We start from the raw sequence: 288358 nt of genomic DNA on the forward strand, positions 1-288358 counted from the left end.
TTACTGACCATGGTATTACTGTGCTCAATTAGCCTGCCAACTCTCCTGACCTGAACCCCATAGAGAATCTGTGGGATATTGGGAAGAGAAAGTTGAGAGACGCGAGACCCAACACTCTGGATGAGCTTAAGGCCGCTATCGAAGCATCCTGGGCCTCCATAACACCTCAGCAGTGCCACAGGCTGATTGCCTCCACGCCACGCCGCATTGAAGCAGTCATTTCTGCAAAAGGATTCCCGACCAAGTATTGAGTGCAGAACTGAACATAATTATTTGAAGGTTGACTTTTTTTTGTATTAAAAACACTTTTCTTTTATTGGTCGGATGAAATATGCTAATTTTTTGAGATAGGAAATTTGGGTTTTCATGAGCTGTATGCCAAAATCATCAATATTAAAACAATAAAAGGCTTGAACTACTTCAGTTGGTGTGTAATGAATCAAATATATGAAAGTCTAATGTTTATCAGTACATTACAGAAAATAATGAACTTTATCACAATATGCTAATTTTTCGAGAAGGACCTGTATATTATACAGTGTATTACAGGCTATATATCTACACACCTAAAGAATTATTAGGAACACCATACTAATATGGTGTTGGACCCCCTTTTGCCTTCAGAACTGCCTTAATTCTACGTGGCATTGATTCAACAAGGTGCTGATAGCATTCTTTAGAAATGTTGGCCCATATTGATAGGATAGCATCTTGCAGTTGATGGAGATTTGAGGGATGCACATCCAGGGCACGAAGCTCCCGTTCCACCACATCCCAAAGATGCTGTATTGGGTTGAGATCTGGTGACTGTGGGGGCCATTTTAGTACAGTGAACTCATTGTCATGTTCAAGAAACCAATTTGAAATGATTCGAGCTTTGTGACATGGTGCATTATCCTGCTGGAAGTAGCCATCAGATGATGGGTACATGGTGGTCATGAAGGGATGGACATGGTCAGAAACAATGCTCAGGTAGCCCGTGGCATTTAAACGATGGCCAATTGGCACTAAGGGGCCTAAAGTGTGCCCAGAAAACATCCCCCACACCATTACACCACCACCAGCAGCCTGCACAGTGGTAACAAGGCATGATGGATACATGTTCTCATTCTGTTTACGCCAAATTCGGACTCTACAATTTGAATGTCTCAACAGAAATCCAGACTCATCAGACCAGGCAACATTTTTCCAGTGTTCAACCGTCCAATTTTGGTGAGCTCGTGCAAATTGTAGCCTCTTTTTCCTATTTGTAGTGGAGATGAGTGGTACATGGTGGGGTCTTCTGCTGTTGTAGCCCACCTTTCTTTCCCATTCTGACATTCAGTTTGGAGTTCAGGAGATTGTCTTGACCAGGACCACAACCCTACATGCATTGAAGCAACTGCCATGTGATTGGTTGACTAGATCAGTGTTTCCCAACCAGTGTGCCTCCAGCTGTTGCAAAACTACAACTCCCAGCATGCCCAGACAGCATTTGGCTGTGCGGGCATGCTGGGAGTTGTAGTTTTGTAACAGCTGAAGGCACACTGGTTGAGAAACACTGGACTAGATAATCACATTAATGAGAAATAGAACAGGTGTTCCTAATAATTCTTTAGGTGAGTGTATATTATACAGTGTGTTACAGGCTATATATATAGTGTATTAGAGGCTATATATCTATAATATACAGTGTATTGCAGGCTCCATATCTATAATATACAGTATATTGCAGGCTCCATGTAATATACGGTGTATTGCAGGCTACATGTAACATACAGTATAATTATATGTATTTAAATTTGGCAACAATTTTTTTTTAGTTCAGTAGCCAGTGGCTCCGAGGATGATGACTAGAGATGAGCGAAGCGACTTCTGATCTTACATCCAAAGTCGATTTGCTAAAAAATTCATTATAATGCTGTACGGAGATCCTTCTCCATACAGCATTAGAATTGCACTGCCTCCGATGAGGCGAAGTCCGTTATTCACGTATAACTTCGGTAATTGATTATTACAGTGAATAACCTTGGGACCAAACTCAGCATCAGTTCCAAGGTACCACTCGGAACCAAAGCAAAGTTCGGTTCCAAGTTTTGAAGTGTTTTTTCACTGTAATAATCAATTACCAAAGTTATTCAATGACGTCTCGCGCGACTTTGTGAATAACTTACTTTGGCTCATCAGAGCCCATACATTCTAATGCTTTACGGAGATGAATCTCCGTACAGTATTATTCTGAAGATTAAGCATCTGAAGCTCGCTTTGCTCAACTCTAATGATGACAGATACTGGAGTTCTGCTGGAGGAAAGCAGGACATGGGACTCTCAGCTGCATTATAACTGGCGAATTCTAGATGAGTGGCAATGTATGAGGGAGGACACTGTGCGGGAAGGGGAGTGGAACATGGTGCACCAAGAAAAGCACTGTGGGGATACTGTGTGCAGATATTGGCATCACATCCGACCTAAACACTGGAGAACCTTTAAGAATCACAACTCTTTATTCTGTGAAATACAAATTTTCAGATAGAAGAACAGAATAGAAGTTGTAAAAAAAAAAAAAAAAAGATTCTTGATACTAAACAGTCATTTTGTAGAGGTCAAAACCAAAGGCACCAGCCACATCTAAAACGGCACATCTTACCATTACAAAAAGCTGCAGAACTGATGTTCAGATATATTTATATTGCGGTCCACAAACTATGACAGGTTTAAACATCAAAACGATAAATGACCAAAAGACATGGGCTGTACATCTTGGGAAAAAAATGATATCCTTCATGTATCTATAGCGGATATAAAGGGTTATTAACCAGTGTCTGGAAAAAGGTCTGAATTTGGGATCATTTCTTATACATCGGCAATCACAATCATATATCAAATCGTCTGCTCCTAAGAAGTTTACACTTACCTGCTAGCATTGGAATTGTATTGTGATGCTGGACGTGAAAGAAATGGACCCGACTGTAAGTTACAATGGTACTAAAAGGGTTTCCAATACCTTTTTATGAACATATTCTCCAAAATTCAAAGGAAGGAAAACATTTACCCGACATATGGCATAAAGTACTCAGTATACTGTATATACCACTATTGGCTTTCATTCAGAAATATATTGCTTGAAAGAAAATTGGTTTTGGAAAAAAAAACGGGTGCACGAGTAACTAGCTCTTATTGCTTAGAAGATGCAACACTAGTTCCTCATCCTCTGTAAGCGAAAGTCCTGTGTTTAGTGGCTCGAATGGCTCCTCTGAGCTTGGAGTAGTCTTCCTCTTTTTGGCAGACACTGGTTTTTCTTCTGGGCCCTTGGATTTACCGGTGAAAGTTCTCTTCCGTGGTGAAATCTCCTCGTGGTCACTTTGGAAAAAGAAGGAGAAGTATATTTTATGTTTCCATTAAACAAGTGGATCAAAAGATGTGACCATTTTCATTTTGAGTTCACCCTGGCCAAAGGACTTTTTGAAAAAAAGCTTTCAACTGAATAAGTACATATTCACATGGGATTTAGACATCATATTTTCTGATCCCACTCGTGGTCCTGACTTATATGACATGAACCTACATATAATGAACAACTACCACCGGCACAATACCGTGTATGTATCCTACTTACAATGGAAAGGGTGTTGACTTGACCTGCACCCAAGCTAGGGTCAATATCATTCTTAAACGGTGCCAAGCACAAACCCGTACATTGTATATCCATATGAACTATATTAACTCCAAGCCTCAAGAATATCGCACAGTTCCTAGGAACAGGTCACACTTTTAGTCAACATCAAAGCTGTCCACATAAAAAGTCTTGATGTAAACCCATGAGGGGAATTTATGAAGTCAGTTTTGCGCGAGTCTACGTGGGCGTACTTCATGCTGCATTTATCAAATGTTGCAGGTTGTTTGATATATTTGTCTCATCTTTAAACTTATTTTGTATCTTTTAAAAAAATTCTCAGTGATAAATTTGAAGTGAAACCCATTAACATAGCTAACCATACTCACTCATATTTCCAAACTGGAGTGAGTGGTGTAAAAATAACAAAAAGTGACAAAATGTATGTGTTAGTGAGCCCAAAAGGTCGCAAAAGTTCCACTTTTTGAAGCCAGAATTCTGCAGGGAGGGTGTGATAAATCAGGGCCCTGGGGTCTAAAAAATGTCCGTGTACTATGTACTGCTCACCGAATACTGACTTCAAGGTCTGATACTGAGCAGGTGAAAAAAAAAAAAAAAAAGTGGTCTCTACTCCAGCAGAACCCTTGTGATTGGGCATCGGGGCCAAATTTATTTTTAATAGAACACCAATACACAAAGATTAATTTGTTTTCTATAACACTGGGATGGGTTAGTGTTTCTCAATGTTTCTAAGCAAAGTACCCTCCACTCAAATTACACCAAAGTACCACAAGGGCTGTGATCATACACAGTACAACCCATAAAAAAAAAAACAAAAAAAAACGTATGCGCATCCCCTGGGGTAGCCATACCACAGGGCGAGAACCTAAGTGTTGGCAAAGTTAGATTTGGAATAGGGAATGAAATGACTGATGACAATAAAGGGGATACATTTTGTCGAATGCTTCCAACCACTGAACCCTTTGGATGCTTTTATATATTTTTACATATGACATTCATATAGAGCTAAAAAGATTCAGAAGAATTGAGAAAACTTTGGGATAATTATGTATCTTAGTATATATGAACTTTCGGCCTTCAGAGTTGGCGACGCATAAAATATAAATGGTGCGTCTACGAGCACGCACCGCCAGGGCTTATTATATCACACGGTTCACCGGGTACAATATAAACATCATCAATTTAAAAACACCGGCAAAGTCTTCCAATTATGAACGCCGGAATAACAACCAACTATACAATTAAGTCCATTCATATCCCTGACAACTCGAAAAAAAAAAAAAAAAGAAATATGCAGTAACGGCAGAAAAAGAAATCTAGATTTAGGAGTCTACCGTTTTTGTCTCCTGCTAAACCGATTTGTAACTTATAAACAGCTTGCTACACTTTGCAAATGTCAATTAGCCGGAGATGTCCTCTAATGATCCATTTTCGATTAAGTGGCTACATTCAGAGTCATATATAAAGTCAAGGAATCGCAAGAGGCTCAATTCCCAGAATGCACATCATGAAGCAATCTGTGCTAATATGTAGGCAGACAATTACTTTGAGTGATCTGTTCAGCTTTGTCCACCTGTACAGCTCCAGGTTTCAGATCTTCCTGTAATGAGCTCAGCGTAACATATACGTATCACAGTAATGAACGGCAATGACAGCTGAGACGCTCTGCTGGATTACTGACATGGTGGTTATGTAGTCATTGTACCATCTCAGTGCGAAGGACAAGCCATGTACCAGGTCTGGGCTGAGAATATGGAAAAGAAGGGAGGGAGGAAAGGAGGGAAGGAAGGAAAAAGGGAAGGACAGAGGGAGGGAGGAAGAGAAGGTGGGAGGGAAAGAGGAAGAGAAGGTGGGAGGTAAGGTGGGAGGGAAGGAAGTTGTGTGTCAGCCTTACGGGATGTTCACATCATGTTATTAAAGCAAATTTAACAAACACGTAAACTATACGAACAAAAACGTATACAATACAAATGTGTGCAATTTTATGGTTATTTTTTTTAATCTTTTTTAACATATATGTTTAACGAAGTGCCTCCATTTCAATATGTTAGATTTATTTTAAAATTTTTTTTAAGAATCCGGTTTTTGGTGAAACCTTGTTTTAAATAGAGATTTGAAGGCATGATCTGAGAAAACACCGATATGTTTAAAGGATGGAAACATAATGTGTTACATTTCCATCCATCTTTCAAAGTTTATGTCTCTATTTTCTTTTTTTTTGCAGTACAGAATAGCGTGGTATACTACTCAACAAATAAAAACAGTGACAGTATGCACTTTTGAAATATATTTTCTCAATTATAGTCTATGCGTACATCGAGCAATATGTTTCAATACGTTTTTACTGCATTCAAACATCATCGTGCGTCAAATCCGACAAAACCACAAAACCAGATGCAACCCACGTCTGGCACAGCTTCTGGAAGAATGTGGCCACGTTTTTCTAATTCTGAACATTGAAGGCTTCTAGTAATAATGTCTGGTTTGTTTTTACCAAAGTAGTAGAAATCTTGTCCAGGGACAGTATCGGGCATTGCAGATAAGCATACTACATCATCGACAGAAGGTTCACATGACAAATCCGAAGACTGGGTAGGTGGTCCGCATTCTCATTCTGTCCAATGTATGGAAGTGACTAACAATATAGGAGCCATTCTGTGGGACTTATAGGGTTGTAACGTATTAACCTTTGTGCCCACAGAGTAAATTTATCTCAAATCTGCTATGTAAGAGCCGCATATTACGTGGACAGGTCCGTTCTCCTATTAGCCAAAAACGCCAATACGAGTGGTCAAATATTACAAAGGACACTTTATGGTAGAGCTATGCTGCCCTTACCCAGGGTCAACCTAATTAATATTTGACCGATCAATTTTATATGGGGTTTTTCTGAGATTTCTAGAATGCTTTCTAATGGCCTACAATACAAAAACATTAAAACTTTGCACTATACTCACCTTACAGAATCTCGGTCAGCGACCAGCATGATGTCATGTCACTGGTCACACATGACCAGCATGATGTCATTGACTGTGGTCACACACTTCTGTCCGCCGCAGGGACACTTTGTGCATTTTGAAACTACCGTGGCAGGAGAACATTGGCCACTGCGCTGCGTGACATGTTGTTTAAAGAGGACCTTTCACCGCTCCTGACAGGCCTGTTTAATAGCTTCATGCATCCCCCATATAATGACAATTCTGGAGCATCTATTCTTATGGCTCTATGTTGTGCCATTCCTTTATTATTTGCACTATAAGTTATGGATGAATTGCTATTAGCCTTCAGTAAGGGTACAGAGGGGAGGTAACCAGTTGGGGGGTGTACCTGCACAGTCTGACTCTATCCAATCAGTGCTGCCATTCTCAGACTGTGCAGGTACACCCCCCAACTGGTTACCTCCCCTCTGTACCATTACTGAAGGCTACTAGCAATTCATCCATAAACTAGTGCAAATAATAAAGAAACGGCACAACATAGAGCCTTAAGAATAGATGCTCCAGAATTGTTAGTACGTGGGGAATGAATGGAGCTATTAAAACAGACATATCAGGACTGGTGAAAGGTCCTCTTTAAAGCAGACAACACATCATTATGCAGAATTGTTACCAAGGAAAGCTGGAGGAGATAGTGATATGGTGGAGAATCAAAACGGTACGCGATTGTTTTGGTATTTTAGGCCATACACTTAAAAAAAATAATAATAATTGTCAAACGCCTTAAAGAACCTACATACAAGAATGTGGTCTCATTTAATTAGGGTTCAAAATGAAAGACCAAATCCGGAGACATTATAGCTATACTATAACCCATCAGTGTAGAACATCAACATGACTTCAGGACTGTGGCCACAATGAGGGGCATTTATCAATGACTTTACACCACCAATGTGGCGTGACAAAAATTGCAAATTATGGTGCACGACATTTATGACATTTTGAGCTTCTCGACACTTTCTAAACTTTTGCCATAAAGAGTGGGGCTTAGCGGGAGGGGCAGAGCCTGCCACAGCCCACCAGATTTACTACAATTTGCTCCAGAAGCTGGTGTAAGTTATAGCTCGTCTACACGGCTCCTAGTTGGCATAGACTTGTTTCTGGCGCACGGAGGGCAAGAGATGTGTCTAATTTATTAAGAGGCATCTGCCTCTTAATAAATTAGGCGCACCTCACTCCAGCGCACAGTGGATCAAGACTGGCGTATGGGAAAACGCCAGTCTTGATAAATGTCCACCAATGACTTTCTTCCCTTTGTAACTGAGAAGTGAGCAGATGAGCAACATAAACGGGAAATCTATTATGTTGATCATTTTTAATTTTGCAAACTGTTTCCAGAACTCATCATTTTATATCTAAATTGTATTATATTAGAAGAAAGTTCTATTTTTACAAGCTCCAGCCTTCAACTTCGGCATGCTGGGTTTTAATTAAGAAGTGTTAAAATCTTGTTTTATTTTGTTGCTCCAGATGTCTCCTCACCCCAAGCTGTTATTTTACTTTAATAAATTGCAACCATTGAAACACAGAGGTGTTAACTAGACTGGGTAACGATGCCACTAAGGGTGGGTAGGACCTAAAATGATCAGAAAGCAATGCCATAAAAAAAAAGTCTGCTATAAAGTCATGTGAGAAATGTTCAAAAACGGTCATAATGGTCTAAACCTGTCAAACTAGAACTATATGGTGAAGATGCTAATGGATACAGCTTGTATTAATTGCAAAGGCAATGTATCATCTAAAAAGGATATCCATTTTTTTTTATCATAAGCACTATTTTTCAACATTTAGGGTGTTTTTCTGTAAAAGACTGGCCATATAAAAATAAATTCCTGATGTATTCCAGTTTTAACAAAGGGCTCGTTCACACGACTGTGTGAAGTCCTGTGCTCTGGACAGGAAATTGGTGTCCGCACTGCATGGGCACCGATCGTGGCCCAGCCGCATAGGGATCAGTGGACCCATTCACTTGAATGGGTCTGCAATCCCTCCGTTCCACAAAAAGATAGAGCATGTTCTATCTTTTTGAGGTGCAGAGGCACGGAACTGGATCCCCAGAAAGCAGTCTGTAGTGCTTCTGTAGTGTTCCGTTCCGCATCTCCGGATTAGCGGGCCCATTGAAGTGAATGGGTCCACATCAGTTATGCGGAATGCACACGGAACGGTGGCCGTGTATTGCGAATCCGTAAATGCGGTCCACAATATGGCAACGGGCAGCACACGTTTGTGTGAACGAGTCCAAAGGCTGAGATTTACAGTTTTCTGCAGTTCGCTTTCCAGATTTGTTACGTAGGCTAGGACAGTGAAAGCAGAGTCATTTCATCAGAAGGTATGGGATACAATGACAGCTCTATTTAACTGTTCGAGACTTAGGAAGGCAGGGAAGTAACGCACACAGATAAGGCTCTGTAGTACTTTCTTGCCAATGCGCAATCTCTGAGGACAGGACGCCAAGTCCTCCTGAAAACCTCCCATTATATTGCAGGTGCTATAAAGCACACTTTAAAAAGGGGTTCTCCTGGAATTAAAAATACATAAATATTACTTTATTATAAATATATTGCCAAATACCTTTAATTAGTTATAATGGCTCGTTTTGTCTGGGGAGCAATCATTAGGAGAAACAAAATGGCCGCTGTCCTATTAGTGCACACAAAATCTGTCCTAATCACACACGAGGACAAGTTACTTCACAACACGGAGGAAAAGAGCCGCCTCATCCTCCTCTCAGCTCTGCTTGCCAGGGACTATGATCCTGAATACAGTTTAATATGATATTTAGCTGAATCTTTGTGGGAATGGAGTTCATGAGGAGACATGAAGTACAGAGAGGACGGACAGGACAGACTGTGGTAATGGAGACTGGATACAAGTGCTGCTGCTCATTAGCCACATCTGCTCATGAACTCAATTCCAACAGAGATTCAGCTAAAGATCTTATCATTTGTATTCAGGATCATAATCCCTGACAAGCAGAGCAGAGAGGAGGACGAGGCAGCTCTTTAGCTTAGTGTTGTCCTCCTGTGTGATTAGGACAGGTTTTGTGTGCACTAATAGGACAGCGGCCATTTTATTTCCCCTAATGATTGCTACCCAGACAAAACAAGCCATTATAACCAATGTAAGGTATTTGGGAATATATTTATAATGAAGTAACATTCTAGTATTTTCATTTTCCTAATTCTCAGAGAACCACTTTAAAGGGTCATTCTGGTGCAAATAAAGTCTTACTGTGGCAATAAAAAAATAAACCAGCTTACACTACCTCCCCGATCCCTACCGCTACTGTTCTGATGGCACCTGGGTCCTTGCTGTGCCCCACTTCCTGATCCTGTCTAGACACAGCAGGAAAGGCTGGGAATGGCGCTTGGACAGTCAGTGGCTGAAGCGGGTCTTTTTGTTTTTGTCCTGTGGCACAGCATCAACTTCACCCATGTGGCTGTGCATGACACTGAAGCTCAGCCCTACTCATGCCCTTTTGATGACGATCGGGAATCAGACCCATCAAACGGTGATCTGTTCCCTAGAAAATCCCTTTAAGGAATTTCTATTGAGGAATGTATGTGTTATCAGATCTGGAATATACTCTTGTAATTGTTGTGGGTTCTCAAAGCTTTAATATGACACAGTTGCTGATGTTGCATTGCATTATTTCTAGTGGAAAGGTCGCCTAATACAAACAGGAGAGCAATAATATATATAAAAATCATCTCTTTAATACTTCCGCTGTAATACACAGTTTTTTCCTAACACTGTACAGAAGCTCTCTCTGTTCCAGTCTTTCTTTATTATCATCACTCGCCTCCGGTTCCTTTTCTAAACCAATTGTGTTTTGGGTTGTTTTGTTTTTTTTGCTTTTTGTTTTTATTTGTTTTGTCCTGAGCTGCAGACTTTTCCACTGTTATAAACTTTGAAGCTCCCAGGCTATAAAGAAAGTCAGGCATGAAATCTTTCATCCCAAATATACTGTAGTGCAGCCTCATGTACAGCAGATCAGGCTCAAATGCAGCGACAAAAATTTTACAGGTCTTCGTTACAGCATTAAAGGGGTTGTCCAGCCACCGAAAAAAAATAAAAAATAAATAAATACTCAGCATACAGCAACATAAAATAATAAAAATAATAATACTTTATTGACGCCTGTTGTGCTCTGGTTCTAGTGCTTCCTGATCCCGCTGGTCTGGGTATACTGGCCACAGGCAATAAAGTCCTCGCACAGACATGTAATAATCAGCTACAGAGGTGTACCACTGAGGTCACTGCTGCGATTGGCTGCAGTGGCTACATGTTCATGTCAATGAATCCCAGGACACAGACACCAGGGATTGGGTAAGGTGAGTAATGCTTCTCTCATTTTAATTTTACCAGTCTAAGGCCTCTTTCACACGGGTGTCATGTTTTTGGCCCGGATAAGTTGCGGGTGCGTCGCGGGAAAATGCGTGATTTTTTCTGCGCGAGTGCAAAACATTGTAATGCGTTTTGCATGCGCGTGAGAAAAATCGGCATGTTTGGTACCCAAACCCAAACTTCTTCACAGAAGTTCGGGTTTGGGTTAGGTGTTGTGTAGACTGTATTATTTTCCCTTATAACATGGTTATAAGGGAAAATAATAGCATTCTAAATACAGAATGCATAGTACAATAGCGCTGGAGGGGTTAAAAAAATAATAATAATAATTTAACTCACCTTAATCCACTTGTTCGCGCAGCCGGCATCTCTTCTGTCTTCTTCTTTGAGGAATAGGATCTTTTGATGACGTCACTGCGATCATCACATGGTCCATCACATGATCTTTTACCATGGTAATGTATCATGTGACGGACCATGTGATGAGCGTAGGGACGTCACCACAGGTCCTTTTCCTGTGCACAGCAAAGAAGAAGAAAGAAGAGACGCCGGGCTGCGCGAAAAAGTGGATTAGAGGGGAGTTAAATTATTATTTTTTTAACCCCTCCAGCCCTAATCACCGCTCATCTGCACAGCCCCATAGAAATGAATGGGTCCGGATTCAGTGCGGGTGCAATGCATTCACCTCACGCATTGCACCCGCAAGGAAATCTCGCCCGTGTGAAAGGGGCCTAAGAGGTGCTTCAAAAAACTTACTGTGGCTGGACAACACCTTTAAGGGGCTAATATGCATCTAAAGAAAGGTCAAAAAATGTATGTGGTTATTAGAAAGTTACAACTGTTGTTTATGGTTACTTCCTAGTTTCACATCTGCATCTGTCTTCTCCGGCAGGCTGCTCTGGAAACTGCCGCCTGCCCGCCGGAACCCATTAATTATAATGGGGTCCAGCAGAGATCTGGCCACTAACGAGTAAATAAGCTGGGAATCAGTCGGACAAAAACTGCTGCACACAAGGGTTTTTGTCCGGCCGATTCCCGGCATTCTATGTCGGAACAGCCTGCGGAGAGGATACACACAGGTGTGATACTAGCCCAAGGCTGCATTCACATCTGCTCTGTGAACCTATTCACTATAATGGGATCTGGCCGCATTCTGGCATATATGCCAGCCTTCAGCCCGACAAAAAATGCTGTATTTAGTATTTTTTTGTCCGGCCGAAAGCTGGCATATATGCCGGATAGGGCTCATGCACACGAACGCATTTTCTTTCAGTGTCTGTTCTGGTTTTTTTTTGCAGCCCGTATGCAGAACCATTCCTTTTTAACATGTCTGCAATTGCAAAAAAACTGAAGTTACTCAGTCAGTGTGCATTCCGTTTCCGTATGTCCGTTACAGACAAGGATAGTACTGTTCTATTAGGGGCCAGCTGTTCCGCAAAATACGGAATGCACATGGACGTCATCTGTGTTTTTTGTGGATCCTGTTTTTTGCGGACCGCAAAATACACGCAGTCGTGTGGAAGAGCCATATAGTGAGCGGCTCAGAGTGCCAGAGTCGACAATGCAGATGTGAACCCGGCCTTAGGGTACCCATACACTTCAGGTTGTGATCAGGGTTTTTTCACAGTTTCGAACCAACAACCAGAAGTGTTTTTTATTGGAAAGATTCTGCTTCTCTTTTTTTAAATCAGAAAACCAGAAGAAAACCTGAACATGTACGGGCAACTTTAGAAAAAACATGTCTGCTTTCTTCCAGAAACAGTCCCCACACGTGCATGCATTGTGCGCGCTACTCTGCTACATAGGGAGGGGTTTATCCACAAGGTAATGTTGTTATAATAATAGGTAGAGGATTAGAATGGGCAGCTCTATTGTTCTGTAGACAGACCAAGATAACGATTGCCAACAACTATTAAAAAATGCCAAGTATAGAATCTGAAAAACAGATGGTCACATTGGACGGAAAAAAGTGGAACTGCAATGTAAACTGTAGGTCAAAGGGTGTGATTCATAAGACCACGTGTGAGGATTCGAGCACATGGTCAACACTACACGTGAACATTTAGGAGACATCATACATAGGGATAACGCGCCGGTGCCTTGACTCAGCAGTGCACAGCACAGCAGTGCACAGCACAATGGTGAACTGGTCTGTATCAAAGTGGCAGGTACTGTATATAGGTAGTGACATCATCATGGAGAAGGGGCAGGGAGAGGACAGAAGGGAACTGATTTTCTGAAGACTATTACCCACAGGGGTGAAAGAGCAGTTGAACTTTCACCTCTATATATTATGTTTATAATATATATATATATATATATATATATATATATATATTTTATTTTTTTTTCATATAAATTCGGGCTTCACTGTGGATTTTCCAGTAGTTCTCCTTTGAGTTTTATCTTACCCCTCACAGAAGGGCCAGTCATTATCAGGGTAAGTGGCTGCATCTTCTATATATCAGGCTATTTGAAATGAATAATAAGCCAGCTTGTACAAAAACATCTGCCAGACAGATTTTGGAGTCTAAAAGAAAGTCAACTCCAAAATATTGCATTTGGATAATCAAAGATACTGTGCCACAATCTTATTTTCAGATAATACATTTTAATTTACAAGGCCAAGGCAAGGACCCTAATGAAGATTAATTACTGCAGTGTCTTTCATAAGGCTCAGTGCAGCTTCTTCCTAAGTTACTGTCAAAACACTAATGAAAATATATTGTGCGCTGAAAGTCTCTGACTATTGTCTGGTCACAAAAAAAAACGCCCAAAAATTTCATAACTGAATGAAAAAATCTGGGCAAAAAATTTAATAAAAAATCTTCAACAGGTAATAAAATTTCATGAAGAGTAACTATCAAATGACCTACAGCCAGACTGTACTGGTACTCATCATGACAGATCCAAACCCCTATGGCTGCTGATGTCTTACATTGATGAGATTCAACGATGAGGGCAAGAAAACACCATCAAAAAGTTGAACAAAAAGCATAACAAATTGCATTTCACCTTGTAGCAAGCAAAGAGACCTCCATAGTCAGGGTACATCCAAGTATGGAAGTTCAAAAATTTCGGTTTCTTTCTTAGGTTGTGAAAGAAGGGCTCTCCGAAAAATTGACGATGGGAAACCTACTGATTTCACTGCAGCCAACACAGTGAATCAAATGTAAGTCAGTATGTTCTTCCCCAGCTCCTCACGAAATGTTAGCTCTATTATTAAATTACCAATAGGTTCATTGGATTCTTATCACCCTACACATATGTATGACTGAAACTGGGAAATTTAAATCTTATCAACTTGGAGCTGGACCATAGTGATAGTCCCAAGGGTGATAACTGCAATGTGGGGTCATTAATGTTGTCCTGGATTAGAAGAACATGGTTGCTTTCTTCCAGAAATGACACCTCGCCCATCTATGTGGCGAATCTGGTACTGCAGCCCAGTTCCATTAAAGTCAATGCAGCTGAACTTGTGGACAGTGGTGTGGTATTTGGAAAAAAGCAGCCATGTTTTTCTAATCCAGTGCAACCCAACAAGAGGGAGCTCCTAGTGGGATGGGAAGCTAGTAGAACTTAATGGTCTGTAATAAAAATAAATAAATGAATGAATAAAAAACATGCCAAAAAAAAGATTTGCAGCCAATACTGTATTTTTTATTTTTTTTTGCATCCCAGTACAATATGGCAGATTTACCCATAAAGTAAGACAATGTAAACTTAGTCAAACTGCACCAGATTTATAATAGTGCCCAATGGATGATAATTCTGGCATACCTGTAGACCATCTACCCCTGTGATGGCTAACCTCCTGGCACTCCAGCTGTGAAAAACCTACGACTCCCAAGATGCACACTTGGTTGGCTGTTCTCGGAACCCCATAGAAATGAATGGAACATGCTGGGAGTTGTAGTTTCCCCACAGTTGGAGTGCCGGAGGTTAGCCATCACTGGTCTACGTAATTTCAACGCATGATGGTGCATTGAAGTCATGCCCCTTTCACATGAAGTCACACCCCTTGACATACGAGGCAGGTTACGTAAAATGTCTAAATATTTCATAAATGCAGCGCAAAGTACATCAAAAGACTGGAACATTTTCAAAAGTAAAAATGCTGCACTATGTATTGGCTGGAAATATATATATATATTTACTCCCAACAATTACAACCAGTGACATCGCTGCGGTAGACGGGGTCCCCGTCCATTTCAGATTTCCACATTGGTTAATAACTCCTATCCAAGAAACACGTTTTATAACAATGAGGTTTGGTGTCAACAATGCAGCCGCTGCCATTAATCACAATCTTAACTGTCCCACATGACTCCCAATGATTATGAAAAATAATAAAAACCCATGTGGAGTACTTTTTTTTTAATTAACCATAGATGGCTGGGTTGTGAATTCAATTGAGAGAAAAAGCAGCAAGAATACCTCCCTCTCTGTCCACACAGTGCTAATAGGCCATGTAGACCCCAGACAGACCACAATGTCTCAGTCTAATAAGCCAACCCATCTGGGCCTGTTTACAGGGAACAATATCTAAAGGGCATCTGTGACCTGCTCCATGTGCACTGGGCAGCTGAAGGCATCTGTGTTGGTCCCATGTTCATATGTGGCCACATTGGTGAGAAAAATGATGTTTTTATATATGCAAATGAGTCTCTAGGAGCAACGGGGGCGTTACCATTACACCTAGAGGCTCTGCTCTCTCTGCAACTGCCACGTTCCCTGCACTTTGTTTGACAGGGCCAGACGGTGTAATCATCATAATACCTGGTCCAGTCAAAGTGCAGAGGGGTCGACAGTTGCAGAGAGAGCAGAGCCTCTAGGTGTAACTGGTAACGCCCACGTTGCTCCTAGAGGCTCATTTGCATATATTAAAACACCATCTTTCTCAGCAATGCTGGACACATAGGAACATGGGACCAACACAGATGCCTTCAGCTGTCAAGTGCACATGTAACAGATCAGCCAGTGTCATAGCTACAAAACTGCTGACAGATGCCTTTAAAGAGTCTTGGTTCTCGCAAAGTTAAGGTTGATAAATTGAACTCTGATCATTTTCTAGATTTCTCTGTGGTTCTTCGGTCGCTGCATCATTTTACACAAGTGGGAGTACGATAAACTTGTGAATAATATTTTAAAGGGAACGTGTCATCCCAAAATGAGCAACTGCTTAAAGAAAGTTTTTATTATAAACATACTTTTAAGTTTTTATTTTTTTACATTGTAGGTCTATGTACATTTAATAAGGAATCTAGTATAAAGTATGTGTGTGTGTGTGTGTGTATTTTATATATACACACACACACTTTAAAAATATCACAGGTAGGATTACAATGAAAGATTTGACTTTTGTACAGATAACACGGGATTAAGGGGGTTGTCCCAGGAATTGTTAAAAATCTAAATCAGGCATGACATAGTACAGAACCAGCCCTGTACCTCACATGGGTCCAGAGATCTCCACATTCATTGCTCTGCTAGATTTTCTTCAGGCTGGCAGCTCAGGAGGCGTGTCCTTTTTCAGAGGTTGTGCCCTTCCTGCTGCAGCTCTCTCCCTATCACAGTTCAATTACAATTACAGTAGTATTCGGATGCAATATCTAAAGGGACCGAGAATGTGTTTTGAATAACTTTACAATGGAGATATTGTTTTTATGATTTTTATCATTTTTACAAGAACGTATATATATTAATTTAGTAAAGTGTATGCAAATTGACTGTGAGCTGGCTATTCTCCATTTTCTGTATTATATATTACATCATCAATAGGTAGTAGGTGGGTCGTGCTCTAGTCCATAGACTGGTGAGCATCTCGGACATATTGTGTAATAATCCATAAATTGCCTTCGTATTTGAACCAATTTAATTAAATCTTCTGGGTGCAACTTTACCGAAGTTTCCGTCTTTGACGACGCAGGAATGTGGAGGGGCCTCAAAGGGAACCTGTCATGTGGATATTTGATTATAATCTAACTAATTATACACAATCATTAACTACTAAAAAGTGCCTTAGATGTATTCACTTACTGGTGTGACAAATGTTTACCTCATAATATACACACATGCCGCATGCTAATGAGCTGATTTGAGTCCAGCATGATGTCATCGAGTCCAGCGTATATTTAATTCAAAGCTATAGCCACTCCCCTGCCCACCTGCTGCTGATTCCTATGGAAACAAACTGTCATTCAGCAGCAGGTGGGCGGGGAGAGTCAGGAGCTCATGAATATTCATGACTCATCATTATCAGCTGGAGCTTTTCAATACAAGATGTTGGCAGATTGACTGGGTCAATTAGAGAAAGTGACCCAGCATTTTGCTAAGAGAATCAGTCACTTATTTATGTTGCCCTTAGTTAGGAAACCATAAAACTGGTGACAGGTTCCCTTTAAGTAGTTGGGAATTAGAATATTTATGAATAATAAGCGCATAGAGAGATACACACATTCAGCATATTTGTGAAGGATTTATTACAGGTTATAAAATAATCATGTTATTACGATGGTGACTGGAAATAAATCATTTATATATTATAAAAAAAGAAAGCTTTAATAAAGTGAAGCCAGGACAGCATGACAGTCTATGCAGGGCGGGCGCACAGCACAATGTGCAAACCTTTCCTACACAACTACTATTGTTTGCTGCAACTTAAGGTGTATTATGTACAGTTACCAGATCTCTGACCTGTAACAAGATGTGGACCTATGGCATAACAAGGAAACACCAAAAAGCGTGTCCCCATATATGGATTGAATAAAGGTAGTGAAATCACTCGAAATACATGATTAAATTAATTTTTTTTAACCCATAGTAATACCACTGACTGGCAAGACACAAATTATATGTAACATTCATTAAAACATGCGAGGATGGTGGATCTACATGCAGGGAAACAACTTGTATAAAGTGCATCAATGACTAACAGTAACTATGGCCTCAGAAAATTACCACCGGTTATTTATAATAATAGATCACCAAAAATTAGACTAAAAAACAAACTAGTAATGTCTATAAAATAAGTACATGAAGTAAGTACGGCGTGGTCATTAATGGGAATGATGTGAAAAGTATATCAGGCAATAAACACACTGACCAATAGTAAGTGCCCACAGCAAAGAGAGAGACCACCAATCTCATAGTAATTACTGTGTGTTAATAACATTTATTATTTATTTATGTATTTTTAATGATTTCACTTCCCTTTATGCAATCCATATATCCTTTTGGATGACATAACAAGGACAGATGTGTGTCACCTGGAAGTAGAAGATAAAACTTCCCATTTAAAGTTCTTCTGTCAGCATGATCCACCCTATTAAACCAGACATACCGCTTGGTAGGGTTGATCATGCTGATAAAAACCATACCTTTATTATGAATATCAGAGGCCCCGGTGCCACGAAAAACTAATTTTTATTTATAAGCTAATGGCCTAACTGGAGTAGCAAGGGGTTGGCCAAAGCCCTTAGAGCACCAGTTTGCTACAGCCTTTCACCTTTAGTCCCTATCACTTTCCCTGGATTAAGAGCGCTACACATCGGTATAGCCAAGTCTTCTTGTGCCCGTTCTCCCAGTCTTAGCGCTTGTTCTGTGTTCTCCTGCTGCTTTCCAAGAGCCGACACCTTTCAATCTGTGCCGTGCATAAAGTCCTGGTCTTGGCGCTTGCTCAGTGCAGAAGGAGATACACCGATCAAGCGCTGAGAGCAAGAAATACAGCGCAAGCACAGAGAACAGGTCTCAGTGCTTGCTCTGTGTTCTCCTGCTGCTTTCCAAGTCCTGTCCTCTGTGCCTGCACTGTATCTCCAAGTCTCAGGGCTTGATCAGTGTATCTCCTGCTGTCCTGAGCAAGTGCCAAGACCAGTAGATATAGTATGGCACAGACAACAGGTCTAACTTGAAAACTTTAAGTTCTCGCCACTTTTTAAAAGTAACGAGAAAAGGATTGGGGCTTAGTGGGAAGACATCAGATTTACTGTAATTTACCTAGAAACTGGCATAAGTTTCTGCCGCACGGAGGGCCCGAGATGCACCTAATTTATTAAGAGGAATCTGCATCTTAATAAATTAGGCGCATTAACTCCATCGCAGAGAGGTTGAGACTGGTGTATGGACAATCTCCCCCTGATAAAATACAGCACATTGACTGGGTGGGCAGCTATCTACCATATTGATCAAACCCTCATCAAACACACTGAATACTCAGCTCTGCGTCTATGAGCCTGGAATACTCATTAACACTGGCACAGTAGACTCTATGCTGCTGGTGTGTATTGTCTGTCCTTTTCCACCAGAACAAAGTTAATGAAAAAAAAAAGGTTTACTATATTTTATGGTTACCCATTCATCAGGGGGTACAAATGACCTCCGGTAGCATCCTACAGTGACCATGGTTTTTCGACAGTACCTGGGTCGACAGATAATCACCCAAGAGGGTATTTTTTTTGCTTAAAACAGTTGACCATTCTGGGTATTTATGACATTCATAGGATATGCCATAAAGATCCGATAGGAGCGGGTCCTACTTTTGGCACCTGCTCCTGTCTCAAGAAGGGGGCCTCACGGTGTTCTCACTCGGTTACTATTGGAAGTTCCATAGCAGTGAATGGAGAAAGCCATGCATGGGCAGCATCATCTCCATTCACGGCAGGGCTCCATTCACGAGGGAGAGGAATAAGTTACAGAGGTGGGACCCACACCATAAATTTCCAGATGGGACAGCCCCTTAAAAGAAGGGCTTGTCCTATTGGTCCTTCTATAACCTGGCAACAGAATCTACGTACAATTCACCCCCTTGGCAGTCAGCTTGAATCTTTTGGTTATATACTGTACTGCATAAAACTGATTTCCAGCAGTGTCACTAAACTACAACCCCCAGCATGCCTACAAAGCTGAAAGTTATAGTTTTGCAACAGCTGGAGAACAGGTTTGAGACCACAGATTGAGCACATAGTCTTGTGGTGCTTCAGAAACTGGACAACACAGAGGATCCCGCTGTGATAAAGAAGTGATCGTTACTAACCAGATTCTGCACCGTTTCTCCACTGTTCGCAGCTAAGATCGGCAGTGGTGATGTCACGTCGGCACGTTGTGACCACTACAGCCAATCACTGGCCTCAGCGGTGTACCAAACAGGCCAGTGTTTGGCTGCAGCAGTCACATATTATTGACATCACTGCTGCAGCCAGGTAAACAGATCCTAGCGGGGAGAACTGGAACAACAGCTCAGGATATGCCAAGTAAGTAATCACTTCTTTATTGCAGGTGCATCGCCTATGTTGTCCGGTTTCCTTCTGACACCGGAGAACAAGAGGAGTGGTACGGTTTTTGGAAGAAAGCAGAAATGTATTTTCTACTGCTGTACATCCCCTTTGAAGGGGTTGTCCAATTTTTTGTTGACTCTATAAGGCTTTGCTTTTTGTTGCATTTTTAACACCACCTTTTTGGGGTGCCCATAATGCTTTGGAAAGCTTTGGGGGGCTTATAATGTTTTGTAAGTGTTTTAGAAATCTATTTTTTTTTGGGGGGGGGGGGTGTATTTATGGTGTTCACTGTGTGAAATAAATGAGGTTATCTTTATTCTGTGGGTGGGTACAATTACACAATACAAAATTTATATATATTTAAAAAAAATCTAATTTTGCGCAATAAAAAACTAATAAACATTTTCAAACTGACCTGTAGCAGGGCTTTTTTTGTGGGAGCAGTTAATGTGCATTCGGTACCAACTTTGAATACAAACATCTTTTAAACCCATTTTATTTGTTTCTTGTACAGCATTTACCGTGTGGGTTACATTTGTTATAAGTTTTAGTAATTACGGACATAGTGAGGCGATTCCAATTAAGTGGAATTTTTCTTTCATATTTTAATTACAGCAACTTTGCTTTACTTTTTATTATAGTCCCACTTGCTAACTTCTGTGAGGTTGATCATTATGCCTGGAGGTGTCTTCAATTCCAGCCGTTAGGAGTAAGGTGATGGCTGTATAAAAAGCTCACACCCGCCAGCGGTGGTGAACCATCACACGACGTACTCTTACGTCCATTCGCGTGAACTACATCACTCCCATGACATAATAGTACACCATGTGGCAGGAACGGGTTAAAATAGCTACCAACAAAAACCCAATTTCTCGAGAAGACACAGGGAGCTGCTGCAGGTCAGCTTCATGTCCTTCCTTTAGATTGCTCGGCTGTTAAAGCTTCAGGCCAAGAACAATAAATTTGATTTTAAGAGGGGGGAAAAGAGCCGGAGATAAACTGCTCCCCAGCCCCATTGCTCGGCACTAATATTCTCTCCGCGAGAGCTTATAAATGACCTTTAGTTTTATAGAACTTGGAAGATACTCTGCAAAAAGCATTAATAACGGCTCTTGGGCTGCTGGAATCTCACTGGCGATAATCACAAGTGAAGGGGAGAGATATACTGCAAGAAAATAGGATTGTACCGGAAATAAAGATTGGCTCTACAATTCACGTTGGGTTTAGGATGATGGCCCTACAGCCAGAGAGGTTGTCCCGAATAATTAGTGAAGAGGAGCGGATGCCGTGCACGGCAATAGAAGGTCTTTGTTTTAAAGGAAAACCTATTTCTTTAAAGTGATTTTCTGATAACAAAGCTTATTCTCTTAAATGTACAATCTAAACAGCTTTATAGGTCACATTTACTAATCCTGTATACAATTAAGACAGCATATACTGCTGGATGATAAATCTGGAGGATCTTTAGACTGTCTATAGCAGGGATGGCCAACCTGCGGCTCTCCAGCTGTTGTAAAACTACAACTCCCACCATGCCCTGCTGTAGGCAGTCTGGGCATGCTGGGAGTTATCGTTTTGCAACAGCTGGAGAGCCTCAGGTTGGCCATCCCTGGTCTATAGCTTTACACCACCTGCTGGCTTAGTGTACCTAAAAAAAATTGCAACAAATTTTTGGTGCATGCAGGCAAAGTCCATTTGCTGACAAGCGGGGGTCCTCTGGATAGGTCATCAATATATATGGCAGGATAACCCCTTTAATAAATGTGGTGCAAAACAGGTACACAAGTTCTTTTGCACAAATCACACACAATTTTGGCAAATTTCAAATAATAGACCCCCCCCTCCCCCCTTTCCACAAATGGTATGATAGACGATAGACCCAATAATAACAGGGTCAGTACCAGAGGACTAGTGGATAGCAAATTAAAAAAGTGTAAACGTAAGTTCCCATCTAGAATTACAAAGCCTGTTCTGCTTAGTAGTTTTATGTACTTATAAGGTGAGCACTATTCATTTCAATATGGGCTAGAACAGGAGTAGACTGGAATACTACAGTCCTTTACTTCCTCCCTGCTGCCGGAATAAATATTAACAAGAGATGAGTAAATTGATTTTTACAAATCAATTTATCTCATCAACAAGAGGGTGTTGCTGAAGAAGCTCCCCCTCCACTTGATTGACAGGGCCAGATATCTCGCCCGGCCTGACAATCTTGCGCCTGTGCGAGATGTTTGGCCCTGTCAAGCGTCAGGGAGGAGCTTCTTTAGCAGCGGGGCTAGCCCATCACAGGTAAATAATGCTTGTTGATGAGATGAATCGATTTGCATGAAGCGATTCGCTCATCTCTAATATTAACTGATGCAAGCGGGAAGTGTCAATGTACTATAATATTGGTGTGGTCGTAGTGGCGGACTGAAAAAAAAAAAAAAAGATTGGCAAGGGTGAGCCAAGATTCAAACAGATGGCTGGCAAGACTGCCGAGAGATGGAACCCACCGATCTGATTATTCCGGAAAACGACTTAAAACAAGTTCAAGTTTACGTTTAATCTTACATAGCAACATAGGTTGAAAAAAGACACTAAAGCAGACATGACACCATTAAGAGCAACACACATATCTGTGATACATTCATCTCTGTACCATGCTACCAGTCATGTAATTTCTATGGAAAACCCAATAGCTTTATAATGAGAAAATGTAAATTCATTTGATTCCAGCCAGATAGAACGATAGCATAACATGCAGAAATTACAAGTCAATTTCACAGTGTGGCCCTCGAGGATAAAAGCAGTGATGTATTATGCTATTACTTGCTGTAATATTGGATGATATAACCGCTTCTTATACACATGCAGGTACAGTTTGGTGTGAATAGGTAAACAAGAGACATTGGAGAGGAAAAATTAAAGGGGTTTTCCAACAATGGACAATTATCACCCATCCATTGGCGATAAAGTAGACCTCATGGGGTCAGGGACTAGACTTCCTTTCAGTGAACTCCCCCAGCCTGAAATTTACATTGAAATTGTAAAAAGTCATAAGGGTGTATTAGACGGGCAGTTGTATAAACGCTAGTTAGCGATCATTTTGCAGTGTAATACTGCGCCGCCGATTGTACGATGAAGGAGCAAACGCTCGTCCATCGGGCAATGCAGATCTTTCAGCATGCTGTCTAATTACAATCTGCAGCCGGCAAACCACTGTACATCATGGGGACGAGCGATGGCATAATGATCGCTCCTCCCAATGCTGCGGAGGAGATCGCTGCATGTAATACCAGCAGTCTCCACAGCAAATACCAGGCGATTACCGGGAAGGTCTAATACACCCTATACAGTCAAGTTTATTTAATCAGATTTAAAGGACAGGGGCATCTTTGAAGGCCATTTTTTTCCGATTTAGATATATTTTGGGCTAAAACATTGTAATCCGTTTTTATTACACATTTTGCTTCATTGGCTTCTGCAGCTTTTCTTTTTCACAGTACATAGCAGCTGCAGAATGCCATACATGTTCAAATTAAAGCGTCAGTCATAAATCATTCAGGAGAGAGGGTCTGGAGACTGAGCAATCAGACAGTACGGCATTCTGAATCTGCTATGTACTGTTAAACAATGAAGCTGGAGAAGCCAAATTAAACAAAAAAACAAACAAAAAAAAAACATTTGTTTGCACACAATACATCTAAATCAAGAACCCCTAATCTTCATCAGCACTCCCTAATCTTCATCAGCACCCCCTAATCTTCATCAGCACCCCCTAATCTTCATCAGCACCCCCTAATCTTCATCGAACTTCTGAGCAGACCTCAGATCAGATACCCACATAATATCAGACCCTCATATCAGATCAACCCCCATCAGACAAAATAAATAAACTTACCTCTCCTGCTCCACCGACACTCTGCAGATCAGGCGTTCTCTCCTGCACTCCCAGGTCTTCTCCGGGCCCACACTATACTGTGACCTGACTTCACACATGAGGTCACAGTATAGTGCGCACTACGTCCTGATGCTCCATGCAGTCAGGACAGGGCATCACAGCGCCCAGAGGAAGACCAGGAAGAGAGATCGCTCACTAGTATTCGGTTTATAAGACGTTGTGACTCCCCCCACCCTTTCGGGGGAAAAAGTGTGTCTTAGGCCATTAAAACAAGGGGGTGTCATGCTTCTGGAATGCACTGGATAACACTGACATAATGCTGTCAGTGTTATCCAGTACATTCCTGACCTCTAAGGGTTACATAGGAACATAAATCAATATAATCCTTTGTGACCCTGACACAGCAAAAAAAAGTTGAAACTGCTCTCACCTGCTCTTCATCTACTATGAACACGGAACAACCGCACTTGGATGCGGGTAAGTAGAGATCCAGTGAAAAGAAAAGCAACGGTACTTTATTTCAGCGATTAAAAATCAAACATCCAGTCTATGTGACCCCGACTGTGCTGGGAGTTCAGGCCGGGTGCTGTGCTGCGAGTCCGCAGCGTGACACCCGCTCGTCTGAAAGGGGCCTTATAAAGCAAAAAATATGGTAATGATTTTTTCACTTTCACAAATTTTAAGAATATGTCGAGATATAGAATTGCTGGTAATTACGGTACTTGTTACAGGACTCCCGGGTGTATACTTCTGATTCCCTCTCCTAGTATCTCCCTCTTATGCACCTGATGTGTCCTGTGTCAGTGGTCACACATGATCAGTAGAGCCATTCCACCTCCTGGAGAGTAATGCCCACTATTGTGCAGGCCAGCCAATAAAGGTTGGTAATACAAGGAGATGAACAAAAAAAGGGGGGCTAAGAAAAAAGTTTTTTTTGTTCATTGATACTGCTATGCTACTCATCGTTGAGCTGCTACATGCAAATTAAAAGGGTTATCCCATGATTAATGTAAAAAAATGAAAATCACACACATTGTAAATTACAATGTCTTTCTAGCAAAGCTAGAACCAGCCCTGTACCTCACATGGATCCAGAGATCTCCCCATTCATTGCTTCCAACTGCTGTGTTACATTATTGTCCTTCTGCTGGTAACTGCCACAGTATGGCTGGTGCCAACTGAAAGATGAAACTGAGCAGGCGTGCCACCTCAGCAAGGTGGACAGAGTTATAAGAAAAAGGGCTGGGGGTGCAGGCAATGGCAGTCAGGGGGGTGACACTAGTGAGGCTCGTCCCCGTCACCACCTGCAATTGGCTCCGCATAACACCGTCTCCCCGCCGCTCACAAAACCCGATGTTTTCATCCACACACAGGGATAGGCAGCAGTGGCGGTGAGGGGACCAGGAGCGCGGCGCGGGAAGCCTGCCATATGGGTCAGCATTTGTTTGTTTTCGGATAACCCCTTTAATACTGCAGCAGTCATTCTCTTGCCCTGACAAACGATAGTTCCTTGTATCTTTATCCATTAAACTTCTCTGTGAAGATCAGTGTCCGTTTTCTGTAAAAAATAGTGACGTCATTAACCCCCCCACCATCACATCTACCATTACAGGACACAGCAGAGTATGGATGACAGATTGCCTGTACATCTCGTTAAATTAACATGTGTGATCATTTCTAGATTGTCCATTTAGGTCCTGGGATGTTAGCTGCTTCAATTCAGGAGACTAATAGGAAAATATATTTCATGAATTATTAGACAGAGATGGAATTTCTGGTTCATTTCATCAGGTCTAACCTCCCTGTATTACAGTTTTATTAATATCTACCCTTCTAAAAGGCAAATAGTAGTCACTGCCACGTGTACTGGGAAGACTGCCACGCAGGGAACATCAATATCACATTATAGCGTGAAGCACTAAGGCTCTGTTCACATTTCACTTACAATGGCACCTGTCAGGTTTATTTCTGCCACTGCAGACCGAGGCTACAATGGCAACGTGAAGACAGCCCAAGGTATATAGATTTATACACAAACGGACACAAAATATCACACTCAGAAATGTCACATTGCTGCAAAACTCAACGTGCAGTAAAGTAAATGATTATAGGTATGGTCCAATTAGACTCTAGGCACAAGACGGCAAACAATTGCTTCTCTGCTGCCCTATAAAAAGGCTCTCAGAGGCTACTTTTGGGGAGTTTAGACCTTGTATGCTTTACAGAATCCACAGCCTTTCATAGATGGCTTTATAACTTTTGGAGAACAGCGTTTGTAGACTCTCTACCTATTGCCATAGGAACTTGGTTGGTTGGTTGGTGGCAGCGAGGTATGTATCTGGAGTGCGTGGGCTCTACTGAGCTCAATAAGAGTGAAAGCTAAGTGCAAGACTGAGGGTGTGGAAATAAATTAACCCCTACATGACAATATTTAAAGAAGAATATGTAAGTTGGTGGAGCTTGCTACAGTTTACCTAGTGATGACAATACAGCAGGCCTGAGATGTGATGTTGCTGCGGAAGGCATGTGATTGCAATGGGCCCTAATTAGCCCATTTTATCTTTTGGCATGTTGTCCTTACGACAGACGTGACAATACATTAGGTGACATGAATATCTTGTAATATGTGGGAAACTAACTCTATTCATGCATTTAAAGGCTATGTACACCTGTAGGGGCTTTTTTATTATCAATATTGCAATGTACTTGTTTTGAGCTAAAGCTATTTTTTAATTGGTCTTTATTAAAAATATGGAGTCCTTTTTTCTGTACAGAGCCTGAGATGCTCTAGTAGCACCCTTTGGATTTTCTGTGTTTTTCATCAGACCAGGCGCAGACGGGTCAGTTCTCATCTTACTGATAAGAATTTGGCTCAAATAAGTGTTTTTAGGACCTCTTGGTAGTTTAGAGATGAGGTTTATTAGATAACCGGGCCGAAAGTGAAAAAAACAGTTAACCCTTTAATTTTTAAAGGGGAACATGTCATCAACTGTATGCGGACCATATTAATGGCAGAATAAAGAAGAGACAGGTGAGTTGATTTCAGCGGTCTGTCATTTAAAAGTAAATGGTTGCCGAGAACCAACATCACAATCATTGCAGACTGGGCCTGAAAAAGAGTCACAGCCACCTGAGAAGAGTCCTGGTTATTGATGAATTCCTGCTCTCCTGCCCACCTGCTGATGACTGACCGACTTCTACCTAGTTTTCTCCCTTTCTCTCTAGGAGAGAACTGCCAATCATCAGCAGATGGACGAGAGAGCAGGAGATTAGGAATAACCAGGACTCTTCTCAGGTAGATTGGACTCTTCTCCAGGCCCGGGCTGCAATGATTATGATGCTGGTTCTCAGCAACCACTTACTTTTAGCTCATGAGTGACACACCGCTGACATCAGCATTTCTGTCACTAATTTATGCTGCCCTCGGTGGGATCAGCAAAAAGTTGATGACGGGTTCCCTTTAATTCCAATTGAAAAAATTATTTTTAGTCAAAAATGAGTAGCATGCAATTATAAAAAGAGGTGTGCATAGCCTTTAAAAACAAACAAACCTACAAACAGTCCCAGAAGCACATTGGATCCAGATACTACGGCCCATTATACAGACGCTGACAAATGGATGCATTAAGGTAGATGCTGATATTTTTCAACTGTAAACTTTGTTCTTTTTAACTTAAAAAGGTTTTCTAAGATTTGTTTTTACTTATCAGTTTGCACAGAGAGGACCGGCACTCGCTATGGTAGTAATTTTGAAGTATTTTAATGGTCACATACAGGAGGCAAGTGACGCGTTTCGGCTACTATGAGCCTTCCTCAAACAGAAGGAAGGCTCATAGTTGCCGAAACGTGTCACTTGCCTCCTGTATGTGACCATTAAAATACTTAAAAATTACTACCATAGCGAGTGTCAGTCCTCTCTGTGCAAGTTCGTGTGGATTCTCCCTGGACGCGCACACCGCATCACTGATACACGGAGTGCCAACTGTATCTTCTCTGGATCTAGGTCATCAGTATCTGATCTGTGGGGGTCCAACACCCGGGACATCCGCCGATCAGCTCACCAAGCACAGCATTGTACATTGTATAGTTGATGTGCTTGGTATCGTGCTCAGCCCCATTCACTTCAATAGGGCTGAGTTGGTCCTAAGCCACGTGACAGATGAACGTGTCATCACATGGCCCTGGAAAAGCAGAGAGAAGGCTGCGGCACTCACAGGAGCGCCGATGCCTTCTTAAACAGCTGATCGGCGGAGGTCCTGGGTATCGTACCCCCACCAATCAGATACTGATGACCTTAAAAGAGGATAGGTCATCAGAAAAAAATATAAAAGAGTATAGGATTTGAGTGAAAACGGAGACAAATTGCGAGGAAAATTACTGTCAGAATAGAGTCCTGAAACCCGGCTAATAAGACTCTCCCTATAATCTTATGATAGAGGAGGGCCACCTCCAGGTCTGGCTGCAAAAGCCTTTAGCAGATTATTAGGCAGAAAACAACAAACAGAAAATGTTACTTGAACGGCAAGAGGCTCGTGCCATGCACCTCGGCACACCATCAACAGATGCAGTCAGAACACGTTATCAGTCCCACTATTAACTACCTTTCTGCTTTGTATGGCTAATTGGGACTGTCTGGAGCAACGATCCCTTTAAATATAATGTCAGGGCTGAAGCCCCATATTCAGTCCAGACGTCTGATGCTGTGACTTTCAAACTACTGGCAATATGGGAGAAACAATACCTGTATCGGACACCAGCACCTGCTCTGTGAATGGAGCGAGCAACATAGCTAAAGATGCCTATTACCAACCTCTGCCCATCACCCCTACAAAAGCTGGGGTTCCGGATGATCAACCACAGGGTAACCGAGGGGAGGATAAGTACTACATTTGTGTATTGCTTTTTCTTTTTTTTTTTTTTTTATACGCTCAAACATGAAAAATACATATGCTTAAAACCAAGGTGGGTGCAAAATAATGCTGAAAGCCACAAATAAAGTTACGTCTGACTTCAGCTTGTGAGCGACACAAGCAGCAGGCGCCAAAAGAGATTCAGATTATGCAAAGTCAAGTTGTGCAAACAGGTTATACAGAGGATTGTGAAGTGGAAGTCGTGTTGACCACAGCTTTGGCTATGATACAGGCAATATTAACAGGCCTATTTTTTATAGCTTGCCATTTCTATTTATCTTCTACAAAAAGAAAAATCTGTTTTCACATTAAAAATTCAACTCCAGGGGCACACGTCTTTTACAGCAACCCTTTCAGATTTGCAGAATGAGAATGATCATCTCAACATGACTAGAGAAGGCTTATAATCATTGAAGGTCAGGTCTACTGTGCCGCAGGAGACTAGACAGGCAGACGTGCTGTGCCCCAGGAGACTAGACAGGCAGACGTGCTGTGCCCCAGGAGACTAGACAGGCAGACGTGCTGTGCGCCAGGAGGCTAGACAGGCAGACGTGCTGTGCGCCAGGAGGCTAGACAGGCAGACGTGCTGTGCGCCAGGAGGCTAGACAGGCAGACGTGCTGTGCCGCAGGAGGCTAGACAGGCAGACGTGCTGTGCCGCAGGAGGCTAGACAGGCAGACGTGCTGTGCCGCAGGAGGCTAGACAGGCAGACGTGCTGTGCCGCAGGAGACTAGACAGGCAGACGTACTGTGCCGCAGGAGACTAGACAGGCAGACGTACTGTGCCGCAGGAGACTAGACAGGCAGACGTACTGTGCCGCAGGAGACTAGACAGGCAGACGTACTGTGCCGAAGGAGACTAGACAGGCAGACGTACTGTGCCGCAGGAGACTAGACAGGCAGACGTACTGTGCCGAAGGGGACTAGACAGGCAGACGTACTATGCTGAAGGAGACTAGACAGGCAGACGTACTGTGCCGCAGGAGACTAGACAGGCAGACGTACTGTGCAGAAGGGGACTAGACAGGCAGACGTACTATGCTGAAGGAGACTAGACAGGCAGACGTACTGTGCCGCAGGAGACTAGACAGGCAGACATACTGTGCTGAAGGAGACTAGACAGGCAGATTTACTGTGCTGAACACACTAATGTAAAGAAACACAGCAGATCCATAATTCTAAAATATGGACAAGGAGCAGCAAACACACCATGTCCATACAGACACAGTTACCACAGACCAGGGACTTGGACTGTATACAGTGTAAATTCTATGCTTCCACTACTAATTAAAAGTACAAAATATCTTTAAAGACTTGTACCAAATAGTTAATATTCTACTTCTTTTCCCTCATCTTATGGGTCTGTGTCTCAGAGAACCGGCAATGGCATCCCAAGAGAATCTTAAATTATAATGTCCTGAAACAACTAGTTCTGACAGTCCTATCCAGATGGTTGCAGCAGCTGTCCACTGGGCTCCTGGCGGTGTTGGTTTTAGAAAGTGAGAAGAGGGAATTTAACATTAAATATTCACTTGAAGTGGACAGCTGTGATAAATCCAGATTATTATCTGCAAATGTTCTTAAAGTTTTCTGAATAAACCCACTTGCTCCTGGAGAGAAATATTAAGGCAAAACCATACCTGTTGCTCTCTGCTTCGGAGTCATTCCTCCTGAACGTCAGTCATCATGATCATCATCATGATCATCATCATCCTCCTCCTCCTCCTCTCCTCCTCTGTACTTATCAGGGTCAGGGAGGGCGCTGAGGTCCACTTCTTCGCTTTCACCACGGTCAAGGTAAGCAACAGCTTCCTCTTCATCACCCTACAAAAGAACAGATTCCAGACATTAGAAACTCAGAACTCACTCCTACATGTTCTCCACAATCTTCCTTAAAGCTTATCTCCGTGAAGTAAAGTGCAGCTCCATCTTGGAGACACTTTAAGCAATACATTAGTTAAGGAATGAAACTGAACAAAAACTTCTTATAGACTAAAGGTTAAAATAGTCTTCAGGATAAAGACGTTGATTCTGATCACACCATTATCATAGAGAACTGCTATGCCACACCTCGGTCTTTAACTATCCACCTTAAAGTAGATGTATTAAAGAGGACCTGTCCCCTCTCCTGCCATGTCTTTGCACACCCCATGTAAAAACAATTCTGGAGCATCTATTCTTATGGCTATATTGTGCCTTTCCTCTATTACTCCTGCTAGGAGTTTATGAATAAAGATTCAACTGGGTGTGTGTCCCTGCATGGTCAGATACTATCCAATCTGTATTGACAGTGTGACCTGGTAACGTTCAGTTGTACCTTTAATCATAAAAACTTTTCACAGAAATAAAATACTTCCAAACCAACCCGGATTTCTGTGACTGTCCCGCGGTTCCAGGACGGCTGAGGTATGTCTTGATAACGCAGACACAGTTGAATGCAATGGTGAAACAGATGCCAGCTGTGTTCTTCACTGTTCATCAGCCTGCGCTCTACACAGCAGTAAGCGCGATGCAGTGATGTCATCATACCTGCTTAGCTGTAGAGGACAGTGCACAGGCCAGAGAATTGGCTTGTGTGCTCTACTGCTCAGCAGCCACAATGCAGTGACGTCATCGCACCTGCTCCTGGGGAGAACAGGATGTGCTCCGTTCAATAGGGGAACAGATCTAAGTGAGTGTTACTTATTATTATTATATATTTTATTAACACCACAGGGGCAGCACTGCTGTAAGGGGGCATTCTATTGTGTGAGGGCACTAATGGGGCATAACGACTGTGTGAGGGCACTAATGGGGCATAACTACTGTGTGAGGGCACTAATGGGGCATAACTACTGTGTGAGGGCACTAATGGGGCATAACTACTGTGTGAGGGCACTAATGGGGCATAACTACTGTGTGAGGGCACTAATGGGGCATAACTACTGTGTGAGGGCACTAAAGGGGCATCACTACTGTGTGAGGGCACTAAGGGGGAATAACAACTGTGTAGGGATACTAAGGAGACAATCTACTGTGCAGAGGAACTAAAGTGGAATACCTACTGTGTGGGAGCACAGTAATAAGGCATAACTACTATGTAGGGGCAGTAAGGAGGCATAACTACTATGTAGGGGCAGTAAGGAGGCATAACTGCTGTGTGGGGCCAGCAAGGAGGCAAAACTACTGTGTGGGTACAGAAAAGGAGCATAACTACTGTGTGGGCACAGTAAAGGGGCATAACTACTGTTTAGGGGCAGTAAGGAGGCATAACTACTGTGTGGGTACACAAGGCAGGCTGCGCAGGATTAGGTTGCCCCCCCTTGGCCTAATCAAAAGTTGGGATAGAAGAGATAACAGACAGGTCAGTAGAAGTGACAGCTCCACTTTAAATCCAGTCCAAGGGCTGTTTCACACGAGTGTGTCAAGTGCGGAAAGCATGCTCCTTGTGTGAGCGCGATTCCCCGTTATGGACACTGCTCTTTTCGCAGGAGCACACGGCATTATACTGATCTATAATGCTGAGTGTCTCTGCATGATCTTACTGCTACAGAATCATACTGACATAACGCTGTCAGTATAATAATGTGGAAGTCAGGTCATGTACTGTAGAGACACAAAGCAATATAAATCAGTATAATGCCGTGCGCTCCCGAGGAGTGTCCATAACGGGGAATCACGCTCACACACGGAGGGCGATTCCTGCACTGGACACACTCTTATGAAAGAACCCCAATACCTATAAATTAGGTTTAAAAGATCAAACATGAACAGTTGCACTTTTGTAAGTTATGACTTCAAATAGACACATTTTTCATTTTCCACCGGCTAGGACAACCAAGCACATGTTTTGTAAGAGAATAATCGAAAGAGATTGAGAGCCTTGAAACCTTGTCGGTCAGACAATACAGGACACCTATAGTCGGTAGTAGGCAGAGGACTTCCTTCGGGGGGAGAGCTGATTTGCATACATTTTCCCAGGAAGCATTGCCCTAAAGACTTAGGCTACTTTCACACTTGCGGCAGCAGGGTCCGGCAGGTTGTTCCGCAGGGGGAACAGCCTGCCGGATTCGCGCTAATGCTAGCCCACCAGTGCCGCCGGAAGTCTGCTCCGGCCCCATTCACGATAATTGGGCGGACTGGAGCACACTGTGGTTTTTGTCCGACCGCCTCTCGGCTTGTTTGCCATGCTGCGGGCTGGAGCAGACTTCCGGCAGCACGGATCCGGCAGGCTGTTCAAGTTTGTGAGACCATTAATAATAAGATAAATTAATATAAATATATATATATATATATATATATATATATATATATACACATATACACACACACACACATACACACACACTATATACATATATAAATATACAAAGTGAACATACTGAATACACGGTCTAATCTTGTAGAGAGATGTGGAATATCAGACTTTATTGCTGGTTTCTTAATTCACGGGTCATAAAGCCTTCTCAGTCAATACCCTCAATGTCTGAGCTACTCAACCACTGACGCTTCTCTGTCCCTAGAGAGTCATGTCAGGCTTTGCAGACATTAAGATAGCTTTACGTGATGTCGGAAGAAGCTAGTCCGATAGATACAGCCTCTTCTGCTCTGTATGCATTGTCCTCCTGTTGTAGAATCTACTTCTGGTTTCAAATGAGAATAAAAAGCAGCAACTAGACTGAAACTGCCCTGTGTGAACCTCTCCTTGGCTGTATGGGCACCGCGTGCAAAGTGCTCCCAGAATACGGCCACTTTCACACAGTCAGTGTTCGGTCAGTGATTCCCATCAGCGATTATGAGGCCAAAACTAGGAGTGGAGGCTACAGAGACATAAGGTGTAATGGGAAGATTTGCACCTGTTTTGTGTTTAGAGCCGCACCTGGTTTTGGCTCACAATCACTGATGAAAATCACTGACCGAACACTGGCGTGTGAATAAGGACTAAAGCCTCGTTTCTGTTTTTCACTAAAGTGCACGTGTACGCATTGGTTTTAAGGTGTCTGTTCACATATCACTTGTTTTTTTTACTGAGACATGCACTATTTTGTAAAATTATACTAAAAGACACCAGCTCCTCTCAGATGCAGTCCGGCGTGAAGGTTGGAGACCGAAAACAGCAAGAGGGCAAAAAACTGACAGACCAAACACAGACTGATGTCTAACGGACATCGCAATGTGAATAAGGCCCAAGGCTGAAGGATTTTTTTTTACTGAAATTCTAGCCAAATCAGGGATAAAAAACCCTTCTTCAGATTGCCAGAAGCATTTGAGGAAAGAAGGAGCTCACAATGAGGGGTATTAGACCACAAGCAATACCGCCTCGTTCCCCGCTGACACTTTAGGTGTCCGTTTAATGTGTGCACCCGCTAACAGCTGGTAGCGCAGTATTACTGGAGACTATTATTCAATAGCTGCTTTAAAATTAAGCTACCGACAGATTCCCCTCTTAACTCCATCTTGTTTTTAGGTCAAAAAGTCCATGCTGCTCAATTTTATAGCGGTCACTTTTTCCCTGTAGACATAGGAAAATTATAACAAATATGGTGGTCTGCAGCCACCACTAGAGGGAGCTTAGGACCTAATGCATACTTTTAATATGGAGTCCAATGTATAAATGATGTGCAGTATGCTCCCTCTAGTGGTGGCTTCAAGCATCTGGAATGTTATAATTATACAGTGGACCCGTCACCTCTCCTGACTTATCTTTTTTAGAAAATACTTGGATTCCTCATAAAATGAGAATGCTGGAGCAGTTTTGCTTAATGCTCTGGTTGGACGGTGTCAGAATATGCTCCTCTTGAGTGTTCGGTAGCTTTGACTGTTATAATGATACACTGAGAAATAAATTGTGCAAGTATTTAGATGGAAAGGGGTTGAGATTGGGTTTAAAGGATGTCCGGTCTCCAATGTGACTCCAAGATTTAATTTCCTTTTCACACAGTGCTACATACAACACAAATAACATACAGTCTTTTTCCTATAGTGTGCAAGCACGACCACTGCTGCAGGATTGCAGGGTGGTCGTAACCATGGAAACGAGCAGCGTATAATGTGACGGAAAAATGAATCCAGCCAGCAAAGGAGGCGATATGGAGAATTAAAATATATTAGTAAGTGGCTTCTATTAACTTTCTCTCCATGAAAAAAGGTAAATTGCTGACGCGAGACAATTCCTTTAAATGAGCCCCGGAGGAGGCAATCGGCCTCGAGCACATTGATATTTCTAGGACAAGCCGCAAGGCAGTACGGCATCATAGTATACATATCAGCAGCTTTTGTCAAGGACGGTACCTACCGATGGTAGCAGGAAAAACATTTTGAAAAAAAATACTAAAAAAATTAAAATAAATCGTAAATGAACTAAAAGCTGGCGCTAGCGTTAGAATAGGTATAAAAGAGGGAACAACTTCTGTTTCAGAAATTTGATATAAATTGATACAAGAAACTCTGTTACAGCCGAGTCCTGGAGAACTAGGTCTAGACGCTTGTACACTGTCAGCAGAGCTTTGACAGGTTTGACTACGGCTTTTTTTTCCCAATACGATTTTGCTGAAAAGCAATAGCTGTGCCTTGAGGCAATTTTTTTTATTTTTTTTTAGTTAGGATGTGAGAAGGGGAGAAATGACAAGTAAAAATCCCTCATATTCCCGTCTCCTTCTACATTCTGTAGGTCACAGCTGTCAGGGTATCGCTCAGCGAGTGAGATCCATGCAGGCTCTCCAGAAGTCTCCGGCGGAGAGATGAAACCTGTGCTCCGATTCCTATACAATATGGCGGCAGGTTTGTCCGATCAAGGTTTTTTTTTTACATTACAAAGTAAACCACTTAATAGGAACAGAGGAAAAAAAAAAGTCCTGGAGTCAAAGTGTAACATGCATCTTATGTCAGCCGCCGGGGCATTACTGCGCACATCGCAGATAAAGACGGAATATTTCACTGTGTAAAGTAAACCTGCAAACACCTTGTTCGCCACAATAAAATACAGCACAATAAAAGTGCCTGTATTTCTTTCAATGCGTTCTGTCACCAAAGAGAACAGAAGCCAAAGGGGAAAAGAAATGGTTCTCATTCATCAAAGCGTTTACAGCGGTTTCTAGTATAAAATAAGATCTCGGAATTTACTGAATAATATATTTTTTTTTTTCGCTGCAATTTTTTAAATCTGAAAAGGGCAAGAAAAGTGGATGTGATCAGGAGACCATTTCCAGATACTGCTCCTGCAGCCGGTCACCAGGAGGCCGCTGATGGATCTGTCAGCTTAGTTATGTGATATTACTTAGTACTTTTACACTGGTTTCAATTCGTGAGATCCGTTCAGGGCTCTCACACGCGGTCCGAAACGGATCAGTTTTGCCCTAATGCATTCTGAATGGACAAGGATCCGCTCAGAATGCGTCAGTTTGCATCCGTTCAGTCTCCATTCCGCTCTGGAGGCTGCCTGCAGCCAAACGGATCCGTCCTGACACACAATGTAAGTCAATGGGGAGAGATCCGTTTTTTTTCTGACAATAGAAAATGGATCCGTCCCCCATTGACTTTCAATGGAGTTCATGACGGATCCGTCTTGGCTATGTTACAGATAATACAAACGGATCTGTTCATGACGGATGCAGATAGTTGTATTTTTCTAACGGATCAGTTTTTGCAGATCATTGAGGTATCCGCCCAAATCGCGTGAAAATAGCCTTAGTTATGAGTCGATATTAAGTACTTTCAGTGTATAAAAACATGACATTTTTTTGGGGGCATTTTCTATTATCGGATTCTTAGAGTTCTTCGACCCTTAGTTTTTGTTGGGGGACGTGTTTTTTGGCTTGAAAAAAAACTCCATAAAAATCATGAAAAGCCCTTTTTGTTAGGCCCCATGCACACGGCCGTTGTTCACAGCCGTGTGCGGGCCGTGGAACCGCGGCCTGGATCCCTCCTGAGAGCAGGAGCGCACGGCGTCACTGGTTGCTATGACGCCGTGCGCTCCCTGCTGCCGCCGCTATGCAGTAATACACTGGTACGATCTATACCAGTGTATTACTATACTGTGCCGGCAGCAGGGGGCGCACGGCGTCATAGCAACCAGTGACGCCGTGCGCTCCTGCTCTCAGGAGGGATCCAGGCCGCGGTTCCACGGCCCGCACACGGCTGTGAACAACGGCCGTGTGCATGGGGCCTTAGGGCGACGTTCTTTAGTAACTTTTTACTTGCATTTTTTTTTTACTTTTTTTCAGCGTGAGGAATGTCTTAAAAAAGTCACACAATCTGATTTGAAAACAAAAAAAATAAAAATATGTCAGGAAACCATCTTAAAACACCATTATTAAAATATAAAAATAAAAAGTGATTGTACGGCGATTTATTTCCTAACATGCAACATCTGGCCGCTGTGTTCTTTGCTCATAAAAAGGAGCCCCCAAAGTGAAGGAGGGCACACTGCGCAAGCGTGGCCACCCTTCATTCACTTCTATGGGAGTGACGTAAATAGTTGAACACGCTACTCCTTTCGGAACGCCCATAGAAGTGAATGGAAAGCACGCTGCATGCTTACATTGCGCTCACCTTTGCTTTGGGGGCTCCGTTCTAGAGATAGGTGCGGATCCCAGAGGTGGGACTCGCACCTATCTGACATTGGTGGCATATCCTTATGAGGGATGGGCATTTAGAGATATACTTTACAGCAGCCGCCACTGGTCATGGACACAATGTACATGGAGGGGACCTCATTTGCTTCTATGGGAGAGTATTCTACACATGTTCTATCACTGTGATATCACCTATTGTGAATGATGGATTCTGTGTTATCTATATATAAGTGATATCTGTCATTGTAAACTTGACTGCAATGATAATGAGATGACTGCTTAAAGTGACCTGTACAGACCAAGAAGTGGGGCCTATTATTAGGCTTAGTGGCCAGTGCAAAAACTGCAAGAGATATATAACAAGAAAAATTAACCATAACCACCAAAATTATGTAAAAATAAGTTTAATATAAAAACTCAAATAAACAACAGGTGATTTTTGATGACATTCCCTATAATGTTCCTCTGAGCCCGGTTCATGAAAATCTGGAACCCGCATATGGTGTTCAGGTACTTTGCAGTTTGTACAGTATTTACACCTAGTTTGGTAATGCCATATTAAGACCGGTCGGCAGGAACCAGCCTGCTTGTTGACAGGCTCCATGTACCATCCGATTTTGTTTCTACACCGAGCCTCCTTGAAACAGTAACAACATGTGAGATGATGAAAACCTGTAGAAGATTCCAGACTTTGTATTCTATAAAACCCAACACTGGTGAGATGTGAAGAGCTTCGTAATCAGCTCCTGCACCAATCTGCTCCCCCTATAAAGGAGGTGACCTACATTATGTGCTTTCTGTGAGAGCAGATTCACATTTCTATCTCTGTAATCCGCTATATTTAGCGATCTATACATCACCTCTCTAAGGCATTCCTGTAAAATTTATATTCCTTTAACCACTTCATGACTGGGGGTTTCCCATTTTACGATGAATACAATACAAATTGTGCAAATTTTTGTGCCGGTGTGTGTACCAATAGCCATGATGTAAGATAGTCCACAGAGGAGCAGGTGGTGCCTACTGATGGTGTACCACTTACTCTTCTGCCCCCAACATTTGTACCAATAGCCATGATGTAAGCTAGTCCACGGAGGAGCAGGTGGTGCCTACTGATGGTGTACCACTTACTCTTCTTCCCCCAACATTTGTACCAATAGCCATGATGTACGCTAAACCACGGAGGTGCAGGTGGTGCCTACTGATGGTGTACCACTTACTCTTCTGCCCCTAACATTTGTACCAATAGCCATGATGTAAGCTAGTCCATGGAGGAGCAGGTGGTGCCTACTGATGGTGTACCACTTACTCTTCTGCCCCCAACATTTGTACCAATAGCCATGATGTAAGCTAGTCCACGGAGGTGCAGGTGGTGCCTACTGATGGTGTACCACTTACTGACCTGCCCCCAACATTTGTACCAATAGCCATGATGTAAGCTAGTCCACGGAGGTGCAGGTGGTGCCTACTGATGGTGTACCACTTACTCTCCTGCCCCCAACATTTCTCCTTGGAAGATAGATGCTGGTTTAAGAATGAATTGTAATATTTTAACCCCAATGCAACATAATTTTCCAGAAATTAACAGAGGAGAGAAACCATTATCTGTGTGCGCTCGGCAAATCTCTCCCAGAACCCGAGGGCCAGACGGAAGAGGCATCTCCGAAATTGTTATCTTACTGCAAAGGCATGAAGCACAACAAAGATGGGGGATGGGGAGTTAAAATCTTCATCTTCATCTCATGTGATATTTTCCTGTTGCTTCCACCAGCTCAGATTAAGCAGCTGGATAAAAGAATTACTTAAATATCCATAAATTAGATAAGAATGAATCGAATGTATATAAATTACATCCCAGGGGCTAGGAGCCCATATCTCATCTGTCAGAAATGTATCCAGCCACAGTTGTTCTAGGCGGGTGGCTATGCTGACCAGCCTTGGCTGGTCACCCTATTTGTGAGCCTGGACGCTGAGCGTCCCATCCCAGAGCCAGGCGGGAGATTTAAAGGGGTTGTGTCACTTCAGCAAATAGCATTTATTATGTGGAGAAAGTTAATACAAGGCACTTACTAATGTATTGTGATTCTCCATATTGCCTCCTTTGCTGGCTGAATTCATTTTTCCATCACATTATACACTGCTTGCTTCCATGGTTGCGGGCACTCTGCAATCCAGTAGTGGTGGCAGTGCTTGCACACTATAGAAAAAAGCACCAGCCTATGTGACTCCCATAGTCCGGCCACCAGAGAGGCTGGTGCTTTTTCCTATAGTGTGTAAGCACTGCCACCACTACTGGATTGCAGAGTGGCTGTAACCATAGAAACGAGCAGTGCATAACGTGATGGAAAAATGAATCTTGCCAGCAAAGGAAGCAATATGGACAATCACAACACATTAGTAAGTGGCTTGTATTAACATTCTCTACATGACAAATGCCACTTGCTGAAGTGACACAACCCCTTTAAATCTGGCACTTTCTATTTGTTATTGCCTGTGATTTTGTTCCTGGCTCCTGTTAGTTGTGTGTGCTCAGAACAACGCTGCATTTCTGTTAGACCTTCCTGTATATCGACCCGAATTCTAGATTATTCCCTTGGTTACTGAATATGCTTTAACCGTCTCACCTGGTTTTGATTCCTCAGCTCGTCTCTGGTTTAACTCCTTTGACCTCTACTGACTCTCCTGACTGAGACTCTGGCTTGTTTTACTACTATTCCTTGACCGGTAGGTCTGCTACCCGTGAGCTCGTTTTCTGCTCTGGTAAACAACAACGGGTAGTCGAGGAAGATCGGTAACAGATTTAGCGTTTGCTGGTCCTGGATGGTGACCCTGTATTCCTATTCACCTCTATTTCCTTAGATGGTTGTTACCCTGTATATACTCCACTAGTCACAGACAGGAACCAGTAGGAATAGGCAAGGACTGAGCCAGCTGGACAGCAAAGCTGACAAACTGGAAGGATCTTCTCACAATCTTGGGTATGGTGACCGCCCGACTGTCCCTCTATGCCTCCTATCTGGATAGAGCTACTAAACTGGTACATGGATTGCAGGATAAAACTTACCAGGAAAGATTAAAGGACCTTAACATGTATAGCTTGGAAGAAAGACGAGACAGAGGGGATATGATAGAAACTGCTAAATACATAAAGGGAATCAACAAGGTAAAAGAGGAGAGAATATTTAAAAGAAGAAAAACTGCTACAAGAGGACAGTTTTAAATTAGAGGGGCAAAGGGTTAAAAGTAATATCAGGAAGTATTACTTTACTGAGAGAGTAGTGGATGCATGGAATAGCCTTCCTACAGAAGTGGCAGCTGCAAATACAGTGAAGGAGTTTAAGCATGCATGGGATAGGCATAAGGCCATCCTTCATATAAGATAGGGCCAGGGGCTATCCATAGTATTCAGTATATTGGGCAGACTAGATGGGCCGAATGGTTCTGATCTGCCGACACATTCTATGTTTCTATGTAAGCTTCAGAAAAGCTGGATTTTAACCAGATACTTTAGAGGATAAGCCAAACAAATTTAAAAGGGTTGTAACTTGTACATAAAACAGCGCTTTTCAGACTATCCATGTGGAAAGCAGCAATCTGTCCACGAGGAATGAAGCGGCATACCATAAAGGCTAAGTTTATTACCGCGTTTGTGGCGGGCATAGTCCCAATCTTTACTCCTTGTGTGTCCATATACAAAATGAGCCAGAGGGACAATTTTGCAAAAGTCTGCACAGAACTTGCTTAAGCACAGTCTACAATGCAGTATCTTTCATAATGGGCAATGCACGCAGTTGCGCGCTCAGGCTATACATTTGGCGTATACTGAATAAGGGAGAAACAAGAGACAGCAGCAGCCGCCAACATGAGCAGTCCCTTAGAAGAAGCCGGTACATAAGAAAATCCCCATTATTTGTGATAATCCGATCAGAGAATGTACAGAGCCAGCTGAAAGTACATTAAGCACAGGGCGCGCTCTCTGGCAGTGCCAGGCCACGTCAGTGCAGCTTAACAAGCCGGGATATTGGATTCAATTCCCAATTTCTTGCTGTACCCAAAGCTGCTGTACAGAACTGGACAGACAAGAAATAGGTTTTTGATGTATGGCGATGTCTCCCCACTGAAAGCAATCAGGACGCACCTCCATCACCGCCAGGACATTGTTGGGGGGATCTTAATATTTATTAAGAAAAAAAGGAAAAACACTAAGATTTTCAGTGGAGCTCTAGCTGATAAATCATAGTTTTAGAGCAAGCGGGCAAACTGAATGGCGGCTCATCAGCCGAGGACTGCTGCAGGCTTAAACTGCGTGCAAAAAATATTTGCAGATTGCTAGAAACTGTATGAACTGAGTCCATGGTCCTGTCCGCTCTCTGGATACGGCTGAGGAAATAATTGCACCCCTTGAATATTACAATGCTGTAGGGTGCTGTTCCTAATAAATTACCAGCTGGGTGTCCTTGCACAACTCTGACCCTGTCCAATCCGTGCTGACTGCACAGAGACACAACAGGTAACGCCTAGTAATTTATTCCTACACTGCGAGTGGGAATAATAGAAGAATGGCACAATGAGGAGTTAGGGTGCCTTCCCATCCGACAGATTTAGTAGCAGAATTTTTTTTTCGCAGCTGAAAACTCAGTGCCCTTGAACGGGGATTGCAGAAATCAATGTGCTTTCCGCCAAAAACAGCCCCATTCAAATGAGTAACATTTTCAGCAATAGATTCTACCGCCTGCGAAGGCGCCCTGATGATAAAAAATATTCCAGAATTATGGAGCGTTCACTAAGCAGACGTGTTTGGGGAAGTTACACGTGCTCTTTAATGGAAAATATAACGGGGAATAATATTATTAAGACACTAGAAGCGGAAAGCAAACATTTACTGGTTTGTCAGATTCTCTGAAAAGTCTTGTGCTAAGGGAATTTTCCAGGAGTTTAAAGGGGTTTTCCATCAGTTTTGAATGGGAGCAGCGCTGCAGTGTCCAGACACGGCCACTACAGACTGCACGGCGCTGCGGCGCTCTCCTGCATGGTTCCAGCATAGCTGACCGGTGGGGGTGCTCGGAGTCGGACCCCTGCTGATCTGACATTGATTACGCAGCCTAATAGCTCATTTAGATGAGAAGATAATAGTTCAGGCGACTGACGGCACGAGTGACCTACCGGCACAAGGCCAGGGATAACGACGAGCATTTACACATTCATCCATAGTTGATCAGACTGGTCCAGTCATCAGAGAAAGGGCACACGATGCACATTTACATGGCCGCAGCTCATTAATGACAAACGATCATTTATTAATTTCACAAGCGTTTGTCATAAAATCGTTCAGTCGCTATCGTCCAGCATGAATCCCTAGAGTGTTAATCATAACGATTATCTACTCATCTAAATGAGCCTTAAAGGGGGTTATCCAATGTCTGAAACATGCCCCCCAATGCCCGGGCCCCTCATACAGATTATACTTACCCGCCCGCCCCCCAGCACCTGTGTCGCTTCTGATCCCCGCACGGCCGCTGCTGCATCTGTGTCACCCGCAATGCTCGGGAGGCTTATCCCCGGAGCAACGAGGGCGTTACCGCTACCCCTAGAGGCCCTGGTCTCTCTGCAACTGCAGCACCCTCTGCACTTTGACTGGCAGGGCCGGGCAGTGTAACCATCATAATCCCTGACCCTGTCAATTGAAGTGCAGAGGGCACAGCAGCTGCAGAGAGAGCAGAGCCTCTAAGTGTAACAGTAACACCCCCATTGCTCGTAGAAGCTTATTTGCATATATTACATCTGCAGGCCACTAAGCCTAGTAACAGATGATGGCATTTCCTGGTCTGTACAGGTAGGTCACTTCTCAGCAGTCACCTCATTATCATCACATGCAGGATTACAATGACCGCTATTACCTCTATATAGATAAGACAGAATCCATCATTCACAATAGTTGATATCACAGCTTATCAGCTCCCTCCTGACCGCTGCACAGGTCACAGAGCATGCCTAGAAAACTCTACCATAGAAGTCAATGAGGTCCCCTCCGGTCTATTGTGTCTATGGGCCATGGTGGCCGTTGTAAAGCACATCTCTAAATGCTGTTAAGACCAGCACAGGCAAGATGGCCGTCCCCATGATCATGTTCAGGAAACAGAATTTAAAAAAAATCTGCAATCAGAAAATAAAACATTAGAGAAAAGGACGTGCGTCACTATTTGGATTTAACTGGCAGGAAAAAAAATTATAGGCGACACATTCCCTTTAAGTTGGCGGTTTTCAGAAAACCCCTTTTACTGGCTCTCTAAGATGGAGTAAGTGTAAGATGGAGACACAGGGGGGAGATTTATCAAAACTGGTGGAAAACAAAACTGGTGGAAAACAAAACTGGCTTAGTTGGCCGTAGCGACCAATCAGATTCCACCTTTCATTTTCCAGAGCTCCTTTGAAAGATGAAAGGTGGAATCTGATTGGATGTGATGGACTTGCACTGGGGGACACTGACGGGAGTGGATGCCCTCTTCGTACAGCGCTACACACCATGCCGGCACTATATTCATAACAAATGGAATAAAATAAAGCATATAAAAAGCCATAATTGACCAATCGTACTATAGGCCTTTTGCAGAACAGTAAAGCAACTCCATCCCAATTTAAACAGCCACAAATCAACAGGTAGGGGCATCGCAATGGACTCTATTCGTTGACATGCCAGCTGCCGGAGAAAGCGGGCACCACACATCTCTCTGCTATATATTACAAAGTACAGTCGTCTTCCTATTACTGTGATTGCATTGGAAATATTGCCGGGCACTGTGTGTGTGTGTAACCGGCTATACAGTGCCATTGAAATGCAGCATACCAATGAGATGCCCGCTGTCAGCAGCCACAATGCCACTCTAAAGAACGGGCCCTGGGTGCTATTCACACTTTGCCTCCCGCAGAAGAAGAGAATTCACCATTCAGCCCTGGTTTACACAGGGAGAATCTGTCCGCTATTCCCATCGCTCTGTTCTTGGGCCACATTTAACCCTTCACATGGCGGCACGCTGCGTAACACCTGATAGATTCGATGTTCAATAGGAACTTCAAACCCAAAAGGTGCATTTTCAATTACAGGTGGGATTTGTAGCCAAGTTACCAAAGTTATCGAAGTCACCTCACTGGCGACACCTGGTGGTCAAACCTCAACATTGCTGCCCGTTCACATAGTTAAGGAAATGCAAGCAAAACGCCATCTATACGCCTGTCATGGCGTCCGTTTAAGAAATATCCAAAATGATGTTCCAACCTAGCAAGTGCCTCAGGGCTTCAATGCATCCATAGTACCGTGTCCTATTCTTGTCCACAATCACAAAGGCATTTCTATCATAGGGCTGTAGTCCATGTGCAGCACGCAAAATACGGAACACACACAGCCAGTATCAGTGTTTTGCGGATCCGCAATTTGCTAACCACAAAACACTTACGGGCGTCTGAATGGACCCTAAGAGTAATAGACCGTATAATATAAAACGCTATGCTCTCCACCTGAGCTCCACAGGACCATGGTGAGGGGTGCTGGAGAAACTGTCGACCAGGCCAGCCGCAATCCAATCTAGAAAAAACTCCCAGCGTCTTCGAAAATCTAAAGTTTTATTCAACGGATACAGTCCGCAGCCTATGCGTTTCGAACACAGGTTCTTGTATCATGACCTGAGCCTGTTTGTGTTGGAAACGCGTAGACTGCGGCTTGTATTCCCTGATTTAATGGAGATTGGATTTTAGAAGGCAGTAGTGGGACTAAGCCGATGACAAAGAAAAGGGCAGACGTGGACAAATCACAGTCAATGTCCTGCCCCAGATATAGTGAGAGAAGGATGCACACCTCTCCAGTCAGGTTTATGGAAGCCTGGTGGAACAGACACTGGGATGTGACTAATTGGGTCGTCCAGGATCAGAAGAAATGGGCTTTCCATCCCCATAAGGCATCACTTCTGTCCATGGGCTGTAGACGTTGCCTGCACTCGTTCTCCATTCTCTTGCATAGGCACCAGACACAGCCCACCGACACGATGAAGACAAGAATCCTTCTACACAAAGATCCAGACAGATAAAACTGCATAAATGTAGCGCTGATTTATATTATACCTTTCAAAACAACTGCTAAACGGGAAATCCAGGCTCAAGGCATCTGTATGATATCGGGACATGTAGGAAAATGATGCACGTTCCATGTCCATCTGCAAATCATCTGGCTTCAACCATGGAAAATAGAGGAAGTGGAAGCAATTCTAATGGGGGGGGGGGGGGGGGGGGACCAATATTCAGACTAAAAACGGGAAAGCATTGTGCGCTGTACGTGACCCCATTAAGACAGTAACACAAATAAAAAAGATTGCTGCATGAAGACCCCATCTCCGAAAGCGTCCTAATAATTAGCAGCCATCAATGGGGGAAGCTCCAGCAAGGCATACATTTTCCCCGCAGCAGCCACTATGGGGTCATTCACAGGAGACCATGAAATATATTGGTTCAGCAGGAGTCACTCTGGGCCATTACCAATAGTACATGGATTTGTTTTCATTTCATTTAATAACTTTATATTTTCGGCAACGCTCAGTTATAACCGCTCTACCAATTGTACTGTACGGCCTGAGAACAGGACCAATGAAGACTATTACTGCAGAAGCAGCAACATTACCAGTCACATTCAGCTTTGCTGTTGAATGTGCAAAAAAGTGCTCATCTTGGCTCAAACCAGCCTCTGTTAGGGCTCAAAAATGTGGATCCGTTTTTTTGCGGACAGTTCAACATGTCCGCAAAAAAAAAAAACGGATTGCATTCAGTTTTTTTTGCTGATCCATAGACTTCAATAGGGCCCTGTCCTGATTGTCCTGACAAGTATAGGACATCTTTAGTTTTTTTGCTGAGCCATGCAATGGAAGAAAAGGGCCCCATAGAAATGAATGGGACAACATCTAATCCACAAAAAAAAAAAAAAAAACAGATCCGCATTTTTGCGGACAGCATACAGCAGTCTGAATGAGCCCTTAATTGCATTATGACGGCTAGTAATGAGAGTTTTACTGCAGGCTGTAAAGTGACCTTTTTCCCCACTACCAGCTTGACGTTCACCCTGTTGTGGCGACATCTAGTGGCCAATCGGAAAAGTGCAATATCTGAGAATTTATTTTTACATTAATCAAAATAACAGGCAAAATAAAAAAATAAGCATTGCCATTTCATTGTCAATTTCTCACAGTAGCATGCCTTTTAAAGAAGCACAGTTATATTTTTTCTGCTCTCCTGACAGGGAAAGATTGTCTTCTCTATGCAAGTTAAAATAAATTGCTTTTAAATCTAATTTCCCATTGTATCAGAGACTTCTAAATCATAAGACGGGTACATGCTTAAAATGCTTCTAATTATAACTTTGTAACATCTTGTGAATTGGAGAGAGGTACCAGGACTTGTAATTATGTGCTGGCAGGAAAAGACAGGACTTGGGAGACTCAAAAACTCAATTAGCTATGAAAGCAATTACTTGTCCCCTTGTACATCGTCTGAAATAAAGCAAACATGTTCAATAAAGAAGCACTCCCACAAAAATGTTTATTTTCTGACCTGTTAGAAAAGTACATGTAATCTATAGAGAAGGTAATCTTCTTACCAGTGACTGTATTTGCGAGTTATAACCTCCCTTCTGATACTCAGCTGTGTCATGTGACCAACACTCTGACTTTCCTAAATAACACAGGATCTTATGTCCGGACAGGAAGCCAGTTCTCTATGTATTCCTATGGGAGCCTCAATGTCAGTCTCATAGGAATGAATAGAGAAGTAACTGACTTCCTGTCCTGTGTCAGCTCGAGATAAAAGTGTTGGTCACATGACACAGCTGAGGATCAGAAGGGAGGTTATAACTCACAAATGTAGTCACTGGTAAGAAAATGAACTTCAGAGAATAAAAATTTTGTGAGTGCTTCTTTAAGGAGCACTGGCATCTGCAGAGACATGATGACATGGCCATTCAGTTTTACAACCTGGATGCTTACCAAACCAAATGCTCCTAAAAGATTCAATAGGAATAGCTTTACTTTTATGGAGTCTTTCAATGTAGTAGCAGAGACATCACAGAATTCACAGGTCAAGAACTTATGCTCCATCACATGGTTTTATGGACATGGCGGATGTCAGGAATGTAGAATTATTCTTTAATGTCAGCCATGATCTCATTCCAACCATCTGCTGTCAGATAGCAGAGGAGTGAACTCCACAGGGGTTCTGGCTTCAAGGAGGCCACAGACGTACAAATTCACACCTCAACCAGCCAGCACGGAGGCCAGCTAATCCAACAGGAAAACCTATCTGTAGGGGGTCTCAGCCCTTGCCCAGATCTATCATACCCCTTAGGACATCATGGAACTGGCAATTCATAAGGAATTATGAATCGCCCATCCATCACAGGCATAAACCAGATATATATTTGTGACCCTGTGGCCAAGACAAACATGGCCCTGGTCGTAGGTTGGTAATAGGAGGCCAGGGAGGGGAGATATACAGATATCCCGATAGAAACCTAATAACGGTACCATGTTTGGACTCTACCTGTAGCTGGAACCCAGGCGGATCTGTTGGTTCCAGAATCTATCTCCCTGTGACCTTCTGGTCTGGAGCTTTGGGCCCTAATGGGTTTTGTGGATGCTTGGCTGCCAGCACTAGAAGAGGAGGGGGGGGCACGCCGCATGACGTGTTTGGAAGCAACCGGGAAACGGCTGAGATCACTGTCTTCCAGGTGACGACGGCCAAAGATTACAGTAACCATTATTCATCAACCCAAAGGACTCATCCATCTGGTAAACTGACTTTTTTGCTCTGTTTAATCCTGTTTGTACCATACCACCTGTATTTGCAACCTCAGACCACAGTATATATTCTGTGTGTGTATAGTGTTATATCTAGATTCAATATATAATTTAATCTTGTGCTGTCTTGTATCTCGATCACGAATTCCCACGTCCGTGTTTCGGCATAGTTATACGCTACGCTACTGCCGGTTGGTTTCTCACCCTATATAATCCCGTTAGCGGACCGAGTTTATATCAAACGAGAAGCTGGTGGCAGTCTATCCCGGGCTGAGGAAAAGGCTCCCTCAGGCTTGTTGCCTCTCTGTGCCCGTGTGGACAGGAGGAGTCTATGAAAAACTGTACCAAGCTGACCTTTCCTCCTCCTCATGGACGACGTAAAGGTCACGCCTTGGTAACTAGTGACTATACCGTATCTCGCTGACCCTACGTATTTGACGTCAGTCGGTGTACGGTATTCGTCACAGCGGATAACATAAAAAGCTCCCCTCTTTTATCCATCTACTATGGGGTTGTCTTTTGAAGACAATATAGTGGATGAGTGATGGGTGGGGGTCCAACCGCTGGGGCCCCTGCTGATCACAACAGGGGCCTGTACTCCACTGTTCAAAGGCAGCAGCGGTCACACGTCCTCTGCCACTCCATTGAGCTCAATGGGGCTGTCAGAAACCATGACTGGTGATCGGACCTCCGCCGATCAGACACTTATCCCCAATGCTGTGGATAGGTGATAAGTTGTCGAAATGGCACTATTCCTTTGAAATGTAAGACATGGGCTGTGCTGTGGCCTCTGCATAATGTATACGGACGCCATACACCGTCATCCATCTTTTTTAATGGATACCATTGTATGTAACAGCTTAGTCTGCTACTTGTTTGCGGTTTACTAACATATACCAGACAATGGTCACCAAAAAGACACTACTATGGCATCTGTCTGGCTAGGAGGCCCCTATGGACACATTCAGCATGTACATCAGGAGCTTTCCCAGGTACACAACTTTTCTGCTATAGCACAAGAATGGGGCCAGCAGCGGTGGTCTTGTCCGCTGTAGCACAGGCGGTGTGGTGGCTGCCTTGCATACATGCAGCACAAGGAAAAGGGGGTGTGAAGGCCGTGTCCATTGCACTAAATTAGAGCCAGGTACATCCACTGTTACAATTATGACCACGAGTGAGCTACGAGAGAAAAGTTTTAATAGTTTAAAAGTTTGAGCAGAGACGATCAGCTACTCAGGAGTAAGCGCCGGACTCTGCTTATACCTGGAAAATAAGAAATCCCGGACAAGGTCTCCCTTGCATTTCCTTCCTGAGGGTAATTAGCAGCATGAAATTAACAGTCTGCACTTTGTGCCAAAGAGATGAGGCCGGGTACGGATCCAGTCCCTCTGGCAGCGAGTAATCCAATTAACTTAATTATTAACACAAGATGAAAAATAACAGAAAACAGAAAAATGGCTTCATGCATCTACATGTGGGTCCCTTGGCACAGGGACTACTCAATACACTGCGATTTATACAAGCTTTACAGGTCTATCAATTAGACAAAGGAAAATAGAATCCGGAGGGCTGTGTTCTTTATAGGGGTCACAGTATACATCAAATCACAGTGAAGACGGCATAAAGAACAGTCTCGCTACATTACACTATATCCTATGCCCCAGTGCTAACCATTAAGTAGCAAGGAGTGTCAATGGTTAGCACTGGTGAACAGTTTGTCCAAATTGCTAGTCTGCATGAGATCTAAATGTTCTCCTTGTGGGTTTCTCCTAGTTCTCTAGTCCTTCTCTGGAATGACAGACACCATGCTCCATATATGTTGGGTTTATGGACATGACCAGTCAGCTTAGAGGTTTTTTTTTGCATTTGGCAAGTCCTTGTGATATGGTAGCCATATATACTAATTGAAAATTGATCAAACAAAATGATATTTCATCAAATGAAAATTAAGAATGGTTGTTCTAGCAGATGATAAACCATCATCATCCGGTGAGAAGTGACAGTGTTTCAGATTTTCATCCAATAGTCACCAGTCCACGAATGATCTTCCCATGAAAAAGTATTCCCAGAAAGATTCTTCCACACGGTCCATAGACACAATGGTCAGGAGAGGACCTTGTTGACTTCTATGGGCAGAGGTCGCACTACATTTTTTCCGGAAGAGTAAAAATACTCCTACCATTTTTGAGGAGTATTTTTAGGCGAGGAGGAGTACGAAACTTGAAGTAATAGGAATAACGAATAGTAGGCCTACATAATGTTAAAGGCTTGTTCACATCTGCATTGGAGGCTCTGTCGCAGATTCTGTCAAAACATGACAAAAAAAATAAAGCAGTGCTTCACTTCCAGCCTAAGTACTGCAGAAAGCCATGAGAGCCACAGCAGGGCACAGGCCTTCCTGCCACTGCCCGCCTCTCACAAACCCCACTGCCCTCCACATGCACAGGGCAACTTCAGACCACCAGTGCCAGGAGCATGCCCCCTCCTATTATTTGGTATTATCCAGGACAACAAATTTATCAAAAATAATGGAATGTATTTTATGGTGACTATTTATTAGAAAATACCATCTTTTCTTAAACATCCGTTTTCTTGTAATTATCATCTGAATCCCCCTGAGGAGCCCTTCTATGGGCTAAACGCGTTGGAGTATTTTGTTACGGGGTATGTGTTACCACTTTTTATGCCAACTTTCATCTATGTTGGGGCATTATCATTGCTAACGTTTATAATTTTCTGTTCTTCCCCTTTTTGTTAGGGTGATATAGGGAAAGTAGGGGAGGTACGAGGACAGGGAAACCCCGCCATCAGGGGTGGTCCCTGGGCTAAGGTTAGATTAGTTTCTTACTAGGGAAAGATTTCCCGCAGAGTGAGACACTAGCCTCTACACCTCAACACCTAGTGAAGGACCCTCTTCCCTTTTCGTTTGTTGTTGTATTAGTCCCAATTGTGGTGGATGCCATATGTGCAGTAATAGGTTGGCGGTCATTGGTTTGCCCATGTTTGTGTCATTATCAGCCACTGAGACTGGGGCCTATATTTTAACTAAATAATAATAATAAAAGTTACATTTTAAGGGTCCTATTCTCTTAAGGGTTATTGTATTTCGATTAAAAGGACTAACTCATTACCTCAGAACATTGTCAGAAAGTGTTAATAGGTGATATTGATAACCTCCTGTTGCGGAAGGAGACCCAATGGACCTTCACCCTACAGACCGTTAAACCCTTTGGTCTGAATGACTACATTTCATATACATGTTTCCTCTAAACACATATTCAAGCAGGGGACGGATGTCTCCCACTATATGTGGTTGTTGAGATGTAATAATTTTTGTTGGCTCCTCTTTCCACTTCATCTTTGTCTTCTCCTCATTCTTTTACCCATGTAACATAGGGATCATTATTTCATATGTCCCCTTTGTATTTATATTCACAATATTATATTGGTACCCTGAATCAGTTGGTACCTAAAAGAGACCGATGTGAATTATATTGTAGAATACAAACAATGGACCCCGTGTATTGTACCTGGTTTTGTTTTCGTTTTGTATTTGTGACCTCGGTTGCTATTGGCAACGCTGGGTGCGGATGTTTAAAGCAGTAACCACCATATACTTATATCATCAGTAGTGGCCTGATTTGTCAGTCATTACTTCCTGAGGTTGCCTGTATACAGTGGCGTATATATTTCATGGATTATCCCTGCGTATTTAGCCCATATATGCCAATAAAGTCAATATCCCTCTGGAGCCTTAAGCGACCTTAGATAAGGCAGCGATAAAATTGAGACTTACCACTCCTCACTGCTGTATCTCCACTGCCGCTAGCTCCGCCCCACTGGGCGTGGTCTATTCTATTTCAGAACGTCTCTCCGCGGCCGCGCTACGGCCATACCAGAGTCGGAGGCTTTGATCTCTCTCGTTGCACGCGCGCCAATATCGGTGTGAAGCGTCTTCCCTGTGATTCTTTATAGTGGAGATATGCAGAGCTAATGGGGCAATCCACTTTCGTATTAAACATCCTATGCTTCTGATGACATGTCGCCTTGTTGGGGGTGACATAGAAACGCGTCAAGCGAACGCAATATTAGGCAGGGAACTTACGTTTTATAGATGACAGGCATCGGCAGTGTGGGGGACGTTATGGGCTATTCGTGGTTAGGTGCAGTACATAGTAAGCACTTTGCCTGTTAAGAATACGTTCCACCCCCCCAGAGTGCTGCCAGCATACACCGAGACAAAGAAACTGTGCGTCTGTTCGGCAGCGCCACTTTTAGTGTTCCAGCGATACTGGAGTGTTACGTCAAGTTCCTCCAGCTGCATACACTACTTTCCATTACTGTGGAGGAGTTTGGCTGCACCATATATATAATAAAGTGTGAGTCACTTTTCCATAAGTCAGCCTGACAAGTGTAATTTTGGCGGGTAGCCACATATTTTAGATTTCATTAAATAAAAGCTATTTTAAGCGTCTCAATCAGGCAGTTAACCCTAAGAAAAATGTAAAGCCTAAAGTGAAAAAGCAAAGAAAACACATGTTACCGACCATCGCAGTGATTCTCAAACTTTTCTTTGTTAGGCCTTAGTAAGTGGTAAACCCATACCGGTCCCATAGGAGGATCTGATCCATCTACACAGTGGTTAGACTCGCTTCCTAAAAATGATAAAGGTGCCAAAGCACTCAGAAGTTCCTCATGCCCTTTCTCCCATATTAATTCCCATCCCTCCTCCGTTAACGGTCTCAACTAATTGATATCACAGGATCCCTCTTAAGAAGGCCTCATCAAGGAGGCATCCATTTCAGGGAGTCTCATCATCCCCTTGATTGTAGTGCTAGGAGTCTCCTTCTACTGGTATAAAAAGGACGTTGTTCAACTAAAAAGGACACGTTGAGATGCAGTGTCATAGTGTGGTGGAGCCTTCCATTATGACTGGAGAACCTAGTGTTAAACTTAACCCAATTTGACTAACACCAGGATTTCGTAGCGTGTGACCAGCATTGTCAAAAAACCTAATTCATCCCAGCCAGGAACCAGCATACATCAGTCCGTGTTAGAATGCCCTGCCAGGGTTATCGGTAAATGTACAGCCTGGCATTGTGCCACGACACGTGCAGAGATCTGACCTCTCTGTGCTGATTCTCATACTACTATTGAATATTTGCCAAGAACAGAACAAGGGAAAAGGACAAATGTCAAACCCAAGGTAAATCATATGTATGGAGACGTGACAGAGCACAAATTAACCTGTACTAAACACCCCCCTTTCATTCTATGAAAGCCATGTCGTCTTATAGAACAAAATGGCTGCAGAAAAGACCATTGCTGGGGTTTAATTACATTTCGCATATGAGAAGTAACTAAACAGTCTTAAAACAAGGTGACTGACAACCTCAACCCTGCTTGATCAATGTCACCTATCCTGAAAAGTGGGTGCAGGTGGACTATTCTAAATATTTGTGATTACTACTAAGGCTACTTTCACACTAGCGTTCGCCGGTCCGCTCGTGAGCTCCGTTTGAAGGAGCTCACGAGCGGACCCGAACGCCTCCGTCCAGCCCTGATGCAGTCTGAATGGACGCGGATCCGCTCAGACTGCATCAGTCTGGCGGCGTTCAGCCTCCGCTCCGCTCGCCTCCGCACGGACAGGCGGACAGCTGAACGCTGCTTGCAGCGTTCAGCTGTCCGCCTGGCCGTGCGGATCCGTTCAGTGTAAGTCAATGGGAACGGATCCGCTTGAAGATGTCACCATATGGCTCAATCTTCAAGCGGATCCGTCCCCCATTGACTTTACATTGAAAGTCTGAACGGATCCGCTCAGGCTGCTTTCACACTTAGAAAAAATTCTAAGTTATTAATGCAGACGGATCCGTACTGAACGGAGCCTCCGTCTGCATTAATATGATCGGATCCGTTCAGAACGGATCCGATCGAACGCTAGTGTGAAAGTAGCCTTATACAATAATACCATCAGTAGACAATTCTGAAGGCTGCAAACTGGCAATATGGGAAACTAAATTCCTGCCACATCTGGATCACAGAGTAAGTTCTCTTTAAGAGTCTCTGTCTCTTATAGGAACCACAGAGAAGAAAGAATAGGAAACTCAAATATAGACTGGACAATGGATATCGTTGGTCAAACATGAGGGCCGGAATCAGAACATAAATGGGTGAGATGATAAGCCGTTATGTCCCTGATCCTTCCCATTCATACACGCTAAATATAAATTGCCCAAACGGACAAATTTGGGAAAGGACAACTAATGTGTAGGTGGCATTCCAGCTGTCCTCCAATGGTAGATGCCAGGAGGGGGGGGGGGGGGGACAGGTTTTGCTGAAATCAGCAAGTCTGATCCTTTGTACAAACAGGAGATACGTTATTGCCGAGGAGTCTGCAAGTAGCTCATTTCCCATTCCCTACAAAAACACATGCTAAGCGAACATGTCTATAGGGGGAGCATTCAGAGGATGGTTATCTAAAGGGCTACCTTTAGATAGTGTTCATGCATCTCTTCTAAGACCTACCATATGAGAGCATCACAGAATTATCAAAAATGGGATCAAATTAGGCTTTCAGGCTATTACTCCCCTCCATCTCACCGCTAGCAGAGAAATGGCCCTTACATTGGAAGGCCCTCCGTTTTAACATTACATTAACTGCAATGTCCATGAGAAGCTGCTGACATTTCTCAGAAAGTTTCCTTCTACTTGGGTTCATCAATGGACAGCTGAGGTTGATGATCAGGAGTTTATAGCCTACCATGCCTTTAAGGTGCTGAACATCAACCCAGTCATCTGGAACTGACTGTGTTCTCCTGATGACCCCAAAAGTATTCACATCAATATGAGGACTTCCAAACTGCCATATACCTGAAGGCCCATCAGTGAGAAACTACTGAAAAACAGTCAACTGAGCTTCTTACAATTTTCACATTTCAAATGTGTCTTGGCACGAAATCCTGAATGCACCATGATGGGGGTGAACTGTGCAGAATTAACTGATTTCTATATGGACTGTCAAAGGAAACTAGAACAGGACCATGCTCTACTCCACAATGCCGTCACCCGGCTCCAGCACACAAACAAGTCCTACCTGCATGAAGTTCAATGATCTCTATGTGACCATTCATTTAACCTTGTTGAAAACCTAACAAGGCAGAGAAAGAAAGAACCCTGCTCACAGCTTAACAGGGGGTTTAAACCACCATATTGACAGCAAACCCTAGCTTATGGTACAACGATGTCAGAGTCGTCCACCTGTAAAGCTTCGGATGTGAGTACCATGCCTAATACGGGTCCTCTTCACAGTCTGATGCAATTTCTAAGGAAGGCCAGAGCAGCCAACTCTTTATTTTAGCTCTTCTTAAGAGTTTGAGGAGGTTGAGTTTGAGAAATGTATCATAAGTGGTAGGATTTAAAGGGGTTGTCCAGAATTAAAAAGACTCCCTCAAACAGAGCCACATCTTAATTTAAAACTTCCCCAAAGCCACTAAATATCATAAATCAATGAGCTTCTACTCATCTGTTACCATCCCTGCCAGTCCTCCTTCCGTTTCTTGAGTACCAGGCTGCAGCAGTGACTTAGAGGTATACGGCATGTGACCGCCGCAGCCAATTACAGGCCTTACGCTAGGTCCATATCTCTGGTGAACGTTTTCGACAGGCTGTTCTGGCAGATCACTGTCTATAATGGGATGCGGCGGTGATCGCAGCCCAAGAAGTATATGCCAGAAGTCAGCTGAGGCCAGTGATTGGCTGCAGCAGTCACATGTCAGATAGCTCTATATCACTGCTGCAGACTTTGAGACAAAGACCGATGAGAGAACAAGAGCTCGATCATGAAAATGGAGGGGACGCAGGGGAACAGCTGAGTATAGCTTCATTATTTTATGACATTTAGTGGCTTTTGGAAAGTTTCAAATTAACTCAGAGAACTTCTATTCACAGCGCTGTTTCAGAGGAGAGAGGAGCGGAATCCTTCTTTCGAACCATGCACAACCCCTTTAAGACACAGGACACCTTTGCCCTCTTTCCTGACAGATTGTAAATGCCCTCTCCTCTTTTATATCACAATTGTACATCACTGTGCTTCGCAGCCTATTGCACAGCTCTATGGAAAATGTTGCCGACTTGATGACGACATCTATCACCTGATCCCTTTTAGCCAGTCAGCAGCTCTAAAAACAATGAAATGATACCTCATGCGACTTCACAGCCCCCCATCTGCAGCACCATAGTGAGCCTCTATCAGGGTTTCATGCAGAGCTACTGTTGCCCTCAAAATGCTGAGAACCTGGATGGAACCCCGACAGACTCCATTGCAAGTCAACGTGGTCCTTCAGGATCCCTCGTGCAACAGATCCAGCAGAGCCCCGCGGCGTCCGTTCAAAACAGAAGCCATCAATGTCAAGGTGAACGGAACCTTAAAGGGCATCTGTCAGCAGTTTTGTCCCTATGACACCGGCTGACCTGTTACATGTGCGCTTGGCAGCTGAAGGCATCTGTGTTGGTCCCATGTTCATATGTGCCCGCATTGCTGAGAAAAATGATGTTTGAATATATGCAAAATGATCCTCTAGGAGCAATGGAGGTGTTGCTTCACCCCTAAAGGCTCAGCTCTCTGCAGGGTGCAGAGTCCTCTGCACTTTGATTGACAGGGCCAGGCAAGCATGATGAGGTCTTTATTGTCTGGCCCTGTCAAGGTGCAGAGGGGTTGGCAGTGGCAGAGGGGGCAGAGCCTCTAGGTGTAATGGCAACGCCCCCATTGCACATATGAACATGGGACCAGCACAGATGCCTTCAGCTGCCAAGCGCACATGTAACAGGTCAACCGGTGTCATAGGTACAAATCTGCTGACAGATGTGCTTTAAAGGGGTTATGCCAAGTTGTTAAGTTCCATCCCAATCACAGAAGATGGCGCCGTTGACCCTAGCACATAGTTCGATCCCTTTGCTTATTTTCCAGTAGCCCTGGCACTACTTTTGATAAAACTCCCTCAATAATTTATTACGTACAGTTTTCCAATCACCATTTTGTACCCTGAAATTATAAATTATGCCATTTCTCAAAAAATAAATATATTCTGCTCAGTAATGAATATTGAGGCTTTTCTGGCATTTTCATTGCCATTTCCAGCAGTGAGATACGTGCAAAGGAAAAGCCGACAAGTTGGATGTGATCTCTTAAAGAGATGACAGTTGTATTTTCGATGTGACAGGCACATGAACGGCGATGGTCAATATCCATACTCGCCATGTGACAGCTGGAAGAGGCCGCGGGGAATTCATCCGTCAGGTAGAAAATCAACTGTCATACCTGGAGATACGCTGGGACTCTAATTCACTGGATGGATCCTGGCGGTAAAGTAATTGGCGAGAGTAATTCTCTCGGATTGAGGAGATGATATTTTCCAAGAGGGACATTTTCAACACGACTATATGATGAGGACTTCTTTTATAAGGGGAAGGGCTACTATGAGAGCAGGATTAAAGGGAACTTGTCATGTTAAACATGCGGCTCAATCTACCAGCATCTATAGAGCAGGAGGAGCTGAGCAGATCAATATATAGTTGTGGAAAAGGATTCCGCATAACTTGTTTTCAATTCAATCAAATCCATCCGCTTTCTACACTCAGGAGTCCAGTGGGCGGTCCTACTCAGTGATCGACACCCACCGGACTCCTAAGAGCAGAGTAACCGAGGATTTCAATCCATAAAACACAAGTTTAACTGAATCTTGTCCCAGAAAACTGTACATCAATCTGCTCAGCTCCTCCTGCTCTATAACATGCTGCCGATAGATTGGATTGCATTTTCATGGTGACTGGTTCTCTTTCAGCACATAAGACAAACCAATTCCATAAACCAATAGGGCAAGGTCCTCTGGGGTGGACGATTTCTGCTGTGGATATGGCTGGGAACCCGCACCTAATTTTGCATGGGTTGCATGCTCACTTGTTTAGGGTGAAATCTGCAGCTAAAATCAAGGCATTTTTTGTGCAAGAGCGAGCATGCCGTGAAATTGAAAATCCACAGCAAGCTCCGATTTGTGTGTACATTTTTTCCACTAAAAAAGGATAGTTTTGAATTCCCATCCCCTTGTATTGTACTGAAAATTCCAGATCTGTGGTGCAGAATCTGCAGCAAAGCCGCAATGTCTGAATTTACCCATCGGCTCTCTATGCACTGTATAGAAAAATTATATCCTTTTTCTGGCTATACAGTAAAGCTATACCTGTATACGTAATGACTGGGCGCCACTTATCACTATAGGGCTATATACACAATGACTGGGCGCCACTTACCACTATGGGGCTGCACATAAGGGTTGGGGAGCTCTGTCTCATTGTCTTAAAGGAATATTTCTTGTATTTTTTTCATGGGCACACCTACCACCAATGTGACTATGGCCGATGGATTGCTGACCATGCCTACTTCTGTTGGCCCCACCTGCTGCCAATTTAGACGCATCAATAATATGCAGCCATTTTTTGATTTTTTTTTTTCCCCAGGGCCCCTATACCACCTTAATGATGGCGGTCTACAAAAAAAAAACACTGCACAGGTCTCCCTTACATGAAAGCCAGGATCCTGCTCTAACGGCCCGAAAGAGCAGATCAAAGCTGTTTCACCCCTTAGATACGGAGATCAATAGCAGCCGCGGCATCTAAGTGTTTTTAGAGGGAGGGGGCTCCTCTATCAGGCATGAGAATGTCTGAACATCGCAGCCGGCGTCCAATGACTGACCCTAGGCCTACCCTGTGTACATGCCCTATTAAGCCGTGAGAGAGGTGTAACCTAACAGAGTGACTGTGTATTATGGAAGTGATCAGAGGATCGCAAATCTAAGGCTACTTTCATACTGGCGTTAGTATTTTCCGGTATTGAGATCCGTCATAGGGTCTCAATATCGGAAAAAATGCTTCCATTTTGTACCCATTCATTGTCAATGGGGAAAAAACGGAGTTGAACAGAACGGAGTGCTCCAAAACGCATTCCGTTCTCATACCAGAGAGCATGCTGCGGTTTGCTTTCCGTCCTGGGATGTGGAGCAAGACGGATCCGTCATGACCCACAATGCAAGTCAATTGGGACGGATCAGTTTTCTCTGACAATAGAAAACTGATCCGTCCCCCATTGACTTTCAATTGAGCTCATGATGGATCCGCCTTGGCTATGTTAAAGATAATACAACCGGATCCGTTCATAACAGACGGTTGTATTATCAGTAACGGAAGAGTTTTTGCTGAACCCTGCTGGATCCAACAAAAACGCTAGTGTGAAAGTAACCCAAGTCCCTTCGTGGGACTAGTAAATAGCAAAATGAGTTTTATTTAAAAAAATCTCCAAGTTAAAACTTAACACACACAACTTCTTCCCATTGAAAAAATGTTTGCAGACCCCATTGTCTAAATCAATATTCTTGTCTGCTAAACAGAATAGGACATGTGGACAGCACACTGTGTGCCGTCTGCTTTTTTTTTTTTTTTTTTTTGCACCCCCATTAAAATTAATGGGCCAGCACCCGATCCACAAAGAATGCAGATCGGATGAGGGAGAAAAAATAAAAGTTAATAATGATCGTGTGTGCCAAAATGGCGCCATTAACAACTACAACTTGTTCTGCAAAAAACAGCCCTCGTAAAGCTACACTGACAGAAAAAATGAAAAAGTTATAGCTCTTGGAATGCGACAATCAAAAATAATTAAAATAATTGCTTGGTCAATGGTCACAGAGGTGTCAAAACGCATAAGGGGGAAGGGGTTAATTTCCCAACCCACTCCTGTGCTCAGCTATAGGATGACAAATGGTTAACAATTACTTTTTTTTTTTTATTGTTTTATCAATTTGAAAAAGTTTGGACCTTTTTAGTCATCTCTATGATCCAGAACAAAGCGAAAAGAAAAAGAAATGTACAAAATGCAGAATAAAAAAGGTACTGAAGTCAACAGCGAATGTACCGTTTTTTTTTGCCTGTTCTCAAACGCACTTGATACGACTGTGCCTTTGTATGAAGAGACAACATTACTGAAGCAGCACAAGGAGGGTTGGCGCGTCAGACAGGGCTTTGCTGGCTGCGGTGTAATTCCTTAATCGCTGCAGAATATCCAGAGCTGAAATAAATGTGCTCTTGGCTGATAGCGTCTCTCGGCAGAGCCAAATGTAGCCGTTACCGGCCTGTAAATTAACTCCGCAGAGCGACTCGTGTATTCGGAGAAGGATCATACAGTACTCAGTCTCCATACAACAAAATAATTATAACAATGAGGTCTAATATCACAAAGTAATCAACATAACACAATGTTCTGCTCCAGGTAATTGTAGAAAACAAACATCTCTCCGAAAACAACAAAGAGCCGCTGCAGGGGGCCCCACGGAGGGCAGTCACAGAGGCAGCGCTGCTTCACTGATCACAACATATTGCTCTGGCTTTTATATTTTTTAAGCTTTCGTCCATGTCTATTCGTGATATGCAGGACATTTAGCATAGTTTTTCCTGATTTCCATGGCTCATGAGCAGAAGGCTAGAGCCGCAGTATAGACCGACACACAGAAGCTGAAAAGTAGGACAGAAGTAACTCCGCTTTACAGCAGCATTACAATACAGTTGCATATGTTATACAGGATCCAGGGTGACAACTAGGGATGAGCGAATCGACTTCGGATGAAACATCCGAAGTCTATTCACATAAAACGTTGTTCTAATACTGTACGGAGCAGGAGCTCCGTACAGTATTAGAACGTATTGGCTCCGATGAGCCAAAGTTATTGCGCAATAACTTCATAAATTCATTTGTACTGTAAAAACACATTTCCCGAACTCTGGTTCCCTTCCAAGTGGTACCTTGGAACCGAACCAGAGTTCGGGAAATGTTTTTTTTTACAGCACAAATTAATTTATGAAGTTATTGCGCAAAGCCTTGCGAGACTTCGCGAAGCAATAACTTTGGCTCATCGGCGCCTATACATTCTAATACTGTACAGAGCTCCTGGTCCATACAGTATGAGAACGACGTTTTATGTGAATAGACTTCGGATGTTTCATGCAAAGTCGATTCGCTCATCATAAGAGACCACCACGAATGACGCAGTTACTATTTGTCACATAGCATCTCCAAGCTGTGCACAAACAGAACTTGTGGACAGGGATACATTAGATCTTTCCATTTCATTTTAGGGCTCACCTACTGTACTGCCGAAAGCCATCATGACAACGTGACAGAATGTGACAACTCACACACTCCTACTTACTGTAGCTACATTGAGGGGGGTCATGATCGAGGGAGGGGCTGCAGAACTGTATCCTAGCAATTGTGAGCAATGAAAGTAGCAGGTGTTAGCTACTTCCTCTTAAAGGCATTGTCCCACAAAAATATTCTACAGTTTTCAAACCAGCACCTGGACCTGAATACTTTTGTAATTAAATGTCATTTAAAATTTTGCATAGCCAGTCAGTTATTCAACAAAATCTATCTGTATAGCGCCACCTGCTCACTGAGATGGTCGCACATGCTCAGTTTCATCCTTCAACTGCCTCCTGAGCGGTGATAGGACAGAGCATGGACACGCCCCCAGAGCTACAGCAGAAAAGACACTCCCCTTGAGCTGCCAGCTTGATATAAATCTAGCAGAGCAATGAATGGGGAGATCTCTGGATCCATGTGAGGTACAGGGCTGGTTCTAGCTCTGTTAGAAAGAGGTTGTCCTGTACTATGATATCTGATAGTCATGGGATAACCCTTTTGAGGTACAACGCAATAGGCTGGATGGCCACCTGTGGGCAGCCATGCCCGTCCATGACAGCCAATGGCTGAAAAATGTTGCAGTAAAACCATGCTGGCTGCAGTGTGGGCATAGTGGGCATAGCTTGGCAGTGCCCTTATTGTTATTCTCATCTTGATTATTGTAACCCATTACTAATCTGTCTTTTTACAAATTAAACCGGAATGCAGCAGCCAGGCTCTGTCTGACCACTACTCCAATGCCTCCACCTTGTGCCAGTCAGTAAAGAATATACAGCCCTATGTGTTATCAAGCATCTAAGACTAAGCTCCTACATCGGCAACTTGCAGCACTCCAGCTGCTCTGCTTTCAGTTCTTATGGGGTTGTTTACAGCCGAGCAAGTGTGCATGCTAGGAGCTGTGGTTTCACAGCAGCTGAAGAGCCAAAGGCTGCTGATGCCTGTCCTACATAATCCGTACCATCCACTCTAATTTCCAAGACTTCGCTTGTGCTGCACCACTTCTCTGGAATGTGATACCTCAGGCAATCAAATCACTTCCCAACATACAATTTCAAAATGGTTTTCCGCGACTTAAAGGCTATGTAGACCTTTGGGGGCAATTTCTTTTTATTATTGCATTGTACTTATTTTGAGCTAAAAATCATTTCTTGAATTGGTCTTTATCAAAAAATATGGAGCCCTTTCTGGTGTACAGAGCTGAGATGCTGCAGTAGCAACCTGTGGATTTTCTGTCTTTGCCGTCAGTCGGGGAGAGGACGGGCTCCTTATCTCCGCTCTCTGACATTATAAAAACACTCCTTATAGCTCAGTTCTCATCTTACTCATAAGAATGTGGCTTAAATAAGCGTTTATGACCTCTCAGTAGTTTAGAGATAAGGTTTATTAGATTGGGCACGAAGTGGAAGTGAAAGTGAAAGTACTAGTCACACAGCTAGAAAAACAGTTAACCCTTTGTGACAGAACAAGTCATAATTTTTAATAAAACAGCTGATCGGTGGGATGACCTAATCCCGGAGAACCCCTTTAACAAACAGGTCTTTTTAGGCAGGCTCTAAACTGATTATTTTAACGCCTTTCTACATTATTCCTCTGCCGGATTTGGCGCTATACCCCACACCCCTTGCGCTCAACTGCACTTCCGATCTGTACATACACAGACACCGGCTGCTGCCTACCTGGCTTTATATAAGATGGCTGCTACAAATCAAGTACCTGTTACCTCACCCGTTAATCAGCATGTTACCAAGTGATTAAATCTGTACACGTAATGCGCCGCAGAATATGCTGGCGCTATATCGGGAGGCAGAATTCCGGCCGGCTGGCGGAGCCCTCAGTTCAGCATAGAAATAAGTAAACTAAATACACAGGGTTTGTCATATGCAAGACTGTGCAGAAAGCAAACTGGTCAATGACCAGCACAGCTCTGCTACGTCGTATCTGATAATGTGCCATGGGATTCGTGCTCTGTGCATAAGTCACAAAAACGGCATGCGTCACGAAAAGGCCACTTCTGAACACATCCAACCCATGCTCATTTTGGCAAACACAGGGTAACCTGACCTTTCCAAAATGTCCCCTTGCTAATTAACGGAAAGCCACCACAAGCACAAAATCCCATGACAACGGCGGTCCACTTCATCTGCTCAGGTAAACAGGCTCCAAGGGGGCGAGGGGGAAGCAGGCGGCAGTCGTACGCTTCACATAGGTCTTGACGCAATAAACAAAATTAGTCACCGCTTCTAAGGCAGGAGGGGAAGGATGGAAGATTACGGAGCCTGTGGAGTCCAATTTGCACTTTTTACAGGTGGCATTTTGAGGTTTCCTAGGTTACAAATGAAAATCTTCAACATCTTTGCAGGTGGGCAATTCCACCGGTGTCCACATCTGTCGTCTGCGGAGCGCGCTAGGTCCGTTACCATAGAGCCCGGGAGTGAATGGGGGCCATTGTTAATGGCTTTGATGAACAGCATATTGCTTTTGGCATGAAATTTGTTTTGATTGCACTGTGCAGGCTATTTATACAGCTAAAAGGAAAATACGGCTCTCGCCAGCGGAGGGGGCGCGTACAGGGGGCAGAAAAAGCATGTTCTGCAGCGTGCAGGTATCAAACAGGATGGATTACATGAAAAGCAAGAATCTGCACACAAGTTGGTTTGGGGTTTGCTTTTTGTCCAAAAATGTTTGCAGGTGACATTTTTACGTTGGTTTTGAAGCTTTTTTTTTTTGGGCAAATGTACTTAACAGCGCATGTTTTTTTTCCCCCCTGTGACTTGCAAGCCAGTGTTTTTAACCCTTAAGCGATGTTCCATTTTTGCCTTTTCATTTTTTACTTCCTGTCTTCCTGAAACCATAACAGGTTTTTATTTTAACTCCTTAAAGGGCCGAGCAATTTTCCATTTTTGCATTTTCGTTTCTCACTCCCTGACTTTCCAGAGCCATTATTTTCTTTAATCCCCTAAGGACTGAGTGATTTTCCATTTGCTGCATTTTTATTTTTCACTCCCTGCCTTCCCGGAGCCATAACTTTTTTATTTTTCTGTTCACATAGCCGCATGAGGGCTTGTTTGTTTGCAGGACAAGCTGTACTTTCTTATGGCATATAATGTAGTGGGAAGCTTGAAAACAAGAAAAGAAAAAAAAAATCCCAAGTGGGATGGAATTAGGAATTTTTTTTTTATAATTCCACCATAGTTTATGGGTTTCGTTTTGATGACGTTCCCTAAGCGGTAAAACTGCAATAACAGCGAAACCATATTTATATAGTTTTGATTTGTGTGTTAATGCTTAAAAAAAAATAATAATTTAAAAAAATTATAATCTCTTCTTTTTAAAATGTATGTCTATGGAGCTATGTATTTAGGACTTCTGTATCCCCTACAAAAACTTTTTCCTGAAAGAAAACCCATTATAGTCAATGGGGTCTGTAGGCTCCCTTCGCTTCTGTTAAGTGCCGGGACCTTCGTTATTTTCATTTTTCTGCTCCTAAAATGGAGCAGAACAACAGATGTATAAAGCACTTATGTGAAAGCAGCCCGAGTTGAAAAGGTCAACGTCAAGCAAACTCGCCTCCCATCCTCACCCCATAATACTATAAAAGACATTGTCCAAGAATTAAAAAATATAAAAATAAAAATCTGGTAGCAAAATGAAAATACTCATCTGTAAAATCCCCCAATGTACAGCATGTGACCGCTGCAGCCATGCCGGTAGGTACAGCATGTGACCGCTGCAGCCATGCCGGTAGGTACAGCATGTGACCGCTGCAGCCATGCCGGTAGGTACAGCATGTGACCGCTGCAGCCATGCCGGTAGGTACAGCATGTGACCGCTGCAGCCATGCCGGTAGGTACAGCATGTGACCGCTGCAGCCATGCCGGTAGGTACAGCATGTGACCGCTGCAGCCATGCCGGTAGGTACAGCATGTGACCGCTGCAGCCATGCCGGTAGGTACAGCATGTGACCGCTGCAGCCATGCCGGTAGGTACAGCATGTGACCGCTGCAGCCATGCCGGTAGGTACAGCATGTGACCGCTGCAGCCATGCCGGTAGGTACAGCATGTGACCGCTGCAGCCATGCCGGTAGGTACAGCATGTGACCGCTGCAGCCATGCCGGTAGGTACAGCATGTGACCGCTGCAGCCATGCCGGTAGGTACAGCATGTGACCGCTGCAGCCATGCCGGTAGGTACAGCATGTGACCGCTGCAGCCATGCCGGTAGGTACAGCATGTGACCGCTGCAGCCATGCCGGTAGGTACAGCATGTGACCGCTGCAGCCATGCCGGTAGGTACAGCATGTGACCGCTGCAGCCATGCCGGTAGGTACAGCATGTGACCGCTGCAGCCATGCCGGTAGGTACAGCATGTGACCGCTGCAGCCATGCCGGTAGGTATAGCATGTGACCGCTGCAGCCATGCCGGTAGGTACAGCATGTGACCGCTGCAGCCATGCCGGTAGGTATCACCGCTGTGTTTATTTCTTATTAACTTGACCATCAGGGACTTCCTGATTTCATTGTTCAGCGCTTCGTGGATAAAAGGCTGCAGCCAATAAAGCAAGAAAGGGAGGCAGTACTATCTGTGGCTACATTACTTACAGGCAGAGATAGAGATAAAATACTATGTAGGTCATACAAGGATGCAGCAGTACCCTTCTTGTCCAGGCCTCAAGGTGGTGATCTAGTCTCCTGGACTGCAGAACAACAATGTGATTCATTCATGTTTTAAACATCTTTATAATTTTATGTATTCAATGTATTTTGGTAGCTGTGCCTATATTTCTTATAGTACTATATGTGCCTATATTACTTATAGTACTATCTATAGTACTATCTGTGCCTATATAAATTTATGCTGAGAAGCAGTACGGAATTTATTTTCATCATTTATAAAGGCCAGACAGGAGGCAGTGCTCTCTGTACCCATATCATTTACAGGGAGAGACGGGAGGTAGTGCTATCTGTGCCCATATCATTTACAGGGAGAGACGGGAGGCAGAGCTCTCTGTGCCTACATTATTTACAGAGAGAGACAGGAGGCAGTGCTATCTGTGCCCATATCATTTACAGGGAGAGACAGGAGGCAGTGCTCTCTGTGCCTACATTATTTACAGAGAGAGACAGGAGGCAGTGCTCTCTGTACCCATATCATTTACAGGGAGAGACAGGAGGCAGTGCTCTCTGTGCCCATATCATTTACAGGGAGAGACAGGAGGCAGTGCTCTCTGTACCCATATCATTTACAGGGAGAGACAGGAGGCAGTGCTCTCTGTGCCCATATCATTTACAGGGAGAGACAGGAGGCAGTGCTCTCTGTACCCATATCATTTACAGGGAGAGACGGGAGGTAGTGCTATCTGTGCCTACATTATTTACAGAGAGGGACAGGAGGCAGTGCTCTCTGTACCCATATCATTTACAGGGAGAGACAGGAGGCAGTGCTCTCTGTACCCATATCATTTACAGGGAGAGACAGGAGGCAGTGCTCTCTGTGCCTACATTATTTACAGAGAGAGACAGGAGGCAGTGCTCTCTGTACCCATATCATTTACAGGGAGAGACAGGAGGCAGTGCTCTCTGTACCCATATCATTTACAGGGAGAGACAGGAGGCAGTGCTCTCTGTACCCATATCATTTACAGGAAGAGACAGGAGGCAGTGCTCTCTGTACCCATATCATTTACAGGGAGAGACAGGAGGAAGTGCTCTCTGTACCCATATCATTTACAGGGAGAGACAGGAGGCAGTGCTCTCTGTACCCATATCATTTACAGGGAGAGACAGGAGGCAGTGCTCTCTGTGCCCATATCATTTACAGGGAGAGACGGGAGGTAGTGCTATCTGTGCCTACATTATTTACAGAGAGAGACAGGAGGCAGTGCTCTCTGTGCCTACATTATTTACAGAGAGAGACAGGAGGCAGTGCTCTCTGTGCCTACATCATTTACAGAGAGAGACAGGAGGCAGTGCTCTCTGTGCCTACATCATTTACAGGGAGAGACGGGAGGCAGCGCTCTCTGTGCCTACATTATTTACAGGGAGAGACAGGAGGCAATGCTCTCTGTGCCTACATCATTTACAGGGAGAGACAGGAGGCAATGCTCTCTGTGCCTACATCATTTACAAGGAGGATGTACTATCTGTGCCTACATATTATACAGGTGAAACTCGAAAAAAAAGCAACTTAAAAGGAGTCGCATTAATGCAACTTAAATTTAGAATATTGTGAAAAGGTTCAATATTCTAGGCTCAAAGTGTCACACTCTAGTCGACTAATTAATCCATACCCCCTGAGCAAAGGGGACCTGAGATTGTGACTTTGGGGTTTCATAAGCTGTAAGCCATAATCATCCAAATTATAACAAAGGCTTGAAATATCTCGCTTTGCATGTAACGAGTCTATCTGTAAGTTTCACCTTTTAAGTTGCATTACTGAAATAAATGAACGATATTCTAATTTTTCAAGTTTCACTTGTACAGGGAGGATGCACTACTTATGTCTGTATAATTTACAAGCAGGAAGTACTATCTGTGCCAACATAATTTGCAAGGAAGAAGTACTTTTGGTGCATACAGCGTGGAAGTACCATCTGTGTCATCATGGGGCTGCAGCATCTACAGGGAAATGTAGGAAGGAACTACTACCTGTGCTTATATCACGGGCATTGAGAGAACACAATTATGTACTATTTCTTTTACAGAAAAAGACAGGGAGGTGACGATATCTATTTTGTCATCTTCTTATCATGGCATACAGTTACATGGCACGTTTGGGGACAATCCAGAATTAGAGATGTACAAGGATACAGTCTTATTTAACTAAGACACAAAGTTGATTAAATTCTTGGGATAATCCTGAAAGACGTTAAGGGATCAGACGCATCGCTGAGCTACATGTCATTTCATCACCAAGTACAAAATAAATTGGACTCCAAGCCAGAAGATTCTGTTCAGTGACTCAAGGAAAACACCATGTCGTGTCTGTGAGAAGTTCATCAACAGCTTATTTCACAGGGTGACACCCTGATGACAAATTGGTTTTATCATGGGGACACGGTGACACTATTAAGCATCTTTTCATGATTCAGTGTCAGAACACCCAGCCTGCCCCGCTGAACTATATAAACTGTCTACCAGCCAAGGGCCTAAAATCAATATGACGGAACTTCACCTTCTCCGCCTCAAATACCTTCACACTTGGGCTGATCAGCTGGAGTCTATTTTCTACAGTAAGATGTGGTCATTAAAGGGGCCCAAACGATTAAAAGGAATCACATATTGGACATTATATCAAACATATAAAAAAAAAATTAAACTGGATTCCGGGGTCTTGTCTGTCTACTACGAGGTTTCTATCCAGTAGACACCACAGACTAACAAACTGATGGAAAGGGATTATGACCCCCCAAGTTCACAGGTGATAATTTTCCCAAATTGGCAGGGACTGCCCCTCATTTTCAGAGACAGTCCTGGCAAATTAAGGCTGTCCCAGGCAGATAATCGGTGCGGTTAATGCAAACCCTGCCCATAAATTGGTGTTCCCGGCAGATTCAGGGCGTTCCTGAGGACAACGGCTTAGATGCCTCAAATTTACCAACTAAAATATTAGTAAGTATAAAAGTTCGAAGGTCAGGGACCAAGTGACAAAGTTACCAAACTTATCCATAGATGCTCATTGTTTTGCAACCCTCTCCCCCTTCCATCCTCCTGTCAATGAGACGCGAAGAGCGACTTGATATGGTCCTCAGACAAAGTTAGAAGGCCGCTCCCAAAAGTAGCGGTGCGTAACTACAGTGCAGTAAACCCGCGGCATGGCGTGATTGACTCCTCAATGGTATTCACTAGAAAAGCCAGAGATCAGAACTGTACGTCAAGCTGCGATATGAGCCCAGGGCGGTGTGATCTTCCCGTAGGTTGCAGGTACCTGAGATCACACCGGTCTGACATCTGTGTAATCACATTTTCTGCAGTCTTTGAAGGATAGTTTAATGCAGTAGAACATCTGCTCATCCAGAAAATCTTTCATTCATCAGCAAATGAAGTAATAACTGCTAACACTAATGACTAGAAAACAGTCCATTATAATGAATCGCACTGTAAATATGAAAACAGCTCAAGGACTTGCATTGCATCCTCTACCAAGGTCCTGAAGGAATCTGTCACGTATTTGAAGAGGTCATCCCATGAAAAAGATGGTGTTTTTCAAACCAGCCCCTTGATCTGAATAATTTTGTAATTGCATGCAATTCAAAATGTAACACAGCTGCTTAGTAATTCAATGAAATCTATCCTTATAGCGCCACCTGCTGTTTGTTCTTTTCGTTATTTCTCTGTCCACTTTGATGAGGTGGTCACACATGCTCAGTTCCACCCATCAACTGCCACCATCTATATTTTCTATTAGAAGCTGTGACCGGAAGAGAGCGGGAAAAGACAGCAGAAAAGACACAGCTCTTGATCTGTGATAGGGAGAGATCTGCAACATAAAGGGCACGCCCTCAGAAAAATGACACCTACCAGAACAATTAGAGCAATGAATGGGGTGAGCTCTCGATCTATGTGGGGTATAAGGCTGATTTTAGCTTGGTAAGAAAGATTGTCATGTACTGTACTACTGTATGTCTGATTTAAATTTTAAGAGTCTGTCGCTTTTCAAAATCAATTTCAGAGTAATGATACCGCCATGTATGGTAGGTGCCATGAAACATAACCATACCTTTCCTCTAAAAGTCCAGTTGTTTAGGGGTTGTTCACATTTTGTCTTTGCTGGACATCAGGCGGGTACTTTTAGACATACAGTTAAAAAAAAACATACAAATGTATGCAATTTTGTGGTTACCTGCTGTATCTTTTTTTTTTTTTTTTAACATTCATGTTTGACAGATTTGCATAAGTTTCAATGTTTGTGTCCATTTTTTTTAACCCAAAAAAATATATTTTTATTTTTTTAAAGATTTGAAGGCATTAAATGGATATGTTTAATAGATGGAAACGTATCGTCTTACTTTCCATCCTTCTCCTATTCACTGCAATGTAAGAAGAAAAAAAAACTTATCGTTTTTTTGCAGGACAGAAAAACATGGTATGCTATGTTATTCTGTGCTGCACAAAAAAGTACAGAAATGTAAAACGTGACAGATTCAAAAGTTTGCTCTTCTGATCTATGTTTGTCCAGTTATGGTCTATGGCAGGGATGGCCAACCTGCAGCTCTCCAGCTGTTGCAAAACTACAACTCTCAGCATGCCCAGTCTGCCTACAGCTATCAGCCTACAGCAGGGCATGGTGGGAGTTGTAGTTTTACAACAGCTGGAGAGCCGCAGGTTGGCCAGCCCTGGTCTATGGGTACGCCAAGCATAAGTTTTTTCTGTTTACAAACATCCGCTTGACGTGGAACAAAAACAAGATGTGGACAGCCCATAAGTCTTGAGAAATGTTTCCTTGTAAATAAGGTTTTAAGGGGCACTATGGAGGGGGCCACGCCACTTGGGGCACCTGGCTTTCTCTGCAGTATTGCTACTGGCTATCAAATCTCAGGTGCTGAGAAAACATTATGTTTTCATATATCCAAATGAGCCTCTAGGACAACGGGGGAGTTGCCGTTACTCCTAAAGACTCCGCTAACTCTGCAACTACCACATTTTCTGCACTTTGATTGATTGGAACAGGTGTAATGACGTTTACACTGCCTGGCCGTGTCAAAGTGCAGAGGACACAGCAGTTGCAGAGAGAGCAGAGCCTCTAGGTGTAATAGCAATGCCCCCGTTGCGCCTAGAGGCTCATTTGCATATAAAAAAAACATCATTTTTCTCCGCAGTGCGGGCACATATGAACATGGGACCAACACAGATGCCTTCAGCTGCCAACTGCACATGTAACAGGTCAGCCGGTGTCATGGGTACAAGCAGATGCCCTTTAATGACATTTTTTGCCCCATAAGATGCACCCCCCCCCCCCCCCCACCACCAAAGTGGGGGGAAAATGGAAGCGCTCATTAGTACCTGAGGACCAGGAAGCGGTGAAGGCTCTGTACTCCCCAGCCGACAGAAGGAGGAATTAGATCGCGGGCGGTGAGGAGCAGCGGCGTCCAGGAGCAGGAGAGGTAAGTGCTTTATTTATTTTGTGATCTGAGGCTGGGGGCTGAATTCACATATGGCTGGGGAGGACATATGAGGCACGGAGGGCTGGTGTGAGGCACGGGGGGCTGGTGTGAGGCACGGAGGGCTGGTGTGAGGCACGGAGGGCTGGTGTGAGGCACGGAGGGCTGGTGTGAGGCACGGAGGGCTGGTGTGAGGCACGGAGGGCTGGTGTGAGGCACGGAGGGCTGGTGTGAGGCACGGAGGGCTGGTGTGAGGCACGGAGGGCTGGTGTGAGGCACGGAGGGCAGGTGTGAGGCACGGAGGGCTGGTGTGAGGCACGGAGGGCTGGTGTGAGGCACGGAGGGCTGGTGTGAGGCACGGAGGGCTGGTGTGAGGCACGGAGGGCTGGTGTGAGGCACGGAGGGCTGGTGTGAGGCACAGAGGACTGGTGTGAGGCACGGAGGGCTGGTGTGAGGCACGGAGGGCTGGTGTGAGGCACGGAGGGCTGGTGTGAGGCACGGAGGGCTGATGTGAGGCACGGAGGGCTGATGTGAGGCACGGAGGGCTGATGTGAGGCACGGAGGGCTGATGTGAGGCATGGGGGTCTCATTTGAGGTCTGATTGAGGGTCTTCTTTATATTGGGCTTTTATCTGAGGTCTGATCTGAGGTCTTATTAACATTGGGGATCTGATGGGGGTTGTGAGCTGAAGTCTGATTAATATTGGGGGTCTGACCTGAGGTGTATTGAAATTTTTTTCTTATTTTCCTCCTCTCAAACCTTGGTGCGTCTTATGGCGCGAAAAGTACAGTAGACAGACGTCCGTAGAAGAGAAAAATGCATCTCGGATGCGGACCCATTCACTTCAATGGGGCCACAAAAGATGCCGACAGCACACAGTGTGTTGTCCGCATCCGTATGTCCGTTCCGCTTGCCCGGAATTTCATATCCTCAAATGGAATATCAGAAAATGACCTACTGTTTAACCACTTCAGCCCCGCTAGCTGAAACCCCCTTCATGACCAGAGCACTTTTTACACTTCGGCACTACACTACTTTCACCGTTTATCGCTCGGTCATGCAACTTACCACCCAAATGAATTTTACCTCCTTTTCTTCTCACTAATAAAGCTTTCATTTGGTGGTATTTTATTGCTACTGACATTTTTACTTTTTTTGTTATTAATCGAAATGTAACGATTTTTTTGCCAAAAAAATGACATTTTTCACTTTCAGCTGTAAAATTTTCCCAAAAAAACGACATCCATATATACATTTTTCGCTAAATTTATAGTTCTACATGTCTGATTAAAAAAAAATGTTTGGGCAAAAAAAAAATGGTTTGGGTAAAAGTTATAGCGTTTACAAACTATGGTACAAAAATGTGAATTTCCGCTTTTTGAAACAGCTCTGACTTTCTGAGCACCTGTCATGTTTCCTGAGGTTCTACAATGCCCAGACAGTAGAAAACCCCCACAAATGACCCCATTTCGGAAAGTAGACACCCTAAGGTATTCGCTGATGGGCATAGTGAGTTCATCGAACTTTTTTTTTTTTGTCACAAGTTAGCGGAAAATGATGATTATTTTTTATTTTTATTTTTTTCTTACAAAGTCTCATATTCCACTAACTTGCGACAAAAAAAAAAAATTCTAGGAACTCGCCATGCCCCTCACGGAATACCTTGGGGTGTCTTCTTTCCAAAATGGGGTCACTTGTGGGGTAGTTATACTGCCCTGGCAATTTAGGGGCCCAAATGTGTAAGAAGTACCTTGCAATCAAAATCTGTAAAAAATGGCCTGTGAAATCCGAAAGGTGCACTTTGGAATATGTGCCCCTTTGCCCACCTTGGCTGCAAAAAAGTGTCACACATCTGGTATCGCCGTACTCGGGAGAAGTTGGGGAATGTGTTTTGGGGTGTCATTTTACATATACCCATGCTGGGTGAGAGAAATATCTTGGCAAAAGATAACTTTTCCCATTTTTTTTATACAAAGTTGGCATTTGACCAAGATATTTATATCACCCAGCATGGGTATATGTAAAATGACACCCCAAAAACACATTGCCCAACTTCTCCCGAGTACGGCGATACCAGATGTGTGACACTTTTTTGCAGCCTAGATGCGCAAAGGTGCCCAAATTCCTTTTAGGAGGGCATTTTTAGACATTTGGATCCCAGACTTCTTCTCACACTTTCGGGCCCCTAAAAAGCCAGGGCAGTATAAATACCCCACATGTGACCCCACTTTGGAAAGAAGACACCCCGAGGTATTCAATGAGGGGCCTGGCGAGTTCATAGAAATTTTTTTTTTTTTGCATAAGTTAGCGGATATTGATTTTTTTTGTTTTTTTCTCACAAAGTCTCACTTTCCGCTAACTTAGGACAAAAATTTCAATCTTTCATGGACTCAATATGCCCCTCACGGAATACCTTGGGGTGTCTTCTTTCCGAAATGGGGTCACATGTGGGGTATTTATACTGCCCTGGCTTTTTAGGGGCCCTAAAGCGTGAGAAGAAGTCTGGAATATAAATGTCTAAAAATGTTTACGCATTTGGATTCCGTGAGGGGTATGGCGAGTTCATGTGAGATTTTATTTTTTGACACAAGTTAGTGGAATATGAGACTTAGTAAGAAAAAACAAACAAAAAATTTCCGCTAACTTGGGCCAAAAAAATGTCTGAATGGAGCCTTACAGGGGGGGGGGGGGGGGGGGGGTGATCAATGGCAGGGGGGTGATCACCCATATAGACTCCCGGATCACCCCCCTGGTAAGGCTCCATTCAGACGTCCGTATGATTTTTACGGATCCATGGATCGGATCCGCAAAACACATGCGGACGTCTGAATGGAGCCTTACAGGGGGGTGATCAATGACAGGGGGGTGATCACCCATATAGACTCCCTGATCACCCCCCTGTCATTGATCACCCCCCCCCCCCCCTGTAAGGCTCCATTCAGACGTCCGTATGATTTTTACGGATGCATGGATACATGGATCGGATCCGCAAAACACATGCGGACGTCTGAATGGAGCCTTACAGGGGGGTTATCAATGACAGGGGGTGATCAGGGTGATCACCCCCCCTGTAAGGCTCCATTCAGACGTCCGTATGATTTTTACGGATCCATGGATACATGGATCGGATCCGCAAAACACATGCGGACGTCTGAATGGAGCCTTACAGGGGGGTTATCAATGACAGGGGGTGATCAGGATGATCACCCCCCTGTCACTGATCACCCCCCCTGTAAGGCTCCATTCAGACGTCCGTATGATTTTTACGGATCCATGGATCGGATCCGCAAAACACATGCGGACGTCTGAATGGAGCCTTACAGGGGGGTGATCAATGACAGGGGGGTGATCAATGACAGGGGGGTGATCAGGGAGTGTATATGGGTGATCACCCCCCTGTAAGGCTCCATTCAGACGTCCGCATGTGTTTTGCGGATCCGATCCATGGATCCGTAAAAATCATGCGGACGTCTGAATGGAGCCTTACAGGGGGGTGATCAATGACAGGGGGGTGATCAATGACGGGGGGGGGGGTGATCAATGACGGGGGGGGTGATCAGGGAGTGTATATGGGTGATCACCCGCCTGTCATTGATCACCCCCCTGTAAGGCTCCATTCAGACGTCCGCATGTGTTTTGCGGATCCGATCCATGTATCCGTGGATCCGTAAAAATCATACGGACGTCTGAACAGAGCCTGACAGGGGGGTGATCAATGACAGGGGGGTGATCAGGGAGTTTATATGGGGTGATCATGGGTGATCAGGGGTTCATAAAGGGTTAATAAGTGACGGGGGGGGGGGTGTAGTGTAGTGTAGTGTTTGGTGCGACTTTACTGACCTACCTGTGTCCTCTGGTGGTCGATCCTAACAAAAGGGACCACCAGAGGACCAGGTAGCAGGTATATTAGACGCTGTTATCAAAACAGCGTCTAATATACCTGTTAGGGGTTAAAAAAATCAGATCTCCAGCCTGCCAGCGAACGATCGCCACTGGCAGGCTGGAGATCCACTCGCTTACCTTCCGTTCCTGTGAGCGCGCGCGTTCACAGGAAATCCCGGCACTCGCGAGATGACGCGTATATGCGTGACTCTGCGCAGGGCCGCCGCCTCCGGACCGCACATCTGCGTTAGGCGGTCCGGGGGTGGTTAAATCAAGCTTTTAACACTTTTTTAAATGAATTTTGCCATTTCACATTTTCCAAGAACCTCTCATGTATTCATATATCTGGTGTTTGCAGACTGCGGTTTACACTGAAATTTTGGCTCTGGCCAGTGACCTAATAATTGCAGTCACGTCTTCATCTGTGTAGATCCCTTTTCTGCAGACATCTCATTTTCATCACAGGCAGGATTACAATAACCCACCATTCACAGCAGGTGATGGTAACAGCTTATCTACCCCTCCTCACTGTACAATCAGCCCCCTCCAGTCTATTAACAGACCACAGTGGCTGATGTAAAGCAAATCTCTAAATGCTGTTAAAAACAGCTCGGGCAACATGGTCGCCCCTATGATCATGTTCAGGAAAGTCTTTTTTTTTTTTCAATCGACAATTAGAAAACAAAAACAGATTGGGAAAATGTGCTAATATCTGGTTTTAACTGGTGGAAAAAAAATATATAGGTGACATTCTCTTTCATACTTGGTGCATCCTGACCACCTGGAAGTATTTTTTTTATATATATACTTTTGTAACATGAGATTCTTACATAATGCCATATTCTGGTAGTCGAATGCAGCGCATTTCAATATTTATAGATCAGATCATTTTGACACAGGAATTAGGCTGCTGTCTCTTTAAATATGTGCTATAAGCTGCTCTTTATCACGCTCTCTCCACTATGGAAAATAATCTAACTCCTTGCACGGCCTACGCTCCATAAAGCTCTACATTCCGAGCCTTGGTAAGGAGACAAAGCGCTTCTTAATAGTTAGTTGAAGAAGACTTTCTATCTGTCATGACAGAATAATTATCTCCTATTTCAATGGTGTAGTACGGAGAATTATCCGAGCATTGTTCATAGCATGATGGGCAGGGAGAAGGGGCATCCTATGAATGGGTGTAATCTAGGGACGATATAGCAGTGACATAAGAGGCAATCACAGAAGTAAGCAACATAAAATAATGAAAGAACTGGAGCCTCACATTGTGACATTTAATGGAGAACTAGTTCATTCACGTTCTACCAAACCGGATATACCCGGAGGGTGTACAGGATTAGAAAAAAATATAGCTGCTTTCTGCCAAAGACAGCGCCACACCCTTCCATAGGTGGCGAGTGGTACTGCAGTTTAACATCATTCACTTGTACTGCAGTACCAGCCCCAACCATAGACTGGTGTGGTTCTGTTCCTGAAAGAAATCAGTCATGTTTTTCTTATCCTGTTAAACCCTATTAAAGGGGTTGTCCATGATTTTAAAGGGCATCTGTCAGCAGATTTGCCCCTATGACACTGGCTGACCTGTTACATGTGCACTTGGCAGCTGAAGACATCCGTGTTGGTCCCATGTTCATATGTGCCTGCATTGCTGAGAAAAATAAAGTTTTAATAATTGCAAATGAGCCTCTAGGAGCAACGGGGGCGTTACCATTACACTTAGAGGCTCTGCTTTCTCTGCAACTGTCACGTTGTCTCCACTTTGATTGACAGGGTTAGGCAGTGTAAAAGTGGTCACATCTGGCCCTGTCAAAGTGCAGAACATGCAGCAATTGCAGAGAGCAGAGCCCCTAGGTGTAATGGTAACGCCCCCATTGCTCCTAGAGGCTTATTTGCATATCATAAAACAATTTTTCTCAGCAATGAACATGGGACCAAAAGAGATGCCTTCAGCTGCCAATCAGGTCAGCCAGTTTCATAGGTACAAATCTGCTGCCAGATGCCCTTATCCTCAGGATAAGCCATCAGATCCGCAGGGGACTTGACAGTCCGCACCCACAGAGTTTATATCTGCCATACACCACACAAATAAATCAGGGGGAAAAAATGGTGACATTGCGGAGACTTCTGAATTCGGACTTCGTTGCCCCGCACCAGATTTATTATGTCTTGTAGACACTTTTTGCACCTCATTCATTTTAAAAGGTGTCTAGAAAATGGGGTGTGGCTTAGCACTTTTAATACGCCAAAATTTTGGTGCTCAATACATAGATTACTCTTACCGGTAATCCGTTTTCCATGAGCCCATGACAGCACCTGTGAGATCCTCCTGCTTCCAGACAGGAAACAGGAACTTCCCAGATCTTTAAAAGGGATCCTCCTCTCTCCACTCCTCAGTTTGTGACGAGATCCATAGGACTGAAATAATTCTATATACAGTGAAGCATTCGCTTCTATTACATACATATGTGCGCCTAAATCTACACGCTCCATATATATATCTCTGGTGTGGAATAAAGCAGGTACTGTCATGGGCTCATGGAAATCAGACTACCGGTAAGTGTAATCTATGTACGTCCCATGACAGCACCTGTGAGAGACTATAATAGATGCCTTTGGGGGGGGGGGGGGACTACAGAACTTTTCTTCCGAAGACCAAGTCCTGACTAGATGAAAGGTCCAACATGTAATGTTTATAAAAGGTGTTTGGAGAGATCCAAGTCACAGCCCTACAAATCTGGTCAATGGAGGCACAGCCTCTCTCTGCCCAAGATGAAGCTAAGGCCCTTGTGGAATGCGCAGAGAACCCTGTAGGGACCCGGAGACCCGCAGAAGAAGAGGCTAACCCTATTGCTCTCATAATCCACCTGGCAATCGTATGACTCGTGATTTTCAGACCCCTATTTGGACCCTGAAATTGAATGGCCGGCTGAGAGGCCTTCCTCCACTCCTTAGTTCAAGTATTTGCAAGCACACCTTCTTATATCTAGTGTATCCAACCTCTCTTCACCTTCATTTATGGGATTCTGGTAGAATGAAGGTAAAATGGTCTTTTGGAAACTATGAAAATCCGAAACTACCTTCGGTAGAAAAGCTGGATGTGGTTTAAATACGATCCTGTCATCTAACACAGAGGTATAAGGAGGAAAGGCAGATGGGGTGGAAATCTCCCCCACCCGTCTAGCTGAGGTGATGGCCACTAGGAAGGCCGTCTTGTATCATAACATTCTTACAGGGATGGAATCTATAGGTTAAAGTTAGACTAGAAAAGACCACATTAAGATCCCAGGAGGATGCTCTTATAAACCTCTTTATCCAGGAATGAACTGCCAATCTAACCTCAAACAAAGCACTAAGTGCAAAAACCGGTACTTTTGAGGTACTAGGTCTGAACTTTTTATTAAGCCCTTCCTGTACAAAATTTAAAAATCAGTGGCATATCTGGGGGTAAGGATAGATCCAAGTCTGATCTGGAAAAACTGATAAAGGCTTTCCAGATTCTCACATATATATCAGAAGTAATCTTTTTTTCTGCTAGCCAGAAGCGTACCGATCACCTGTTCTGACAGACCCCTGGATGTAAGGAATTCCCTCTCAGTATCCAGGCCGTTAAATGGAATTTTGCTACTGAAGTAGAGGCCTTGATAGAACAAATCCTCCCTCTCTGGAAGTACCCAAGGATCTGAAAGGGACAGTTTCCTCAGCCACGTGAACCATACTATTTTAGGCCAATAGGGGGCTATTAATATTACTGTAGCATCCTCCCTCCTGATTTTCTGAATTACTCTGGGTAGTAGGCCCAGAGGGGGAAACGCATAACACAGACCTTTCCCCCATGGCTGAGACAGAGCATCTATCCCATGAGAATGATCCGCTGATTGAGAGAAAAAACCTTTTGCACTTGCTGTTCTTTTTGGAAGCCACTAGGTCTATTGATGGGTCCCCCATAAACCTATTATTTGGTTGAACACCCCCTGACAAAGGCACCACCGCCCCTGTCTGACCCTGTCCCTGCTTAGGAACTCTGCCGGGAGGTTTTCTGAGCCTTTCAAATGAACCGCAGAAATGGAGAAAATCCTCCCCTCTAAAAAGGTGGAAAATCCTGAATGCTAGATTCAACAGCTGGGGCGATCTTGTTCCCTCCCGCCTGTTGACATAAGCTACGGCTGTCGCACTGTCAGAAAATATCCTCAACATGTCTGTTTATTAAGAAGGGGAGGAATTCCTTTAGAGCACAAAATATTGCCCTCAGCTCTCTGAAATTCTGGGACTGCTGGCTTTGGATCGACTTTTCTCCATTCCACCCCTGATCTCAGGGTTTACTGGACCCATCCATCAATACAGGGACACCGTCACTGACTCGGGAAACGGAATCTTGCAATCTAGGGATGCAAGATCTCTGCTCCAGCATGATCGAATGTAAGCCTGAAGGATCCTGGACCTGAACTGGGCCCATTTCACCGCTGGAATGCATGAGGTCATTAGACCTAGCACTGACTTGGCTTGTCTTAGGGTAGAGACTCTGGTGTCGCTGAATTCCTTTATCTTTTGTCAGACAGGACTTCTGCCAGTTTATGAGCCAACCTAGATTTGTCAGGGTCCTAACACCTCCTGAATCTGTATTGAAAGGAGATTCGGAGACTGTCCCCCTATAAGGAGATCGTCCAGGTTCGGGATGATTATTATGTCCAATCTGTTTATTTGCGCCATCACCTCTGCCATTAGTTTTGTGAAGATTCTCGGTGCCTGAGACACCCCGAAGAGAAGCGCTCTGAACTGTAGATGAAGGACTGAATCTTCTGTCTGCACTGCAACCCTGAGAAACTTCTGGGCAGAGGGATGTATGGGTATGTGATAATAGGCGTCCTTGATATCTATTAAGGCCATAACGCAATTGGGGAACAGATGAAGGACTGTTGAGTCTACCGATTCCATCCAGAACTTCTGATAAGACAGAAACTAGCTCAGGTCTGTCAGATTTATTATTGTCCGATAGGACCCGTTTGATTTGGGGACCAGAAGAAGTCCTTCCCCTATTTCTTCTGCCGGCACTGAGATTAGGACCGATTTGCCCATCAGGTCTTTTATTTCCCTTAATAAAGCTGCCTGTTTCGGGGAACGCTGACGTAAAGCTGCAATTTTAACTCTCCCTACTACTTTCACACTTACGTTTTGGCGTTCCGTTTGTGAGATCCGTTCAGGGCTCTCACAAGCGGTCCAAAACGGATGCATTCTAATGGAAAAGGACCCGCTCAGAATGCCTCAGTTTGCATCAGTTCAGTCTCCATTCAGCTTTGGAGACTGACATTAAAATGCTGCTTGCAACGTTTTGGTGTCCGTCTGATGAAACTGAGCCAAACAGACGTAAGTCAATGGGGACGGATCAGTTTTCACGGACACAAAAAACGTCTTGGCTATGTTACAGATAATACAAACGGATCAGTTCTGAACGGATGCAGACGAGTGTATTATCATGACGGATCCGCACAAAACGAGAGTGTGAAAGGAGCCTAAACTGAAACGGCACGCTTTGGAAAAGGATGGTGGTACTGGAAAACCCTTTTTCTTGTGAGAGGCTTTGTCCAATATATCATCCAGTGTAGGACCAAATAGAAAATTATCCTGACAAGGAAGGACGCATATTTTGGATTTTGATGCAATGTCCCCCTTTCCACCCCTTTAACGATAGGGATCTTCTGGCAGAATTGGACAAAGCCTCTGCTCTGACTGACAATCTTAACACGTCAGCCGATGCGTCTCAGATAAAATCAATTGCCTTCAGCATAGTAGGAATCGTGTTCTCTCTCTGGGTTTTACTAGCTATATGTGATTCTAACTCCCCCAGCCAAACCTTAAGTAGGTCACTTAAGGTTTGGCTGGGGGAGTTAGAATCACATATAGCTAGTAAGGATTTGGGTTCTCTTAAAGACCGAATGGATAAAAGATCTGACACCTCTCTTAAAAAAAAAAAAAGTTGGGATGCATCCACTTCCTCCTTTAAAGCTAATATTGCTACGACATCCGTGGCCAGGTCGGCCACGGATGTCGCAGCAATATTAGCTTTAAAGGAGGAAGTGGATGCATCCCAACTTTTTTTTTTTTTTAAGAGAGGTGTCAGATCTTTTATCCATTCGGTCTTTAAGAGAACCCAAATCCTCAAATGGGAGGAATGATTTTTTATTGACTTTTGCCACAAGGGCATCCACCCGCGGTACATCTTGCCAGGCTGCTACTTCCTGATCATTAAACGGAGACTTCCTTTTAACCGATCTAGGAATAAAACCCTTTCTATCAGGCTTGTTGTTCCATTCTCTTTTTATAATTTCCTTAACACAGTCCTGTATGGGAAACACTGTTGCTTTCCTTGGTCTCAGACTTTCAAACATTAAATCCTGTCTTGACCTGGATTCCTCTTCCACTTCCATAGTAGACCTCACTGCTCTTAATAAAAGGTCTGTATCCTCTACTTTAAATAATGGCCCCCAGCAAGGTCCTCAGAGGAAGAATCTGAATTTTCTATTAAGCCTTCTTCCTCTGAATCTGACTCCGTAGAGTCCAATTCTACAACCTGAACTTTCCTCTTCATACAGGGGCTAGGAAGTGATTTCTTAAGCTGTTCTACCGAAGAATGGACTTCCATTTTGACCAGGTTTTGAATGCTCTGGAAGAGCGATGGGGATTCTTCCGCTATCACTCTGTCCAAACATGCTGGACAACAAGCTTTGGGGTAAGATGGGCTTAACTTCTTATTGCAAATCCCACACTCTCTGCCTTTTGTCTTGTGGGCGATCTTCCTTGGGGGCTCCTTAACCTGCATTAACACATAGCCCACAGTGAATTCCATAAGAAAATCTCCTAGCCAGGAGATAGTCGGGTAGAACCCCTCTTACCCCCCACCAGGAGTACCATGCCAGATTCATAGTGCTGCTCCTGCCGTTCAGTGCGCTGTGGTCCATCTCCCCTCTTACTGCATAATCATCAGGGGGACTCTGGAAGGGCACTGATCACCGAACAGCAACCTGCCACACTGCTCCCTTCCATGATGGCTGGCTTCTCCTTTTGAAGAGCGCGCACTACCCGCCATGTTTTGGCTCCTCCCCTTCCCAGCAACAGGCCTGCTAGTACACGCCGCGCTGACGTGCAGGGAGAGGACTAATGTCTTCCCCCCCCCCGGCTTCACAACAGCTCCTAGTGGAGTCTTACACCGTCATGTAGCCTCCACTAGGTATATAATTCAACCCCAGAGGTCCTGCAGCCTGCATAATCGATCCTGGAAAGATCTATGGACAGGAAACAGGAAGAAACTGAGGAGTGGAGAGAGGAGGATCCCTTGTAAAGATCTGGGAAGTTCCAGTTTCCTGTCCGGAAGGGGGAGGATCTCTCACAGGTGCTGTCATGGGGCGTAATGGAAATCTTGGTTTAACATAAGCAAATCAAGAGGTGATGAGAAAAAGAGAAGTGTCCAACCTGTCCAGCAAGACGCCCCAAATCTATCACACTGCATGAGACACCACGGTGGATTTGGCACATCTTTTGCCTGTTCGGTGTAGAGTTTAGGCTACTTTCACACTAACGGCAGCCTTCTCCAGCAGGCTGTTCCGGCGGGGGAACAGCTGCCGGATCCGTGCTGCCGCTAGTGTGCACCGTGCCGTCGTTGACTATAATGGGGGGCCCGTAGGTCCTGCCGCAGCATGGCAAACATGTCGAGAGGCGGCCGCAATAAAACTACAACAAAAGAAGGCTGCCGCTAGTGTGAAAGTGGCCTAAGACAGTCATAATAAATCTATTCTTCCATTTGATAAAGTGCAAAGTAAAGTCTCCAGATCTTCCAGATCTTCTTACCTCTTCCGATTTCTTGTTTGTTCTCCTTTCTGCCTTTTCCTTTAATCTTCTTTCCTGTAAAGTACAGATACGTATATTATGTTAGAGTTTACCTACTGTGGCATTATACAAATGGTAAATCATAAAACTGTACAGTTTTTATTTTCTATATATATCTCATGCCTGCTGTGTCCAACTCCCTTTCATTTAAAGTGTAGCTAAACCTTGGAATATACTTTATTAAAAACTAATCTAACTGCCCTAAAATACATTTTTCTAATATAGTTTAATTCACTTTTTTCACCAATTCCTTGTAAAACAGGCACCAGAAGTTCAGGCGCCTATCGCACTTTAGAATCGGTATTCCCATACAGTGCTATGCATGGCAGTACGGATTCCTCTTCAGCCGCACTGAGCAGTACATGAGATCCGCATCAGAACAGACTGCATCATCAAACACATACAAGATGGTCAGTTTAAGGAAGCCGCAGCCGGCCCAGGAGATCCGGCAGACACATGGACCGTGTTTCACAGTCATCTGCATGAGTCGTAAGAGCGCTGCTTTGCCAAAATCAATTGCATAGCATATCTATGCCAGGCTTTATAAAAGCCATGTGCTATGTGAGCTCCCACCAGCGCCCTCTCCACTCTGCTAAAGCCGCCCATAGCACAATATACTCCCCACTTCCAAGTTGCGTGGATCATCTGCTCTGGAACCCAGTCATGTAACATTCTTCTTTGGAAAAATCTTACACGTGCCTAAGTCATGTCTTTTACCAGGTTCCTGGTCTGGTCTATGGAAGTGGATCTCACTTCTGTATCAGGAAAGGTGCAGTGGATGGGGCCAGAAACATTTCTCCCTGGCACATATGCAAAATCCTGAATCCACCTCATCGGCGCATGCGCCAGGGAGTAGAGTCGTTCTGGCCCCATCCACAGCAGCTCCCCATCCTGGGCTGCGGAAGCAATTTCTCCATCAATAGACCATACCAGAAACCTGATAAAGGACGTGACGTTGGCGGATGGAGGACTTTCTGAAGAGTAGTTCCATATGCCCGGGTTCCAGAGTGGGAGATCCACACTTTGAGATGGTAGGAAACTTTCTCCTGCATGAAAGATATGACCCATTAATGTTGGTAGCTGGGCCAGGGAAAACCCTCTTAATATTGCAAGAGTTTATGGGCAGGAGTTACTTTTCATGTGTGCATTGATGTATCTGAATTAGGGTACTTTCACACTAGCGTTGTGAGGATCCGGCAGGCAGTTCCGTTGCTGGAACTGCCTGCCGGTTTCGGAAATCCATATGCAAACGGATATATTTATTTTCCAGATCCGTTAGACTTATTCATTGAAATACCAGATCCGTCTTTCCGGTATTATCCAGAATAACGGATCCGGTATAAAAAATGCCTGAATGCATTGGGACAAAACTGATGCTTTTTTTTTTTTTTTCCAGTATTGAGACCCTTTACTGGAGTTCAATACCAGAAAAGAATAAAGCTTGTGTGAAAGTACGCTTAACCACTTCCCGATCGCCCATAGGATATAAACGTCCTATGGGCGGTTGTTTATCTCTAAATGGACCTTCTAAAACATCCATTCAGAGATGGCAGCTGCATGTTAATCGTGCAGCTGGCGAGCGGGGGGCCCCAGAGAGAAGGCAGGGACAGTTCCCAGGGGTCCCTGCCTTCTAGATCGCTGTATATTTTTTAAAATAAATAAAAGGTAAAACATATTGACTCAAATTTACCATTAACATGAAGTACAATGTGTCACGAGAAAACAATCTCTGAATGGCTTGGATAAGTAAAAGAGTTCTAAACTGACATGTCAGATTAGAAAAATTAGGCCTGGTCAGGAAGGGGGTAAATGGCCCCGTCTGGAAGTGGTTAAAGGGAATCTGCCAGCAGTTTCGTCAATGCTAGGGTCTGGAGGTAGTGCATACATCTGTCCCTGCTTTTAATAAAAGGAGTGCTGTAAAAATGTACTTTGAATGCTCCGGGCTCCGCTGCCTCGAGCGTACATTGTGGGCTGGGAAGCAGTGTCCAGGCTCAGTGTATAAGACGCTCCACTGCACCTCCCCTCTGCTGCAGCAGTCCCCTGGTTGGGCTCTACAGCAATTATGGCCCTCAAAGCAGAGGGAGGAGCTGTGGAGCGTCTTATACACAGTCTGAAGCACAGCAACCTGCAGGCCCTACCCCAATGCACATGCAGGAGCAAAGCCTATGGTATTCAAAGTCCATTTATACAGCACTCTATTGATTATAAACAGGGAAAGAGGTATTAATTACCTCCTGTCCCCTGACCATCTAAATGTGTCAGCAGTTTTGCATAAAAAAAACTGCTGACAGACTCCCTCTGACGTGATGAACTACCCTTGGAGGCACTTTTAATATATTTGAGAATTATTTTACCAACAATTAAAGTTACTTTATGATACATAGGCTTTCTTTCTCAATATATACAATCTGGCAAAAAGATATGGCTGGTGGCAGTTGAACATTTAAACTGAGCATGTGCGACCACTTCTGTGAGCTGGACAAGAAACAAAGAAAATAACCAACAGAAGGTGGTGCAATACAGATACAATGTACTGAATAACTCAGTGGCTATGCTACATTTTTAATGACATGCAATTACAAAAGTATTCAGATCCCGGCGCGAGGTGCGGGCACCGCGCCCCACTGCGAGATGCGTCCCATTACAAAAAAAGCCCCATGAGCTCCAGCAAAAGGCTCCCATGCAGTTTTTGGACAACAGGCCGCTCACACGTAACTTCCTGGTTAATACATAGTTAGTATTTACCATCAGAAAAAAATACGAAAGATCTAGAAATGACAAGTAGAGGAATGCGACATGAAGCACCCTGCTTACTTCTGCTCCATTATTAGTCCAAAATGAACATGGTGCTTATGCACTGCCACAAATTATACTCCATGGTTATTCCAGAAGAATCATAAACCCATTTGTGTAACAGTAAAACAGTCAGAGAATTAAATGACAATAAACTCTGAGGTATGTGCACCTCGTTCAGAGCGACAGCAGAAGCAGCAGACAATTAGAAGTTAATGGAAGGCTTATTGTTCATTACTCTACGAGGTGGAGAAGAGAACAAGAAACCACTCCAATGCCGGCGATCATGGCCGTGCTTGTATGTGTTAAAGTGAAACTAACTGTTGGGGGGGGTGGGGGGCAGTTGTTTGTTTTGGGTTTTTTTTTGCAGGGGGATTTTAGGGTTTCGGATTTAAAAAATCTAATTAATAATGTACTCTAATAATATGCAGGAGTTACATCAAAAGACTCGCTTGTCACCGACACTCCAGTTCTGGTGCCGAGCTCTCTTCTCCTCCGCTTCAGATCTCCACTGGACTGGAAGTGAGAGGCACCGTCTACACATACCGTACATGCCAGCCAATAAATGGCCTCAGATGGTGACGTTTGCGGCCATATCACAAGATGGCTGCCACTGCTGAGGCCTTTGATTGACACACTTGCAGTCCAACGGGAATCAGAAGTGGTGGAGAAAGGAGATTGTCACTGGAACTGGTGCACCCGTGACAAGTGAACCTTTATAACACCTGTACCCGGCCTGGCTATAAGCAAGGGGCTTCCCGCTCTGGGAGAACCAGTTTAAACCTATGACTGGGGGGACAAAATAAAACCGTACTGAACACCGTTGTAAAGTAGGGTCATAGATTCCACGAGGAGGACACTGCCCTGAGATTGTGAAGGAGTCTGCAAACAGCAGCTTTACGTTTCAGATGGCCATCCAGTGATTCATGTAAAAGTAAGAAAATAATGATGCATGTAAATATAAAAAATAAAAAACAAAGACAAGCATACATGTGCCACAATCTGGTACCTGGACAAGAGCCTGGAGATATCATCAACCTCTGTCAGCACCTGCAAAATGCTGGACCAACTGACTACGCCTTGCATTCACAGGGCCGTATTACAGCTGTAGACAAGCTGCAAGTCGTACAGAGGCATAATACAGCAGCCACAGAAATGTATGGGGCCTTCCTGGACCTTCATAAAAAAATGATGGCGTGCCCCATTCGCTGCCATACTACAGAGACATGTGTCCTTCACTGATGCACCAAATGGTGGAGCCACAAAGGAGCTGCAGGAAAACTATGTGCTGCGGTACAGGCTCCACGCACAAAGCCTTGCCATATGGAGGACCAGGGGCGGACTGAAAACTTAGTGGCCCTTGAAAAAATAGTAAAAGTGGCCCCATTTTCTAGTCGGGTCCAAACTGATGGAAGGCAGGGCCAACACAAGTTGTGGCACATTATACCACCCCGACAGAGGCAAATACCACAGTCCATCACAAAATACTGGCAGAATATATCCCCAAAAACATCCACTGGTGGGCTGTGAGGAGGGCTCAGGCGGCCCCCTGTGTATCGGCCCACTGGGAAATTTCCCTGTAAGGTATATGGCCAATCCACCCCTGTAGATAACACCTTAGGCACAGTTCACATTTGTTGGTAAAGAACAGTCAGGTCGGAAACAACACATTCTATCATAATTATGATAAATCCTATGTATAATGTACAGTTAAAATAAAAAAATAAAAAAATGCATTAAGACCATGTAGACGAGCCTGAACCTGAATGCAACGTCAAGGGGGGGGGGGGGGGTTGGGCGGACATGACTGAACGTCTTCCTTTTCCATGTGCTTCAGGGGGGCTGTAGTCCTTCACAATATCGTAACACCACAAGGAGAAGACTGAAGAGTTCAGCAAAGTGGATGCCAGTGTAAAACAGACGTGCACTGAGTGGCCCCATCACCTTCTCCCGTTTCCCAGCCATCTGCGCCTGGCATGATAAGGAGGAAGCGTTTGGTGCTGCTGCAACAAAAGGCAATTTAAATTCAGCCGCAGTATGCAAGGAGAAATATAATGAGATATCCCATGATTTATTTCTTCAATTTGCAGTAAGTATGAGAGACAAAACTGCCTCTACATTTCTTTGCAGCACTGTCTGAACGTTGCAAATGCAAATCTATTACTTGGCATAGTTTTATTCCTATGTTGGAGAAGATGGGGAAATCCGTGGTTTATGCCCACACACAAGACGGGCGCAAAAAAAAATACTTCATAGAGGTAAAAGTTCATCATCAGAAAATGGCCTATTGTTTTTATGTTTAACATTTTTAAAGAATTTTGGATGATATTTTTAATTTTCCATGTCAATATCTATATTTAAACAAAAACCATAAAATCATGCCGTTTTCGCACCGGCCACTAAGCCTAATAATAGGCGCCACTTCTTGGTCTAGAGATCACTTTACTGCAGTTATCTGCTTATCTGTCATTCCAATCCTGCCTGTAATGATATCACCTCTGAGACAGGATCCTCCTATTCTTTCCTTGTACAATGACCTCTGCACAGGGCATGCCTGGAAAACTCTACTATAGAAGTCAGTGAGGTCCCCTCCTGTCCAAAGTGTCCATGGACCATGTGGTTGCCGTAAAGCAACTTTTTAAATGTTTTCTAAATGCTGTTAGGAACAGCTCAGGCAATATGGCCGCCCCCATAATCATGTTCAGGAAATAAAATGTAAAAATCTGCAGATGAGAGAGTTCTAATGGAGAGTAACAACACATTCATGGTTCCTTCATGCATGGGTTTACACAAGCAACTATACTTGTATGTTTTCAGGATGGGTCGAGCTCCCCAGAAATGTTTGCAGATCACTTGTTATACAGATTGCTCTTTATTGGCCAAACAGATCAGATAATATAATAGGAACTTGTCCAATGATCTGATCCAAATCAAACCCTGAAAAATAAAACAAATTAATCCGTCTAGAGTCCTTTTATTGGCTTTGATTTATAGATCATAGCACATTATCGGATCCCCAGCGTACCATGAAGTCCTTCAGCGATTTATACTGTAGCTATGACTATGATCATGATGATGTGAAGATACTTTGGGCTATCGAGTAAGGCAAATGAGGTGATGTGCTCACCAACTGCAAAATCTGCAGAACTGCCATAAGATGATGGAGCTAATATTTCACTGAGCCATGTCCCCAGAGTAAAAATACTCTACAAAGATTAAGAATGTTTATTTTCCCATCATCATGCTCTTCCCCACAACCTGCTGTAGTCATCCAGGGCAGCCTGATGGCATAAACAGGATCCCTTGAGTCCACATACAAGGCCATCTATAGTAGATAAGATAGAGTATGGAAACTTGAGGAAAACTGCAAATAAAACCCCCTACAAAGCTGAACCCATCAATTCTGGCAGAACAGACAACCATCTAAATGTATAATGGGGGCCTCCCTGTAGCAGGCCAGCTAAGACCTGTCCTAGGACATAGCTTATATGTTTATACAGCTAGACCTGGCAATAACCTCAATACAGTTCCTATTAGGCCTGCACACTATATCGCCAAAGCAATCGCAATTAAATCGCCATATCGCAATCGCCAATTAGCCGACCCAAAAATGCTGCAATTATATTACCATATTTTTCGCTTTATAAGACAAACTTTTCCCCCCCAAAAGTGGGGGGAAAATGGCAGTGCGCCTTATAAAGCGATAGTTGACACGGATGTAACGCCGGCCGCTATGCTGCACAGCGCGGCCGGCGATACATCAGTTACAGTGCGGGGAGGGAGGAGGGGCTGGAGGAAAGTCGTTATTTTAATTAACAAATGTTCTTTTATTCTATTTTATCTGTTCTGTGCAGTGCTATTAAGAAAATGGCAAGTTTTGTATTTTGTACTTTTGCAGTAATGCAAATATGTTATTTAATTTAGTAAAAGATGTTTTATTTTGAAAAACACTGTGCATTTCAGTTCTTGAGCATAACTACATTTCAGCATTATCAGTAATTTCTGTGTGCTTTTGCCTTGAAAATCCAAGCAAATAGACCTCTAGCACAATTCCCTTAAAATATCGCATCGCATACCGTTATCGCAATTTTTAGGGCCCTAATCGCAATCGCACAAAATTCCCATATCGTGCAGCCCTAGTTCCTATTCCTATGTTTGTGTGCTAACGACAAAAGCAGAGTTATTTACAGTTATTTTATGTTTGGATGTCATATAACTGTTATATATATTGTGTTCACAGAAGCAAAAAAGATAATATGCCTTTAAGATTCATTATATAATGTGAGGTAAGGCTCAAGGACACAGCAGAAACAACAAAAAGCATAGAGTTAAACTGTTGTTACTAGCCCAGGAGTTTTGACCAATGACAGCCAGCCTCACAAACAGCTTGTGTAGGAAATTCCCCTAGCAGGAGCTGCTGGAATCATTCACCAGAGGGAGGAGCTGAACAGACCACTAAGAGCTGTGTTTTATGGAAGCAAGAGGCCAAAATAGGTATTTAAAACAGTCATATAATGTTCCTACTGTTAATATAGTGATTAGAACTGTATACTGAACTGGTTAACGGGTTATATGTATGTTTACTTACAGTTCCACCATACAAACCAACTACTTGGCCATAAAATCATACAATCCAAACAAATTGCATACAAATGCAAACTGCTCATACCAGATCATAAGCAATTGTATAGAGCAAACTGCAAACCAAGTAGAGCAAGTAAACTATTGGTAGACCTCAGATATACCTCTCAGAGAGAACATATAAAGTGCTTAAATAACTTGGTGTGCTCTTTAAAGCTACTGCTTCCATAGAACGGCGCTAGAGGAATTACAGAGTAATAGACAGTCTGGTTAGACTAAAAAGTCAGAGATATAAAAAAAATATTAATGCCACAGCGCAAAAGGCACTTCATAGTGCTGCCACACTCCCAACTAGCAGCTGTTGGGGGAGAAAAGTACTGGGCAATTTAATTTCCACAGCTTTTGTTTTAAGGGAGAATAGCCATGTCTGGCAATATGACAGACCTAAAATGCAAAAAAAAAAAATCAATTCTTCTCATATAAAGTCAGTTGTATACATTAAAGGAAACCTGTCACCATGATTTTGCGCATAGAGCTGGGGACATGGGCTGCTAGATGGCCACTAGCACATCTGCAGTACCCAGGTCCCATAGCTCTCTGCGCTTTTATTGTGTTAAAAAACCGTTTTGATTGATATGCAAATTACCTGATATGAGTCCTGTATCCGGAGATGAGTCAAGCGGAAAGGAGCCCAGCACCGCCCCGCGTCCTCCGAATCTCCTCCTTGCTGGCTGATGTCACAGAGCTGGAGCGCCGAAATCTCGCGATGCGCGAGCTAGCGCATGCGTAGTTCGTTCCCTGTGCTGATGCCAGTACAGGGAATGAACATGATGCCGACACTGCGCATGCGCTAGCTCGCGCATCGCGACATTTCGGCGCTCCAGCTCTGTGACGTCAGCCAGCAAGGAGGAGATTCGGAGGACGCGGGGCGGTGCTGGGCTCCTTTCCGCTTGACTCATCTCCGGATACAGGACTCATATCAGGTAATTTGCATATCAATCAAAACGGTTTTTTAACACAATAAAAGCGCAGAGAGCTATGGGACCTGGGTACTGCAGATGTGCTAGTGGCCATCTAGCAGCCCATGTCCCCAGCTCTATGCGCAAAATCCTGGTGACAGGTTTCCTTTAAGGAAAATCTATTAAACATTGCTTCTAACAGTGCAAACTCCTCCAAATATTTAAGTTAATGATAACTAAATGTCTAAGTATCTTCCTTCATTCCTTAATGCAAAGATAAAAAGGGATGGTCTTTAAGACCAAGCAGCATTCAATTTACAGCACAGCACTTTGTGGTGTTCATTTTTAAGGGGTTGTTTGATCTCCAAAATAAAATGAAGGCCCTGAACGTGTTTACAATAAAGAAACCAACTCGCCTGTTCACTGGCGCTCCATTCCAGCTCTGAGGGCCCTATCCCACATCCTGTCCACCATCTCAGCCATTTCACTGATCTCAATGGCGACATTTATTTGAGCGTCACATCACGCTGAGGCCAGTGAATGTCTGTAGTGGTGCATGTGACCAACGATGGGACGTAACACTTCTAGTCCAGCAAAGACAGGACCCTCAGCACTAGAACGAAGTAGCAGTGAACAGGCAAGTTGGTTTCTTTAATGATTTTAAATGCATTCCGGCCCTAAATTTTAGCTTGAGGGTCAGACAACTCCTTTAAGAGAGTTCTCTATAAAGTGGTGCACCTCAGTAGTCAGCAGCATTTTATACTGAAACCTACCCAAGTAATGCATAAGCTCTCCAATTAATATCCCTATTAGGAATATATAATATGAATGGCAAACATCTCCTGCTGACGTCCTCTTTTGAAGCAATCATGTTTTCCTTCAGTTTTTCATTTATGAGAGATCTTTAAAGTTAACTACTAGGTCAACAGTTGGCAATTTTACAAATGTTTAAGACATTGGCAAGGTATGTCATATAAAACTAAAGCTGCCCTTGGAGAAATACGCAGATTTTGGTGGGAACGGCCAAACATATCATGTTTATGGAAGTGTTCCAACTCTCCTTAGATGGCAGACGATGGAGGAAATAAGAATCAAGTAAGCTGGATTTCAACATGCAAGTGTTATAAGTCATGTACCAAAGAGGAAGATAATAGACTCTTAATTAAATAAACACTGTCCAGGCTAGGCAAGGCCATGGATTGTATGGGATCCCCTGGTATTCCCCCCTGAACCTTAGCCAGGAGATGTGGTCTTCACTGCAGGTCATGCTCCCCAGAAAAGTCTCAGATTGTGCACACAATGGCGTGGTCAGGAATTGAGCAGGGCTTCATCAACAGGAACGCAGGCAGAAAGATGAAGATTAAGAAATGATAGAATTTTATAGTCAAGTTCTCAACAGAGGTCAGGACCAAGAAAGAGAGCTTTGAAGATAGCCAAAACACCCAAAGAACTAGATAGATGTGAGATCTTGAATGAGGCAGAGGTTAAGATTTCCGAAGCACCACAAGACTAAGCAGGAGGGTAGGCAAAGAAAATGTCGGGAATAAGGCCAAGGACGGCTACACTTTAAATAAATTGGCCACACACCACTCGGGGCACTGGTAACTTGACACTGCGGCCATAGGATGTAGGAAGACACAGCCTGGAACTGAAGAGTTGCTGCAGAGTGTTGGATGGCCAGAAGAGGAAGAGGAGTTTGATTATGTAGGCAATTAAATTGACGGCTGAAAAGGACTGCCCAAAGGAACCTGGAACTGAAGTGGTGAGGGGCAGCTAGAATGTGGGGTGGTGAGTAAAAGCAAGATTACCTGTTCCTCTTGTCATTAAAATAAACGTGCATGCTTATGGTGGAGTCGGGAGGTATTAACGATGGCCGATAGGTATGAGTATGGTCAGCTTAAAGTTTTATTTCTGAGGTCTTTACCAACAGGAAATGAACCTAAAAACCAGGCAGAATTTTTCATTTTTGATGGGAATTTCACAGGAGATTATTACTGTGCACCAGTAACAGCGATGACACCAGACCAATAACCCTAATGTCTATATAATCTAAAAAAATAATAAAAAGTAACTCCAAAACTTTCTAGATTCAAGAAGCAAAGCCAACATTGTTGAACACCCCTGACTATAAAAGTGAATTGCAAAAGGACAACTACAGTATGTAGACATTATAACAGAAGTTTTATTCATCACTAAATCATTTAATTACTGTGAGGACGGGAGATTGAGAAATTATCCTGGGGTATTAAAATTCCTAATAAATAAAAGGGAACATTTTCATAAACTTACAATTTTCCCTTTAAATAGCAAATTCGATAAATGTCATTGGACCCCTCGTAAAACAATCTATAATTGCCTTGTAAACCACCTCAGAAGAAGAAAAAAACACAACTCGAAGCACTGAAGTTGGTTGCTAAGCATCTTAACATGACCCATGAGGGAAATTAAACCACAAGATATTCACTAAATGGCACTTAAAACACATACACACTCTAAAATGAGAGAAATCACTCTAAAATTCATTACAATATATATGGAACAGAACAATGTATGTAACCAGGTCTTCCGCTGTATAGCAATTCAAGAGAGGGAAGCAAAAATGACAATGAAAATCCATTGGGCAGTGTTAATAGCCCATGTACCTTCATGTATTTACTCAAAAACTGAAATATTTCACATCAAAATGGTCTTCTACTTTAGGAAAAATAAATACGCAGAGAGCACATAGATCAAACCCGTGGCTGAAGAACTTCTGAGTTGGCCATTTGGCAAGAGACGTTCCTCCATCACGTCAGGAAGGTCAGTTTCTACACTTAGTTCTTCCCCTTAAGAGCATTTGCCATCTTATGATGAACAGCTCATTTAATCAGAATTCCAATAAAATTTGATATCTGAAACTCAAAGTACCCTTTTCTGGTGGAAATCACAATCCAGCACTCACTATTTCCAACGCCCCTTCAAATTAGGCCTTGATTCACAAGTCTGTGTTCCAGACATATTATGCGACAGTGTTCCTCAGATGTGTCATGGCCCGATCCAAACTCACAGCATTATAGGGTCTACGTGTAATACTGGACACAGCCCATGAGTAAGAGCGCCGCTGTTTCTGGAGAAGGCAGACCTTTTTTTCTAACCCAGGAGAAAACCGTTAAAAGGGTATTCCCATCTCTGAGTTTTATGGCATCTCCACGGTGCTCATCTGTTCTCGGAAATCCTGTAGAACTGAATGGAGGGGGTCACACATGAACAGCCACCTCTCCATACACCGCAGCTGGCAAATGGAGCCCCGTTCACGAGATAGATGTGGGTCCCTGTGGTGGGACCAGCATGTATCAGACTTTTATGGCATATCCTGTGGATATGAAAACTCGGCAATGGTAAAACTCCAATATACTGTATGTTTGATATATTATAATGTGGAAAGAATTAGCTACAAGCTAGAAACTGACAATTTTCAAAATTTTTCAAACCAGCATCTTGATGTGAATACTTGGTAATTGCAAATAATTAAAAATGTAGTATAGCCAGTGAGCTATCCAATAAAATGTATCTGTATAGCGCCACCTGCTGCTTGTTCTTTCCTAATTTTTCCGTCCACCTCAATGAGCTTGTTGCACGCGTTCGGTTTAAATCTTCAACTGTCATCAGCCATATATGCTGTTAGAAGCTGTGGCAGTCACAGGGACAAAGCTGCAGCAGAAAGGACACCACCCTTAGAAAAAGGACACCACCCTTAGAAAAAGGACACCACCCTTAGAAAAAGGACACCACCCTTAGAAAAAGGACACCACCCTTAGAAAAAGGACACCACCCTTAGAAAAAGGACACCACCCTTAGAAAAAGGACACCACCCTTAGAAAAAGGACACCACCCTTAGAAAAAGGACACCACCCTTAGAAAAAGGACACCACCCTTAGGCCCCATGCACACGGCCGTTGTTCACAGCCGTGTGCGGGCCGTGGAACCGCGGCCTGGATCCCTCCTGAGAGCAGGAGCGCACGGCGTCACTGGTTGCTATGACGCCGTGCGCTCCCTGCTGCCGCCGTAATACACTGGTATGATCTATACCAGTGTATTACTGTACTGTGCCGGCAGCAGGGAGCGCACGGCGTCATAGCAACCAATGACGCCGTGCGCTCCTGCTCTCAGGAGGGATCCAGGCCGCGGTTCCACGGCCCGCACACGGCTGTGAACAACGGCCGTGTGCATGGGGCCTTAGAAAAAGGACACCACCCTTAGAAAAAGGACACAACCCTTAGAAAAAGGACACAACCCTTAGAAAAAGGACACAACCCTTAGAAAAAGGACACAACCCTTAGAAAAAGGACACAACCCTTGAAAAAGGACACACTACCTGAGGGGCAGGCCTGTAATAAATCTAGCAAAGTAATTGGAGCAAGGAAAGGACAGATCTCTGGTTCCAGCTTTGTTAGAAAGATTGTCATGTCGGAGTTTCACGTTTTGCATAAATCATGGTATAACAACTTTATCTTGACCCTCCCTCCCCCTGAGACCCCCAGTAAATTTTAATGTTTGTTAGCTATACACTGTATTACATGAACAGCGCAGTTTGCAAGGTTCAGTCTAGCATTTAGAAAGGAAGGGGACCCCCCTGTGTTGTCCATTTGGTCGTGGGCTGTCAAGATACAGAGATAAGTCCTGTATGGCTAGATCGGTCTTCTGACTTGGTGAATAAAACTAACTGCCTGGCGTACACTACGGCATGGCACACTGTGAAATATAAACGCAAACAAGCAATTAAAACCCAACGGATTGCGCTGAAACTGCACTTCACGTTCATTAGTCATAGCCATGATGTAGCCTGCTTCAAAATAACCAGAATAAATGTAACACCTCCGCGCAAAAGACCTAAGAATACATCTAATTAAGGTGTACGTGAAAAGTGAGAGAAGCTTTAATTAGAAATCTAACAAAAGCGTAAAGAATGTATTATAAATGTTAAGCAATTAAAACGTAAGCCTTAGTGATTTGTGACTATATTTAGTGCACAAATTAGAACAGTTATCATAACTGAAGACAAAATGTAGGTAATGTGCACAAATTGATAATTGGTGTCTGAACATCTGTTACAATGACAGCCATGTGACCCGAAGAAGAGTAAAAATAAAAAGTCAAGAGTATAGACACTGATTATTATTTTTTTTTTTATTGTTCATTTGCTTCCTCAATGCAAAATTAATTAACTAACTTTCTAGATAATCTCCACTGAAAATATTTTATTGCTGTAGAGCAGGGATGCTCAACCTGCGGCCCTCCAGATGTTGCAAAACTACAACTCCCAGCATGCCTGGATAGCCTAAATTAGTTGTAGGCTATCCAGGCATGCTTGTAGTTGTAGTTTTGCAAGAGCTGGAGGGCTGCAGGTTGGGCATGCCTGCTGTAGAGTATGCGCAACTCCTTCAGATAGCCGGTTGACATTGTTTCTGACAAAGACTGGGCAGTACACTGCTCCTGGCTTTGTTGGCCCCCTCTAATTTCACCTTTTAAAATCTCAGTGTTAGGGCTCATGCACACGAACGTGTGCCAGCAGGCCCCTGCTCCGGACCACAAATTGCGGTCCGCAATGCACGGGCACTGACCTAAGGGCTGCCGAATGCGGACGCAGGACCCATTCACTTTAATAGGGTCTGGGATCCGCACTGCAAAAATGTAGTGCATGCACAACTTTTTTGTGGTGCGGAGGCACGGACAGAAAACATACGGAACTACTCCATAGAAACATAGAAAACATTGTGCTTCCATGTGGTTTCGTGCCTCTGTTCCGCACTGCACCTTCCGGAGTGCGGACCCATTCAAGTGAATGGGTCCAAATCCGTGATGCGGTGCACAAACGGTCGGTGCCCGAATATTGCAGTCACGTGGATGAGCCCTTAGAGATAGCAACAGGGAAAGAGGGAGAGGATGTACAGGGCAGATCAGAGTGGGTTGCATCCAAGTCTTCAGGCAGGGCAAATCCAGCACGTTATACTGCAAGTGCAGATAGGAAAGAGCAGATAGAAATCAATCCAGGTGTAGAGTTGTACTGATGCATGAGAGCTAGTGAAGGAAGCAGTATCCTGAACTCACATCTAGCATGTAATAAGTGGAATAGACCCACTTGGGGGGGAAAAAAAGTAAAACTAGGAGCAGCTTGTAAACTGCAGTTGGAGATTTCAGACAAACTTAGAGCAACTTTTTAACTTAAAGGGGTTGTTTTATCATGGACAATGGGGTCATATGGCTAGAAAATGCCCCCATTGTCTTACAGGTGCCGGTCCTACCGCTAAGACCCGCACTATATCGAGAATGGAGCCCTGCAAGAGAAGGAGGGCACACTGCGCATGTGCAGCCACCCTCCATTCATTTTCTGGGGGGCCAGCAAAAATAGCTATCTCCGTCGGCCCCATAGAAATTAATGGGAGCGGGGGGCCGCGCATGCGCAGTATGCTACCATTCACTTCTATGGGAAGCCGGCTTGGTGGTGGCAAGACCGGAGTCCTCCAGCCACCACCTTGCGGGGCTTCGTTCTCAATATAAGTGAAGGTCCCAGTGGTGGGACCTGCACCTATAAGACAATCGGGGCATATCCTAGCGATATGACCCCATTGTCCATGATGAGACAACCCCTTTAAGGTATCTACTAACATGCAAGTATAATTTTTACATGTCAGTGTGTCCCTTGCCCTTGAAGAGGCTGACCAGTGTCCGCAAGAAACCAGACGCCACTGGGGAGTAGCCTGAAATAAAGAACTGAACTGCATTCACCTAGCAGATCCAGTGCTGCCGCCAGTTCTCCCAGCCTGGTTATGTTTACCCAGAAGCAGGAAGTGACAACTGCAGCCAATCACTGCCTTCGATGGACCAAAGAGTAATGCGATTGGCTGCAGCAGTTATATACTGTCGACAAGATATTACCAATGCAGCAATCAGAGCCCACCCAGGAGAACCGGAGCGGCAATGATGGATCTGCTAGCTAAGTAGCGCTCGATTCTTTATTTCAGGCAAGCGGTAATCCAGAATATTGATTACCTATCCTCACCTATCAGGTTTGACCACCCCCACCAAGTAGCTGTTACAAGTCAGTACCTGAACTACACTGCTACGTCCATCTTGTAGTAACTGCAGCGCTGTTCTAAATGAGGATATGCAATCAATTTTAAAAACCAGGAATATCCCTTTACGGCGTTTTTTGTCACGGGTAACTAAATGTTGGGTTGAAGTTCCCTGCAGATGCCGATAGCTTGGAGGCCCCTCATCCCTCCCACCATAAGCATTAGGCTAGGGCTCCATGGCCTCTGGTTGTGCAATAAATGCAGCAAAACAGTTAAATCGCTGCAACGCATATTGACATTCTGTAGATTTATTATCCATTAGGCAGTTAAAAATTTTCAGTTAAAAAATGTGGAATAAAAAGAAAAAAAAGTCACCCTCGGCATCGCCCCCTTCTACGTCAGAAATAGTGGATCAGGGGCTTCATAAATATGGCGCTCATTCTGATAACCCTTTTGCTCAAAGTACGTTATTCACACCAGGTCACCGGCATATATACATTGATGAATCTCCTACTCCCCACCTTTTACATAGCCGGCTGCCTGCAGCCACCTCCAGAGGGAGCTCTGTGCATAGGAATTAAAGGGGTTGGCCCATCTCACACACCGAGCAAGTGAGGCCATCCTCCATTCACCTCTATGGGAGTGCCAAAAACAGTCAAAAGCTGGCTCAGCTATTTCTGGAACTCCCATAGAGGTGAATGGAGCAGCGGCCGCGGTTGCACAGAATGCTCTCCATTCAATTCCATGGCAGTTCCAGAAATAACCAGGCGCGTTCACTCTGCTCTTTTCGGAACTCCCATAGAAGTGAATGAAGGGCAAGATGCGCATGTGCGATTAGTTCTCCTTTCCTTCGGGGGCCCTGTTCTAGAAATAGGTGCAGGTCTACCGAGGTGGGACCACGGCCTATCTGACATTGGTTGCAGAACCTAGCGATATGCCACCAATGTGTGAAATGGGCCAACCCCTTTAAATGCATTTACGATTGATTGAAACGGAAGCTGTAATGATCTGTTTGCACTGGGGTCCCCCTAGTGGTGGCTGCATGAAAATTCTGGGTTTTCAGAGTGGAAAGAGCATTCCACCCCCTGCCTCCACCTTGGGCTCCAGTTGCATGGTCTACCGCCATTGATGGTATGCCATTGCAATAATGCATAGCTGTTCAATGAGTGATGTCTGAAAGTGGCGCCAGTGAATACTTGTGTGCCAACGGGCTGGCATCTGGATGGCCATAAGGACGGGGGGTGGCAGCATGTATTTGGGGTGCAATTTATGCTTGAATTGCTGCCTGGAGGGGAAGGTGAATACAAGATTAAGTGAGTGGCAGATCGACCCCTTTGCAGTCTTGCCAACGTCACGTGATAGGATGGCGCACACAGACGGGGTAACAATTTTTGGCACTCAGCTGTGGATAGATGTAGAATATCACATACCCATTTACCATCAAACAGAGACCCCCCCACCCCACCCCACCCCTGCCCCGCCATGACAATGAACGAGCCTCGCTTACACTTTGTCAGTGCCGTGAACAAGGAAAGAAATGAATTCTTGGTAATTGATGTGATAATGTGGCGCATTACCGTGATTATATCGCTCTAACGCGTGTTCCATAATAAGGCTCCGTGACGAGGCAGTAATGCCCCGCCACCATGGAGAAGCAATGGTTGGGGGTGCAAGAAATTAATGTTTTCATTTGTACTTTCCTTATTATTCTTTTCCAGAGATTCGGCTCTGTCTCATCAGTGAGCAGCGCCAGTTATTAAAAAGATTAAACGAATACATTAATTATGCATTCATTAAAATAACCCGCAGCTTAAGCAAAGCTCGGCGGAGCACAGGACGCTGCGAGGACGACGCACGCTGGGTATTCATGCCCCAGAGGTAGATTTCTGGCTCACGAAATCTACAATAACCCATAAAGGCTCATAAAGGAAGGACTATCTGAGACCTGCCGGATGCACATGAGCCATGTGCTCTAGTCACAAGAGCCATTATGGGTGGGGGAGGGTAGGTATATTGGGACCGAAATACTGAAAAGGGGTTGTACAGGATTAGAAGAAAAAAAACAGCTATTTTCTTCATAAAACAGCACCACGTCTGTCCACAGGTTGCATGTGGTATTGCAACTGATTCAGTTAAAAGGAGCTGTGCCGACTCCAGACCCGACCGGTGGACGGGTATCGCACGGTGTCTTCGTTGTAGCCTCCCTTGTCCCTGGTCTGTGTCTGACACTGCAGCCTTATCCCCGAGACTCAGTCTAATGGCAAGAGGACAGAGCAACTTCTATGTATTCATGATTTTAGTCATAAGCCTGACAATTTGTGATTTTTTTTTTTTTCCCAACTTACAAATTTAAAAATTCAATAAAAAAAAAAATTGTGAATGAAAAATCTGTGTGATTTTTTTAAGAAATATGCCCTTATAGTGTACAGTGCGAGGTACCGAGAGTTAGGAGTGTCTGAGCAGACCCCTTTTTACTAGTCTTTTCAAACTCCTTTAAGGGGATGGTTCAGAATTAAGAGAACATTTCCCTTTGAGAAGCAGTGCCCCGCCTGCCCGCAGGTTGTGCCTAGTACTGCAACTCAACTCCACCGAATGGAGTGGCACACACTGCCGGCGAAAAAAAGGGTGGGACTTTTTACAGCCACGATTTTCTAACCCTGGACAACCCCTTTAAGTCATCTGAAGGACAGACTGGTTGCGAGGGATGTGAATAGAGACCCCACTGAAATGGTTTTGGTGATTCATGTACGAGTGTGTGTGCAAGAATGGGGGATTTTGGGCAAACCCTCTCTGCCCCCCAATTCTGCCGGACCTGCAAAGGGAAAATGACTTTCCTTCTTCCCAGCGCTGGCTCCCCTCTCCTTCTCCTGTAGGCTTGCAATGCTCCGCCAGGCTCCATCGATGTCAACATCCAGTGATTGGCTGCGGCGGTGTCTGGCTCCCGTTGCCTCAAGTGACCATTTGTCATGACGCAAGGGGAGCCGGGCACCGCCACGGCCAGTGATCCGCTACAGCGATGTGATATCGGATGCTGACATTGGAGGAGCATTGCAGGCCTGGAGGAGAAGGAGCGGGGAGCTAGAGCCAGGAAGCAAGTAAGTCATCTTCCCTGTGCAGGTCTTGCACGAGCCTTTTGAAGCAAGTCCCCACCAGATTGGAGGTACATTCCCTAGTTTGTAGAGAGTCATACAGCCCTCTAAGGCAGAACGAGCATTTTTCAAGAATACTAGACTCCTATGAATCAATAGAAATGTTCTCACCCTGTGTTTTTCCTTGACTTTTTTCCTATACGCTTCTTTATCGTATTTATCCTCTTCAGTCAGCCGCTGTCTTGCTTTTGCCAAATCGATGCCATTTCGACCATCATCATCATCATCGTCGTCACCAGTATCTTCTACTACAGCCTTCTGTACTGGGGGCCATTGCTGTACTGCCTGCAAACAGAAAACATTGCATTCAGTCAAACAGTTAACGTGCAAGGTCAATAATCTCCATTTATAGCGCAGCGATTAAAGGAATGGGAAATTTAAAAGTACATACAAAAAAATCTCAATAAAAGGCTCCATTGCAAATATAATTCCAGGAGTAGTACCTGCTCATTTAAAGGGGGTCTCATCACAGACGATGGGGGCCGATTGCTAGGATATGCCCCCATTGTCTGATAGTAGCGGATCCCCCAAAAGTGGCGAAGGGCGCACTGTGCATGTGCAGCCGCTCTCCATTCATTTCCGTCGGGTCCATAGAAGTAAATGAGAGCGGTCGGCGGTCATGCGCGATGCACTCCCATTAACTTCTATGGGGAGAACGCTTGGTGGTGGCCGGACTGGAGTCCTCCAGCCACCACTTTGCGGGGCTTCATTCCCGGTATAGCTGCGGGTCTCAGTAGTGGGACCAGGACCTAAAAAACAATGGGGTCATATTCTAGCGATATAAGAATTTTAAGAAATGTCAAGTGAAAAAATTATTTGTATCCCAAAATGAATAGAATGCAATAATAAAAAAATAAAAAGAATGCTCCCAAAAATGTCCATAGCCTTTCAAGGGGTTTTCTCACTCCAGCAAATGGCATTTATCATATAGAGAAAGTTACTACAAGCCACTTACTAATGTATTGTGATTGTCCATATTGCCTCTTTTGCTGGCTGGATTCATTTTTCCATCACATTATACACTGCTCGTATGCAGGGGTTACGTCCACCCTTCAATCCAGCAGTGGTCATCGTGCTTGCACACAATAAGAAAAGGCGCCAGCCTGTGTTTAGAGAGCACTTTTTCCTATAGTGTGCAAGCACGACGACCCCTGCTAGATCGCAGGGTGGTCCTAACCCCTGGAAAAGAGCAGTGTATACTGTGATGGAAAAATTAATCCAGCCAGCAAACGAAGCAATATGGACAATCACAATACATTAGTAAGTGCCTTGTAAAAGTTGCAAACACATGGTTTGTGGCTTATTTTTTATTCCGCCAAATCAAAGATGATATGTGTGTGTGTGTGTGTGTGTGTGGTGGGGGGGGGGGGGGGGGCCCCCCCCAGATGACCGATCCCACAGAAGTCATTTTTGGCCCTTCTGGTGGAGGTCACGTTGGGAGGTGTTCCTCATTCATCTCTCAGATGGAAGAAACTAATGTGCGGGCAAACAATGGGGTACATCACCCATAGGCTCCCACATTTCAAAAAAAAATTTAAAAAGCACCCCGTGGACTTCTTTGGGGCACCTCTAGTCTACAATGTGACTGTATAAAGCAAAATGGTGCATTCCAATCTGACAGATGAATTAGTAAATACGCTCTTGGCATCCATCGGAGCCCTAGGGATATGTCGGACATATAAGCCAAATGTCGGACTCAAAGGCAATCTCAACAGAGAGTAGGATAATTGCATACAACAGGCAGAGAAAACAGAAGGCTGAAGACTGAGGGGTCCAGAAGCTTGTCTGATGGTCGTCACCCACCCAGACTGGTCTAACCTGATGGAGAATACGTTTCCTTTAATGAACGTGCCTATGGGTTACCAATAAGAGAGAGAACTTCTGCATAGCGCATTAAAACTCATCCCCCGGAGGATACAGTAGAACTTGGCTCAAGCCGAGGATGCATGTAATTGCTGAAACTTGCATTTGGCACCCGCACAGCAAAAAGAAATATCCGCTGAACGCCTCCCCTCTGCACAATATAATAATTATATAATCTGGCATCGGAGTGCCTTTTTAACAAATTTTATGGATCTGAGTTAAAGTTAGGAAACAATATTATTCCCCTTGGAAAACCCATTACCTTTCATTACATAACCAGAACCATCTGCCTTGTACAGAGCAATAAAATGGTCCTGGTGTGGGGCCAAGTCGATTACGTTTTTATCTCTCCTGGCTCACAGGAGGGCGGCCCGGGGCACGTTACAGGAGCATGCGACTTTCTACTGCACGGAAACATTAATGCTTCACATTCAATTACTAGAATATGTGCTCCGTTAGCAAAAACTCCACGAGGCTATTCTCCGTGGTCGCACGGCAGAGCGGGTTACGTCATGTAGGAAGAAATGGACGCGCTAGGATGTGAGCGATTCCTGCAGAACAGTAATTGTGGGCATTTCTATGCAGATGGCAAAAAAACACAACTCCTGATAACGAGAGGCGATGAGCGGGATCCTCAAGATGCCGACACAAGATATTAGGCTTTTACATTTTTCCACTATAATAGATGGGGTAAAAGAAGGGAATACTGGGAGATTTCAGCTCTGAGGTCAGCACATATGTGACTGCAGCTCTGGAATATAATGCAAGCTGTAACACATACTCAGTATGAGTCATGTATTGTATTGACCAAGTTATGGGTATGCCATCCCTTTATGGCAGGATGGCGGGGTACCCAGGACCCCAACCTGAGAATAAGAGGGCATGCAGTGCTGATTTAGGGTTGTATCCCCTCAGACACTGGGGGGCATATCACTAGGATATGCCACTAATGTCAGATGCGGGTCCTACCTCTGGGACCCACGCTCATCTCCACAATGGGACACCCAGGGTGAACGGAGGACAGCTGTGTATGAGAGTTCCAAAAATAGGCGAGCATTGGCTCAGCCATTTCCGGCAAGTCCCATTGGCTACGGTACGCTCTCCACTCTTGCTCGGCTATTTTTGGAACTCCCATAGATATTAATGGAGAACATGATGCATATGCACAATGCACTCTCCTTCCCTATGGGGGGCCCGTTCTGGAGATAGGTGGAAGACCTAGAGGTGGGACCTGCACCTATCTGACATTGGTGGCATATCCTAGCGATATGATACCAATGTCTGAGATGGTCCAGCCCCTTTTAAGCTGCTAAGTGGCACTCCCAGTCACTGGCTTGTGAGGGTACCATCTCCATTTAAATAACTGAACGGAAGGAGGATAGCATGCCATGGTCCTTGGGTGGCAAAACAGAATACACATAACACCCGTTACAGAGCTATCATAGTGTACAGCTAGTAGCCAGGAGCGTCGCGGAGCAGGGGTGAACATCTAAACTGCTTCTGTGGCATCTTCATACTCGGGATCGTGGAGGTCCCAGAGGCTGGATCCTTCCCAATCACAAAGAAAGGCAACCACTTATCAGATGGGAATAACCCTTAAAAAGGGACTATCCAACCCGGACATGCCCATAATTTCACCCAAGCAGCCCCCGACTTGAGCATTAGAGCAGTTCATGCTCCGATGCTCTCCCTTGCCCTGCACAGGACAAGGGCTCTTTTATTTACTATAAAACACTGCCAGGTGGAAGCTTCCGCCCAGCAGTGTGTTCGGTGACGTCACCAGCTCTGATGGGTCGGCTTTAGCGCTGCCCTAGCCGTTTTACAGGCTAGGGCAGCGCTAAAGTCCGCCAATCCGTACTGGTGTCGTCACTGGGCTCACTGCTGGGCGGAAGCCTCCGCCTGGCAGCCCTAAGGCGAGCCTGGTACGTCACCGGAACTCCACAAAATGGCTTTGCCATGTAAGATTCAGTGCAGGGCAAAGGAGAGCATCGGAGCATGAACTGCTCTAATGCTCTTGTCAGGGGTGCTGCCGGGGGGGGAAACTCTGGGAATGTCCGGGTTCAGCTCTGCACCCGGACAACCCCTTTAAAATTCCAGTCACAACCTCTGTGCCCCTCGGAGTACCTTTTACTTGCTCAATAGTGGTAACTTAAAATCATTTTTATTTTGAGATTTAAAATATTTGTTTTTGAAGCCATCTGGTGTTTCATTTGGGAAAAATACTAAAAAATACAAGCCATGTGGGGAACCTCTGCTCTGAATTAACATTATTAGAACGGAACTGTTCACACAGATGGTATTTCTAAAAAAATACACACATACAGACGTGGCCAAAAGTTTTGAGACTCACAAGTTTTGGTTTCCACAAAGTTTGCGGCTTCGGTGCTTTTGGACCTTTTTGTTAGACGTTTCTATGGTATAGTATAAGTACTGAACTTTTACTGACAAATCCATCAAGTTTATGCAATCGCAAAAACTCAATATTTCCGGTGTTCTTTTGAATAACTTCTGCAGTTCCACCTGGCATGCAGAATATCAGCTTATGGACCAAATCCTGACTGATGGCAACCCATTCTTGTCTAATCAGTGCTTGGAGTTTATCACAATGACTATGTTTCCATTTATCCACCTGCTTTTTGAGGATTGACCACAGGTTCTCAATGAAATTCAGATCTGAGGAGATTCCTGGCCATGGATCTAAAAATTCAGGGTGAGATTTAATCAAGACTAGTGCTTTTTGCGCCTGTCTCGACATCCTCTGCATTCACTCACGGAGGATGCACCTAATTTATAACTAATCAGAAATCTACGACAGATCAGAACTGCCATTGACTTCTGGCTTCAGAAAAACTGGTTGACGCCCCTTCCCCGCCCTTGCCACACACCCTTTTAGAAAAGTGGCAAGGAGGGCAAAAAAAAAACCTTTTTAAAAAAGTTGCACCTGTGAATTTTTAACGCCACTTTTCAGGCAAAAAATAAAAAATACTTTTAAGGCATAGAGAGAACGATAAATCGCCCCCTCAATATATTGTTCTCCGAATCTGTTGTGCACGGTGCTCGATCGTGCTGGAAAAGGCATTGCTCATCATCACATTGCTCTTGGTTCTTCGGGAGAAGTTGCTCTTGGAGGATGTTTGATACCATTCTTTACTTATGGCCATGTTCTTAATTGTCAATGAGCCCACTCCCTTTGAAGTATCTCCACAAATGAATGGTCTAAGGATGCCTTACTGTTGGCATGGCAGTTGACTGATGGTAGTGCTCACCCTTTTTTCTCCAGATGTCCCAAAAAGTCTGAAAGGGGCTTTATCAGAGAAAAGGAGATTTTTGTATAACTTACCAGTTAAATCTCTTTCTCGCTCTTCCTTGGGGGACACAGACCTTGGGTATAGCTCAGCTCCCTAGGAGGCGTGACACTAAGTAAAACTGTTAAGCCCCTCCTCCATCAGCTATACCCTCAGCCTGGAGATAGAGGCTACCAGTTGCGTGTCCAAGTAGTGAAAGGATAACAACCAATAACGGAAACAACCAGCCAGCAACCCAACGGGGCGCCAGACCATAACCCTGTAACCAAACACAGAAGGGTGGGTGCTGTGTCCCCCAAGGAAGAGCGAGAAAGAGATTTAACTGGTAAGTTATACAAAAATCTCCTTTTCTCGCCCATTTTCCTTGGGGGACACAGACCTTGGGACGTTCAAGAGCAGTCCAAGAAGGGAGGGACCACAAACCCAAGGCGGACCACCAGAGCATCAGGAAACCGCTGCCTGCAAAACCAGGCGGCCCAAAGCAGCATCCGCTGATGCATGCGTATGCACCCTATAGAACTTTGTGAAAGTGTGCAGAGAGGACCAAGTGGCTGCTTTGCACAACTGTTCAGCCGAGGCCCGATGCCTCTGCGCCCAGGAAGCTCCGACTGCTCTGGTGGAATGAGCAGTGACGCCGAAAGGCGGAGGTCTGCCCTTGGCTCGATAAGCCTCAGACACCGCCAGTTTAATGAAACGGGCAATAGCCACCTTGGAGACCGCCAACCCTTTGCGCGAACCCTCCGGAACCACAAACAGGGAGTCCGTGCGCCGAAAGGACCCGGTGACCTCCAAGTAAATCCTCAACGCCCTGACCACATCCAGACGGTGCAGTTCCCGTTCTCTGGGTGGGAAGGAGAGGGACAGAGCGACGGAAGGACGATGTCCTCATTGATGTGAAAGGCGGAGACCACCTTTGGCAGGAAAGTCGGGACAGGCCGAAGCACAACCTTATCCTGGTGGAAAAAGTAAAAATAACAAGGAGAAAACAGCCCTGCAGTAGCAGGGAGTGTCTTGCCTCCTTGGACACTAAGCTAAAACTGGTAGCCTCTATCTCCAGGCTGAGGGTATAGCTGATGGAGGAGGGGCTTAACAGTTTTACTTAGTGTCACGCCTCCTAGGGAGCTGAGCTATACCCAAGGTCTGTGTCCCCCAAGGAAAATGGGCGAGAAAATAGCTTTACCCCAGTCCAGTCCCGTACAGGGAATCTCCGGCAGAATCTCAGTCCTTGATGTTTTTCTAGGAGAGAATTGGCTTCTTTGCTGCCCTTCTTGACATCAGGCCATTTTCCAATAGCCTTCTCCTCCCTCAGACCTGCCTGCTGCCATTCCTGAGCAAGTTCTGCACTGGTGGCGACCTAACCCCGTAGCTGAATCACCTGTAGGCTACCTTCACATGACCATATCTGTTCTGACATCCACACAAATACGGATACTGGCCATGTGCATCCCACACTTTTCATAGAACCACTGTCAAAATGCCTATTCTTGTTCGCAAAATGGACATGAATAGGATACGTTCTATCATTTGTGTCATGGTCATACGGATGAGGACACAACACGGGTGACATCTGTGTGCGGCTTTTTTGCGGCACCATAGAAATTAATGGGAACGCGTGCGATGCACAAAAAAAATGTAGATTGGACAGAAAATATGGCGTGTGAGTGGGGTATTAGGAGACGGTCCTGGCACTTGCTGGACTTTTTTGAGCTCTCTGAAGCCTTCTTCACAGCCACTGAATCTCTCTTCTTGAAGGTCTTGATAATCTGATAGATGGTTGATTTAGGTGCAATCTTACAAGCAGCGACGTCCTTGCCTGTGAAGCCCTTTTGATGCAACGAAATGATGACTGCACGTTTCCTTGGAGGTGACCACGATTAACAGAACAAGACAACAAATTCAAGCACCACCTCACTTTTTAAGTCCGCTCATCTAATTCAATCAGCATAACAGAGTGTGCTGCCGTGACCTCGTTAACACTTTCTCCTGAGCTAAAGAGAAGATCACAGAAATCACGTTTGCAGGTGAAATTGTGGCAGGGCTGAAATGCAGCGTAAATTTAATTTTTTTTTGTGATTACGTTAATTTTCATGGCAAGAAATCAGGTTGCAATTAATTGCTCCTCATAATCTAGAGTTAATGCAAATTGCCACCATAAAAACTGAAGCAGCAGTCTTTGACAACCAAACTTTGTGTCAGTCTCAAAACTTTTGGCCACGACTGTACATGCGGAGCAGAGCCCGGTGTAGCATTTGGCAACCTCCAACAACAGGGTTGACGATAGGATAAAAGTGACAATGTCATGTGACAATATAATGATACCTACTCAGAACCACCATGCAAATAGTACACACAAGAACATGATGCTCACTATCCAGACCTAAAAATCACTTATAGGGATTGGATAACCTCTAATGACCCCCAGAGCATACTTACCTGCTCCCCGACACCCGCGTCTCTCCGTATCTCTGCACGGCCGATGGTGCATCTCCCTGTAGCACAGATGGCGATGAGGGGAGCAGCCAATAGCAGTCCGCCACGGTGACCAGCCTCCCTAGCATCGCAGGTATTGGGTTGTGAGATTAAAAAATTGTATTCAAGGGTTAGTTCAGACTAAGGGCTCATGCACACGACCGTATGTATTTTGCGGTCCGCAAAAAACACAGATCCACAAAAAATACAGATGCCGTCCATGTGCATTCCGTATTTTGCAGAAGGTAACAGCTGGCCCCTAATAGAACAGTCCTATCCTTGTCCGTAATGCGGACAATAATAGGACATGTTCTATTTTTTTGCGGAACGGACATAAGGAAATAGAATGCACACTGAGTAACTAATGTTTTTTTTGCGGACCCATGGAAAATGGAAAGAAAATACGTTCATGTGCATGAGGCCTACATCGCAGGAGGATAGCATTGTCCGTGGACAAAAATAACACACATTGCAATGCCAGCATAGCGGGAGAGTTTGGCATGCAGTCAGCATATCAGAGCCAGGCATAGAGGAGTAAGGGTTAATCGGTCGGACTGTGTGATTAGTGCCCACACAAAACGTCTTCCTCGGCCAGGCAGACAGAATGGTTAGGATGATGGGCGGCTTGATTGCTGTGCTCCTCTGAGCTCCCTCCTGATGTTGTCAGCAAAATCATGTTCCTAAAATGTGAAATAGTCCCGGCCATCTGAGCAGAAGATGACACTGCAGGATGGCTGTACGCAGAGCTGTCGGAGGACACCCATCTCCGCTAAAGGCAAATCTCTGCAGTTGTCTTGTTAGCTTCAAGTATCTGTATCTTCCTGTTACCTAACCTCATGGACCATTACGCCAATACGGGGAGTATACTTTCACCTATGCCAATATCCAAAAATCATCTATCGTTTTGTGTCTACAGCTCCTACGCGGTCCAATAAGGCGCCATGATCAACCGTCCACAAAGACTTCACGTAGTCAGATTCTCTACTGATACTGCCATCTATATGCATGTACCTGACCTACTAAATGTATGGCAGTAAGAGTTAGGGGACAGGTGGAAGGGAGTGTGACAGCAGGATCCGACTACGCACACTGTTTGTAGTCTGTTACCCTGGAAACACACAGAGCTACCCAAGAGCTGCAGACACAAAATGAGAGCAGATTTTTAATTAAACGGGTTATGCGGCAAATTATATTGATGACCTGTTCTCAGGATAGGTCATCAAATATCAGATCAGCGGGGGTCCGACACCGAAGACTCCCACCAATCAGGTATTAAAAGAGGCTGGATGCTCCGCGAGCGCCGCGGCCTCTTCCTAGGCCATGTGACGTTACCGCACATCGGTCACATGGCCTGGCTGCAGCTCAGCCCCATTGAAGGGAATGGGACCCCAAGCACAGCCGCTATACAATGTACGGCACTGTGCTTGGCGAGCTGCCGGGAGCGTGGAAGCTATTTGAAACAGCTGATCAGTGCGGGTGACGGGACTTGGACCCCCGCCGATGTGATAATGATGGCCCATCCTGAGGGTAGGTCACTGTACATTACTGGATAACCCCTTTAAGGACCATTTGCGATGTTGCTTTATTTTACATTTTGGATGCACTGAAAAAAAAAAAAAAAAGAGCTCATGAAGGTGGACAGGTCCTTTATAACAAAGCAGGTCCCGTGCCATTCGACACTTGCAGTAATCTCTGTAATGGCTACCACAGTGGTACGTCTAATTGCATTTTTTCCCATCCATTTAACGTATACAAAAACATTTGCAATAACCGGACGCCGCAGCCTGATGCTATACAGTGGCGTTCACCAAAAAACAAATACTTTTTTCGTTGTTGTTATTTTACCGGACTCTGCAGGATACCACAACCTGGTGAGCTGCGTTTTTGTATCTTTTTTTCGCTAACATATATGTCACACAGAGGCATAAAATGCGATGTGTACCCACCGCAAAATGCTAATACTGCAAACAGCTGCTGTAGAAGGATGATGCGTTTCTCTCAGTAAATGTAATGTATGAGACAGATATTCTGCAACCGTAGTGCAATTAAAAATTGTGTATACCCAGTGAGCTATTCAATAAAAAAATATGTATCTGCATAGCGCCACCTGCTGTTTGTTCTATTCCTTATACACTTCGCTTTGGTGGTCGCACGCGCTCAGTTTGGATCTGCCACCAGTTATATCTTCTGTAAGAAGTCGTGGCAGTTACAGGAAAAGAAGCAGCAGCAGAAAGGAAACTCCTCCTGAGCCGCCAGGCTGAAGAGAACCTGGTAAAGCCATTGGGTCAATGAGTGGGGAGATCTCTGGACCCATGCGAGGTACAGGGCTGGTGCCAGCTTTCTTAGAAAGGTATTGTCATGTGCTATAGGATGTCTGACTTTCATGTTTTAAAAGGTGTTATGCCATGATTGATGTAAAAGTGTGATCACCACCTCCTCAGGCAGAGAGCTCCCTATTCTCACTGCTCTTACAGTAAAGAATCCTCTTCTATGTCAGTGTAGGAATCAAATAATAAATACGGGAATACCCATGTAAAAGACATATAAACTTCCAACTACAACTTCCAAGATTTGACATGCCCATCTAGTACACAGTCGGCCATTAATATGGGCAAAGTCAGATGGCAGTGCTCACCTGGCTATTTAAATCCAAGGGAGGCACGGATAGACGCCAGGAACCAGACGCCAACATGTAGCAAAAAAAATAAATAAAAATCTAAACAGGAAAAATCCAGCTTCCTGGGAATACAATAATGTTCAATGAAAAAATGCATCAAAAACCGACATACAATACATGTCAATGCGCTTTGGATCACTAGATGTGGATCCTTGCTCATAAGTAAAGATCCACATCTAGTGATCCGAAACGCGTAGATGTGTATTGTAGGTCGGTTTTTAAGGCATTTTTGCATTAAAGATTATTTTATTCCTGGGAAGCTGGATTTTACCTGTTCGATTTTTGCCATTAATCTGGGGGTTGAATGCATGAAAAGCAAATAAAATGAGCAACCGCCCCCAGCTCCGGTCTAGGAGGAGTTTGGACAGGTAAGGAAAACTTTCCATTTTCTACACTACTGAACATACAGTTGCTGTATTATTACACTGCTGTTATTATTACAATGGCACCACCAGTAGCACTCACCTCTCCACTGTCGCCAAAAACTATCTTCGTGTTGATCTTGAAATTCTTCTTCAAGGCTTTCTTGGCGCCCTTCACTTTGGTCACTTTTTCCAGTTTCTTAAGTTTAGTTTTAGTGACTTCCTCCTCCTATTAAGAAGAACATGAAAACAAGTCAAGACATGGTCTTCATAAAAACAAAGCCGAATCTGGTCAATGAAAAGGCAAACAAATGTCGATGGAAGAAGAATTCTCCGAATGCCCTCGTTCTGCATTCAGTCTCTAAGAAACTCCTGATATCTTGGGGCAAAAGACACAAAGTAGAAGGTTCTACTCATTGGATAAAATCTAATATAAAACCTGCAGATCTTTATGCTAATGCAATAAACTAGAATATTTGATATCCCATAACGGCATCCTCCACAGCCATTCATTTACTACTACGTATGCCAGGTGGGCAGGGGTTCTCCAAGGTGGAAAATCTCTACTTGTTAGAGTGGTCCTCTGACCATTCATGGAGGGACACCTATCGGGACCTTCCATGAAAAGCTCTTATCTGTGGAGAAATCTGGCAGTAAATGTTCTATTTCCATGCAGCGCCACCACAGGGAAATAGAGAATTATAATTGACATCTTTAGATTTAGGACATGACTGGTCCTCAAGATTAAAAGATGTTCTTTTGTAACTGCTCTCCATTATGGTCATTTGCTGGCTTGAATAATTTTTACATCACATTATACACTGCTTGTTTCCAGGGGTAACGACCACTCTGCAATCCATCAGTGGTGGTCATGCTTGCACACTATAGAAAAAGGCGCGGCCTCTCTTGGGGAGGCGGGATCATAGTGTGTACAGGTCGGCGCTTTCTCCTATAGTGTGCAAGCACGACCACCGTTGATGGATTGCAGGGTGGTCGTAACCATGGATACGAGCAGTGTATAATGTGGTGGAAAAATGAATCCAGCCAGCAAAGGAGGCAATATGGACAATCACAGTACATTAGTAGGTGCCTTGTATTAACCTTCTCTACATGATAAATGCCATTTGCTGGAGTGAGACAACCCCTTTAAATTCACAATTCCTAATTGTGCTCTAAAAGGATTGTGTCACTTCAGACAGGTAGCCTATCGTATAGGTGCGGCATCCTCCATTCATTTCTATGGGACTTGTGAAGATAGCCGAGCACACCAAGTGAATGGAGAACACACTGTGCACACGCGCTCTCGTTCACTTTGGAGGCCCCATTCTAGAGACAGGTGTGGGTGAGGCCCGCACCTATCTGACATTGGTGGCATATCCTAGCGATAGGGAACGCCTCATTTTTATATGCACAGTCTATGGCCGGCTCCATGCAAAAGCCTAAAATTGGAAAGGACCTGTCAGCTTTCCCAACATATCTGATTTAGTAACTACCTAAGGCCCCTTGCAGACGAGCGTGTCCGGATTAGGCACGGATGCGTTGTGAATGTGTTCAGAGAAAATAGCGCGATTGCATTCAGTTTTTATTGCGTGAGTGCAATGCGTTTTGCGCGCACGCGTGATAAAAAACTGAATGTTTACAAACATCTCTTAGCAACCATCTGTGAAAAACGCATCGCACCCGCACTTGCTTGTGGATACGATGCTATTTTCACGCAGCTCCATTCACTTTTATGGGGCTGTGAAAATCACAGAATATAGAACATGCGTGAAAACCAACGCTCATGTACACAGCCCCATTGAAATGAATGGGTCCGGGTTCTGTGTGGGCGCAATGCTTTTGCATCACACATTGCACCCGTGCGGAATACTCGCTCGTCTGCAAGGGGCCTAGCTACTATTCTCCATAAACAGCAATTCTGGAGCGGTTTTTCTCTGGTGTTGCACCATTCCTGTATGATTCCTCCAGGATAGCTGTAAATGAACAGACATTTGGGTGCTTGTCCAAGGGGGGCGTCCTAATAGAGCGACACTGATGGAACAGAAACACACCCCAACGACGAAGCAAGTAGTAACACCCACTTGCCAATGTTCGTTAGATTTTCAGGAGGGATAACAGAGGATCAGCACAACACAGTAAAGACCACTATTTCCTTCCAACCGTATCATTTTAGACTGCTCAGTGAAGGAGAATTAGAGTCACGTGCAATCACGGGCCGGTAACCGCGCAAGAACACATGGTCCATCTTCCCATAGTGAATATTGGAAGGCGCTAATAAAGCATATTTTACATTTCTCTGTTTCTCTTCCAACATCCTCCTTTCCATGAGAGCGGCAAACATCGCACCCGCCTCTCTGGATGCAGATCAAAGATTTCATTGTGAGATTCCAGCTCTCTATAGCTCTTCTGTCAGAGACCGAACGACGAGAGCGCAGCACTGGGGCACGAATAGCCTGAAGCCGGCTTTTATAAAATAATCCAATGAATAAAAGAAAAAAAAAAAAAACTGGTAAAGAAATCAAATGCAAATTTTTGAAGCTGCTGGTACGGGAGCGCTGCTCTGGAGAACATGTGTGACCACAGTTCTAAATGTAAAATATATAGAGAGAAAAAATAAATGGCATCAAAGGGTCCTGAATACAAACAGGATCATAAAGATGTTACCACTACAAACCCCATCATCCACAACAATCAGTGATGTTCCAAACATTACCAAAAGATATATTTTTTACACGTCGTATTGCTTCATATTTAAAGATTTTAAAAAAGAAATAAAAAAAGAAATTTTTCATTGCCTTAGGGTACATTCACACGTCCGCAAAATGGGTCCACATCCACTCCGCAATTTTGCGGAACAGGTGCGGACCCGTTCATTTTCAACGGGGCCGGATTGTGCGCACTTGCGGACCCGCAAAAATATAGAGCATGACCTATTCTTGTCCGCAATTGCGGACAAGAAAAGGCATTTTCTATGAGAGTGCCGGCGATGTGCGGTCCGCAAAATGCGGAATGCACATTGACGGTGTCCGTGTTTTGCGAATCTGCAAAACACATACGGACGTGTGAATGGACCCTTAGGCTACATTCACATGAATGCATTTTGTTTCCGTACCGGTTTTTTGCGGACAGGATGCGGAAGCATTCATTTCAATGTCCGCATCAGTAGGTCCGTTCCGTAGCCCCTCAAAAAAAAATGTCTGTTCTTGCTCGTTTTAGGCATCTTTTTTTTTTTTTGCATATCTGCAAATTGCGGATCGCAAAACACATACGGTCGTGTGCATGTAGCCTTATTGAGGAAACCTGAGTTATTTGAGTGCCCCCCTCCATTCACCCACAACTGTTAAAGGGGTTGGCCCATCTAGGGCATTGATGGCATAAAGGCTAGACTCACACCAACGTTAAAATCTAGCCTGCTGGAGTCCATCATATCAGCATAGCCGGAAAGGGCCAGAGCACCACCAGACCCCATTGTCTATAATAAGACACGGAGGGGATCCAGCCTATTTCCGGCATTAGCCCCGGGATTCGGAGGGACAAAAACCAGTGCTTGCAGCGGGTTTTGTCCGGCCGAATCCTGGCACAGATCCCATTATAGTCACTGGGCTCCGGCTGTGCAGGCAGTACCTGGCTATGCTGGATATTATGAACTCTGGCCCTAACAACCTGACGGTAAATTTTAACGCTAGTGTGAAACTTACACTGCCTTAAAGGGCATTTGTCAGCAGATTTGCACCTATGACACTGGCTGACCTGTTACATGTGCACTCGGCAGCTGAAGGACATCTGTGTTGGTCCCATGTTTATAAGTGCCCGAAGTTTCAATATATGCAAATGAGACTCTAGGAGCAACGGGGGCGTTGCCATTACACTTAGAGGCTCAGCTCTGTCTGCAACTGCTGCACCCCTAGCAATTTGACAGGGTCAGGCAGGGAAAACGTCATCACGCCTGGCCCTGTCAATCAAAGTGGAGAGGGCCCGGTAGCTGCAGAGAGCTGTTTTTAGTATTGGGGGCTAGAGTAGCAGATAAACCAAATAAGGTCCTAATGTCCGGCTTGATTCACAGAGCACTAAAATATTCATACGTAGCTTATATGATATATATGATGTGTGTGTGTTTAATTAACCGTTTCATAATGATTGGTAGAAAAAAATCAGAGAAAATACTGAGCTTGGCTTGGAGCCAATCATAACAGAGTCACGTCCGACCCCTCTGACTGCTGAGATTATTGCATACGTTTACAAATTAGGACCACACGAAACAAGGACTATAGGTGTTATCTACAGATTTAAAGGGAAACTACTCCAACAGTGTCTAGGAATATTATATATTTACACATACTGCATTTTGCACGTACCCTTTAGGGGTCCGACTACCATTTTCCTGCAGTGCTGTCCAATAAACAAATGTCTCATCTAGGTAACATCCAGCACCCCTACCACATGTGGCAATACATAGACATCTGGAGGCCCTACCACATGTGGCAATACATAGACATCTGGAGGCCCTACCACATGTGCCAATACATAGACATCTGGAGGCCCTACCACATGTGCCAATACATAGACATCTGGAGGCCCTACCACATGTGCCAATACATAGACATCTGGAGGCCCTACCACATGTGCCAATACATAGACATCTGGAGGCCCTACCACATGTGCCAATACATAGACATCTGGAGGCCCTACCACATGTGCCAATACATAGACATCTGGAGGCCCTACCACATGTGCCAATACATAGACATCTGGAGGCCCTACCACATGTGCCAATACATAGACATCTGGAGGCCCTACCACATGTGCCAATACATAGACATCTGGAGGCCCTACCACATGTGGCAATACATAGACATCTGGAGGCCCTATCACATGTGGCAATACATAGACATCTGGAGGCCCTATCACATGTGGCAATACATAGACATCTGGAGGCCCCATCACATCTGGCAATCCAACTATTAAGGGGTTGCAGCTCTGGCAAAGCAACTGTTGCTTGCTTCCCGTTTCTCCTTTCTCATGATTGAGTCCCCGAGGAAGGGGTTATCCTAGTACCCTAGTGATTTGCCATTTCTATGATGAGAAAACTCATAGCTTTAAAAAAGAATCTCGGTATCAATGCCAACTCGACAACTGGTTATGAGCAACTCAAACCCCCTCTGGGCTTAGAAAACGTAACGTTTTATGCATCATTTTATGCACCATAACGCGTTGCCCTTATAGTCACCATTAATCATTTTGTTTGTCCCTTCATTAGTTTTAAACCTCTGCAAAAAAATAAAAAAAGAATCTTGTAAGAATAGTTTATACCCCAAAATTTTTTACTTCAAATATAGACCAGACGTTACCACCTCATACTAAAAATAGGGCTAACAGCTCCACCTACCACTTAAAGGGAGTTATTACTAGGAAACGAAGAGATTAAAATTATGTATTATTACAATACACAACCAATACAAATATTGTTCAGTTTCATGTCCACCTTCTGCATTCAGAGGTGGACCAACATGCTCAGTAGCTTCCCTGCTTCCTTCCCCTCAGTCCTGGTAAAGGGATCTCATAGTGAAGCAGGTGAAGAGGTCCAGACACCTTCTATTCATTTGTCCCTAAAATACTGCTATATCTGTCTCTAGACATTGGAGAGGGAAACTGAAGGGGCTGAGCGGCATTACGGCATAGTGCTATTACTGGAGAGGTTAACAAGATCTGACTGCAATGCACTCCTGGAATATTCAGGTGCTTGACTGTCACATGGGATGAGGAGCTGCTTCCCACCCACAAAAACTGAAAAGACGAGAGCTGCAAAGAGGTGAGTAATGTCGCCAAAAAGGGTGAAAATGTAATTAAACTTTAAAAAGGTGTCTGTCCAGACATACTCTACCACCAGGTCTGACATTGGGCATGAAGAGGCGTAACTGCACACTAGGTAGGTTGGGTTACTGAGCAAACTGTCCGACGCCCAGCGAGTATTAAAAACGACAAGGAGAACCTCAGAGGGCTCACAATAGCAGAACACTAGGCAAGTGGCTTCTAGGAGAGAATATCTGATATATAGCACTGTATATCGGCATACGGTGTCTGCTATGTGCACGACAATATTTGGCAGATGGAACCGGCCCAAAATCTGGGACAGTTTTAGGGCTAGTCTAATCTATCAGAATTTGGAGGCCCTACCACATGTGCCAATACATAGACATCTGGAGGCCCTACCACATGTGCCAATACATAGACATCTGGAGGCCCTATCACATGTGCCAATACATAGACATCTGGAGGCCCTACCACATGTGCCAATACATAGACATCTGGAGGCCCTACCACATGTGCCAATACATAGACATCTGGAGGCCCTACCACATGTGCCAATACATAGACATCTGGAGGCCTACCACATGTGCCAATACATAGACATCTGGAGGCCCTACCACATGTGCCAATACATAGACATCTGGAGGCCCTACCACATGTGCCAATACATAGACATCTGGAGGCCCTACCACATGTGCCAATACATAGACATCTGGAGGCCCTACCACATGTGCCAATACATAGACATCTGGAGGCCCTACCACATGTGCCAATACATAGACATCTGGATATATAGCACTGTATATCGGCATACGGTGTCTGCTATGTGCACGACAATATTTGGCAGATGGAACCGGCCCAAAATCTGGGACAGTTTTAGGGCTAGTCTAATCTATCAGAATTTTGGCCTTTTCAGAAAGGATTAGCCAGGAGACTTTTTCAAGGGAATGATGAGCAGCACCCATAAAAATGCACAACCTGCATCAAAGTTAGTTATGAGCCAGTGCCCGGCGTCCATGTCATAAAACAAGTGGCACTCCGATAGCTCAGGCCACACGTGATGAGAGCAGAATGAGAACGAAGACCGTCTCAGTCAGAATGGCGGGATTCATTTGTTGAAGCAAACTTTGCCAACCCTAATTTACAATGTAAAGAGGCCACCGGCTTACTTGTGCATTCACGGCGAGGAGCGGCTGGATCTGATTAAAAACCAGGAGAGCATGACTTCTGCTGTATCAGGAATGATTATTAGGCGGGTTATTTAGGAATCGGAGCACGGGCCACATTAAGGATCGTTCACAGATCACTGCAATCCAAAGCCCGTTCCATCAAAGGAACCTTAGCACTGTAGATCTGATCACAAAGGTTTTACCATGTGAAGAACAATGACTGTTAACCCTTAAAGAAAACAAGATGACGGGGAAGAGTTTGGGTTTCAGCAACAATAGCGGTTTCAAATCTATTATATAGTGGTAACGGTAGGACCATTAGGCTAGAGGGGTCAGCAGTGGTCTACGTTGTAGTGTAAGTTCACCTATGATCATCTAATGACAGGTAGTTGTGAACTCGTATGCACTGGGACACCATTAACAGGGTTTTCCAGGCTCCTAATATTGATGACCTATCCTCAGACTAGGTTACTAATGTCAGATAGGTGGGGGTCCGACACCCCACACCCCACCAATCAACTGCTTTCTGTAACAAGAACTTTGACTAGAACAGGAAGCACAGTTCAGTTCAAAGACTAGTGGCTGGGCCAGGTACTGCAGCTCAGCTTCCATTGAAGTGAATGGGAGCTGAACTGCAGTACCCAACACGTCCACTACACTTTAAAAGGAGCTGTACTTCCTGTTCCATTCAAAGTGCTAGTTCCAGCACTGGAGGCGGCGGGGAACAGCTGATCTGTAGGGGTGTGGGCTGTCAGACCCTCACCTATTGGATATTACTGACTTATCCCGAGGATAGGTCATCAAGATCATCAGCCTGGAAAACCCCTTTAACTGCCATTAAAAGAACACATGGGGTACCTGCAGAAGAAAGCTCAGCACCTTGGTTACTCACCTCCAAAGGTCTTACAATCTGCAAGAAATTCCCATTGGACTTGCAGAACAATGGCGAAGCACCACAGCAGTAACTGGTGAGGTCCCATTGCATGGATGTAAGCCGAGGGCACTTACTGGAGACGATGAAGACAAACCATGGAGAGCCTTCAACCGGGTTTCTATTTGTTGAGCCTCCCCCACTGCTTTTCATTAGAGATAAAAATGCCTGCCGCCTTCTCCTCTACATAAATTCTGTGGACTTTGCTGTCAAATTTATAGTCTTATTGACAAGAAAAAAGCAATTATGTTTCATTGTCAAAAAAATCTAAATGCCATACGAGACAACATCAAGTATACAAATCAAACAAGGCGCAAGAAGAACTGTCACAGAAGTGCACACCTGTGATGAAAACCGCCAAGAGGCATCATTTCAAAAGGGAACACCAAGAGACACATTGTGCAATTAAAATCATATACACTGAACGTCAAGAGACTCCCTCCAGGGTACCAAACCAGGAAAGGTAATGGAACAGGTAGGCAGCACTAAGGCACGTCACCGGCGTGTTCCGAGAGAGCTATCGGAAGTCCAACTGTGGGGGGGTGCCGCTTGGCCGTCCCTCACCGATCTGGTATCTTGAGGATAGGTCATCAATATTAAAAACCTTGAACACCCCTTTAAAGGGCATCTGTCAGCAGTTTTGTACCTATCACACGTGCACTTTGCCGATGAAGACATCTGTGTTGGTCCCGTGTTCATATGTGCCCACATTGCTGAGAAAAATGATGTTCTAATATATGCAAATGAGCCTCTAGGAGCAACGAGGGCGTTACCGTTACACCTAGAGGCTCTGCTCTATCTGCAACAGCCACGCCCTCTTCACTTTAATTGACAGGACCAGGCAGTGAAAACGTGATAACTCCTGGCCCTGTCAATTAAAGTGCAGAGGGCGCTGCAGTTGCAGAGAGATCAGAGCCTCAAGGTGCAATGGTAACGCCCCCGTTGCTCCTAGAGGTTCATTTGCATATATTACAAATTTTTCTCAGCAATGCAGGCACATATGAACATGGGACCAACACAGATGTCTTTATCTGCTAAGCGCACATATAACAGGTCAGCCAGTGTCATAGGCTACACAGGACTATTACCGGCGGATATAAAGGTGCTGCCGATCACCCGATGAACGAGTGCTTGTTGAAATCATCATTTAGGCTGACACATAAATCCTCATTTTTAAGCAGCAGAACGTGCTGTGTGAACAGGGATCTGCTGAACAGACAATGAATTTGTATAAGGATGAGCGATCGCAGAAACCATCACTCATCCTCCCATCATACAGTGGAAGTCATTGCTCCTCTGATGAGTAGGCAATTATTAGGAAGAGATGGTTCCATCCCAATAATTGCCTTCTCAGTCGGTGCGTGTAATTGCATCGGACAAAATAAACAAAGCTAAGGGGCATTTTCTATGTTAAAGACGACCGGTCCCTCTGACGTGTCTGTTGCAGTAACTGTTTGCATCCCTGATGTAATAACCATATTGGAGCATCTATTCTTATAACTATTCTTAGAATTGTGCCATTCCCTTATTATACCTATTAGAAGTCTATGACTGAATTGCTAGAAGTCTAGAATTACCAAATGGGTGTTACTAGGCAGCACTGACTAGTAGGAGTAACACAACCTATATGGGGTTATACGAAAATAATTCTAATTTTTGGGACACATTTTGGATCCAAAATTTAAATTCCCATTAAAACTTTTGCACATACCATACAATGGAGTGTCACCAAGTAAAAATCGAACAGCTGCATACATTTCCAAAAGAAGAAGTTTTTCCATCTTTGACATTTTACCCTGCGGAAAAATCTTTGAAAATGTACGACTGGCCAATTAACTCATTGTGCACGGTATGCAAGGTCACAGTCGGCACCTGCATGGTATGCAAGGTCACAGTCGGCACCTGCACGGTATGCAAGGTCACAGTCGGCACCTGCACGGTATGCAAGGTCACAGTCAGCACCTGTACAGTATACATGGGAACAGTCTGCACCTGCACAGCATATAAGGTCACTGTTAGCACCTGCACAGTGTATAAGGTCACAGTCAGCACCTGCACATTGTATAAGGTCAGTCAGCACCTGCACAGTATACAAGGTCACAGTCAGCACCTGCACAGTATACAAGGTCACAGTCAGCACCTGCACAGTATACAAGGTCACAGTCAGCACCTGCACAGTATACAAGGTCACAGTCAGCACCTGCACAGTATACAAGGTCACAGTCAGCACCTGCACAGTATACAAGGTCACAGTCAGCACCTGCACAGTATACAAGGTCACAGTCAGCACCTGCACAGTATACAAGGTCACAGTCAGCACCTGCACAGTATACAAGTTCACAGTCAGCACCTGCACAGTATACAAGGTCACAGTCAGCACCTGCACAGTGTATAAGGTCACAGTCAGCACCTGCACAGTGTATAAGGTCACAGTCAGCACCTGCACAGTATATAAGGTCACAGTCAGCACCTGCACAGTGTATAAGGTCACAGTCAGCACCTGCACAGTGTATAAGGTCACAGTCGGCACCTGCACGGTATGCAAGGTCACAGTCGGCACCTGCACAGTGTATAAGGTCACAGTCAGCACCTGTACAGTATACATGGGAACAGTCTGCACCTGCACAGCATATAAGGTCACTGTTAGCACCTGCACAGTGTATAAGGTCACAGTCAGCACCTGCACATTGTATAAGGTCAGTCAGCACCTGCACAGTATACAAGGTCACAGTCAGCACCTGCACAGTATATAAGGTTACAGTCAGCACCTGCACAGTGTATAAGGTCAGTCAGCACCTGCACAGTATACAAGGTCACAGTCAGCACCTGCACAGTATACAAGGTCACAGTCAGCACCTGCACAGTATACAAGGTCACAGTCAGCACCTGCACAGTATACAAGGTCACAGTCAGCACCTGCACAGTGTATAAGGTCACGGTCAGCACCTGTACAGTATACATGGGAACAGTCAGCACCTGCACAGTATATAAGGTCACAGTCAGCACCTGCACAGTGTATAAGGTCACAGTCAGCACCTGCACAGTATATAAGGTCACAGTCAGCACCTGCACAGTGTATAAGGTCACAGTCAGCACCTGCACAGTATACAAGGTCACAGTCAGCACCTGCACACAGTGTATAAGGTCACAGTCAGCACCTGCACAGTGTATAAGGTCACAGTCAGCACCTGCACAGTGTATAAGGTCACGGTCAGCACCTGCACAGTATATAAGGTCACAGTCAGCACCTGCACAGTGTATAAGGTCACAGTCAGCACCTGCACAGTGTATAAGGTCACAGTCGGCACCTGCACAGTGTATAAGGTCACAGTCGGCACCTGCACAGTGTATAAGGTCACAGTCAGCACCTGCACAGTATATAAGGTCACAGTCAGCACCTGCACAGTGTATAAGGTCACAGTCAGCACCTGCACAGTGTATAAGGTCACAGTCAGCACCTGCACAGTATACAAGGTCACAGTCAGCACCTGCACACAGTGTATAAGGTCACAGTCAGCACCTGCACAGTGTATAAGGTCACAGTCAGCACCTGCACAGTGTATAAGGTCACGGTCAGCACCTGTACAGTATACATGGGAACAGTCAGCACCTGCACAGTGTATAAGGTCACGGTCAGCACCTGTACAGTATACATGGGAACAGTCAGCACCTGCACAGTATATAAGGTCACTGTTAGCACCTGCACAGTATATAAGGTCACTGTTAGCACCTGCACAGTATATAAGGTCACTGTTAGCACCTGCACAGTATATAAGGTCACTGTTAGCACCTGCACAGTATATAAGGTCACTGTTAGCACCTGCACAGTATATAAGGTCACTGTTAGCACCTGCACAGTATATAAGGTCACTGTTAGCACCTGCACAGTATATAAGGTCACTGTTAGCACCTGCACAGTATATAAGGTCACTGTTAGCACCTGCACAGTATATAAGGTCACTGTTAGCACCTGCTAGTGGAATTAATATAAAGGCCGGATAAATGTCTACACTCGGCAAAGTGAATACAAGTTCCACATTCCATCATTTAGCAGTCCCAGGCGCGATGCTAAACCCTGATAATTTATGTGCCCCCCATAGATATCTGCCTGTGCGCCATTACCACTTGGCTTTTTCTGCGCGCCTTGTTAAAACAAGAATCGCTGAGGGGAGATTAATGAGGCAGCTGTACAGCATTACCGAGTGAAATGCTACCTGGGAAGGAAGGAACGTTACCATCATGCTTAAGACATTACAGAACAAATACTATGCAAATGCTGCGCGCCTCTGATTGTAGAGGAAAGGAGGGAAAATGGGATGCAATTAGGCAAAAATCTGAATCCGGCGCCAGGGCTGGCATCCACATCGCCGTTTTAGAAATGTCAGCCCCAATGAATTATGCAAGGAGAAATACATTTCCGCTCTCGCTGCCGTGAATAGATATTTAGGTGTAGCGCTCCTCACAGGACTGAATACAGATTAATGACTGAGGATATCACTGGCTTTCTGTACCAGACACCAAAGCGCGTTTCACACACAGGATATTATAAGCCCCTAAGTGTAAATTATATGAATAATACCACTTTCATTTAGAATGATCCCCATTTCTCAGCTCTATTGTTTGTATGTGAAATGTTACGCAGCCATTTTTTTTTTTATCAACCATGTTTGCTTGATGGATATGCACCTGTGACTCTGTATATGAATGATGAATGCGCTAGTCTAGATTATCTTGTAGTATATATCGAGGGTAGTGCCTCTTTTAGGCTACATGCACACAATGCACTCCCCCTGAGCTGTGATAGGGAGAGAGCTCCAGCAGAACGGACACGCCCCCTGAGCTGTGATAGGGAGAGAGCTCCAGCAGAATGGACACGCCCCCTGAGCTGTGATAGGGAGAGAGCTCCAGCAGAATGGACACGCCCCCTGAGCTGTGATAGGGAGAGAGCTCCAGCAGAATGGACACGCCCCCTGAGCTGTGATAGGGAGAGAGCTCCAGCAGAATGGACACACCCCCTGAGCTGTGATAGGGAGAGAGCTCCAGCAGAATGGACACACCCCCTGAGCTGTGATAGGGAGAGAGCTCCAGCAGAATGGACACACCCCCTGAGCTGTGATAGGGAGAGAGCTCCAGCAGAATGGACACGCCCCTGAGCAGCAGCAGAAAGGACACTCCACTTGAGCCGTCAGCTTGATATAAATTTAGCAGAGCAATGAATGGGGAGATCTCTGGATCCATGTGAGGTACAGGACTGGTTCTGGCTTTGTTAGAAAGAGATTGTCATGTGCTATATGATTTTCATTTTTTACATTAGTCATGGGAGAACCCCTTTAAGCCACATTCTTATCAGTAAGATAAGAATTGAGCTATAATGAGCATTAATAAGGCCAGAAATCAGAGATGAGGAGTAGGGATGAGCGAACTTGTGTTTCAAGCTCGGTGTACAAGGTTCGGGTTATCCAAGAATTCCGTTATGGATTCTGCTACTACGGACCGCAAGTTCGCTCATCCCTAATGAGGAGCCCTCAGCTGAGCTGCCTGAGGAGAATCAGTAAAAATACAGAGCCTGCTACTAAAAAAAAATCTCAAGGCTGTAGAGAGAAAGGGGCTCAACATTTTTAATGAAGACCAACTGAAAGAATTATTTTTAGCTCAAAAGGAGTACAAGGTAATAAAAAAAAAATGGCCCCCAAAAGGTGTACACAGCCTTTAAAGGGGTATTCCAGACAAAAGCAGTTATCTAGTCAACGGATAGGTGACATCTGCGAGATCAGCTGGAGTCTGATTGTAGGGAACTCTACAGGAGGGGATATTCCATTGCCCCCAACCTCAAGACTACAGCTAAGGTATGTGTCCTGCCACTCTGTTCAAAGCCTATGCCACTGTCAAAGGTAAGTGATCTTGTGGCAAGGTGAATGCTCGACTGCTGCTCCATTCAAAATCCTCCTAACCATTGCCTTGCTGCTTGGGCAAGAGAAAAAGGAACCAGCGTTTCCAATTCTGGCAATGGGTGGGGTTCCCAGCACTAAGACCCCCATTGATCTAGCAATTTCCACTTAGGCTTCATGCCCACGACCATATTTTGCATCCGTGGACACGGTCGTGTGAAAGAGGACTTAACTATCCAGTGCAAAGGTGATATCTGCTTCTAGCCAGAATACCCTATTAAGGGTCAATTCACACATCCGTGTGTGTTTTGCGGACAGCGGCAATGTGCATTCCGCATTTTGCGGACCGCACATTGCCGGCTCGAAGAGAATATGCCTATAATAGTAGACAAGAATAGGACATGTTTTATTATTTTCGGGACCGGAATTGCGGACCCAGAAGTGCTGCCCTATAGAAATGAATGGGTCCGCAATTCTGTTCCGCAAATTCCGCTCCGCATTTGCGGATGTGTGAATGGGGCCTTATTCTCAGGTTGGAAACAAGTGGAAGTTAAAGAGGTATTCCCATCTGGGAAATTTATGGCATATCGATGGGACTGTGGTGCCTACAGTCTCCAGTGACAGCCACCACTTATAGGTGTATCCCCTAGATTAATCAAATTAATTTGATTTTTTTTTTATTGCAATATCAAAATGTTTTCTTCCAGCGTGCTGTATCAGCGCAGGGTGTGTAGTGGAGCAGGCAGCTGGGACTGAAGGGACTCCGCAGTAATCTGGTCTCCATTCCAGGTCTTATTAAATACCCACAGGACCCGCTGGGACCCACAGAGACCCTGAGGCTTACCAAGGTCCCTTGTCTGAATGGAGCAGTAGTGTGGACCATGGTTCACAGCTCCGTACATTAAGGCCTTGGCTACACTGCAACTTTTTGTAGCGCGAATGATTTTAACTATTGAATTACAGGTGCTTCCCTCAGCAGAATGCAATCTTATGGACGGCAGCAGTCACTCCAAAAAGTCACAGTTTAGGCTACTTTCACACTAGCGTTCGTCGGTCCGCTCGTGAGCTCCGTTTGAAGGAGCTCACGAGCGGACCCAAACGCCTCCGTCCAGCCCTGATGCAGTCTGAATGGAGCGGATCCGCTCAGACTGCATCAGTCTGGCGGCGTTCAGCCTCCGCTCCGCTCGCCTCCGCACGGACAGGCGGACAGCTGAATGCTGCTTGCAGCGTTCGGGTGTCCGCCTGGCCGTGCGGAGGCGAGCGGATCCGTTCAGACTTACAATGTAAGTCAATGGGAACGGATCCGCTTGAAGATGTCACCATATGGCTCAATCTTCAAGCGGATCCGTCCCCCATTGACTTTACATTGAAAGTCTGAACGGATCCGCGCAGGCTACTTTCACACTTAGAATTTTTTCTAAGTTATTAATGCAGACGGATCCGTACTGAACGGAGCCTCCGTCTGCATTAATATGATCGGATCCGTTCAGAACGGATCCGATCAAGCGCAAGTGTGAAAGTAGCCTTAGCCGAGGCCCAACTCTGAGGCTGACATAGACTGCCCTGCATCAGTCCCATGTGAATGGAGTGGTGGACTGGCACGTGCATTACCACTCTATTTACAGAGGGGACTCCCTCAATCTCAGAATTGTTGGGGTCCCTGCGGTCGGACCAGTTTCTTTATATATTGTAAAGAATTTTTTATTGCCCCTGAAATCTTGCAGAACGATGCTGCTCAGACCACAATTCTACAGCGTAGACTGTCAACCAGACAAATTACAGCAAATGGAGTCCTCCGGACAAGCAAAGATGCTGAAAAGTGGGGTTTTCCTCTTCTAAACCAGAGCGGCTGGCAAAGGCTTTCCCGACTCACTGTAGTAAGCCCGGGTCTACCTACCCTCAGGGAAGCCGACTTGTAGCATTTCTTTTTAGTAAGCATATCTTCATGTAACAGCTTCAGGTATCTTTTCTTATAACTTTGTTGTGCAATTCCTCTGTTATTCCTATTAAAAACTATATAAGTAAACTGAGAAGTGGCTGTTACCAGTTGGGGGGGGGGGGGGGGTCTCTACACTGTCCAATTAGCGTTGAGCGTGCCAGACCGTTTAGGGAAAAGGGGAATGGTAAGGCCTGGGCTACACTGCGACTTTTTGTAATGCAACTGATTGATTTAAGGGCCATTTACATGTCAGTATGCGTTTTGCAGATCCACAAAATGCGGATCCGTAAAACACCGACATCGGCAATGTGCATATCGCAGGCACACTCATAGAAAATGCCTTTTCTTGTCTGCAATTGCAGACAAGAATAGGACATGTTAAATTTTTTGTGGAACGTTAGTGCGGATCAGCAAATGCGGATGCGGACAGCACATTCCGGGCCCATTGAAAATGAATGGGTCCGCACGCACATGTTCCGCAAAATTGCGGAACGGATTCGGACCCATTTTGCGGATGTGTGAATGGACCCTTAAGCTATTCAATGTCAGCTGCAGTCCACGCGATTACATTCAACTGAAGGCATTCATATGGGCTCCAGCTGTAGTTAAAATCAATCAGCCATGCAACAAAAAGTTGCCCTGTAGCCCAGGCCTAACACTCAGTGGTCACTGAATTTATACATTTCTAGAAGGAATAACAGGGGAACAGGCACAACACAGAGTTATGGCATTTTCTAGAACTGGTATTACATATATATGCAAACAGCTGAAGCGAACTGCATGTCAGCAAAGTTACTCTTTAAACGCTCCACGTCCACGTGGGCCATTGTTAGGTAGCCAGAAAGCACCCTCTGGACACTTGCCGGGCCTGTCCGAACTGCCCCTCCACATGACACGGATGACATATGGATGGTTGCCGTATGACATTTGCATTTTTTTGTGGACCCATTGACATGAATGGGGCCGCAATTTGGGTCAAATATAAGACATTCTATTTTTATGCAGAACAGACACACGGATGCGGACAGCCCACGGTGTGCTGTACACAATTTGTCCGACTCTGTTGAAATGAATGGGGCCCGACGCTCAGGTGTAACGTTGGGTGTCCCATAAAATCATGACAAACGGACGACGCTTCCATCGAGCGCTAGTGACGGATTTACGTAACAGTAAATGTGCTTCAGCTGACATTTATCTATACGACCAATTTACTGATTGATATCCGTGACTCCATAAAATGACTGGAAGGACTTCTCCACTTGGCTGTACGGCGGGTCCTTTCAGAGACCCCCATATGAGACAGCAGTACATTACAGAACGAGCAGCTCTCTAATCGGCTATTAGCCCGAATCCAATTTCCAATCAATAGTAAATGGCTTCAACGAAGCGTACGCATTACCCAGCGAGCGGAGGGAAAGGCGAGATCCGCAGCCGGCTCGCACCGCAAGATGTGCACATCTGTGCCTCTCAGAACTGTAATCCTTAATGCAAGACGTGAGCAGCAGGACAAGTACGAGGGACGAGAGCGGAATTTTTACACGGGCGAACGGCAGCTCACACGCGACAGGGGCTTAAAACGGAGGGCCCACTAGGATACGTGAAGTTTTGGCCAGGCTTACTTACGAAGGGTGCGGCTGTCAGTAACACGGACGAACCATGACTACTATGGGACCACAACCACTCTCAATACCTTTGTCCATAGCGATACATTGAACAGAGGCACTACAAGGCTGCACAACACTGCAGTATATCACTGCGTATCGGTCACACTACGCAGGGCGGTATTATTGTTAAGACTTTACATTTCAGTATTTGAAAAGCTTCATAGAATTCAGAATTCATTCCGCCTGAAGTCGGGGAAGCTTTACAGTGGAAGGAGTGAGCATATATACAAAAGGCAAAGGGGGGAAATGGATGACGCCCTGTGCTCCAGAAATGTCGCTTCGAAAGTGGCGTCACCGTCGCTTCTGTTGCACCCAAGCTCTTCTCCTTTCTGTGTCCAGCCCTTCTCTGGCTGCTTTGCCGCTGTCTGGCCTTGTCAATCAATGCAGGGAGGGAGGGGCCGAGCATAGAAATGACTGGTGCTTAGGTGCAACAAGAGCAACGGCAACACCTTTGTTGCACCAAAACCCTAATTTGCATATTAAGAAAAAGTAGCAAAAAGCTCTGTAATGGAGCATCGGGTCAACAAAAGAAAGGTTTTAATCAGGTGAACCACAGCAATGTGTCTCCTCCCGGAATAGGGAGGTCACTGCTGACAAAGTTCCTCTAATAGGATAGTCCAGCTTTGGGTCTTTAAAAATGGAGCGCTGCAGCGTCTTGTACCTGAGGGGGATACAAATCGTACTCACTTGCTCCCCGCCGCTCCATTTTGACTCGCTCCACTGGACTAGTCCTTGTCTATCAACTTTTGCACAAAAAGTAGTGACATTTTCCAACGACGCGTCACTGTTGAGGCTGCAGCGGCACATGCAACCGCCATCCGCGTAGAGGTTTACAGGCGGGGACTGGAAATCCAGTGAGGAGAGCGCAGGAGTTTAAACCATGCGGAGCAGTAGAGCATCATTATTCGTTTTTGGACATTCTGCAGAGTCTCTGAGCAATAACTTCATAAATTAATTTGTACTGTAAAAAAAAAAAAAAAAAAAAAAAAAAAAAAAATCTCCCGAACTCTGGTTCGGTTCCAAGTGGTACTCATCGGAGCCAATACATTCTAATACTGCACGGAGCTCCTGCTCCGTACAGTATTAGAACAAAGTTTTATGCAAATCGACTTTGAATGTTTCATCCGAAGTTGATTCGCTCATCCCTAGTCACGAGAAAAAAAAAAAAAAAAAAGCATGGCTAACATGGCGACATGTTGCGCTGCATTTCATATAATGTATTTCAATGGCTGTCGCAATGCAACACGCGACATGCTGCGACAGTGGCAGAAAAAAAGATGTGTGTCACATTGCCACACCATTGAAATGCATTATAGGAAATGTCGCCATGCAGCCAATACAAATACCATGTCGCCAATTGCAAATACCATCACAATTTTTTTGACTCCAGTAAAAGGGATGACGGAAAAAACAGAGACAACTTTATCAAACATTGCGCGATATTTGATAAATTTGGTGCAAATTACCGTAACGCAGACACCTGCAAAAGTGACTTAAAAATTCCCCTCATGATAAAATCCGTCCGGTCTGCCTCCAGGATATCAACAGAAGGTAAACGCTATAAATAATCAATGCCCCCGAAAAAAACTGCAAAAAACGACATTGGTTACGGGGCGTTCTCATGAAGACGACCTCTTTGCTGGAGAAATGTAGTGTCCTAAGAGGCCTTTCAAATAAAAATATAAGCCCACGTGAGCAAACGCATCTGTTTCTAAGCTGCTCTCAAAGTGAACCCCCTCCACCAAAAAATGGCGGCCATATAGCCTAAAAAGCCTTGGGCCTGAACACAGATTTATGGTACGTTGCATAGAACGGAAACACTGCAGATTCTTGCCAATACAACTTTTTTGCCCTATGTTTTTCTTGATATTTTTCATTTTTATTAGATGTATTTTCTATCATGTACATGCTGCTGATTTTGTCATGTAGTCTCAATAGTGTAACCTCAGGTTTTGCGCCTATAAGGACCCAAGATGTAAGTTCTCAGGTCTCTGAGGGCCAGAAGTCCACCACCACTGGAGGTCATGTTTTATTGCAGTGTTCCTCAGAGCCCACCTGCCGGTCATGTTTTTAGGATTTCCTTAGTATTGAGCAGCTGATATATAATTAGTGTCAATGCCTTAGGCCTTACCACAGGTGTTCATTCTGTGGGATATTCTCAAATCCTGACCGGTAGGTGGGCCCTGAGGACTGGAGTTGGTGCAGACCTCCGGTTACAGTCGGATCCTGCCTCCTTGCTACGGACAGAAGGATTGGTGTCAACTGAAAAAAAATCGGACTACACTGGGCTTGTTTGTAGTCTGTTACTATGGTGACACTCAGGACTGCATTGAAGCTGTATACATGTTGAGCATTTTTAATCAAGAAAATGTACTTTTTTTAAAATATTATTTTAAATATGGATTTCTGAATGCACAGGTTTATATAAGGTAATGCTGGTAATTGCCTTTTTGCAGGTGTCTAAAGCATCTTAATCTGGGCCCCCATGTACTACGTAGGGGAGAGGGAATTAACCTTTAACAGCTGAGTCACTGGAGCTCAAACAACCTGCACAGGGAAGGCACAAGTACAATGAACGACACTTACGCGGCAATGAATATTCATGCACATATTAACAGCGCATTCGCTCGACATGCAGGTCACCATCTATCTATAATTTTATAAGTATGGCGGCTGATGTCCTTTCCATGTCACTGCACCGACTTCAAGCCCACGACACTGCCTGTTCTGTGCCAAGCAAATCAAAAGGCGGCTAATTGCTTTGCATGACACACGACGTCCCCAATCCCCTCGTCAGTCTCTAATCAACAAAAAGCAGCCGAGTCATCAAAGTAAAAGCACAAGAAAGCAACAAGAAAACCACCAAAAAATAAATGAAAAAGGGATGCGAGAAATCAGAGAATCACATCTACAAGTATTACCGCCATCAGCACAGGAGAACCCCCCACAGCAGACAGCCGCTCTCCATATGCCGTACTGTACCATCAAAGACCCATACGAGTGCAGAGCAGTCCAGCCTCCAGAGTTCATTAGATCATGTAAAAATCATCCAAGTGTGCAGGTACCAACGACAGAAAGGTCTGGCGGTCTGACGCATTTTGGGTGCGTCTTTTCGGCACCAATAAGCGTCATTCACACATCAGTGTTCAGTCAGTGATTTCCATCCGTGATTGTCCACAGACATAGGCCTCATGCACACAACCGTAGTGTGTTTTGCGGTCAGCAAATCGCAGATCCACAAAACACAGATGCTGTCCGTGCGCGTTCCGTAATTCGCGGAACGGCACGGACAGCCTTCAATATAAATGCCTATTCTTGTCCGCAAAGCGCGGACAAGAATAGGACATGTTATATTATTTTATTTTTTTAACGGGGCCACGGGACAGAGCAACAGATGCGGACAGTGAATGGGTCCGCATCCGAGCCATAAGGTATAAGGCCTCTTGCACATGAATGTATTTTATTTCCGTTTCCATTCTTTTTGCGGATCGTACGCGGAACAATTAATTTCAATGGGTCCGCAAAATAAGTTGAAGGTACTCAGTGTGCATTCCGTTTCCGTATTTCCGTTCCGTAATAAAAAATAGAACATGTCCTATTCTTGTCCACATTATGGACAAAGGATAGGGCCGTTCTGTTAGGGGCCAGCTGTTCCGTTCCGCAAAATACGGAATGCACACAGACGTCATACGTATTTTTTGTGAATTGCTAAATACATACGGTCGTGTGCAAGAGGCCTAAGGGAAAGATCCGCACCTGCTCTGCGTTTAGAGTCGCAGCTGGTTTTTGCTCAAAATTACTGATGGAAATCACTGACGTGTGAATGAGGCATTAGGCATAGCATGACAAATTAAAGGGGTTGTCCAGGTTCAGAGCTGAACCCGGACATATCTCCATGTTCACCCCTGGCCCCTCTGGCATGAGCATCGGAGCATTTCATGTATGGCGCAGGGCAGAGGTTTTTTTGTTTATATTTTTACACTGCTAGGAGGAGGCTTCCGCCTAGCAGTGTCTCCAGTGACATCACCGGTAGAGTTGAGCAAAGCAAGCTTTGGATGCTTCATGCGAAGTCGCTTCGCTCGAAATAATGCTGTATAGTAACAGAATGTATGAGCTCTGATGAGCGAGTTACTCACAAAGTCGCGCGTGACTTCGTTGAATCACTTTGGCAGATTATTTTTAAAGTGGAAAACCACACTCTGCTTCAGTTCTGAGGTACTAGTCGGAACCAAAGCCGAGCTCGGTTTCAAGTTTTAAAATGGTTTTCCACTTAAAAAATCAGCTGCTGAAGTGATTCAACGAAGTCACGCGTAACTTTGCAAATAACTAACTTCGGCTCATTGGGCCCATACATTCTAATACTGTACGGAGACGGATCTCCATACGGTATTATTCCGAAGTTTTGAACGAAGCGACTTCGGATGAGGCATCCGAAGCTCGCTTCGCTCAACACTACTTAAAGGCTCTGATGGGCGGGATTTACCGCTGCCCTAGCCGTTTTACAGGCTAGGGCAGCGCTAAAGCCCGCCCATTAGTGTCGGTGATAGCACCGGGCTCACTGCTAGGCGGAAGCCTCCGCCTAGCTTTCCCCACTGAGAGCCCCGGATGTTACCGGTGTCCATTTTAAAAGTATTTGGACGGTCTAGCAGCAGGGAAACGTGACACACAATGATGTAGTGAGAACTACATCTCCCATTCTCACCCTGAACGTGTTTTGTATGCCCTTTAACTCTGATCATGTAATTGCATGTTCTGCCATTGCTCAGCGGAGTCTATGTGCAAACAGGTCTTGAAAAAGTAAAGGATCTCATCTCTATAAATGTTTTCACATCATCAAACGGCAAACAGAAGCGGGTACGCAATCTTCACTTCCCAGACTGAGCCGACAGCTTTGCAGGTCCCCCGGCAGGGACGTTAAACAGATTCCAATACATGAACAGGTCTACGCAGAAGAAGCGGTTCCCTTATGTCCTTGTAGTGTAATTGCTGCCGTAATTGGATGCACTGTTAATTGCATTCACATTTGGTGCCGCCTTGGGAATACTCCCAGCTTACCAAACAACCCCCTCCCCTTCCCCATTCCCCGCAATAACTCAACACAAGGAGGCAAAGGAGAGGGCCGGTAATAACGAACACAGATGCCCATGAGGCCCCCGACGTAAACGTGCACAAGTTATTCTCCTGTTTGCTTTATTGAGCGAAATCCTAGTAATTACACTTTTATTTACTGAAGTGGAATGGCAAGAGAAAAAAAAAAAAAAAAAAAGCTTTGTTTTAATTTCCGCAGAGTCTTCTACAGGAAAGAGAGGCTATTGGTTCAGCCCTAGGCCGTATAAATATTGAATACGTCCTGCATAACGGCCCGCCCTTCTAAGTTATCGATATTAGATTATACATGGAAGTACGTACAGGCCTCTACAGAACTTTTATTTAGAAGACCAAGAATAACTTCAGGCTCTGAAACATTTTTGTAGAAACTTTTTGGCTAGTTAAGACTACACTCATTGTGCAACTTACTGCTACTCGTCATAGGCATCCGTAAGAGCACTGTATGACCAAGATGGCGCATGACATTCTTCAAAGGGGTGAAGTGTAACTGTGCAAGAGTGTCACACTTGGGTCTCATGCACACGACCGTATGTATTTTGTGGTCCGCAAAAAATGCGGATGACATCCGTGTGCATTCCGTATTTTGCAGAACGGAACAGCTGGCCCTTCATAGAACAGTCCTATCCTTGTCCGTAATGCAGACAATAATGGGACATGTTCTATTTTTGTTGCAGAACGGAAATACGGACACGGAATGCACAGGGAGTAACTTCTGTGGGGGTTTTTTGCGGACCCATTGAAGTGAATGGTTCTGCATACTGAATGGACACAGAAAGAAAATAGGTTCATGTGCGTGAGCCCTTAAAGGGGTTTGCAATGTAGAAGCTTCTGTGCAGCAGTACCTGGTCTCAAATAACTAAATAAAATACACATACACCTTTTTTTCCCCCTTCTGCCTCCAGCGTAGCTCAGAGCCAATGTCATCTTTCTGGCTGCAGTGGCGACGTTCCGTGAACACCAGGTCATCGTGTACGGCATGTGACTGCTGAGGCCACTGATTGGTTGCAGTGGTCAAGTCGTGTGCACTGGACATCACTGCTGCAGCCAGGAAAACAGAAGTCGGCGGGGAGGACTGGAGCGGGGCACAAGAAGAAGCAAGGGAGAAACGTGGTATGACTTGGCTTGTTATTTTAGTACATTTACTAACTTCGACAAACCCTTCAAAAAGTAACAGCCATTTAAAAAAAAAAACTTCTAATAGGTCACAGTGAGGTTTGATCAATGGGGGCCAGAATGCTGAGATCCAAACTGATCACGGAAGGGATGGTAGCACCTCTAAATGAGAGCCAGACAGACACGAAGAACAGTGTTCTGCTGAGGGCTCCAACAACCTTGTTTAAAAAAAGTCACTGGGTGCCCCCGAATCTGGACCCGTGCAGATCAAAACTTCTAACATGGCACTATAGTCTACTCCAGGGCTGGCCAACCTGCGGCTCTCCAGCTGTTGCAAAACTACAACTCCCAGCATGCCCAGTCTGCCTACAGCTATCAGCCTGCAGCAGGGAATAGTGGGAGTTGTAGTTTTACAACAGCTGGAGAGCCACAGGTTGGCCAGGCCTGGTCTACTCTATAACAGGCATGCTCAACCTGCGGCCCTCCAGCTGTTGTAAAACTACAACTCCCACAATGCCCTGCTGTAGGCTGATAGCTGTAGGCTGTTCGGGCATGCTGGGAGTTGTAGTTTTGCAACAGCTGGAGGGCCGCAGGTTGAGCATGCCTGCTCTCTAACATGTCAGAAGTTTTTCTGAAACCACTTAAAAGGTTTTCACTGGGACTTTGATATTGAGGGCCTATCCTTAGTCTCTCAACAGCATCTGCCGGGAAAAGAGAGATCAGGCATGTTGGATTTAAAGGTGTTGTCCTGCCATTGATATTGATGACCCATCATCAAGATAGTGGGAAATAGCAAGTGCAGAGCAGAACTCACGGACCTCGTGGCCACACTGGAATGCAACAGGCGAGCCACGACCGCAGATCCTCAGCATTCTTTATTGGACAAGCTTCACGGAAAGTGTACCATAAAAACCAGACGACAATGTTTTGGCTACATGGTAGGCTTTATCAAGCCGTCTTGATAAAGGCTACCATGGAGCCGAAACGTTGCCATCTGTTTTTTTTGGTACAGTTTCTGATAAGCTTGTCCAATAAAGAATGCACTGAAGATGCTGCCGTCGCCTCTTTTCGTTCACTATCAAGATAGGTCATCAATATCAGATAGTGCGACACCCAGCACACACTGCCGATCATCTCTTAAGTTTCGGCGGTGCAGTGTAATTACCAGTACTCATTCCAAACACTTGAATGGAGTGAGTACTTGTAATTACACCACACTGCCGCTGCAAGGGAACAGACGCGCAGTGTATAAAAAAAGCGGACAGCCCCTTTAAGGAACACTGCTCTACAGTGAGAGGCCCCTTTTGTATCACATGGCAGCCTGTCCTTGCATAATACTCTGGTTCTGGCTCACAGAGTGGCAGGAGACCCATCTCCCTCAAAATTGATGAACTCTAAAGAGAGCTTGTCAGTAGTTTTGACCATGTTAAACTGCTGACAGCACCAGATTGGGGATGGGAAGAGCAGGACAAACATAACTTTTGTGGCACCAAAAAAAGGTATGTTTGTACTACTCTGCCGAGCCCCTACCTAGTGCAGTCAGCAGTTTTGCCGTCAAAACTACTGACAGATTCCTTTTTAAACAAGCATAAACAATTTTTTTTGTTAGTTTTTTATTTATCAAGTTGAAAGTTACAAAAAAGTTCTCGCTGCCAGTTTCCTTTGAAATCTCATTAGATATTCCTGGGCTCAATAGGATTCGCATAGACAGCACTAGCAAGTTGAAAATGTGCCAGTTATCGGTTACAATAATTTCACAGGACATTTGCAGTTTAATTGTTGACACGTAGCGACACAAAGAATAAAAAAATAAAAAAAGGAATACATTTACGCAAAATAAATGTTGGTGCGCAGCGGAGGATTTTATGTGTAATAAAAGAGGATTAGCGCAGAAAGTCTAAAGTAAATATGCATAAGAGTGTGCGATATCCAGCTGTACCGCGAGCACAAGTACAAATAATACCGACACAGCATGAAGTCCTCGCTTCCTCCAACCTGCTGCAGAGCAAACACTGCATATAAATTAAGTCAAAGGGGAATGGATTCTGGATAAGACTTATATAGTCTGGCATCCCTTTGTCATCCACACGTTTAAAACCCCCCCAAAAAAAGAAAAAAGTCAACTCAAAAGAGACAGAATGTTGTGAACCTGCACATATTAGGAAATGGTTATCAAAAATTGGTTGTCCGTTAAAATGACCCTCAAATGGTCTTCTCGTTCATGTCATAGCAACAATATGCCACAAAATTCTGACAAGAGGGGTTTTGAAATCTTAGGGTACTTTCACACTTGTGGCAGGACGGATCCGGCAGGGTGTTCACCCTGTCGGATACGTCCTTCCGCTGTTTCGCCGTGCCGCCGCTCCGTCCCCATTGACTATAATGAGGACGGGGCAGCGCTCTGGCGCAGTACGGCAGTGCACGGCGAAAGGCCGCCGGACTAAAAGTCCTGCATGTCCGACTTTTTAGTCCGGCGGCCTGCCGTACTGCGGCCCCACCCACCACTGAACCTGGCTGGCCCCACCCACCACTGAACCTGGCTGGCCCCACCCACCACTGAACCTGGCTGGCCCCACCCACCACTGAACATGGCTGGCCCTTTCATCTTTTATTATAGGAGGTGTCAATACTTAAAATATGATCTTTAGGTGGGCATCCCTTTAAGACACAAAGATATCTAATTGCTTCTCTAAGGCGTGGGCTAGACTGCGACATTTTGTATCGTGCAGATTGATTTTAACTATTGAATGGCAGCTGCAGTCCATAAGAATGCATTCAAAATCAGTCGAGCTATAAATAGTTGTGGCATAGCCTCACCCTAATGGAACGCAAAGTGTACACAGGAGGCGATGGCAATATTTGGGCCTCCGGGTATCCATGACAAACTGTAAATGGCACCACGATGAAAATGCCATTTCTACCTAACAGGTATAAACACAAGCAGCAGAGGCTGTCAGTGCGGGCAGGAAGGATTATCATGTGTATCCCCAGAGCAATGAGAATAAGCCCAGATCTGTTTATCCAGTCCCCGAGGCCACAGTGGGTAACACGTTTTATCATCATAAGTGGGGGGGGATGGCAGCATTATAAGTCAAGAGTAGTGTTAAAGGGGTATTCTCATCTTGCTACTTCATCCTCAAATGCTTCATCCGAAGTTGCTTCCTTCAAAACATCGGAATAATGCCGTATGGCGAACCGTCTCCGTACAGTATTAGAATGTATGGGCCCAATGAGCCGAAGTTAGTTATTCACAAAGTCGCGAGTGACTTAGTTGAATCGCTTCGGCAGATGATTTTTAAAGTGGAAAACCACTTTAAAACTTGAAACCGAACTCGGCTTCGGTTCTGAGGTACTAGTCGGAACCGAAGTAGAGTTTCAGAAATGAATAGGTCCGCTAAAAGGGTGCGGACCTGTTCATGCGGCCGTGTGAATGGGTCCTTAAAGCGTACCCGTCTGGTTTCCATTAGGCAGGACTTCAGTTCTGTATAATGGAAACCAGACGGATCCAGTTATGCTTGGCCATAGACTTCTATTATGTACGGATCAAAACGGTACGTTTTTGAAGGCTTCTGTTTTGCATTCCCTCTACGAATTCCGTTGTATTCTGTTATAACAGAATCCAAAACGGATTTCCTACACCACCCGAATGCCGAAAAGTTGTAAAGTTCGAGTTCGCTCATCCATAGTATGCTGTTATCTGCACAAGCAAAAAATATGAAAACTTACTGCTGGCTGGATAACAGTTACAGCATAATCTCAGTGTTATAGACTACATTCCAGAACTCTAAGGGTTACATAGCATCATAAATCAATATAATGCTATGCGACCGGTCAGTGCTGGGAGGTCAGGACGGGAGCTGCCGCATACTCAGGCTCCGAGTCCGATGCGTGGAACTCGTTCGTCTGAAAGGGACCTAAGGACTGTCCCCTGGTGCCTATGAAAAAATGGTGTCATGTTCCTTATAATATAATCCTTCCCCATGTGTTGGGTTTTATTTTCTTAAAGAATACTTAAAGGGGTTGTCTCACGTCAGCAAATTTATCATGTAGACAAAGTTAAGACAAGGCACTTACTAATGTAATGTGATGTCCATTTTGCCTCCTTTGCTGGCTTTATTCATTTTACCAGCGCATTATACACTTCTCGTTTCCAGAGGATATGACCACCGGGCAATCCCGCAGCGGTGGTCATGCTTGCACACTATAGGAAAAGGCACAGGACTCTCTGGAGGCCAGGAATGTGGGAGTGCACACCAGCTGCCGTCCCAGCCACCTCATATCTGCACTGTAGTGGTGGTCAGAACCCCTGGAAACGAGCAGTGTATAATCAATATAGCTGGCAAAGGAGGCTACAGTGTGTGTGAGTAGTGGGATTATGAAGTTTTATTCTGTCAGATTTCTGCAAGAGCCATGCAGGTGAGGCTTGACTGTAAAATGCATTCTGCTGGGGGCTGGGGCGACAAGCACACCTTTTCTGGACCTTGTATGATCAGAAGTCTCTCTCGCTGTAGTGGTCTCCTGTTTGGATGCTGGAGCTCTCATTTAGCAGAGGAGAGGTGCGTGCAGCTCGATGCAGAGAGCGGAGTGCATTTTATAGTGAGGTTCTGCCTTGAGTGCACTTAAAGAGTCACTGTACTTTCACACAATATAATTTAATAGAGAATGGTGTAACTAGCAAATTTCTAAATCACTTTGTTCAAAACATATGCCTGCATCCAGCAAAATTGTAAAATCATGGCCACTAGGGGTCCCACTTCTGTCTAATTCGCAGTCCACTGCCTGCTTCTGAAGATCACAGGAGCCTCCTGCCTGTCTAAGTGTGATTCATCCCTCCTTATCTGTGAGATCTGGAGCTGAAAACCAACATAGTGTGAAGTCACAGCAATACAATCCAGGCAGAAGGGAGAGGCCCCTTGCTTCTGAGTGAAATGCATCTAGCTTTGCAGCTGAAACAGGGAATAATATGGTTGAAAAAAACATTACAGAAGCCCAAACATAACATTCCTTCACAGATATGATTGCACAAAGAAGCACAGCCATTATGCAAACTTATTTGAAAACTCTAGTACGCTTTAAAGGGATATACCAATCAGAACATGTATGGCATACACATAGGCTATCTCAAGAAAGGGACCCTGATGTGAACGGAGAGGAGGCTGTGCACGCAGAGTTTTCTCCTTTCCGAAAAAAGAAACGTGCTGGCTCGGCTATTTTTCAAAGTCCCATAGCATTGAAAGGAGAGGGCCTTGCACAAAGGGTCTCATTGATGAGACATATGTGGGTTCCAGAGAGGGCACCCATACCTATTGGACATTTATGGCATATCCTATTTATTATGCCACAGATGGTAAGATAGGAATTCTCCTTCAACGAGCAGAATCTGGCAGAATACAAGTTCATATTCATACTACTCCTAATAACAAAAGATCCACAAAAGGTACGTTTAACCTGCTCGCCCCAGCCCCTACCACACAGAACACGTTATTTTACAATGATGTCCCCAGGCTGGTAGTTGTTACTCTTCTCATTGTGTAAGCAGCAAAGGAGTCGTCTAGGACTTATTACTAGTATACACCTCAACGCAAACTCTAAACAGCCCTTGTAGCCGACAACTGATGGAAGAACGAAGCACAATTTTACTGGTATTAAATGAAAGCAGCACGATGGGATCTTTCTGGGTTAAACATAAAACTGATGTAAGCGTGAAGACCCGGAGACGTCACGCTCAGCTTGATCCACACTAGACGTCTCGCTTAAAATATGTCTTTGTCCAAAGTGAAGCCGCGTGCGGGATTATAACAGCAACGCCGGGGGGAATATTGCACGGCTTGCCGAACGCTCTGTAGCTTGTGTTACTGCATTAATGTCAACAGATTCAGAATCAGATATTATTCTCAAAGACTCTGGCAGTAATTGTCTTGTATATTACAAGGGCAGCGAAGCACAAGCGTTATAGTCATGATAATCCAATAAATATAGTCCCCGATATCTACTGCTGCTGCCCCGCCATTCAAAAAGAACACGCAACCAACATACGCCAGGGACCAGATAATCATCCCGGCCCATACGCTGCACTTCATCATAAAAGATAATCCTCGCAAGAATACACCATAACTATAATTTTACACCACGCGCCGGAAAGGTTGCCCTTTGTCAAATGACAAGATTGGGATGTAAATACTGCCCGTCTCCCGGAGATGCTTGTCACCGAGGCCCCAATGCACTTGGACGTTCTGCCCGAATCCCGAGACGACAGGATGTAAAACAGGACTAGAGCACTGAACGGAGTCTGCATTAAGACACAGCTCGAGAGACCGTCTAAGGAGCACTTCAATTAAAGAAGACTAGTAAACATAAGCCCTTGAGATGTTTTCTATCAATGCCTTACAAATTCCAGTAAGCCTGTAGTCGGATGACAAGCCCATATGGGCGTCAATACAACTACCACCTACTGTAGAATTGTCCTAGTTAGGCAGAGTTATAGCCACACTTACTTCCTGGTGGGCTGATGCCCAAGGGTCCCCAAGTCCTCCTCATAGCTGCCACCCATGGAAGTAATGAGCTGACACCCCAGAGTTAATTAATGCTGGAAGCATCAACTACTTATGTACCTGGTCGACTGACGCAGGTGCCCTTCTGACTCCTGAATTTATCTGTATTGCCATCCTGAGGCAACTGGAGTAGGAGGACATCAAGTGACAGCTGGCTCTGGCCACCACAGAGGGGCAGCTTCTGGGGAAGTATTTTGTGCTACTGGGCCTTGTGATTTGGCGCTGCAAGGGCCGCACTATGGTATTGCTGGTCCCGCCTACTTGTGTTGCCCCTGCTTTCTATCAATTTGGACCCACCTATAACATAGGGCCAATTTTTCCCTGCAGCACTGAAAATTCCCGCCCCCCCCCCCCCCCCCTTTTTACAATTCAAAGCAGGATAACAACTCACATACAGAATCCTGGATTCTCTGTCTTTTCTGTCAGACCAGGAGAAGATGGGCTCCTTATCTCTGACATTCTAAACACTCATTATAGCTCAATCCTTATCTTACTGATAAAGTGTTTATGACTTCTCAGTAGTTTAGAGATAAGGTTTATTAGATGACCGGCACAAAGTGAAAGTACACAGCTAGAAAAACAGGTAACCTTTTGTGACAGAACGGCTCAATATTTTTAGTAAAGGCCAATTGGAAAACATTTTTAGCCAAAAGTGAGTAAAATGCAACTGAAAAAAAAAATTTGCTTCAGAAGGTGTACACAGCCTTTAAACAATAGAAGATTCTCTGATGTCTCAGTTTTTTTTCCATTTGCTGAGAAGACGCATGTGCTCTACTTTTCTCTGTTCTCAACCTTTCAGGAAGGGGAGAGGATCACTGTAGTGTTCCTCACTAAGATTCCTAACAATAAGTCAAAAAAAAATGCTTGTCCCAATGACCGCTGCTTTATCTGACAATTTCAGGTCTAAAAGACCCAATTAGAGTGTCATAGGCCAAACCCACCAATTTCAACAATCGACAATGTGGCACTCCGACCCTCCCCTCAACAGAGGGGGTCTAGGGAGAGAAGAATCGGGCACGCTGAATGCCCAATCTTTTCGTCTTAGAGGTGTCTGGCAGCAGCTTTCTCCTCACTGAAAACACATACATTCTTGGCAAATCGTGTACGAAGGAAGTCAGGAGAGGCAACTGACGGCAGAACAAGGCATCTGCTAATAGCTACTAAAGTTATATGGGCACTTTAAGAAACTCCAGAGGAATTTGATCTAAGTGACTTTTCATAAGCAGTACTTTTATAAGACATCTTAAGTTTTAGCGTTCCTTCAAGAACGGAGATCTCAGTTAAGGGCATAACGCAGGCCAAACTTCACTTTATTCTATTAAAGAAAGACTATACATGAAAGTTTCCAGTCCAAACATGACAGAAATGCTTTCCCCGGGGCTTAGACAAGACATCAAGATGGAGCCTAAAGTAGCTGAGAGCTGTGGAAGGTCTCAAGGTGTATATGACCTTCACTTGATAGCAGGAGGATTTGATTGAAGGCTGCATCTGCCTTTACTGTGAGCTACAGATGTTTCACCTGGAGACAGGTCTTAAAGGGAACCTGTCAGTATTAAAATCCAGTGCAATCTGCAGACATGTTATATAGCAGGAGGACCTGAGCAGGTTGACATACAGTTTTGTAGGAAAATATTTAGTAAAACTTTAATTTCATTCACTTAATTTCCTGCTTTCTGGGCTTTGAAGTCCAGGAGGCGGTCCTATCAGTGATTGACAGCTCTCTCTGTTTACACAATCATAGAGGGAAGGCTGTCAATCACTGATAGGACCGCCTCCTGGACCTGAAAGCCCAGAATCAGCAGGAAATTACCATAAATGAATAAAATGGGAAGTTTTACTAAATATTTTCCAATAAAACCATATATCAATCTGCTCAGCTCCTCCTGCTCTATAACATGCGTCTTACAGCTCAGACACCTTGTTCAGACACGTGACAGTTTCCCTTTAAAGGAAACAGGTCATCGGAAAATGACCTAATGTTTAAATCAGGTCTTTAAAGCTAAATATACATTTTTAGGTAATTTTTCGATTATCCTATAATCCTGCAATTTTCACACTGGCCACTAGGGCTCTGGTCTGTACTAAAGATGAGCGAATCCATTTGTCTCGTTAGCCAGGCTTCTTCACCTGTGGTGGGGGCTGTCCCCACAGGTGAAGAAGCGCCCACCTTCCGGATGACTGACAGGATCGGACATCCCACCCGGCTCTGTCAATCTCCTGCCTTCGCCGCTGCCAATGCTCAAATGCGGCTTAGTGAACATCTACTGCGCATGCGTTATGACTCAGATGTATGTACACAATTCAGTTCATATCTGCCAAACTAGAGACTCCTGCCCTATTTGTCATGAAAAAAAAAAAAAAACACCTTAATAACCGAAAATTTTTAATGGAAAAAATAAATAAAAATGGTACTGTCATTAAGGCACAAAAGACATCCAGGGGTCAGACGTTATAAGCACCTGTCAGAAGCAACAATCTTCCCACCCCTGCCGTCTGGACCACAGCACTCCTCTCTGTCTGCTGAGAGGCCTCGGGGGGGCCCCTGGAGTTTTAGGAGAGCAAAATTCAGAAGGTAAGTTATAAGTTACAATTTCCCTTTAATAAAAATAACAAATTCCAGAAGAATAAAAAAGAGTCGCTTGCATCCAATGGTGTTTACCCAAGTACATTCAGCAGAGCTGGGGCGCAGGAATTACCGGGAGCTACGCGACATGATATTTATGCACGTCGGAGTCTCGAGAAACAAAATGACCTTTTCCAGCATATTCCCAGGCCCGCACCAGAAGATGCTCTGGCAGAGTGTGGAGATACTTATCATTTACTCAGAGCTCAAGTCTGTGTACTGCTCAGAGAACTTTCGACAAGAACATGTCAAGCAAAGTGACAAGGTTAAACTGAAGCTTGTAGCCACACATAGAAAATATGGTCAGCGCGCAGAATCTCCGCAACCATCCAGGTCATGGAGGGACATCGCAGGTTCTTCTGGGATTTTCATATCGAGGGCCTACACTCAGGATAGGTCATCAAAATCAGATCAGCAGGGGTTGGCATCCTGGAATCCCCCCAAATCGGCTGTACAAGGAGGCCGCGGCGTTCCATCAGCGCTTAGGCCTCTTCTTAGGCCATGTGACGTCACATTCATCGGTCACATGACCTAGGCGATGCTCAGTCCCATTCAAGAGATTGAAGCTGAGCTACAATACGAAGCGTAGCCGTTATCCAATGGACGACACTGCGCTTGCTCAGACAACCATGTGACCGATGAATGTGACATCAAATGGCCTAGGCAGTCATGGAGCGATCTCTTCATACAGGTGATCACTGAGGGTGCCAGGAGGGCAGGCCATCAATATGAAAAGAAAACCCCTTTAAGAATGTGACCTTGTTTGGGTCACAAGCCCTTGTGGATTTTTTTTTTTAATCTCCTCATTCTAAAAGCTAGAGTCCCGCCCCGGGATTCCCGCATAACGGAAACCGTACAGATCCGTTATGCTGGCCACAGACTTCGTTTATGATGGAACGGCCACTATGCAGTGTACAGAGTTGTCTGCCCTCAGCTCTGTACACTATATCATTTCTGATACCATGAAATCAGGGGGCCCGACGACCTAATATGGATGACCTATCCAGAGGAGAACCCCTTTTAACATGCAGTAAAAATCTATTTATAAAGTTCTAATTTTTTTTTTTTATTACTTTTGCTCAATAAAACAATAAAAAAAATAAAAATAAAAAAAGTTTTTCTATCAGCGCCTTCCAAGAACCATAACTTTAATCTTTCCTGTCGACAGGAACTAGTGTTGAGCAAAGCAAGCTTCTCATGTTACATCCAAAGTCGCTTGGTTTAAAACTTCGGAATAATAGTGTTCAGAGATTCGTCTCCGTACAGTATTAGAATGTATGGGCTCCGATGAGCCGGTTAGATGATCGCGAAGTCGCGTGTGACTTTGTTGAATAACTTTGGTAACTGATTTTTAAAGTGGAAAACCACTTTAAAACTTGAAACCGAACTCTGGTTTGGTTCCGACTGGTACCTCAGAACTGAACCAAACATCGGTTTCAAGTCTAAAAGTGGTTTTCCACTTTAAAAATCAATGACCAAAGTTATCCATCGGAACCCATAGATTTTAATACTGTACGGGGACTGGTGTCCCTCTATCTCCATGAGACCCGATGCTCTTTCAGAATAATCGGGTGTTGGTATAACACGTAGTACGGCGACTATATCGAACGGCTAAAGTCACTTGAATACCATTCATGTTTGGATGTCACATCTCTAGTGTCATTTCATATATATGCAATCTAAGACCTTTTACCGTTTCATCACGTTCTCAACGCATGGCCCTTGTTTACCGGCACGTGCTTCTCAGTGTCCCATTTTACTATTTTATTTTATGTGTCACGGCATTTATGTGAACGTTTGTCTGCTGCGTTTATCCTCGTTTCGCTTTAGAAGTCGAGTGAATTAACTTGTGCGGGCGGGCGGTGGGGGCGGTAGTGTGCGGGGTTGTCCCCGCCCCTCTATCATCGGACTGGCTGGCACGTCGCCTTGACTCCACCAGGGGGCGGTTCTTCCTTCCTATAGTCCGGCGCTTCAGGCAGCCGTCTTACGGCCATACCAGCGCCGGACACGCTGACGCATACCTTCAATGTGGCAGCGGTTCCTCAGCTGTTTAACCCCTGTTTGACTAGCTCCCGATGACTCACATTTGAAAAGACGCACATGTGGGAAATGTATAGTTAGCTGAGAATTTTGCATGCAGGGCTCGGGGATCAGGGTTGTAGGCACCAAAATTAAGACGGCCATTATACCCTGAGATGGTTGTTAGTGTTGAGGCTACCACATGGGGCCTCTGATAGAATGCTAACATACAGCCCGTAATGGGAATGAATTAGCCTGTACCATCCCAATCCCTCCTGGACACACACGGCGACAACCAGTAAGGTGTGATCACCCACATCGTCTACCGACGACCATGCGGTGTGATTATCAAATTGTTTTTATACCTTGGTGATAACTGGTCTAGTGGAGCTCAGGTGTACACACCGAGCGTTACCACGCTATTTTGCACACACATGACCTACATGTTTAACTCCTCTATGTGTTCAGGGTTATACAGTTTCACCATTGTCACCCCAAATTTAGTTTTGTTTAGTTCTTTTGAATGTGATAAAGATTAGCATTCTTTTAGCGCCTCACTCCTGTGTGACGGTATTCAAATTAGAGACGCATTACCTATCTATACCGATCAATCCGTGAATACTGTAAGGTAACTGCCTGCAGCAGGAGCCTCCCCCCCTCTGGCCCGTTTGTAGTAGGTGGCAAGTGATAAGACGCACCCCTTCAAAAGTGAGGAAGTTCAGAAACCATGACCAGGGAAGCAGCACCCCGGCACCTATATTTTGCTGATTACTGGGCGTCCAGTGGTCGGACCCCCTCAGATTGTAGGCCATCAGGTATAGGCCCAGAAAACCCCTTTCAAAATGTTATCATGTGATAAAGTGATGGTTTTTAGCTGGGATCATCACCAGGGTTCCCAGGCTTGAATGGGGCCATGCTGCAGTACTCTTCACAGCTGTGATGTTGGTGATAAAAGTGATAGAGCCCCTTTATTCTTGGAGGAGAGAGCCCCACCGCACATGATGACGCATGGCACGTGAGAAAAACTTGCTATTGGGTCCATGACCAGAAAGCATCTTGGGCTCCTCAGGGGCGGGTATATTTGCATGCTTGCTCCTCTTTGGGATAATTTGCCCTATGTGTCTTGCTCGGCGTTTCTAGTTTGGGATATTAAAGTCTTTTCATAATTTTTTTTTTTTTGTGTGTGTGTTCAAGGTTTTGTTTTGTTCTGGGCATGTAAAGCAATGATATTTCATAGACCCATTCTACCTCTGAAGACTTTAGTTATTTTAAGCAGTTAGAAGAGGCCAAACGCTCCGTGAGCACCACGGCCCCTTCCCAGGCCACATGACGTCACCATACATCATATGGCCTAGTTGCAGTTCAGCCAAATTCAAGCCAATGGGCCTTAGCTGCAATACAAAGCACAGCCGCTATAGGATGTGAGCGCCACAGCTTCTGAAACGGCTGATCAGCCCCCGCCAAACTGATGTTGATGACCTATCCCGTGGAAAGGTCATCAAGATTATTTCCCCGATAACCCTTTATTTTTTTGTTTTCTATGTACAGTACTCCTTCTTTCACTGACCATTATTTCTTCACTCATTTGAGTGCTTACTATCCCTCTGTTATTCCTGTTGACAATGAATAACTAACCTAACATCTTAGAGCTCCCATTCTCTTACATTATTAGGGCTTTTTCACACGACCGTATGGCTTTTTCAGTGTCTTGCAGGCCATTTTTAACGGATGAGTTTTTCCGTTTTTGTTTCAGTAGTGTTTCTGGTTCCGTTTTACCGTAAGGTATATACAGTATACAGTAATTACATAAAAAAGATTGGGCTAGGCATAAAATTTTCAATAGATGGTTCCGCAAAAACAGAACAGATACGGAAGACATACAGGACTACATTCCGTATGTGTTCTGTTATTTTTTTTTTTGCGGATCTATTGACTTGAATAGAGCCACGGAACGCGATTTGTGGGCAATAAGACATGTTCCATCTTTGAACGGAAAAATGAAAATACGCAGATGGAATGCATACAGGGTACATTTCGTTTTTAGGAACCATTGAAATGAATGGTTCCGTATAAGGAACTCAAAAAAGGGCCTATATACGGAACGCAAAAAAACAAACATTCGTGTGAACGAGCCCTTAGAGTGTGATACTATCAGCACCAATTCCAGTGTATAAGGTCATGCCCCATTCACAAAGGGAATGGTAACACCCAGTTGTCGATGTATTCATTTATTTAGCATTTCCAAAGGGAGTGACAGAGGAAAACGACAGCGCAAAAGACTCTCAGAAATATTATTTCATAAAAGCGTGTAATAAAATGGAAATGCCAGGGAAGCTCACACGTCCTCTCGGATTTCTGAGTTCAGCAATTCTTTCTAAGCAAATTGTCCATTTAGCGAAACTCATTCTGTCGATGCACAGATTAAGGTGTTCACAGGAAGACATGAAGTCATAGCTGCCTGTAATGATGCCGAGAAATTATCCAGGAAGTACACATATAAAGCAAGTATATAAAAAAAATTAAAAAAAAATCTATAAAAATTGCACATAAAAATAAGCTCCAGAAAGAAGGACCTTGACCATGTAAGATCCTCCGTTTTCCCGCACATCACGACCTGCGCAGAGATAAAATCCTTCTCAGGTCTAATAACGTCTCAGCGGAGGAACGTTCACCATACAGAGAAGCTGAACTCGAGAACGTGAGGAAAGTATTATCTCACCTTCCCGGTTATGCTCACGATCGATGCAATGTTTAAAAAAAGAAATACAACGTGGCGCAGTTACGAGACGACTCGGAGGACGCACTTTTGCAAAGGGAGTAACCCCCAATTAACCCCTTCAGGACACAGCCTTATTTCACCTTAAGGACCAGGCCATCAGGGCGTACCGGTACGCCCTATGTCCTGAAGAGGTTATAGCTGGATAAAATGGAGAAATTTATCAGATCCTGGGAAACGAAAGGAGAACGCTCTCGCAGAGCGAAAAGATTGGCAAAAGATTCTTCTATGCAGGAGCAGAGCAACGTGCGCCCTGACGGCTACTACTGCACGACTCTGAGGTGACGCGGGAATCCGGCACTTCGTGTGTTAAAAGGACATCTGTCAGCAGGTTTGTACCCATGACACTGGCTGACCTGTTGCATGTGCGCTTGGCAGGTGAAGGCATCTGTGCTGGTCCCATGTTCATATGTGCCCGCATTGCTAAGGAAAATGATGTCTTAACATATGCAAATGAGCCTCTAGGAGCAACGAGGGCGTTACCATTACACCTAAAGGTTCATCGCAACCTGTAACTGCAGTGCCCTCTGCACTTTGCTCGACAGGGCCAGACACTGAAAATGTGATCACTTTTACACTGCCTGGCTCTGTCAATCAAACTAGAGAGGGTGCGGCAGTTGCAGAGAGAGCAGAGCCTCTAGGTGTAATGGTAACACCCTCGTTGCGCCTAGAGGCTCATTTGCATATATTAAAACATAATTTTTCTCAGAATGCGGACACATATGAACATGGGACCAACACAGATGTCTTCAGCTGCCAAGCGCACATGTAACAGGCCAGCCAGCATCATAGGTACAAAACTGCTGACAGATGCCCTTTAATTCATTCATGTTTACTAAGCAAGTCTAAGGGCTCAGTCACATTTTGGTATGCAAATACGGATCAAACACAGGGGTGCCTTTTTTGCAATATGTTCAGTTTTTGATGCTGGATTCTGCTATAAATTGTGCGATTTTCATCCTGATTTGCAGATATAAATCCTGTTCAGGGTCAAGATAATGGCTGAACCCGGTGAACCCAAACTTCCACGGGTTCACTCATCCCTACTTAGGAGCTCTCCTTCCCTAGACTTATATTTGGTTAAATTCATTATAAAAATCATCTAGTGTGGAGAAGATTTTTTGCCAAAAGTAAGAGGAGGCGCCTAGCAAATCGTACAAAAGGTCAACAAAAGACAACAGTCGAATCTAAAGACATGAACCAGAGGTGGCGTATGTTTGCTCCTCATCAGTACAGCGTAAGGTTGGCTGGGCGAAGGTAATGGCTCTCCTTACGGAGATACAGACGGCGTAGGGAGTTTTACAGGCAAAGGGAAAAATACGCAAATTATCTATCTTCCAGATAGAAAGAAAATGTCTTCACAAAAGAAACTTTCATGTAAACTGCATGACCAGAAGTATGTGGACACATCTCATAGTCAGGTCTTGAGTGGGAGAACCTTGCTGCCTGCATAGAGCTTGGATCTTAATGCCATAGAAAACATTTGTGATGAAATGTATTGCTGGTAACTACCTAAGACTCATCACGCAACCCTCAAGAAATGCTCCTCGGGGGCGGGTAACTCCACAGTAATGCTCATGGTCTTGTCCTGAGATGTCTATACAGGGTGTCCACATACGTCTGGCCGTGTAATAAGAATATATTGTATTTTACTCACGGATGCTGAATCGCCTTCATTAACTCCGAATATATCTCTTCTCTTTACAGTAAAAATCTCCATATCTCGACAGTCATCATCCTCCTCCTCATCTCCCAGTTGAAAGAGTGTTTGTTTTTCAGTGTCTGAGCTCTCCTCCTCCTTTTCTTCTTCTTCCTGCTCACTGTCTCCACTGGATCGCTCATCACTCTCCCTATTCCTGGTACCCATCGTCTTTCCACCAAGCTGAGATCTGAAGTTCTCAAGTTCCTCATCGCTGATGGTGCCGGGCTCCTGGATGTCATCACTTTGTTTACTCTTGGAATTCTGGGCTTTCTGAAGGAACCGCACCCTTGGGGCTACAGCAAGACCTAATGACCTGCACCAAGACAATCAGTAAACTCAATGCCAGGCTCCAAATAAATGAGATACATACAGCAATAACTATAGGCAGGACAAGCACTTCGTTGCTGAGACTATAAACATGGCCAGCAATTACAGGGGACAGAGACAGTCTTCTACTGAGACAGAAGGCCCCCAAAGTTCTCCTCCTCGTCAGAAGACACTCTCCAGGAAGAGAGACTGCAGAGAGCGCAAGCCGTTCCCAATGCTTCCGTTCATTTATGGTAACTTGTTTAAATCAAGTTTTTATGTTCAACATATTTTTGAACAATTTTTATGATGTTAATTTTTATTTTCCATGTCAATATCTATATTTCAACAAATCCCATACAATCCTGCAGTTTTCACACTGGCCACTAAGCCTAATAAACGGCTCCACTTCTTGGTCTGTACAGATCACTTTACTGCAGTTATCTTCTTATCTATCATTCTAATCCTGCCTGTAATGTTATCACCTCTGTGTACAGATAAGACTGGATCCTCCATTCACAATAGGCGATTGTCAGAGCTCGTCTATTCTTTCCTTTTACAATGACCTCTGCACAGGGCGCCGAGCATGCCTGGAAAACTCTACCATAGATGTCAGTGAGGTCCCCTCCTATTCTGTCTATGGCCCATGTGGCTGCCGTAAAGCAATTTTCTTAATGTTTTCTAAATGCTGTTAAGAACAGCTCAGGCAAGATGGCCACCCCCATGATCGTGTTCAGGAAATAGAATTTAAAAAAATCTGCAATCACAATAAAAACTGATTAGAAAAGGAGATGTGTCACCATCTGGTTTTAACAGGCAGATAACATTTTTGGTGTCCTATTCCCTTTAACTGTTTGGATTCCAAAGGACCCATCAGATCAAGAAAGGGTTATTTTGGGACAAATTCATTTAAAAAATAATACCCTGTATAAATAGATTTATTCTGGTGTTTCGCAGTTACATCCTGAGAAATCAAAATTCGATAAAAATTCACAAATATAAAATCTGCTTGGTAATGTGGCAACATTGAAGATGTTATTGGTAATCGCCCCATCTGTATTTCATGTCGAAGGGCAGAAAGGGGATAAAAAGACTAAACTTCCTTTTGCTGCCACATTAATATCAATTGTGTCAATTTGGTACAGATTTTAAGAGGAGCCGTCCGCAGCCCCTGACATGTGTTTTAGTAAATGGCAAATTCCCCCCGCAAAAAAAAAAAACAACAACTAACATTTCTGATGCATCTTTGCTTAGAATTGCACTTTTCCTCTGTTATGCCTCTTGGAAATGTATGAACAGACAACTGGCTGCTAACATTCCTCGTCAGTGGGACATGTCTTTACACTCAAACTATCCGATCCTTGCTGACAGCAGCAACGGCGACACCCAATTGTCAATTATTTGTACTTTTCCAGGAGGAATAATTAAGGAATGGCACAATGCAGAGTTCCAAGGTGCTCCAGAATTGTAATTTTATTGAGAATATAGGTAATTTCTAAAAACAGATATGTCGGGAGAGCTAACAGGTTGTCATGGAAAGGTATGAAAGATGTGTGAAGTAAAAAAAAAAATATATATATATATATGTGCAGGATCCGCAACGCCATCCGGTTCCTGGTTCCCTTGATGTCTCCTCTCCAAAAATAGCTATGATTTTAGCTCTACATATTCCATCTACAAAGTACTTCCCTGCTAAATAGGAGCGTGACATAAAGCTGGCAATGCAGAGTATCACAGCGTGTCTGCTAGAGGGCATTCCTACTGGCACAGAGGTGCGCCCGCTTCAGTCTGTAATCAAAAAGTTACATCTCGTCTCCCCAGCCAGATGGCCTGTGCATGCCAATCAGTGCCAAATAATGGTCAAACTGGCTGGAATTTACCATTAATGAGTGTTTATGAGCTGTCAGGAGTTCAGAGACAAAGGCTACAGAGCAGCTCCATGAGGTATTCAGTGTGAGGCAGTGAGCAAGTCTGTAGATGTAGTGAAAGTGAAGGCTGCAGACCAACTTAAAAAAATATATTATATAAAAAAAATATTATATAATTTTTTTTTCCAAAAATGAGTAAAATGTACAATTGACACCAAAAGGAGTCCATAGACTTTAAAAAGGCCAATCCCAAAAACCTACCACAAAATCATTTCAACACACGTAGAAGGGCCCCTTACCGAGCATACGGTGCTAGTGGCAACTTGAAGACGTCAAAAACTTCCTTGTCCTTCATTAAAAAGACAGATCGCAAATAGGAAACGAAACACTAAAAGAAAAAAAGAAACCCCAAGTGAGGAAGCGGAGACGACCCACAATCTGAAACTACACTGCCCATCATACTTCCAAAATATCACTTTTCTTCCAGAGTAATTTTTAGCCATTGTTACTGAAATTGTAATTCTTTCCAAATAATATAATCAACACAACAGTTCCCCCATTAGACAAATATATAAGAAAAAAAAAAATTGCATCCAAATTCTGCTAGTTGATTTTTAAGCAAAAACTGCCCCCCCCCCCCCCCCCCCTTCCATCTGCCGCGCTATGGCAGTCCAGACTCTGCCCCATTCACCTGGACTGGAGCTGCTCCGTGCAGAGACATGGCGCCATATTCCAGCAGAATACCATCACTGGCAACTGCCGGAATACCCCTTTAACATAATGAACTCAAACACGAATGCTCATTTGCATATTTCCCACGTTTGCGACCACTTAGAATATAGAGCCCTCTTAATTATTCTACGACTTTCTGACGGCAGAGACTTACCTCAGCCCTGACGTACTTACCCTCTGAGCGCGTTCTTTCATCTCCTGCTCCTGGGCCAAGAACGCCTCCAGTCGCCCTTGAACATCGAGGAGCTTTTCGGGGTTAATTCTAGAGAGGGGACAAAGAAATGGACTCTAATAAATAGGACGTCTAGCACAATACAGCTGTTCAGTCCAATTTACTTTTAATTTGTTTTCCAATTAGTGGATAATGTGTGATCTGCTTTTAGCTTATTACCGGGTTTTAAATTTTAATAATTGAAGGGAAAAAATCTCTTTGGTTTTAATAATACGGACGAATAATAACTATAAAATCCCTTGTAATAGGCAGCCATTAATGCCAATTAGCATTTTAATCTGTTACCGAGTACTTGAAGTAATGGATGATGGGGGCTATAACCCGGGGACTGGTATCATCACTGCAGACATTTATTTTACTAGGTTTATACAGAACATCTTTCTTATGTATGGATTGGTGCTTTCTCCAAGTATTTCCATTTAAAGGGGTATTCCGGTTACCATAAATATAACTTCTGTTTTAGACTAATTCATCATCAATAATTACCCAATATAATGTAAATTTCACATATTTACCGTTCAGTGGTTATAAAAGTAATTTTTCTCCTCTGCCACCCCCTGCGTTTCCTCATAAATTACCATGGCATTGACCTGTAGTTCTGAGCCTTTGTGAGGTCGAGCATGCTCAGTGTGTTACTATCCACTCTCTAGCTAATTGTGTTGTGAAACAAAGGGCGTGTCAGTGTGCTGGTGATTACTGAGAAGAGGGGGCGTGACTGGGCTGTGATATCAGGCAGCCAATCAGAAAACATCAACACTCACAGCAGGAAAGCTAGGGATTGTGGGGATTGTAGTCTTGTGAAAGAAGAATAGGCGCCATGATGCTCTCAGTGTGTTGCAGGCCCCACACAGGAGATAGACAAATGGATTGCAAGGTAAACTGAAGCTCAGGTTATATGTGTAGGTACGGGTTCTGGATGGGTCACAGCTTGCAGCCATAATGCAATTTTTTTTTAAATTTCAGTTTAGCAGAATACCCCTTTAAATGATAGAAGTATTGGACGTAAAGAAGATACAATACATTTATCTTAATTCAGCCTCAAAGGGGTTGACCCGTCTCGGACATGGATGGCATATCACTAGCATATTCCATCTAGAGAACGGGGACCCCGGAAGTGAAGGAAAGCACACAGGATGGAGCCAGAAGCAGAAGTGGCCGTGCCGAAGTACTGTAGCTCAGCTCGTATTCACTTAAAGGGGTTATGTAAAAACACAAAAATCTGATATCCTAGCGCATGAAAATCTCTAATAAACTCTAAGAACCAGCCCTGCACCTCACATGGATCCAGAGATTTCCACATTCATTGCTGCAATTTATTTCCGACTGGCAGCTCAGGGGACGTGTCCTTTCTGCTGCAGCTGAAGGATGGAACTGAGCATGTGTGTCAACCTCAGGGAGCTGGACAGAGAATTTAGAAAAAGAGCAGACAGCAGGTGGCGCTATACGGAGAGATTTTATTGAACAGCTCACTGGCTACACACAAAATCTTTAATTACATGTAATCACAAAAGTATTAAGATTTAGGTGCTGGTGTGAACATTTTAAAATATATTTTTCATGGGACGAGCCCTTTAGATTTTTGGCCACATGCTGAAAACAGCTGACTTGTCGGACCTCCATCGACACCAGTAGGGGGTGGCTGAGCAGACGATTCTCCCCATGCCTGCACTAGATGGACATAGCTCCTCTCTAACCCCCTTCTCCTCTCCCTGGGATGTTATTCATCCCCCTCCAGGAAATTCTGTCCGGCGCCTGCGCATTACAAACACCGCTGTGGGCATCGGCTTCACAGATTGCAATACGTAAGCAGCATCAATCTACCGATCGGTTGCCTTTAAACAGAAAATTCCTCATTGATCCCAGCAGCACGTACTTGATCTGATTGACTGGAACCTTTTTCTCGTTCAGCTGTCGCACCATCCCATTGACTTCAGAGGGCAGCAACACCAGCAAAGCCTCTCCTCCCTCCTTGTATCTGAGAACAGAAAAAAAACTAAGTGAGGACACAGAGCAGACATTGACATCATCAAAAGTATTCATGCTGTAAGGCCTCATGCACACCAACATATTTTGTTTCCGTGTCCGTTCCTTTTATTATTTTTTTGCGGATAGGATGCGGACCTATTCATTTCAATCAGTATGTCTGCTCCGTAGCCCCGCAAAAAAATAGACCATGTCCTATTATTGTCCATTTTTCAGACAAGGATAGGCATTGTTACAAAGGATCATTTTTTATTTATTTTTTTGCGGATATGCAATTTGCGGACCACAAAACACATACGGTCGTGTGCATGTAGTCTTAGAACAATGAGCAGTGGTCAAATGCAGCAGCCCTGGCAGCGGGAAATCACAGAAAAAGAGCTTGGACTTAAAGGGGTATTCCAGCACAGTCACAACACTGATCCATGGCCTAAAAATGGATACCAAAAAAAAAAAAAAAAAGTCTTATACTCACCCTGCTGCTGCTGTTCTGGAGGTGCCCTGGCTCCTGCTGTGCCCCTCTTCCTGCACCTGTTCTTGACATAGCAGGAAATGGCTGGGAATGGCGCTCAGCCAATCACTGGTTGAGGGAGGTCATCGCTGCAGCCAGTGATTGGCTGAGCGCCATTCCCAGCCATTTCCTGCTATGTCAAGAACAGGTGCAGGAAGAGGGGCACAGCAGGAGCGCCAGGGAACAGCCAGAAGATCAGCAGATAACGACAAAGAAATGAATGAGGTAAGTATAAGACAGTTTACTGGCCTGCAAATGGCTAAAGTGCACCTAAACTTATATATATATATATATATATATATATATATATATATGTACTCACGCCTGGCCCTGAAGTCTTGTGGCAGCACATTCGGAATGGAGACCACCGGGTGGTGGGGTCGCAGCAAGGAAAGAGGCGGAGCCTCAGGAGCATCGAGGGCGGTTTCTACACAATGGGGCCATTACAAAGCACTGACGAGTGCGCCTCTTGCATGTAAGTTGGATTTATAATAAGTTATCTGAGGACAGATTCGCTTTAAAACGGTTACAAATGCCCTAAAATCATTTTTGTTATATAATTTTATTAATTGATTTAATGGTTTTACTAGCAAAACAGGCCCCAAAGTTCAGGCTTCGGTAGCGGGACGACGCATCACTGCTCCGGCCTGTGCTCGCTCTGCAGTATACCCTGCACCGATGTGCTATGCCAGGCACAGGCCGGAGCAGCGACGTGCTGTGCAGAGCTACTGCCTGTCAGTCTTCTGCCCAGCTAAAGCCTGGCATAGCACAGCGGAGCAGGGTGTACTGCGCGGTGCAATGCAGAGCGAGCACAGGCCGGAGCAGTGACGTTTCCTTCCTCCAGTACGGTGCTCACTTCGATGCGTATTGTCAGGATCCGTACACCGCATACATGGCTACAGGACTTTGGGGGTCTATTTTGGTAGTAAAACAACAAAATCAATTAATAAAACAAAATCCTGTTAGAAATTCCCTAAAAACTAACCACTTACAGGTCATAGAACAGCATTTTAATTGTGCCGAAATAACCCCTTAAACGGGCCCCTGTCGTCCATTTGTAAAAACTCTACACTGCCGCGCCTCTGTTATTCCTCCTGAAAGTGTTATCACTGGCTCCGTCACAAGGGCGTGTCCTTTTACACACTGAAATAAACTGCAGTGATTGGAAGGGGGGGGGGAAAATAAGTCAGATGGTAGAGACATGAACCACTGACTGGGTCAATTTATTCATATATTTCCAGGAGGAATAACAGATGAAAGGCACATTGCAGATTCCCAAAAAGAAGATAATCCAGAATTTTCATTTAAAGGCATGTTGGGAGGTAAGACGGCCTCTACAACACCAGTATAATCCCAAGCCCAGTCCACTGGTTCCCGGCCACTCATTTACACATCACAGGACGTTATATAACGGACAACGCGCGCACGTCATTTACCAATGACATTCATAGTTCCCTCTCCTCTTTAATTATGGTGTTTGTGTTCTGCATCTGCTTCATAATTATCCTTTGTGGCCATAATTGACATTTCAGGAACATTACAGCGTGTGCACAACCAGAGGATACGGGCAAAAAGACTTTTCTTTAAACTTGACTTGCGTTCTGATTGATTCTAATTTCTATTGTGAGAGGGGATGGAGCTTTGCCCGGGCTCGGAGACGAGTGGATGACGCATCATGGCCCAGAAATGAAAGATGAGAACATTTTAGAGGTAATTTCATTTTTTTTTGTTTTTATCATTCTATCAATGCCTTGAAAGGAGTACTCCAATTATATCCTGAGATCCCCTATCCACAGGATGGGAGATAACTAGGAGATGGTTGAAAAGAAATGGTCTCTGTACCTCGCGGGGCCACAAAATGAGTGGAGCGGCCAGTCCAACGTGGGCACTGGAGCGCCATGCCTCTCTATGGGACTGCAGAAAATAGCCAAGCGCTGTTCTCTGCTTCGCTTTGGCAGTTCCATAAAGATGACTGGAGCGGCAGTGCGCTTACGCTCCGTTTCAGGAGACCAACAGGGCGTGGGGTCCTGTTCTCCGAATCAGTTGGGGTCCCTGCAGTTGGACCCCCACTGATCTCCGCTATCTCCTATCCTGTGGATAAGGGATAACGTGATATAACCAGAGTACCCCTTTACTACCGTATGTATTCTTACCAAAAAGAGGCATTCCCACGACAGCATGCGTTTTGCACTCCAGATACCGGCCGCATGTGTTCTGCATTTTGCGGCTCAGCACGTCCTACCCTTTTCTAACAAAGCCTATTCTTATACGCAAAAAGGAAAATATGACATGTTCTATTTTATTTGTGGGCCATGGAATGGAGACACAGATGTGGATAGGACACGGTGCTGCCCCATTGGAAAAGATCAAAAATATGGTTGCGTGAATGCCCCCTAAGGGTACCACTGTACTGCTGTAATGTTAATTAATAAATATGTTTTGGAAAAAAAAGTTTTTTCCATTCATGCTGACTATTGCAGGTCAACATTTCCGGTTTTGTAAAGATTTCTTTTCAGCTAGTACTATGTACACAATGGGCAGGGTCAGCAGTCATCTCACCATCATCACAATGAAAGGTAACATCTCTTTAATAAATATGGAGGCAGAGAGCACAGGTAACAGAGGTGGCGGGGAATGCGCACCTCCTCCTCCTCCCAGTGATTACTGCACACAACACTCTCCCTATAGTAGTCAATAGATCGACTTCTGCGCCAAATCACAGTACAATGCTAGTGGATCCAGGTTTTGCGGCATAATCGCCCCTAGACGTAGCTTTCAGCGCGCTCAGCTGTTTCTGTGACCCCCATAGAAGTGAATGAAGAGAGCCGCGGACGTGAGTCATTCTCCGCCTGGAGGTGGTGGCCAGAGATCTATGTTCCTGAGAAAGGTGGGGTTCCCAATGAACCCAAAGACTGAAAGACTGTCAGGTAGATGACCATACAGCAGTGCATTTGGCTGATAGTATGACAAACACGGATACAACCATTCGCAATGTTCATCAGGCGCAAAAATGAAACAACAACACTACCAGTGCTCTTTCATAACATCCAATTGGTCGCAAACGCCCAAAGAAAAAATAAATCAACCCATTCTACAGTAAGCAGAGGTATTAAAAAAGGTTAATAAATTAAAAGACATAGGTGCAAAGGAAAACTGCCCAGAGCAACCAGATTGATCTTTTCATTTTCTAAAACAGCTCTGAAAAAATGTCAGATTGGTTGCTATAGCAATTAGACTAGCTTTTCCCTCACACCCGTCTTGATAAATCTCCCCCAGTGACAATATATAAAAAATAAAAATAAATATGTAAATCAGAAACGACCTTATTCTTTGGACTATAATATGCACCCCACCAAAAAAAAAAAATTAGGAGTGCGAGGGAAAATCACAGTGCATCTTATAGTGCAAATGCATCAGCATGCAGGAGGAGTAGGGAACAGTGAGTGAAGCGCTGTGCTAGCTGTACTCGCCTGCCCCTGGTCATCTTCCGCACACCGCAGTGCGCGTGTCCTGACTGCATACAGCGTCAAGACATAGTGGATGTAGGCGCGCACTATGTCTTGACGCTGTGTAACAGGTCACAGTGCAGGGCCTGCGGAAGGCTAGGAAGTGGGGTGCGTCAGCCCAGTCCAGAGCAGGAGTGGTTACGTTTTTTTTTTTAATGGCACATGGGGTTGTTATCTGAGGTCTGATCCGAGTTCTGATGGAGCTTGGGGGTCTTATCTGAGGAGGAATTGAGGTATGACCTGAGGTCCGATGGAGCTTGGGGTCTGATCTGAACACTTTTTGGAACAACATAACAGTAAGGTTGCGTCCCTCAGTTTAATTGGTATAGAAAAAGTAAAATTATACAAGCCAGGGGGTAGTTTCAAAAAAATGATTACTGGAGAGAGAAGCTTTCTGGATTTTTACCTTAAACACTGCTCACCCTTATGGAATGAATTATCATAGATATTTTATGACATTATTAATACAGATGCTTCTCATTCCTGCATTATTTTACATCGTGTCATTATATTACATTATTTACTCATATATATTTTTTCGTACAAGTCAGTCTTCAGCCACAGGCATGCACATCAAGAGTTAATATTATCTACATTGTACCCTACACCTGCACTGCAGGCCTTAACATTTTCAATTAATTTCATTCTCCCCTTTTTGCTTAAAAAGCAGTGACATGCCTGTATCCGAATACTTTATACTATGAACCCATGAAGACGACCCGATGCAGGGGGATTACTTGTTTACATGAAGAAATAAAGAACCATTGATTTTACTCCATTTGGACTTTTTTGCAGTATCTAGGCCTACCAAGAGAACTATAGAGCTAAGATGCTGTTATCCCAATTCTACAATTGACTATTATACTAGAAGATAAAATCTCCCCCTCACAGCAGCAGAATGAATTACCTATCTGAATTGGAGGTCTACATGGGGCCATAATTTGGGATGCGATTTTTAATAGTAGAGTACTGTCGAAATAAAAATGTACAACAACTGAAAAACTGTTTTCTCTGAATGTTAAGAGTAAAAAAATAAATCCCTGATAAAAAAAAGGCCCATTTAAACAAGAAAAAAAAATGAGTTTTACTCCAGCAAGCGGCTTCACCAGAGCAATTCCTAGGTGCATGACCAAGATTTCCTTCTCTTGATCCTGCAGTGACAACCGGAACCCGAGCATCCCCATAATTAGGAGCTCTACCGCGGCCAGTGACCGGCTCTCCTCGTCTGCTTGTAACAAGAGGCCGCATGCTATGCCTGGAGGCTGCAGAAACGGTGGACAAATCACAGAATGCGGCCAGCGAGTGGTGACACGCCACAACACGGAGCAGATAACTCCCATCATCTTTACTAGAAAGCCTGATTAGTCATATTGATTGAATATTTCATGAAGTTCGTTCTCTCAAATCCTCTGTGCTGCGATGATAGATGTTGAAATATCTACAGGCTATAGGAGACTCCTAAATTCATGAGGCCCTATAGCAAAAGTATGTACCAGTTATCTGATCTTATATAGCGCAAACACTATATATTAGATAGATAGATCTATCTATCTCTCTCTATCTATACACACACACACACAAAGAACAGGATCAGATAACACAAGGTCTGAAGCAGAGGAGACTCCTAGGTCTGCACAGGAGCTGTACACACACTATAGTTTTCATTAGAAATATCCTGTTGTCTAAGCTGCATTAGATAAATAAGAGGATCGCCTTCACATCTTCTGTACAGTTTCCGGTGTCAGCTGCACCCTTATAACGGGATCCAGCGGTGATCCGGCAGCTTTCTGGCATAAATCCTGGTTTTCAGCCAGACATTGCATGCAGAGGTTTTTGGTCCGGCCGAGGGCTGGATCAGGCAACCGGAGCAGCTCGACAGATCAGAATGCGGACTTACACTGCTATGAAGGGGAAAAAAAAAACTTTATAAAAAGGTCCTGTCCAGTTTATAAGTCACTGAACAGTTTAGACAGATTTTGCAGACTGAGGGACAACTGAAACAGAAATTGGGACAGAGATTTATGGACCCATACTTTACCTCCGATTTTACAAGTTAGAACAATATCTTTCCCCCCTTTTTTCTGACTCCAGAAATTGTGGGTCCAGAGAATGTAATGCCTCAAAAGCACAAACCGCAGGGCGGACTGGAAACTAAAAGTGGCCCTGGGAAAAAACATAAAAGTGGCCCCATGTTGCAGGAGGGTCCAAAGTGACAGAAGGCAAGGCAACATGATTAGTCAGGGGCAAAAGAAGTAGGCAGGGCCAGCAGTACCCTAGTGCAGAGCAATATACCGCCCCAGCTGAACCAAATACTACAGAGCAGCACAAAATACCGCCACCTGTGCCACAGTATTGAACTGTATTGCTGTCCTGAAGATGCCGATACAGTTGAATTCAGGAGGGCAGCTGCGGCTGCTGAACAGGTGCGCAGGAGAGAATCAGATCATTACGTGCCCGACTGGCTCCCGGGAGGAGAGCTTGGGTGGCCTTCCTAGGCATCAGCCCACCGGGAAATTTCCCTGTAGGGTCTATGGAAAATCCACCTCTGACCGACCGCATGGGTCTGTGTAGAGGACAGAAGAGAACTACATGTGAATGCAGGCTATGGAGAATTGGGGGCAAGGACCGAGCACATAACTTTCCTTACATTACTAGCGATATTACATAGTCGTGTACCTAACGAGGACAAACAGCGAGTTATTGAGACGAATGCCAGGTTTAAGTATAATGCACCACTGTGCCTGCAGGCCCCCGGACCTGGTATCAAACACTATAATCTTCTAACGGTGATTATATATCTGGCTTTATCTGCACTGAATTACATACAAGAGGGACAGGAACATCCAACACAATGCAAACCGTTCTCAGGAGCCGCAGCTACCAACAGAAACGTTACACTGTGACGACACCGGCATTTTCCAGCTGGACGCAGTGATCAAATGACAATAGGCTTCAGAGGAAATTTACTAATTTAGCCTTTACTGCCCTCTAGTGACGGCGAGGAGGCGAGGCACCCGAGCTGTAATCGCATCGGGAGAATGGTAATTTTCCACTAGTTATATACATGAGCCCTATATATCCACGAGTTGTCTTTCTGGTTCAGAAAAAGACAATGAAAAAAAGGGCTAATAAAAGAGCATTCATATGAAGGACAGGCTTGGTTCTCTCCATAGTTAGACACATTTGCTTTGTAATATTTTTTATTAAAGGTTTTCTATTGTTTTGTTCCTACAGCTCCTGTGCAAATCTAAGCGTCTCTATGGTAACAGACAACAAACAATATAGTCGGATCCTTGGAACCAACCCAGAGTTCAGGAAATGTTTTTTTACAGTATAAGGGTCCATTCACACGTCCGCAAAATGGGTCCGCATCCGTTCTGCAATTTTGTGGAACAGGTGCAGACCCATTCATTTTCAATAGGGCCCGAATGTGCTGTCCGCATCAGCATTTGCGGATCCGCACTTCCTCATCCTTGCTTCCGTTTCCACGAAAAAATAGAACATGTCCTATTCTTGTCCGCAAGATTAGGCATTTTCTATTATAGTGCCAGCGATGTGCGGATCCGCGAAACACTTACGGACGTGTGAATGGACCCTAAATTATTTTCTGAAGTATTTATGTGAAGTCTCGCAAGACTTCGCGAAGTAATAACTTCGGCTCATCAGAGCCAATACATTCTAATACTGTACGAAGCGGTCGCTCCGTACAGTATTGAAACAAAGTTTCATGTGAATCAACTACGGATGTTTCTTCCGAAGTCGATTTGCTCATACCTAGTCATTAACACTTATTTAAGCCACATTATTATCAGTAAGATAAGACCTGAGCTATAATGGGTGTTTATAATGAGAGCAGGAGTCCGTCTGCTAGTAGAGCATCTCAGCTCTGTACAGAAAAAAGGATTCCATATTCCAAGACCAATTTAAAAAAAATATTTTTAACTCAAAATAAGTATAATGGAATAATAAAATAAAAAAAATATGCCCCCAAAGGTGTACATAGGCTTTAAAGTGGAAAAATAATATAACAAAAACAAAGACAGGAGCACAAAAACCACTTTAAAATTTGAAACCGAACTCTGACTAGTACCTTGGAACCAAAGTTATTCAACAAAGTCACTCGCGACTCCGGCTCATCAGAGCCCATACATTTTAATACTGTACGGAGATGGATCTCCATACAGTATTAATCCAAAGTTTTGAGCGAAGCATCTGAATCTCACTTCACTCATCACTAATAGTCTTCACTGGAACAAGCACACATTGAGACAGCAAGGAATGCTGGGAGAGTACAGCTGTGAAGTCTTCAGATTTGTAAATGCAGCTCAGGATTGCGATCCAATTACCTTTAAGACCAGACCCAGGTTTGACATTTTTAGCATACTTTTATGGCTATAAATACAGATTGAGAGAATTTTGCTTCCGCTGCTCAAGAGGCTCCCCTCATCTTCCTTGACGGATAGAGCTGGACATCTTGTTCAGCCCTGACTATCCATGCACTCGCTCTGGGTAGCAGCGCAAGCGCAGGACTGTGCTGCTGCTACCAGGTGGTGTAGTGGTGCAGTTGCTGATCCGGTGGTAGCAGCAGAGCCACTGTGCTTTCTCTGCTACTCGGAGAAGCAGCATGGGCACGCGATTGACTGGTCCGGGCGAGATGTCTGGGATTGTCAACCAAGGAGGGGGGAGCCTCTTGAGCAGTGGGGACAGCTGCTCGCAAGCTCAAGAACTCCGTTTGATGAATGAATGGATTCTTACAAATCTATTTGATAATTTTTCAGACCACAAATCAAGCTGTATCTTAATAAAACAGTAAACGTTACCTGGCCGTTCTGCCAACCCTGTGTATGTAGGTGTTCGCATCCTCAGGGCAGTCCAGCTGCAGCACCCAGTTCACTGCTGGGAAATCTAAGGGTAAACAATGACATACAACACATAAGACTTATTGCATAAGGCAGCGATTCTGGTGACGGAGCCTATACTGGTATAGAAGACAGGCCAAGTTTTTGACAGCAATATCGAGGCAGTACATGACGAGCAATGTATTATAACACTGTCCAACTACTGTATATACTGAAGGTCTCCATCAACCCCGCCCCACCGGTGCGCTGATGATCAGCGTTCTCCAGGTTCCCCTCCATGTGATAACTAATAATCACAGGGCCAAGATGTGTGACCCTGTTCCAGACCTAACATTTGACTATGAGACATGAATAGTCAACATACCTGGAGTCACCGCTCTTCCCCTGCTGCCTCTATTCTGGTCCCCGTGCTGGAGGGGCCGGGGCCACACGCTCAGACTTCCCCCATGCAGTCATACAAGAGCAGTGGAGGGGGACATGGAGAAGTCCGAGATGGTGGCAGCCACCTTGAAAGGAATCAGAAAGGGGACCAGGCAGCAGGTATGGCGACTATACGTGTGTGATGTACTGTCAAATTTTAGGTTTAGACTGAAGGGTCGCTTTAAAGTGATCCTATCAGGTTCCTCATGTTGTCCGCTCCGAGGGCAGCAGAGCACAATGACAGACGCGCTGATTTTCAGTTATCGTAAAGTTACTTGGAAACTCACATGTTAAATAGGTTTCCGGGAATTTGATATTGATGGCCTATCCTCAGGATAGGTCATATCAGATCGGCAGCAGGTCTGACTCCCGGCACTCCTGCCAATCAGCTGTTTGAAGACACCTCGGCACTCCGTGTCACCATTCATTCACCTAGGCCAGTGGTGTCACCATTCACCAGTCACGTGGCCCAGGTGCGGTTCAGTCCAAATGGGCCCGCTATGCAATACCAAGCACAGCCACTATAGAATGGACAGCGCTGTGCTTGGTAAGCTGCAAGCACTCACTGGTTATGACCAACCTGCAATTCAGCAGTGGTGGTCGTGCTTGCACACTAGAGGAAAAAGCACAGGCCACTCTGATGGCTGAGCGCGGGAGTGCGCATAAGCCCGCACTTTTTTCTATAGTGTGCAAGCACGACCACTAATGCTGGATTGCTGTGTGGTCATGACTCCTGTATACATGCGGTGTACAATGTGATGGAAAAATGAACCAAGCCAGGAGACAATATGGACAATCACAGAACATTAGTGCCTCTTATTAACTTTCTCTACATGATAAATGCCTTTTGCTGAAGTGAGACAACCCCTTTAAATATCTGGTTCCATCCCTGGAACTGGCACCTATATGGAGTATGGGGTCCCCAACCCCCATACCTGCTGGTAAGACAGCCTCAGCCACTGGGTCCTGGAGGACATGAATAAAGATGGGGCCACACAGTGCTCTCTATTCACTTTTATGGAAGTGACCACCATAAGTCGAGATGGGGCGTGTTCAGGGTGGTGTGGCCGTAGGCCCGCCATAAGTAAGGGGTCTTCAGACAAAAAGCTGATCACAAATGTCCTACTGCTGAGACCCCCATGTGATATCTGTGGGCGACCCGAGCAGAAAGTGTTAACATTCCTTGCAGCGTCACCAGAGGGGAAGTGCAGTATTACACAGAGCCCATCTAAACCGGCTGTCTGTGTAATGTAGGCTAGGACAAGTCCTCACATTCTGTAGTCCCGCTCTGCTATGGCTAGTAGATGAGGCTTCCGATTAGTGGACCCTGGTCTATTAACTCAGAATCCCAAATAGAGGATTTAAAAAGGTGTGTTCTAAACCTGACAACTGCTTGATGACCGCACACTATTTATCAATTGTCAGAAAGGCTATACATTTATACTCCGCGGTCTCCAACCCACTGCTGCAAAATGACAGCTCCAAGAATAACATGCTACTGTCAAGAACAACATGCTGGGAGTTGTAGTTTTGCAACAGCTGGAGAGCTACAGGTTGCAGACGACTGTGATAGAATATCTAAGTTATTTATAGGGCATTATTTCAATAACTGACACGGAGGCCATGATACCTCAATACATACCTAGCCCTCGAGCTGCAATGTCAGTGGCGAAGAGCACTGCCGCCTTTTTCCTCACAAAGTCAGTATAGACTTCCATTCTCTTCATTTGCTGCTGTTTGCCATGTAGGGCCAATATAGGGATACCTGGCCTCAATCTGCAGAAAGTTCGGAACAGGTACTGCACCTAATGAAGAAAGGGAATTACATCAAGGCCTCATTCGTATGGACAATCTTGGCCCAACCAGAGGTCATGACAAGACCTGAACGAGATTCATGGATCCTCAAAGGGGTTCTGCACTTTGTTTAAACTGATAGGATAGATCATCAGCTTCTGATCGGCGGGGGTCCGACACTCGGGACCCCCGCCGAGCCGCTGTTTGAGAAGGCCGCTGCCTAACTTCTAGGTGTGACTGCTACCTCTGAACCTACTCTAGATATACCCCCGAACAGGACCTTCTGAGTCACTGCAGAAGATGCCTCATTATTAGAAGATGTTGTTCAATGCATATTCTACAACGTACTTCATTATAAGAGGAGGAAACTAAAGACTACACTATAAATCTACTGCATCAGGATAAGACGCGCACTGCTGCTCATTCTTGATTAAGATAGAAGGAGTAGGATGCGATGAGAAGACTACATATAAAATGGGCTGATGAAATAGCCGAGACCCTCAAAATCCCACTGCTCTGACCAAACATGGTGCTGCTCTCTTCCATCGGTTACTGTAGTCCGGCCCAGTGCAGAACGAGTGTTCGGTGGACGGCCCTGTACTGTGTAAGGTGTATCGAAGTCCCTACCCTTTTGGAACAGCGCCTCCATAATCTACCAGCTGACTACCATGACCTTACCTCTTTACAGCTGGAAAAGAAGACTATGCTCTTCTTCTTCAGGTGGTTCCTCACGAATGAGAACAAGAGATTTATCTTCTGGGGGAGATCACAGACCACATAGTTCTGCTCCAGCGTTGCAGGGGTGCTGAAAAAGACGCGGGACACGAGAGGTAAGAGTGGACATAAAAGACATGCGAGATGGGTTGAGAATACCTAGGTAAAGATGGGCAAGTTGATTAGATCTACCCCTGGTTATACATACATGGAATTTACACACTTTCTTTTCACAAGGATACAATACCTAGCCGCACCCTGGAATACAGTCCAGCATTAGAGTCACAAATATGCCGAGTGCTACTGGAAACAGTCAGCAAGCTTGCCAACAAATACAGGTCAGATGGCAATGCAGGAGATTATTTTAAAAGCAAAACAAGAACTGTGAACACATCGAGTGAGCAAGGAATGCTGGGAGATCACAGCTCTGAAGTCTGTCCATTGTAAATGCAGCTCAAAACAAGACGACAGGCTGTAATTTAGGATAAGGAAAATAATCTGAACGTAACAACTTTTTATACGGAATTACGGACGGGGTTAACATTAAAAGTGTTTTCTGGGACTGCGGTATTGATGAGGAATCCTTGGGATGGGTCATCAATATCAGATCGGTGGGGGTCCGACTCCTGAGACTCCACTGATCATCAGTTTTGCAGCGACTCTAGTGTCGGAAATAGACATCAGAGTACACGTCTCCATCCACTGCGTATGCGCTGGAGATGGAAGCCGCAGCACTGCTCCAGGGTAGCAAAGAGGGTCAAGAAATCAGAAGAAAAAAAAAAAAAGTCCATGTCAGCAATTGCCTGACATTTTACATCTGTGAGGAAATGCCCCTTAAAAAAGGTACTGCCATGTTAAACATCTCTATAGGAGCTGCAAACACGGGTCACGGGGGCCCTGTTCTCCTGATAGGTGAGGGTCCCAAGGGCCAGACCAAGACCCACAACTATCAGGCATTTACGGTGTGCCTGGGAATACTTGAAGGTCCTACAGACATCATAATGTTTCCAGAAGCACCAGTGAGAGACTAACAGGGTGTGCTGGGACTTCTAGTTCCACAAGGGTTAGGCTCAAGGGCTGCGCGCACACAGCAGGTCTCTTTTTCCAGCAGGGATCTATGAGCAGCACGATGAGCATACCCAGCGGTTTCATCTCACAGTCTGGTAATTGCTAGTTGGAGGGCGTAATTGCTCATTTTAATTAATTGCCGCAGTATTTAATTTATTAGAAGTCCTGAAAATACACTCCACATTACTGTGTCAATTAAGTGTTCCATCTCGAGCTGTGCAAGACAAGATAACGGCGGCAGAGGGAAGCGCTCCGACAGCTGCGCACTATTTCTTAAAACTTAAAATATGACCACATTAATGAAGGAACCGCGTAATACAAACCCCATCCATCACGCCAGCGGTAAATGCAGCCCAATGAAGCCTATCTACCCCGCCCTGCACTAAACCTAAGCTACGACCACCGACCACCATGAAAAGCGCTCACTGGATTCCACCTCGAACAGAGCCGAAACGATCCTCTCCATCTGCACTCGTCTACGCTTCATCTGTTTCCTTCATCTTCTTTAGGTGGGTTCACACACAGGTTTTGAGGGGGGGTTTGTGCTTTTGTAGCTGTTTGATGCGTCTTTTGTTCTGCTGCCATTTTTGCAGTGGTGTAACAGAACACCAGCTGTAGATGTTGTATGGAAGTCTACGGGAAATAGCAAACACGGTACACACCGGCTTTTTTGTAGTGCCATTTTTTTTACCCCGGAGGAAAGGAAAGGAAAACTGGCTTAGGCTACTTTTGCGTTTTTGCTTTCCGTTTGCGAGATCCGTTCAGGGCTCTCAAGCGGTCCAAAACGGATCAGTTTTGCCCTAATGCATTCTAAATACATCAGTTTGCCTCCGTTCCGTCTCTATTCCACTCTGGAGGCTGCCTGCAGCGTTTTGGTGTCCGTCTGACGAAATTGAGCCAAACGGATCCGTCTTCACTGACACAATAGAAAACGGATTCGTCCTCTATTGACTTTTAATGGTGTTCAAGACGGATCAGTTTTGGCAATGTTAAAGATAATACAAACGGATCCGTTCTGAACAGATGCATGCGGTTGTATTATCGGTGCGGATCAGTCTGTGCGGCAGTGTGAAAGTAGCCTTACATGCCCATGGCAACCAATCAGATCCCATCTTTTATTTTTCAGGGCTCCTTTGGAAAGTTAAAGGCTATGTACACCTTTGGAGGTAATTTTTGTTTTACGATTGCATGTTACTCTTTTTTGGCTACAAATTTTCAATTGGCCTTTATTAAAAATATTGAGCTTCTCTGTCACAAAGGGTTAACTGTTTTTCAAGTTGTGTAATTGGTACTTTCACTATGTGCTGGTCATCTAATCACCTAATCTCTAAACTACTAAGACATCAAAAACACTGATTTAAGCCACATCATTATCAGTAAGATAAGAACTGAGCTATAATGAGTGTTTATAAGGTCAAAGAGCAGAGATAAGGAGCCCGTCTGCTCCCCAGGTGACGGAAAAGACAGAAAATCCACAGGCTGCTACTTCAGCATCTCCGCTCTGCAGGGTGGATAAAAAAAACAATGATTTTTTTTATTTTATTTTTAAATAAAAAAATATAAATAAATAAATAGTTTTTTTATTTAAATCAGATTTTTTTATATAAAATACTTTGAGGAAAATATATTACCATCCAAAGGTTATTCCATCATGAAATAAAGATTCGTTTTTTAATTATGTAGAATAAGGCTGTATATGTTTAATTTTTTTGGTAAATAAATTCCATTAATCCATTCACAATGTCATGCTCTTCCAGAGGTTTTTGTAAGATTATTAGGCAGTTTCTCTGCCTACAAGATATTATCACAGATGCTTGGCTTACTTATGCAGTTCTCAAAACGTAATTTGACTCAGCAGAGATCACATGCCTCTTCTTCACAGCAAAAATGTTATAACATGAACAGAGTTGAGAAAAAGACCTTAACCCTAACTTCTACAAACCTATGAATGCAGAATCAACCTAATCAAACTAATATGAAAAGTTGTTATTCTAAAAATCTTCATCTACTTGCATATTATAAGTTATACCAGCAAGAATTAGTCTTTATGTAGAAAACTAGGATTAAAACTAGGACTAGTGATTTAAAATCGGGATTTAAATCAGTTTGATTTAAATCAAATCCACCCTGCAGCTCTGTACACAAAAAAGGGTTCCATAATTTTAATAAAGACTAATTGAAAAAAATGATTTTTAGCTCAAAATGGGTACAATGCAATAATGGGAAAAAAAATGCCCCCAAAGGTGTACATAGTCTTTAAAGGCTGAATCTGATTGGTTGCTATGCACAACTAAGACAGTTTTCCCTTTCGACACTTTAGATAAATTTCCCCATCTGTGTGACTAAAAAAAGGCCACCTCAAAAAAAGCGCATATGGTGCTCCCCTCCCCTCAGTCAAATAACTACATTTCCCAGAATGCTCCAACTCTTCTAGATCAACACAGTATGCAGAGTTTTAGGATGAACTGAAAAAAATTCACGGACAACAGTGCATGTGTAAGTGCATCAGCACAAGCACAGTACCTCCGTAGGGTGCCCCTGCCCCATGCACAGCATGTCATCACTGACGTGCCACACTGTGGGCTTCAGGTCATGCTCACATAGCATGCACTGGAGTTATTTGACTCCAAAATGTATCCTTGCCCCCACAGGGGCCACATTATTATGTGGCACGCATCAATGGAAGTAAAATAATGACTCAACAGGCACTGGCACTAATCCAGTAAATAAAAAAGCTAGAACAGTACATGCTTGATGTGAGGTCTACAGGGAGTGCAGAATTATTAGGCAAATTAGTATTTTGACCACATCATCCTCTTTATGCATGTTGTCTTACTCCAAGCTGTATAGGCTCGAAAGCCTACTGCCAATTAAGCATATTAGGTGATGTGCATCTCTGTAATGAGAAGGGGTGTGGTCTAATGACATCAACACCCTATATCAGGTGTGCATAATTATTAGGCAACTTCCTTTCCTTTGGCAAAATGGGTCAAAAGAAGGATATGACAGGCTCAGAAAAGTCAAAAATAGTGAGATATCTTGCAGAGGGATGCAGCACTCTTAAAATTGCAAAGCTTCTGAAGCGTGATCATCGAACAATCAAGCGTTTCATTCAAAATAGTCAACAGGGTCGCAAGAAGCGTGTGGAAAAACCAAGGCGCAAAATAACTGCCCATGAACTGAGAAAAGTCAAGCATGCAGCTGCCAAGATGCCACTTGCCACCAGTTTGGCCATATTTCAGAGCTGCAACATCACTGGAGTGCCCAAAAGCACAAGGTAGGGGTGGGCGATATGGCCTAAAATCTATATTGCGATATGATTTTAAGCATGTGCGATATGCGATATATATTGCGATATATTGTTTTCTATATTGGGGGGGGGGGGGTTTAAATATTTTTTTTTTTTTACTTTTTATTTATTAACTATTGGCCTCATTAAGGGCTAGAACCCTTGTCATATTCACCCTAATAGAGCTCTATTAGGGTGAATAGGACTTTACACTCTCCCTGCTGCCCTGTGCATAGTACACACAACAGCAGGGAGCTGACCATGGCGCCAGCCTCTTATCTGCCCGGCGCCAGCCTCTTATCTGCCCGGCGCCAGCCTCTTATCTGCCCCCCCCCCCCAGCCTCTTATCTGCCCCCCCCCCAGCCTCTTATCTGCCCCCCCCCCAGCCTCTGATCTGCCCCCCCCCAGCCTCTGATCTGCCCCCCCCCCAGCCTCTGATCTGCCCCCCCCAGCCTCTGATCTGCCCCCCCCAGCCTCTGATCTGCCCCCCCCAGCCTCTGATCTGCCCCCCCCAGCCTCTGATCTGCCCCCCCCAGCCTCTGATCTGCCCCCCCAGCCTCTGATCTGCCCCCCCCCAGCCTCTGATCTGCCCCCCCCCCAGCCTCTGATCTGCCCCCCCCCCAGCCTCTGATCTGCCCCCCCCCCCAGCCTCTGATCTGCCCCCCCCAGCCTCTGATCTGCCCCCCCCCAGCCTCTGATCTGCCCCCCCCAGCCTCTGATCTGCCCCCCCCAGCCTCTGATCTGCCCCCCCCCAGCCTCTGATCTGCCCCCCCCAGCCTCTGATCTGCCCCCCCCAGCCTCTGATCTGCCCCCCCCCAGCCTCTGATCTGCCCCCCCCAAGCCTCTGATCTGCCCCCCCCAGCCTCTGATCTGCCCCCCCCCAGCCTCTGATCTGCCCAGCCTCTGATCTGCCCAGCCTCTGATCTGCCCAGCCTCTGATCTGCCCCCCCCCAGCCTCTGATCTGCCCAGCCTCTGATCTGCCCCCCTTCCCCAGCCTCTGATCTTCTCCCCCAGCCTCTGATATGTCCCCCTTCCCCAGCCTCTGATATGTCCCCCTTCCCCAGCCTCTGATATGTCCCCCTTCCCCAGCCTCTGATATGTCCCCTCTGGTAACGCAACGCAACGTATTAATCATTGGTGGCAGTGGCCACAGGGTCCCCCTCCTCCCCCCCATCATTGGTGGCAGTTTGCCGTTCCGATCGGAGCCCCAGCAGTGTAATGCTGGGGCTCCGATCGGTTACCATGGCAGCCAGGAGTCACGCTGCTGAAGTCCTGGCTGCCATGGTATGTTAGTGAGCAGAGAGCAGCGCATTATACTCACGTGCGCTGTGGCCGCCGGTCGCTCCTTCTCATAGGTCTGTGCGGCGCATTGCTAATGCTGTAAGCATTAGCAATCCGCCGCACAGACAGAAGAAGCAGCGACCGGCGGCCACAGCGCACGTGAGTATAATGCGCTGCTCTCTGCTCACTAACATACCATGGCAGCCAGGACTTCAGCAGCGTGACTCCTGGCTGCCATGGTAACCGATCGGAGCCCCAGCATTACACTGCTGGGGCTCCGATCGGAACGGCAAACTGCCACCAATGATGGGGGGGAGGAGGGGGACCCTGTGGGATATGGCCGGCACATTCATTGGTGGCGCAGTGGCCACAGTCCCTCCCCTCCTCCTCCTACTCTGTCCTCATTGGTGTTCAGCGGCAGCCGCGCACAGTGGGGAGGGAGGGACTCCCTCCTCCTCCCTCTGCTGTGCCGGCCGGCTCAGGAGAAAATGATCATATCGCGGTCCGGCGATATAGGCGATATGGCGAAAATCCATATCGTGGCCCAAATTCATATCGCATATCGCCTATATCGCCTATACCGCCCACCCCTAGCACAAGGTGTGCAATACTCAGAGACATGGCCAAGGTAAGAAAGGCTGAAAGACGACCACCACTGAACAAGACACACAAGCTGAAACGTCAAGACTGGGCCAAGAAATATCTCAAGACTGATTTTTCAAAGGTTTTATGGACTCATGAAATGAGAGTGAGTCTTGATGGGCCCGTGGCTGGATTGGTAAAGGGCAGAGAGCTCCAGTCCGACTCAGACGCCAGCAAGGTGGAGGTGGAGTACTGGTTTGGGCTGGTATCATCAAAGATGAGCTTGTGGGGCCTTTTCGGGTTGAGGATGGAGTCAAGCTCAACTCCCAGTCCTACTGCCAGTTTCTGGAAGACACCTTCTTCAAGCAGTGGTACAGGAAGAAGTCTGCATCCTTCAAGAAAAACATGATTTTCATGCAGGACAATGCTCCATCACACGTGTCCAAGTACTCCACAGCGTGGCTGGCAAGAAAGGGTATAAAAGAAGAAAATCTAATAACATGGCCTCCTTGTTCACCTGATCTGAACCCCATTGAGAACCTGTGGTCCATCATCAAATGTGAGATTTACAAGGAGGGAAAACAGTACACCTCTCTGAACAGTGTCTGGGAGGCTGTGGTTGCTGCTGCACAGATCAAAACACTGACAGAATCCATGGATGGCAGGCTTTTGAGTGTCCTTGCAAAGAAAGGTGGCTATATTGGTCACTGATTTGTTTTTGTTTTGTTTTTGAATGTCAGAAATGTATATTTGTGAATGTTGAGATGTTATATTGGTTTCACTGGTAAAAATAAATAATTGAAATGGGTATATATTTGTTTTTGTTAAGTTGCCTAATAATTATGCACAGTAATAGTCACCTGCACACACAGATATCCCCCTAAAATAGCTAAAACTAAAAACAAACTAAAAACTACTTCCAAAAATATTCAGCTTTGATATTAATGAGTTTTTTGGGCTCATTGAGAACATGGTTGTTCAATAATAAAATTAATCCTCAAAAATACAACTTGCCTAATAATTCTGCACTCCCTGTATAATAATAATAATAATAATAATAATAATAATCTTATACATAATGGCCATGCAGTCCAGGATGCTGCCGTCTTCACTAGCTCTCAAGTATCACCACACTTTCATTCCGGGAATGTAAATGCACTTGCAGTCTTAGGCTACTTTCACACTTGCGTTCGGGGCTCCGCTTGCAAGTTCCGTTTGAAGGCTCTCACACACAAGCGGCCCCGAACGGATCCGTCCAGCCCTAATGCATTCTGAGTGGATGCGGATCCGCTCAGAATGCATCAGTATGGCTCCGCTTGGCTTCCGCTCCGCTCAGCAGACGGACACCCGAACGCAGCTTGCAGCGTTCAGGTGTCCGCCTGGCCGTGCGGAGGCAAACGGATCCGTCCAGACTTACAATGGAAGTCAATGGGGGCGGATCCGTTCGAAGGTGACACAATATGGTGCATTTTTCAAACGGATCCGCCCCCCATTGACTTTTAATGTAAAGTCTGGACGGATCCGTCTGAATACAAATTGTACTTAGACTTTTTTAGTAAAATATAAATGCAGACGGTTCCGTCTGAACGGATACTATAGTTTGCATTATAGGAGCGGATCCGTCTGTACAAATACCAGACGGATCCGCTCCGAACGCAAGTGTGAAAGTAGCCTTACTTGTACGGACAGCCAATGATGCTGAGGAGTGTGTTATTCCCCCTCCCTCCTCCTGCAGAGTTTGTCATGATCCGTCTTCTCTCTACACTTGCACACAGTTCACAAAATGGGGGGGGGGGGGGGTGAGCAACCTCCGCAACACCAGCGGTTGCAAAACTACTACTACACCCAGAATGCTCCATTTATTTCTATAGGAATTCTGAAAACAAGCATACAGGTGTACGCATTGGGAGTTGTCGTTTCTCGACGGCTGAAGGTTGCTGATCCATATCTTATGTCAGTCTATCCCTGCAAACTGCTTTGTGTGTGCTCTCCCCTCTCTCTGCAACCTGTGTGATCTGCCTCCCTTGGAGGCTGTCCACACTCTGATCTGTCATGTGCAACCTCCTCCCCCTCCTTGCTGCTATCTCTAACACTAAGTGAAGGGGAGGGGAGAGCAGAGACAGTTGCGAGAAAGCAGAGCAGTGCTCTGACTGATTTATGTCAGATTCAGCAGCTAAGTAAAGACGTTGCATTGCCTCTGTAGCAGCAAAATGGTGGGAAATGTTTAATGTGACTATTTAGAAAGCGGCCTACGTTTTGCAGGCACAGTCATAACCATATGCTTTAAAAACAAAACGTGAATGATGTGCTCTGAGCGGATCTCCTAGTGTCAGGAGTCAACCGCCACCCTCTAAGCAATGATGGCCTACTCTAAGAATAGACTATCAATATTAACACCCTGAAAAAAAAAAGCAAATTCTAAGTAAATTAAGTGAATTCCTGTTTTGGGTGGTTTGGACAAGATGTTATTTTCTTACATGTCTGAAGGAGCACAATAGACTTTATACAACTACACAGCCAACGGGGACAGGGTACACTTTAGTATTGGAACCCCTTTAAGCAGTGCATATCAAACAAACAATCTAGGTAATAGTATATGTCAAGTTATATATTCATTTCAGTGGCTGGCATGACCGATTTCGGAACCCACATCGATCCGCTGTTTGAATAGGAGGAAGCGTTCATGCAATCACTGGGCGTCGTCTCGCTTGCATCGGCGGCGCGGTATAATTACAAGTGCTCGGCCCATGCAACAAGAACTTGTAATTACATTGCGCTGCCAAGACTTCTGAGACAACGCGCAATCTTGGAGATGAAGTACTGCTGGTGTGAGTACCGCCTCCTCTTCCAACGCTGATCATTTCGGGTGCCCGGATCAGTCATGCCATCTGCTGAAATTTATACATGACTTGACATGTAGGTAGGCACACCAATTGGAGAATTTTTATATATATTACAGATACAATATCAGCTTACCTAAACTTTGCCTTCTCATGCGCCCACACGTATTCTGGGTCTTTCAGGCTCAGACGGGCAAGGTCTTTTACGGATTTTGTCTGTGTTGCAGAGAAGAGCATAGTCTGTCTCTTTGCTGGCAGATTCTCTATAATTGCATTCATTGTATCTGCAAAACCCATGTCCAAGATCCGGTCCGCTTCATCCAGGACTGCAACAAGAATGGAGAACATCACATTCATGCAAGAATTTATCCAGCATCTGCAGTCTTTTCTTAAAGGGGTTGTCTAATGAAGCCACTAGATGTCAACACGCCCTATGGTGCATATGGACAGACATAGATACATAGTGTGGGGATTTGCTCTGGTAGGCAGGCTAGCGGACGCAGTATAGAGGCAACTTAAACAGTTCAGTGTTTTATTCACACACAAGAAAAAACTAAAAGTGACATTTTGCAGTCTAGGCGTTAGTTCACACCATGAAAAGTCCACAGAGCAAAAACCTTCACCTGGTTTGCAGTCTCTCCACCTGTGGTCCACAGCAGGCTTTAGGCCCCTTTCACACAGGCGGGTATTCCGCGCGGGTGCAATGCATGAGTTGACCTGACCCATTAATTTCTATGGGGCTGTTCACATGAGCGGTGATCACTTGTGCATTGCATGAAAATCGCAGTATGCTCCATATTCTACGTTTTTCACGTAACGCAGGCCCTATAGAAATGAATGGGGTTGCGTGAAAATCGCAAGCATCCGCAAGCAAGTGCGGATGCAGTACGATTTTTATGCATGGTTGCTAGGTGACGATCGGGATGGAGACCCGATCATTATTATTTCCCCTTATAACATGGTTATAAGGGAAAATAATAGCATTCTGAATACAGAATGCATAGTACAATAGCGCTGGAGGGGTTAAAAAAAAAAAAGTTTAACTCACCTTAATCCACTTGTTCGCGCAGCCGGCTTCTCTTCTGTCTTCATCTGTGAGGAATAGGACCTTTTATGACGTCACTGCGTTCATCATGACGTCATCAAAGGTCCTATTCCTCACAGATGAAGACAGAAGAGATGCCGGCTGCGCGAACAAGTGGATTAAGGAGAGTTACTTTTTTTTTTTTTAACCCCTCCAGCGCTATTGTACTATGCATCGTGTATTCAGAATGCTATTATTTTCCCTTATAACCATGTTATAAGGGAAATAATACAATCTACACTACAACTAACCCAAACCTGAACTTCTGTGAAGAAGTTCGGGTCTGGGTACCACAGTCAGTTTTTTATCACGCATTGCACCTGTGCGATAAAAACTGAACATCGGAACGCAATCGCAGTCAAAACTAACCTACTCGCGTGGGTTTGCCGCAATGCACCGGGACGCATCCGGACACGCTCGTCTGCAAGGGGCCTTAGGGCCTGTTTCTCAGCATGCGGCTCCCAGCCCTTTTGCACAGCACAAGTTTTCAGATGCCAAAACACCCGGGTACTGACAGCGCTCCACTGTCAGAGCGGAGTAATCCACACCCAGCTGAGACTGCTGGCTGCGTTTGATATAGAATATAGATGGGCATGACAGGCGCACTCTCATACGTTGCTGCACGAAATAAATACGGAGACAGTGCTGGGGTTTAAAATTGTGTGTTTATTTATATCTAAATATTAAAAGTTGTTTTGTATAAAAACAGTTGTCATAAAAGCAATTTTGGTAAATGTGTTGTTGGCGATGGGGAGTCTTATTTCTTGAGTGGCTGTTCAGTCGGGATGTGTGAAGATGTGGCTGTTTATTTGTTATGAGGGTTGGCTGGGGTGTAAGGTGTGTGGGCACTTGTGCCGGGTGGCTCCTAATTGGGTATTAGGTGTGGTGTGTGAACTTCAGTGAGGATGTGTGAACCCCTTGAGTTCCTTTTTCAGACGCGTTTCGGAGCTTTTTAATCTGCTCCTTCCTCAGCCTGGACTACAAGCCACTGAGGAAGGAGCAGATTAAAAAGCTCCGCAACGCGTCTAAAAAAGGAACTCAAGGGTCATATACATTTATTCCACCTTTTTCTTATACAAATTCCACATCCGTTTTTTTGGGCAATCATTCGAATTACCTTTTGAAAAACTTAAAAGCCAATCAGAAAGAACCAGAAAGCAGATGAGATAACCAATTGCGATTTTACACTCCAAAAGCGAAATCTTGCCCGAAACTTTGGGACCAATCGCAACCACCACCAGGAGTGACGTGTTACCCCGCCCTGTCACGTGAGGCGCCACAACACACCCGCAACGGACCACGTGGGACGCCTCGTAGGTCCTTGCAGGGCAAAGAAAGCGATCGAACAAGCGGAACACAACACAGCAAATTGGTAAAGTACGATCTACTTCACATTTTTTAATCGACTCAAAGTGAAAGTATACATCACTCCCAATTCTATTTTCTATTTAATTTTTCACCTTTCACATTGCAAGATTTTTTCCAACACATGGAACCACTTTTATGACTTTTTATGACTATCACAAGACTGCCATACGAATTCCTCTACCAGGACAAATATCCTCAGGAAACATTGGAAACCTAAACCCTAAACAAAACAAATTTTTGTGTTTATACGCACACATCCTCACTGAAGTTCACACACCACACCTAATACCCAATTAGGAGCCACCCGGCACAAGTGCCCACACACCTTACACCCCAGCCAACCCTCATAACAAATAAACACCACATCTTCACACATCCCGACTGAACAGCCACTCAAGAAAGAAGACTCCCCATCGCCAACAACAAATTTACCAAAATTGCTTTTATGACAACTGTTTTTATACAAAACAACTTTTAATATTTAGATATAAATAAACACACAATTTTAAACCCCAGCACCGTCTCTGTATTTATTCCGTGCAGCAACGTATGAGAGTGTGCCTGTCATACCCATCTATATTCATTTTCCTTTCTACTCACGGCCTCTGGGTGTGCCGATGACAGAGCACCTCACTCCATATTGCTAAATTGGTGAGCAACTGTACAACCTACCCTGGGTTTTACATAGGCCAGTAAAACCTGGCCTGGTGCGTGGGGAGAAGCCACCCACTCAGCACCTTGGCTACTCCCAGTAAGAGCCGGCCCGGATCAGCTTACAGCCAATACTAACATAGCAACGTGTCAACCAGCACTAGTGCCGTTGACAATTGAAAATACGGGCTCGTAGTTCACCGAGGCCAGGAACCTCGGTGACACATACCTTCCGCCAACAATGGACCCTTGCGCCTTCCTACAAAAGTTACATAGTTAATACGGTTGAAAAAAAGGCATACGTCCATCAAGTTCAGCCAAGGGATAGGTGGGGACGCGAATCCCAGAAGGAATTGAGACTCAGATTTCTAAACGTTTTCATAACCGTTAATGTTTTTTACTTTCAAGAATTCATCTAAACCCTTTTTGAAACTGTCCACTGTTCCTGCTGTGACCACGTCCTGAGGAAGTCTATTCCACAGTTCTTACAGTAATGAAGCTTTGACACTCCCGGAGACTGAACTTTTCCTTCTCCAGTCGGAGGCAGTGCCCCCTTGTCTTTTGAGGGCATTTGACGTGGAACAGTTTTTCACTGTATTTTTTGTATGGCCCATTTATATACTTGTACAGGTTAATCATGTCCCTCTTAGACGTCTCTTCTAATTATAGAGGGACTAATGATAACCAGTATAGACACCACGACAGCTCTCATTTGACTCGCCATCTAACATGACTGAGCTCCTGTAGGCCCATCACACGGCGAGGAAAGATTTTATCCACTGGAAGTAAACAATGAAGCCTCCTATCAAATGCAAGCAAGCAGAGATCTAGAAAACTGAGAGAAACTGATACAGAATGAATACTGGGAAACTTTTCATTACACAAAAAACTACATTTATTTACTGAATATCTAATACCCTTTCAACCCCTTAAAGGGAATCTATCAACAGGAACCTCCTCGTCGATCTGCCTGAAGAGAGACACCGCTGTTGTTCACCTGATTAAAATTCTGTTTTTCTTTTGTTGATCTGAGGCTCTGCTTTTTTAATATGCAAATTTGGCCTTCGGTGCAATGCGGACATCACCGTTGCTCCTGTCGCACCCAAGCTCCACTCCTTCCTGTGGCCAGCCCCGCCATGGCTGCTTTGATTGACAGAGCCAGGCAGTGGCAGATCAGTGAGGGAGGGGGCTGGACAGCGAGAGGAGCAAAGCTTGGGTGCAACAAGAGCAATGGTGAGGGTCTGATTGCATCAAACAGGATGCCTGTAAGGCGTTAACTCCGTCATAATTAATGGAACATGAACACCCGCTTTTCTCTATAGTGTTACCTCTGTGTCAAAGTGGCAGATAAAAGCAGCAAGTGGCTCTGTTCTTACGAGGGGTACAAAGCCGTGCGTCTTACACTGCATACATAGCTGGGCAGACCACTACTCACTCAACATCTGGAGATTACAGGCGTGAAATAAGGAGGTCTCATCCATATGCTGCAGCAAACGCCCAGGGGTACAGATAGTATGTTTGTGCGATGGATGCGCGTAGATTCTTCATTTACGTCCTACAAAACAATGAAAAATATACAAGAAGGACCCATTAGAATGCATGGCCCAATTTACAGAAGCAATCACACAACAGGAAACTTGAAAACTTGTGTGACTGGGCTGACAAAGCACAACTCCAAACCTACAGAAGTTGGGGCACTGGGCAAAATGTAAATAAAAACTTAATGCAGTGATTTGGAAATCCCATAGACTCATATTTATTCACAGTAGATGCTAAAACACAGTTCAGATGTTTAACCACTTCACATCCAGGCCATTTCCCCCTTCCTGGCAGAGCCTCATTTTGCAAATCTGACATGCTGTCACGTTATGTTCTAATAACTTTGGAACGCTTTTACTTATCCAAGCCATTCTGAGACTGCTTTCTCGTGACATATTGTACTTCATGACTAGTGGTAAATATGAGTCGATATATTTCACCTTTTTTATAAAATAATCCCAAATTTACCAAAAAATAATGAAAAATTAGCAATTACATTTTTTTTATTTCTGCTTTTAAAACAGAAAGTGAAAATATTTATTACTTAACATTCCCCATATGTCTACTTTATGTTGGCATTAGTTTGGAAATGTCATTTTATTTTTTTAGGACGATAGAAGGCTTAGAATTGTAGAAGAAATTCTTAAAATGTTTAAGAAAATTTGCAAAACCCGATTTTTAAAAGGACCAGTTCAGGTCTGAAGTCACTTTGTGGGGCTTACATAGCGGAAACCACCCAAAAATGACCCCATTGTAGAAACTACACCCCTAAAGTTACTCAAAATTGATTTTTACAAACTCTGTTAACCCTTTAGATGTTCCACAAGAATCAAAGGAAAATGGAGATGACATTTCTAAATTTCACTTTTTTGGCAGATTTTCCATTTTAATCCATTTTTTTCTTTAACACATCGAGGGTTAACAGCCAAACAAAATTCATTATTTATTACCCTGATTCTGCGGTTTACAGAAACGCCCCACATGTGGTCGTTAACACAATAATAGCACTTTTTAAAGAAAAAAAAAAATGATGCTTTAATGTCTCCATGTTCTGAGAGCTCTATTGTTTGGTTTTGAGCGATTTTCTTATGTAGGGGCTCATTTTTTTCGGGATGAGGCAACTGTTTTATTGGTACCATTTTGTGGGACATACGCCATTTTTAAACACTGGGAGTTGCACTTTTTGTGACGTAAGGTGACAAAAATGGCTTTTTTTTACATAGTTTTTTTTTTTGGGGGTGTTTATCGGACGGGTGGACCATGTGATATATTTATAGAGCCAGTCATTACAGATGCGGCAATACCAAATATGTCTATTTTATTTTTTCTATTTAAAAAAATTTATTACTTAATTGGGGTATTCTTTTTTTTTTTTTTTTAAACTTTTTTTTTTTTTTATAAAACACTTTTTTTTTATTTTACATTTTGTGTCCCCATAAGGTCATACAAGACCTCTGGGGGACATTTAACTTCACTTTTTTTTTTTTCCCATTATTGATTTCTCCTGTAACTGGGGCTGACGTATCCAGAGGACAAGTTATCAGTTAAAGAGAGTCAGAAAACCCCTTTAATGACATCAATAGAAAATACAACTCACCTTTCCTCCAATGATAAGTCCTGCAGAAAACTCATGTTTCCGGCCCACCTTCCTGAGGACTTCAAAGGTTTGATAAGCCAGTTCTCTAGTGGGAGAGATTATAAGGACACCGAGTCCATCATCTGCTGTCCATTGCTGCCTATACAGGCATTCAAGTGCCTGCGGGAGACAAGAAAGTAACATATAGCAACACATCAAGCATGAGCGATCTGTGCTAAAATAGTAAAAATTCAAGCCATCAATTAACCATGGACAGGACATGTTGTGAACCATTGAAGTTAAAGGGGTATATTCCCATCTGGACATTTATTTCATATCTACAGGATAGGTACAGGTCCACATCTCTGGTACCAGCTCCTATATCGAGAATGGGGCCCCGTCAGGTGCTGCAGTGAACGGAGGGCAGGCCACCTATGTGCTGCTCTCTCCATTCACTATTATGCGCTTTGCTATTTCCAGAAGTCCCATAGCAGTGAATGGACAGAGCTGTGCATGTGCAACTTCTCTCCATTTCAGGCGGTGTGCGGCCGAGTCCCAATCTTGAGACAGGAGCAGGGAGTAGGAGCCACATCTAGTGACATTTATGGCAAACGGTGTAGATAACACGAGAGTTTGGTGTAACTATATCCGGCTAACACACAAAACGAAAAGGCTCCATGATGAAGAAGAGATTGGCATTGATCAATATAATCATTTTGCATCTGGAGACTGGAAAGAGGCCCATGTCAAATGGTCATACCAGAGACCAAACCACCACCATCCCCTGTGAGAGGGTTTGTCTTAGGGAGGCGATCCCGGTCCCACTCAGGACCCCTTCTACATGCAAGAATAGGTAAGGATCTCTAAGTGGTTTCCATTGTGGCCACCCTAATCAGTCTGTGTGTTACACGGTCAGCCAGTCATCCGAATATCCACTATGTAATGCTACATTTCCTCTATAGCTGTCATTTGGCTACATAAGGATTTCTCAGAGCATTGCCATCGTTTAAAAAAAAAAATCACATCAAAAACTGCGGCTTAAAAATAAAATTATGTGTGAAACTATCCTTAAAAAGGTGTTACCCAGGATTGACGTGATTTTTAAACAGCACCCTCTACCTGCCATGCCCGTGAAGTCAAGCATACCTACCTACTCCCTGCCACAAGGTTCCAGCTCAGTGGGTCCCAGGATCTCTTCACTGCACTTCAGGCCCCTTCATGTAAGCATCTGGCATGGGCTGCTGCCAGTGACTGGTGCCCAAGTGGCACCTCACAGCTGAGTCAGGGGCCGTCTGGGGATACATCACCACTGAGGCCAGTCATTGGCTGCAGCGGTTCATGTGATCCCATCCCAGTCTAAATGGAGGGACCAAAGAACAGAGAAGACAGCCTGAGACACACAGCATAAGGGGGAGGTATGTAGGCATCTTTCCCTTCACAAGTCTATAGGGAAGGGGTTGGTCTTTAAAAACATGTCAATCCTGGGCAATCCCTTTAAAGAAGTCTCTGAAAGTTAAATACTGATGACCTATCTTCAGGATAGGTCATCAATAATATACTCCCAGAAAATCCCTTTAAGTTAACAACCATGATGCCAAATTCCAATCAGCTACAGAACGCCCTTAAAGGGAACCTGTCACGCTGAACACAGTGTCTGAGCTGCAGGTTATAGAGCAGGAGGAGCTGAGCAGATTGTCATAGTTTTATGGGAAAGAATTCAGTATAACTTGCATTTCATTCATTTATATTCCTGCTCATTCTGGGCTGTGAAGTCCAGGAGGCGGTCCTATCAGTGATTGACAGCTCTCTCTGTATACACAGTCATAGAGGGGAGGCTGTCAATCACTGATAGGACCGCCTCCTGGACTTCAGCCCAGAATGAGCAGGAATATAAATGAATGAAATGCAAGTTATACTGAATTCTTTCCCATAAAACTATATGGCAATCTGCTCAGCTCCTCCTGCTCTATAACCTGCTGCCTGCAGATTACACTGCATTTTTGTGGTGACAGGTTCCCTTTAAACTATGAGAAGTTCACAATGTTCAAACGGGAGTCTGACTCTGTAAGACCCTTCATTATGGCTGTGATCACTACACAATGAGAAATCTGAAAACAGCGACTTACAGGAATAAGAAATGCCAGGGTCTTTCCTGATCCGGTTTTAGCAGCTCCGAGAACATCCTTCCCTTGTAATGCCAGGCCGATGGTCTGCTTCTGTATCTCGGTGGGTAACCGGTACTGAGCTTCAACCAAACCTGCAACCAAACCAAGTCAAACAATGAAAACCTTTGAATGCTCAAGGGTCTATACAGGCTCATTGTATCTGGTCAAAAACAAAGGCCATAGACATTTCTGCAGTTTTTTCCATATCACATGTGGATTTTTTTTCCTTCTTTTTCGTGGCATTTTTTGCTAAACAAATTAGTTATTTAGGCCATTTTTCCCGTATAGTTAAGAGGATAAAAAAAAAGCCATTCCTTCAACATGCTGGGCTTAAAAAAAATTAAAAACTGAAAAAGTTCAGCAATTAGAAAGATTATGGTGTACATAGTACATCACTGCAGTGGGGAGGATCGCTGGGAGCAGCGGGGATTGAAATGGGCGACAGTTTCTGTTTTTTAATACAGTCCTCGATCAAATACGATCAAAAGTTTAAGACCACTTGAAAAATGGCAAAAAAATCATATTTAGCATGGCTGGATCTTAACAAGGTTCCAAGTAGAGCTTCAACATGCACCAAGAAGAAATGGGAGTGAGACAAAACATTTTTTGAGCATTTAATTGAATGAAAACAACGAATAAACGGAAACAGGCTGTTTTTCAGCTGATCAAAAGTTTAGAACCACACCTCCAAAAAAGAACTAAACCCCCCCCCCCCCAAAAAAACAGAAATCCAACTTCTAAACATGGACTCAGTAATGAGTAGCTCTGCCGTTATTGTTTATCACTTCCAAAATTCCTTTCGGCATGCTTGATGCAAGCGTTTCCATGAGGTGAGTGGGAACATTTCTCCAAGTGGTGAAGACGGCCGCACGAAGGCCATAAACTGTCTGGAACTGTTGTCCATTTTTGTAAACCCCTTGCCATCCATCCCCAAAGGTTCTCAATTGGATTTAGATCAGGGGAACATGCATGATGGGCCAAAAGAGTGATGTTATTCTCCTGGAAGAAGTCCCTTGTCCTGTGGGCATTGTGTACTGTAGTGTTGTCCTGTTGAAAAACCCAGTCGTTACCACACAGACGAGGGCCCTCAGTCATGAGGAATGCTCTCCACAACATCTGGACATAGCCAGCGTCCGTTTGACGCCCCTGCACTTCCTGAAGCTCTATTGTTCCACTGAAGGAAAAAGCACCCCAGACCATTATGGCGCCCCCTCCACTGTGGCGCGTAGAAAACATCTCAGGTGGGATCTGCTTGTCATGCCAGTAACGTTGGAAAACATCAGGACCATCAAGGTTAAAAAAAATTCTCATCAGAGAATAAAACTTTCTTCCAACTTTGAATGTCCCATGTTTGGTGCTCTCTTGCAAAGTCCAAACGAGCAGTTCTGTGGCGTTCAAGAAGACGAGGTCTTAAGAACTTTTTTTGTTTTTGAAGCCCTTCAGTATCAGATGGCGTCTGATGGTTATGGGGCTGCAGTCAGCACCAGTAAGGGCCTTAATTTGGGTCGAGGATCGTCCAGTGTCTTGACAGGACAGCCAATTGGATCCTCCGGCTCAGTGCTGATGACATTTTTTTGGGTCTTCCACTTCACTTTTTTGTTCCATAACCCTCAGGATCATTTAAGAATTTAAGAAATTCCAAATGACTGTCTTACTGCGTCCCACCTCAGCAGCGATGGCGCGCTGTGAGAGACCCTGCTTATGCAGTTCAACAACCCGACCACGTTCAAAAAGGGAGAGTTTTTTGCCTTTGCCATCACAACGTGTGACTACCTGACAGAGAATGACAATGAATCCACATCTTTGCACAGATTGGGCCTTTTAAAGGCATGTGGTCCTAAACTTTTGATCAGCTGAAAAACAGCCTGTTTCAGTTTATTCGTTGTTTTCATTAAATTGAATGCTCAAAAAATGTTTTGTCTCACTCCCATTACTTCTTGTTGCATGTTGAAGCTCTACTTGGAACCTTGTTAAGATCCAGCCATGCTAAATAGGATTTTTTGCCATTTTTCAAGTGATCTTAAACTTTTGATCAGGACTGAATGTTGGATAATTCCTTTAAATCAAGGTCAGATCTTTGGACTACAACAACGTGGCAGCAGAGCTAGTACTACGCTATGCTACACGTCATAGTTAATGGCAGGGTTGCACTGGGTATTGGATTATCGATACCTTTGTACTGGTATTGATTCAATACATGGATTTGCTTTTTACTGATAGTAGGCTGCACTACTGCACAGCCTAGTATCACAGAACATGGAGAGCGCTGCTCTCAGCCCGCACCATGTTCCCTCAGCAGCACAGTGGAGAAAGAAGCAGTCTATCCCTCCCCCCTGTGCTGCTGCTGTCACCAATGAGAGGAGGGAGGACAAGAGGAGGGGAGGGGCTGTGGCCACTGCACCACCAATGAAAATAGCTAACGTTTATTACAGATACAGGAAGTGAGTATCGGAATACTTTTTTATGGTATCGAAATCGAATCAAAATTTTGGTATAGTGACAACCCCAGTCAATAGTCGACCATGCAGCCTCCAGAGAGACGAGATCCAGAAGACACAGCGAGACCGTAGTGCCGCTGCCACTTTGTTCCAGCCATCACCAGGATTGATGGGACATAACCACAACGCGCCATCAGTGCGGACAAATGTCCATTTAATCCATATAAGAAAATGTTAGTTTTGTTGGTAAAATCTAAACAACTAAAAAAGAAAACTAATGGGATGCAAAAAATACAAGCAGTATGTAAAACGCCAACGACCCCATGCCTGTGGGTGCCCCTTACTGATGAAAGTTTTTTTTTGTATGTTAACATCTATGAAACCTTCTACTGTACTCACCTCTCAGGGTCTTTTTCGATAAAGGGAAATCTGAAAATTTAACTATTTCACTGGCGTTGATCTAAGAAAAAAAAATAATAATCAAATAGGTGTTTAAATCTTTTAGAAATAAAAAAAAAAAAAAGGAACATTACTGCTGCAGTTCTTATTATGCCCCAGCTCTGAAGAAAAGAACCTACATGCTACAGGTCCAGTGAGCGCGTGAGGATCACGGCTGCTTACACATACACACAGCAAAGAATGGATAGGGCACATCTGGAGACAAGCAATCGGCGTCGCCCCTTCTCTGCTCGTCAACATCTCTGAACACAGAACATTTTTATTACATCCCAAACAAACAAACACACACTTAACAGCCACCGGATGAGCACTCTGAGATCGCTCCTGGCTCTGACTGAGCGGGGAACAATGTGCCTGGTTCCAGCGCCGGAGCGATGACAGAACAGGTGTCGGACCCCTGATGATCTGATATTGACCGCCTATCCTTAGGAAAGGCCATCAATATCACGGTGGGGACAACCCCTTTAAGAGTCCAGATCTGGAACACAATGCATGGAAGTTATACGGTATATCAGTCTGCCCAATGTTCTGTCATTTCCGGACTGCAGATTGGCAGAGCCCTGAAACACTGTAACAAAGTCAGCAGCTGTGTGAAGAGCACACGTTCAAGATTAGTCCTCAATGTACGGACAGCAGACACAGGTTTTGATTCGGAAAATTATGAGAAGTAGAAAACCACAGCATATTAAAAACTCTTTTTTTTTTTTTTTCCATCATACAGTTAAGATTTCTTTACCCAAAACTACAGGGCCTCTTTAACCCCTTCAGCCACCCGTACCCATACGTCACAGCGGCTGAGCGCTTATAAGAAGCGGGATGCTGTGGTAAGCCTGCTCCATACGCGGTGGGTCCCACCTGTATAAGGGTACTTTCACACTAGCGTTTTTCTTTTTCGGCGCTGAGTTCCGTCCTAGGGGCTCTAATACCAGAAAAGAACTTCTCAGTTTTGTCCTAATGCATTCTGAATGGAGAGAAATCCGTTCAGGATGCATCAGTTCTGTCCCTCTTACATTTTTTGGACTGGAGAAAATACCGCAGCATGCAGCAGTTTTCTCTCCAGCAAAAAATACTAATCACTTGCTGGAATGGCAATAATTTCCATTGAAATGTATTAGTGTCGGATCCGGCATTAAGTGTTCCGGCAAAACGGAGCCGGCTTTCTGGTCTGCGCATGCGCAGACCTTTAATAATGCAAAAAAATTAATACCGGATCCGTTTTTCCAGATGAGACAGATCCGGTATTTCAATGCATTTGTCAGACGGATCTGTTTGACAAATGCCACCCGTTTGCGTCCGGATTGCCAGATCCGGGAATCCTCTGCCGCAAGTGTGAAAGTACCCTAGGCTACATGCACACGAACGTTGGTTGTATACATATACGTTTCCATTCCATTTTTTTAGCGGACAGGATGTGGACCCATTAATTTCAACGGGTCCGCAAAAAATGCTGACAGCACACCGTGTGCATCCGTATGTCCATTCCGTAGCCCCACAAAAAAATATAACATGTCCCATTCTTGTCTGTTTTAGGCATTGTTACAATGTATCCACACAAAAAAAACAACGGATGGCATACAGATTTTGCGGACCACAGAACACATACGGTCGTGTGCATGCAGCCTAATACAGCAGGCACCGCGCCACAATAACGGGTAACTGCGATCACGCCAAAAGCTGTAATATAACCCCTCAGATGCCACATTCAACAGCATTCGTGGGTGGTATCGGTGAGGTTAGGCCGAGGGACGCGGCTCTCTCTGCCTTCTGACTGGAGCCATCAAGCAGGCTTAGATCGGTTATCTGACAGCCTGGACGCTGCTGGAGGCCCCCAGGCATGTCACGGTAACCTCCCTGCTGAGCTATGCACGAGGCACAGCTCAGCAGGGAGCGCGTCAGAATGCCAGCCACCCTAAGAGGCTGGAGGACACGTGTGGTGCAGGGACAGACACTTCCCTCACTCTATAACCAGTGGTCGGATTACTTTGCACCAGAATTGTAGCTGCTTAACAACCCCCCTTTCCTGCCAAGCCCCGCCCCCTTGGTGAATATATCCAAACAGTGTAGAAACCCTAAAAGCACCTATTTGCGCCACTTTTTAGACAGATTTTTGACACAGAAACATTAGTAAACATGGTCCTTTTCAATTCCCAAAAATTTTCAGGACATTAGTTTGCTGTCAGTGAATGAGAATGTTATTGTTTACAGGCTAGACAACCCTGATCACATGATACAGCTGTATCCACTTCTCCTATGAGAGTAGGACTGGCTATGTTTGCTGTTTCTGAAGGTAAACACGTGTGTTCATTCACTGACAGCAAGTATCCTGAAACCGATGAGACACTGACCTGCAAAGTACATTAGAAAGTCCTTATTGGTACACTGAGAATGTGACACAGACAGTGAGGGCTCGGAGCCGGGCATGTCGCCGCCTTACCTCGCCGTAGCGCCGCACCAGGTGACCGATGCTGTCCCGCTCTATCTGCCACTCCGGCCTCTTGTTCTGCTTCCTGCGGAACTTACACTTCTCCTTCTTCCTGGTGTACTTCTTCTTCCAGCGCTCGAAGTTCTTCACCGGGTCATTCCTGTCGTTGATGAGCGGCTTCTTCTTCCCGTCACTCGGCTCCCCCATCATCCGCACACGGCACGGAGCTCAGCCACACACTGCTTCCGGGACGCACGTGTGCCGGGCGCTCACTGATGACGTCATTCAACAAGCTTTACTCACACACGGACAGTGACGTTCTGGCTGGGGCTGAGCTGTGGAACGCACCAGAGAACCAGCTGAGAGTAATTACAGGGAAAGCCAGTTTGGACAAAAAGCCAGAGCCCTATTTTTCAAATCTGACACTTGTCACCTTATATCAGGCATCCTCAAACTGCGGCCCTCCAGCTGTTGCAAAACTACAACTCCCAGCATGCCTGAGCAGCCTACAGGTCTCAGCCTACAGCAGGGCATTGTGGGAGTTGTAGTTGTACAACAGCTGGAGGGCCGCAGTGTGAGGATGGCTGCCTTATATGGTAACGCTGGAATGCATTTACTTATCCAAGCCACTCTGAGACATCGTACTTCATGTTAGTGGTCAATATGAGTTGACATGTTTTTTCTTTACGTATAAAAATCCCAAATTCACCGAAAATTTTGAAAAATGTACAATTTTCTAAATTAGAATTTTTCTGCTTTTAAAGGGAATCTGTCATCAGGTTTTAGCACATTAAGCTGTTACCATTGCAATGTTCAATAAACGACCTTCTTTCCAGCAAGGGTATTTTTTCTTTTTTTATGTCTTTTAGATAAAAAAGTAATTTTTCAGTTATGCTAATAAACCTTCAAGGTGCCCAGAGGGGCATTATTCCTCTCCTCTGGGGCCCAGTAACGCCCCCTGCAGTGCCCGGCCCGCCTCCTCATAAATTTCCTCGCACAGCCGAACTGAACGGCGCGCCCCCTACGCCATATAATTTAACATACGAACCTTGCTTCATCCTTTCTTGCGCATGAAATCTCGCGCAGCCGCAGTATCGCCGTCTGCCTGCGCCTGTCCGATCCTACGGCTCCTGAGGGCAATAGCCTCAATAGCGTCACTGGGCATTAGCATAACCGAAAAATCGCTTTTTTTAATCTAAATGACATGAAAAAAAAAAAGAAAGAAGACCCTTGCTGGAAAGAAGGTAGTTTATTGAACATTGCAATGTTAAAAAACCTGATGACAGATTCCCTTTAAAGGGGTTGTCCCACGAAAAATATTCTACGATTTTCAAACCAGCAGCTGGATCTGATCACTTTTGTAATCGCATGTAATAAAAATATTTTACAGCCACTGAGCTATTCAATAAAATGTATCTGTATAGCGCCACCTGCTGTTTGATTTTTATCTTATTCCTTTGTCCTGCTCACTGAGATGGCCGCACATGCTCAGTTTTATCCATTAAAGGGAACCTGTCACCGGGATTTTGTGTATAGAGCTGGGGACACGGGTTGCTAGATGGCTGCTAGCACATCCGCAATACCCAGTCCCCATAGCTCTGTGTGCTTTTATTGTGTAAAAAAAACTGATTTGATACATATGCAAATTAACCTGAGATGAGTCCTGTCCCTGACTCCTCTCACGTACAGGACACATCTCAGGTTAATTTGCACATGTATCAGACACATAGTAATACCTCGCAAAGCAGTTATTAGCATTCTCCATATGTCTACTTTATGTCAGAATCTTTTTTTAAATATCTTACATTTTTTTTGAACGTTAGAAGAAAATGTTTAAAGCCGCATTTTTTTAAACAGGTTTTCTGGGATTTTAATATTGATGACCTCAGGATAGGTCATCAATATGAGATCTGCGGGGGTCCGACACCTGGCACCCCCACTAATCAGCGGTTGAAGAGAAGGTTGCGATCTGTGCAAGCGCTGCTTTCCCTTCATTGCTTGCCTGCCCGACATGGCAGCTGTGAGCTGGTGTAAATACAAGAAGCCGTCCCACTCACTTCTATGGGACGGCTCTGTAGTGTACACTTAAATAAGAAGCAGCCGTCCCATAGAAGTGAGTGGGGCGGCTTGTAATTACAGCTGCTCATCGCTGCAATGTCGACAGCGAGCAGGTAAACAATGAAGGGAAGGCTGCGCTCGGCCAAGCACGGCCTTCTCTTCTAACAGCTGATTGGCGAGGGTCCCAGGTGTCGGACCCCGCCAATGTAATACTGACCTATCCTGACGATAGGTCACCAATATGAAAATCCCGGAAAACCCCTTTAATGACCAATTCATATTAAGGGGCTTTCATAGTAGAAACCAGCCATAAATGACCCCATTTCAGAAACTACACCCCTCAAGTCATTCAAAACTGATTTTTGAAACTTTGGTTACCTTTTAGGTGTTCCACAGGAATTAAAGGAAAATGTCTTTGTTTTTCATTGTTTTCCATTTCGATCCATTTTTCCTGTAACACAGCAAGGTTTAAAGAGGACCTTTCATAGATTTTTTTTAGTTTATTAAATGCCTTTCTTTGCCAGGATGCTGCCACCCTGCCTGTTTTTTGGAAATATTGCTTGTACGCCCCGCTGTGACCCCCTGCCGTTAACTTCTCCCTGGCTGTGCCGCGATCCAATCAGCACGGAGAGCGTCACAGCCGGGGAGAAGGTGAGCTTTTTTTTCTCCCTGGCTGTGACGCTCCCCGCTGTGATTGGATCGTGGCACAGCCAGATACGCCCATTGAGAAACCCTGGCGTCTCCTCCTCCCTGTACCAATGCTCAGTATTAACATACTGGGCAGGAAAACAGCAGTGGGGCATACAAACGATGTTTAAAAAAAACGGCAGGGTGGCAGCATCACCCGGCAAAGAAAGGTATTTAATAAAAACAAAAACAAAGAAAGGTCCTCTTAAAGGTTTCTACCACCAGAAATACCGTTATGTAGCAGACTGACATTAGCGATGCGCCCATGTCAGCACTACATAACAGTATGTTTCTAATGTTAGTCCCTGCAGCTGTTTTTGTTAAAAAATGCACTTTTATTATATGCTAATGAGCCTCTAGGTGCTATATGGGCGTAAAATCAGCACCTAGAGGCTCCGTCCACTCACCCTGTATTCCGCCCAGGTCCAGTGTTGTGCCCGCCCAGCTCCTTTTGATTGATTCCACTGTTCCCTGCATCGTTGGCGAAATCCTGCGCCTGCGCCGTTCACTTCGGTCTTCGGCACAGGCGCAGTGAGTGAAAGATGCGATCCTGGTGCCGGCTTCCTCACTGCGCCTGCGCCGACTACGTCACAGTGAGGAAGCCGGCACCAGGATCGCATCATTCACTCACTGCGCCTGCGCTGAAGACAGAAGTGAACGGCGCAGGTGCGGGATTTCGCCAACGATGCAGGGAACAGTGGCATCAATCAAGAGGAGCTGGGTGGGCACAACACAGGACCTGGGCGGAATACAGGGTGAGTGGACGGAGCCTCTAGGTGCTGATTTTACGCCTATATAGCACCTAGAGGCTCATTAGCATATAATAAAAGTGCATTTTTAACAAAAACCGCTGCAGGGACTAACATTAGAAACATACTGTTATGTGGTGCTGACATGGGCGCATCGCTAATGTCAGTCTGCTACATAACAGTATTTCTGGTGGTAGAAACCCTTTAACAGCCAAGCAAACCTTAATATGTATTACCCTGAGGCTGGGTTCACACGGGCGTCACAGTTTGGCTCAGGATGCGTCCCCGGTGCATTGCGGCAAACCCGCGCGAGTAGGTACCCAATTTAAATCAATTTTGACTGCAATGGCGTTCCGTTGTTCAGTTTTTATCACCCGGGTGCAATGCGTTTTGCACGCGCATGATAAAAAACTGACTGTGGTACCCAGACCCGAACTTCTTCACTGAAGTTCAGGTTTGGGTTCGGTGTTGTGTAGATGTTATTATTTTCCCTTATAACATGGTTATAAGGGAAAATAATAGCATTCTTTAATACAGAATGCATAGTAAAAGGTCAATTGAGAGTTAAAAAAAATAATAAAAAAATTAACTCACCTCCTCCAATTGATCGCGTAGCTGCCGGTCTCCTGTTCTTTCTTCAGGACCTGTCAAAGGACCTGTGGTGACGTCACTGAGCTCATCACACGGTCCAATCACATGGCCCATCACCACGGTGATGGACCATGTGATGTGATGTCGCCACAGGTCCTTTAGCCGGCAGCTCATGATTAAAGAAGTAAGAAAAGATCGGAGGTGAGTTAATTTTATTTATTTTTTTAACCCTCAATTGACCTACTATGTTATAAGGGAAAGTAATACAGTGAATAGACTTTCATCTTAGCAACCATGCATGAAAATCGCACCGCATCCGCACTTGCTTGCGGATGCTTGCGATTTTCACGCAGCCCCATTCACTTCTATGGGGCCTGCGTTGCGTGATAAATGCACAATATAGAGCATGCTGCGATTTTCACGCAACGCATAAGTAATGCGTGAAAATCACCGCTCATGTGCACAGCCCCATAAAAGTGAATGGGTCCGGATTCAGTGCAGGTGCAATGCATTCACCTCACTCATTGCACCCGTGCGGAAATCTCGCCCGTCTGAACCCAGCCTGATTCTGCAGTTTACAGAAACACCCTCTCTGTTGTTGTAAACCTCTATATAGGTACACAGCAGGACTCAGAAAGGAAGGAGCACAATATTGTTTTGAGGCCTCTTTCACACAACCGTATGGCTATTTCAGTGTTTTGCGGTCCGTTTTTCAAGGATCCGTTGTTCCGTTTTTTGTTTCCGCTGTGTTTCCATTTCGGTTCAGTTTTTCCTTTCCGTTTTTCTATATGGCATATACAGTATGCAGTAATTACATTAAAAAAATGTGGAAAATGCGGACATACGGAAACGGAATGCTCACGGAGTACATTTCGTTTATTTTTTATTGAAATGAATGTTTCCGTATACGGAACGCAATAAACGGCCCGTATACGGAACGCAAAAAACGTTCGTGTGAACGAGCCCTTGCAGAACCATTCATTTCAATGGGTCTGCAAAAAAAATTGATGTACTCCGTGAGCATTCCGTTTCCATATGTCCGCATCCGTATGTCCGTATCCGTTCCATTTTTGCGGAACCATCTATTGAAAATTTTATACCCAGCCCAATTTTTTCTATGTAATTACTGTATACTGTATATGCCATACGGAAAAACGGAACAGAAACGGAAACAAAAAAACGGAACAACGGATCTGTGAAAAACGGTCCGCAAAACACTGAAAAAGCCATACGGTCGTGTGAACAAGCCCTAAAGGGAAGATTTTGCTGAAATGGTTTTCGGGTGCCATGTAACATTTGAAAAGACCCTGAGGTACCCCTAGAAAAGAAACCCCCCAAAAGTGACCCCATTTTGGAAACTGCAGCCCTCAAGGAATTGATCGAGGGACGAAGTGAATGCTTTAAAACAACAAGAGTTTTACAGAAAAACTTGGCTGTGAAAATGAAAAAAATACATATTATTTCTAATAAAATGTTGCTTTAGCCCCAAATGTTTCATTTTCACAAGGGGAAATATGCACTCCACAATTTGTTGTCCATTTTTTTCCTGAATATGGCAACACCCCATATGTGGACGTACACTGCTGTTTGGGGGCATTGCAGCGTTCAGAGGGGAAAGAGCGGCATCTGGATTTTCTAACATGGAATTTGCTGAATTTTTTTTAGGGGCCATAACATTTTTATTTTTTTGCTGACTGACCTTTGGGAGGTCTTGTTTGTTATGGGACAAGCTGTAGTTTATTTTTCTACCATTTTTGGTTCCAATTGACTTTTTGATCGCTTTTTATACCATTTTTAGGAGGTGAGTTGGCCAAAAACTTTTAATTGTGTGCTTTCTATTTTTATATTTTATTGGGTTTCTCATGTGGTACATATGACAAGCAAATTTTATTCTGTGGGTCAATGCGGTTATGGTGATACCAAATTTTTATATTTTTTTATGTTTTACTACTTTTGCAGCATAAAATCACTTTTTTAAATTAAAAATAACTTATATTTTGCATCTCTATATACTAACATCCATAATTTTTTTATTTTTTTACCAATGTAACTGTGTGAGGGCATGTTTTATGTTGAATGGGCTGTAGTTTACTTTTTATTGTGGTGGTGATTGGAGAAGAGTTCTACTAAATCATCCTTAGATAGTACTTACCAAATGGATTGAATCTCAGGACTGATGTCACATTTGGCTACTTTCACATCAGTGTTTTCCTTTCCAGTATTGAGTCCCCCCACCCCCACTTTCCTTCCACTTCTGCTTAAGTACAGTTAAGTACTTTTTCCCACAGCCTGAGCTGAGCTCCAGTGAAACAGGTAGGTGGTTAAGCAGCTTGATCACCTGTGAGACTCTCCACATTCCAAGGTGAATATTGTGCTACCTGTTCAAACAATGGAGCAGAAGAACCGCTGTTTTGGTTGCATTGTATTATTAAACATATACACACTACGTCTGGATGCTTATGTCAGAGCCAGCCAGTGAAATGCATATTAAGGAAGACACGGGCATAATTGCTGCGGCCAGCAATAATGCTGATCGCGGTCATTAAAGCCTTTAGATGCCGTGATCAAGTGAGATCACGGCATTTAAAGGGTGAAAAACCCTTACCGATATCCTCTGTGGTCAATGAGGATGCCGGTAATTGAATTCAATGCCCTAGGTCTCGCTGAAGAGACCAAGGGTATTGAAGCTGCAATTCTTATTTTGGCCAGCAGGTGGCAGGCCAACATAAGAAATTAGCAATTCTGAGCAACAAATGAATGTAAAAAATCCATGATTGTTTAGAATAAAAAATAAAAAAAATAAAAGGATTTTTTTGTAGGCTCAAATGTGAGCTTGAAAATCATAACAAAAAAGTAAACAAAACCTATAATTTAAAAAATGTGAAAGTTTAAATCTCTCCCTTTCCGTTGGATAAAAAAATTCATACATAAATAACAAAAATTATAAACATCATGGTGACCGAAAATGCCCATACTATTAAAATATAAAAGTACAGCGAATGCTATTTTTTCATTGCTTCTCTTACCCAAAAAGTATGCAATGAAATGTGATCAAAAAGTCACACACACTCCAAAATGGTATCAGTAAAAACTACAAATTGTCCCACAAAAGATTAGCCCCCATACAGCTCAGTAGATATAACTGTAAACAGGGCCGTCTTTAATATTGATTGGACCCTGGGCAAAAATTTACTTGGGCCCCCTGGATCCCGCCTTCCCACACCTTAGCAGGCAATCACGCCCTCCACCACAACACACACACAAAAAATCCACACATCTGGTAGAGTCCAGTGAATGACTGTAAATACTTCCAGTTCTGAAGACTCCAGCGGCTCAGGATCAGTGTTCTGGGCAGCCGGGCTCAGGCTGGAAGTGGGCACCGCTCTGCAGGAAGGAGACCAGGGCTCGGCTCACCCTAGTGTTACAGTGCACCCCAGCACCCCACAGTATGCAGTATAGCACCCTATAGTATACAGCACCACACAATATGCAGTATAGCACCCCACACTATACAGTATCCCACAGTATATAGTAGAGCAGTATAGCAGCCCACAGTATACAGCACCCCACAGTATACAACACCTCACAGTATGCAGCACCCCAAACAATACACGATACAGCACCCCACACTATACAGTACAGCAGTATAGCACTCCACACTATACCGCACCCTCAGTATACATTATACAGACCCCCACAGTATACAGTACAGCAGTATAGCCCCCCCCCCCCACTATACAGGCCCCCCCACACTATACAGCCCCCCACAGTATACAGGCCCCCACACAGTATACAGGCCCCCACACTATACAGCCCCCCCCCCCCACAGTATACAGACCCCCCACAGTATACAGGCCCCCCCACAGTATACAGGCCCCCACACAGTATACAGCCCCCCCACACAGTATACAGCCCCCACACAGTATACAGCCCACCACACAGTATACAGCCCACCACACAGCATACAGCCCCCCCCCACAGTATACAGCCCACCACATAGTATACAGCCCCCACACAGTATACAGCCCCCCACACTATACAGCCCACAGTATACAGCCCCCCCCACAGTATACAGGCCCCCCACAGTATACAGCCCCCCACACAGTATACAGCCCACCACACAGTATACAGCCCACCACACAATATACAGCCCCCCACAGTATACAGGCCCCCACACAGTATACAGGCCCCCACACTATACAGCCCCCCCCCCCACAGTATACAGCCCCCCCACAGTATACAGGCCCCCCCACAGTATACAGACCCCACACAGTATACAGCCCCCCACACAGTATACAGCCCCCACACAGTATACAGACCACCACACAGTATACAGCCCACCACACAGTATACAGCCCCCCCACAGTATACGGCCCACCACACAGTATACAGCCCCCACACAGTATACAGCCCCCCACAGTATACAGCCCCCCCCCCCCACAGTATACAGGCCCCCACACATTATACAGCTCCCCACACAGAATACAGCCCACCACACAGTATACAGCCCACCACACAGTATACAGCCCCCCCACAGTATACAGCCCCCACACAGTATACAGCCCCCACACAGTATACAGCCCCCCACAGTATACAGCACCCCACTATACAGTAGTTTACAGTATAGTAACATAACAGCCCCTGAGTGTCACCTTTTTCTGATGTAATCTTCACACAAAAAAGCTCCACAGTTAACTTCTGCAACACTCCTGATAGGACCTGTGATGACCTCATAGCCATGTGACCAGTAATTGCTAGGTTACTGGTCAGATGGTGATGATGTCATTAAGGTCCTAAATCACAACTTTAACATAATACAATCATGATGCCTGGACTCCTGGTAGAGCTGACAGCCTGACACCTGGGGCAGTAGCTAGCAGGGCTCAAGAGGCAGCTGCCTTGGGCCCCCCAGGAGCAACTGGGCCCGGTCCAGCTGCCCCTTTTGCCACTTGGTAAAGACGGCACTGACTGTAAAAAAGTTATGGGGGGTCAGAATATGGTGATGTGAAATTTTTTATTTTTTTCTCAAAGTTGAAATTCACATTTTTACACTATTTAGACATAAAAACCTATACATATGTAGTATCGTTGTAATCGTACTGACCAAGAGAATGGAGGGCACAGGTCAGTTTTGCCACAAACGGAATGCCGTGGAAAAAAACTGGATGAATTGCATTTTCTTTTCCAATTCCACCCCATTTGGATTTTTTTTCTTGCTTCCCACTACATTGTATGCAATATTAAATGCTGGCATTAGAAAGTACAACTTGTTCCGCAAAAAATAACCCCTAATGCTGCTATGTGAACAGAAAAATAAAAAAGTTATGGCTCAAGGAAGATAAAGAAGAAAAATTAAAATGCAAAAACAAAAAAAACCTTTGGTATCCTAAGGGTTAAAAGGGTTTTCCGGTATTAAACTTTTATGTTCCATTAAACATGTCCTGGCCATGCTAACATACAGTATATCTAATATGGTTGTATTACCTATTCTACCCTGTTTGCTCACCTTACAAACCACTTATGTGACCTAGTTTTCTAACGCTCCAACAGGTGTGGACCCGCTGTGCCACTTACCGGTTTGGCTTTGGGCCAAACTTGGGAGCGAAATCTAAGTCTTCCCCTGGTCTTCACCATTTATCCCGCTCCAGGATGCGGAAGCTGGTCTTAGCTGCAGGGGAGACACCAGGTTGCTACCGCAAGAGTGGTCCCGGCTAGGTGACGCCCTGGCGCAAGCACTGGGGATACAGGCAGGTGGAGCAAGCTGTCGCTGGATGGTAGAAGCGCAGCAGCAGAGTCAGACGAAGCAGAGCTGAGTTTGTGATTAGGCAGAGCTGGAGCTGTTAGAACAGCAGATGCAGCAGGTGTAACAAGCTGAACAGCAGGCAGAGGCGTGGCCGACAATCTGAATCATACACTTCAGGGCAGTGAGGTACAGGAGGATCAGGCAGAGACGAGGTCAGGATACAGGCTAAGGTCGGAAGCAGGATAACAACACAGGAACTATGAGCTGGAACCTTCGCTGTAGAAAACTACAATATTGCTCAGACATCACAAGAAGGGGGAAGCACCCTTATAAAAGAGGTCCTGGCCGGGATTGGAGAGAAGGCGGAATCAGAGGCGTGCACGAACCCTTAAAAAAACAGGATGCATGCAGCTCCTACAAGGTGCAACTGAAACTGTCGCCGCCTGCGACTGTCACGGATGGTGTAGCAGAAAAAAAGAAGTTACAAATAAGGATCCGACTGGCTTGATCCAAAACTAAGGAACAAAAGGGTGAGCCCTATTAAAGCCCTAAAGCTCTCCCTGTCTTCTCAGCCCATGCAAAGATCTCAATGATAGAAAGTTGCATGTCCACGTACCTAGACTGAGTGACACCTGCAAACCCTATAATAGTGAGGGGACACGACCACCGGCTCCCTGCACTTAATACGGAGGGAGTCAGGGTCACCTAGAATCAAGCCAACAGGAAAACAATAAATACAGAAATAGACTAATCTGAAGAACCAGCTGTAGCAACTTCAAGTAGATAACACAATCCAGGAAGTAGTATAAACCGCAAAGTGAGGCAGTATGGGAGGAGATATATAGGGAGGCAATCACTGCTAATAGATGACAGCTGGGAGAGGGAGGAGAGATGTCAAAGTGAAAGCAAAACAAAAGAACATCATGCAGGAGGTACTAAAGAACGTCTATCAGAACTTCTCAGAGATCTGGCGGTGATAGCGACAGTGCAAGAAAGCAGGTCTGGAGCCTGCAGCGGAGAAGAGGAGCCTTGTGTGCAGTTCGACTGAGGTACATAGCAGGGAGGGGCTGCCTCTGTGTACGTGCACGCCCCTCTCCTATGTCCACAGGCCCGCAACGCAATTCTCTGCCTCCACTGATTTTTCTTCGCTTCCGCCTCACTCCTCATCCTTGACTTGTCCCCACTGTGTATTTGCGCTTTGTCGGATACCACCTGGCTGAGGTATATGTCTCTCTCAGCTGTCTCTGTGACCATAGAACGCAGAGACAGCTGACTGTAATGGTGAGGCAGGGAGCGGTTTGCTCCCTACTTCACCATTCACCTCAGCAGCCGGAGCTCCACAGCAGCACGATGTGTGAAAGTAGGCTGTATAGGAAGAGGAGCGTACAGCTAAACCGCTCCTTCTACACAGCCCAGCAGCGGTAATACCTTATTAGATACATGTTAGTATGGCCAGGGCATGTTGAATGGAACATAAGATTAATTCTGGAAAAACCCTTTAAACTACTATAAAGAGACATCTTTTGGCCTATTACTATCTGTGCCTGTCCATGGCAAGATATGAACTATCTGTCACCACCAGGCATCTGAGAAGCTCTGACAGATGCCTTTCAGAACCTCCTCCTTGAGCTTCCTTTGTTTTGCTTTCAGTTCCTCATCTCGCTAGCCTCTCTCAGCTGTCATGTAGTTGTACTGATTGCATCCCTTTAAATTCCTCCCCATAGTGCATCAGTGGGCGGTTTATATTACTTCCTGGAGTGTGTGTGCATGCTGATCCTACTTCCCAGTCTTCTACAAGATAAGTGTTGTGCATTCATTTGTGTTTTTCTGTTTGCTGGATCCCAGGTGACCCTGACTCCCTCCGTATCTAGTGTAGGGAGCCGGTGGTCGTGTCCCCTCACTATTATAGGGTGTTCAGGTGTTATACAGTCGAGGTACGAGGATATGCGATCATCTACCATTGGGATTTTTGCATAGGCTGAGCAGTCAGGGAGAGTGCCAGGTCTGATGCAGGGGTCTCCCTTTTTGTTCCTTAGTTTTGGATCCAGTGAGTCGTATATTCATTTTGTTTTGTCTTGTTTCCTGTACACCTCCCGTGACATTATAAACCGCCAAAACCGTCTCAAGCATGGATCCGGTTTCACTTTTGACTGAACGCTTTTGTTAAAGATGTGTGAATTTTATTCTATATTTTGTATATCTAGGATTGTAATGAGTTAACTTTTTCTACTTCCAAGTGCCCACCCACCCCCCTCTTTGTTTCAAGACTGGAGAGGAGAGAGAGGGGGGCAAAGAGCTGTGCTGTGGGAAGTGTCTGATTTCTCATCTTTCTACAGGTGTCATCTTTCTAGAGTGTGGTGGAATGCATAAGCCAATCATATGGCTTGATGATATGTATATATTATTCACTGCCTATAGAGAAGCACCTCTTTGATGTGTCACATATGACGTAGGCAGTATTCTTGTTAGAATAAACTCCATTACAAAATGGCGATGGTAACCAGATGTTTACATTAGTTCACATTCCAAAGTAGGACCCAGTGCGCAGAAGCCAGGGTGCTATCTCCTCTCTCTTATCTCTTCTTCCTTTTTGACAAATGAAACAATGTTTTAGCCTCAGTGAGGACTGCCCTCTTCTGAAAATGTATATACGCTTACCCCCATGTAATTAAAGTTAGATATTGCTTTGACCAACTTCTGTGTCAGTGTTCAGTCTCTCAGCCACGCGTGGATATTAACCCCTGGGGGGGGGTACATTGATCTGGAACACCAGAGTGTATCTAAAATGCCCTAATTTAGGGTGGTTTTAACAAATGGCGACCATGAAGGGATTCTGAGCGAACGTAGCATCAGACAGCTGACAAGACAGGCCCCTGAGCTTGACGAACGGCAGAGGAGAAAGGATTGCAACCTCAAAGAAAGGTGAGAAAACTTTTTATCTCATCTGCCTTTCTGTTAGTTACTTCGTCATGCTCAGATAGCTCAGTCTGCTGTGAGGTGGTACCCATGTAAGTATAGTAGTCGGCTGTAATGCTGAAAGCTTGGAGTCTATTGAACCAATAGTCTGAAATCATAGATCACTCTGGTGTGTATATGTTTTGTGTGTGTCTGTGATTTATGTGAGGAGTGAGTTGAGCACAGACGGTAAAACCACAGACAAAGGGAGGGGACAGTAACCTCCTGGTTGGGAAGGGGGCGCTGTAGCGCCGAGGTGTGGGACAAAGAAACTCCGGCTGACCTGACCAGGGAGATGCGTAGAGCCGTATGACCTTTTGATCTAATGGAAGACTGCGGAGACTACCTGACCTGACCCTAGGAAGATGGTAGAACCTCTCATGACCTTTTGATCTAGGGGAAGACTGCGGTGATATTCTCTACCTGACCTGACCCCAGGAAGATGCGACGGAGCCCGCCTGACCCCTGGTTTTGGGGAAGACGTGCGGGGAGTCCCGGCTGACTAGTCAGACGTGATAGTCAGATTTGAGCCAACCAGAGGGGAGGGTGAATATGCCCTAATTTAGGGTGGTTTTAACACTTTCAGGGTCTTTCATTGGAGGTAGCAGATCTCCGTAAGACTCTTTCTCAGTTTCAAGTGACCGGTTCAGCTTGCGTTCATGGAGTTTGTTCTGAGCCTAAGATCTCGCTCCCGGATACGTTCTCCGGGGTAGTGAGAATTTTGTGCGTTTTAGAGAGGCTTGCAAACTCCATTTTCGCCTTCTTCCCCATTCCTCTGGTGATGAGGAACGGAGGGTGGGGATCATGATATCGCTGCTCAGGGGTAACGCTCAGTCGTGGGCCTTTTCGCTGCCGGTGGGGGCACGGCCCCTCCGTTCAGTGGATGAATTCTTTTTAGCCCTGGGTCAGATATATGATGATCCGGATCGTATTGCTTTGGCTGAGTCTAGACTACGTCTGTTATGCCAGGGTAAACAATCCGCAGAGATATACTGCTCAGAATTTCGGAGATGGGCAGCTGACACTGGTTGGAATGATGCTGCACTCCGAAGTCAATTTTGCCATGGTCTTTCAGAGGGATTGAAAGATGCATTTGCCTTTCATGAGAGGCCTACCTCCTTGGACTCTGCCATGTCTCGGGCCGTTCGTATTGACAGGCGTCTTAGAGAGAGAGGAGAGATCACTCCTTCCTGTCATACTCAATCCCAGGACAGTGCAGTTGTCTCATTCAGTGCGCAGGGGTCTCAGTCGCTGTCAACCCCTTCTGAGCAGGAGCCCATGCAGCTGGGGTTGATTGCCTCTGACAATAGAAGATTCAGCCCGCATGGGAAGGTTTGTTTTTGTTGTGGAGGTATAAATCATTTGGCAAATGTTTATCCCTCTAGGAGATTCAGGCAGTTTTTTGGGAGTAATAAAGAAACTAAAAGGGAAAAATCCTTTAAAAATGTTCCATCTGTTAACATTGGCAGGGTTGAGATGGAAATTGAAGGTTTTCCGTTTGCTTGTAGTTCCCGTTTTGTCCTGCCTGCCAGGGTGGCGCTAGAGAGCAATAACATTTTTTGTGAGATTTTTGTAGATAGTGGAGCAGCTGTCAATCTCATTGATAATCAATTTGCGATAACTCATGGTTTCCAGGTATGCACTTTGGGAAAGGATATTCCTGTTTTTGCTATTGATTCCGCTCCACTTTCTCAGAAATCATTAAAGGGCATAGTTCACAATATCCGTTTAATTGTGAGTGATGCTCATGTTGAGGATGTGTCAGGTTGTAACAATACAGCCTGGACCGCAGTGGCTTCCTGTGACGATACGCTGGCTTGTGCTCCAGCGTGGAACGCAGTGGCCGCCGGGCCTTCTGTGACTCTGCCCACCTACCATTCAGCCCTTAAATTGAAGACAGGTGCTAAGCAGGGTGTTCCACTAATGGAGTGCGCACCCTGCTAGCTCCATGGTATCTGAAGACTCTGTCCACATATCCAAAGCTGGATGCCTAACTACATCGTGAAGGACTGTCTACCTTCTTGCCACTGGCTTTCTAGCCAGGACCAACTAACCGCAAGTATATGCCTGTTACCTGCTCTGATTAATGTCCTGGAACTCTGAACCTACTGCATAGTGTATACTAAACTGTGGACATGCTATACTACCTCTGAACCTACTGCATAGTATATACCAAACTGTGGACATGCTATACAAACTCTGATCCTACTGCATAGTATATACCAAACTGTGGACATGCTATACAAACTCTGAACCTACTGCATAGTATATATCAAACTGTGGACATGCTATACTAACTCTGAACCTACTGCATAGTATATATCAAACTGTGGACATGCTATACTAACTCTGAACCTACTGCATAGTATATATCAAACTGTGGACATGCTATACTAACTCTGAACCTACTGCATAGTATATATCAAACTGTGGACATGCTATACTAACTCTGAACCTACTGCATAGTATATATCAAACTGTGGACATGCTATACTAACTCTGAACCTACTGCATAGTATATATCAAACTGTGGACATGCTATACTAACTCTAAACCTACTGAATAGTGTATACTAAACTATGGACATGCTATACTAACTCTGAACCTATGGCATACTATATACTAAACTGAGGACATGTTATATACTAACCTTGAACCTATGGCATATTATATACTAAACTGAGGACATGCTATATACTAACTCTGAAGCTATTGCAAACTAGATGCTAACTCTGAACGTTGCACAAGCTTATACTAACTCGTGACTCCTGTAATTCTGAGAGTCCCTCCTTACCATCAGTAAAACTAATTAAATGGATAGCGGTAAATGATTTTGTTACCCCAAACTCTCCGCCTAAGACTGAGAGTGACGCCTGGGGTACATACTGAGTAACCGCGAATCCCACAGCCAAACACAAGGGTGGTGGGATAATAGTGGATGTCCATTGCTTCCGCAGTTGAGATCCTAACTGATCAACTAGGTGCGTTACATATTAGTGGAACCCAGATGGATCCAGCGGAGGTTGCAGGTCACCTCGTCACCCTCACTAAGAGGGTGGAGACCCTCAATGTGAATGTACAACATCTCCAGCTAGAAAACCAGGCACTACGGCAACTTGTCACTCAGGGGACAGGGCACCACCGTGATGGACCTGAACCCAAAGTAAGCCCACCTGAGTTATTCTCGGGTGACCGAAGACAGTTCAGGGATTTCCTGAACGCATGCAAATTAATGTTTGAGATGCAGCCCCGGACATACCCAACTGACAGATCAAAAGTACTTACCATGATCTCATACCTCAGGGGGGAGCCCAGAGCATGGGCCAATACTTATTTAGAAAAAGAAGACCCAGTCCTGGAATCCTTTCCTCTGTTCCTTGAAAAAATGGCCCTTCTCTACGAGGACCATAGTAAACAGCTGACCGCTGAGACCGCTATACGCAGCCTTAAACAAGGGAAACGACCTGTAGAGGACTTTATTGCGGAATACACTCGCTGGGCCCGGGAGACTGAATGGAATGATATCACTCTCAGGAATCAGTTCCGCCTAGGTCTTTCTGAGGCCCTGAAGGACGAATTAGCCCGAGGAGAATTACCACTTACACTTAATGCCTTGATGCAGAAGGCCACCACCATTGACAGACGGCTGAGGGAACGCAGAGCCGAGAGAGTCTCAGGCTTCACACCCAACCCAAGACCGTTCTGCCAGGGTCCTGCTGTAGAGATGATGGAGATTGGGGCGATCCGAGGACCTCTGACCGAGAGAGAGAAAGCCCGGAGACGTAACCTCAAGCTCTGTCAATACTGTGCGTCTGCTGACCATACCGTTGACGGATGTCCCGCGATACGCAAGAAGTGCGAAGGTAAGAGCGGCACGTCTTGTACCATAGGCAGTACAAAAAATAGTACTGGTGGTTACATTTACACGTCTCTCACCTTACAGTGGGACCAAAACCGGATTACCGTTGAAGCCATGGTGGACACGGCCGTGGTATTCCTGTCTAATATTATTAAGTTACATGGAATTCCTAGCCAGGTCATATCAGACAGGGGTTCGCAATTCGTATCCAAATTCTGGAGAGCACTTTGTTCCAGACTTCAAATCGACCACAGAATGTCTACCGCCTATCACCCCCAAACTAATGGGCAGACTGAAAGGGTGAATCAGTGTCTGGAACAGTTTCTCAGATGTCACTGCTCATTTCTCCAGGATGACTGGGAGGGCCTACTTCCTCTCGCTGAATTCGCCTATAATAATTCTACAAATTCCTCCACATTACATACTCCATTCTTTGCTAATTACGGATTTCACCCTAGGTCTCTTCCTCAAACCAGCCTTCCCACAAACGTTCCAGCCACAGACGATTATCTGACCACTTTGCAAACTACCCTTAAGACGCTAAAAGACAACCTTCAACGGGCAAAAGAAAGACAGAAGCGTTACTACGACCGTCATAGGAGAGAAAGTCCTCCCTACCAGGTCGGGGACTCGGTTTGGCTATCAACAAAAAACCTTCGGTTGGGGGTACCTTCCAAGAAATTGGGAAGACAATTCCTGGGTCCTTTTCCGATAGAAAGGATTATTAACCCCAACACGGTGAGACTCACCCTTCCTCCTCGATTACAGGTACATCCCACATTCCATGTGTCACTACTGAAGCCGTTTAGACCTAGACCGTTCCCATCAAATGACCCTCGACCCTTGCCTCCGATAGAGGTCCAAGGAGAAGAAGAGTTTGAAGTTGAGCAGCTCATTGATTCCAGAAGAAGACGGGGGAAGATCCAGTATCTCGTTAGATGGAAGGGGTATGGTCCCCAGGATGACTCTTGGGAAGATGTGCAAAACGTTCATGCTCCCAGACTTCAAAGATTGTTCCATAGAAGATTTCCCAACCGACCCTCTCCTAGCGGGGTACCCCGGAGGGGTCCCTTAAAGGGGGGGGGTACTGTAACAATACAGCCTGGACCGCAGCGGCTCCCTGTGACGATACGCTGGCTTGTGCTCCAGCGTGGAACGCAGTGGCCGCCGGGCCTTCTGTGACTCCGCCCACCTACCATTCAGCCCTTAAATTGAAGACAGGTGCTAAGCAGGGTGTTCCACTAATGGAGTGCGCACCCTGCTAGCTCCATGGTATCTGAAGACTCTGTCCACATATCCAAAGCTGGATGCCTAACTACATCGTGAAGGACTGTCTACCTTCTTGCCACTGGCTTTCTAGCCAGGACCAACTAACCGCAAGTATATGCCTGTTACCTGCTCTGATTAATGTCCTGGAACTCTGAACCTACTGCATAGTGTATACTAAACTGTGGACATGCTATACTACCTCTGAACCTACTGCATAGTATATACCAAACTGTGGACATGCTATACAAACTCTGAACCTACTGCATAGTATATACCAAACTGTGGACATGCTATACAAACTCTGAACCTACTGCATAGTATATATCAAACTGTGGACATGCTATACTAACTCTGAACCTACTGCATAGTATATATCAAACTGTGGACATGCTATACTAACTCTGAACCTACTGCATAGTATATATCAAACTGTGGACATGCTATACTAACTCTGAACCTACTGCATAGTATATATCAAACTGTGGACATGCTATACTAACTCTGAACCTACTGCATAGTATATATCAAACTGTGGACATGCTATACTAACTCTGAACCTACTGCATAGTATATATCAAACTGTGGACATGCTATACTAACTCTGAACCTACTGCATAGTATATATCAAACTGTGGACATGCTATACTAACTCTAAACCTACTGCATAGTGTATACTAAACTATGGACATGCTATACTAACTCTGAACCTATGGCATACTATATACTAAACTGAGGACATGCTATATACTAACCTTGAACCTATGGCATATTATATACTAAACTGAGGACATGCTATATACTAACTCTGAAGCTATTGCAAACTAGATGCTAACTCTGAACGTTGCACAAGCTTATACTAACTCGTGACTCCTGTAATTCTGAGAGTCCCTCCTTACCATCAGTAAAACTAATTAAATGGATAGCGGTAAATGATTTTGTTACCCCAAACTCTCCGCCTAAGACTGAGAGTGACGCCTGGGGTACATACTGAGTAACCGCGAATCCCACAGCCAAACACAAGGGTGGTGGGATAATAGTGGATGTCCATTGCTTCCGCAGTTGAGATCCTAACTGATCAACTAGGTGCGTTACACATGTTTCGTCCTTAGCGGATTGCCTACTCCTCTAGTGTTGGGGCTACCCTGGCTCACAAAACATAACCCCACCATTGATTGGCAAGCGAGGCAAATAAATGGTCGGAGTGACTTTTGCAGAGAGAATTGCCTCACGACATCTGTTTCTGAGGTTTCTACTAAGACTGTACCATCTTTTCTCTCTGAATTTTCGGATGTATTCTCTGAGAGTGGAGTTAAGGATTTGCCCCCGCACAGGGAGTACGATTGCCCTATTAATCTCATATCAGGCGCCAAGCTGCCTAAATCTCGTTTATACAATCTCTCCCAACCTGAAAGGGTCGCTATGCATGCTTATATCTCTGAGAGTCTGAGAAAAGGACACATACGACCCTTGAAGTCACCTGTTGCCGCTGTTTTTTTCTTTGTTAAGAAAAAAGATGGTTCTTTAAGACCTTGTCTGGATTTCAGGGAGCTGAACAGTATCACAATTCGTGACCCTTATCTGCTTCCTCTGATCCCGGACCTGTTTAACCAGATTGTTGGGGCTAAAGTTTTTTCCAAATTAGATCTAAGAGGGGCATACAACCTGGTCAGGGTCAGAGAAGGAGACGAATGGAAGACGGCCTTCAATACCCCTGAGGGCCATTTTGAGAATTTGGTTATGCCTTTTGGTTTAATGAATGCTCCAGGCATTTTTCAGCATTTCGTGAACAGCATTTTTTATCATTTAATGGGGAAATTTGTATTAGTGTATTTGGATGACATTTTGATTTTTTCTCCTGATTTCAAAACTCATAAGGAACACTTACGTCAGGTCTTGCTCATCCTGCGGGAGAATAAATTATACGCAAAACTGGAAAAATGTGTGTTTGCGGTTCCAGAAATTAAATTTCTGGGGTTTCTTCTCTCCGCTTCTGGTTTTCGCATGGACCCCGAGAAGGTCCGCGCTGTGCTTGAGTGGGAGCTTCCTGAGAATCAGAAGGCGCTGATGCGTTTTTTGGGCTTTGCCAATTATTACAGGAAGTTTATTTTGAATTATTCCTCTGTTGTTAAACCACTCACTGATATGACCAGAAAGGGGGTAGATTTTTCTTCCTGGTCGGTAGAGGCGCGTAAGGCCTTTTCTAATATCAAGGAGAGTTTTGCTTCCGCTCCCATCTTGGTACAACCTGATATTTCTCTACCCTTCATAGTTGAGGTTGATGCTTCTGAGGTGGGTGTGGGTGCGGTCTTGTCTCAGGGTTCCTCTCCTGCCAAATGGCGACCGTGTGCCTTTTTCTCGAAGAAACTCTCCTCCGCAGAGAGAAATTCCGATGTGGGAGATAGGGAGTTGTTGGCCATTAAGTTGGCTTTTGAGGAATGGCGCCATTGGCTAGAGGGAGCCAGACACCCTATTACCGTGTTTACTGACCATAAAAATCTAGCCTATTTAGAGTCAGCCAAGCGTCTGAACCAGAGACAGGCCAGATGGTCTTTGTTCTTTTCAAGGTTTAATTTTGTTGTCACGTTCCGCCCTGGGGTTAAGAATGTGAAGGCAGATGCCCTGTCACGTTGTTTTCCGGGAGGTGGGAATTTTGAAGACCCGGGTCTCATTTTGGCTGAAGGTGTGGTGGTCTCTGCTCTTTTTCCTGAATTGGAGGCAGAGGTGCAGGTAGCCCAGTCAGAGGCTCCTGATCTTTGTCCTCCTGGGAGGTTGTTTGTGCCTCTCGCTTTAAGACACAAGATTTTTAAGGAACACCACGATACTGTCCTTGCTGGGCACCCGGGGGCAAGAGCCATAGTGGTTCTCATCGCTCGGAGATTCTGGTGGCCGGCGCTTCGTAAGTCGGTTGAGGGTTTTGTGGCAGCCTGCGAGACCTGCGCTCGTGCCAAAGTCCCTCATTCACGGCCATCAGGTCCTCTCCTTCCCTTACCCATTCCTTCCCGTCCTTGGACACATCTGTCCATGGACTTCATAACGGACCTGCCTCGTTCCTCGGGGAAGACTGTGATTCTGGTGGTGGTGGACCGTTTTAGCAAAATGGTGCATTTCATCCCTTTTCCTGGCTTGCCCAATGCTAAGACGCTGGCGCAGGCATTTATTGATCACATTGTAAAATTGCATCGTATTCCTTCAGACATAGTCTCTGATAGGAGCACGCAGTTTGTTTCCAGATTCTGGAAGGCTTTCTGTTCTCGCTTGGGGGTTCGGTTGTCATTCTCTTCTGCTTTCCACCCGCAGTCGAATGGCCAGACAGAGCGCGTCAATCAGAATCTGGAGACATATCTGCGCTGTTTTGTGGTGGAGAATCAGGAGGATTGGTGTTCTTTTTTGTCCCTTGCTGAGTTTGCTTTAAATAACCGTCGTCAGGAGTCCTCTGATAAGTCACCATTTTTTGGTGCATATGGGTTTCATCCGCAGTTTGGGACATTCTCGGGAGAGGGGTCTTCTGGTTTACCTGATGAGGACAGATTCTCCTCGTCTTTGTCATCTATTTGGCAAAAGATTCAGGATAATCTAAAGAGCATGAGTGAGAGATATAAGCGTGTGGCGGATAAGAGACGTGTGCCTGGTCCGGACCTGAATGTTGGTGATCTGGTGTGGTTGTCTACTAAGAATATCAAATTGAAGGTTCCCTCCTGGAAGTTGGGTCCTAAGTTTATTGGGCCTTACAAAATCTTGTCTGTCATCAATCCTGTTGCCTACCGTCTTGATCTTCCTTAGACTTGGAAGATCCATAATGTTTTTCATAAGTCCATATTAAAACCTTATGTCCAACCCATTGTACCCTCGTCTTTGCCTCCTCCTCCGATTATGGTTGATGGTAATCTTGAATTTCAGGTCTCTAGGATTGTGGATTCTCGTGTTGTCCGCGGTTCTCTCCAGTACCTCGTTCATTGGGAGGGTTATGGTCCTGAGGAGAGGATGTGGGTCCCAGTGACGGACATTAAGGCCACTCGTCTCATCAGGGCTTTCCATAGGTCCCATCCTGAGAAGGTGGGCTCTGAGTGTCCGGAGTCCACTCGTAGAAGGAGGGGTACTGTCACCACCAGGCATCTGAGAAGCTCTGACAGATGCCTTTCAGAACCTCCTCCTTGAGCTTCCTTTGTTTTGCTTTCAGTTCCTCATCTCGTTAGCCTCTCTCAGCTGTCATGTAGTTGTACTGATTGCATCCCTTTAAATTCCTCCCCATAGTGCATCAGTGGGCGGTTTATATTACTTCCTGGAGTGTGTGTGCATGCTGATCCTACTTCCCAGTCTTCTACAAGATACGTGTTGTGCATTCATTTGTGTTTTTCTGTTTGCTGGATCCCAGGTGACCCTGACTCCCTCCGTATCTAGTGTAGGGAGCCGGTGGTCGTGTCCCCTCACTATTATAGGGTGTTCAGGTGTTATACAGTCGAGGTACGAGGATATGCGATCATCTACCATTGGGATTTTCGCATAGGCTGAGCAGTCAGGGAGAGTGCCAGGTCTGATGCAGGGGTCTCCCTTTTTGTTCCTTAGTTTTGGATCCAGTGAGTCGTATATTCATTTTGTGTTGTCTTGTTTCCTGTACACCTTCCGTGACACTGTCCTGATCTGTTTGCATTGGAATTCTCCAGTAAAGAACTGTTCTGCTGCACAACTATCTCATCATTGCTTCCTGCAATACTCTTATAATGAAAACTGCTGATGTCACGACAACTGGGACTCTGTCGTCATCAGGCAGGAAAACCCCAGTGTCACGGGGTAGAGTCGCGGGTATAAAGATAGAGCGGAGGTGCACCCCCTGAGCTGCCACCCAGTCCCCTGTCCCTGCCTACTTGCACCACCCACCCTAGGTGACAGGGCGCAACTGGGCGACAGTCCCTGACCTGAGTAAGTGCAAGCAGAGAGGTAGAGAAAGCAGGGAAGCGGACAGCCAATGAGAGGTAGCACTAGAGAGGACAGAGAGGTGGAACAAGCAAGGTACCACCAAAAACAGAAGGGCGAGGCGGGTCAACTAGCCGGGTCAGTCCAGGAGGTCACGTCAGTACAAGAGAAGAGGCAAAGACAAAATCCAAAAGCAAGCCTGGGTCAAAATCCAAGAGGTAGCGTCAAGGTTCAGGGAGCAGGCAGAAGAGGTGTCAGGAAGCAGATCAAGGGTCAAATCCAAAGGTAAGCTAAATAACAATAATAATACACAGCCTAAGGTACCAAAATCACAGGCAACCTGTAGCCAGCGTCACATGACCGACAGACAAACAAGTCGAGCACCAAGTGATCAGCTCGGCGCTCAAGGCAGACCTAGGAGCAGGGAGCCTCCCAGCTAGCAAAAGCCGCCCTGGGAACGAGGCCGAACACAGATCCTCGCTCCTGAAGTCTGCGGCTGATGAGAGACCGAGTGCGCCTTTGGCGCCCCGTAACACCCAGAACCGCATTGTGCCCCATAGGGGAGAAAAGGTGCGCCCTTACTATCACATTTAGTACAAGACTACTGATTTGCCTGCTCTTGACATGTGCTCTTTTAACATTAAAATATAACTTTATATACTTAGTGATACCTTATTTCTATCTAACCTACTGTTAAAACTATCTACTGGACCCTCTAGTGTGCTGTTTGATTTAGCTGTACTTTGATTTTGATAGCCTGGTGGCGGCGCGCTTGCTCCAGTAGCTATCTGATATTTGACTCGGCGTCTGCCTACTATCACACTATTAGGAGGTATCGAGCAGCTTAAAACCCTATGAGCTGCCCCCCGACATGTTTTGCCATATACATGGCGTCTTCAGGGGAACGGGCACTCTACTGGCATTATTTTACAGCGAGCACTCTGCTAGCACTGTGTTATAGGGGCCCTCTCCTGGCACTGTTTTACTGGGGGCTCACTGCTGGCACTTTTTTTTTACAAGGAGCACTCTGGTATTATTTTACAAGGAGCACTCTACTGACATTACAGCTGACATAGAAACATAGAAACATAGAATGTGTCGGCAGATAAGAACCATTTGGCCCATCTAGTCTGCCCAATATACTGAATACTATGGATAGCCCCTGGCCCTATCTTACATGAAGGATGGCCTTATGCCTATCCCATGCATGCTTAAACTCCTCCACTGTATTTGCAGCTACCACTTCTGCAGGAAGGCTATTCCATGCATCCACTACTCTCTCAGTAAAGTAATACTTCCTGATATTACTTTTAAGCCTTTGCCCCTCTAATTTAAAACGATGTCCTCTTGTAGCAGTTTTTCTTCTTTTAAATATTCTTTCCTCTTTTACCTTGTTGATTCCCTTTATGTATTTAAAAGTTTCTATCATATCCCCTCTGTCTCGTCTTTCTTCCAAGCTATACATCTTAAGGTCCTTTAACCTTTCCTGGTAAGTTTTATCCTGCAATCCATGTACCAGTTTAGTAGCTATTCTCTGAACTCTCTCCAAAGTATCAATATCCTTCTGGAGATATGGTCTCCAGTACTGAGCTCCAAATGAGGTCTCACTAGTGCTCTGTAGAGCGGCATGAGCACCTCCATCTTTCTACTGGTAATGCCTCTCCCTATACACCCAAGCATTCTGCTAGTATTTCCTGCTGCTCTATGACATTGTCTGCCTACATTTAAGTCTTCTCAAATAATGATCCCTAAATCCCTTTCCTCAGATACTGAGGTTAGGACTGTATCACTGATTTTATATTCTGCTCTTGGGTTTTTACGCCTCCAGGTGCATTATCTTTCACTTATCAACATTAAATTTTAGTTGCCCGATTTTTGACCATTCCTTTAGTTTTCCTAAATACTTTTCCATTTGATGTATCTCTCCAGGAACATCAACCCTGTTACAAATCTTTGTGTCATCAGCAAAAAGACACACCTTACCATTGAGGCCTTCTGCAATTTCGCTGATTAAGATATTAAACAATATGGGTCCCAGAACAGATCCTTGAGGTACCCCACTGGTAATAAGACCATGGTCTGAATATACTCCATTGACTACAACCCTCTGTTGTCTGTCCCTCAGCCACTGCCTAATCCATTCAACAATATGGGAGTCCACGCACAAAGATGGCACTTTATTGATAAGCCTTCTATGTGGGACAGTATCAAAACCCTTACTAAGGTCCAGATAAGCGATGTCTACTGCACCTCCGTCATCTATTATTTTAGTCACCCAATCAAAAAAATCAATAAGTCTCCCTGAAGTAAACCCATGCTGTTTTTCATCTTTTAATCCATGGGATTTTAGATGTTCCACAGTCCTCTCCTTAAGTATGGTTTCCATTAATTTCCCCACTATTGATGTCAGGCTTACTGGCCTATAGTTGCCCGATTCCTCCCTACTACCTTTCTTGTGAATGGGCACAACATTTGCCAATTTCCAATCTTCTGGGACGACTCCTGTTGCTAGTGATTGGTTAACCCTTTCATGACCAAGGGTCATTGATGCCCTAGTGTCCAGGTCAAAATGTTCAAATCTGACTTGCGTCACTTTATGTGGTAATAACTTTGGAACACTTTTACTTATCCAAGCCATTCTGAGATTGTTTTCTCGTGACACATTGTACTTCATGATAGTCATATATTTGAGTCAATATATTTCACCTAAATTTATGAAAAAAATCCAAAATGTACCCAAAATTTTAAAAAATTCACAATTTTCCAAATTTCAATTTGTCTGCTTCTAAAACAGAAAGTGATACTTAATAAAATATTTATAACTTAACATTCCCCATATGTCTACTTTATGTTGGCATCATTTTGGAAATGTCATTTTATTTTTTTAGGACGTTAGAAGGCTTAGAAGTTTAGAAGCAATTTTTAAAATGTTTAAGAAAATTTCCAAAACCCACTTTTTAAGGACCAGTTCAGGTCTGAAGTCACTTTGTCGGGCCTACATAGTGGATACCCCCATAAATGACCCCATTGTAGAAAGTACATCCCTCAAGTTACTCAAAACTGATTTTACAAACTTTGTTAACCCATTAGGAGTTCCACAAGAATTAAAGGAAAATGGAGATGAAAATTATAAATTTCACTTTTTTGGCAGATTTTCCATTTTATTAAAAATTTTTCTTTAACACATTGAGAGTTAACAGCCAAACAAAACTCAATATTTATTACCCTGATTCCGTGGTTTACAGAAACACCCCACATGTGGTCGTAAACTGCTGTACGGGCACACGGCAGGGAACAGAAGGAAAGGAATGAAATACGATTTTTGGAAGGTAGATTTAGCTGGATTGGTTTTCTGAACGCCATATGTTTTTTATTTTTCTGCCGAACGTCTTGTGCAGGGGCTCGTTTTTTGCAGAAAGTGTTGAGGTTTTTATTGGTACCATTTTTGGGTACATAGGATTCTATGATCATTCATTATTACACTTTACGGAGCAAGGTGACCAAAAAATTGTCTGTTTTGGAACAGTTTTCATTTATTTATTTTTACAGCGTTCATCTGAGGAGTTAAGTCATGTGATAGTTTTATAGAGCAGATCGTTACGGACGTGGCAATACCTAATATGTATACTTTTTCTTATTATTTAAGTTTTACCCAATAATAGCATTTCTGAAACCAAAAAAATGATGTTTTAGTGTCTCCATAGTCTGATAGCCATAGCTTTTTTATTTTTTGGGCGATTGTCTTAAATAGGGTATCATTTATTGAGGGATGAGGTGACGGTTTGATTGGTACTATTTTGGGGGTCATAAGCCTTTTTGATCGCTTGCTGTTGCGCTTTTTGTGATGTAAGGTGACAAAAATAGCTTTTTTGGCACTCTTTTTAAAAAAAAAATTATGGTGTTTATCATGTAATATATTTATAGAGACCGTCGTTACGGATGCAGTGACACCTAATATGTGTATTTTATTTTATTTTTTCATTTTTTTATAGGAAAAGGCAATTTCTTTTTTTAATTTACATATTATTATTATTATTTTTTATTATTTTCTTTTTTTACCAAGTCCCTCTTGGATCATGAAGATCCAGTTCAGTGGGGCTGATGGCTGTACTATACTTTGCAATGCTCTTGCATTGCAAAGTATAATACTATTAGATGCCCTGTAGGTGGCAACAGCGGACGCTTTTGCAAAGCATCCGGTTGCCATGGCAACCATCGGGCGCTGCCATCACAGCGCGGCAGCCCCGATGGTTGAGAGAGGGAGTTCCTTCCCTCTATTAACCCCATAGATGCCACAACCGCGGCATCTAAGGGTTACAGCAGAGTGTCAGCATAGAGCTGACACTCGCTGCTGATGGCGGCCTCTCAGGAATGGAGCCGCCGCCATCACACACAGCAGGGGGACCGCACCGCAAGGGGGCAAAGGGGGTAGCGCTGGAAAGGGGGAGGGGGAAGGTATGGCCAGCATTGAGGGGCAGGAGCAAATGGGGGCAGGATGAATGTATGGGGCGGGGAGGGGGCAGACCGCATCAGGGGCAGACTACATAAATATGGATTGGTCGGGGGAACTGCATAAGGGGCAGACGCGGACAGGGGGTTGTTGGAGGCGCACAGATCGGGGGGTACAGATCGGGGGCACGAGGACACATTACTTTATTTCAGGCTCTGATCTACGGAGCGCAGATCAGAGCCTGAAACCGGCAGTTTTTTTCACTGCCGCGATCCGATTGGTTAGTCTGCACAGACTAACCAATCGGATCGATTGCCGGCAAGGGGCCACTCTGATTGGTCCCTTGCCTGCATTACTGCACTGTATGCTGTCCGTGACAGCAGCAGGGCAGGGGCAGAAGCTTTAATCCAAGCGCTTTGCAGCGCTTGGATTAAAGAGCTGGTTTGACGTTTATAGACATGATAGCTGCACAGGGCATGTGCAAATATCACGTATATAAACGTATTGCAGTCGTGAAGGGGTTAAATAAATCTGTTAATGGTAGTTCGCCGCTGAGCTCTTTTAATAGCTTTGGGTGTATCCCATCCGGCCGCTGTGACTTATTTGTATTAATTTTAGACTGACTTAGAACCTCTTCCTCTGTTAAGACACATGCATCAAAAGATTCATTAGTCTTCTTTCCTAACTGTGATCCTTTTACTAATTTTCCTTTGTAAAAACTGAACAGAAGTATTCATTGAGGCAGTCAGCTAGTTCTTTATCTTCCTTCTTTTGTTTTTAATTTGGTAATTCCTTGTTTTAGTTTCCTTTTTTCATTTATGTATCTGAAGAATGTCTTATCGCCTTTTTTCACTGACTGAGCTAATTTCTCTTCTGCCTGTGCTTTAGAAGCTCTTATAACTTGTTTGGCCCCTCTCTGCCTAATCTTATAAATTTGCCTGTCATCCTGTTTTTTGTTTTTTTTTATAATTACTAAATGCTATCTTTTTGTTTTTAATGATTTTGGCCACTTCTGCTGAGTACCACAGTGGTCTCTTCCTTGTTTTGCTTTTACTGACAAGCCTAATGCAATTTTCTGTTGCCTTCAATAGTGCCACTTTTAAGTAGTCCTATTTCTCCTGGACTCCAATGAAACTGTTCCAGTCTGATAGGGACTCGTATACCACTAATCTAATTTTTGAGAAGTCAGTTTTTCTAAAATCTAAAACTTTTGTTTTTGTGTGGTGTGACTCAGTCACTGTACTTATAGTAAACCACACTGACTGGTGATCACTAGATCCCAAGCTTTCCCCTACAGTAATATCAGATACCAAATTCCTTTTTGTGAATACTAAATCTAAAATGGCCTCCTTACGGGTTGGCTCCTCAACTACTTGCTCTAGAGATAATGCAAGTAGGGAATTTAGAATATCTGTACTCCTGGCAGAACTAGCTATTTTGGTTTTCCAGTTTACATCAGGAAGATTAAAGTCTCCCATAATGATAACTTCCCCCTTCAATGTCATTTTAGCTATTTCCTCAACTAGTAGATCATCTAATTCTTTGACTTGGCTAGGTGGTCTATATATCACACCTACACGAGTTACCTTATGATTATCAAGCTGCAAGGTAACCCAAACTGACTCTAAATTGTTCTTGCTAACTTGTATCAAATTAGATTTCATGCTATCTTTTACATACAGGGCCACCCCTCCCCCTTCTTGCCTTATCTGTCTTTCCTGTATAGAGAGAACCCTGGTATTGATATATCCCAGTCATTACTCCCATTGAACCACATCTCAGTAACAGCCACTAAATCTATATTCTCAGATGCCATTATAGCCTCAAGTTCATTGATCTTATTCCCTAAACTGCGAGCATTTGTAGACAAGAATCTGAGCTTGTCATTTCTTACCCTTTGTGCTACTGGCATCTTCTGGCATTGTTCCGGGGGGCAGTTGGACTGCTGGATTATCACTCTTTTTCCCCTCTTTCCTGGTTTAAATGCTCCTTAGCAAATACTTGGAACTTTTCACTGAGGACATTCGTTCCCATGAGAGAAAGATGCAAACCATCTTTCTTGTACAGTTCTTTTTCATTCCAACGAGAGCTAACATGAGACACAAAGCCAAACCATTGGTTCAGACACCATTCACCAAGCCATACATTGAATTCCTTAATGCGCATCTTCCTGTCATGCTGAAGGTTATGCACAGGCAAAACGGCAGAAAATAAAACGGTTGATGCAACCTCCTGTATATCATTTCCAAGTTTGTGAAAAGCTTCCTTCACCTTTGAAACCTCATTGCAAGCCAAGCCATAGCACTGTTTTACAGAGAGCTCTGCTGGCAGTGTATTACTGTGGACACTTTGCTGGTACTTTTTTACAGGGGTACTCTTTTAGCACTGTTTGACAAGGAGCACTCTGCTATTATTTTACTGGGAGTATCTGCTAATTTTATTTTACAGTGGTCATTCTGCTAGCACTGTATTAGGGTAAATTCACGTGACCTGCCATGTTTTGCAGTCCACAAATTGCGGATCCACAAAACACAGATGCTGCCCGTGTGCGTTCTACAATCTGCAGAATGGGCGGCCCATTATAGAAATGACTATTCTTGTCCGTGATTGCAGACAAGAATAGGACATGCTTTATATTTTTTTGCGGGGCTGCGGAACGGAACAACGGGGTGCTATCTGCATCTTTTGAGGCTCCATTGAAATGAATGGGTCCACACCCGTTCCGCAAAATTGCGGAACAGATGCGGACTTATTCATATGGTCGTGTGAATGAGCCCTTAAAAGGAGCACTCTGCTGGCATCATTTTACAGGGGGCACGCTGATAGCACTGTTTTACCAAAAGCATTTTTCTGCCAGCTCTGTGTTTACAGGAGTACTCTACTGGATGTGAAGGCAGGGGCGTCGCCAGGTCAAAATATTCGGGGCTTGAGCCCCTGATGTTTTGTCCAGGGCCCCGAATGTTGCGGCTGGTCGCTATACAACTGCCTCGCCAACCTAACTACAGGATTACTGTGGCTGCTTGCTTGTAGAACGGCGCAGGCGGTCGCCAAGCAACTGCCTGTGCCGGGTCTCAGGCATCGTGATGATGTAATCGCGTATACCTGCCCAAAAACACAGACGGCACGGTGACTTCAACATGCCCGTCTGAACCCAGAAGCCTGCAACTTGGACCTCCGGTGGTGGGAAGTCAGGTGAGTATTTTTTTTATATCTTGTCCACAGTGGGGACTTTGTGAATGCTATGGGCACTAAATGTTGGCATTATATCTACTGGAGCCACTGGGGGATTTTTATAACTACAAGGGCCCTTTGCACGTACTGAGGACACTGAAGAGGTGATTTTACATGGGGGCCCTATGTGGGGGCCATTTTAACGGTTGGGGGCACTATAAGTATTGCTGGAACTACAGGGGGCATTATACCTTCTGGGGCACTACAGGAGGGTATTATAACTATAGGGGAAACCACAGGAGAGCCTTATAACTACTTGGGCACTATAGGAGGATATTATATCTATTGGGGGCACCACAGAAGGGCATTATTAGTACTGGGGCATTGCAAGAGGGCATTATTCCTATAGAGACACCCAGGGGCGTTGCTAGGATCTCAAAGGATCCGGGGCCCAAGCCCCAATGAATATGGCCCAATTCTCTAAGGCTACTTTCACGCTTGTGGTAGCTTTCTCCTGCAGGCTGTTCCGGCGGGGTAACAGCCTGCGGGTGCGTGATATCACTAGTGCACCGTGCCGCCGTAAGTCCGCTCGGGGGACGGGCCGGAGGTCCGTTCCAGTGGCGGATCCAGATCCTGGTCTCAGGAGGGGCACTTCCAGATTATTTTCTGTCCGCCGCCACAAAACAATGGTGCTTATAGAACAGACTACACAGTGTAGAGGTATACTGTATATTGTGGGGCACAGTGTAGCAGTATACTGTACATTGTGTGGCACAGTGTATGCTATATGTGTATAACATAAACATACTCCACATGAAAACGTACTATTACTTGGCTTGACCCTTGGGGATCTCGGACACCACTTCAACACTTTGGCCGGGGGCTCGGTGGAGCTGATGTGTTTTATCCTAATGAGAAAGATTTCATAATAAGGATTTGAAGAAGGGGCAGAGGGATAGCAGAGCAGGGAGAGGCTGGTGCTGTTACTAGGCGGTCATACAATGGGGGAGTAATAAAGCCCACCATAATGCCCCCCCCCCCCAGTAGAAATAATTCTCCTTATGTGACAGTGCAAAAAATACCCCCTTGTAATGCCCCCAGTTGAGCTAATGTCCCCCCATAATGTGCCCCCCGTAGATGACCCCATAGTACTCCTCTCCCCCCTTCCCCATAGTACCCACCATAATGTGTCCCAGTAAAAAAAAGAAAACTACTGTACAGAGCCCCCCGTATAAAATACCCCTTCTTTGTGGCCTCAGTAGACACCCCTATAGTGCCCACCAAAAATGTGCCAGTAAGAAGTGCCCCCATAGTGCCACCCAATAATGTGCCAGTAAAAAGTGCTCCCAATAATGTGCCAGTAATAAGTGCCCCATAGATGCCCCCCAATAATGTGCCAGTAAAATGTGCCCCCATAGATGCCCCCCAATCATGTGCCAGTAACAAGAGCCTCCCCCAATCATGTGCAAGTAACAAGAGCACCCCCCATCATGTGCCAGTAAAAAGAGCACCCCCCCATCATGTGCCAGTAGCAAGAGCACCCCCCATCATGTGCCAGTAACAAGAACCCCCCATCATGTGCTAGTAACAAGAGCCCCCCCCAATCATGCGCCAGTAACAAGAGCATTCCCCCCATCATGTGCTAGTAACAAGAGCATTCCCCCCATCATGTGCTAGTAACAAGAGCATTCCCCCCATCATATGCTAGTAACAAGAGCATTCCCCCCATTATGTGTTAGTAACAAGTGCACCCCCCATCATGTGCCAGTAACAAGAACCCCCCATCATGTGCTAGTAACAAGAGCCCCCCAATCATGTGTCATTACCAAGAGCATTACCCCCATCATGTGCTAGTAACAAGAGCATTCCCCCATCATGTGCTTGTAACAAAAGCCCCCCAATCATGTGCCAGTAACAAGAGCCCCCCCATCATGTGCCAGTAACAAGAGCCCCCCAATCATGTGCCAGTAACAAGAGCATTCCCCCCATCATGTGCTAGTAACAAGAGCATTCCCCCCATCATGTGCTTGTAACAAGAGCCCCCCAATCATGTGCCAGTAACAAGAGCCCCCCAATCATGTGCCAGTAACAAAAGCCTCCCCCAATCATGTGCAAGTAACAAGAGCACCCCCCCATCATGTGCCAATAAAAAGAGCACCCCCCATCATGTGCCAGTAACAAGAGCACCCCCATCATGTGCCAGTAACAAGAACCCCCCATCATGTGCTAGTAACAAGAGCCCCCCCAATCATGTGCCAGTAACAAGAGCATTCCCCCCATCATGTGCTAGTAACAAGAGCATTCCCCCCATCATGTGCTAGTAACAAGAGCATTCCCCCATCATGTGCTAGTAACAAGAGCATTCCCCCATCATGTGTTAGTAACAAGTGCACCCCCCATCATGTGCCAGTAACAAGAACCCCCCATCATGTGCTAGTAACAAGAGCCCCCCCAATCATGTGTCAGTAACAAGAGCATTCCCCCCATCATGTGCTAGTAACAAGAGCATTCCCCCCCATCATGTGCTTGTAACAAGAGCCCCCCAATCATGTGCCAGTAACAAGAGCCCCCCCATCATGTGCCAGTAACAAGAGCCCCCCCATCATGTGCCAGTAACAAGAGCCCCCCAATCATGTGCCAGTAACAAGAGCATTCCCCCCATCATGTGCTAGTAACAAGAGCATTCCCCCCATCATGTGCTTGTAACAAGAGCCCCCCAATCATGTACCAGTAACAAGAGCCCCCCAATCATGTGCCAGTAACAAGAGCCCCCCCCATCATGTGCCAGTAAAAGTATTGTACATATATATACAACAAAAAAAAAAGGAGCAGTGGAAGCTTAAAATGGATCAGCTATATCGATTTGAGGAACTTTCCTCCTGGGAATCCCGCCCACACCCAGCTTTTCTCAAATGTTGGGCCTTGTGGTCAAAATACAGGTTCTCCAGACCTTTATAATAAACGCTAAACTAGTGTTCGGTCATATTGCTGCCTTTAGGCCTCAACTGTTTAATTATAAGAAGTCCCATTCCCTTATCCTCTATATAAACATAAGGCTCTGAGTATGATCTGTCCCTAGTGCCTCTTACTCTCTCTCCTGCCATGGTGTCAGTTGGATTTGGCATCTGTTGTCTTTTTATAGGAATGTCTAAAGTGATGTTTTAACTCCATGCTCTAGTTTTTGACCTACTTCTCACATTGCTCTTAACAACAATTAATAGAATCTTGTCAAATGATGTCACCACCCTATACCTATTTGGTGATTTCTTCTTCTCATCAGTATCCTGTACCATGTTACACGCCAGCTCGGGGATAGTGGTCCGGCCACAGCACGGCAAACATGCTGTCGTTTTTTTTTCAGCCCACCTCTCGGCATGTTTGCTGTACTCCCCGGGAAGACGACCCTCCCAGCGCACACCACATTTTGCTGTACTTGCTACACAGCAGCACATACAGTACCTCTCAGATCCAGTGCCTCCCAGGTGACTTCTCTTCTGCTGTAGATCTTCTCTGTCATCATCTTCTCCACTCAGTCCAGACAACTTCTCTCAGCCACCTCGTCTCTGCAGAGTGTGACACATAGACATCTTAGGTTCCTCACTTTTCTATCATCATCCCCCCAACCTGGAGTCCCCACAGTGTTCTCCTGCTGCTCGCTGTGCTCCCCAATACCCCCAAATACTATCCTGAAGGAAAATGAGTGCTGTACAGATACCCCCCCATAGTAATACTGCTCCTTGTAGTCCCACCAATAGTAATTCCCTTCTAGAATGCCCTCTTTAGTAATACTACCCCCTATAGTGCCCCCAACAGTAATAATGCTCCCCAAGAGGGCCTCCATTAGTAGAAGAGTAGAAGAGCCCTCCAGTATTAATATTGCTCTCACAGACCCCTCAGTACTAATAAGGCCCCCATAGTGCTCTTTGTAGAAATAAGGCGGATCTATAAGACCCTCCTTTAGAGCCCCCAGTAGTAATAAGAATGCCTAATGTCCCCTGGATATAAAATGCCCCCACAGTGCCCCCAGTATTTATATTGCCCCCTCCTGTTATAATGGTCTCCCCTGAAGTGCCCCCTGTAGTTATATTCCTCCTCTTAGTGTCCTCACAAATTATAATTCCTCAGCCCCTCCACCATGCAGTCACATGTAAATAACACTATTTCCCTCCCTCCGCCATAGATTCCTATGTACAGTTGCAAGAAAAAGTATGTGAACCCTTTGGAATGATATGGATTTCTACACAAATTGGTCATAAAATGTGATCTGATCTTCATCTAATCTTAAACTAATAACACACAAAGAATTAAAGGTTACCATGTTTTTATTGAACACACCATGTAAACATTCACAGTGCAGGTGGAAAAAGTATGTGAACCCTTGGATTTAATAACTGGTTGGACCTCCTTTGGCAGCAATAACTTCAACTAAACGTTTCCTGTAGTTGCAGATCAGACGAGCACAACAGTCAGGAGTAATTCTTGACCATTCCTCTTTACAGAACTGTTTCAGTTCAGCAATATTCTTGGGATGTCTGGTGTGAATCGCTTTCTTGAGATCATGCCACAACATCTCAATCGGGTTGAGGTCAGGACTCTGACTGGGCCACTCCAGAAGGTGTATTGTCTTCTGTTTAAGCCATTCTGTTGTTCATTTACTTCTATGCTTTGGGTCGTTGTCCTGTTGCAACACCCATCGTCTGTTGAGCTTCAGCTGGTGGACAGATGGCCTTAAATGCTCCTGCAAAATGTCTTGATAAACTTGGGAATTAATTTTTCCTTCGATGATAAGACTCCGTCCAGGCCCTGGCGCAGCAAAGCAGCCCCAAACCATGATGCCCCCGCCACCATACTTCACAGTTGGGATGAGGTTTTGATGTTGGTGTGCTGTGCATCTTTTTCTCCACACATAGTGTTGTGTGTTTCTTCCAAACAACTCAACTTTGGTTTCATCTGTCCACAGGATATTTTGCCAGTACTGCTGTGGAACATCCAGGTGCTCTTGTGCAAACTGTAAACGTGCAGCAAGGTTTTTTTTGGACAGCAGTGGCTTCCTCTGTGGTATCCTCCTATGAAATCAATTATTGTTTAGTTTTTTACGTATCGTAGATTCGCTAACAGGGATGTTAGCATATTCCAGAGACTTTTGTAAGTCTTTAGCTGACACTCTAGGATTCTTCTTCACCTCATTGAGCAGTCTGCACTGTGCTCTTGCAGTCAGCTTTACAGGACGGCCACTTCTAGGGAGAGTAGCAGCAGTGCAGAACTTTCTGCATTTATATACAATTTGTCTGACCGTGCACTGATGAACAGCAAGGCTTTTGAAGATACTTTTATAACCCTTTCCAGCTTTATGCAAGTTAACAATTCTTAATCGTAGGTCTTCTGAGAGCTCCTTTGTGCAATGTATCATTCACATCAGGCAATGCTTCTTGTGATAAAGCAAACCCAGAACTGGTGTGTGTTTTTTTATAGGGCAGGGCAGCTGTAACCAACACCTCCAATCTCATCTCATTGATTGGACTCCAGTTGGCTGACACCTCACTCCAATTAGCTCTTGGAGATGTCAATAGTCTAGGGGTTCACATACTTTTTCCAAGTGCACTGTGAATGTTTACATGGTGTGTTCAATAAAAACATGGTAACATGTAATTCTTTGTGTGTTATTAGTTTAAGCAGACTGTGATTGTCTATTGTTGTGACTTAGATGAAGATCAGATCACATTTTATGACCAATTTGTGCAGAAATCCATATAATTCCAAAGGGTTCACATACTTTTTCTTGCAACTGTAAGTAACATCACACCATCTCTCCAGCCCCCTCTAATATACAGTCCCATGTAAATATCATCCCTCTGTCTACAGCCCCCTCCAATATACAGTCCCATGTAAATGCCATCCCTCTCTGTCTACAGCCCCCTCCAAAATACAGTCCCATGTAAAAAACATTACCCCTCCCCAGTCTCCTTCAACATACAGTCCCATGTAAATAACATCCCTCCCTCCCCCAGCCACCATCAATATACAGTCCCATGTGAATAACATCACTCCCTCCACCAGTCACCATCAATATGCAGTCCCATATGAGGCTGAGGACGGCAATACAGTTGTATCTGCCTAGTAGGCAGTACATTCGGGGCCTGGGACAAAACATCAAGTGCCCTGGCCCGAATGTTTTAGCCTAGCAACGCCCCTGGAGACACCACAGGAGGGCCCTATTACTGCTAGGGCACTACAGGAGGGTATTCTACCTATTGGGGGCACCACAGGAGGGTATTTTGCCTATTGGGGGCACCACAGGAGGGTCTTATTACTACTGGGGCACTACAAGAGGATATTATACCTATAGGGGCACCACAGGAAATCCTTATTACTACCGGGGCACTACAGGAGGTTATTATACCTATTGGGGGTACCACAGGAGGGCCTTATTACTACTGGTGCACTACAGGAGGATATTATACCTATTGGGGGCACAGGAGGGCATTATTCCTATATAGGCACCACAGGAAGGCCTTACTACTGCTAGGGCACTGCAGGAGGGTATTATACCTATTGGCGGCACCACAGAAGAGCATTAAACTACTGGGGCACTACAGGGGAGCACTATAACTACAGGGGCACTATAGAGGGCATTAGACAGTAACCACTGGGGGTCTTATAGGGGACATTATAACTACTGGGGACACTATAATGGAGGATAAGTACTACAAGGCGGCCTTATTAATATTATAAAGAGCCTTATTACTGCTGGGTGCACTATGGTGGCCATTATTATTGGGCACAATATGGAGGGCACTATCACTAACAGGGGCACTCTTGGAGAGTATTATCATTATTGGGGGCATTGTAGGGGTCAGTATTGCTAAGAAGGGCACTCTGGGAGGGAATTATTGCTATAAGTAAGACTTTTATATTACTATAGGTGGACTAATCTGTATGGCAGTATAATTTCTGTGGTATAGTATTTAGGGGCATTGGGGAACACAGTAGGCACAGTATTCTGGGCAGCACCAGGATAATACTGTTGGGGTAGCATAGACTAGACGCGGTTGATAGAAGTTGTCTGACCCAAATGGAGAAGATGGGGAACAAAAACATCTACATCAGAGGAGACATCACCTGGGGGGCCCTGGATGGGAGAGGTGTATAGTGCTGTATGTTTGTTAGTGTCCATGCAGCAAGTAAAATATGTCTTTAGTCCTAGGGCGAGCGTGTGTGTGCGTGTGTGTTTAGGGCAGATACTTTGAGAATATGGCACATATGTACTGGGGTTTGGGCCCCAGATCTTTTGAGACCCTAGAAACTCTCCTGAGTGGAGGAGACGGGAGCTCAGTGCTGGTGCCTGCCATATGGAAAGGGGTTTCCAGTCTCTGCGAACCCTTTTAATCTGTGACATTTCAGCTAGCACAGAATCCATGGCAGTGATGAACATGCTATATACTAATGTACTATTGTGTCACGGTGACCCAGCTTTCCAGATTAGATATGCATTGTGTACAAACTATACACATACTATACACATATTACATATACACATAATATACACATACTATACACATACTATACACATACTATACACATATCACATATACACATAATATACACATAATATGCACATACTATACACATTTCACATATACACATATCACATATACACATATCACATATACACATATCACATATACACATAATTGATTTTGTAACAAGAGGAGCCACACATTGATCACATTATTTAACCCATATAATTGTATTGCAGCTCAGCTGTTTGATGTTCATTCCACTTGAATTTTTTTTTTTTATTAAAAAGGGGTTAAAAATGTTGTATATACCTCAAAATAGTACCAATGAAAATGTCACCTCCCGTCATCCTGCAAAACAAGCTCTCACACAGCTCCATCAGCAGGACATAAAATAAAAATGGCAACACAAAAACTAATGATTTGTATTTATTTTTATTGCTGAAGTGGTAAAACATAAAAAAACATATAATTTTACTGTCTCAATAATCATACTGACCTGCAAAATGAAGCTGACATGGTGAAGGTCATAAAAACAAAAGACTGCAGAATGAAAAACGGAAGAAAAGTTTTTCAATGTATTGTTATTTTATGTGTCCTCCATATCGATGGAAAAATAAAAGTTAAAGCTCTCTGAAGGCAGCGAGAACAAACAAAAAAAAATGCTGCTACTGAAGGGTTATAATACATAGGATGTTCATAATTCCGCAGTATTTGACTGGGGCATAAAATGTCACATTCATTACTGTCGGCATTTATACCGCCTGGTGGTGTCATTACTGGTCTTCCCTTGTTTCCTGAACCTCAACTGAGCCCCAGGTTAGTTTTCTGCCATTTGCAGTATTTATATTGCAGTCTGTGGAGTTCTTTTTCTGCCTATGTTACATATGTCTGGACCTTCGCTCCATTAGATTTACCCCAGTCACCTCTCTTCGGCAAATAGCATTTATCATGTAGAGAAAGTTAATACAAGTGTAGTGTCCCACTACGTAAAGGTGGGCACTACTAAGGGTCAATCAGGTCATGTTGTTCCCCACCTCCTGTGGGAGATTGCTTATTGTATTTTGTATTGTATGACTGCATATTTCCATGTTAATTCCTGTGTACCAGGCCTGCTAGGGGGGTAGTTTCTCCTCCTGAGCTGTAGAGGGAGCTAGGGAACCCCCTAGTATATATAGTTAGGCCCAGACAGGAAAGGGGAGTTCAGTCTAGTCCAGAAGGCTAAGTAGTTCAGTCTAGCCCGCCTGAAGTGCTGAGCAAGTGAAGCTCAGAGGTTAGTTCAGGAGAAGAAGTTTCCTCCTGAAGTTATCCTGCACCTTGCAAAATACAGAACAGTGCTAATCCTATCCAGCCAAGTGGAAAGCTGAGGGGCAGAAGTTTATTGTCAGCAAGAGGATATATACCAGAGGAGGTTTCCCTACCCAAGGATAAAGCCAGCTATTAGGCATACGGGCCTTGGAGAAAGCCAGACAGGATCTGCAGGAAGTACAGCCTGATCTGTGAGTTTAATTTCCCTCTGAGTTATCTTGCTAGAATTCTACCTGCCACCTATGTTAAGCCTGCCTGTTACCAAATATTCTTCTTATGGAACTGTCTGGAGTTTGTACATAGTTGAACTGTTCAGTAAAGAAGAATTCCAGTTCACTACAATCGTGTGTACCTCTGTTAAAACCACCCTAAATTAGGGCATTTTAGATACACTCTGGTGTTCCAGATCAATGTACCCCCCCCCCCCCCCCCAGGGGTTAATATCCACGTGTGGCTGAGAGACTGAACACTGACACAGAAGTTGGTCAAAGCAATCTCTAACTTTAATTACATGGGGGTAAGCGTATATACATCTTCAGAAGAGGGCAGTCCTCACTGAGGCTAAAACATTGTTTCATTGGTCAAAAAGGAAGAAGAGATAAGAGAGAGGAGATAGCACCCTGGCTTCTGCGCACTGGGTCCTACTTTGGAATGTGAACTAATGTAAACATCTGGTTACCATCGCCATTTTGTAATGGAGTTTATTCTAAAAAGAATACTGCCTACCTCATATGTGACACTTCAAAGAGGTGCTTCTCTATAGGCAGTGAATAATATATACATATCATCAAGCCATATGATTGGCTTACGCATTCCACCACACTCTATGGGACACCTGTAGAAAGATGAGAAATCAGACACTTCCCACAGCACAGCTCTTTGCCCCCCTCTCTCTCCTCTCCAGTCTTCAAAAAAGAGGGGGGTGGGTGGGCACTTGGAAGTAGAAAGAGTTAACTAATTATAATCCTAGATATACAAAATATAGAATAAAATTCACACATCTTTAACAGTCCCCCCTTGAATTTCATTCTCTCCCTAAACCTAAACATCAGTCCCAATGCTCCGCCTCCTCTTCACCAGCTTCCACGACAAGCCATACCTAGCAAACAGCCTCCCGTGACACTGGATTTGAGCAAGGGGAAGTCAGATGATCTTTCCCTAACTGGCGTTGACATTATATGGGGGGGACTGGAGGTCATCAGTGCTCCTGATTTTCTGGATCGAAGTTTTCATACAATTTTTCCATATTTTTCCATGATCAACAGTCACACAAGGGAAAACCAGTCTCAACACTTCCTTGAAATCAATCCAATTATGCTTTTCTTTGAGCTTCACTGTGCTTGTGGTCAACAACACTCGGAATGGACCATCAAACCAGGGTTTTGGGACTTTTCTAACGTGTCTTTTTCTACCACCCAATCTCCAGACACAAATGGGTGGGTTCCTGGTACTTTATCAAAACCTGGAAGTGAAGCAAAAACTCGAAAATGTACTTTAGTCAAATGCTTATACCAAACTGATCACATAATCTGTCAGACAACCATGTTGCATCTGGAGCTGCTGTGGGAAGTAAAATCCTATTCTAGGGGCCGACCCAAAAAGGACCTTATAGGGACAAAGGCCTGTCTCACGGTTAGGCGTATACCTTACTAAAAGAGGGCTACCAGCAGGCACTCTATTAAGGCTTTGAATCTTTAACTTAGTGTCCCGTTCAGTTCCTTTTCCCTACTCTACTGCTGCTTTGTGGATGGTACGAAGCATGTAAGGCCTGTCCTACACCCAAAACCTTCGTCATCTCCTGCATCACTTCACCTGTGAAGTGAACACCTGTGTCACTTTCAATGATCTAAGGTACCCCATACTTGCACACAACTTCGGCCATAATCTTCTTTACTTCTTTGGGTACGGTTTTGGCCATCCTGAAAACAAGTCATCACATATCAATACATACTCATACATGCCCACCTTGGGTATTTGAAGGTAGTCTGCAAACGTTGAAACAGATACAAAAAGCAAGACGTGTTTCTTGGGTACCTTAACCACCTTGCCCACGTTGTTCTGGGCACAAATCATTTATCCTTGAGTATATCTGACTGTTACAGTGCTGAACCCTGGGGCGTACCATATGCTACGTACTAAATCACACATAGCAGTTTTTGTCTGGTGCATCACTCCATGGGTTGCCTGTGCCATCGTGGAGTAGAGGGACCTGGGAAGGTAAAGTTTCCCTTCTTATTTGTAGTCCCCCCTTTTTCATCCACCAGTCCCTTTCCTCCTTCCCCATCTGGTTCTGTAAGGTCTTAAGAACTTTCGGGAGACAGGAGGAGTTATTTCAGGGACCTGAACTGTGGCCACTTAAGACAGGGGTCTGCTTAGGTAATTTGGCAGCCATCTTTGCCTCCTGATCTGCCGTGGATTTCCCCTTTGCCTCCTCTGCATCTGTTTACAGTGGCCTTTCGTTGCTATCATCACCCCTCATGTTAGTGACAAGAGGGCTTCCATCAGAGACCTCACTGCTTCCCCATTTTCGATGGGTTTACCTGAAGCGATCAAGGAGTCTCTGGCTTTCCATATGGGCCCATAGTCATGGGCTATCCCAAAGCACACCTGGAATCAGTGTAAATGGTGGCTGTTTTTCCATCTGCATATCTGCAAGCCATCTTCAGAGTCTTTTAGCTCCACTTCTGAGCAGACATGTGTGGTAGTTCACGTTTAATCACCACTGCCCAACCTGTGTAGTACCTGCCATACTGGCCATACCTCGATCCATCCACAAAGAGCACATGATCTAGATTACCTAATGGCTGATTTACCAAATCCCACTACCTCTTGTGACATCATCTGCAAACAGTCAGGAGCCTCTTCCTTTGAATCTGAAAGAAAAGTTTAAAGTGCGGTGCCCTAACTCTTCCCTCCCCCTTGGTCCAGAGGCAACAGGGTGGCTGGGTCCAAAGTATTACACCTTTGGAGAGCAACATTGTCAGGCAACAAAATGGAACAAAACAATCATTTGGATTGTACGTTCATGAGGATAGATGTAATATCACCATCACTTTGTGGTTCAGAACTATCTCAGAGCTTTCATCAAGCATAGCTAGTACAACTACTACAGCTCTGATGCAGAAAGGGGCACCTCTGGCCACGGGGTCAAGTCTGACTGAATAATATGCTACGGGGCGTTATTGCTGGCCATGCAGTTGGGTGAGGACAGCTGAGTCATGGCCACTCACTTCATAACAATACAATCTAAATTTAATAATCTGATAGGCTCAGTGTGGGGGAGCCCAAAATTGCCAGTTCTAGGCATAAAAAGCATCTACCACCTCATCTGTGAGGCGGTAGGGACTAAAGGACAAATCAATCACAGTGGAGTGAGTAGGGGTAATGGGAACCTGAGCCGACAAGGTGTGTGTGTGTGTTGGGCACGATGTGGGTGTTAGAAACTGTGGCTTCATTAACGGCATGTAGGTCATGTACCATCCAATGGTGAGTGGTTTGCTTTTCTCAGCTTCTGGGAGTACTGATACAAACATGGACCAGGGAATTTTATCACTAATGGCCAACAAACAAAGTTCTTGGTCGTGGAGGGCACCTGTAAGCTGCACAGTGCCGTCCTCCTGATGTGAGATACCAGCATGTACTTTTGCAAACAAATCTGCACCTAGGAGGCAACAAGGGGCGTTACCACTGACCAGCAAACAGGCAAGCGCATCTTGGTTAGGGGCAAATCTAATATGGATGGTTTCTGTTGAAAAAGGTGAGCGTACTACTTTCCCATCCACTTCTACCCAAAGGCTGGTGTCCTTGGAGAGTAAATCAGGGGAGGCCATGTTTGCTGTGCACAACTGTCTTGGCTGCTCCAGTATCAATCAAAAACGGGACAACTTCTTTATCACCCAGAGTGAGGGATATCATTGGGCCAGACTGAATCTGCAAAAAAAATTTAAAAGTAGAGCCGATACTGGATTTCCTGTTTCCTAATCTTGATCTAACTCCCCCCCCCCTCCTCTGTCTTTGTGTTCGCCTTATGACAAAAAAAATATGGGTGTCTGTGGGGACGAACAGTGATCCGGGCATGGTCAACATAGAAAACAATCCTCTCGTGTGGTGTGGACGAGGAGTACGAAACACAGCACAACACTCTCTCTTCTGGGATCTGGGTCCCACAGACTCTGCAGGCCCATCATAGGGTGGCAGACTTACTTTTTCCCTCACTTCAATGAGGCGTTTGACATCAGGGCTGAAGCAATGCCAAAGGAACACTACCTATGGTTGGCACCACTGAACCACCCAATGCCGCTTGATGTTACTCTGCATTTTGGCTTACAGAAGTATCCAACTTTTCCTATCGCAGAATTAATAGACTGGAAAACAAAACAGGACTTCTCATCTTCCATGGGAGTGTCTGTAACTAGGGGATGGGCACAAGGGCTGTCGTTGTCTGTAACGTCCACCCCTATCCTCCTGCCTCCGCTCTGAGTCATCTAAGTCCACCCCCTTCAGTCGGACGCTGTGGTCCTCCTTCTTTCTGTCATTAGTGTCCCAGCCGCTCATGAGAACAGAGCTCTGATGTGAAGCACAACACTTAACATGTAACACGTAACTTCAAACATTGAAACAAACAGATCGGACAATACAGACATGAACACACAAAGGGCCCATAAGAAACTTTTCATTGACTTCAATTTAAAAATAAATAAATAAAAATGTACAGCTTGATCAATGCTGTTGGCACCAATAAAAACCCCAAAACTTCCAAGAAAAATAAAATAAAATACTCAATGCGCATATTATTTAAAAAAAAAAAAATACCGTACTCCATACGCATTCATATTTTCATGTTTTCATGTACTCATGTACTCATTTTCACAAACGGCTCATAACCACGCCCTCATACATAAAAACTGAATTGCATTCACAGCTCTGCTAAAAACCTCCATCAGTCTTCACACATATTTGCCTCAATTACAACTCAAAGCCACACCCATTCACATTCCACTGAATCATTTATGTCTTCCAACCCACATTGTTTCATCCCAAAACTTGCAGCACAGACAAACACAGCTTTCCTGGAAACAGATAGCCACATCACACCCAGAATTGCTGATGGTCTGTCGCTGTAAGACAATATACATGTTATAATCATACAGTCATTTTGTTAAAAACTGGATTCCCACAGTACACTGCTTGGGAAAGAAGAAAGAAGAAAGAAAATTATTGAACAATTCTTTGTCTTGTATAATATATTACACATCACTTACTCTGCATCATTCCCTCATTCCCTCCCACCTTTTTCCTTCGCAGGCTCCCCTTATCTCAGGAATGTTTCTGTTAAGGTGGGGGAAGTGAGTCTCTGTAGCTCACACTGGATACAACACCTATCCATTAACTGACCATCTTTTACTGCTGTAATCTCTAGGATATTCCCTATTTAAACACACACATATTATTAGGGTAACAAAACTTAACCGGTTCATTTCGGAACATTTAACACAAGCAGACTCTGGGGCACTTTCATTCTTTCTTGTTAATGCCATCAATTAACATCCTGACATTGCTCTGTTTTCTTCACTCATTAGAACTCCCCCCCTCAAAATCATGGGAGTTCTGATGCCCACAGTCTGTAAGCTCTAACTTCACAGATTCTTACAGATCTTCATCCCTGTTGCCAGGGGGCGACCTCTGTCCGAGTCTACACTTTCTCTAACATTCTTTTTCACATTTTAACTTTCAATTCTTCCCTCGCTACTAGCTAGGGGCTGTATTTTCTCCTTCTTCATAATACTGGCACTGACCCATATCAAAACAACAGTATTTCAGACTGACACACACACAAAACAGAGGAGTGATCAGCACCTTTAACCCTTTCCTCCGCAGACAAAGGATTCACCCTCCCCTCTGGTTGGCTCAAATCTGACTATCACGTCTGACTAGTCAGCCGGGACTCCCCGCACGTCTTCCCCAAAACCAGGGGTCAGGCGGGCTCCGTTGCGTCTTCCTGGGGTCAGGTCAGGTAGAGAATATCACCGCAGTCTTCCCCTAGATCAAAAGGTCATGAGAGGTTCTACCATCTTCCTAGGGTCAGGTCAGGTAGTCTCCGCAGTCTTCCATTAGATCAAAAGGTCATACGGCTCTACGCATCTCCCTGGTCAGGTCAGCCGGAGTTTCTTTGTCCCACACCTCGGCGCTACAGCGCCCCCTTCCCAACCAGGAGGTTACTGTCCCCTCCCTTTGTCTGTGGTTTTACCGTCTGTGCTCAACTCACTCCTCACATAAATCACAGACACACACAAAACATATACACACCAGAGTGATCTATGATTTCAGACTATTGGTTCAATAGACTCTAAGCTTTCAGCATTACAGCCGACTACTATACTTACATCGGTACCACCTCACAGCAGACTGAGCTATCTGAGCATGACGAAGTAAATAGCAGAAAGGCAGATGAGATAAAAAAAATTCTCACCTTTCTTTGAGGTTGCAATCCTCTCCCCTCTGCCGTTCGTCAAGCTCAGGGGCCCGTCTTGTCAGCTGTTTGATGCTACATTCGCTCAGAGTCCCTTCGTGGTCGCCATTTGTTAAAACCACCCTAAATTAGGGCATTTTAGATACACTCTGGTGTTCCAGATCAATGTACCCCCCCCCCCCCAGGGGTTAATATCCACGCGTGGCTGAGAGACTGAACACTGACACAGAAGTTGGTCAAAGCAATATCTAACTTTAATTACATGGGGGTAAGCGTATATACATCTTTAGAAGAGGGCAGTCCTCACTGAGGCTAAAACATTGTTTCATTGGTCAAAAAGGAAGAAGAGATAAGAGAGAGGAGATAGCACCCTGGCTTCTGCGCACTGGGTCCTACTTTGGAATGTGAACTAATGTAAACATCTGGTTACCATCGCCACTTTGTAATGGAGTTTATTCTAACAAGAATACTGCCTATGTCATATGTGACACTTCAAAGAGGTGCTTCTCTATAGGCAGTGAATAATATATACATATCATCAAGCCATATGATTGGCTTACGCATTCCACCACACTCTATGGGACACCTGTAGAAAGATGAGAAATCAGACACTTCCCACAGCACAGCTCTTTGCCCCCCTCTCTCTCCTCTCCAGTCTTGGAACAAAGAGGGGGGTGGGTGGGCACTTGGAAGTAGAAAAAGTTAACTCATTATAATCCTAGATATACAAAATATAGAATAAAATTCACACATCTTTAACACCTCCATTATTCCTCCTAACAATCAATGTGCCACCGTAACCGGCACTGGCGTCACGAACTGTAAGGGATCTTGCCACAGCCACGCTAAACCTATAACACCCAGGGCACCTCACCTATCACCCAGCCTTGTCCCTATATCTAGAGAGTGCCCCAGAGGATCTACGTGCCAGCCTCACTGCTGTACGCCTGCCCAGGGTATACTACAAACTGTGAGTACTAAGAGCAACTCTCGGTCTGTTAACTGACCCCTGTGAACTCACATTCGCTCACCCTGAAGGACTGGCGTACTGCATATTTTGGCGTCACGAACAGGATGCGAATATTTCTACGCCATAGTGGAATCTGAACTGTGTGCCATAATTGCCTACTAAGTGATTGATGCCCTATCTGTTTATCTGCAAATTTTGGGGCCAAAGAACTGTGGAAAATTGCGGTGTCAAAGTGTGCATTGCGGACGGTTTGCTGGTTTTCGAGCCACCGCTTGCTGTCAGTGAATCAACAGTGATATGTTTCAAGATGGCCGCCTAAGCTGTCTGGAATTATCGTTGTGCCATCGTTGTGTCCGCCTGGCGCGAAAAAGGAGAGACGGCGCTGCCGTGCCTGCAAAGAAGATACCGCCTACCACGAATCTTGAAGCTTAGAGAGGCCGCACCTATCTCCTGACGCTGCTCGTGGGACCTCCGCATGACGTAATCACGTACCTCGCAAGACTTGGACTGCGCATCACCGGAGTGAGTAAAACTTCTGTATTAACCGGCCCCTTTGTGTTCAAGTGCCGGGAAGATTCCGATCCTTGCTGGAAGTCTGGGGGGAGGTCCCTCATTAGTAATAAAGGACTCGATTTGGGGGAAGTATACGTCCAATTTGGATTTTGGCCTGCTCCGCCGCTCCTTAAAGGGCCATACCCTCTCCGTGGTCACCCTTAGCAACGGCCTGAGAGAGCAAAGTCCAGCGTGAGTCTGCCTACAGAACTTGCCTCTATAAACCACGCCATGTCCGCATCTGAGGAAACAGGGCAGGTGGCCCCCAACGAGCCTTCTGTAACTCACGCAGCTGAGAACAGGGCGCCCGCCGCCACGGCAGCATCCAGTCTAATGCCGCTGACCATGCCATATTATTTTGGGGCCCCCTGGTTCCCGCGATATTCCGGGGAAGTCCTCAAATTGTTAGACTTTAAAGGGACACTGACAGGCCCAAAAAGCATATTTAGGGGTATATATGACAGTATAGGTCTTATAAAGGGTATTAGAATCATCTAAGTATCCCCCCTGTCCGCCTCATAAATACAGTAAAAAGAAGTTTTATAACCTGCTTTCCTGGTGTTCAATCTGTGGGGGTGCCGGGCGCATGCGCTGAAGATGGCCGGGGACACTAGTACAGCGCTTCAGAGTAGCCGCCCAGCTCAGTGAATATTGATGAGCTGGGCGGCGCTTCAAACGGCAGTTGTGGCGAGGCTGGCTGGGCGCAAGTTGATATGAAGCACCGCCCCTTGGGCAGATTGAACACCAGGAAAGCAGGTTATAAAACTTCTTTTTACTGTATTTATGAGGCGGACAGGGGGGATACTTAGATGATTCTAATACCCTTTATAAGACCTATACTGTCATATATACCCCTAAATATGCTTTTTGGGCCTGTCAGTGTCCCTTTAAAGACCAGATCATGGCCTTATTCCGGCTCTATCCTATCTCCGCTGAGCAACAGATGGAGATCGCAGTTAGAAGGGGCCGCCCGCAGGGAGGTCATGTCATGGCCCAGCTCCGAAAAAAATAACATGGAACAGATCTTTGATCGCCTTGGCACCACGTTTGAAGCCAGGACGGTGTCAGAAGTTAAGATGCGGTTTTTCAGCAAGAAGCAACAGCCCGGTGAGTCACTCCATAATTTTGCTTTGTCCCTGCAAGAGACCCTGAGGGCCGTGGTCCAGGTGGACCCCCGGGAGGCTGAGAACCAGGACCGGACCCTGAGAGAACAGTTCATTGCGGGTGTAAACGCTGAGCACTTAAAGGGCCAGCTGAGGATGCTGTCGGCCCAACACCCCAATTGTACGTTTTTGGACTTTAAAGAGCTGGCCATCAGTATCCTGGGTCAAAATCCACCCACAGGGCCGACGGCCTCCCTTGAACCTCAGGTCTGCCAGCCACAAATTATTGATGTGGAACCGTCCAGAGCCAGTCAAGCCACCCAGGCTCCAGTAACAGATGTGGTGGCGGCATTAATGGAGCAAGTTAACCATCTCACTAAGAGCCTGGAGAAGGTGTGCAGGAAAATAGAGGAATGGGAGAGACCATTGTTATTGGAAGCCGAAAGCCCCCTTTCTCAAAGGCTCCTCCCGCCTACATATAAAGAGGTCTACCCCAAAGATCCCGATGGACGACCAAGTTACCGGTCTAAGAACTGCAAGCAGCCTGTCTGCACCTATTGTAAAAAATATGGCCATACTGAGACAACGTGTTGGCAGTTAAACAGGCCACCCTCGAGGCTGAGGACCGCCCCTCGGGAGGTAGAACAGTAGGTTCAAAGGATCCAAGTTGGATGCCCAGATACGTAGGATCTCGTCCAAAAATTAACATATGCATTAATGGGATACCTTTTGAAGCCCTGCTGGATACTGGGTCTCAGGTCACCACCATCCAACGACCCACCTTTGACAAATTCTGTGATTCAAGTCTCCTCACCCAGCCACCAAAATCCTGGCTGGATATCATTGCTAGCAACGGCAAGCCGGTGAAAGTCCATGGGTACTGGGAACCTACCCTTCAGGTGGGAGAAGCCACCTTACCACAGCAAGGTGTGATTATGGTGCAAGCCGGAGATAAAGGGGGACACCCTGTGATCTTAGGGACTAATGTCTTTAAAAATTGTTACTCCGAGGTACTTGAGGCACTGAACCAATCCATACATTCAGCTTCACCTGCTTCTAAAAGAGTCATTCAAAAGACTATCAGTGTGCTGTGTGCTCAGCAAAAATTTGCAAATGGAAAAGGAGAAATCTGTACTGCCCGGATCCGTGATAACCGGCCGGTAATCCTGCAACCGAATTCCCAGATCATTCTGTGGTGCCGTGCTGTAGTAGGGATCCAGGGCCAAGACTATCAAGCCCTGGTAGAGCCTATCCAAATTGAAAATCAGCCCCCGTTCCATGTACCAACTTGTGAAGAGAACGACGCCCTTTTCACCGCACTTGTCCTTTGCCAGCGGAGCTGCCTGGTAATTTCATTGCAAATGTAGTGATTATTGTATATGCCTGCTTTGCATTTTTGTCTTTCAGGTCACAGTTTCCAGCTGGGCGGGCCCCTAGTGTTGCACCGAGGTTGGGCAACCTCAAAGCAGCAGGGTATGTAGTGTCCCACTACGTAAAGGTGGGCACTACTAAGGGTCAATCGGGTCATGTTGTTCCCCACCTCCTGTGGGAGATTGCTTATTGTATTTTGTATTGTATGACTGCATATTTCCATGTTAATTCCTGTGTACCAGGCCTGCTAGGGGGGTAGTTTCTCCTCCTGAGCTGTAGAGGGAGCTAGGGAACCCCCTAGTATATATAGTTAGGCCCAGACAGGAAAGGGGAGTTCAGTCTAGTCCAGGGGGCTAAGTAGTTCAGTCTAGCCTGCCTGAAGTGCTGAGCAAGTGAAGCTCAGAGGTTAGTTCAGGAGAAGAAGTTTCCTCCTGAAGTTATCCTGCACCTTGCAAAATACAGAACAGTGCTAATCCTATCCAGCCAAGTGGAAAGCTGAGGGGCAGAAGTTTATTGTCAGCAAGAGGATATATACCAGAGGAGGTTTCCCTACCCAAGGATAAAGCCAGCTATTAGGCATACGGGCCTTGGAGAAAGCCAGACAGGATCTGCAGGAAGTACATCCTGATCTGTGAGTTTAATTTCCCTCTGAGTTATCTTGCTAGAATTCTACCTGCCACCTATGTAAAGCCTGCCTGTTACCAAATATTCTTCTTATGGAACTGTCTGGAGTTTGTACATAGTTGAACTGTTCAGTAAAGAAGAATTCTAGTTCACTACAATCGTGTGTACCTCCATTATTCCTCCTAACAATCAGTGTGCCACTGTAACCGGCACTGGTGTCACGAACTGTAAGGGATCTTGCCACAGGCACCCTAAGCCTACAACACCCAGGGCACCTCACCTATCACCCGGTCTGGTCCCTATACCTAGAGAGTGCCCCAGAGGATCTACGTGCCAGCCTCTTCATCACTGCTGTACGCCTGCCCAGGGTATACTACAAACTGTGAGTACTAAGAGCAACCCTCGGTCTGCTAACTGACCCCCGTGACCTCACATTCGCTCACCCTGAAGGACTGCACAAGGCACTTACTAATGTATTGTGATTGTCCATATTGCTTCCTTTGCTGGCTGGATTAATTTTTCCATCCTTGCAATCCATCAGTGGTGGACGTGCAGGGTGGTCCACATCCATATGTCCATTCCACAAATTATAAAACATATTGTAGGCAAGAATAGTTGTCATTTCTAGTTGTGTGAGTGAGAAAAGTTGTGGATTGCACAGGGAAGATATCTGAATTTTGCAGACCACAATATGAACACGGTTGTGTGCATGAGGCCTTACCCTGAAACTTCTGCACTGAACTCCAAAGGGGAGATTTATCATCTCCTTTGCGCCTGAAAAGTGGCGGTAAAAAGTCGCAAACTATGTTTGCAACATTTTAACTGCAACTTTTCAAAAAATTGTTGCATCTGCATCGTCCTCGCCACTTTTCAGAACAAGGGACGTGGGCAGGGGGCCTGACCAGCAGCAGCAACAAATTTATCTTCATTTACGCCAGAAATCCGGTGCAACTCAGGGAGGGAGCAGGGTTGCCAACCACAGTTTTTCTATTTTCTGGACAACTTTCCCCAGAATCACAGACAGCCTCGATTTTTTACGGACAAATTGGAAAACCATAATGAATGATGAAGATTATAAGTAATCCATGTCTATAGCTTAATATACTGATAACACCTCATTACCAGCATTTACTGTGAGCTTTAGGCCTCATGCGCACGGCCGTTCCATGCATTGGGGACTGCAATTTGCGGTCTCCAATGCACGGGCAACGTCCTTGCGGCAGCCGGGACGGATCGAGACCCATTCAACTTGAACATGTTCTATTTTTTTTCGATGCGGAGGCACGGACAGAAACACCACAAAAGCACTCCGTAGTGCTTCTGTGGGATTTCGTGCCTCTGTTCCGCATGGCATCTCCAGATTGCGGACCCATTAAAGTGAATGGGTCCGCATCCGTGTGTTACGCTTCGGTGTGGGAGGGCATAAAATGCACACCACACTGAGCAAGAGGGAAGGGGGGAACTGGGAATCAGGCCTGAGGACTAAGCAAGATGGACACCCCTAGTAAAACCCTAGCCAAAATCCTGACTGACTATCAGTATGAACAGACCCCAGAGGTAGGTGTGTTCATACACAGGAATACCTAGAGTCCTATCAAGCCCTATAAGACCCTGGTGCTAATGGCAGGGACGAGACTACCTGTTCCTCCAAAAGGAAGGACGAACAGGAGTCTCCTTCAGACCTAATACAAACAATAGGGAAATGCAACACACAGAACCAAACAAAAAACTAAAAGGGAAAGGAAAGACTTAACTTCAAAGGAGCAATGGAAGCACCAGGAACTCCACTGAGATCCACACACCAGCAATCCACAACTGAAGCTATAAACCGCAGAGCATAGTGGGAGAAGCAACTATAAATAAGGCAGGTTAAATGACCACATTAGCAACACCTGAGGCAAGGGGTGTGGACATAACAGAAACAACACGGACGCCAATTGATACACAGGGAAAACCTGTCCGATCAAACCACGTGTTGCCAGTCTCACCGATCTCCTTCCACCTGTCGCAGGAACGTCCGTGACGCCATGATGCAGGGAGCACACGGCCGGTTCCCGCATATTGCGGACCTGCTGTTTGCGGGCCGCAATATGGCCACGGCTGGGCACTGACCGTGGTGTGCATGAGGCCTTAAAATGATTATAGTTACCACCAAAATAATCTAGTCAGGTACCACCAGCCTCAAAGAAATCACGGACACGTATATTTTTTTTACAGACATAGGAAATAATTACCTATTTTTACAGACTGAGCAGAAATTTCTGGACAGTTGGCAACTCTGGGAGGGAGTCGGAGCAAAAGAATGAAAAGGTTTGCTGGAGTCCGTGCCCCACTGAGTTCCAAAACAGTTGTGGCAGTAGAGGCTTCACTTTTTGTTGAAATTTGCCATGGATAGGATCATAGGTGATACATTTTTGTGGCTGGAACACCATTTTAAAGGCATAAAGTCTCACCGCCTGTTATAAGAGTACTTCACTTTGTGTCCACTAGGTGTCACTGATTCAGTAGAGTGAAAACGACTAGGGATGAGCGAACTCGAACTGTATAGTTCGGGTTCGTACCGAATTTTGGGGTGTCCGTGACACGGACCCGAACCCGGACATTTTCGTAAAAGTCCGGGTTCGGGTTCGGTGTTCGTCGCTTTCTTGGCGCTTTTGTGACGCTTTCTTGGCGCTTTTTGAAAGGCTGCAAAGCAGCCAATCAACAAGCGTCATACTACTTGCCCCAAGAGGCCATCACAGCCATGCCTACTATTGGCATGGCTGTGATTGGCCAGAGCACCATGTGACCCAGCCTCTATTTAAGCTGGAGTCACATAGCGCCGCCCGTCACTCTGCTCTGATTAGCGTAGGGAGAGGTTGCGGCTGCGACAGTAGGGCGAGATTAGGCAGATTAACTCCTCCAAAGGACTTGATTAACTGATCGATCTGCAGCTGTGGATCATTGAGCTGCTGATCCTCAATTGCTCACTGTTTTTAGGCTGCACAGACCGTTTGTCAGTCTCATTTTTCTGGGGTGATCGGCGGCCATTTTGTGTCTTGTGGTGCGCCAGCACAAGCTGCGACCAAGTGCATTTAACCCTCAATGGTGTGGTTGTTTTTTGGCTAAAGCCTACATCAGGGTGAAGCTGTCACACCAAGTGCATTTAACCAGCAATAGTCTGTTCATTTTTTGGCCATATACAAAATCAGGGGCAAGCTGCGCCTGTCACCAAGTGCATTTAACCCTCAATGGTGTGGTTGTTTTTTGGCTAAAGCCTACATCAGGGTGAAGCTGTCACACCAAGTGCATTTAACCAGCAATAGTCTGTTCATTTTTTGGCCATATACAAAATCAGGGGCAAGCTGCGCCTGTCACCAAGTGCATTTAACCCTCAATGGTGTGGTTGTTTTTTGGCTAAAGCCTACATCAGGGTGAAGCTGTCACACCAAGTGCATTTAACCAGCAATAGTCTGTTCATTTTTTGGCCATATACAAAATCAGGGGCAAGCTGCGCCTGTCACCAAGTGCATTTAACCCTCAATGGTGTGGTTGTTTTTTGGCTAAAGCCTACATCAGGGTGAAGCTGTCACACCAAGTGCATTTAACCAGCAATAGTCTGTTCATTTTTTGGCCATATCCCAGTCTAATTCTGTCACTAAATCCATACCGGTCACCCAGCGCCTAAATACTAGGCCTCAAATTTATATCCAGCTAAATCTGTCCCTAGTGCTGTAGCTGGGCGAGTTATTTAGTGTCCGTTCAAGCACATTTCTTGTTCTGGGTTGAAATACAATTCTCAATTTAGCAATTTCATAATTTAGTGGTTCCTGCTATATCAGAGCTCTTTGAAATCTATCCCAAAAAGGGTATATAATATTGAAGGTGCACATAGGGTCATTCAGAGTAACTTCACACACACCCGCTACTGTGTATTTCCAAGTCTAATTCTGTCACTAAATCCATACCGGTGACCCAGCGCCTAAATACTAGGCCTCAAATTTAATTCCCTCTAAATCTCTCGTTACCCACCGCTGTACTGTTGTTGCTGGGCAAGATATTTAGTGTCCGTCAAAGCACATTTTTTGTTCTGGGTTGAAGTACAATTCCCAATTTAGCAATTTCATAATTTAGTGGTTTCTGCTATATCAGAGCTATTTGAAATCTATCCCTAAAAGGGTATATAATATTGAAGGTGCACATAGGGTCATTCAGAATAACTTCACACACACCCGCTACTGTGTATTTCCAAGTCTAATTCTGTCACTAAATCCATACCGGTGACCCAGCGCCTAAATACTAGGCCTCAAATTTAATTCCCTCTAAATCTCTCGTTACCCACCGGTGTACTGTTGTTGCTGGGCAAGATATTTAGTGTCCGTCAAAGCACATTTTTTGTTCTGGGTTGAAGTACAATTCCCAATTTAGCAATTTCATAATTTAGTGGTTTCTGCTATATCAGAGCTATTTGAAATCTATCCCTAAAAGGGTATATAATATTGAAGGTGCACATAGGGTCATTCAGAATAACTTCACACACACGCTTCTGTGCATTTCCAAGTCTAATTCTGTCACTAAATCCATACCGGTCACCCAGCGCCTAAATACTAGGCCTCAAATTTAAATCCCTCTAAATCTCTCGTTACCCACCACTGTACTGTTGTTGCTGGGCAAGATATTTAGTGTCCGTCAAAGCACATTTTTTGTTCTGGGTTGAAGTACAATTCCCAATTTAGCAATTTCATAATTTAGTGGTTTCTGCTATATCAGAGCTATTTGAAATCTATCCCTAAAAGGGTATATAATATTGAAGGTGCACATAGGGTCATTCAGAATAACTTCACACACACGCTTCTGTGCATTTCCAAGTCTAATTCTGTCACTAAATCCATACCGGTGACCCAGCGCCTAAATACTAGGCCTCAAATTTAAATCCCTCTAAATCTCTCGTTACCCACCGCTGTACTGTTGTTGCTGGGCAAGATATTTAGTGTCCGTCAAAGCACATTTTTTGTTCTGGGTTGAAGTACAATTCCCAATTTAGCAATTTCATAATTTAGTGGTTTCTGCTATATCAGAGCTATTTGAAATCTATCCCTAAAAGGGTATATAATATTGAAGGTGCACATAGGGTCATTCAGAATAACTTCACACACACCCGCTACTGTGTATTTCCAAGTCTAATTCTGTCACTAAATCCATACCGGTGACCCAGCGCCTAAATACTAGGCCTCAAATTTAATTCCCTCTAAATCTCTCGTTACCCACCGGTGTACTGTTGTTGCTGGGCAAGATATTTAGTGTCCGTCAAAGCACATTTTTTGTTCTGGGTTGAAGTACAATTCCCAATTTAGCAATTTCATAATTTAGTGGTTTCTGCTATATCAGAGCTATTTGAAATCTATCCCTAAAAGGGTATATAATATTGAAGGTGCACATAGGGTCATTCAGAATAACTTCACACACACGCTTCTGTGCATTTCCAAGTCTAATTCTGTCACTAAATCCATACCGGTGACCCAGCGCCTAAATACTAGGCCTCAAATTTAAATCCCTCTAAATCTCTCGTTACCCACCACTGTACTGTTGTTGCTGGGCAAGATATTTAGTGTCCGTCAAAGCACATTTTTTGTTCTGGGTTGAAGTACAATTCCCAATTTAGCAATTTCATAATTTAGTGGTTTCTGCTATATCAGAGCTATTTGAAATCTATCCCTAAAAGGGTATATAATATTGAAGGTGCACATAGGGTCATTCAGAATAACTTCACACACACGCTTCTGTGCATTTCCAAGTCTAATTCTGTCACTAAATCCATACCGGTGACCCAGCGCCTAAATACTAGGCCTCAAATTTAAATCCCTCTAAATCTCTCGTTACCCACCACTGTACTGTTGTTGCTGGGCAAGATATTTAGTGTCCGTCAAAGCACATTTTTTGTTCTGGGTTGAAGTACAATTCCCAATTTAGCAATTTCATAATTTAGTGGTTTCTGCTATATCAGAGCTATTTGAAATCTATCCCTAAAAGGGTATATAATATTGAAGGTGCACATAGGGTCATTCAGAATAACTTCACACACACGCTTCTGTGCATTTCCAAGTCTAATTCTGTCACTAAATCCATACCGGTGACCCAGCGCCTAAATACTAGGCCTCAAATTTAAATCCCTCTAAATCTCTCGTTACCCACCACTGTACTGTTGTTGCTGGGCAAGATATTTAGTGTCCGTCAAAGCACATTTTTTGTTCTGGGTTGAAGTACAATTCCCAATTTAGCAATTTCATAATTTAGTGGTTTCTGCTATATCAGAGCTATTTGAAATCTATCCCTAAAAGGGTATATAATATTGAAGGTGCACATAGGGTCATTCAGAATAACTTCACACACACGCTTCTGTGCATTTCCAAGTCTAATTCTGTCACTAAATCCATACCGGTGACCCAGCGCCTAAATACTAGGCCTCAAATTTAAATCCCTCTAAATCTCTCGTTACCCACCACTGTACTGTTGTTGCTGGGCAAGATATTTAGTGTCCGTCAAAGCACATTTTTTGTTCTGGGTTGAAGTACAATTCCCAATTTAGCAATTTCATAATTTAGTGGTTTCTGCTATATCAGAGCTATTTGAAATCTATCCCTAAAAGGGTATATAATATTGAAGGTGCACATAGGGTCATTCAGAATAACTTCACACACACGCTTCTGTGCATTTCCAAGTCTAATTCTGTCACTAAATCCATACCGGTGACCCAGCGCCTAAATACTAGGCCTCAAATTTAAATCCCTCTAAATCTCTCGTTACCCACCACTGTACTGTTGTTGCTGGGCAAGATATTTAGTGTCCGTCAAAGCACATTTTTTGTTCTGGGTTGAAGTACAATTCCCAATTTAGCAATTTCATAATTTAGTGGTTTCTGCTATATCAGAGCTATTTGAAATCTATCCCTAAAAGGGTATATAATATTGAAGGTGCACATAGGGTCATTCAGAATAACTTCACACACACGCTTCTGTGCATTTCCAAGTCTAATTCTGTCACTAAATCCATACCGGTGACCCAGCGCCTAAATACTAGGCCTCAAATTTAAATCCCTCTAAATCTCTCGTTACCCACCACTGTACTGTTGTTGCTGGGCAAGATATTTAGTGTCCGTCAAAGCACATTTTTTGTTCTGGGTTGAAGTACAATTCCCAATTTAGCAATTTCATAATTTAGTGGTTTCTGCTATATCAGAGCTATTTGAAATCTATCCCTAAAAGGGTATATAATATTGAAGGTGCACATAGGGTCATTCAGAATAACTTCACACACACGCTTCTGTGCATTTCCAAGTCTAATTCTGTCACTAAATCCATACCGGTGACCCAGCGCCTAAATACTAGGCCTCAAATTTAATCCCTCTAAATCTCTCGTTACCCACCACTGTACTGTTGTTGCTGGGCAAGATATTTAGTGTCCGTCAAAGCACATTTTTTGTTCTGGGTTGAAGTACAATTCCCAATTTAGCAATTTCATAATTTAGTGGTTTCTGCTATATCAGAGCTATTTGAAATCTATCCCTAAAAGGGTATATAATATTGAAGGTGCACATAGGGTCATTCAGAATAACTTCACACACACGCTTCTGTGCATTTCCAAGTCTAATTCTGTCACTAAATCCATACCGGTGACCCAGCGCCTAAATACTAGGCCTCAAATTTAAATCCCTCTAAATCTCTCGTTACCACCGCTGTACTGTTGTTGCTGGGCAAGATATTTAGTGTCCGTCAAAGCACATTTTTTGTTCTGGGTTGAAGTACAATTCCCAATTTAGCAATTTCATAATTTAGTGGTTTCTGCTATATCAGAGCTATTTGAAATCTATCCCTAAAAGGGTATATAATATTGAAGGTGCACATAGGGTCATTCAGAATAACTTCACACACACGCTTCTGTGCATTTCCAAGTCTAATTCTGTCACTAAATCCATACCGGTCACCCAGCGCCTAAATACTAGGCCTCAAATTTATATCCCGCTGAATTTGAATACAATACATTGGGCCAAATAATATATTTGTTGTTGTGGTGAAACATAACAATGAGAAAAACATCTATTAAGGGACGCGGACGTGGACATGGTCGTGGTGGTGTTAGTGGACCCTCTGGTGCTGGGAGAGGACGTGGCCGTTCTGCCACATCCACACGTCCTAGTGTACCAACTACCTCAGGTCCCAGTAGCCGCCAGAATTTACAGCGATATATGGTGGGGCCCAATGCCGTTCTAAGGATGGTAAGGCCTGAGCAGGTACAGGCATTAGTCAATTGGGTGGCCGACAGTGGATCCAGCACGTTCACATTATCTCCCACCCAGTCTTCTGCAGAAAGCGCACAGATGGCGCCTGAAAACCAACCCCATCAGTCTGTCACATCACCCCCATGCATACCAGGGAAACTGTCTCAGCCTCAAGTTATGCAGCAGTCTCTTATGCTGTTTGAAGACTCCGCTGGCAGGGTTTCCCAAGGGCATCCACCTAGCCCTTCCCCAGCGGTGAAAGACATAGAATGCACTGACGCACAACCACTTATGTTTCCTGATGATGAGGACATGGGAATACCACCTCAGCATGTCTCTGATGATGACGAAACACAGGTGCCAACTGCTGCGTCTTTCTGCAGTGTGCAGACTGAACAGGAGGTCAGGGATCAAGACTGGGTGGAAGACGATGCAGGGGACGATGAGGTCCTAGACCCCACATGGAATGAAGGTCGTGCCACTGACTTTCACAGTTCGGAGGAAGAGGCAGTGGTGAGACCGAGCCAACAGCGTAGCAAAAGAGGGAGCAGTGGGCAAAAGCAGAACACCCGCCGCCAAGAGACTCCGCCTGCTACTGACCGCCGCCATCTGGGACCGAGCACCCCAAAGGCAGCTTCAAGGAGTTCCCTGGCATGGCACTTCTTCAAACAATGTGCTGACGACAAGACCCGAGTGGTTTGCACGCTGTGCCATCAGAGCCTGAAGCGAGGCATTAACGTTCTGAACCTGAGCACAACCTGCATGACCAGGCACCTGCATGCAAAGCATGAACTGCAGTGGAGTAAACACCTTAAAACCAAGGAAGTCACTCAGGCTCCCCCTGCTACCTCTTCTGCTGCTGCCGCCTCGGCCTATTCTGCTGCTGCCGCCTCGGCCTCTTCCTCCGCCTCTGGAGGAACGTTGGCACCTGCCGCCCAGCAAACAGGGGATGTACCACCAACACCACCACCACCACCTCCGTCACCAAGCGTCTCAACCATGTCACACGCCAGCGTTCAGCTCTCCATCTCACAAACATTTGATAGAAAGCGTAAATTCCCACCTAGCCACCCTCGATCCCTGGCCCTGAATGCCAGCATTTCTAAACTACTGGCCTATGAAATGCTGTCATTTAGGCTGGTGGACACAGACAGCTTCAAACAGCTCATGTCGCTTGCTGTCCCACAGTATGTTGTTCCCAGCCGGCACTACTTCTCCAAGAGAGCCGTGCCTTCCCTGCACAACCAAGTATCCGATAAAATCAAGTGTGCACTGCGCAACGCCATCTGTAGCAAGGTCCACCTAACCACAGATACGTGGACCAGTAAGCACGGCCAGGGACGCTATATCTCCCTAACTGCACACTGGGTAAATGTAGTGGCAGCTGGGCCCCAGGCGGAGAGCTGTTTGGCGCACGTCCTTCCGCCGCCAAGGATCGCAGGGCAACATTCTTTGCCTCCTGTTGCCACCTCCTCCTTCTCGGCTTCCTCCTCCTCTTCTTCCACCTGCTCATCCAGTCAGCCACACACCTTCACCACCAACTTCAGCACAGCCCGGGGTAAACGTCAGCAGGCCATTCTGAAACTCATATGTTTGGGGGACAGGCCCCACACCGCACAGGAGTTGTGGCGGGGTATTGAACAACAGACCGACGAGTGGTTGCTGCCGGTGAGCCTCAAGCCCGGCCTGGTGGTGTGTGATAATGGGCGAAATCTCGTTGCAGCTCTGGGACTAGCCAATTTGACGCACATCCCTTGCTTGGCGCATGTGCTGAATTTGGTGGTGCAGAAGTTCATTCACAACTACCCCGACATGTCAGAGCTGCTGCATAAAGTGCGGGCCGTCTGTTCGCGCTTCCGGCGTTCACATCCTGCCGCTGCTCGCCTGTCTGCGCTACAGCGTAACTTCGGCCTTCCCGCTCACCGCCTCATATGCGACGTGCCCACCAGGTGGAACTCCACCTTGCACATGCTGGACAGACTGTGCGAGCAGCAGCAGGCCATAGTGGAGTTTCAGCTGCAGCACGCACGGGTCAGTCGCACTACAGAACAGCACCACTTCACCACCAATGACTGGGCCTCCATGCGAGACCTGTGTGCCCTGTTGCGCTGTTTCGAGTACTCCACCAACATGGCCAGTGGCGATGACACCGTTATCAGCGTTACAATACCACTTCTATGTCTCCTTGAGAAAACACTTAGGGCGATGATGGAACAGGAGGTGGCCCAGGAGGAGGAGGAGGAGGATGAGGAAGAGGGGTCATTTTTAGCACTTTCAGGCCAGTCTCTTCGAAGTGACTCAGAGGGAGGTTTTTTGCAACAGCAGAGGCCAGGTACAAATGTGGCCAGCCAGGGCCCACTACTGGAGGACGAGGAGGACGAGGATGAGGAGGAGGTGGAGGAGGATGAGGATGAAGCATGGTCACAGCGGGGTGGCACCCAACGCAGCTCGGGTCCATCACTGGTGCGTGGCTGGGGGGAAAGGCAGGACGATGACGATACGCCTCCCACAGAGGACAGCTTGTCCTTACCCCTGGGCAGCCTGGCACACATGAGCGACTACATGCTGCAGTGCCTGCGCAACGACAGCAGAGTTGCCCACATTTTAACCTGTGCGGACTACTGGGTTGCCACCCTGCTGGATCCACGCTACAAAGACAATGTGCCCACCTTACTTCCTGCACTGGAGCGTGATAGGAAGATGCGCGAGTACAAGCGCACGTTGGTAGACGCGCTACTGAGAGCATTCCCAAATGTCACAGGGGAACAAGTGGAAGCCCAAGGCCAAGGCAGAGGAGGAGCAAGAGGTCGCCAAGGCAGCTGTGTCACGGCCAGCTCCTCTGAGGGCAGGGTTAGCATGGCAGAGATGTGGAAAACTTTTGTCAACACGCCACAGCTAACTGCACCACCACCTGATACGCAACGTGTTAGCAGGAGGCAACATTTCACTAACATGGTGGAACAGTACGTGTGCACACCCCTCCACGTACTGACTGATGGTTCGGCCCCATTCAACTTCTGGGTCTCTAAATTGTCCACGTGGCCAGAGCTAGCCTTTTATGCCTTGGAGGTGCTGGCCTGCCCGGCAGCCAGCGTTTTGTCTGAACGTGTATTCAGCACGGCAGGGGGCGTCATTACAGACAAACGCAGCCGCCTGTCTACAGCCAATGTTGACAAGCTGACGTTCATAAAAATGAACCAGGCATGGATCCCACAGGACCTGTCCGTCCCTTGTCCAGATTAGACATTAACTACCTCCCCATAACCATATATTATTGGACTCCAGGGCACTTCCTCATTCAATCCTATTTTTATTTTCATTTTACCATTATATTGCGATGCTACCCAAAGTTGAATGAACCTCTCCTCTGCCTGTGTGCTAGGCCTAAATATATGCCAATGGACTGTTGCAGTGGTGGCTGACATGAAGCCTGATTCTCTGCTATGACATGCAGACTAATTCTCTGCTGACATGAAGCCAGATTGTCTGTTACGGGACCTCTCTCCTCTGCCTGGGTGCTGGGCCTAAATTTATGACCATGGACTGTTGCAGTGGTGGCTGACGTGAAGCCTGATTCTCTGCTATGACATGCAGACTGATTCTCTGCTGACATGAAGCCAGATCGTCTGTTACGGGACCTCTCTGCTCTGCCTGTGTGCTAGGCCTAAATATATGCCAATGGACTGTTGCAGTGGTGGGTGACGTGAAGCCTCATTCTCTGCTATGACATGCAGACTGATTCTCTGCTGACATGAAGCCAGATTGTCTGTTACGGGACCTCTCTGCTCTGCCTGTGTGCTAGGCCTAAATATATGCCAATGGACTGTTGCAGTGGTGGGTGACGTGAAGCCTCATTCTCTGCTATGACATGCAGACTGATTCTCTGCTGACATGAAGCCAGATCCTCTGTTACGGGAGCTCTCTCCTCTGCCTGGGTGCTGGGCCTAAATTTATGACAATTGACTGTTGCAGTGGTGGGTGACGTGAAGCCTGATTCTCTGCTATGATATGAAGACTGATTCTCTGCTGACATGAAGCCAGATTGTCTGTTACGGGACCTTTCTCCTCTGCCTGGGTTCTGGGCCTAAATTTATGAAAATTGACTCTTACAGTGGTGGGTGACGTGAAGCCTGATTCTAGGCTATGATATGAAGACTGATTCTCTGCTGACATGAAGCCAGATTGTCTGTTACGGGACCTTTCTCCTCTGCCTGGGTTCTGGGCCTAAATTTATGAAAATTGACTCTTACAGTGGTGGGTGACGTGAAGCCTGATTCTCTGCTATGATATGAAGACTGATTCTCTGCTGACATGAAGCCAGATTGTCTGTTACGGGACCTCTCTCCTCTGCCTGGGTGCTGGGCCTAAATTTATGACAATGGACTGTTGCAGTGGTGGCTGACGTGAAGCCTGATTCTCTGCTATGACATGCAGACTAATTCTCTGCTGACATGAAGCCAGATTGTCTGTTACGGGACCTCTCTCCTCTGCCTGGGTGCTGGGCCTAAATATATGCCAATGGACTGTTGCAGTGGTGGCTGACGTGAAGCCTCATTCTCTGCTATGACATGCAGACTAATTCTCTGCTGTCATGAAGCCAGATTGTCTGTTACGGGACCTCTCTGCTCTGCCTGTGTGCTAGGCCTAAATATATGCCAATGGACTGTTGCAGTGGTGGGTGACGTGAAGCCTCATTCTCTGCTATGACATGCAGACTGATTCTCTGCTGACATGAAGCCAGATTGTCTGTTACGGGACCTCTCTGCTCTGCCTGTGTGCTAGGCCTAAATATATGCCAATGGACTGTTGCAGTGGTGGGTGACGTGAAGCCTCATTCTCTGCTATGACATGCAGACTGATTCTCTGCTGACATGAAGCCAGATTCTCTGTTACGGGACCTCTCTCCTCTGCCTGTGTGTGTGCTGGGCCTAAATATATGCCAATGGACTGTTGCAGTGGTGGCTGACGTGAAGCCTCATTCTCTGCTATGACATGCAGACTAATTCTCTGCTGACATGAAGACAGATTCTCTGTTACGGGACCTCCCTCCTCTGCCTGGGTGCTGGGCCTAAATATATGCCAATGGACTGTTGCAGTGGTGGCTGACGTGAAGCCTCATTCTCTGCTATGACATGCAGACTGATTCTCTGCTGACATGAAGCCAGATTCTCTGTTACGGGACCTCTCTCCTCTGCCTGTGTGCTAGGCCTAAATATATGCCAATGGACTGTTGCAGTGGTGGCTGACGTGAAGCCTCATTCTCTGCTATGACATGCAGACTGATTCTCTGCTGACATGAAGCCAGATTCTCTGTTACGGGACCTCTCTCCTCTGCCTGTGTGTGTGCTGGGCCTAAATATATGCCAATGGACTGTTGCAGTGGTGGCTGACGTGAAGCCTCATTCTCTGCTATGACATGCAGACTGATTCTCTGCTGACATGAAGCCAGATTCTCTGTTACGGGACCTCTCTCCTCTGCCTGTGTGTGTGCTGGGCCTAAATATATGCCAATGGACTGTTGCAGTGGTGGCTGACGTGAAGCCTCATTCTCTGCTATGACATGCAGACTAATTCTCTGCTGACATGAAGACAGATTCTCTGTTACGGGACCTCCCTCCTCTGCCTGGGTGCTGGGCCTAAATATATGCCAATGGACTGTTGCAGTGGTGGCTGACGTGAAGCCTCATTCTCTGCTATGACATGCAGACTAATTCTCTGCTGACATGAAGACAGATTCTCTGTTACGGGACCTCTCTCCTCTGCCTGGGTGCCGGGGCCTAAATATCTGAGAATGGACTGTTCCAGTGGTGGGTGACGGGAAGCCAGATTCTCTGCTATGGAACCTCTCTCCAATTGATTTTGGTTAATTTTTATTTATTTAATTTTTATTTTAATTAATTTCCCTATCCACATTTGTTTGCAGGGGATTTACCTACATGTTGCTGCCTTTTGCAGCCCTCTAGCTCTTTCCTGGGCTGTTTTACAGCCTTTTTAGTGCCGAAAAGTTCGGGTCCCCATTGACTTCAATGGGGTTCGGGTTCGGGACGAAGTTCGGATCGGGTTCGGATCCCGAACCCGAACATTTCCGGGATGTTCGGCCGAACTTCTCGAACCCGAACATCCAGGTGTTCGCTCAACTCTAAAAACGACTCCATCACTGGAATTATGGAGTTTTATGTTGACGTAATAAATTTTTCTCTTAAAGGTGCGAGTAAAATAAATTACTATGGGCATTATATAGTGGAAATATTTGTTTATATTCTGTCATATAAGGACAATTATTTTTTATATATCAGATATACAAAGAAAGTAATATTGATAGTGAAGGAGAATTAGGGACCTCCATTCTTCTCTGTTTAACTTTTGAACGCATAACACACAAAGCAAGAGCTGAGGGGAATCCACCTTTGATCTCATCCCAGGGAATGATGTTATCTAGACCCATACCTTCAAATAGGTTCCAAGGACCAGAGGGCTGTCTGACCATCTTCCCTGTGGTTATTGCGTACTTAGGTATACTTAGGGTACTTTCACACTTGCAGCAGAGGATTTCAGTAGGCAGTTCCATCGCCGGAACTGCCTGCCGGATCCGGCAATCCGGACGCAAACGGATGCATTTGTCAGACGGATCTGGATGTGGATCCATCTGACAAATGCATTGCAATACTGGATCCGTCTTTCCGGTTGTCATCCGGAAAAACAGATCCGGGATTTATCTTTTTCACCATCTTAAAGATCTGCGCATGCGCAGACCACAAAACCGGATCCATTTTTCCGGAACACTTGGGTCCGGATCCGGCATTAATGTATTTCAATGGAAAATAATGCCGGATCCGGCATTCCGGCAAGTGTTCAGGATTTTTGGATGGAGAGAAAACTGCAGCATGCTACGGTATTTTCTCCGGTCAAAAAACGTAAGAGGGACTGAACTGATGCATCCTGAACGGATCGCTCTCCATTCAGAATGCATTAGGATAAAACTGATAAAAATTTTCCGGTATTGAGTCCCTAGGACGGAACTCAATGCCGGAAAACAAAAACGCTAGTGTGAAAGTAGCCTTAGGTATTAGTATACAGGCTAATTTACTGGGATATAGATGAATCACAACAGGATAATGTGAAAATAAATGAAAAGCATTATAAAAAAAGTAGAATAAAAAAATCTGTAAAAACACACACATTTTACAGTAAATAAACAGTTAAACACAAATTTCAAGGAATAAATTAATATATGGGCAGCGTGGTGGCTCAGTGGTTACATCTGCATGGAGTTCGTATGTTCTCCCTGTGTTTCATGGAGACTCCAGCTTCCTCCCACACTCCAAACACATATGTGGTACCCCAGACCTGGGGGTATCTGCAATTCTTATTTTATTGTATATCATTTGCATTGTTATGTATTTGATTTGAAATGTTATTTGGCCGTATCTACCAGCAAGGATATGGTTGCCAAGGAACAGGGCTAACCACCCTGTTCCTCCCCTTTTGGTGGGAGTGGGCTGGCCCTGCTTCCTGCCGAGAGGGAGTTCCTGTCTAGACACAGAGGAGAGAGGAAGCACACTGCAGAGCTCCTGCTCCTGAAAAGGATATCCAAGGAGATCTTTATTCACCCTCAAGCAAATCATTGAGAAAACAGACAGCAGAGTGACCAGCTAACACCTGCATCAAAGACACTGCTGGAAGGTGAGGGACTACGCATCACCCAGAACACTACCGGGCCAGTACTGTGCTAAACTGCAGACACCCAAAACCAGGAGTGAATCCTACAGAGAAAATGGGATATATATATATATATATATATATATATATATATATACACACAGTATGTATATATATATATATATATATATATATACAGTCCTGATCAAAAGTTTAAGACCACTTGAAAAATGGCAAAAAAATCATATTTTACATTGTTGGATCTTAACAAGGTTCCAAGTAGAGCTTCAACATGCAACAAGAAGAAATTAAGCGTTTTAGGATTAACCCCTTCTTCATACATTGGACATGTATCGCAAGACATAAATACAGCTATATATATATATATATATATATATATACACATACAGTCCTGATCAAAAGTTTAAGACCACTTAAAACAAGGGCAAAAAATAATATTTAGCATGGCTGGATCTTAACAAGATTCCAAGTAGAGCTTCAACATGCAACAGGAAGAAATGAGAGTGAGACAAAACATTTTTTGAGCATTGAATTAATTGAAAATAACGATTAAACTGAAACAGGATGTTTTTCAGCTGATCCAAATTTTAGGACCACATGCCTTTAAAAGGCCAAATCTGTGCAAAAATGTGGATTCATTGTCATTCACAGTCATTTGGAATTTCTTAAATGATCCTGAGGGTTATGGAACCAAAAAGTCAAGTGGAAGACCCCAAAAAATGTCATCAGCACTGAGCCGGAGGATCCAGTTGGCTGTCTGTCAAGACACTGGACGATCCTCAACCCAAATTAAGGCCCTTACTGGTGCTGACTGCAGCCCCATAACCATCAGACGCCATCTGAGACTGAAGGGCTTCAAAAACAAAAAACGTCTTCAAAGACCTCGTCTTCTTGAACGCCACAGAACTTCTCGTTTGGACTTTGCAAGAGAGCACCAAACATGGGACATTCAAAGGTGGAAGAAAGTTTTATTCTCTGGTGAGAAAAAATTTAACCTTGATAGTCCTGATGGTTTCCAACGTTACTGGCATGACAAGCAGATCCCACCTGAGATGTTTTCTACGCGCCACAGTGGAGAGGGCACCATAATGGTCTGGGGTGCTTTTTCCTTCAGTGGAACAATGGAGCTTCAGGAAGTGCAGGGGCGTCAAACGGCCGCTGGCTATGTCCAGATGTTGCAGAGAGCATTCCTCATGACTGAGGGCCCTCGTCTGTGTGGTAACGACTGGGTTTTTCAACAGGACAACGCTACAGTACACAATGCCCGCAGGACAAGGGACTTCTTCCAGGAGAATAACATCACTCTTTTGGCCCATCCTGCGTGTTCCCCTGATCTAAATCCAATTGAGAACCTTTGTGGATGGATGGCAAGGGAAGTTTACAAAAATGGACAACAGTTCCAGACAGTAGATGGCCTTCGTGCGGCCGTCTTCACCACTTGGAGAAATGTTCCCACTCAACTTATGGAAACGCTTGCATCAAGCATGCCGAAATGAATTTTTTAAGTGATAAACAATAACGGCGGAGATACTCATTACTGAGTTCATGTTTGGAAGTTGGATTTCTGTTTTTGTTTTTTTTTTGTTTTTTTTTGGAGGTGTGGTCCTAAACTTTTGATCAGCTGAAAAACAGCCTGTTTCAGTTTATTCGTTGTTTTCATTAAATTGAATGCTCAAAAAATGTTTTGTCTCACTCCCATTTCTTCTTGTTGCATGTTGAAGCTCTACTTGGAACCTTGTTAAGATCCAGCAATGCTAAATATGATTTTTTGCCCTTTTTTAAGTGGTCTTAAACTTTTGATCAGGACTGTATATATATATATATATATATATATGTATATATAGCTGTATTTATGTCTTGCGATACATGTCCAATGTATGAAGAAGGGGTTAATCCTAAAACGCTTAACAGTTTTTGGAATAAAAATGTAAGCTATTTATCAAATTCTGGAGTCTGGCACTGGTTCTTCTTTGATCCATTGTTCTGAGACAGTCGTGTCACGGCCACCATAGACCCACGCATCTGTATTGCCTCTCCCGACGAGGATTTCAACTTGCTGCCACAGTGACTCCTGTTTGTATTACACATTTATCAGTGGTTGCGACTGTTCACAACCCAAAAAAGTATAACATCTTTACATCTGTTCAGACTGTACTACCTTATGTGGTGCTCGGTGCTGTATCTTTTTTTTCCTTACCCCAGAGTGGTTTGTTATCCCTTTTCAACCATTTTCCTCAGGAATACCCTGTTGCTATTACATGGTCATATTGTTTGACTTTTTCCTATTATTTGTGTTCTTTTCTTGTATTTCTCGTTGTACTCTAAATTCTAACATCTTACGTGAATATTTGCTTTACAAGCACCAATATACCCAATAGTACTGCCATACAGTCTTCATCCAACCCAGATCACCATAATGAATTCTTTTGCAGAGTTTAGACCTCCAGATTCATATACTCAAACACTGCCTAAAATATTTTAGCCCACATCAATAGCCTGTTTAGGAATATTCTATTTAAGTTTTTAGAAATTAAAAATACACTAAACAGGTCGAGGGTTTTCTGGATATAACTTTTTGAAGTCACTTCATGTGTTTTACTGCCTATCATGGCTCTTCAACGTTCTCCTTTATTTGGACTTTTAGCACAGCCTCTTTTGACCTTCTCAACCTGACCATCACTTGGACCAGAGAGGAAAGAGCTGTCATACTGTCATCCAAATTCTACTAATCACTGTTTTACTAACAGATAACTTTTCCTTACAGCTGCAGTAAAATAAACAATGGGTTATGTACCTGCTGACTGCTAGAGAAAGAGAATATTCTCAATGGTATGGTACTACTGAAATTGAAAAGAAAAAAAAAACTGCCAAAAAAATGAAAGAAAAAAATTCAATGTTTTTCTATGAATATAGAATTTCTGATGTGTGTCCCTTTAAAATACCTGGGAAGAAAATAGCACTAATTTGGATGGGATGATATCCCCAGTGGTACTGGAAGGGGCATGTTGTAGCCCCGAAACACGTTTGGTAAAGACAGTAAAGAACCCAGACCCCACCTGTGTGGCCCCAATATAGGGGTAGTGTGTGGATATTCAGAAATTAAGAAGTTCGGCACACCGATTACATTTACTATTGCAGCAGAGCGGTGAAGAAGCTAGGACCTAGAGGATACACTCTGCTACCTGCCTCCGTCACGTGGGACGCCACGAGGAGACAGCCGGATCACGTGGGACGCCGTGTAGGTCCTGGCAGGCCACAAGAGAAAGAATCAGTCTCGAGACGATAAGACCGAACACGAGTGCAGAGTGGGAAAGTACCAACACTTACACTGTTATTTATTTGTTGCATTCAGCAAATTGACTGCATACACATCGCTATTGATTGAACATTCAGGTTGTGAACACAGGTTGGAAATGAAATTAAAGGAGGACTCTGATTATCATTATTAGGATGTACATCGTACCGACAATTTAAAACTATCGAAAGATTCACCAGTGAACTATTGTGTTTACACATAGTTGGTCTCAATAGCAGCATTATAGCATTGGATTTTTTAGCCTAGCATTTATAAAATTATTTACTGCATTCATCATAGTTATTGCATTTATTTTAGCTTGGTGTTTTATGATGTGTTTATAATTAAATGTATTTAGCTATCCATATAGCCAGATGTCGAGTGCCCCCCGTGCTTTCATATAATTTTAAGCTGCCATGTCACATTTGAAGACCCCCTGATGCACCCCTAGAGCAAAAACTCCAAAAAAGTCACCCCATTTTAGAAACTACGCCCCTCAAGGTATTCAAAACTGATTTTACCAACCTTGTTAACCCTTTGGTGTTGCACAAGAATCAATGGAAAAGGGAGATAAAGGGTTAACAGCCAAACAAAACTTAATATTTATTGCCCTGTTTCTGTAAGTTACAGAACCACCCCATATGTGGTCGTAAACTGCTATACGGGCACACGGCAGGGCGCAGAAGGAAAGACACGCCATATTGTTTTTGGAAGGCAGATTTAGCTAGACTGTTTTTTTGACACCATGTCCCATTTGAAGCCCCCCTGATGCACCCCTAGAGTAGAAACTCCCAAAAAGTGACCCCATTTTGGAAACTATGGGATAAGGTGGCAGTTTTGTTGGTACCATTTTAGGGTATATATGATTATTGGTTGCTCTATATTACACTTTTTGTGAGGCAAGGTAACAAAAAATAGCTGTTTTGGCACAGTTTTTATTTTTTGTTATTTACAATGTTCATATGGTATTTTTATAGAGCAGGTTGTTACGGACGCGACAATATGGCTACTTTTTTTGCTTGTTTGTTTCAGTTCTACATAATAAAGCATTTTTGAAAAAAAAAATATTTTTTAGTCTCTCCACATTCTGAAAGCTGTAGTTTTCTTTATTTTTGGGTGACTATCTTATGTAGGGGCTCATTTTTTTTGGTATGAGATTAACCACCCCAGGACCGCCTAACGCAGGATTGCTTCCTGGCGGCGGCCCTGTTATTCCTCTTGGACGCGTCGGCGCGTCATCTCGCGAGAGGCGAGATTTCCTGTGAACGCGTGCACACAGGCGCGCGCGCTCACAGGATCGGAAGGTAAGCGAGTGGATCTCCAGCCTGCCAGCGGCGATTCGCTCGCTGGCAGGCTGTAGATGCGATTTTTTTAACCCCAAAAAGGTATATTAGACACTGTTTTGATAACAGCGTCTAATATACCTGCTACCTGGTCCTCTGGTGGTCCCTTTTGCTTGGATCGACCACCAGAGGACACAGGCAGCTCTGTAAGTAGCACCAAACACCACTACACTACACCCCCCCCCTGTCACTTATTAACCCCTTATTAACCCCTGATCACCCCATATAGACTTCCTGATCACCCCCCTGTCATTGATCACCCCCCTGTCATTGATCACCCCCCTGTAAGGCTCCATTCAGACGTCCGTATGTGTTTTGCGGATCCGTTTGCAGGTTACCCCACTGGGTTTGGTTCAAGAATAAAGCTCTCGGAAAATACAAGATACAGTAATTCACCATTGTTGCTACCGAAACAGTGGGTTCTGTAAATTGCGGGATTGATTTTGCTGCGGGTTTCTTATTTGTCTTTTGATCGGACAGTCACGCTGGTGCACATGGACGGCTTCCATCTCCTTGGCTGTCAGATGGAAGGTTTGTTTTTATTATAGGAGATGTTTGCCAGTGGTCTGTTCAATCTCCAGTTGCTATTATTACATTGTTAGTTCTTTCCTGGAATCTAGTTGTCATGTGGTGTTGCACTACCTAGACGACTTTCTACTTGTAGGGGAGGCAAAAATCACAGCAGGAGAGTTATTTTTCTTTTTTCCATGAATTAATTTTATTTCTTTAGGAAAAAGCGGCAATGTATATGCACAAACTTTTTCAGCCTTATTAGGCCTTCGTCAGGCACTAGAAAAGTAATTTTGGCAAAAATCAGTCCATATGTACATGATTGTCAGTTTACATCTTACATAATTAACACAAAGTACATCCGTTACATCTTTTTCTTTTAAGTAGAAAACAATGTATGCTGGTAAATCTACTATGACATTCATATCTGTTGAATAGGTTATAGGGAAAACGTCCACCATAAGTCTTTTAACTTTCTCAGTTTACCTGATAACAGCTCAATTAACAGAATAATTACATCCTATGATGACAGGGTATGTAACACGTTCTTATAATGCATTACATTTCTTAGAATAGGGCCAGAAAGAGAAACTGATATCTATGATAACTGTAGTATTCTATTGCATTGCCTTACCTAAGCCGCGAGAGGTGAAAAGATGATAGTGGATAAAGAGATGGAGCGCTCCGGCCGCCACACAGTACGTCTGTCTCTGTGAGTCTGATGTCCGATGTCCCAGTCCCGCTTTTTAGCATGTTCGCGGCACTGGGAGGACGGCCGTCTCTGAGGGAGGAAGTGCGGCCGGCGTGCGTTCCATATTAGTGGAAACGGGCGGTGGAACGCATGATGCGTTCCAACTGACAGAAAAACTATTATCTATAAGGAAAGAACGAAATTTTGAAAAAGGATACCTCCTGCGGCATGGTCCTAAGGGATCTATCTAGGATACCTGTGGGAATGGTGAAAAACATAGAAATTAGTATTTTGAAAAATAACAGCTGGATAGACTATGGCCATATGTAGATTCTGACAATATGGTAATCGCTGACACTGGGATAATCCACATTTTGCAAAAATTTTACAATGTAATTAGTTGTAACCATCAAATCATAGTTATCTCAACTGTAGTAATTGTGAACGCATGTTATGTCTTGAACCGTCACAAGCAGGTGAGAAGTCACATAAACGCATAAAGTTCATATTCTCTGTTCAGTCCTTTGGGAGACAGGGTTTGTAGAGTATGGATCCAGAATGCCTCCCTGTGTTTCAGCATCCTGGATCTATCGCCCCCTCTTCTCGGGGGTAACACATGTTCAATGATTTGAAATTTCAATTGTGAAATGTTATGATGGGCTTGATCAAAATGATGTGGGAGTGGTAGTAGCAGATTCTGACGGCGTATTGTGGACTTATGTTGACATATTCTGTCTCTGATTGTTTGTGTGGTTTCGCCTACATACATTAGGCCGCAGGGACATTTGATGGTGTACACTACGTAATCTGTCTCGCAAGTAAAATAGCCTTGAATTCTGTACGGTTTGCCTGTGTGTGGATGAGTAATGATTGAGCCTTTTTGTACATTACTACATTGTGCACAATGTAAACATGGAAAAGTGCCGGTTTTCTGAGTCTGAAAGAATAATTGTCTTGGATGTGATCTGGATGGGCCTATGTCTGCTCTGATAAGGAAATCCTTGATGTTTTTAGGTGGGCGATTGCACGGGAGAATGGGGTTCCTGAATTCCTCAATTTCCGGAAAGGCCTTTTGTAAGAGGGGCCAATGGGACTTAATTATATTGATCACTTTTTGAGCATTGGGATGGAATTTGTGGACAAAGGCAAGGCGTTTGTCATTTGTAATAAGTCTGGTTTTCCCTTTTGTCGGGGTATGTAAAGTTTGAGGAGGATAGCCCCTTTCTCTAAAGTGGTTCCTTCATCTCCGTTTCCCGTTCCTTCCTAAGTAGGGGATCAGTAACTATTGCCTGTACTCTTTTGAGTTGTGAACTCGGTAATGCTTTTTTTGTTGTCGGGGGATGAAAACTGGAAAAATGAAGCAAATTATTTCTGTCTGTTGGTTTGCGGAAAAGATCAGTTGATAGTTTCCCTAATGAATCTTTGTGTACTCTTGTGTCCAGAAATCTAATGGATGTTTTATCATGATGCATTGTGAATTGTAATTCCGGGTAAATGTTATTGAGGAATTGGTGAAATTGTATAAGTGTATCCATGGGTCCTAACCAGATGCAAAAGACATCGTCTATATATCGTTTCCATAATCGGCTGTGTTGTTGAAAAAGTTAATTTTGATAGATGTATGACTCCTCTACATCTGCCATGTAGCTATTTGCGTATGGGGGGGGCCACGTTGGACCCCATTGCCGTTCCTTGTATCTGCATAAAATGCGTATCTTGGAACAAGAAAAAATTGTTGTGTAGAACAAGAGTCAGTAGATCTATGCTGAGTGAGATGATGTCTTTGTCTATATGGTTGTTCTGGAGTAGTTTATGTACTACGGAAATGCCTTTGGAGTGTTGGATCGACGTATACAAGCTTGTTGCGTCCCACGTCACTAGTAGAGTATCTGGAGAGAGTGTTTCTAAGGCTACTTTCACACTAGCGTTCGGGGCTCCGCTTGTGAGTTCCGTTTGAAGGCTCTCACAAGCGGCCCTGAACGGATCCGTACAGCCCCAATGCATTCTGAGTGGATGCGGATCCGCTCAGAATGCATCAGTTTGGCACCGTTTGGCCTCCGCTCCGCTCAGCAGGCGGACACCTGAACGCTGCTTGCAGCGTTTTCGTGTTCGCCTGGCCGTGCGGAGCCAAACGGATCCGTCCAGACTTACAATGCAAGTCAATGGGGACGGATCCGTTTGACGTTGACACAATATGGTGCAATTTCAAACGGATCCGTCCCCCATTGACTTTCAATGCAAAGTCAGGAGTCCCCATCAGATCGGAGTTTTCTCCGATCCGATGGTATATTTTAACTTGAAGCGTCCCCATCACCATGGGAACGCCTCTATGTTAGAATATACCATCGGATTTGAGTTACATCGTAAACCTCAGATCCGACAGTATATTCTAACACAGAGGCGTTCCCATGGTGATGGGGACGCTTCATGTTAGAATATACTGAGAACTGTGTACATGACTGCCCCCTGCTGCCTGGCAGATGCTGCCAGGCAGCAGGGGGCAGACCCCCCCCCCTCCTCCTGTAATTAACTTATTGGTGGCCAGTGCGGGCTCCCCTCCCTCCCCAGTATTAAATATTACCAGTGCGGCGGCCTCCCCCTCCCTCCCTCCCCAGTATTAAATATGACCAGTGCGGCCTCCCCCTCCCTCCCCAGTATTAAATATTACCAGTGCGGCGGCCTCCCCCTCCCTCCCTCCCCAGTATTAAATATTACCAGTGCGGCCCCCTCCCTCTATATTTATTGGTGGCCGGGCCAGTGCGGATTCCAAGTATTGTGAGCAGTGCGGCCTCCCCTCTCCCCCCCTAATTAAAATCACCCCCCCCCCCATCATTGGTGGCAGCGGAGAGTACCGATCGGAGTCCCAGTTTAAATCGCTGGGGCTCCGATCGGTTACCATGGCAACCAAGACGCTATTGCAGTCTTGGCTGCCATGGTTACTTAGCAATAAATACAAGCATTATACTTACCTGAAGAGCTGCGATGTCTGACCGGCCGGGCGCTCCTGCTACTGGTAAGTGACAGGTCTGTGCTATAGGCAATGCGCCGCACAGACCTTTCACTTACCAGTAGGAGGAGCTCCCGGCCGGTCAGACATCGCAGCTCTTCAGGTAAGTATAATGCTTGTATTTATTGCCAAGTAACCATGGCAGCCAAGACTGCAATAGCGTCTTGGTTGCCATGGTAACCGATCGGAGCCCCAGCGATTTAAACTGGGACTCCGATCGGTACTCTCCGCTGCCACCAATGATGGGGGGGGGGGTGATTTTAATTAGGGGGGGAGAGGGGAGGCCGCACTGCTCACAATACTTGGAATCCGCACTGGCCCGGCCACCAATAAATATAGAGGGAGGGGGCCGCACTGGTCATATTTAATACTGGGGAGGGAGGGAGGGGGAGGCCGCACTGGTCATATTTAATACTGGGGAGGGAGGGGGGGCCGCACTGGCCACCAATAAGTTAAATACAGGAGGGGGGGGGGGTCTGCCCCCTGCTGCCTGGCAGCATCTGCCAGGCAGCAGGGGGCAGTCGTGTACACAGTTCTCAGTATATTCTAACATGAAGCGTCCCCATCACCATGGGAACGCTTCTGTGTTTAGAATATACTGTCGGATCTGAGTTTTCCGAAGTGAAAAATCAGATCTGAAATAAACAGTTATGCAAACGGATCCGTTCTGAACGGATGCAAGCGTTTGCATTATAGGAGCGGATCCGTCTGTGCAGACACCAGACGGATCCGCTCCTAACGCAAGTGTGAAAGTAGCCTAAACTGTGTATAATTTGAAGGAAAGATGTAGTGTCCAACAGAAAGGACTTAGTGTTTCTGATCAAAGGTGTAATTGATTTTTCGAGAAATATGGCTAGAGGGGACAATAATGAGTCTGTTGAAGCCACTATTGGTCGTCCTGGTGGGTAGGTCAAATCTTTGTGAATTTTTAGGGAGTACGTAAAATACTGGAGTGATGGGATGGGATTTTGTTAGAAAAGTGACTGTTTTTATATCAATTATATTGTCGGTATGGTAATGTTTTAAAACGTCCTGTATCTTTTTAGTAATCAGGGAAGATGGGTTACTGTCTAGCACTTTGTACACTGTAATATCTTGGAGTTGACGTTGGATTTCAGCAATATACATTGTTCTATCCATTACTACTAGTGCACCCCCTTTATCTGCAGGCTTGACTATTATTTGTTTTGACTTCTGTAAAGTACTGAGTGCTTGTCTTTCCACGTTACTGATGTTGTTTTTATATTTGTATCTCCCTTTTCGGACGTCCTGTTTAAATGTCTCTACTTCTTTGTGTACTAGTTCAATGAATGTCTCAATGGCAGAATGTGACTTTGGCGGTACGAAGCTGCTCTTATTACACAATCCTAGCTGGGTAATGGAAATTTTTGTAGGGACCTCTTGTGAGGTTTGTGGCTTAATTTTTGAGAAATGTGCTTTTAGGAGCACATTTCTGAAAAAGCGTTCCAAGTCCAAGTCCAGCTGAAAAGTGTCCAGATGATGTGAAGGGCAGAAGGATAACCCTTTCTGCAATAGCTCTAGTTCAGATGGACTTAACAGTTCTGACGAAATATTGATTACTAAGGAGTGTGTGCTCTTATCTAAAGTTACTACCTGTGATCTGGTGACCCTGGTGGTGTTCAGATTCTCAGTGGTTTCTCCGCCTCTGTTTCCTTGGTTGGTACCTCTGGTTCTCCGAAATCCGTGGTTCGGTTGTCTTGATTGTTCATTGCTATAAGTGGACATCTGTGAGTCTCTGGATGATGATCTGTCTCTAGTGCGTTGCTTTCCTTCTGACCAGTTGTAGACGTTGTTATTTCTATAGTCGTCACAATCCCGTAGGAATTTCTTCCTTTTGGTAGTTTCAATTTCCTTTCTGGCTGTCATTAGGGTTGAAGAGATTCTGTCTTGAAGCTTCACCGGCGTCATTTCCGGTCCTTGGAGCGCACATACTCTCCACTTCCTGTCAGTTGGAACGCATCATGCGTTCCACCGCCCGTTTCCGCTAATATGGAACGCACGCCGGCCGCACTTCCTCCCTCAGAGACGGGCGTCCTCCCAGTGCCGCGAACATGCTAAAAAGCGGGACTGGGACAACGGACATCAGACTCACAGAGACAGACGTACTGTGTGGCGGCCGGAGCGCCCCATCTCCTTATCCACTATCCTCTTTTCACCTCTCGCGGCTTAGGTAAGGCAATGCAATAGAATACTACAGTTATCATAGATATCAGTTTCTCTTTCTGGACCTATTTTAAGAAATGCAATGCACTCTAAGAAATGTAATGCATTATAAGAACGTGTTACATACCCTGTCATCATAGGATGTAATTATTCTGTTAATTGAGCTGTTATCAGGTAAACTGAGACAGTTAAGACTTATGGTGGACGTTTTCCTTATAACCTATTCAACAGATATGAATGTCATAGTAGATTTACCAGCATACATTGTTTTCTACTTAAAAGAAAAAGATGGCGATTTTGTTGTAACGGATGTACTTTGTGTTAATTATGTAAGATGTAAACTGACAATCATGTACATATGGACTGATTTTTGCCAAAATTACTTTTCTAGTGCCTGATGAAGGCCTAATAAGGCTGAAAACGTTTGTGCATATACATTGCCGCTTTTTCCTAAAGAAATACAATTAATTCATGGAAAAAAGAAAAATAACTCTCCTGCTGTGATTTTTGCATTCCATTATTACGGGTGGGGACCCTATCCACAGCACCCAAGGAGGCAGGTGGCCACAAAGTCTGGCTAATATTTCTTCTTGTAGGGCCATCGATTCTCATTCTTGCCATTTTTTTTTACATTTGTTTAGCTGATTTGTAGGTCTTTTTGGTGTCCTTCTGTTGGTTAAAAAAATTGTGGAAATTGTGATTGCTCACGTTGGTACTTGCTCATGTCCATTGATACCTGTTTAGATGCGAAGAAAGATACGTGGAGACAGATGCAATTACTGTTGGGTTTGTTGCTTTTTGTCCTGTAGGATCATACCCATTGGGTGTTTATTTTATTTTTTTTAAAGAGGACCTTTCATGTATTTTTTATTGAGTACCTTTACTTGCAGGGTACACTCCACTGATGCTTGCCCCACTGTGCCCCCCTGCAGTTTTCACGTCCCGTGTGTTAATACTGAGCATCGGTACAGGCAGGAGGAGGCGCCAGGGTTTCTTAGGAGGCATCTCCTTCTCCCTGGCTGTGCTGCGGTCCAATCGCAGTGGCAAGGGTCACAAACAGGGAGAAAAAAAAACGCTCACCTTCTCCCTGGCTGTGATGCTCTCCGCTGTGATTGGAAAGTGGCACAGCCGGGGAGAAGGAGACACCCCCTGAGAAGACCTGGCGCCTCCTCCTGCCTGTACCGATGCTCAGTATTAACATACTGGACGTGAAAACTGCAGGGGGGCACAGCGGGGCAATGGAGGGGTATTTGAAAAAATACAACAATGATGGCAGCATCAGCGGAGCATACCCCGCAAATAAAGATACAAAAAAAATAAAAAATACATGAAAGGTCCTCTTTAAGGGCTCTTTCACACCTGCGTTCTTTTCTTCCGGCATAGAGTTCCGTCGTCGGGGCTCTATGCCGGAAGAATCCTGATCAGTTTTATCCTAATGCATTCTGAATGGAGAGAAATTCGTTCAGGATGCATCAGGATGTCTTCAGTTCCGGAACGGAACGTTTTTTGGCCGGAGGAAATACCGCAGCATGCTGCGCTTTTTGCTCCGGCCAAAAATCCTGAAGACTTGCCGCAAGGCCGGATCCGGAATTAATGCCCATTGAAAGGCATTGATCCGGATCCGGCCTTAAGCTAAACGTCGTTTCGGCGCATTGCCGGATCCGACGTTTAGCTTTTTCTGATTGGTTACCATGGCTGCCGGGACGCTAAAGTCCTGGCAGCCATGGTAAAGTGTAGTGGGGAGCGGGGGAGCAGCATACTTACCGTCCGTGCGGCTCCCGGGGCGCTTCAGAGTGACGTCAGGGCGCCCCACGCGCATGGATGACGTGATCGCATGGCACGTCATCCATGCGCATGGGGTGCTCTGACGTCATTCTGGAGCGCCCCGGGAGCCGCACGGACTGTAAGTATACCGCTCCGCCGCTCCCCGCTCCTACTATGGCAACCAGGACTTTAATAGCGTCCCGGCTGCCATAGTAACACTGAACGCATTTTGAAGACGGATCTTCAAATGCTTTCAGTACACTTGCGTTTTTCCGGATCCGGCGTGTAATTCCGGCAAGTGGAGTACAGGCCGGATCCGGACAACGCAAGTGTGAAGGAGGCCTAAGGCATTTGTCTCTGGCTATAGGTGGTAATCGGCTGCCATCACATGTCATATGGTTGTCAAATGTTTTACATAATGACCTGAAAGTTTGGAGGGAGTTTATGCTGTCATGCATTGACTGCCTGTGCTGGATTGATGGTGAGATATCTAGTGCTGACCTGCTGATTCACAGAGACATTGCTTAGTATAGTGGTTTTGGAGCAATTTTTGGCTCTCCTTGGTAGTCTGGTTCTTGGCCCATGGATTGGCAGGTGATATAGTAGGATTAATTAAACATAATTAAATCTTGGATATACCTAGGCTGCAATATTTGGCTACAGACAGAGGGGATGTCATTTATCTAGACAAAATAATTCCTCGGTCTTGGTTTTCCCGCCTGGGGTATCCTAATTGCGTTCAGATGCATACTATGAAGATATATATGTCACTCTTTGTTAAAACACATGTCACAATCCTATTGGCTCATTTGTATTTTTAGGAGGTAAGGGTGACACCCAGATGTCTGCTAATAAAAGGGGTATTTTGCTGTTTGGAAGGGGTAGCGGAAGATTCAAATACCATCATAAGTCATGTCTTCTCATTGCCCCTAAACTAAATTTTAAGATTTAAGAGCATTGCAGACAACATGGTTAGATCCTTTGTTTATGGATTTGATCATTTTTTTTACCATGACACAGGGGAAGGGACTCTGTAGGGATATAACTCCATTGGAATTGTTTCCGACAGTAGTTGTGGTTGAGCTTGTGGGCTTCAAATTGTCTGATAAGATGTATTTTTGGTGAGATGAGACATAATTCAGACTGTTACCTCTCTTTCTTTTTCTTTGCTGGTGCTGGCATTTTACGTTACCTGCAGCACCTTCTATCTAACATATGGTTTGTTTCCAGGTGTTTCTAACCATACTGCCGATGCTTTACCTTGTCCACAGTAGCATTTATTATTCAGACTTTGCCCCAAGGTGGATCTTGTGGGGATGGTTTCACTAGAACACCTGTGGATGGTCAAAGACAGCAGCTCTTGAGCCTGGTACAAGCTTCCTTGACTCCCAACTACATGCTCACAGTACATTAAGTTTTGGCAAGCCTGGTTGGCACCTGCATATTGTCATGGACGTTCCCACGACAGGTGGCAGGAGATCTGTGAGACTGGCAACACGTGGTTTGATCTGACAGGTTTTCCTTGTGGATCAATAGGTGTCTGTGTTGTTTCTGGTAATAGCCACATCCCTTGCCTCAGGTGTTGCTAATGTGGTCATTTAACCTTCCTTATTTATAGTTGCTTCTCCCACTATGGTGTGCGGTTTATAGCTTCAGTTTCAGTTGTGGATTGCTGGTGTGTGGATCTCTGCCGAGTTCCTGGCTCAATTGAAGTTAAGTCTTTCCTTTCCCTTCTTGTATTTTGTTTGGGTTCTATGTGTTGCTTTTCCCTATTGTTTGTATTAGGCCTGAGTGAGACTCCTGTTCATACTTCCATTTGGAGGAACAGGTGGTCTCGTCCCTGCCATTAGTACCAGGGTCCTATAGGGCTAGATAGGACTCTAGGTATTCCTGTGTATGAACACACCTATCTCTGGGGTCTGTTCATACTGGTAGTCAGTCAGGATATTGGCTAGGGTTTTACTAGGAGGTGTCCATCTTCCTTCCCTAGTTTTCAGGCCTGATTCCCTGTTTCCCCCTTCCTCTTATGCTCGGTGTGGTGTGTCTCTCCCACACTGAAGCATGACACATATGCAGCGGGCCGCCCCCTGGGGACCTACTGGCGGAATCGGGGTACCCAGGTGTAGGAATGGCTGAGTGGTATAGGGTGGCCTAAAATCCCTTTATGTGAGGTGAGTGTCACGGTGCTCCTACCTGGATACGGTTGGACCCCAGGCGTTGGCTAAGAAGCAGACAAATAGGGGGGAATAATTGAGAGATAAAGAATAACTTGAATCCAGACCTTAAGATGCAGTTGAAAAGCAGCTTTACTTTGGTAAACTTTCTCCAAAATGGTTTACAGACTTTATCTTGGTCCCAGCAGGCTTTAGCATTAAAACTCTGACAGGCAAACTCATCTCTGTTACATCTGTTGCTCTATAGCTCTGCTGTACTGACAGCCTGACTGTATAACTTTGCTTCTTCTTTATGCTATAACTTCTCTCTTTAGTAGTCTGTCTCTTAATTTTGTCAGGGAACTTTCCTCCTGGCTCTTGAGGCTCTAAGCTGTGGCCTCCACATCCAGCAGAGCTAAGGTGCTCTGGCTGGCTTGTCTTGGGCACATCCAGCAGAGACGTGCCCAGCACACCCTCCTTCCCCTAGCAGGGGGTAAGATACTGGTCCCCACCCTTCCTGCAGGAAGTGGGACTCGCCCACTCCTCCACAGAGGGGGGTTAGAATGGAAAGCTCCAATCTACCTAACTGTAGCTCTGCCATATTTGCTACCACCTGCTGGTGAACCAGGCACATTACATTTAAACATAACAGTTACAAACATTAGAAATGCACAGTGCATAGGAGCTGAAATAAATGCATAGATGACATGATATTAGCATACACAGATAGAAGCAGGGCGTAGGAAGTGGTAATGCCACTCTGGGGTGTTACACATATACCTCTCGGGGTTTAGACAGCGCTTTGTTCGGATTGTGTAGTGGGTTGCTTGCTGTAGTTGATGGAGCGTGGTGTTTCTGGTTGTGCTGCCTAGCATTGTCAGCAGTGGCCCTCTTTTTACCGATGGAAGGATGCTACAAAGTCCCTTGTCATCTGTCAGGTTTTAGAAGAGTGGAAAAAAAAGAGGTGGTATGGCGGGAGTCATACAGGCCACTCTGTTACCACGGGTTTGTAATTCCGCCTCCGTAGCTGCCCTTTTTCAGTAGCCTATTCTTGGTGAATTATGAATTGGGAATTACTCCATCTGGTCAGAGATCTAGCGGTTTGCCTGAAGGTGATGTTTTATTCATTGATAACATGGTGCGTTTGAGGATACGCTGTTTATGTTGATTATTATTATTTTTTTATCATTTACTGGGTCTCAATTTTTTTATTAGGGGGTAGCATGCCAATTCTGTCTGTCAGGGACTTTGCAGTTTTGCGTACATGCGGTCATCTTTTCTTATTTTATTCTGACGGTTCCCCTCTCTTGTGGTAAGCGTTTTTCTCGGTGTTTCCAAAATTACTGTCAGCTTTGGGCCTCAATCCTGGAGAATTAAAAGCATATTCATTTCATGTAAGAGCTGCTATGATGGCTATCATTGTCCTGGAGGAAAACAGTTGGGATTTTTGGATTGTGACTTTTCTTGGCTTGATTTGCGGGGCCTGCGATGGTTGCAGGTGCCACCCACCGTGGTCAATTTTAGCTTACTTTACCAAAGTTTCAGTTCAGATCAAGTCAAATATGGAGCGTTTTATTATTTCATTCCTGATTCCTATTTGGTGCAGAAGGAGGTGGTTACCAGGGCAGTTTGGTATGGGGTCAGGGATGCATGTGAGGTTGAGTGGGCAAGGAGACTTCTTAATACTAAGACTACAGGGGGTGCTGCTGTCAGGCATCGCTTGCTGGAGGCTGACAGATGCAGAAACTGGCATTTCTCTCTGGCTTACAGGATCGCATTCCTTTAGATGTCGGGGGGTCAGGGCGTTTTGCTTGTTAAGGCCAGGTACTGAGATATTTAGTTCTCCTGATCATTGCTAGGCGGTGGTTTGGCATCAGGTTTTCTCTAAGCAAAGGGTGCTTACAATGTCATGTTATATAGAATTTGATTTAACTACTTGGCGAGTTGCTGTAGTATGTGGTTGTTGTGACTGACCTCTCAGCTCCAAAAATAGATACGGTTGTCTGTCTCGTTATCCATAATGTTAATTATATTGGCATATGAATATCCAGAGGTTGGTTCCACTACTTGCAGTCTTTTTGTTATGTCATCAGCCCATGCCCACTGCTGCCCTGGCCGTCCTTGCGGATATCGATGCTGCATCATTCACCATGCCATCCAACGTTTTTGTCGCCGGCCTCCTCTGGAAGTTGCGGTCTGCATGCTCCTGCCTAGCCTTCCAGCCTCTGTTCCCTTAGGGCATGTCTCACGTCCAGGCTCTACCAGGATCAGTGCTTACAAATCCTTCCCTAGCCAAAGGCTGGGGTCCCTGAGTATTTAAAGGATACGCTAGGATATGCCCCCCATTGTCTGATAGGTGCGTGCCCAACCCCTGGGACCTGCACCTTCAAGGAGAACGGAGCGGCGAGAGCTGTGGGTTTCCCGGGGTCCGTCCACCACCAAGCGCTGCTCCCATGCAAGTGAATGGGAGAGCACCGGGCACGCGCAGCGCCTGCTCCCATTAATTTCTAAGGGGCAGACGGAAATAGCCGAGCCAGTGCTGATAGGTTGCTATGGGCAACTAAGACAGTACACCCATTCTGATAAATGTTCCCCAATATCTTTGGCAGTTTTTCCAGTAGATTATGTGGTCTTCATCTGAAAACTGCCATCAGAACCTTACAAGCAAGGTCAAAATATTTCAGGCTGCTAAAGAGCTCAAAACTTGGCAGCAAATTTGGGAGGATTGTCCACCTTTGCATTAACTACCTCATCTACCCAAACCTGCTGATCCAGACACACTGGAGGGGATTTTTTAAAACTGGTGTAAAGGAAAACAACAGATTTATGCTCTGAAGCATTATCGATCGACCAGCAGGTTCTTCTTGCCCCAGTCCTTCATATATTTTCCAGGATGCTTTGCCATCAGCAGGTCTTTTATATTTTTGCAGCTCCAACGCTAGGAGGGTGGGGGGGGGGGGATTTATCAAACTGGTGTAAAGTAGAACACCGGGGTGGGGGGGCTGCACTAATGAGCACTCCGCAGTAGCAGTCCGCACTGGAAAATACCGCCAATTAATAGAAAAATATTACCGGGGCAGGGCCACTAAATTACCAGCCTTGTCGGTGAAATACCTGCCGGGTGGCGGCCCTACATACCGCTGATCTTAGGCCAGCCTTGTGTTAGGTAACTCCATATACCTGTAAATGAGGCCTTGCGAGAAGGAGAAAGTGGCAGAACAAGTACCACTCACAACAGTAAAACATAAAACTCCAGGGGGGCCCTAACATTCACTTCAATAGGGCTGAGCTGCGCCTAGGCTATGTGACCAATGAACACGTTATCATATGTCCTTGGCAAGGCTGGAGAAGGCTGCAACGCTATTCCAAGAGCTGCTGCCTTCTCAAACAGCTGATCGGCAGGGGTCCCGGGTGTCAGACCCCCACTAATCAGATACTGATGACCTATCCTGAGGATAAGTCATCAGTTAAATAATTCCGGTCCAGCCAGTGCTTGTTAACTTCTGCGCCGATGCCGCCCCCTCAATGACAGTAGTTCTCATCTCGCCTCATGGCAGAAGCGGGCCTGATCCCGGAAAAACTCTTTAATCATTATTGAGATTTTAGTATGGACTATCCATCACTAGATGTCCAAAAATTCTAGATATTTTAGTAGAGGAAGAGGGTAACATCGGATTTCCACATTGTCCATGAATTGTTAATGAATAGTTGGCAACCTGCTCCTTTAATCACACATCTTCACCATGGACCTCTACAGACCATATTCAAGCACTGTCCCTACTAACCCGTGTGTATTTCTAGGTAATTGCTGTGCTGTGGACAGGAAAAGGTGATGTACTAGTTATGGTAGGTAACTTGATGCAATTCCTTTAGCAGGATCCCCACCTACTGTGTCCTATTTATAAAACTGTTGTCTTCCTAGGTGGCAGAAAGGCCCCCGGGCCACTCCAGACACAAGGTCCAGGTGTGAAGGCTATTTCTCAGCAACATTTCTCACCGCTTCATAAAAAAGTAAGAAGTGCTGATCAGTCAAAAAAAGCTGGGTAGTAGTTCATATGGGAGTTGTAATGGCGGTCATATTAATTGTTTTCATAAAGGGCATCTGTCAGCAGTTTTGTACCTATGACACTGGCTGACCTGTTACATGTGCGCTTGGCAGCTGAAGGCATCTATGTTGGTCCCATGTTTATATATGTGTCCGCAGTGTTGAGAAAAATTATGTTTTAATATATGCAAATGAGCTTCTAGGAGCAACAGGGGTGTTGCCGTTACACCTAGAGGCTCCGCTCTCTCTGTAACTGCCGCGTCCTTTCCATTTTTATTGACAGGGTCAGGCAGTGAAAATGTCATAACACCTGGCACCTATGAAAGGATTTTGACCTCTGCCAATGTGATAATGATGACCTATCATGAGGATAGGTCAGCATTATCTTTACCTGGATAACCTATTTAAAGGGGTTCTCCCATGACTAATGTTAAAAAAGGAAATTGAGACATCATATAGGACATGACAATCTCTTTCTATCAAAGCTAGAACCAGTCTGGTACCTTGCATGGGTCCAGAGATCTCCACATTCATTGCTCTGCTAGATATATATCAAGCTGACTGCTCAGGGGAGTGTCCATTCTGCTGCAGCCCAGGGGGCGTGTCTCAGCTCTCCCTATCACAGCTCAGGGGGCGTGTCTCAACTCTCCCTATCACAGCTCAGGGGGCGTGTCTCAGCTCTCCCGATCACAGCTCAGGGGGCGTGTCTCAGCTCTCCCTATCACAGCTCAGGAGGCAGTTGAAGGATGAAACTGAGCATGTGCGGCCTTCTCAGTGAGCCAAAGAAATAAAAAGAAAAGACAAAAAACAGCAGGTGGCGCTATACAGATACATTTTATTGAATAACTCAGTAGCTATACTGAATTTTTAATTTCATGCAATTACAAAAGTATTCAGATCCAGGGACTGGTTTAAAAACTGTAGCATATTTTTCGTTGGACATCCCCTTTAAGTGCATTCTCTTTATAGTCTTAGACCTCAGTGCAAAACCCATAACAGGGTCCCTACCTAACATTTGCCATTATAGTGCTAGTCTCATAAGGGGCATAGGGATTTTTTGCTCTCGGGGTGTGACCACAAACTATGCACACCCTTTTATCTCATCATATAACTGGAACAGCAAACCAAGACAGGCAGGACTTTATTACTTTACAATGGCCGAGTCTGATAAGGATCTCACTGTGAAGAATACAGCAGCAGCCTGAGTAGTCATCTCATGTAGGTCGCTGCATGAAGCAGTTTACTTTCCCTATTTACCTAGCATGTTATAAAACGTGCTGTTTACTCGCTAGGCGGGGATCACGGATATCAGTGAGGTAGCTTCATGGAGATGTGTAAAACCACGCCTGCAATATACACACTGACACTCCCAATAACTGCGAGTCTTGTAGGAAAGGAAAAATATTAGGAGCAGCGGAGAACATGCAATATTCCATTTTCTGATGTTGCTCTGCGGGTCCATCAGGCAACTATTGTATAGAAAAATCTGATGTCCCCTGCATCATGGTGTACAGTATTATTTGTTTGCTGAGCTCCTATCACGTATATCCTGCATTAGATTACTGTACAGTGCATCAGAGTCAGCAAGGACTTTGCCTCCCATAGAAGTGTAAGGGTCCATACATGACCTGTGCATGCCAATAAGGTCCCTTTACACAGGCCTATAATCAGGCCACTTATCGTGGATGAGCGGTCGTATAAACGCTTGTTACCAATAATTGGCCTGTGTAAAAAGGTATCAGCGATCAACAAGCAAACGCTCATTCATCGGGTGACCTGACTTTCAGCAGATTGTGCTGTCTGAACAGGGATCTGCTGCTCAGGAGCAATGTGAATGCAGCCCTCATCTCTGCTGATGATCAGGCAATTATCAGGAATGTTGTTTACTTTGTTCCCAATAATTGCCTGAAACATTGGTCCATGTAAAAGGGCCTTAAAGGGGTTGTCTCATTTCAGCAAATAGCCTTTATTATGTAACGAAAGTTAATGCAAGGCCCTTACTAATGTATTGTGATTGTCCATATTGCCACCTTTGCTGTCTGAATTCATTTTTCCATATTATACACTGCTTGTTTCCATGGTTACGACCACCCTGCAATCCATCAACAGTGGCCGTGCTTACACATTATAGAAAAAAATAAAAAATAAATTCAAAAAATCACCAGCTCCCACAGTCCTGGCCACCAGAGAGACCGTGTAAACGAGCAGTGTATAATGAGAGGGAAAAATAAATCCACCCAGCAATGACAGCAATATGGAGAATAATAATGCATCTGCTGATGTGAGACACCCCTTTAAGGCCCGACTGATTGATTTTAACTATTGAGCTACAGTCACTTTCAGTTGAATGCCATCCTGTGGACTGTGCAGCTGTCATTCAAGTGAAGGAGAGTGGACGGCGAATGTGCGGCTGCCCTCCATTCATTTCTATGGGATTGCTGAAAATAGCCGAGAGCGGCTTTTTCAGTCAGTCCCATAGAAGTGAATGCAGTGGAGGCCGTTTCCTATGCATTTCTATGGAACCGCCGAAAATATCTGAGCGTGCTGCTTGGCTATTTTCGGCACTCCCTTAAAAATGAGGGACCCGCAGCTACACCGAGAACGGAGCAGGGAAGGTGGTGGCCTGGCTTCAGCAGACTTATAACCTTTGAATGGAGAAGCATTGTGCATGAGCGATTGCTGCGCCATTTAAACGAGGGAAAAAAAACTCCCATTTTCATGACTGGTGAGGATCCCTGACCCCACAGATAGGACTCTTATCACCAGTCCTGTGGATAGGTGATAAGTCCTCATTCTGGGACAACCACTGTAAGCATCGCATTTCACGGATACTTAGACGTTGTACATTCAGTTAGTTCTGCCGAGTGGTAGTGGAAATGTATTTAGTATTGTTATTTAGGCAACTGTTTATTCGGCCTGTGTATGGCACTGGGATTTGGGAAGCAGATTGAATGACCCTTCTAATGAGGCCCTGTATTTCTATCTCAATCTTTTGCTTCCATAGCGCTGTACAGAGGTGGTATCACTCAGTCCCTGTTCTCTTGGGCTTGCAAACTAATGCCACAGTGCAGCACAAAATGCCGCCCCAGCAGAACCAAAACTACTGTGCAGCCTAAAATACCGCCCCAGCAGAACCAAATACCACAGTGCAGCCCAAAATACCGCCCCAGCAGAACCAAATACCACAGTGCAGCCCAAAATACCGCCCCAACAGAACCAAATACCACAGTGCAGCCCAAAATACCGCCCCAGCAGAACCAAATACCACAGTGCAGCCCAAAATACCGCCCCAGCAGAACCAAATACCACAGTGCAGCCCAAAATACCGCCCCAACAGAACCAAATACCACAGTGCAGCCCAAAATACCGCCCCAGCAGAACCAAATACCACAGTGCAGCCCAAAATACCGCCCCAGCAGAACCAAATACCACAGTGCAGCCCAAAATACCGCCCCAACAGAACCAAATACCACAGTGCAGCACAAAATACCTCCCCAGCAGAACCAAAACTACTGTGCAGCCCAAAATACCGCCCCAGCAGAACCAAATACCACAGTGCAGCCCAAAATACCGCCCCAGCAGAACCAAATACCACAGTGCAGCACAAAATACCGCCCCAGCAGAACCAAACCTACCATGCAGCACAAAATACCGCCCCAGCAGAACCAAATACCACAGTGCAGCCCAAAATACCGCCCCAACAGAACCAAATACCACAGTGCAGCACAAAATACCGCCCCAGCAGAACCAAATACCACAGTGCAGCCCAAAATACCGCCCCAGCAGAACCAAATACCACAGTGCAGCACAAAATAATACCGCCCCAGCAGAACCAAATACCACAGTGCAGCACAAAATACCACCCCAGCAGAACCAAATACCACAGTGCAGCTCAAAATACCACCCCAGCAGAACCAAATACCACAGTGCAGCACAAAATACCGCCCCAGCAGAACCAAATACCACAGTGCAGCACAAAATACCGCCCCAGCAGAACCAAACCTACCGTGCAGCACAAAATACCGTCCCAGCAGAACCAAACCTACCGTGCAGAACAAAATACCGTCCCAGCAGAACCAAACCTACCGTGCAGAACAAAATACCGCCCCAGCAGAACCAAATACCATAGTACAGCACAGCTCCCCCAAAGCTGCCCTTCTGTGGTGGCCAGCACCAGGTGCCACGTTCTGTCCTCTTCCATTTGTCTCTAATAAAGATTGTAGAAGGCGGCTTAGGAGGTGAGATGCGGGCCACAGCAATAAGCCAGTCCTACCTTCAGCATGCTGCCTGGACCTGATGAACATAATGCTCCTAGTAGTATGCACCTCAACTGGCCAAGGGGAAAAAATAAATCAATCAAAAACCCGAGTCCTGTTCCAAGCCGCTGTCTGCGGTGCAGGTAACAGGCATTTTGTAGCCTGCATCCCTGCGCCATTTGTACACTGCTTCATGTAGTGACCTATGAGGGTGAACGGCGGGGCAGAGAGCCATAGGCTGCAGTATTCAACTGAATCACCATTGGTAATACAATTTGGATTGGATGACATATTCAATTAAATTTAGTGGGGCACCTGTGGCCGCCAGCCTGGCACTTAGTACCTGATGCTCCCAGCCTCAGTTAACACAGAGCACATCAGATCATTATGTACCCGGTCAGTGGCACTGAGGAGGGCTCAGGCAAGGTTTGCGGTACACCTGGATTTGGGGATTTTTGGCCATGCTTCTCTGCAGATCCTCTCAAGCTCTGCCAGTATAAGGTCCAGAGCACTCTAGATCAGGTTTTCATTATCTAAAGTAAAGTACTTTTCTCCATTCTCAGTCTGAGAGTCCTTTATTTAGGTGCTTTTTTGTTGTTGCAAAAAGCAATGTGTCTTTTACTGAAGAGAGGTTTCTTTCTGACCACTCTGCCATAAGGCCCAGAGTTATGGAGGGACCATTAGGTTCTCCTACCACTGTTTTCTCCCTGATTACTTAGTTTGGAAGGTCGACCAGCTCTAGGAAGTCCTGGTTCTTCCAAACCTCTTCTATTTAAGCATTATGGAGGTCACTGTGCTCCTGGGAACTTCAGTGCAGCAGATTTTTTAGCTGCATTTTCCATCTCTGTGCTTTAACGCAATCCAGTCTCTGAGCTCTACAGGCAGTTCTTTCCTCCTCCTGGCTTGGCTTTGACTCGGATATGTACGATCAGCTGTGAGACCTTCTATAGACAGGGCTGCGTCTTTTCAAATCATGTCCAATCAACTGAATTCCAATTAAGGTGTAGAAACATCTCCAAGATGATCAAGTGAAATGAGAGGCCCCCAGAGCCAAATGTCAAGCGTTCTAGCATTGGTTCAGAAAACTTAGGTCCATGCAAAATTTTCCTTTTTAATATATTAATAGTGATGAGCGAAGTATTAAAAAAATTTGATTTGGCTGCTTCGTTGAATTTGACAAAAATGTTTGATTCATAATGAATGACTTTTCTTTGTAAGTAGCGGGTGCGATGACAGGGAGCAGTGATTGCGCCGCTCCCCGTCATTGTACCCCTCAGAGGCCGCGTTCATACATGACTGTGTCATCTAATAGAGGTAACACAGTGCAAGATTTTTTTTAAAGGGAGTCTTTCACCTAATCTGAGTGTTTTAGACCGCTCAGATCCGGTTATAGACTCTTTAACCCTCATTACGATCATACCTTTCTCTTATGTGTCCCTCGCCCCCGATAATGAAAATAACACTTTTTAAACTTATGCAAATTACCTTCTGAAGGTGCCCAGGGGCGGCGTTACTGGGCGATGTGCCCAGAAAAACACACCTCCAGCCGGCGGACGTCACGAGCGGCACCAGAGGACGGCGGGCTGGGAACTGGCCCGCACCTGCGCACTGCTCTGCCCATTATGGGCAGATGAACAGCTTTTCATATTGCGCATGCGCCGGCCAACTAAAGACAGCCGGCCGGCGCATGCGCAATATGAAAGGATGTTCCTCTGCCCATAATGGGCAGAGCAGTGCGCAGGTGCGGGCCAGTTCCCAGCCCTCCGTCCTCTGGTGCCGCTCGTGACGTCCGCCGGCTGGAGGTGTGTTTTTCTGGGCACATCGCCCAGTAACGCCGCCCCTGGGCACCTTCAGAAGGTAATTTGCATAAGTTTAAAAAGTGTTATTTTCATTATCGGGGGCGAGGGACACATAAGAGAAAGGTATGATCGTAATGAGGGTTAAAGAGTCTATAACCTGATCTGAGCGGTCTAAAACGCTCAGATTAGGTGAAAGACTCCCTTTAAAAAATATCATACTTATCTCATCCATTTGCTAGCGAAGGACCAGCCGCCGCCATCTTGATTAAAGATCTGGTGGTGACGTCACAGCGCACAGGATTTCATGCGAGATCCTCAAGCAAGATGGCGGTGGCCGGCCCTTGGCGAGCAAATGGATGAGATATGAATATTTTATATTTTTTTTTACACTATTTCAGGCAAATTGGCATTACGGCGAATCAAATTTTTCCTGAAATTAGGATCGAAGTCCACTTCAATCAACACTATAAGAAAAACTTCTAACTGTTTTCACTTTTTTATTTTGGGGTTGTCACGGCCATGATCTTGGTGCCTGCAGTCTTGGTGTTGTTGTCAATCACAGGTGAGGGCTATAGTATGTTGCCTCACCTGTGGTTGCCGCTGGCAACATTGTGTATGTGGAAGCAGAGCAGCCTAAGCTGTGCTAGGCAGCTTGCTGCAATAGGCATGCAGTTGCACCTGGCAACCTCTCCTTATAGGTGTGCCTTTTATCGGTGTGCACGGGGTGTTATATGTGTTGTGTGCACTTCCCCTTTAAGTTGATGTCTTCCCTTCCCTGGTGCTGGAAGGGTTAACTTCCTTCCTAGTGTGTGTGTGTGCGCACTGGGTGTGTCTCACTGTGGGTGTGGCTACTTGGCCCTATAAAGCCTCAGTGAATAGCAGTAGTCAGTGGGGGTTCTTCAGCCATGCTTTCTGGAGACAGCCTCCTGGTTACTTACCATCTGCCAGTGAGAGCCACCCTGGTGGTCATAAACGTTATGTCTGGTGTTAGTTTATGGTTTGTCTCTTTATGTTTCCCCTTTCTATGTAGCTTGGCCAGTGAGACTCCTGTTCCTCCGTGTCTAGGAGGAACGGGTCGTCTTACCCTGGTCCTAGTCCAGGGCCACCCTGAGGGCGAGCAGGAATATCAGGTTCCGGAGTATGAGCCCTCCTACCTTCAGGGTTGGCTCATACGGATAGGAGACAGGGTCAGAATTAGGGATGTGTAGGAGGTGACCTGCTCCCTAATTCTCTGTCCTGGCCTTGCAGCGACTCCATCTGCTGATACCGCACGGCTGAGGGTTTTCCCCATCCTCAGCCGTGACAGGGGTATTGACTGCAGATAGATTTTTTTATTTTAGCGCAAGGCTGCAACATAAGAAAATGTGGAAAAAAGAGAAAGGGTTTGAAGACTTTCCAAATTCATTCGGTATATTCCTTACATAACTCCACCACGTTAATCACTTGTCCGGAAACCTAAAAACATTAAAAACATTCCAGCCATGCATAACATACCTGCAGGGACAAAGTATCTTTAAAGAGCAGGTAGTTTTTTTTACTTAGGCTAGTTTCACACTAGCGTTCGGCTGTCCGCTCGTGAGCTCCGTTTGAAGGGGCTCACGAGCGGACCCGAACGCTTCCGTCCAGCCCTGATGCAGTCTGAATGGATGCGGATCCGCTCAGACTGCATCAGTCTGGCGGCGTTCAGCCTCCGCTCTGCTCAGCAGGCGGACACCTGAACGCTGCTTGCAGCGTTCGGGTGTCCGCCTGGCCGTGCGGAGGCGTGCGGATCCGTCCAGACTTACAATGTAAGTCAATGGGGACGGATCCGTTTGAAGATACCACAATATGGCTCAATCTTCAAGCGGATCCGTCCCCCATTGACTTTCAATGTAAAAGTCTGGACGGATCCGCTCAGGCTAATTTCACACTTAGCTTTTTTTTGCCAATATAATGCAGACGGATCCGTTCTGAACGGAGCCTCCGTCTGCATTAATATGATCGGATCCGTTCAGAACGGATCCGATCGAACGCTAGTGTGAAAGTAGCCTTATGTGGCCTCTCTTGACCCGCTCGTTATTTCTGAGACATCCTAGTCAGGTGTTAATATTTCGGCATCTCCATCCCTGGGAGCGCGGTGTAGGTGGCCGATTATGTGCACGAACATACCTGATGACTTATGGTCACTTGTCAGGACCAGATTCTACTCCCCTTTGTTGTGTTCTTTGCAGTTTTTCTTGTTCTCTATCCACACTGGTGTCTGACAGTAAATAAATGTAACCTCGTCATAGCCGAGGTGTAACAGAGGAAGGACCACACTGAAAGTGGCACCCGTTATAAGTCAGACAAGGGGTGCATGAAATGTTCACGTCCAAGGGCCACATTGTCAAACTGAACCAACCCCAATTGCCGAAAATAAATCTTCCAGAATTATTATAAACTGGAATATTTATGGCATATCGAACATATCGTACTGTGCAAAGGTTTTAGGCAGATGTGGAAAAAATGTTGCAAAGTAAGAACGGTTTCAAAAGTAGAGGCGTTGGGGTGCTGGCACACAGCGCAGCTCTAACGCAGTTACTGCATCAACAAATATCCACTCACAATGTGGTTTTTGATTGTAGCTGGCTGAAATTAATTCAATCACTTAGATGATTTCTCCTATGCAGAACACTAGGGTTTAATGAGGCTGCTAAACTTTCTATATTGAGAACGTCACCGGATCTCCATAAAATGCCTTTGCCCTACCAGATTCAGCGCAGGGCAAAGGAGAGCATCAGAGCATGAAATGCTTCAATGCTCATATCAGGGGGGCCGGAGGGGAGAAGATAGGGGATATGTCCGGGTTCAGAACTATCATCTGAGTAAGGCCTCTTTCGCACTACCGTATGGCTATTTCAGTGTTTTGCAGTCTGTTTTTCACGGATCCGTTGTTCCGTTTTTTTGTTTCTGTTTTCGTTCCGTTTTTCCATATGGCATATACAGTATACGGTAATTACATAGAAAAAATTGGGCTGGGCATAACATTTTCAATAGATGGTTCCGCAAAAACTGAACGGATACGGATGCATTTCCGTATGTGTTCAGTTTTTTTCCGGACCCATTGACTTGAATGGAGCCACGGAACGTGATTTGCAGGCAATAGGACATGTTCTATCTTTCAAAGGAAAAGCGGAAATACGGAAAGCATATGGAGTACATTCCGTTTTTTTTGTGGAACCATTGAAATGAATGGTTCCATATACGGAACGCAAAAAACGGCCAGCAAAACAAAAAACGGTAGTGTGAAAGAGGCCTGAAGAAGAACAAGGAGTCCTGGAAGTGATGATATGGCCCCTACAGAGCCCTGATCTCACCATCATCCAGTCTGTCTGGGATTACATGAAAAGACAGAAGGATCTGAGCAAGCCTACATCCACAGAAGATCTGTGCTTAGTTCTCCGTGCCGAGGTCCTTCAAAAACTATACAAGTGTAGCTAGGAGAACTGATGCTGTTTTGAAGGCAAAGGGTGGTCCCAGCTAATATGGATTTAGATTTCTTTTTTGTTCATTCACTTTGCATTTTCTTAATTGCTAAAAATAAACTATTAACACTTCGATTGCTGAAAGCAATCTTACTTTAAAACTTCTGCACAGTCCTGTACATACCATAAAGGGGTTATGCCAAATTTTGATTTTATTCCGCATAATAGTGCATAACTAGTTGATCCGACTGCTGGGACCCCCATCGAACCCCAGAACAGTGCTGGTCCCCCGCCCTGTTGGAGCGTCCTGCCCCTCCATCCATTTACTGTTTCCAGTAACTATTACCAGTTTTCTGGTACAAATTCTCACTGTGCTGCATTCTGTGTGGGAGTCTAGTTTTTTTCTAGAAACTGCATCAACATCCCAGGACTGTGTGAAGCATCGCATCTCTGCCCCATTAACTTGAATGAGGAGCAGTACCTGACACGGCCTAAGGACAAGAGTGGCGCTCTTTATGAACCAGGCCTCCAGCACACGAACGTGTGCGCCCCGTGGCCGTGCTGCGGCGCACAAATTGCGGGCCACAGTGCACGAACACCAACCGTGGGGCAGCAGCAGCGGATCGCCGACCCATTCACTTTAATGTGTCCGCGATCAACCCATTTTGCAAAAAGATAGAACATGTCCTATCTTTTGCGGAACAGAAGTACGGGACGAAACCCCATGGAAGCACTCTGTAGTGCTTCCGTAGGGTTCCGTTCCGCATCTCCCATTGAAGTGAATGGGTCCGCATCCGTGATGCGGAATGACCACGTGTATTGCGGATCCGCAAATGCGGTCCGCAATACGGCAACGGGCAGCACATGTTCGTGTGCAGGAGGGAGACTTTTTTTTCCCCATTATTCTGTTCAACTTCTTTCAGTGGTGCTGTATACAAGTGTACTTTATCTACTCCATACAAAGTAGTATGCAAAAGAAAACCAGTTTCTAGCCTGCTCTTCCAGTGAGCCTCCAGGGGTGCGTCTTCTCGGGTGGAGGCGTCTTAAGATGGGTATCTGTTTCTAGGTTGGTAACCTCAAGGGGCGTGTCTGTCTCGGGTGGGGGCGTCTTAGGTGGGGCATCTGTTTCTAGGCTGCCAGTCTCAAGGGGCGTGTCTGTTTCTGGGTAGAAGCCTCATGAGAGGTGTCTGTGGGGCCTCCCACCCGAATCTGTCACCACAATCTTAGACTATCATCTGCTGTAATACCTGAGTAGTGCTGCAGATTTATCATTGCCCAGCGGCATGCGCCTCATCAAAAATTAGGCGCAGCATCCGGCAGTCCGTGCGCCTGAACTGAAATCTACGCCAGACCCAGAAAAACGTAGCAGATGATGACTGTGGCGGGGTCGCTGGCCACAATTCCTTTATAGGAAAGTGGCGACGCTGGCGGAGAAACGGCACTTGCACAAAAAAAAATTGTGCAAGTGGCATTGAAAAAGTTGCAAACGTGCAGTTTGTGACTTTTTTTACGATACAAAAGTGGCACATCCTATTGATCAATGTGGCCCAAGGAGTCCGGATTGCTATTTTTGCCAATGTGGGAGAACGGGGGGCAGAAGGAAAATGAAAAATAGCAATCTGGACTCCTGTAGTACTGCAGATAATAGTCCAAGGTAAGTAGGGGCGGACTGGGAACTTAAAGTGGCCCTGGAAAAAAAAAAATTGATGGAAGGCAGCAATACCATATTGCGGCACATTATACCACCACAACAGAGCCAAATACCACATTCCATCACAAAATACATCCCCAAAAACTTCCACTGGCCGGCAATGAGGAGAACCCATCTAGCCCAGTGGGCATCGGCCCACCGGGAAGTTTCCCTGAAGGTAACGGTGAGTTCACA

The 288358-nt window shown here is 44.8% G+C and overlaps 1 protein-coding gene across 1 annotated transcript; it reads right to left on the reverse strand.

The window, feature by feature from the left end:
• Positions 1 to 2477: 2477 nt before the first annotated feature.
• DDX10 (DEAD-box helicase 10) lies at positions 2478 to 191977 on the reverse strand. Its single transcript, XM_044285187.1, is given in 19 exon segments — positions 2478 to 3339; positions 30660 to 30843; positions 83467 to 83520; positions 102151 to 102324; positions 112819 to 112944; positions 151963 to 152320; positions 154481 to 154569; positions 155088 to 155175; positions 157019 to 157120; positions 165963 to 166047; positions 168064 to 168226; positions 168894 to 169020; positions 178127 to 178316; positions 182529 to 182603; positions 182606 to 182648; positions 184230 to 184388; positions 186335 to 186465; positions 189211 to 189271; positions 191705 to 191977. Coding segments are annotated over 18 exon segments (2370 nt in total). The 5' UTR covers positions 191903 to 191977; the 3' UTR covers positions 2478 to 3339; positions 30660 to 30696.
• Positions 191978 to 288358: the final 96381 nt, after the last annotated feature.

This window comes from Bufo gargarizans, chromosome 3, assembly GCF_014858855.1.
Source record: "Bufo gargarizans isolate SCDJY-AF-19 chromosome 3, ASM1485885v1, whole genome shotgun sequence".
Lineage (NCBI taxonomy): Eukaryota > Metazoa > Chordata > Amphibia > Anura > Bufonidae > Bufo > Bufo gargarizans.